This window comes from Physella acuta, unplaced genomic scaffold, assembly GCF_028476545.2.
Source record: "Physella acuta isolate Inbredline_101_S28 unplaced genomic scaffold, ASM2847654v3 ptg000322l, whole genome shotgun sequence".
Taxonomy (NCBI): Eukaryota; Metazoa; Mollusca; class Gastropoda; family Physidae; genus Physella; species Physella acuta.
In genome coordinates, this window is record NW_026731841.1 from 554,822 (window position 1) to 795,007 (window position 240,186).

A 240,186-nucleotide genomic window follows, 5' to 3' on the forward strand; every position below is an offset into this window, starting at 1 on the left:
CTCGCCCACACACTCCCTCCCCCACTCGCTCACACACTCCCTCCCTCACTCGCTCACACACTCCCTCCCCCACTCGCCCACACACTCCCTCCCCCACTCGCTCACACACTCCCTCCCTCACTCGCTCACACACTCCCTCCCTCACTCGCTGACACCCTCCCTCCCCCACTCGCTCACACACTCCCTCCCCCACTCGCTCACACACTCCCTCCCTCACTCGCTCACACACTCCCTCCCCCACTCGCCCACACACTCCCTCCCTCACTCGCTCACACACTCCCTCCCCCACTCGCCCACACACTCCCTCCCTCACTCGCTCACACACTCCCTCCCCCACTCGCTCACACACTGCCTCCCCCACTCGCTCACACACTGCCTCCCTCACTCGCTCACACACTCCCTCCCCCACTCGCCCACACACTCCCTCCCCCACTCGCTGACACCCTCCCTCCCCCACTCGCTGACACCCTCCCTCCCCCACTCGCTCACACACTCCCTCCCCCACTCGCTCACACACTCCCTCCCTCACTCGCTCACACACTCCCTCCCCCACTCGCTCCCCCACTCCCTCCCCCACTCGCCCACACACTCCCTCCCCCACTCGCTCACACACTCCCTCCCCCACTCGCCCACACACTCCCTCCCCCACTCCCTCCCCCACTCGCCCACACACTCCCTCCCTCACTCGCTCACACACTCCCTCCCTCACTCGCTCACACACTCCCTCCCCCACTCGCCCACACACTCCCTCCCCCACTCGCTCACACACTCCCTCCCCCACTCGCTCACACACTCCCTCCCCCACTCGCTCACACACTCCCTCCCCCACTCGCCCACACACTCCCTCCCCCACTCGCTGACACCCTCCCTCCCCCACTCGCTGACACCCTCCCTCCCCCACTCGCTCACACACTCCCTCCCTCACTCGCCCACACACTCCCTCCCCCACTCGCTAACACACTCCCTCCCCCACTCGCCCACACACTCCCTCCCCCACTCGCTCACACACTCCCTCCCTCACTCGCTCACACACTCCCTCCCCCACTCGCCCACACACTCCCTCCCTCACTCGCTCACACACTCCCTCCCCCACTCGCTCACACACTGCCTCCCTCACTCGCTCACACACTCCCTCCCCCACTCGCTCACACACTGCCTCCCTCACTCGCTCACACACTCCCTCCCCCACTCGCTCACACACTCCCTCCCTCACTCGCTCACACACTCCCTCCCTCACTCGCCCACACACTCCCTCCCCCACTCGCTCACACACTCCCTCCCCCACTCGCTCACACACTCCCTCCCTCACTCGCCCACACACTCCCTCCCTCACTCGCCCACACACTCCCTCCCCCACTCGCTCACACACTCCCTCCCCCACTCGCTCACACACTCCCTCCCTCACTCGCTCACACACTCCCTCCCTCACTCGCCCACACACTCCCTCCCTCACTCGCCCACACACTCCCTCCCCCACTCGCTCACACACTCCCTCCCCCACTCGCTCACACACTCCCTCCCTCACTCGCTCACACACTCCCTCCCTCACTCGCCCACACACTCCCTCCCTCACTCGCCCACACACTCCCTCCCTCACTCGCTCACACACTCCCTCCCTCACTCGCCCACACACTCCCTCCCTCACTCGCCCACACACTCCCTCCCCCACTCGCTCACACACTCCCTCCCCTCACTCGCTCACACACTCCCTCCCTCACTCGCTCACACACTCCCTCCCTCACTCGCCCACACACTCCCTCCCCCACTCGCTCACACACTCCCTCCCCCACTCGCTCACACACTCCCTCCCTCACTCGCTCACACACTCCCTCCCTCACTCGCTCACACACTCCCTCCCCCACTCGCTCACACACTCCCTCCCTCACTCGCTCACACACTCCCTCCCTCACTCGCTCACACACTCCCTCCCTCACTCGCTCACACACTCCCTCCCTCACTCGCTCACACACTCCCTCCCTCACTCGCCCACACACTCCCTCCCCCACTCGCTCACACACTCCCTCCCCCACTCGCTCACACACTCCCTCCCCCACTCGCCCACACACTCCCTCCCCCACTCGCTCACACACTCCCTCCCCCACTCGCCCACACACTCCCTCCCCCACTCGCTCACACACTCCCTCCCCCACTCGCCCACACACTCCCTCCCCCACTCGCCCACACACTCCCTCCCCCACTCGCCCACACACTCCCTCCCCCACTCGCCCACACACTCCCTCCCCCACTCGCCCACACACTCCCTCCCCCACTCGCCCACACACTCCCTCCCCCACTCGCTCACACACTCCCTCCCCCACTCGCTCACACACTCCCTCCCTCACTCGCTCACACACTCCCTCCCTCACTCGCCCACACACTCCCTCCCCCACTCGCTGACACCCTCCCTCCCCCACTCGCCCACACACTCCCTCCCCCACTCGCCCACACACTCCCTCCCCCACTCGCCCACACACTCCCTCCCCCACTCGCTCACACACTCAAGAAAAAAAATGGATGCCGAAATGTTTCTTTCAATGTCTGACACGAACGATAACTCTGATGTAATTAAACAAAAAAACACATCAGCTGTTGATGCAGGATTTGTCAAGTCTGGAATTAGAAAAAAAACTGGATTTTAAAAAAACTTATTGTTCGACATTTTAGTTTATGTTTCTGTTTAATCTAGAGAAGTACAGTTCTAGAACTCAGATTTTGCGAGTGGGGTTTTGTGAGTGGGAACACTGTGAGTGGGGTTTTGTGAGTGGGGTTTTGGTTTTGAGCCCATTTGTAACAGATAAAATAAAAACTTTGAGGTTTTAATGTCTAGAGCTGTAATTAAGATTGTAATGAAGTTTTGCCATCAAGTTTTGTTATGAAGTTTTTTTTATCAAGTTTTATAATCGTATTTCTAACAAGCTTTGAACTCACTTTATAGCGAGTATAGTTGTTTTATTCAGAGTGACAGTGTTAGGTGATGGAGGTAGGTAGCAAATTCTCTTGTAAGGAGGGGGGGGGGAGGATGTAAGGTGGGGGGAGGGGCAGGACCATCTCGAACAACAAACTAAGACCACGTGATCAACAATTGGTCACGTGGTATCACTAGACAGCGCGTGCATTAAACACACACCACGTGACCACAACATTCCATATCACATCCAGCTCGTGCTCATATTTACAGTGCGCATGCGTGGCAGGCTGAAATCACTTTCTCCAAGTTCAACCTTCAGACAGTGCTGTACGACTTCACCTTCTTGAGGGGTGAGTTGTCATAGAGTTAACCACCATTGTCTTAGCGGCTTCACCTTATTGAGGGGTGAGTTGTCATAGAGTTAACCACCATTGTCTTAGAGGCTTCACCTTATTGAGGGGTGAGTTGTCATAGAGTTAACCACCATTGTCTTAGCGGCTTCACCTTATTGAGGGGTGAGTTGTCATAGAGTTAAACACCATTGTCTTAGCGGCTTCACCTTATTGAGGGGTGAGTTGTCATAGAGTTAAACACCATTGTCTTAGCGGCCACAACAAGCAACTATCTACTTCCAGTGGCGTCATAGAGCGGGGGGGGGGGGGGGGGCGGGGCGGTGGCGAGGACATAAAAAGACTGGGGGCCCTTACCCCAGGGGCGTACGCAGGGTTTTGGGAAGCGGCAAGCCCAGAAAAGGCACATCACTACGACGTACATCCATTAAGTTCTTTTTCAAAACAATTTTTGAAACAGCACACGGCACAACACTCAAAAAAAAAAATACACAGCCCATTCTTTAATCTTTGTAAAAATACATATTTATTTCATGTAAGCAATGTTAAAAGAATGATAAATAACATTGTTTAAAACAATTGGGAATAAATATTTAATTACACTTTTCAAAATAAATAAAAAAAATATCTTTTAAACTGTAATGTGATTAGGTGTTTGCAATAATTTGTCCGAACTCTTGAAAGTGTTATTTGACTGCTGGGGTTGTTAAAAAAATGTACAACTCAATTTGGAATATGTCCGAACTCTTGAAAGTGTTATTTGACTGCTGGGGTTGTTCAAAAAATGTACAACTCAATTTGGAATTTGTCCGAACTCTTGAAAGTGTTATTTGACTGCAGCTAAGTGCGATCTTATAGCCTTTTGTTTTCCAATATATCGATAGACAAAGTTACTGTAAACAATTACTAGTAAGTTTTTATAAAAATCTTTCCCAGAAAGCTTCTATTGTTTCAAAGGCTATAGTTTCTGCTTGCAAAAAAGTTCTTTTTCTACAGTTTGATTATTTAACTTTTGAAAGCTGTTTAACCAACCACCCCCCTATTTTCATATTTTTTAAAACTGTTAGTGCGAAGTATTTGAGCTTATGTTTAATACGCTTATTATATGTCCTAATAAAATGTAGAAGAAGAATTGCACTGTAACCATCACTATGGGCTTAAGGTATGATTCCAAATATTTTAACTTGTAAAAAAATAATAAAGAAAAACGTTTCAATCTCTACAGTCTCCAGATTCTCGAAATGTTATTTAAAACGCTTGAGGGCCCCTGGAGCTCGGGCACATCTTGGTTCCATGGTTGTTGGGGCCCTCGCTACGTCACAGCGGTGAGCAGCAAATCTTTGCTGCTAAAAATAACTCTAAGAAAACCATTGGCGTGTTTGCTGAGGATTTGTATTGGTCTGAGATCGGATAAAATAAATGTATTGGTCGAGGGAGATACAATTGTTGTTACAGTGTGTATGTGTGGGGGAGCGGGGGTGGGGGTGTGGGGTGGTTCAGGCACAACCTCGTTGGGGTGTGAGGGGTGGTGTAGAGGACACCGCCTTGATAATGTGTGGGGTGGGGTACAGAGAACACCTCCCCAAGAGAGTCGCGAGAGAGTGGAAACATTAAATTTGGTTCAGAGTTCAATGAAAAAGTTTAAACAAACTTCCACCCGTGGTGCAGCAGAAGTGGAGCGGTACCACGTGATTACCGTAGCTCGGCTGGAGCCGGGGATGTTTCGATCTGTGCCCCACGTGACCCAGACCATCGCCTATTTATTCACATCTTTGGGCATCGCTTCAAAATGACACATTTAGAAAGTTTCAGATCATTTAAAGTCCCCCCCCCCCCTCACCCTCGCTGGATGCCCGCCCCAGCCCATAGACCCCCTCCCCCCACCCCACGCACACATGCACCTCGTAGAGTTGCGGGTTGATTTCACGTGCATGTAGTCGCCCAGCGTGAGTGAGCTCTAATGGCATGTTCTACAGCCGCGCCAAAAGACAGAGGCAAATGTGGAAAAAATGTGGAAAAAATGTGGAAAAAATGTGGACTGGTTTTCACACAAATCTTTTCACAGGCACGGGGCACAAGCTCAGTGACCCGTGACGGCAAGAAATTCAACTTAAAAACATCTTTCCACAACACGAAAACATTAGCTCAGCTTCTTAGTATCATATTTTACACACCACTCTACATCCACACAGTCATAAATATAATGGGTAAACGCTCTTCAAATTATAGGCATATATATATATATATATATATATATATGTATATATATATATATATATATATATATATATATATATATATATATATATATATATATATATATATATATATATATATATATATATATATATATATGGATTGTTAAAATGTGGCACATAAATTAATTACAGGATTTATGCGTACTTGGCTGGTTTATACGTTTTACTTTCCAATTGCCGCAAGATTCTGGACTAAACTTCTGCGTGCTAAAAGTCAATTTCAGTCTACCCATGCTTGATGTAGGTCAGTCTACCACTTCTGTAGGTCAGTGTCCCACTTCTGTAGGTCAGTCTCCCACTTCTGTAGGTCAGTCTCCCACTTCTATAGGTCAGTTCCCACTACTCCAGGTCAGTCTCCCACTTCTGTAGGTCAGTCTCCTACTTCTGTAGGTCAGTCTCCCACTTCTGTAGGTCAGTCTACCACTTCTGTAGGTCAGTCTCCTACTTCTGTAGGTCAGTCTCCCACTTCTGTAGGTCAGTCTCCTACTTCTGTAGGTCAGTCTCCCACTTCTGTAGGTCAGTTCCCACTACTCCAGGTCAGTCTCCCACTACTCTAGGTCAGTCTCCCACTTCTGTAGGTCAGTCTCCTACTTCTGTAGGTCAGTCTCCCACTTCTGTAGGTCAGTCTCCTACTTCTGTAGGTCAGTCTCCCACTTCTGTAGGTCAGTTCCCACTACTCCAGGTCAGTCTCCCACTACTCTAGGTCAGTCTCCTACTTCTGTAGGTCAGTCTCCTACTTCTGTAGGTCAGTCTCCCACTTCTGTAGGTCAGTTCCCACTACTCCAGGTCAGTCTCCCACTACTCTAGGTCAGTCTCCTACTTCTGTAGGTCAGTCTCCCACTTCTGTAGGTCAGTCTCCTACTTCTGTAGGTCAGTCTCCTACTTCTGTAGGTCAGTCTCCTACTTCTGTAGGTCAGTCTCCCACTTCTGTAGGTCAGTCTCCTACTTCTGTAGGTCAGTTCCCACTTCTGTAGGTCAGTTCCCACTACTCCAGGTCAGTCTCCCACTACTCTAGGTCAGTCTCCTACTTCTGTAGGTCAGTCTCCTACTTCTGTAGGTCAGTCTCCCACTTCTGTAGGTCAGTTCCCACTACTCCAGGTCAGTCTCCCACTACTCTAGGTCAGTCTCCCACTTCTGTAGGTCAGTCTCCCACTTCTGTAGGTCAGTCTCCCACTTCTGTAGGTCAGTTCCCACTACTCCAGGTCAGTCTCCCACTACTCTAGGTCAGTCTCCTACTTCTGTAGGTCAGTCTCCTACTTCTGTAGGTCAGTCTCCCACTTCTGTAGGTCAGTCTCCCACTTCTGTAGGTCAGTCTCCCACTTCTCTGAAGTTTGTTATGACTGTATGACGGGATGTGGATGTCACCACACCTCTCACACCGCACACCCCACAAGTGTGTGGGGCTACCAGAGACGTCTCTAAACATGTTTATTTAGCGGGAGATCAGATGACCCGATGCAGACGACAGAGCAAGATGTTTTGACACGTGTCCTGTCTGACTGACGTAAGGAGGTCCTCGGGACTGTGACGTAAGAAAACATGCTCGTTTTTAGTGAAGTGTGAGTCAAGTTTTTAGTGAAGTGTGAGTCAAGTTTTTAGTGGAGTCAAGTTTTTTAGTCAGAGTTTAGAGATTAACATAGTCAGAGTGGAGAGGATGACACAGATATAGTCTTAATGTAACACAGTAATAACATAGTCATAATGTAGAGGCTAACATAGTTATAGTGGTGAGGCTAATATAGTATAATATAGAGGCTAATGTAGTCATAATGTAGAGGCTAACATAGTTATAGTGGTGAGGCTAATATATTATAATATAGAGGCTAATGTAGTCATAATGTAGAGGCTAACATAGTTATAGTGGTGAGGCTAATATAGTATAATATAGAGGCTAATGTAGTCATAATGTAGAGGCTAACATAGTTATAGTTGTGAGGCTAATATATTATAATATAGAGGCTAATGTAGTCATAATGTAGAGGCTAACATAGTTATAGTGGTGAGGCTAATATAGTATAATATAGAGGCTAATGTAGTCATAATGTAGAAGCTAACATAGTTATAGTGGTGAGGCTAATATAGTATAATATAGAGGCTAATGTAGTCATAATGTAGAGGCTAACATAGTTATAGTGGTGAGGCTAATATATTATAATATAGAGGCTAATGTAGTCATAATGTAGAGGCTAACATAGTTATAGTGGTGAGGCTAATATATTATAATGTAGAGGCTTGTAAAGGATTGTCATCGTTTTGCTATACTATTAAGTTTTCCAATCTGGTCGGGATTTGATCCCCATTAGTTCATCAATCGACTGACGACTCTTGACATGACAAAAATCTGAAAAACGATGATCGATCGCCAAATTTTAAAAACAAGTTAATAAAAAAGTCTAGTGACATTTAAGCGCAATTTCCTTATGTTATCTAAAAATATCTCTGTCGTAGCGTAAATCAAGAGCAGGGTTAGTAAAACCATTGGTTAGTTATTAAAACGTTTTTTATTAATTTTTTTTTTCAGTATTTTACATGTTTTATTTACAATAGTGTTACATGACTAAAAACCATTGCGCGCCCAGCTACCGAATGTGACGTCGCAGCCATTGAACGTGATGGCGCAGCTATTGAACGTGATGACGCGTGTGGTGTGGTTGGATAAAAATGCCTACTAATTCGGTCCAAATTTTAATTAATTAAAAAACATTTTTGTGACCGAACGAAAGGATATTTTTGAAAAGTTTCTTCGGCAATATTGTTCTAAATTATGGCAGGAATCGATTGGTACATGTTTCAAGACGCTAAGTGGCCTGGTTGCCGAGATATGGGCCAAAAACTGTATTTTCTCGAGGTTTTTTGGCTTTTCCGGGAAATCCATGAAAGAACCCCGGAATTTTTATGGCCTATGTTCATCCTCGTAACTTGCTTAACATAATTGCTTTTGGAGCTAGTCCTCGATATTGCTTCGTTGAGGAGGAGATACGACTTAAAGCTGCGGACACACATCCATCCATTCCCAGAAAAGACGAGTTAATAAACGCAATTCTCCAGAATGGAAATTGCGCTAAAAAGTCAATATATGTGGATCTCGTTCTGTTACTTGTTAGAGGCGTTTAGTGGAGAGGGCGGGACTTTGTAAAACACACAGAACTAGTCGGCTAGCTTTAGAGGCTTGAGAACATCTAGTTACAGATGTAAGTGTTGTAATAACTAGTTACAGATGTAAGTGCTGTAATAACTAGTTACAGATGTAAGTGCTGTAATAGCTCTACAGATTAAGTGCTATAATAACTAGTTACAAATGTAAGTGCTGTAATAACTAGATACAGATGTGTTGTATTAACTCTACAGATTTAGTGCTGTAATAACTTGTTACAGATGTAACTGCTGTATTAACTCTATAGATTAAGTTCTGTAATATATATATAGCTATAGTTACAAATACACAATCAAATGAGCGGCATTCTAAAGCTGACATTAGAAATAATTTCTCCCGTTTAGATCGTAACACCAACACACTGAGATGAACTTAATGCACTAAGATTTCAGCTTGTGTGTGAGCACTCCTTGTCCATCGCGTGCATTGTGCAACAAGCAAAGGTTGTTTCTCTTTTCTTGTGCAGACGGCAGGGTAACTGGCAGAACATCGTATCAAAGCCTGCAACTTACGCTGCATACATTTCTGGCATTCTCTCCCGTCGGCGGGAAGCTGCAAGTAAAAGCTGCTGAAGCCGGGCTCTAGTTCTCCGGCTCTCAAAGAGAAACAGCGCAGGATTCTCCACTATTTCATCACACAGTGGAATTTTTATGCAGATTTCTCCAGCGCTCAATTTCCGTCTGGAATTTTTATGAATTTTTCTGATATTTTAAAGACACTTATCTGCCAGCGATCTGAGTTTTGAAAGAAAAAGAAAATTAATTGTGCTAAATGAGTTATTTCCCCTGGGTAGATGTAAACCCAGAATCACCGCCCTTTAATTCTCTTCTCATTTGCAGCGTCTCGTCATGGTGAAAGAGTGAGTAAACAAACACAGCTCACCGCTCGAATTGCGGACACTGTTTAACTTTGGCCTTTAAAACTCCATTTGTCAAATCTCGCACGTTCTCACGCACGTTCCGACGAGAATACAACGAGATACAACGAGATACAACGAGATGCGAGTCTACCAAATGAGCCGTACGTCTGTTCCACCACGTGCTTTCATCTCCCGCCGACGTGGCGTCCATTAGTGACGTAATCCGTCCTATCTAGTTCTCCTTGGGTATCCGCCATCATTAGTCACATGACCCACTCACCCACGCCCCCAGTGTAAATGTGATCACCACGATGGTTAAGCTAGAAATCCCTTGAGGTACAGGTACATCTGCTCACAAGACAAGGGGAATGACGATATGTGTTTAGGGCTGGTTCGCTCATCTCATACAGCGCTGTGTACAACATATCAAGTGACATATCCTAGGCCACTCGTTTCCCTATGTCTGCCCAGTCAATTAGAACCAGCGGGCCATTTACGGGCCATCTTATGTGGCCCGCTGACTCACTTCCAATGGTCACATGCATCCAGCTTTCTGCTTCTTGACATTTAGAGTTCGGCCATCGTGTGGCATTTGGTGTTGGGCCATCATGTGGCATTTGGTGTTGGGCCATCATGTGGCATTTAGTATTGGGCCATCATGTGGCATTTGGTGTTGGGCCATTATGTGACATTTGGTATTGGGCCATCATGTGGCATTTGGTGTTGGGCCATCATGTGGCATTTGGTGTTGGGCCATCATGTGACATTTTGTGTTTGGCCATCATGTGACATTTGGTGTTGGACCATCATGTGGCATTTGATGTTGAGCCATCATGTGGCATTTGGTGTTTGATTAGCATGTGAGCTTTGGTGTTTGGCCATCATGTGACATTTGGTGTTGGGCCATCATGTGGCATTTGGTGTTTGATTAGCATGTGACATTTGGTGTTGGGCCATCATGTGGCATTTGGTGTTTGATTAGCATGTGAGATTTGGTGTTGGGCCATCATGGGATATTTGGTGTTGGGCCATCATGTGAGATTTGGTGTTGGGCCATCATGTGACATTTGGTGTTGGGCCATCATGTGACATTTTGTGTTTGGCCATCATGTGACATTTGGTGTTGGACCATCATGTGGCATTTGATGTTGAGCCATCATGTGGCATTTGGTGTTTGATTAGCATGTGAGCTTTGGTGTTTGGCCATCATGTGACATTTGGTGTTGGGCCATCATGTGGCATTTGGTGTTTGATTAGCATGTGACATTTGGTGTTGGGCCATCATGTGGCATTTGGTGTTTGATTAGCATGTGAGATTTGGTGTTGGGCCATCATGGGATATTTGGTGTTGGGCCATCATTTGAGATTTGGTGTTGGGCCATTATGTGTGACATTTGGTATTGATATATCATGTTAATTAACTACTGTTATACAAAAACATCAAAAACCCTTGAAAGTTAATTAATAAGCCAAATTAAACATGACTACACTTAATTACTACGGAGGTCATCTGGGTTTAAAGCCATTAGAGGGGTAGACGGGTGGGCGAAGGACAAGAAGACACCCCGGAATCCCCCTCCCCCCCCCCCCCCCTCGCTTTCACCCCCGAAAAAAATAATTCCTAGCAAGACCAACAATGACTGCACTATTAAGCTGTTGAAACCGCAACTCTCGCCTTTATTAACTTTTTCCTCTTGTATCTAAACACATTTACATTTCCATCGCTTTGAAGCTCCAAAAAAAAAAAAATCCCCCCCCCCCCATCTTTCTCGGCGCACATGCGCACTGCGAGCACGGCCCGACATTGCTGGGCCGGCGAAGAAAGCATCTATTTTGATTGTGACAAATCAAAGCCACTTCCTGGATCAACTGTTGTGCCCCATGTGTCGGGGCCATGGGCCGTGTTTTCCTTCAAGCTGCTGCCGAATGCCAAAACAATAGTCGGCCCCTTGTTTACTGTGGGCCAGGGGTGGAGGGGGGGGGGGTACCATTTGGCTCTAATGGTATCGTCTGCTCGCTATCTCTCTCTTCTGCCGGATCGGGGGTTCAGGGCTGGCAATAATCCGCCAGCAGACGGCCGTCCCCGTGGAAAGGTGCGCGGCTGACGGGAAAACACGCGCGAACGTGTTTCTCGTTGTCCGTCCATTCGGGATTTACCGGCGGTGGAGGCAAACCTTTACGCTGCTAATCTCCCCTGGCCGTCTAAATTGCTTACATAATATCCAACACATCGGGACATTTGCGGGAAATTTTCCCTCTTTTATTGTCCCAGGATGTTTATTGCTCAAAGCCCTATGCCGCCTACAACTAATATTGGATCCGGCGTTTGCCAGATTTCGACTGTGTTTTTGGAGATTGTTGGTTCCATCTTTTAACAGTTCCGGTGAGTTTGGTGCCGTATGGTGTCTCACCTTGATCTCAGGTGTTGCTTGATGACGTCAGTAATAGCTCAAATGAGAAGAGATACATTAACAACAATTAATTTAAAATGAATTTAGAAATGGAATCAATACTCGGGTTTCATCGTTATTTTGGCGATGCAAAAGTAAAGTTAAGTAGTCTATACAATATACAACATCTACAGCAGTGCGCATGAAAATAGTCTAATTGTGATTTTAAAAGATTTAACTGCAAAGTTGTTAGATGTTGTAGATGTTTATGTAGATGATTTTATTGTAGGATGGAGTTGTTGATGGATGCTGTAGTTGTTGAAAGGTGTCTTTGTTTGGGTGATGTGGTAGTTGGGTCGTGTACTTGTAATATGGTGTTGTTGGATGTTGTAATTACTGAATCGTGATGTGATTGTTGGTGTACTTGTAAGATGGTTAGACTGCTGACAGAGTCCAGCAACTGACGCCGTACTTCCGCGGTAGAGAGTCGGCCGAGCGCAGCTATCGGCGTTGTCATCTGTTGTCAGACAGCTCCGCCTGACGTGGTGTGTGTCAGACAGCGCCGCCTGACGTGGTGTGTGTCAGACAGCGCCGCCTGGTGCTCCGTGTGTCAGGGGGGGGGGGGTAGTCCCTGCCCTTGGGTAAACGGTTTTCTTTAATCGCCCGTAACTCTAGCGACAGGGGCTAATTGCTTGCTTGAAGCTGCTGAGTTATGGTCCTTAGTTCGCTTATTTCCCTTTCTGTAAGTCTATACATGGCTCCAAGTGGAGTTGTCTCTCCTGGCACAAGTTTTTTAACGAAAGAGTACGTGGGATGGGGTGTGGGTGGGAGGGGGTAATTTCCACCCTGGTAAGTTACACGTTAACTTCCTGTATCCTACGCATGCGTGCAGGGGCCGCTGACTGGGGGATCACCATTTAGTTTTCTCTTTTTAACGCTCGCTATTTTTCTCCTTAGCCCAAATCACATTCATCTTAAAGAAATAATTAAGTCCAATTAGCTGATGTCGATGTCTAGGGTTAGGTCTAGTTCTAACCACATCTAACTCCCACACCATCCACAGTTCTATCCCCAAACCTCAGCCTGAGCCTTACGTATGTTAGCAGGCAGCTCTATGGCGCTAAGAGTCCAGTACAATAGGGTCGTACAGTGAACATTGACGCAAGCTACGCGAGTCAGGGATCTCTCAAGCCGGTGTTGAAGCTGTATCTGCCCAAAAGCCGTACCTACACTGAAGCCGTACCAACAGTGAAGCCGGTGTTGAAGCCGTACCTGCACTGAAGCCGGTGTTAAAGCTGTACCTGCCCAAGTCGGCCCAAAAGCCGTACCTACACTGAAGTCGGACCAAAAGCTGTACTTACACTAAAATCGGCCCAAAAGCCGTACCTACAATGAGGTACCTGTTCCTCTATCTCCAGCTCCCGGTGTACTTCTAGTCTCGTCACAAAATGTTCCGGTGTAAAAAAAAAAATTCTCAGCCCAGATTATCCAATGTCAGACTAGCTTGAGTTAAAGTAAACATTTTAAAATGTTTACTTTAGTTTTACACTTAACGAAAACAAAACAATCTCGCTGTCTTAAATCAATTTGACATCTCAGCTTAGGTTGGTTAAGTAGGTTGCCATGTCAGACTCCATCTATGCTAGACGGACAAAGTTTGCTGGTCTGTCACAGTAGCTTTACTCATTCAAAGCCAGTTACATGACGTCATCACCTGGTCAGTGTGTTCTGTCATACACCCCTACCAACCCACGGGAAGGTGAGCGAATGCTCTAAAAGGCTCAGTTGGAACAACTCTGGCATTCGTTGGTTCTGGGAGGGATCAAGTTTCGCTGGTCCACTTGAAGAACTTCAAAACAAACATATTTTGCAATGATTCCCAGAACTTTCAACCGACGGCTCTCAAACGTATAGGGCCCGGGATTTCTTTCATTTGGGGCTTTGTAAAACAACAAACAGATCTGATACACAGGGGCCTAGGTGGTGGGTGCCGCCTTTTGTTGTGCTGGTTATTGGTGGAGGTGGTTTGTGTTTGTTGGTGCACGGAGGTGAGTGTTTGTTGGTACAGTCGACGAACATGACTAGCCGTGTTATTATCTGCTAGTGTTTGCTTGTGAAAACGCCAAAAAAAAACATCACTTATCTCGTTCAAACATCCTCGCAGATATTTTGCTACATATATTTTACTTTGAAAATAAAAATACACTTTTCATTTTCTCGAAGTATTTTGGTGTTCTAGGTTCAAAGAGGGAAGTTTTCGCTTGACAGAGTTTGTTCATTGATGCGTGTAAACTTGCAGACTGCTGGTTTGGGGTGGGGGGGGGGGGGGGGGGGGGGGCGTGATTTCAACCAAACGTCAACGACACCCCGGACGATCATTCTTACGCCTAAGATTGGGGAGTTGGTCCCGGCTAGGTACCCAAGACCCGGGAGTCACGTGGGCGACACACGGGACCATGCGTCAACTGGGCCCCCTGAATATTTCAATGTTTTCCCCATTGTTATCCTATAACATTTTAATAAGACAGCTCGCCGACCTCCGCGGGATCGAGGCGTGTTCAAACACGGCGCCGTCGTGTTGCCTGCTGTCCGACAGCCCGCTCGCCGCGCCAACATTTGTCGGGAACATCCACCGCGGACAATCACGCACCAAATGGCACCGCCGTTCACCGGCCCTTACGGCGCGCACCGCCGCGCTGCCAGAGTTTTTTCCATTTCTTCCCCATTAGAAGGGACGTAACTCCTGGAGTCGAGGCAACGAAATCTCGACAGCCTGTAACCCCCACTTGTCCATTCTTCTATAAAGAGGCTGTTTAACAGGCGAGGGGTTTAATCGCCGGCTCAATCTACAAATTGACTGCCACGTTTAATTGGCGTGTGCCGGTGGAGGGAGAAATCCACGCCTCTGAAAGACCGGCCCCACGTTTAGACTCCCGGGGGACGCCTTCATTAATTTTCATGACTCTGGCCCTCCCTGGCCCCTACCGGCGGCATGAAAGGGTTAATTAACATGTTCTGCGACTGGACCGTCCGGACCGGCGCGGGTGAGGCCGTTATGTTGGCGGTAAACACGGCAGGAGACAATCGGAGAAACTTGTCTTTATTATTATAAATGTTTTGAGCGCGATTGGCCAACTTGCTTTAGACTTTCAAATGAGAGAAATATCTGACCTATGCGCTTGATCACCCATACGTCTCCACCCCCCGGGGATTTCCCCGCTTCAAATTCTGGCACTTCCGATGGATTTCCAATCCTGGGAATTTTCTCGAGAAAAGAATTCCATTTTCGGGATATGGCTTTTGTAGTTGAGCAGTTGTTGATCTCGGGTCGCCCCCCCCCCCCCCCCCACCCCTCGCGTCACCGACCACAAGAACTAAAAGTCTATTTGATGACCCGCCTCAGCAGAAAACAGGCGCAGAAAAGACAAGATCCGTCAAAGACCGGAGATTTCTTCTGTTGCCGTGTTTGCCGGGTCCGACCTTTTGGTCCCAATAACCGGCGAGCAAACCTGGCCAATGGTACTTGGCCACCCAGCGGCCACCCGGCCAATGGTACTTGGCCACCCAGCGGCCACCCGGCACCAAGGCGGCCCTTATTTATATTCAGACAAAATTAGATTGCTGTTCATATTAAATAAACGCTCAACACATAGTCGGGGTGGGGCGGGGGAGGAGTGACGATTGAACTACTGGACTGAATGCAAATATTAACTCGCTACTGATGAAGTTTTTTGATCATTGGTCAGGAAACATGATAATAATATCATGATAATTATTGACATCCCTTGATAATAATTGACCACACATGGTAATAATATCAAGATAATAATTGATAATAATATCATGATAATAATTGACAACACATGATAATAATATCATAGACACAAATGACAATAATATTAAAAACAGCACGTGATAATAACCTTATTAATTCCAATTTAAAAAAAAAAACCGATAAAATGATGCATTTACATTGACTTTCAAAGAAGTATAATCTGCTAATACTTAAAGAATTTTTCACCAACTTCTCTAAAGTACTGGCGTACTGGTTGGTGGTGTGGTATGTTGGTTGGTGGTGTTGGTGTGGTGTGGTGTGTTGTTTGAAGGTGGTGGTGTGGTATGTTGGTTATTGGTGGTAATTTGTTGTTTGATGGTTGATTAACTAAATATTGATTAGGTGGCTGGTAAAGTACCTGTTTCCGTTTGAATCAATGGCCGACATATGCCTCAAAAAGGTGAAGGACACGCCAATACGGAAGTTATCAAGCCGCCGGGGGGCGCTACTCGTCTCCCTTTCTCCGAGGAATGCTAAGGGATGCCCCGACCAAACACGTCAATAAACAAAGCAACTTCAAAAACAACAGGGATTGGATGATCCACCCCTCTCGTCTCATCGTCTTTGTATGTGTGTATGTACATGTGTGTCAGGGGGACATATGTGTGTATGGACATGTGTGCGAGAAGCACATATGTTCGAGGCATTGTTTCTTCAATTGCTTTCCTTTATAGAGTAAATAATATACGCTGAGCGGGGCAGACGATGGAGGGGGGACGGGGCACCTGCACGAGCTTCTGTCGTCCATTGTTTAGCATCAAATCGCTTTAGATGAAAACGCGTCACAGATTGTTCCCTGTGTATTTCCTCTTTCAAGAAATCTACCCACCTAGGATCGGGAATGCTTTTCATCATAGCGGGCATATAAACACAGGCTTATGGCCCAGAGGTGTAGGCAAGCATGATGGGTAGGTGAGTAACCAGACATGATGGGAAGGTGGGGGCCCTTCACTGTGAACAAGGGGGCCCAGGCCGGCCCAAGTCGTCTGTTTATTTACTGGCAAATTTTGTTTTCCGTCAAGTCACTCTGATTGTGCGCCCCTCGACAACTGACGATAACTTGAGCTGCCGCCCTGAGGGGGCGCCGAACCCAAGACACGAGACGCCCAGCTGCGCGAGGCTTAGCACGTGCGGGAGGTAGATCGCTCACCCTGGGTGGGGGTGAGGGGTGAATAGGGTGTGGGGGGGGGGGGGACTTAAGACACCTCACCCTGGCGTCTGTACCGGTCCATTATTCCCGTTGTTTGTATGGCCACCGTCCTGGCCTATGATCGGGGCCAATTATGGCCCTAGACACCACATCCCGTATTGTAGTATCGCTAAATGCTGGACCCGTGAACGTCCACATTGTGTTTGAAGGAAATTGCCTTTGTAAATCCCGTGGGCGAGACTTGGCCGAGATTAAAAGAGCTCTTCAAATAAAAAGGAAACAATGATACGGCGGATTAGCTCCCCTGAATATTGTATTTTCCTCCCTTGAATACCAAAAGGAAAAGTGTCAAATACCTCGCACGGTCGTAGGGAAAGTTTCAAAGATCTGATAATAATTGCCGTGTGGGCGGGGCTCCCTGGGTGCTAGTGATCTGCCTAATGGACCGTTTGATATCGATCTCACTGTATCGATGCAGTAATTCATCTGATCAGAATTTTTTTTTTATCCTTGTACATTTTACCGGCTGGTAGAGGTGTTTTGAAAGGTAAAAACATTAATTAAGGTAATCTTCGTTAAACAAATTAGCCTGACATCAACTATGTAAACAAAATAATTTAAGGTAAATTTGATGAAAGGTTTGTGGTGGATGAGTGGTGGATGTGTGGTGTTGAGAAGTGTGGTGGATGTGTGGTGGATGTGTGGTGTTGAGATGTGTGGTGGATGTGTGGTGTTGAGAAGTGTGGTGGATGTGTGGTGGATGTGTGGTGGATGTGTGGTGGATGTGTGGTGGATGTGTGGTGTTGAGAAGTGTGGTGGATGTGTGGTGGATGTGTGGTGTTGAGAAGTGTGGTGGATGTGTGGTGGATGTGTGGTGGATTTGTGATGGATTTGTGGTGGATGTGTGGTGGATGTGTGGTGTTGAGGTGTGTGGTGGATGTGTGGTGGATGTGTGGTGGATGTGTGGTGTTGAGAAGTGTGATGGATGTGTGGTGGATGTGTGGTGGATGTGTGGTGGATGTGTGGTGGATGTGTGGTGGATGTGTGGTGGATGTGTGGTGGATGTGTGGTGGATTTGTGATGGATGTGTGGTGGATGTGTGGTGTTGAGAAGTGTGATGGATGTGTGGTGGATGTGTGGTGGATGTGTGGTGGATGTGTGGTGGATGTGTGGTGGATGTGTGGTGGATGTGTGGTGGATGTGTGGTGGATGTGTGGTGGATGTGTGGTGGATGTGTGGTGGATGTGTGGTGGATGTGTGGTGGATTTGTGATGGATTTGTGGTGGATGTGTGGTGGATGTGTGGTGTTGAGGTGTGTGGTGGATGTGTGGTGGATGTGTGGTGGATGTGTGGTGGATGTGTGGTGTTGAGAAGTGTGATGGATGTGTGGTGGATGTGTGGTGGATGTGTGGTGGATGTGTGTGGATGTGTGTGGATGTGTGGTGGATGTGTGTGGATGTGTGGTGGATGTGTGTGGATGTGTGGTGGATGTGTGTGGATGTGTGGTGGATGTGTGTGGATGTGTGGTGTTGAGATGTGTGGTGGATGTGTGGTGGATGTGTGGTGTTGAGATGTGTGGTGGATGTGTGGTGGATGTGTGGTGGATGTGTGGTGGATGTGTGGTGTTGAGATGTGTGGTGGATGTGTGGTGGATGTGTGGTGGATGTGTGGTGGATGTGTGGTGGATGTGTGGTGGATATGTGGTGGATGTGTGGTGTTGAGATGTGTGGTGGATGTCTTTACATCGATGTGTGTCCAGATTAACAATCAGATCTGCAGCAGACGATCTACTGGGCAGATAGTGGTCTGTAGCAGACGAGCATCACAATGACGCAATGTCAGATACATCTGCAGTGTCTGATCGGAGCGGTGGAGTGTATGTGTGTGGGGGGAGGGGGGGGGGGGGCGGCTACCTATTTCATGCCTGACTAACTCCAGAATTAATCTTTTCTCCCCCACCCCCTTTATTTAGTTTCGTGCTGGATAATTAGATATCTCACGTGACCACACCACATCACAAGATCACGTGACGTGACTACGACGCGTGGAGTCACAGAGTCGACAATATCGTGTCGCAGGAGTGACGCCACGGCTCCCGACCCCCGCTAATGACGCCAGGGCTCCCGACCGCCGCTAATGACGCCCGTGCATTCACCTCGAGAGGCTCCCGAATCACGGTACAGCGCCCCTCCCCCCGCCCACCCCCGGGGACGCCACATAAAGACAGAAATGTAACCAGCCCAGTGGAGATCTAAACCAGCCAATCCAAATCATAATTTACTTGACTCGCTCACTCGCTACAATGGACTTGAAAGTCGAGTTGGATCTTCAACTTTGTGCAGGGTCAAGGTCAAGTACGACTCCAGTTACCATGGCGACCTTGGTGATCACTAGCAGACGACGCTTCAGTGCGGGGTCACGCTGGAAATGATCTGTTTCCGGGTCAGCATGCCCAAGGTCACCGTACCTGACGGCGTCAAACCTTGAGCCGTCTGCTGACGAGGAGGTCACTTGACAGGTCATTCCGGTCACTGGCAGAGGTCACGTGTGCTGCCCAGCCTGTGGTCAGCCAGACGACAGGAGAATCATCAGCCGATGTGTCATAACAAACGAGAATAAACAGCTGATGTTTCATAACAAACGAGAATAAACAGCTGATGTTTCATAACAAACGAGAATAAACAGCTGATGTGTCATAACAAACGAGAATAAACAGCTGATGTGTCATAACAAACGAGAATAAACAGCTGATGTTTCATAACAAACGAGAATTAACAGCTGATGTTTCATAACAAACGAGAATAAACAGCTGATGTGTCATAACAAACGAGAATAAACAGCTGATGTGTCATAACAAACGAGAATAAACAGCTGATGTTTCATAACAAACGAGAATAAACAGCTGATGTGTCATAACAAACGAGAATAAACAGCTGATGTGTCATAACAAACGAGAATAAACAGCTGATGTTTCATAACAAACGAGAATAAACAGCTGATGTTTCATAACAAACGAGAATAAACAGCTGATGTTTCATAACAAACTTTGATATCATCAGCCGTGCTGATGCTTACTCTCAGATTAACATGTTTTGATGAGCTGAATGTCTTTGTTATGATGAGCTTAATATTTTTGTTAGGGTGAGCTTAAAGTCTTTGTTAGGCATAGCTTAATATTTTTGGATGAGCTTAATATCTTTGTTAGGGTGAGCGTAATGTCTTTGTTATGATGAGTTTAATATCTTTGTTAGTTGGTGCCGCAATGCGGGGGGGGGGGGGGGGGCACGCCATTTAGGGGCCCAGAGCCGACCATAATAATTTTTTTATAGTTAAAAAAATTAATTTCCTTGCATTTTTGACTTGATGTTTGTTTTGTAAAATGATTACCGTAGCTGCGGTTGAATTATCTTTATTTTATAGACACAACCCCTCGCTCTTGTATATTCTTTTTCCCTTTTCTTAAAACCACTTTGAAAGCCGAGTCCTCCTTCTCCTACAATCAAACTAATCTAAGATAAGCTAACGTTCAAACCACTTCCATGACTTATTTCCCTTTTTAAATAGTCAAATAGAGGTGCTCATAAGCTACTTTTAATAGATTTGTACTAAACAAATTAAAAAGCATTTACTTCTTTTAATTATTATTTTTTTTTATAAAATAAGAACTAAAGAATGACATTGTACAAAAAGGAAATGTATTTAAAATTAATAATTTAATATAAAAAAACATAAAAATAATTATAACACGAGACACTATTACTAATACAAAGCTTTCATGTTTTATTTACTTTTGACCGACTAGTTATAAAGAGTCCTTATAGCAGAGATAATATAACACTGATTTTAACTAAACACACTAATGCTCATGACATGATGATGTAAGTTGCATTAATTGAATTAATTTTTCAAAACCTGAACAGTCCAGCGTTGAGTATTCTATGTTCGTATTTTGTGTTTATATATATATATATATATATATATATATATATATATATATATATATATATATATATATATATATATATATATATATATATATATATATGGTGGGGGGGGGGGGGGCTAAAAAATTTTTGCGGGGTGGCCCTTTTTTTCTAGTTCCGCCACTGGTGCTTTAATATCTTTGTTCCATCACCACATGGATAACAATGGGATCTTAAAATAATTTGTTGTCCGCGATATTCTGTGAGAGTTCGCAACAACAAAAAATGGTTTAAAACACCCGTAAGACGCAACGCTAATCTAAAGTACAAATGCTCGAGTTTTGAAAAGTTTTCAAATGTTATCCGCAAGACCTTTAAAGCCTGTTAAATTCTGGCTTCACGGGGGTTGATGCTCATTAGGTGTGTTTGATAGCGAGGGGCGACCACTCGTCATCTCATTACGCGAGGTGCCATCACTTGCAGGTTTCTGTGAACGCTCCCCGTGGTCGTGATGTGGGCTTCTTGATACAGGGCCACCCCACCTCGCCGCACCCCCAAACCTACCAGATGATCAACCCCCACCCCAACCCACAGGACCCTAGGGACCCTGGGCTGTCGTGGGAATATGGCTAGTTCGGTGAAGTGGATGTTACAGAATGTGCTAATTGGAAGTTTCAACATTCGCTACCGTATGGTTTAGCATTCGCTACTAAACATTTAAGTATAGGCTACCTTGTGTTTTAACAATTGCTACCTTGTGTTTCACACATGTAAAAATACATGTAAGGAGCTTTAAAATGTTTTTGTTTTCGAGTGACACTGTCACTGACAAGCTGTCACTGACAAGCCGTCACTGACAAGCTGTCACTGAAAGTTTGGGGTCGGCCTTTGAAGTCTGTTAAATGTTTGGTGCCAGCCTATTAGGTCAAAGTTTGGCTGGAGGGAAGTTCCAACATTTAGGCCGACTATTTTTGTCACCCCCGGCTTCCAACACATAAAGGACGCCCAACAAATTAATGTTAAAAGTTTGTTGAAATTTTTAAAAAATGTAAACGTCTTTAAGTTCACTGTCGACTTTCTGTCAGTTTTTGATGCGTGGGTGTTTTGGTAGGTGTCTGCTGGCGTTTGTTTCACTAGCATGTGGGCTTGTCTGGTTTGTTTCACTAGCAAGTGGGCGTGTCGGGTTTTTTTCACTAGCAATTGGGCGTATCTGGTTTGTTTCACTAGCAAGTGGGCGTGTCTGGCTTATTTCACTAACAAGTGGGCGTGTCTGGTTTGTTAACTAACAAGTGGGCGTGTCTGATTTGTTTCACGAGCAAGTGGGCGTGTCTGGTTTGTTTCACTAGCAAGTGGGAGTGTCTGGCAAACATGGCGGCAAGAGTTGACAACAGGTGGTCGGCACAAGGTCGAGGTGTTTCCCCGGCCCACTTAGGGCCCCACACTGGCTCACACGTGCGACTCACGGGGACATGTGTGGCCCCAGGAGAACACAGACCCCGCCATCAATGAGTCATTATGCAAGCATCAGGGCCCCACTCCCAGGCTCTATCACGTGACTCCCGCTAACGGTCGCGGAGATATCAGGAATGTCCCAGCACGCAGGTGTTAGTGGCTGTAGAAACTAACAGTTATGCCACCCGGCTTCTGAACACCCATGCTGACGCCCCACTTGACGCCCCCCCCCCCCCCTCACCCTCTGGACCGGAATCCCAGGGGAGTGATGTAAAAGACTTAAGGAATCCTGACACTTCCAGCGATGCCGCTGTGTATGTGATGTCCTCACCAGTCCTGTCATGTCGCTGTTTGGCCCTGCTTTGATTAAGTTTGCTTTCTTAACACGGATAAATATTCTTTCTCGGTGTCGTGCCCCCCCCCCCCCAACATCACCCAGGCTGCACGTGCATTGAGCCAGATGAGTAAAACATGAAAAGCCCGTATGAAGCTTCACAGCAGGCATCAATGTTAACTTGACAGCAGGATGGCCCTTAATGAATCGACAGACTTTTACCTAATGATTCGACAGACTTTTACTTAATGATTCGACAGACTTTACGACGAAGATACAAGAAAACCTGAGTACAGACTGAGCTCGGTAATTATAGCTCATCACGTGATGACCCGCCGTGGTTCACACAAGAAATAAATAAACGAAACAAGGGTAGTACTGCATGCTGAGACGTGTGTGGAGGGCTGAGGCTAAAGGGACTCGATAGGTGGTCATTTGGAGGGTAGGAGGGGCTGTATGTTCCAAGCATGTGGTCCATTCAGAGGCGTAGAGAGAGGGGGGGGGGGGTGCGGCCCGCTGCGGGTGACACCATTTAGGGGGGGGTGACACCAAGGCAAAAAATAGCAAAAACTTGAGGGTGCAAATCGAAAGTTTGAGGGTGGGGGGGGGGGGGTGCAAATCGGAAGTTTGAGGGGGGGTGCAAATCGAAAATTTGAAAGTTTGTCCCCGGGAAGGGTTGCTACGCCTCTGGGGGGGGTGACACCATTAAGTGCCGGGTGACACCCAACCTCGCTACGCCATTGGGTCCATTGTAGGGTTGGGCAGTGTGGAATAGCTTTTAGTTTCCTCGTCAGAAAAATCATTTTACTACCAGTGGCAATAGGCAATGTGGGCGATGTTTTATGTGTCATCTCCGTGAACCACTAGCAGTTGAGTTATGAGCTGATTAGACAACTTCTTTTAACCCTGTTCCATGAACCACCTCTAGTTCCACGAACCACCTCTAGTTCCACGAACCACCTCTAGTTCCACGAACCACCTCTAGTTCCACGAACCACCTCTAGTTCCACGAACCACCTCTAGTTCCATGAACCACCTCTAATTCCACGAACCACCCCTAGTTCCACGAACCACCTCTAGTTCCACGAACCACCTCTAGTTCCACGAACCACCTCTAGTTCCACGAACCACCTCTAGTACCACGAACCACCTCTAGTTCCACGAACCACCTCTAGTTCCATGAACCACCTGTAGTTCCATGAACCACCTCTAGTTCCACTAACCACCTCTAGTTCCACGAACCACCTCTAGTTCCACGACCCACCTCTAGTTCCACGAACCACCTCAGAAGAACGATCCAGCCCATAACACGAGAAGGACGTGTTAAGTGGACGCCGGCACTGAAACAAATCCTCCATGTTGAACGTGTCCAAATAAACAAAGAAATAATTTGAAAGTGCTCATGAAAGCACACGAACCGGGGCCATCCTTAATAGTGTTTTAGTGTGAGTAAACTTTGGCCAACAGATGGCTACCACGTGAGGACACACGCCCTAGCTCGTGCGCCTTGGATCTCACCTCAAAGCTCCAATTGGAATTATAAGTTAGCGCCCCTTTCTCTCACACTTCCGGTCTTGTCATCAGCATCAAACGCTGGAGCCGCCGCCGAGAGGGGAGATGCTGAAGGGTGCCCCGAGCCCCAGCACTTCCAGGGTAGTTTCTCATTTCACAGAGAGGGGAAATATTTCAATTGTGTTGGTCTCGCCACTTAGAGACGGTCATGTGTACTCCAACACAAGACAGAACTTCAAACACAAACAAATACAAAAACGATCCAATACAAAGCATATTTATACCGCTTTACATGGGTTGGTTTTAAATCTCGGAGAAGGAAAACCAAAACGTCTAAGATTTAAATGTTAGTTTAGCTGGCAGCGTCAGTCAAGCGTGTATGTCCAGTGCCATAGCGCAGACGTTCAGTGCAGTGTGCGGATAGTTGTCTCAAAATTATCAGCTGATTTCTTTGTGCTGGCTGTGTTAGCAGACAGACACAAGACACACACTGAACATAGACACATTGAACATAGACACAGTGAACATAGACATACTGAACATAGACACTGAACATAGACACACTGAACATAGACACAGTGAACATAGACACAGTGAACATAGACACAGTGAACATAGACACAGTGAACATAGACACAGTGAACATAGACACAGTGAACATAGACACTGAACATAGACACACGGAACATAGACACATGGAACATAGACACACTGAACACAGACACACTGAACATAGACACATTGACAAATTGATACATTGAACATAGACACACTGAATATAGACATATTGAATATAGACACACTGAACATAGACACACTGAACATAGACACAGTGAACATAGACACAGTGAACATAGACACTGTGAACATAGACACAGTGAACATAGACACAGTGAACATAGACACAGTGAACATAGACACAGTGAACATAGACACAGTGAACATAGACACAGTGAACATAGACACAGTGAACATAGACACTGAACATAGACACACGGAACATAGACACATGGAACATAGACACACTGAACACAGACACACTGAACATAGACACATTGACAAATTGATACATTGAACATAGACACACTGAATATAGACATATTGAACATAGACACACTGAACATAGACACACTGAACATAGACACAGTGAACATAGACACAGTGAACATAGACACTGTGAACATAGACACACTGAACATAGACACACTGAATATAGACACAGTGAACATAGACACAGTGAACATAGAGACAGTGAACATAGACACACTGAGCATAGACACATTGACAAATAGACACATTGAACATAGACACACTGAATATAGACACATTGAACATAGACACACTGAACATAGACACAGTGAACACATACACACCGTTAACACATACACACACATCTAACTGACCTTTCGAACGGCCTGGACTTGACACAATCTGGACCCCCCCACCCCCCCCCTCCCCGTCTTTTTACCGGGCCTTGTAAAGGCCGGCCACGCCCCTGATTGGACGGGAAAATATTATTCCGCCAGCGAGTTTTGATGCACACGAATCACTTTACAAGGTAAATCTTATTTCTTTGAGTTAAAGATCACAGGGGTGGGGAGGGGGAGGCTCACATAGGGGGATGTTTGGAGAGTTCTGGAATACACGGGACTCGGGGCTTTGATGTTGTAGACTGCTGACAGAGAGAAGGGACGGGGTGGGGGTGTGGCAACTATCGGATCGTGTTGTTGTTGGTGCTGGTCACATGAACAACACGTGACATTTGACATGTGACATTTGACACGTGACATTTGACACGTGACTAAAGTTCATAAGGTGATTTTCACAGAAACATTTATCAGTGCACCAGTGCACCAGAACAGAGACATTGACCAGTGCACCAGAGACATTGACCAGTGCACCAGAGAGATTGATCAGTGCACCAGAGACATTGACCAGTGCACCAGAGACATTGACTAGTGCACCAGAGAGATTGACCAGTGCACCAGAGAGATTGACCAGTGTACCAGAGACATTGACCAGTGCACCAGAGAGATTGATCAGTGCACCAGAGAGATTGACCAGTGCACCAGAGATATTGACCAGTGCACCAGAGACATTGACCAGTGCACCAGATCAGAGACATTGACCAGTGCACCAGAGACATTGATCAGTGCACCGGACCAGAGTAGTTTCAAAATTGCTTGAAGTTTGAATGATGTTCACTAACTTTTTTTTTTTTATATGTTCACTAACTAAGAGAATATTCCGGTATTTCAATGGTCTCTACGAGTATAGTAAGTAATATTATCTAAACGTATGATGTAGAAACAAATTAAAATTCCATAACGAACCCTAGATTGTGTACTGATTTATAAAAATATTTTGTGAAATTAAAACAAAAACTGCATGTTAATTAAACGTACTGTATTTTTTAAAATGAATATTATTTATATTCTGAAATTAACCCTTTGAGCCCGCCAGGCCGGTAAACCGGCTTCAACATTAGGCATATATGTCCGAAAAGCCGGTTTTCCGGCCCGATGATCTAGCATCATATTCCTAGCGGCCGATATACCGTCTAATTAAATATAATTAGCGGAAGACTGACTAAAACTGCGCAAATGTCTTTTTAGTGCGTGATTATGATTCTAAAAATAGATTTTAGGAAAAGTGAAAGTGTTTACATTTCGTAGCAATGCCGCCGAAACGAAAAGTTGAGCCACGGCCATCGACTTCAGCACATAAAGAGGGTGCAAAAGATGAAGCAAAAGACCGAAATATCAACACAAGAAGTAGAATGACTGCATCTCAGGCAATACAACTACTTATTGATTCTGATGAAGAAGATAATATTCCTGGTCTATATTATGATGATGGTGACGTTGAATTTGAGACTGAACTCAGTGACATTGAAATTGACAGTGACAACGAAACTGTTCAAGTACGTTATGATGCACGTGGTGCCAAGGACAAAGACTTGCCGAAACGAAAAAAAAACTGTTCACTGGTGCAAAACATGCTAAGTTTTTCTTTGCATCGGGTCCGGCAGTGATAACTGTTTTGAAAGTTATCACACAAAAGTGGACTTCTGGCGATGAACTAGTATGGCCAGGTATCAATAATAACAAAACAATTACTAAATGTAAATTGTTTCTTCTATGTTCTATCAAAACAATAATTATGTGTTCGATTTATATACATTGTTCTGTTCATACACTGCAAACAAATAAAGAATTTCAGAATCTTTCTGCTTTGGGGTTTGATCCTGAGTCTGGATACCAAATTTGGCTTGATTATCTCAAACGGTTGAAAAGTTATAGGCAAAGTTAGAAGCATATAAGTGAAAATTGGTTTGGCCCTGGGAGCTCAGGAAATGGGAGAAACTAGGCCAGGGAGGCCAGGGCTCAAAGGGTTAAGAGTTGTGAACGCAGATAATAGCCCAGGTTGGGTTAAAAAAAATATTCGCAATATTCGGCGTTACCCAACGCAATAAACATTTATTTAAAAACGGTATTAAGAATTACTGCCCCTTCTCCTGATCAGACAATGTTTACGAACCAAAAAGCAAATCCCTCCCGTCCATGGGCTCTGGGCAGCTGGTTCGTATCGAGCCGGCTCGCCGAGTGACGCTGGCTCATCTTGAGCGGCTCTTAGGGGCCCTCGCCGGCCCGAGTTGTCCAAGCGAGGGCCCTAAGAGAGGATAATCTAATTAAATCTCGTGTCGATATTATTTCTAGCCGGAGACCGGCGTCCGGCTCTAGCCCTACAAGAAGCTGCCGGGTGAGATGGGAACAGTTTCACCAGGCCGGACATTGATTTCCGTTAATTCCGGCTCCACACAAGTGGGGTCCGGCTCCACACAAGTGGGGGAACAACTCCTTCACTTCGATACCCGCTCATCAAGGTATCGCTCTGCAGCCGTACAAACTACGGACAACAACCCGATACTTTTTGTCTCCCTGAAACGATTACCGGAAAGAAAATGAATTTGTTTCGAAAGATAATCCTCACGTTTTCGAGAACCATTCAAGCCCTCTAGTCCTTAGACTCCATGTTGTTGTGTGAAAAACTAATTTATTCAGCACCGGACTCGCTCATTGGCTGAACGGGTTCACGTGATGCACCAGTTGAATTAATTCGAAACCTGGGCTATCAATCGACAAAGCATGGGTAATTAAAATCTCAATGATGAATCGTAAGTTTTTTTAAAAACACGCGACCAAGCGATCAGGACCGAATGCAAGTAACGTGCGGAGATAAGTGTACTCAAATACAATTCTTTAGATATTTCATTGTTCAAATGTGTGTGTAGATATTTGTGTGTTGAGATATCTGTGTCTTAATAGATGTGTGTGTTAAGATTTTGTTTTCAAACTTAAATTGTTCAAATATTTCTGCTTTGCGGTATGCATGTGTCTAAATGTTTATGTGTCCGATTGTTTTAAAATGTCTCGACATTTTGGTTAGAGAAAGACTTGTTAAAGAATTGTTCACCAAATGTCTAGACATGATTTTATCATTGTCTAATTCACAGAACTTAGTTTAAAAATAAATTTTCACGTTACCTAATTGTCATTGGTTTTAGGGGATGGTGTGGCTTATGTGGTAAACTATAACACGAGATGATTTCTATGGAGATGTGTTATAACGTTATATAAGGTTATGGGTTGGTAATAACGCTTTTTTGTGTGTTTTCAATACAAGGTACACGGTCGCTAATGGTATCGACTCTATCACGATACCGACTACTGACCACGACCTTCCGGTCACGTTCTAACCACGTGCCGACCACCCCACAACCGGACAGTTTAAGAAGATTCCAGACCGAATTAAGGTCTCGCAGACAGGAAATGGGTGTCGGGTTGCCTTGGAACCTTCTAGAAGCTCAGCCTCGAGAGCGGGAGCTGCCGCTGAACAAGCGAGGGGCCTTAAGCGCAAACATTTTGTCGGCCAAAGGGAAGTAAGAGGCGGTGCAGATGAAACATTGACTTCAATGCACATCTTCAAGTCCGGCGAGTGGTTTAAAATCAGGAGACATCTTTGTACTTAAAACCAGTTTCCGGTGCATTCCGATCGTGGGTCGCCTTATGGCGGCACAAAAACACTTGGGTGTGTGGAGAAGTTTGTTAAATGTTGAGCAATGTTGCAGTCAGTCGGTGCGTTAGGGCTCTCTGTTCCCGTCCCATTCATCTAGCCCCACCCCATTGCTGGCCCCACCCCACCCCCCTCCGCCGCCACCACTAGAAGTTCTGATGTAAAGCGACAACGTTGTAAATGTTGAGATATCTAGATAAATGTCTAGAAGACCTCACACTTGTGACCTTCATGAGATGAGACCTTGTGTAAGACCTTCATAGGATGAGACCTGAGGTGAGGGAGAAACAAAATACAAACACGACTTTTAGGCTTGGTAAAAAGTAAAGTAGGACTGTCTTAAGGTAAAAAGTAAAGTAGAACTGCCTTAAGGTAAAAAGTAAAGTAGAACTACCTTTAGGTAAAAAGTAAAGTAGAACTGCCTTTAGGTAAAAAGTAAAGTAGAACTGCCTTTAGGTAAAAAGTAAAGTAGAACTGCCTTTAGGGAAAAAGTAAAGTAGCTTAAGGTAAAAAGTAAAGTAGAACTGCCTTTAGGTAAAAAGTAAAGTAGAACTGCCTTTAGGTAAAAAGTAATGGTAAAAAGTAAAGTAGAACTGCCTTTAGGTAAAACGTAAAGTAGAACTGCCTTTAGGTAAAAAGTAAAGTAGAACTGCCTTTAGGTAAAAAGTAAAGTAGAACTGCCTTTAGGGAAAAAAGTAGCTTTAGGTAAAAAGTAAAGTAGAACTGCCTTCAAGTAAAAAGTAAAATGGAAATGCCTTAAGTAAAAAGTAAAGTAGAACTGCCTTTAGGTAAAAAGTAAAGTAGAACTGCCTTTAGGTAAAAAATAAAGTAGAGCTGCCTTTAAGTAAAAAGTAAAGTAGAACTTCCTTTAGGTAAAAAGGTAAGTAGAAGTGACTTCAAGCCAAGAGTAGATTGTCATGGAGAAGTTACCATTTTGGATCAGACAGTCTATAGGGAAGGCGAAGTAGAGTTCGGTCAGTTCTTTAGATCTGAACAGTAGACCATCACAAATACAAACAAAAATAAATCATTAAATGTTCATCTATATTTTGTTTTTTAATTCCCAAACTAACAAATAGCAATCAAGATTTACGGAACGACGTGGGTTTCTAATGAGTTAATAAGAACAGTCGGACTACCTACTATTTTTTTTTTACAAATGCTTTAGTAAAACTGAAAGTTAATTTAAAAATTATGATTTATTGTTACTTAGTTGATACAATAAAGAGCCACCTCAGTGTGTTAAATAATTCTTATTATGTTACATTGGCATCAAGGCGCATGTGTAGTGTGTACATGTGTTATGGGGTACCATAAGCTCCCGTGTCAACATACTACAGACGTGTATCTATAAACGATGTTTTTTTTCACGTTTGTGTAACATAGTGGCATCAAGCTGGATGTATTAGCTTTCATGTTAAACTGTTCCCTCCAACCTGAATATGCTAGCATTGAATGCTAAACTGTTGCCGACATCTTGAATGTGCTAGCGTTGAATGCTAACCTGTTTACAGTTATTATCTTGTATAATTACTTTTGGTGAAACAAAAATCTCAAACGGCTTGAAAATGGCTGAGCTACACATCCGCCGCAATTGATGTGTGTATAATTTGTTAATGATGTGTGTATAATTTGTTAATGATGTGTGTATAATTTGTTAATGATGTGTGTATGAGCTCTACATGAGCCGTACATACGCCGCACATACTCCAAACACGATGCGTGTATGTCACATAAACTTACATTACACGTACATTCAACGTATTTGATTGCGTACATGATAGTGTACAAGTTTTTATATATGTTTGTGTACATGCTTGTGTACATCTCTGTGTAAACATTTGTGTACATGCGTGTGCACATGAGCCGTGCGTGAGCCACCAGCGCGTGACTCTCACGACAACAACCCCCTAACCGTAACGTTAACCATGACGTTAAACGTAACGGTAACCATGACGTTAACCGTAACGTTAACCATGACGTTAACCATGACGTTAACCATGACGTTAACCATGACGTTAACCATGACGCTAACCATGACGCTAAACTTGACGTTAACCATGACGCTAACCATGACGCTAACCTTGACGCTAACCTTGACGCTAACCATGACGCTAACCCCTCCAGCCCATCGAGAAGAGTTTGGGCCATTCGCCCAAGCAATCAGCACGGATGATTAGAGCCCGCGGTTTACCCGCCGTTTACCTGCCGTTTACCTGCCGTTTACCTGCCGTTTACCTGCCGTTTACTTGCCGTTTACCTGTCGTTTACCTGTCCTGCCGTGCCGACAAATGCAAATTTTCTTTGACTCATCTGCCGAGCAGCGTTTGAAGCGGGTTTGAAAACATTTCTCTACCTGCAGGCAGCAAGATGCGGGGATCCATCTTCCCCGGCCTGTAGCGCTGACACCCCCAACCCAGCGCCCCGTGACGAAGCCGTGCTTACAAATGTAAGGCACGACGCTGCCTTGTTGTTATTTGCCATTAACTAACTACAATCCCACACCTCCTCTCAGCTAGCCGAAAATATTGACAGCCCCAAACGAGGCTGAACAAAGACTAGCGTAAATTGCCGCGCTAAGATTGCCAAAACACAAGAAGGAAATGGATCTGTGAGGCGGTATTGCTGCCCCCGGCTCTAGGGGCGCGCGTGATGAAAGTCTAGGGAAACTTTGGCACTGGGAGAGTTATTGAAGCGCTGACAACTGGATTTCTTAGCGGGGAGAACCGGTTTCTGGGAATTTGGATAAACGGAAAAACCCGTTAAAAGATTATTTATTTTTGCAGCAGAAATTTTTCCCATCGCGGTTTTTGAGCGCGCGAGTGTTGAGCGAGTAAACAGGCTGATACCCGCCTGATTGCGTGCGGGGATTTCTCTCGAGATTGTTTAGTGAGTTCTTGTAAGCATCAAACGGTGCCACCTCGCGGGGAATCCAAGTTCTGCCATGTCCTGAGTACTCGTCTACACAACTATCTCACCTTTTGTTGCCGTCCGCCCGTGGGTAAACACGACACATCGCCAGCGGCCCAATCTTGCGGATCCTTTATTTGTTTAGTAGACCCGTGGGGGTCGCGGCTCTAAGCGCACCCCTACCTTGTGTTTGTTTTCATATCAACTCGTCACCCTGTTGTGATGATCTCGAGAGCCGGGCGAGCCCCGGGCCCCCAGCTAGAGAAACTTTTGAGAGCAGGGCCCCCAGCTAGAGAAACAATTGAGAGCCCCCCCCCCCCCCGCCAGGTAGAGAAACTATTGAGAACCCACCCCCCCCCCAGCTAGAGAAACTAGAAAGCCGGGCCCCCAGCTAGAGAAACTATTGAGAACCCACCCCCCCAGCTAGAGAAACTATTGAGAGCAGGGCCCCCAGCTAGAGAAACTATTGAGAACCCACCCCCCCCCAGCTAGAGAAACTATTGAGAGCAGGGCCCCCAGCTAGAGAAACTATTGAGAGCCCCCCCCCCCCGCCAGGTAGAGAAACTATTGAGAACCCACCCCCCCCCAGCTAGAGAAACTATTGAGAGCAGGGCCCCCAGCTAGAGAAACTATTGAGAGCAGGGCCCCAAGCTAGAGAAACTATTGAGAGCAGGGCCCCCAGCTAGAGAAACTATTGAGAGCAGGGCCCCCAGCTAGAGAAACTATTGAGAGCCCCCCCCCCCTCGCCCAGGTAGAGAAACTATTGAGAGCCCCCCCCCAGCTAGAGAAACGATTGAGAGCAGGGCCCCCAGCTAGAGAAACTATTGAGAGCAGGACCCAAAGCTAGAGAAACTATTGCGAGCCCCCCCCCCCCCCCGCCAGGTAGAGAAACTATTGAGAGCAGGGCCCCCAGCTAGTGAAACTATTGAGAGCCCCCCCCCCCGCCAGGTAGAGAAACTATTGAGAGCAGGGCCCCCAGCTAGTGAAACTATTGAGAGCCCCCCCCCCCCCGCCAGGTAGAGAAACTATTGAGAGCAGGGCCCCCAGCTAGTGAAACTATAGAGAGCCCCCCCCCCGCCAGGTAGAGAAACTATTGAGAGCAGGGCCCCCAGCTAGAGAAACTATTGAGAGCCCCCCCCCCCCCCTCGCCCAGGTAGAGAAACTATTGAGAGCCCCCCCCCCAGCTAGAGAAACGATTGAGAGCAGGGCCCCCAGCTAGAGAAACTATTGAGAGCCCACCCCCCCCAGCTAGAGAAACTATTGAGAGCAGGGCCCCCAGCTAGAGAAACTATTGAGAGCAGGACCCAAAGCTAGAGAAACTATTGAGAGCCCCCCCCCCCCCGCCAGGTAGAGAAACTATTGAGAGCAGGGCCCCCAGCTAGTGAAACTATTGAGAGCCCCCCCCCCCCCCCGCCAGGTAGAGAAACTATTGAGAGCAGGGCCCCCAGCTAGAGAAACTATTGAGAGCCCCCCCCCCCCCCCCGCCAGGTAGAGAAACTATTGAGAACAGGGCCCCCAGCTAGAGAAACTATTGAGAGCCCCCCCCCCCCCCCCCAGCTAGAGAAACGATTGTGGTTATTTGCAGACACTTGCCTTGCTGCCGTAAGCCTTGGTTGATGTTTCGCTCTCACCTAGCTGACTTTAAAACAACGGGTGCACGTGAGTGATAGCACCGTTCGCGTGAGTGATAGCACAATTCACGTGAGTGATAGCACAATTCACGTGAGTGATAGCACCGTTCGCGTGAGTGATAGCACAATTCACGTGAGTGATAGCACAATTCACGTGAGTGATAGCACAATTCACGTGAGTGATAGCACAATTCACGTGAGTGATAGCACAATTCACGTGAGTGATAACACAATTCACGTGAGTGATAGCACAATTCACGTGAGTGATAGCACAATTCACGTGAGTGATAGCCGAGCCACTTGTGTGCTACTACCTAAGGGAGGGAGAGGGGAGAAGGACGGTGGTTCACTGATTAAATGGTGCACGTCATGAGGAGAGCCTTGCTAAAATTAATTACTTTAAAACATGTTCAAACATAATACATGCTGGTGTTAGATCGGTCAAGGTCGATTATTCAGCATGGCTTCGTTTGTAAATATATTACCCATGGTGTAAATATTGTAAACATATTACAGTAAGGCGTAAATTAGCCGATGGGGTAAATATTGTAAACATGTTGCAGTATTATATGAACATTAATTAATAGCTTTGATAAATAATGAGTAAATTAAATTGTATACGCCCATAAACCTAAAATTGATATCGATAGAGTTTCTTCTGTTGATCTGCTTGATCTTCGCAATCGGTACATTTCAAATCTCTATAACAACATTCACAACATTCATTTCAGCTTAGATGTAAAGTTTCTTCCGGTCTGGATTAGTTTTGTTAAATAATTGCCCGTGTGATTCTTGTTTTTATTCCCCACTGCAGCCAATGCGCACTAGACCGGGAATTCCGCACCAGCGCGCAGTGAACGCTAGCCTCTACTGCCGGGGTCGGCACGTCGTCTAGGAATGTCATCTAAGTCTGGGTCCAACTAATCAAGGGCGGCATGTCTGATCCTCATTTTATCACCATTGAGGACGCTAGCGATGAGCAGCCACAGGTAATAACTCGCCTAGCTTACACGTACTTTGTAAGTGTAAGTGTGAATGGTTAGAAGTAAGGCGAGAAGCATTTTAAGTAACGACTTAAAGGTAAGGACGTGGGACGGTGTGGTCGAATGGTAGATCGTTAGACTGCTAACCCGAAAGTCTCGCGTTTGAAGATTGGGCTTGAGTCCGTATCACGTCCCTGAGTCCACCCAGCTCTAATGGGTACCTGACTTAGGAAGAGTAAAGGCGGCTGGGAATAGTGCTGACCACACTATCCCTTCATTCGCCGAGTCACTGAAACACATGAACTCTACTTCACTTGCCCCGTGGACCATCAGGTTCGAGAGAATTTTTTAAAGATAAGGTAAGAAATATATTTAAGTTTCCAGGAGTAAGGTGAGACATTATGTAAGTACTCAACTAGGTCACACGTTATGTAAGAACTCAACTAGGTCACATGATATGTAAGTACACAACTAGGTCACACGTTATGTAAGTACTCAACTAGGTCACACATTGTGTAAGTACTCAACTAGGTCACACATTATGTAAGTACTCAACTAGGTCACACATTATGTAAGAACTCAACTAGGTCACACATTATGTAAGAACTCAACTAGGTCACATGTTATGTAAGAACTCAACTAGGTCACATGTTATGTAAGTACTCAACTAGGTCACACATTATGTAAGTACTCAACTAGGTCACACATTATGTAAGTACTCAACTAGGTCACACATTATGTAAGTATTTATCTAGATCACACGTTATGTAAGTACTCAACTAGGTCACACATTATGTAAGAACTCAACTAGGTCACACATTATGTAAGTACTCAACTAGGTCACACATTATGTAAGTACTCAACTAGGTCACACATTATGTAAGAACTCAACTAGGTCACACATTATGTAAGTACTCAACTAGGTCACACATTATGTAAGTACTCACCTAGGTCACACATTATGTAAGTACTCAACTATGTCACACATTATGTAAGTATTTATCTAGATCACACGTTATGTAAGTACTCAACTAGGTCACACATTATGTAAGAACTCAACTAGGTCACATGTTATGTAAGAACTCAACTAGGTCACACATTATGTAAGTACTCAACTAGGTCACACATTATGTAAGAACTCAACTAGGTCACATGTTATGTAAGAACTCAACTAGGTCACATGTTATGTAAGTACTCAACTAGATCACACATTATGTAAGTGCTAATGTTACTAACAAGGTCGTTGGAACTAATTATGAATTCAGGTCTACTAATTTAAATAAAGCGGGAGTGATATCCCCTAAAATTTCTTGTATATTCTTATATAACACTACGCGGGACGGCAGCTCATGATATAGATCTAGACAATATTTTTAATCCATTTTTAAATAGGTAAACTTTTTCAAATAGAATAGAATCTCGATTAAATAAAGAATTTCGCACCAAGTGAACAGCAAACATTGCGCGTATAATAGTGCGAAACATTGGTACTTTATAAATTCATATACGTTTTTTTTTAGAAATCGGAAATAGCGATTCCGGACTTCGGAAATTACTAACAATTTGACGGAAAACAGAGAATAAAATTGCATGTTAAATTTCATTTATCAGAAACAGTTTTCAAGTTATAGGCTTTTGAAAACCCGAAAATAGAATAATCGCTGAAAAGTTGATACAGAACTACAAATTTGATATAATACTTATGTATGAAATTTCATCAGCCTAGCTGTAACGGTACTCAAGTTATCGTGTTCACAGATACACACACACACAAAGACATACAGACATAATTGCTAATCCCAGTTTTTCCGACTCGATTACGCGTAAAATGCCGAAAATTTGACAAATCTGGATCTAGAATGCTTGCCTATATTCCGTATATGATGGACTGAGGTGTAAAACGGTGAAAAGTGTTAAAATTTCAAGTGATATTTTTGAGCACGATTGCAATACTTCCTCTATTCTTTGTAAACGAGAAAGTAAAAAAGATATGTTACATCATTCTATTAAAAAATATTGTGTCTAATTAACTAATTTAAAAACAATTAAAAAATATTTTGACTAACAGATAACTGGGGAGAACAATGGCCAAGAGCATGCATATGTAAGTACTTTAATGACCGTAATTAATTAGGTGACACTTATTAAGTAAGTACACGATGGTTAAGACACGTTGTTTACGTTTTAATGATATTAATTGATTAGGTGACAGTAGTTATGAAAGTACTTATGACATCACTAGGCTAGGTGTCAATAATTATGTAATAACAAATGAAGCAATAGATAAGATGAAATAGATTGTGCCAATCTTGAGATATATTTATGTGGATTACCGTGTTGACTACTGTGTACATATAACATATTCATTCATTCTGTCTGTTGTTGTTGTTTTTATTTAATTTTTTTATAATACATCCTCAGCTCACTGGTACATATAACATATTCATTCATTCTGTCTGTTGTTGTTTTTATTTAATTTTTTTATAATACATTCTCAGCTCGCTGGTACATATAACATATTCATTCATTCTGTCTGTTGTTGTTGTTGTTTTTATTTAATTATTTTATAATACATCCTCAGCTCGCTGGTGCATATAACATATTCATTCATTCTGTCTGTTGTTGTTGTTGTTTTTATTTAATTTTTTTATAATACATCCTCAGCTCACTGGTACATATAACATATTCATTCATTCTGTCTGTTGTTGTTTTTATTTAATTTTTTTATAATACATCCTCAGCTCGCTGGTACATATAACATATTCATTCATTCTGTCTGTTGTTGTTGTTTTTATTTAATTATTTTATAATACATCCTCAGCTCACTGGTACATATAACATATTCATTCATTCTGTCTGTTGTTGTTGTTTTTATTTAATTTTTTTATAATACATCCTCAGCTCGCTGTTACATATAACAAATTCATTCATTCTGTCTGTTGTTGTTGTTTTTATTTAATTTTTTTATAATACATCCTCAGCTCGCTGGTACATATAACATATTCATTCATTCTGTCTGTTGTTGTTGTTTTTATTTAATTATTTTATAATACATCCTCAGCTCACTGGTACATATAACATATTCATTCATTCTGTCTGTTGTTGTTGTTTTTATTTAATTTTTTTATAATACATCCTCAGCTCGCTGTTACATATAACATATTCATTCATTCTGTCTGTTGTTGTTGTTTTTATTTAATTTTTTTATAATACATCCTCAGCTGGCTGGTACATATAACATATTCATTCATTCTGTCTGTTGTTGTTGTTGTTGTTGTTGTTGTTGTTGTTGTTGTTGTTGTTGTTGTTGTTGTTGTTGTTGTTTTTATTTAATTTTTTTATAATACATCCTCAGCTCGCTGGTACATATAACATATTCATTCATTCTGTCTGTTGTTGTTGTTTTTATTTAATTTTTTTATAATACATCCTCAGCTCGCTGTTACATATAACATATTCATTCATTCTGTCTGTTGTTGTTGTTTTTATTTAATTTTTTTATAATACATCCTCAGCTCGCTGGTACATATAACATATTCATTCATTCTGTCTGTTGTTGTTGTTTTTATTTAATTTTTTTATAATACATCCTCAGCTCGCTGGTACATATAACATATTCATTCATTCTGTCTGTTGTTGTTGTTTTTATTTAATTTTTTTATAATACATCCTCAGCTCGCTGGTACATATAACATATTCATTCATTCTGTCTGTTGTTGTTGTTGTTGTTGTTGTTGTTGTTGTTGTTGTTGTTGTTTTTATTTAAATTTTTTATAATACATTCTCAGCTCGCTGACTCGGAGAACATCGACGGTGAACAGCCATATGTAAGTTGTTGGCTAGGTGGTTAGGTGGTTAGGTGGTTGGGTGGTTGGGTGGTTGGGTGGTTGGGTGGTTGGGTGGTTAGTTGTTTAGGTGGTTAGGTGGTTTGGATGGTTAGTTGTTTAGGTGCTTGGGTGGTTGGGTGGTTAGTTGTTTAGGTGGTTGGGTGGTTGAGTGGTTGGGTGGTTGGGTGGTTGGGTGGCTAGGTGGTTGAGTGGTTGGGTGGTTAGGTGGTTGGGTGGTTGGGTGGTTAGGTGGTTGGGTGGTTGGGTGGCTAGGTGGTTGGGTGGTTGGGTGGTTGGTTGGTTGGGTGGTTGGGTGGTTAGGTGGTTGGTTGGTTGGGTGGTTGGGTGAAATAGAATTCTAGAAACCAGTAATAAGGAATCTGCTCATTAATTCAAGTAATTTACTGACAAGCTAATGTGTATGAGCTTGTTGATTAAATTTATATTCAGCTATTTTAGATGTGTATTTATTTATGCTTTATGTACACATTGGCTCTAAACTTGCGTACAATGCATGCAAGTAGTCTGTACAGTCTATTTGTGTACACATTGACTCTAAACTTGCGTACAATGCATGCAAGTAGTCTGTACAGTCTATTTGTGTACACATTGACTCTAAACTTGCGTACAATGCATGCAAGTAGTCTGTACAGTCTATTTGTGTACACGATGACTCTATACTTGCGTACACTGCATGCAAGTAGCTGTACAGCCTATTTGTGTACACCAGGTGAAACAGATCTGCTATGACGAGTACCTGAAGAAAACTGTGGGTACCTACCTGAGTGAGATTCTCAAGGACCTCATCCAAGTCATGCCACGTGATCCCATCCACTACATAGCTGAGCACCTCTACAAGTAAGTGGGGGGACGGGCGGATTGTGGGGAAGGGGGGAGGGGTGGACAGTGGGGGGAGGGGGAGGGGTGGACTGTGGGGGGAGGGGTAGACTGTGGGGGGATGGGGGAGGGGTGGACTGTGGGGGGAGGGGTGGACTGTGGAGGGAGGGGCTGGACTGTGGGGTGTAACGTTAACCTATCTATCAGCCAAATAGAAGGAGAACGTCCCCGGATTCTTTTTTCGGGGTCATATGCAAATGCCTTACGGCCTAAGTGGATGAACACTTAACACAACGACCACTAGGGCTCGAATTTAATGTCTAGGGAAGCTAGTGATACTATTGTAATTAACACTCATCCAATCTACATACGACCTTTTAATCAGCGAACTCAGTTGTGGCAGAACACAAAGATGAACTAGATAAAATATTTAATGTATAAAATATCAAAAACCCAACTTACACAATGTAGGAAAAAACACTATCACAGATTTCTACACTGTCTAAGGAACAGCTACAGGCCACACAACACTGCTGTAGCTTCAAGACTTACTTAGCGACAAGTAATATTAAACTAGAAGACTAAATCAACTGAAGAAAGCAAGGCACACACAGGTCTTAAGTACTCTCACGTTCAAATGGTCAGAGTCTATAGCCGGACAATATGGACGGCTGTCTGATCAAGGTAAAACTGCCTCGTAGACTGCCAGGTCAAGATAAACTGCCTCGTGTTGCGAGTGTGCGGGGCAATTAAAGACTTCTGTGACAGGGGAGGTTATCCTCAACTCATGTCGCCATTGGTTGGGATAATCATCTGATCAGAATCATTCAATCAGATTTTAATGGAAATTTTCTATGTCTCAAACACCTTAATAGTCAATGGAAAAACCCCAGGTGTTACACAATCATTCCATATAAGGAATTATACAATGTCAAAATAAAAAAGACTCGACCTAAGTAGGTCACATCCCCTCCCTTTTTGGAAGTGACAGATAGGTTCCACAAAAACATACATAAGGGACCAATCTGGCAATGAAATAACAAAAATGTTTTACAAATGTAGGCAATCAAAATCATAATACCAGATGAAAATATCCCTGAACATAGAAGGGAAGTAACTCCAACTTTTACAATTGGTGAAAGGGGAGTAACCCTTCAAAAAGTAATTATACATCAAAATTCCTCAAGAAAGGGTATTACAATTTTTCCATGAGAATATTAAAAGTGGTAAACCCGCCAGGGTAAGACCTTTATTTCAATGACTAGCTACAATATCAATCGAGTCATATGAGACATATTATTATAAAAGATTACATTTAATCAAAAACCACCTTTAATTAAGGTTCACCTGAAAATAAACAAAATATTCAACAGGATTGGAATTTTGAAAAAAATTCAAAACTCACACCACTCATTTTCATATGAGTGACACTCAAACAAAACCTGTTTATGGTCCTAATGAACCACAAAGCATGTCACATGATCAATGTGTGTAACAAGATTTTACATCCTTGACAAACAATCAGCCACAACATTATCACTACCCTTAATGTGTGAAATTTCCAGATTAAAATTTTGGAAATATAAGCACCATCTCAATATTCTTTGATTTGTCTGTCCTAACTTAGAGGTAAATTTCAGGGGATCATGGTCAGAAAACACTCTGACTGGATTGGTTGAAGAAGAGACATAGACTTCAAAATGTTGTAATGATAAAACCAAAGCTAAAGCTTCTTTTTCAATAGTAGAATAATTCTTTTGGTTCTCATTTAACTTCCTGGAAAAAAAAGCAATGGGATGGTCAATTCCCATGTTGTCTTCTTGAAATAGGACAGAGCCAATGGCTAAGTTGCTAGCATCAATGGCAAGTTTAAAGGGCTTGCTAAAATTTGGTGCAGCCATAACAGGAGCATTTGATAAAAATGACTTAATGGTTAAAAAAGCTTCTTGACATTTATTGGACCATTCAAACTCAACACCCTTTTTCAATAATGCAGTAAGAGGTTCAGCAATAGCTGAAAAGTTTTGACAGAACCGCCTATAGTAACCAGCCATCCCAAGGAACTTTTTGATCTCTTTACAATTTTTGGGAGGTGGCAACTTTACAATAGCATCTACTTTAGCTTCAATGGGCCGAACTTGGTTCGTTCCCACTTGATAACCCAAATAGGTAATTGAAGCTTTACAGAAATCACTTTTATGTAAGTTTACAGTAAAATTAACTTCAGACAATTTTCTAAAAAGGTTAGTCAATTGAACAATATGTTCTTCAAAAGTATTAGAAAATACAACTATATCATCTATGTAGGCCTCACATTGGTCTATGTCAGCAATGACAGAGTTAATGACTCTCTGGAAAGTTTGACCAGCATTTCGCATACCAAAGGGCATACGTTTGTATCTATAAAAACCATTAGGGGTTACAAAAGCAGATATTTCTTTTGCACGGTCAGATAAGGGGATTTGCCAGTATCCTGAAAGTAAATCAATTTTGGAAATTATCTTAGCTTGACCAACTTTATCAATAACGTCTTCTATCCGAGGTAATGGATAGGAATCAGCTTTGGTGAGCGCATTCACCTTCCTAAAGTCGGTCACAAACCTGAAAGATCCACCGTCTTTCGGTACTAGGAGACATGGGGAACTCCAGTTGCTGAAACTGGGCTCATGGTATCATTCTTGAGCATATAATCAATTTCATCTTTTATCAAAGCAGCTTTTTCCGGGTTAACTCTATAGGGGTGTTGTTTAATGGGTTTTGCGTCACCAACGTCTACATCATGAGGTGGTACTTTCGCTTCTTTGGGGACATCCCCAAAAATAGAGGGAAATGTCTCAAACAACTGAGACAACCTATGGCTTTCCTCTGTGGACAAATGCATAAGGTGGACATTCAAATTATCTAAAAAGGAAGAATTTACCAATTTTGGGGGTTTCAATTTATCATGTATCACATCATCAGAAACATTTGAACATACAGGTAAAGTAATTTTATCTGTGGATTGAAAATTGTTACAATTATCATAATACTTTTTCAGTGAGTTGACATGATACACTGTCTGTTTCTTTCTTCTGTCGGGCGTATTGACAACATAGTTCAAATCACTTAATTTTGAATGCACAGTAAAGGGTCCACAATATCTCAAGGATAACGCATTGTTCAGATTAGGCACTAGCACAAGAACTTTGTCGCCTGGATTGAATGTTCGTTTACAAGAACTCTTATCATACAGTCCTTTCATTCTCACTTGGGCCTTTCTTAAGTTCTTGTGAGCCATTTCGCACACGGCTTTCAGTCGAACGTGAAAATCGTCGAAGTTTTCCACTGGATGATCACTGGTACCTGTCCAACGTTCGTGTATCAGCTTCAGGGGGCCACGGACAGAATGTCTAAACACAAGTTGAAAAGGCGAGTAGCCTAAAGAGTCCTGGACACAGTCCCTCGCGGCGAAAATAATCCAAGGAACAGACTCATCCCATTGGGTGTTACTATTAGCGAATGTCCTTAGCATGGTTTTGAGGGTTTGGTGGAACCTCTCAAGTACGCCTTGAGACTGAGGGTGGTAGGCTGAGCTGGTGATGTGGGTAACGCCTAGCTTGGCTAGCGCTTCCTGAAAATGGTGACTGGTGAAGTTGCTGCCTTGATCTGTTTGCACGATTCTAGGTAATCCAAAGGTAGTGAAGAACCGGGTCATGGCTCTGACTACAGTCTTTGCCTTAATGTTCCGTAAGGGAATCGCCTCGGGAAAACGGGTACTTGAACACATAAAGGTAAGTAGGTACTCGTTGCCCGCCTTGGTTTTAGGCAAGGGACCTACACAGTCCATGACGATTTTAGAAAAAGGTTCTTCTAATACAGGAATCGGACTCAAAGGGGCCTTAGGAATTGTCTGGTTTGGCTTTCCGGCCAACTGACAGTTCGTGCAACTTCTGCAGTAACGCGACACATCTTTTCTCATTTTGGGCCAAAAGAACAGTTCTTTGATCTTCGCCGTCGTTTTAGAGACTCCTGGGTGCGCTGACATTGGATGGTCATGTGCCAGCTTAAGTATTTCATGCCGATAAGGTGGAGGGACCCACAGCTGGTTTTTACCCAACCATGGTTCGGCTGGTGAGGCAATCACTGGTATAGCGCGACGAAAGAAGAGGCCGTTCTCGGAGAAATATTCTCCATCGTCAGATGATAGAGATTTTTCGACCGTTGCTTTGAGTTCCGCGTCGACTTGTTGAGCTTTAATGATGTCTTCCTGAGATATCCTCAGGGGTAAGCCCAGGCTTGTGTTCTCTGGAAGCATAGACTCCAGTTTGAGAGTCGAATTTCTTGACGATGATGGCGGGTGTGGTTCAGACGTGATGTCAGCCAATTGTTTGGTCTGGCTTCTTGTCACCGCACATGCAGGATACAGTTCATAATCATTATCTGGAACTGTTGACGAAGGGTCTGAAACCGTACAGGGGTATACTTTGCTTCCCGCAAGGTCATTCCCTAGAAGTAGGTGTACTCCTGGGACAGGAATACTATCTATCACACCTAAAATGACCTCACCTTCGACGAGATGATGTTTCAGGGCAAACTTGTGTAGAGGGACGACAGTAGATTTTGTCCCCACTCCCTGGATAATGGAAATCCTTCCGGTGTTCGTCTCAGGTGTAATGTCCATTGAACTTTTCAAAAGGAGTGATTGTGACGCTCCTGTGTCTCTTAGAACGGTGATATTCTTCTGAGACAACGGATCACCTGGTTTGCTAATGATGGCTTCGGCAATAAAAGATGAAAAGTCAACTTTTCTCGATCCCTCGAGATCGGTAGACTCGGAAGAAACTGGATGGTGGCGAGAACAGTCAAAATGTGACTGCACATAATGTGTGGAGACTTGACTACCTTCTTGCGGACACTTAGGGTTAGAGTCCTTTTGAATTCTAGAGTTCATAGTTGAACTGGCTGCTTGAGGGGATAGAGCATAGTGCGCAGAAGTACGCACCACCTCCCTGTTATTCTGAAGACGTTTGTAACAGTCCTTGACATGGTGACCAGGCCTTTTGCAGAACTGGCATACCGCTCGACGATTGAGAGTTGATCTTGGTTTCTCTCTGGACTGTGATGCCTTCAAATGTTGGCCAACAGGATGATTGCTGCCAAAAAGGGGAAGCACGGGGTTGAGGCGGTTTCCTGACACTGGTGGTTTCCTATGCACCAACATATATGTGTCAGCCGACTCAGCAGCCTTCTGGATGTCAGTTATCTTGTTATCCAGAATGTGTAGTCGTATCTCTTCAGGCAGGGACGATAGGAATTCTTCCCTTAGGATAAGTGACCTCAGTTTCTCAAACTCAGAAACTTCCTCCGAGTGTAGCCACCTTGAAAATATTTTCTCCTTTTCAAAGAGAAATTCCACATATGATTGTGTGGGTAACTTGCGGAGTGTACGGAATTTTGTCCGATAGGCCTCGGGCGTCAGTGCGTAGGCCTTTAAAATGGCAGTCTTGACCAAACTATAGTTATTTTGAACGTCGTGAGAGAGTGCCTGGTATGTTTTTGCAGCTTTCCCAGTAAGGACAGAGCTCAATAAAGCAGTAATGGAAGATTCGGGCCATTCACATGTCTTCGCTAAACTCTCAAACGAGTTAAAGAAAACGACCAAATCTGTTTCATCAAATTTAGGAACTAATTTCCCAAATTTGGCAATCACTTGCCCTACCGACAACTTTTTTGGATCTACCAGAGAAGTGACATCACTAACTTTACCCAATTCTGATTCCAACCTCCTCCTATCTAAAGCAATTTTAACTTCCAACTCCTGTTCTTTTAATGCCTTCTCTAAAGCAACTTTCTCCTCGCGGAGTAACACACCAGCCAACAAACTTTCATCAAATACCCCTTCATTAATGAAATGAACAACAATTTTATCTCTCAACACCTCTGACTTCTGCGTAACAGAATAATCCAATTTCAATTCCTTAACAACACTAACCAAAACTTTTCTACTCAACTTTTCTACATCTTCAACAGTAGGATTAGCCAAAAAAGACTCCATAACACTAACTTTCAAATCACAACAAGCCTAGATCCTTTAAATTAATACACAGCGTTGGGCCGTGTACTTGACCTCTAAATGTAGGACGTGACACGTCTGCTTATTTGACCTAGATACTCTAGCCTGAGCGCGCGTTGTAAGACCACGGCGCTACACTGGATATAAAAACAACTAAATCCAACTAACCTTAGTATTCAACTGATATAAACAACAACTGGAACGACAGATTAAATCCCGGACGAGCCCCCACTTTGTAACGTTAACCTATCTATCAGCCAAATAGAAGGAGAACGTCCCCGGATTCTTTTTTCGGGGTCATATGCAAATGCCTTACGGCCTAAGTGGATGAACACTTAACACAACGACCACTAGGGCTCGAATTTAATGTCTAGGGAAGCTAGTGATACTATTGTAATTAACACTCATCCAATCTACATACGACCTTTTAATCAGCGAACTCAGTTGTGGCAGAACACAAAGATGAACTAGATAAAATATTTAATGTATAAAATATCAAAAACCCAACTTACACAATGTAGGAAAAAACACTATCACAGATTTCTACACTGTCTAAGGAACAGCTACAGGCCACACAACACTGCTGTAGCTTCAAGACTTACTTAGCGACAAGTAATATTAAACTAGAAGACTAAATCAACTGAAGAAAGCAAGGCACACACAGGTCTTAAGTACTCTCACGTTCAAATGGTCAGAGTCTATAGCCGGACAATATGGACGGCTGTCTGATCAAGGTAAAACTGCCTCGTAGACTGCCAGGTCAAGATAAACTGCCTCGTGTTGCGAGTGTGCGGGGCAATTAAAGACTTCTGTGACAGGGGAGGTTATCCTCAACTCATGTCGCCATTGGTTGGGATAATCATCTGATCAGAATCATTCAATCAGATTTTAATGGAAATTTTCTATGTCTCAAACACCTTAATAGTCAATGGAAAAACCCCAGGTGTTACACAATCATTCCATATAAGGAATTATACAATGTCAAAATAAAAAAGACTCGACCTAAGTAGGTCACAGGGGGAGGGGTGGACTGTGGGGGGAGGGATAGACTGGGGGGAGGGGTGGACTGGGGGGAGGAGGGAGGGTTGGATTGTGGGGGGAGGGGGGAGGGGTGGAATGTGGGGGGGGGGAGAGGTGGACTGATGGGGGAGGGGTGGACTGTGGGGGGAGGGGTGGAAAGTGGGGGAGGGGTGGACTGTGGGGGGAGGGGTGGACTGTGGAGAGATGGGGGAGGGGTGGACTGTGGGGAAGGGGGGAGGGGTGGACAGTGGGGGGAGGGGGAGGGGTGGACTGTGGGGGGAGGGGTAGACTGTGGGGGGATGGGGGAGGGGTGGACTGTGGGGGGAGGGGTGGACTGTGGAGGGAGGGTTGGATTGTGGGGAGAGGGGGGAAGGGTGGAATGTGGGGGGGGGGAGAGGTGGACTGATGGGGGAGGGGTGGACTGTGGGGGGAGGGGTGGAAAGTGGGGGAGGGGTGGACTGTGGGGGGAGGGGTGGACTGTGGAGAGATGGGGGAGGGGTGGACTGTGGGGAAGGGGGGGAGGGGTGGACAGTGGGGGGAGGGGGAGGGGTGGACTGTGGGGGGAGGGGTAGACTGTGGGGGGATGGGGGAGGGGTGGACTGTGGGGGGAGGGGTGGACTGTGGAGGGAGGGGCTGGACTGTGGGGGAGGGGTGGACTGTGGGGGGAGGGGTAGACTGGGGGGAGGGGTGGACTGGGGGGAGGGGGCAGGGTTGGATTGTGGGGGGAGGGGGGAGGGGTGGAATGTGGGGGGGGGGAGAGGTGGACTGATGGGGGAGGGGTGGACTGTGGGGGAGGGGTGGAAAGTGGGGGAGGGGTGGACTTTAGGGGGAGGGGTGGACTGTGGGGGGAGGGGTGGACTGTGGAGAGATGGGGGAGGGGTGGACTGAGGTGGAGGCGGGAGGGGTGGGCTGTGTGGGGAGGGGTGGACTGTGGGGGTGGACTGGGGGGGGGGGTTCATAACTCAGCACCTTTACAAGTAAGGGTTGGACTGTGGGGAAGGGGACTTTACCATTTTTACTTTTTCGGGTATTTGCGGAGGACTGCCCTTTTTAAGGGTTTGGGGGTGGACTTTGAATTTAGGGCCTACCACCCCAGACAACGCCTACCACCCCAGACAACGCCTGCAACCCCTTACATTAAAACCATTCAATAACTATCCGCACGTGTAGGTGTATAGACAACGACAGCCCTTAAACCATTCAGTAACTATCCGCACATGTAGGTGTGTCGACAACGACCTGTACCGGAGCGAGAAGACCAAGTTCCTGCTGGACCTCGAGAAGGCCAAGAGAGCTCTAGACGAGGAGAACAAAGCCAGGAAGCTGCGGCTCCACGCTCTGCTTGAGAACATCAGGAACACAAAGGTAGGACTGGTAGAGAAACATAGGCTGGCAGGGAAACATAGGCTGGCAGGGAAACATAGGCTGGCAGGGAAACATAGGCTGGCAGGGAAACATACAGGTAGGGCTGGCAGGGTAACATACAGGTAGGGCTGGCAGGGAAACATAGGCTGGCAGGGAAACATACAGGTAGGGCTGGCAGGGAAACATACAGGTAGGGCTGGCAGGGAAACATAGGCTAGCAGGGAAACATACAGGTAGGGCTGGCAGGGAAACATACAGGTAGGGCTGGCAGGGAAACATAGGCTGGCAGGGAAACATACAGGTAGGGCTGGCAGGGAAACATAGGCTGGCAGGGAAACATAGGCTGGCAGGGAAACATACAGGTAGGGCTGGCAGGGAAACATAGGCTGGCAGGGAAACATACAGGTAGGACTGGCAGGGAAACATAGGCTGGCAGGGAAACATAGGCTGGCAGGGAAACATAGGCTGGCAGGGAAACATACAGGTAGGACTGGCAGGGAAACATACAGGTAGGACTGGCAGGGAAACATAGGCTGGCAGGGAAACATAGGCTGGCAGGGAAACATAGGCTGGCAGGGAAACATAGGCTGGCAGGGAAACATAGGCTGGCAGGGAAACATACAGGTAGGACTGGCAGGGAAACATGGGCTGGCAGGGAAACATAGGCTGGCAGGGAAACATAGGCTGGCAGGGAAACATACATGTAGGGCTGGCAGGGAAACATACAGGTAGGGCTGGCAGGGAAACATACAGGTAGGGCTGGCAGGGAAACATAGGCTGGCAGGGTTGAGTTTAAACGGGGGTCTAGCCTAGGTCCATATTGAAATGTGCGTGTCTAATGTCCATATTGAAATGTCCGTGTCTAATGTCGATATTGAAATGTCCGTGTCTATTGTCCATATTGAAATGTCCGTGTCTAATGTCCATATTGAAATGTCCGTGTCTAATGTCCATATTGAAATGTGCGTGTCAAATGTCCATATTGAAATGTCCGTGTCTAATGTCCATATTGAAATGTCCGTGTCTAATGTCCATATTGAAATGTCCGTGTGTAATGTCCATATTGAAATGTGCGTGTCTAATGTCCATATTGAAATGTGCGTGTCTAATGTCCATATTGAAATGTCCGTGTCTAATGTCCATATTGAAATGTGCGTGTCAAATGTCCATATTGAAATGTCCGTGTCTAATGTCCATATTGAAATGTCCGTGTCTAATGTCCATATTGAAATGTGCGTGTCAAATGTCCATATTGAAATGTCCGTGTCTAATGTCCATATTGAAATGTCCGTGTCTAATGTCCATATTGAAATGTCCGTGTGTAATGTCCATATTGAAATGTGCGTGTCTAATGTCCATATTGAAATGTGCGTGTCTAATGTCCATATTGAAATGTCCGTGTCAAATGTCCATATTGAAATGTCCGTGTCTAATGTCCATATTGAAATGTCCAACCTGTGACCTCCCCAGAGAACCAGCGACCAATTGTTCCAGCAGGAGTTTGAGGAAATCATGAAACTCCTCCTGTCTGGTCAGCCCATTGATGATGAGACGTTACGGCGTCTGATGGCTTTAGGGGTAGGGCAGTAGGTCGTGTAGGACAGGGGGACAATAGGTCGTGTAGGACAGTAGGTTGTGTAGGACAGGACAGTAGGTTCTGTAGGACAGGGGGACAATAAGTTGTGTAGGACAGGGGGACAGTAGGTCGTGTAGGACAGTAGGTTGTGCAGGACAGGACAGTAGGTTCTGTAGGACAGGGGGACAATAAGTTGTGTAGGACAGGACAATTGGTCGTGTAGGGCAGGACAATAGGTTGTGTAGGACAGGACAATAGGTTGTGTAGGACATGACAGTAGGTTGTGTAGGACAGGACAGTAGGTTGTGTAGGACAGGACAATAGGTTGTGTAGGACAGGACAATAGGTTGTGTAGGACAGTAGGTTGTGTAGGACAATTGGTTGTGTAGGACAGGACAATAGGTTGTGTAGGACATGACAGTAGGTTGTGTAGGACAGGACAGTAGGTTGTGTAGGACAGGACAATAGGTTGTGTAGTACAGGACAATAGGTTGTGTAGGACAGTAGGTTGTGTAGGACAATTGGTTGTGTAGGACAGTAGGTCGTGTAGGACAGGACAGTAGGTTGTGTAGGACAGTAGGTCGTGTAGAACAGGACAGTAGGTTGTGTAGGACAGGATAGTAGGTTGTGTAGGACAGTAGGTTGTGTAGGACAGTAGGTTGTGTAGGACAGGACAGTAGGTTGTGTAGGACAGTAGGTTGTGTAGGACAGTAGGTTGTGTAGGACAGGACAGTAGGTTGTGTAGGACAGGACAGTAGGTTGTGTAGGACAAGGGGCCATTATATTTTTGGTCTATGATAAGTTTAATGAAGTTTTATTGAGGTAGGTTCTTTAGCTGTATGAAAATTTCAGTTAATTACTTTGGTCGATTCTTGGCACAATTTACACTTGGCCACCTTTTGCCATTTCTTACAATTGGCCATCGTTTACATTTGGCCCACCTGTTCCAGGCCATGTTTGGTGTTGACTCGATAGATGAGATCATGGAACTCGGCAAGTCCAAGTCTAAGACGGAGAGGTGGGCGGGACAGTTCTTCAACAAGATGCTGGAGGCACAGAAAGGAAAGCACTTCAGGCTGAGTGATGATACGTTGTCTGATGCTGGCTACTTTGCGAGCCTGATGGCCCCGAGTAGGTCAAGTTAGTGGTTGGTGTTTAATGTTGGTTGGAAGGTGAATTGTTGTTGGTTGGTGTTTAATGTTGGTTGGAAGGTGTATTGTTGTTGGTTGGTGTTTAATGTTGGTTGGAAGGTGTTTTGTTGTTGGTTGGTGTTTGTTGGTGGTGGTCACGTTGTTACAGGTGTATCATCGGCTGGCACACAGTATAGAGATGTCATATGTCAATTCAATAATTACTGCTGATAATTTATGTAATGATATGTCATATGTCTAACAACACGTCTCAGATGAGAGCAGATGTTATGTGACATGTGTACTCACTTATGACATGTGTACTCACTTATGACATGTGTACTCACTTATGACATGTGTACTCACTTGTGACACGTGTACTCACGTGTGACATGTGTACTTACGTGTGACATACTTGTACACCAGAAATCGCTGAACTGAGAGACGCAGACGGTAATGTCATTGACCAATCAGCTCTGGCCGCTATGGGTGTGTACAAGGACGAGAACGGCGTGTACAGAGACAAGGCCGGCAACATCCTGACCAGCGAGGACCTCCAGAACGCCGGGCTGGTGGTCATAGAGGAGCCCAAGTCCATCTTCAAGGGGAACTTTGACCGTGCCTATGTGGGCGGGGCTGCGGTGGGTGGCGGCAAGTACCACGCCGAGCGGGGCGCCATAGCAGACAGCATCAAGGAGGGCACCTTCGGCCTGACCAAGCACGGGCTGCTGACCTTCACCTCTGACGGGCTGGGGCTCATCCTGCCCAAGTTCTCAAACAACATGTACGACTTCCTTGTGGGTGAGTAGACACACCTTTACAGGTCAATAGAAACACATCAAGTGGGGGGGGGGAGGGAGGCTGAGACACCATTTGTCTTTGGTTGATACACCTTGTGGTGTAGGTTAAAACACCTTTTAGTGTAGGTTAAGACATCTTTTGGTGTAGGTTACCACTCTACAACAGGATGGTCTAGGGGGGGGGGGGGGGGAGAGGACAAGATGTTTTAATTATAAAACATACAAACGCATTAAGACGTATCGAGTTTTTAGTTTCATTTTTTAGAAGTGGGGACCATATTTAAATGTAGGACAGAATATTTATGAGAAGAAAAAGAAAACTATGAAAAAAACCACTACCAGATTTGAATTGCGGCATTGAAGATTTTTTAAAAACCTGCCACACCAAATGTAAGCTCGTGAAAACAACTTGAGAAAATACATGAAGACGTTTACAAGATTGACGTCAATATTTGTGACACGTTTTGACACGTCTCTGGTAATGGAGGAAAATGGCAAGTTTTCTTATCAGCAGTAGCTGTGAAATCATGTGACAAGTAGACAATCATCCCTGCCATTAAATGGCCATGTCTAGACAATCATCCCTGCCATTAAATGGCCATGTCTAGACAATCATCCCTGCCATTAAATGGCCATGTCTAGACAATCATCCCTGCCATTAAATGGCCATGTCTAGACAATCATCCCTGCCATTAAATGGCCATGTCTAGACAATCATCCCTGCCATTAAATGGCCATGTCTAGACAATCATCCCTGCCATTAAATGGCCATGTCTAGACAATCATCCCTGCCATTAAATGGCCACCTTGCAGGCCCCCAGGGGTCGGGCTATATTGGCTGGACTATTGAGACTAGGGTCAAGCTTACAGGAAAAATTCCCGGACTTTAAAAAAAAAGTTTTGATTGCCAGAAAAGGTTTCAGGTGGACCATCCTTTTTTTAGACCAACTGACCAATGGAAGACTGAAGCAATGGTTTCAGTTTGACCATTCTATTTTTAGACCAACTGACCAATGGAAGATTCTATTTTTAGACCAACTGACCAAGTGGAAGACTGAAGCAATGGTTTCAGTTTGACCATTCTATTTTTAGACCAACTGACCAATGTTTAATTATTTTTTTTTGTGTGTTTAGTCCTCTTTGCTCCTTATGGAGCATAGGGCCTCCACCATTTCCTTCCATTTCTTCCTATCCTCGGCTATTAATTTTGACATCTCCCAAGACATCCTTGTTGGCTTCAGTTCTTCAAGAAGACTCCGCCTCCAGGTCTGTCTTGGGCGCCCTCTCTTCCGCTTTCCCTGGGGGTTCCACTCAAGCGCTTGGCGTGTAACATTTGTGTGAGCCTTTCGCAGTGTGTGACCCACCCAGCGCCACTTCCTCCTTCTTATTTGCACACCTATAGGCTCCTGCCTAGCTTTCCTCCATAGTTCCAAGTTCGGCACTTTGTCCTGCCATCTCAGTTTCAGTATCTGTCGAAGGCATCTATTCATGAAGGTCTGTATCTTTGCTGTGCTTGCCTTGGAGACTCTCCATGTCTCTGCTCCATACAGCAGAACAGCCTTGACATTAGAGTTAAATATCCTAATTTTTGTGGTAATGGAGATGGCCGAACTTTTCCATATGGGTCGCAGGACTGTGAAAGCGCAGCGGGCTCTATTAACTCTAGCGCGTATGTCCTCCTCTGTGCCTCCCGTTTTGCTGATCTTGCTGCCAAGGTATTTTTAGACCAACTGACCAATGGAAGATTCTATTTTTAGACCAACTGACCAATGGAAGATTCTATTTTTAGACCAACTGACCAAGTGGAAGACTGAAGCAATGGTTTCCGTTTGACCATTCTATTTTTAGACCAACTGACCAATGGAAGATTCTATTTTTAGACCAACTGACCAAGTGGAAGACTGAAGCAATGGTTTCCGTTTGACCATTCTATTTTTAGACCAACTGACCAATGGAAGATTCTATTTTTAGACCAACTGACCAATGGAAGATTCTATTTTTAGACCAACTGACCAAGTGGAAGACTGAAGCAATGGTTTCCGTTTGACCATTCTATTTTTAGACCAACTGACCAATGGAAGATTCTATTTTTAGACCAACTGACCAATGGAAGATTCTATTTTTAGACCAACTGACAATGGAAGATTCTATTTTTAGACCAACTGACCAAGTGGAAGATTCTATTTTTAGACCAACTGACCAAGTGGAAGACCAAAGCAATGGTTTCAGGTTGACCATTCTATTTATAGACCAACTGACCAATGGAAGATTCTATTTTCAGACCAACTGACAATGGAAGATTCTATTTTTAGACCAACTGACCAAGTGGAAGACCGAAGGCTTCGCCTGTGAGTCCCTGTACGACCACGAGATCTACACCATCTGCGAGCCAGACGCCGACACGGTCGACTACGGCGGGCGAGTCAGGATGAGCATCGAGGAGTTTCTAGAACCTACGTTTTACTGTGAGTTTCTAGAACCTACGTTTTACTGTAAGTTGTCTGAACCCCAGGGGTTCTGACCTACGTTTTACTGTAAGTTGTCTGAACCTACGTTTTACTGTAAGTTGTCTGAACCCTAACCCAGGGGTTCTGAACCTACGTTTTACTGTAAGTTGTCTGAACCCCAGTGGTTCTGAACCTACGTTTTACTGTAAGTTGTCTGAACCCTAATCCAGGGGTTCTGAACCTACGTTTTACTGTAAGTTGTCTGAACCCTAACCCAGGGGTTCTGAACCTTTTTGGAGGTACCGAACCCCACCAACACTGAACCCGTCTTAACAGTTCTATCGTCCGCACTGACTAAATCCGATCGTCAAATGAGGCGGGCGTGTGTATTTACCTTCACCGAACCCTTGAGAATAATTCACCAAACCCATGGGGTTCGATTGAACCCAAATTTTTTAACAACTGCCCTTATCATAACCCACGTTTTACCGACGGTGGTCTAAACCCTAATCATAACCTAAATTACTTGAAGTAGAGTTCAGCTTTCAGCTTGTGGCTAAGTTTAACTGTAATATGTGGTTAAGTTTAACTGTAATATGTGGTAAAGTTTAACTGTAATATGTAGTAAAGTTTAACTGTAATATGTGGTAAAGTTTAACTGTAATATGTGTTAAAGCTTAACTGTTATATGTGGTAAAGTTTAACTGTAATATGTGGTTAAGTTTAACTGTAATATGTGATAAAGCTTAACTATAATATGTGGTTAAGTTTAACTGTAATATGTGGTTAAGTTTAACTGTAAAATGTGGTTAAGTTTAACTGTGATTTGTGGTAAAGTTTAACTGTACTATGTGGTAAAGTTTAACTGTACTATGTGGTTACGTTTAACTGTAATATGTGGTAAAGTTTAACTGTAATAAGTGGTTACGTTTAACTGTAATATGTGGTTAAGTTTAACTGTAATATGTTGTTAAGTTTAGCTGTGGTGTGATCACGTTCACATGCAGTGTGGCTAAATTTAGCTGTGACGTAATTGAATTGAAATGTGATATAAAGAAGTTTAAATGTTATGTGGTAAAGAAAGAATGTAATGTGGTTAATTTTTAAATGTGGTTAATTTTTAAATGTGGTTAAGTTTAACTGTGGTTAAGTTAAAATATTGTTAAGTTTAAATATTGTTAAGTTTAAATTTATGTGGTTAAGTTTAAATATTATTAAGTTTAAATGTGTTTAAGTTTAAATATTGTTTAGTTTAAATGGTGTTTAAGTTTAAATGTGGTGAAGCTTAAATGTGGTTGAGTTTAGATGTGATGTGGATATGTTAAGCAAGCTGTAGCGACGTCCACAATTATTCCTTATCTACCCTGTCATTATCTACACTGTCATCAGCCAACATCATCGCTAAAAGAAGGGTGACGGATAAGAAGGGGAAGAAACAAGCAGACAAGTCTGGAACACTCGGCAGCTCAGCTGATGCCTCGGAACTGGAACTCTCCTCCCAGAAAAGTTCCCAGAAGGCGCCCCCGCCGGATATTAAGGAGGACCCTCAAGAGAAACCACAGGACTCAGATGTAGACCAACCACAGGACACAGATGTAGACCCACCAGAATAGGACACAACTCAGGACACACAATAGGACACACTATAGAACGTCACCCGATACACAATAAGATGCAATATTACATACAATATTCATACACGGCCACCCCACACGGCCACCCCACACGGCCACCCCACACGGCCACCCCACACGGCCACCCCACACGGCCACCCTACACCCCATACATAACACCCCATACATAACACCCCATACATAACACCCCATACATAACACCCCATACATAACACCCCATACATAACACCCCATACATAACACCCCATACATAACACCCCATACATAACACCCATACATAACACACTACACCCCACACCTTACACTCTACCCCCACACCTTACATCCCCCCCCACACACACCACACACACTCCACACAACTTTAGTCCTGTCCGTCGGTCGATCTTAGCACAAACACATCAACTCTGCTTCACCTGTCCTGCATCAGACATGTAGTAAGACCCCTTGATTGCTGATCACGAATCAATAACTCGGATCGAATGATCGACCCTTGACGTTGAAGTCCCATCAACAAGCTGAACATGGATGATAATCATCCAACATGAGGCATGACAGATGACAGACAGAGCTATATGCTGCACGTCATGCTAGTCAACAACACATTATTTTACACACCATTCAAATATTTTCAGCATTTAATAAACACATAAGAAAGTGCAATTTTATAGCACTTGATAAAACACACAGTGCAATTTTAGCACTTAATAAAACACATCACGAGAAAATTGCAACACAAAATTAAGCTCACCATTAATAAACTAAAAAATATTTTTTTTTTTAAATTGAAAAAAAAAACACTTTATACTTTTTAACAAAACCATTTTTTAATATAAAACTATCAAAAACAAGGTTAAAAAAACATTTTAAACAAAATAAGTGACATATGTGTCGTTTTCACACCGACACAAACACCTACACACAGACACACACACAAAGAGCGTGTAACTTGTAAACAGAGAAAAACTGTGCTATAAAATATCAACACACCGTTGAAAAGCTTAAGCACCCAAAACATAGGACTAGTACGTGTGTTATGACTAGATAAACAAATGGACAGAAAAGTTGATTGTTTGTGAATTTTTTTTTCTCTATGTGTGTATCAGTTAGAGCACATTTATACAAATGTTTCAAGCACATCTACAAAAAAAAAACAACATCAGCAACATCTACAATAACTAAACAAGAAATACGACTACACGTGTGAAAACTATGTATGACTCATTTCCGACACACATCACATCAACACACATCACACCAACACACATCACATCAACACACATCACATCAACCCACATTACACCAACACACATAACATCAACACACATCACACCAACACACATCACATCAACACACATCACATCAACACACATAACATCAACACAGATTATGTTCAAAGGAAATCACATCAGCTAGCGTATGCTAAAGATATGAGACTAAGTCATATAAAAAATATTTGTGTCCAATAAAATCACGAACAATGTCGATTTTGTTCATCTTCACTTGATGGTTAGAAATCTCCTTTGTTAATCTTCACCTGATGGTTAGATTACCTCTTTTGTGTTAGATTATCTCGTCCTAAAGTTTCTATTGCAGATGTTTGGAAAGTTCTTTTGAATTTTTTGATTTAGTTTTAAGAAAAAATTATTGTGTCTTTTAAGGTCGTGTGTATTTGCATAATACCCCACCCTACCCCATCTATACCTCGCCCTCTCCCGCTCTCGTACCACCCCCCCCCCCCCTCCCACCCTCTCACCACAGCTGAAAGAAATGAAGCATCACACTTAAAGACGCAATATCCGTCAACTATGTCCGTGCCTCGAGCTCAACATGCGTGATACGTCACGACTTTTGCCATACCACGTCATCAACACTTGCTTGCAACCCTCTCCCCCCCCCCCCCCCACAGGCGAGGGGGCACCAGGGCCCACTCTGCTAGTTTAATACGCCATTCTTTATCTTGTGTTTCTTTAAGACGCGGCACTGAGGGGAAACACGAGAAAAATTTTCCTGAAATTCCCCAAGACGGCCTCGAGGCTAGGCAAACTCGGCACCAAGTGCTTACAGAACCATCCAACGCCATCTTTTTTCTCACGGGCCGGATCATCGGCCAGAGGTAACGTCACATCCGGCTGAAATAAAGCCGGTAGTTCCGGATGCCTCATTGTTGACAAACGTCTCCAGCGCCCCCCTTCATTTTTTGCCTGGGAGCGACGCGTCCCCCGGACCAGCACGCTGTGTGCGATATTGAGAAAATATTATTAAACCTGGCCGACTCGGCCGCTCTCCAGCCTCACTCCCACCCAGGGCGCCCTCTCACTCGCCCGCCCGTCCCCCCCGGGCGTTAATTTCAGTCTCCCATCTCTCCACAAAACGGAAATGATACAAGCCTTGATAGCCGGCCACACAGCTGTGTGGGGACAGGCATGCAGGGCATCAGCAAGACAGTTGTGTGGGATCCTGGGGAAGGGTGTGTGTGTGGGATCCAAAGGGTGGAGATGTGTGGGTTGTGGGATCCTGGGGAGGTGTGTGTGTGGGATCCAAAGGGTGGAGATGTGTGTGTTGTGGGATTCTAGGGAGGTGTGTGGGATGTGGGATCCTGGGGAGGTGTGTGTGTGGGATCCAAAGGGTGGAGATGTGTGTGTTGTGGGATTCTAGGGAGGTGTGTGGGATGTGGGATCCTGGGGAGGTGTGTGGGATGTGGGATCCTGGGGAGGGAGGTGTGTGGGATCCTGGGGAGGGAGGTGTGTGGGATCCTGGGGAGGGAGGTGTGTGGGATCCTGGGGAGGTGTGTGGGATGTGGGATCCTGGGGAGGGAGGTGTGTGGGATCATGGGGAGGGAGGTGTGTGGGATCCTGGGGAGGGAGGTGTGTGGGATCCTGGGGAGGGAGGTGTGTGGGATCCTGGAGAGGGAGGTGTGTGGGATGTGGGATCCTGGGGAGGTGTGTGGGATCCTGGTGAGGGAGGTGTGTGGGATCCTGGGGAGGTAGGTGTGTGGGATCCTGCGGAGGGAATTGTGTGGGATGTAGGATCCTGGGAATGGAGGTGTGTGGGATGTGGGATCCTGGGAATGGAGGTGTGTGGGATGTGGGATCCTGGGAATGGAGGTGTGTATGATGTGGCGTAGCGTGTATAGAGTTACATGGGAAGGAAATGTATTAACATGTTGCAATTGAAAAGAAAATTAGAATGTTTGAGGTGTTATGTGTGGTAATTAAAATGAATAATGTGTAGGTATGTCGTTCTATCAGTTTATCTGTTTGTAGCAGATCTCGCTTTTCATGTTTGACACACATCTAAAGCAAACAATTCTTTCACGAATTTCAGAACATTCGCTTTAGATGATACCACAAGAATATCTGGATTGTTATTTTGTAAACAAGCTACTGATTGGGTTTTAAGCAAATATTTTAGTTGTAGGGGGGGGGGGGGGGTGTTGATATTATTAAATACAAACAGAATGGAAAAAAGTATTTTTTTTTAAATCTAGCTACTAGTTACTAGAAAATTAAACAAATTCAAAATCCTTATTGTAATGTTTCTAAATAAACCGAAAATAAGAAAAACAATTTCTTTAGTTTAAAAAAAAAACGAAAAACACAGAGGTTATTAACATGTGTAAGACACTGCTTGACCTACCGTCCATTTACTTAAGATAGATTTTTTTTATTGGCAGTGTATTTAGCTTGTTATATAAATCTTTTAGCTTGTTGTATTATGTTTTAACAAAAATAATTATGATATGGTAATAAGGAAAGCAAAAATAAAAATTTGCAATGTAAGGGAGGCTACAAGTGAAATACTGATGATTCCAGTTATAACAGAGTTACCTTTCTTGGTTAACTCCGGCAAACACAGCATAGACTAGAATAAACATGACTCCTGACTTACATAAACCTAGTGACTCCTGACTTTAATCTGGTGACTCATGACTTACATAAACTTATTGACTCATGACTTTAAAAATCTACTGATCCGTGAATTAAATCAAGTGATTTTAAACACCGACCTAGCTAGTCTAGACGCAAATCAAGCAACTCGTGATTCCGATCACCAAGCGACTCCTGTCGTTCCACTAATACATGACTCTTGACTTAAACCTAGTTACTTAAATCACGTGACTTGCAACTAAGTCAGTGACTCTAAAACTACAACAGTTGAAAGACTTTTCTATGACTTGATGGCCTACATTTTTCTAGCGCCTAGATAACCCAACTGTTGATTGGCTTGCTAATTACTGACGAGTTTACGATTAGCAGGCGTATTAACTAATTACTCTTAAGCAAGTAATTATCATGCTATAATTAAAGTTGTTAGGTAACTCTTGTCATTAACGGGTCATTAACGGTCAATTTGTTCAGCGCGTCCTCACGTGTCTGCAGTTACACAAAGAGTAAATCACAGACTTTGTGTCTTGCTCTCATAAGATCAGACTTTGTGTCTTGCTCTTATAAGATCAGACTTTGTGTCTTGCTCTCATAAGATAAGACTTTGTGTCTTGCTCTCATAAGATCAGACTTTGTATCTTGCTCTCATAAGATCAGACTTTGTGTCTTGCTCTCATAAGATAAGACTTTGTGTCTTGCTCTCATAAGATCAGACTTTGTAACTTGCTCTCATAAGATAAGACTTTGTGTCTTGCTCTCATAAGATCAGACTTTGTGTCTTGCTATCATAAGATCAGACTTTGTGTCTTGCTCTCATAAGATAAGACTTTATGTCTTGCTCTCATAAGATAAGACTTTGTGTCTTGCTCTCATAAGATCAGACTTTGTGTCTTGCTCTCATAAGATCAGACTTTGTGTCTTGCTCTCATAAGATCAGACTTTGTGTCTTGCTCTCATAAGATCAGTCTTTGTGTCTTGCTCTCATAAGATCAGACTTTGTGTCACATCATTCCCCGACCTCCTGGTGTTTGGGTTTAGAAATTACGCTAGTACTGGCTTGTGTCAACACCAACCACAACCATAACACAACCACAACCACAACACAACCACAACACAACCAAAACCACAACACAACCATAACACAACCATAACATAACCACAACACAACCACAACAAAACCACAATACAACCATAACACAAGCGCAACACAACCACAACACAACCACAACACAACCACAATACAACCACAACACAACCACAACACAACCAAAACCACAACATAACACAACTACAACACAACCATAACACAACCATAACCATAACACAACCCAGGGGCGTAGCGAGGGGGGTGCGGGGGGTGCGGACCGCACCGGGTGACACCATTTAGGGGGGTGACACCAAGGCAAAAAATAGCAAAATATATAGAGAAATATGATAATTACACTTAATAGAGTGATTAATTAGAGTGTTAAATAGCCTTTTAAGAGGTGGGGGGTGCAAATCGAAAGTTTGAGGGGGGGGGGTGCAAATCGAAAGTTTGAGGGGGGGGGGTGCAAATCGAAAATTGAAAGTTTGTCCCCGGTAAGGGTCGTTGCGTCTCTGGGGGGTGACACCATAAAGTGCCGCACCGGGTGACACCCGACCTCGCTACGCCACTGACACAACCATAACAAAACCACAACATAACAACAACACAACTATAACAAAACCATAACACAACCATAACAAAATCATAACACATTGACAATTTTGTAGGAAGTTTTTATTTTTGAGAAAGTTAGATCTAATCATAAACTAGTTTGGTGATCGCAAGAAAGATCTAATCATGAACTAGTCTTTCAGACCCAAATGTATGTATCTACTCATGCAACCTTTGTTCAGAATACCGGTTAGGTCGCGGTGTGTATGTAAACATTGGGTTGGTGTGTCCTACACACATCAGGATGCTCATCATAATCCTAACAACACACTGACTCTACTTGACCCGTCCTGGCGACAGTTGTGATCTTAGAAAACATAAACGTGTTCATTTGATGTCTAGAACCGAATAGGGCTGAGCTCTGCTCACTTCTAAATTAATAAGTCAGCAGGACGTGTAGCAACAGTACTTATACCGTTAACTAACGATAGTTTAACTGTTAATTACGTGGACTACTGGACCCAGGTACCCAGGTAGGGGCTGAGGGTGGGGTCTGGGTCTTGGTGCGGAGTGGGGGTCGATGAAACACCTCAGATGCCACAACCTACCCAGGCAGGCCTGCGGCTGTTCTCTTCACACGTCAGCTGTTGTATCAAGTCTATATCAGCTCATCTAATTAATTTAATTAATTATAGTCATTTTTTTAGCTGCTGAGTCAATCACAGGCAAAATTGTTCTAGTTGCTAATTAATCACAGCCAAGACAATTACATTCTTAATTATTATTCCAACCAGTCCATCTTTGGCTGCTAATAAGTCACAATCAATCAAGTTCTAGTCACAATCGAAACGTGATTTGCTCATTAAGGACAGCTAGTCCAAATCTAGCTGCTGATTAATTATCTTAGAACCTTTTAGATCTGTTCATGGATTTTCCACTTCCAGATTAGATATCTGAGTCAATTATCGCTGAGCCAATGACGTCATAATATGAGGTCAGGTGACGTCAGACGAGCAGCTCCCGCGCATGTCGCCTGGGCGGACGTGACGTCACCTGTATCTTGTCGCCCACCTCGCGAATCTCAATCACGTGATCATCGCTAGACACGTGACTTCTGCTCCTGACCGGCACGACCGGCTTAGCTCTGCTTGACGCCGATTTAGCCGGCATGGTCGTGTCAGTTGCCGGTACTGCCGGCTTCAATACGTCAGTCGCCGGCTCGTCCGGCTCAGGAATGCAGCTCGCCGGTACAGCCGGCTGCTCGGCCAGAACAGGGCTGTTTCTCACGGTCTCGCTGGCGCTGGTCCGACGTGAGCCGGAAGTGAACGCATGACAGGAAGCGGAAGTTCTGATGGCCGACATGTTGATGTCCAGACCGCCGGCAGCGGTCAGCTCGCTGGCGCTGACCACATGGGGGAGTGGGGGCGGTGCCAGAGTTTTCAGCAGAGGGCAAACGGTTTTTGGCGGGAAGATGGAGCTCTCTGAAAACAACTTCTGCTTCTCCGACGGTGCCAGAGTTTTATTGGACGAGGACGTGGCGCTGCTGTCCGTGTCCTTGAACTTGGGCTTGCCGCTCTCGTCAGTGCCCGTAAAGCTGGAGCTCTTCAGCGACGAGTTCGATATGACGTCACTATCCATCAGTGACGTCACGATGCTGTTGAAACACGTCTTTGAGACTGACGTCAGCGGAGCGTCACTGGAACAGCTCCCAAACGAGCCTAAAGATCGGCCTAAAAGTTTCCGCTTGGGCATGGAGAGTTCCAGAAGCTTCCAGAACTTGTCGACTTTCTTGCTGGAGCTGGGCTCCTCCTCGCCTGGCCACTGGATGTACGTGACGGTGTTGATGATGGTCCGCAGGTTCGAGTCCATCTCAGGCATGTCGTCCACGCTCTCCAGTACGATGGGGATGATCTTGTGCTTGAGTCTCAGCATCTCATACTGCGCCTTCTGGTACTCCATGCGGCACCACTCGGACGACACGTAGCTGGGCGACAGCACCATGATGGTGCGGCGGCTGTTCTCTATGGCGTGGATGATGTTGTTGGCGATGGCTGGGGAGTTACAACAGGGGAGAGTTACAACAGGGGAGAGTTACAACAGGGGAGAGTTACAACAGGGGAGAGTTACAACAGGGGAGATTTATAACAAGGGAGAGTTACAACAGGGGAGAGTTACAACAGGGGAGAGTTACAACAGGGGAGAGTTGCAACAGGGGAGAGTTACAACAGGGGAGAGTTACAACAGGGGAGAGTTACAACAGGGGAGAGTTACAACAGGGGAGAGTTACAACAGGGGAGAGTTACAACAGGGGAGAGTTAGTACAGGGGAGAGTTACAACAGGGGAGATTTATAACAAGGGAGAGTTACAACAGGGGAGAGTTACAACAGGAGAGAGTTACATTAGGGGAGAGTTACAACAGGGGAGAGTTACAACAGGGGAGAGTTGCAACAGGGAAGGATTACAGTATTGGTGAGTTAGTACATGGGGAGGTACATTTGTGAGGTCACAAAAGTACCTGTTTTAATTACAAGATGGTGGAGATGTGTGTCTAACATGTCTGTGAGTACTCACGTTCTCCGGGTGGAAAGTCCCGGAAGTGCAGACACAACCGGAAGTCGAGTTCCTTCTCCAGCTTGGGGTAGAGGTGCTGCAGGATGAACCTCTCGTCCCGGGGGGTGGACTTGTAGGAGATGAAGGCGTCATACTCTTTGTCATCTGGGGACACATTGGGGGGTACAAAGTACTCGTGTTGTGGGGGACACATTGGGTGGTACAGTCAATGTGGGGGACACATCAGTTGGTACAGTCAATGTATGGGGGACATCAATTGGTACAGTCAATGTATTGGGGGACACATTGGGTGGTACAGCACTAAGCAAACCTACCACCTCACCACCCCTTATCCCATTATCTTGCGACTTTCACGACCACGATAGGGGGGGGGGGGGCTTCGTCTACACAATACTCTCCCTCCCCACCCTGTGCTGTGGCGATGTGACACATGAGATTATTTTAAAAAGTATACACTTCAAGCCAAAACTTTTAGAACCCCTGAACTGAATGAATCAAACATGACGTCACCACATAAGTCAGGTACAAGACACGACCAGCCAGGCACGACGCCATGTTGTTTTACTATCAGCTATTTAATGACTTGATCGTCTAGCCGGCAGAGGTTAATTGGGGTTAGATCATCGCCACGGGGGGGGGGGGGGGGGGGGGTTAGATCATCGCCACGTTAGGACACAGACAGGCTAGGTGACGTAGGTATGACGTCACTAGGCTGCAGTAGAGCGTCGACTTAAACCAGAAACAAAACAAGTTGTTGACGGAAGTGCTCAGATATTCTACATCCATTGATGGACGAAAGGTCGCAGAAATGAACTGATCCCACTTCAAAGCTAACCACCCCCCCTCCCCGCTGTGTAGTGTCGGCATTAACATGTTGCCCACGACCTGATGGCTGGGCTACCATCAATCATCATCACGTGATCAAGCTTCAAGACCAAAACGGCGAAAATTTTTATAAATCCCACCATTGTTAACATAGCGAGCATGTCGTTCAGAAGATGGCGTTACTATCAATAAGCTTAGCGGCAACATAACTCAATGAATATTATTAAAGTAAAGTTCCCTTTCAAGGCTGGCGATCTGTAGGGCAAGTGAAGTAGAGTGACCTCGGCATATGAAGAGATGGTGTGGTCAGCACTATGCCCAGCCGCCTTTACTTTCCCCAACGCGAGTTAGGTACCCATCAGAGTTGGGTGGACTCAGGGACGGTCTACTGACTTGAACCCGGATTCGAACTCGAGACTTACGGGTTAGCAGTTCGGCTTTCTACCGCTAGACCACTCCGCCCCGAAAATTATTATTACATAAACAAATTAATCATTCGAGAAACTAGCAATGCAACTTATTTTTTTTAAATTTAGTTGTGGGTTTTGCAAGTAAAAAAAAAAAATTCTCATCTTAACTCGTTTCGACCATTTTAACCAAAGCCCCCCCCCCCCCCCCCCCCAACATATGTAACACGGGACACACGTGACCCCGTGGAATCTAGTTCTAGAACCTACCATCATCTTCGTACTCCTGGAAGTAGAAGACAAGTTTCCTGATGGGTAGCCACTGACGCCTCCACAGGATGTAGGGCAGTAGGACACAGACCAGGGCCAGGCAGATGGCCGTCACCACGGCCACGATGGCCACCTCCCACGCTGCCAGGCCATCCGGCTCCAAGGTGAACTCTGGGCCATTGAGAAATATTCGATTATTTGACTATCTTAATAAGTTGTAATTTTAGAATAAAATAGGTGACAGATCTCTGGGAAATTTAGAAACATACAAATATCATGCTTATCTTTTCTAAAAAAACATTTTTAAACTGGCACTAAGGAAGTGTGGGGAGATTATGAGGAGAGTGTGGGGAGAGTGTGGGGAGAATGTAGGCTAGCAATCAAATATTCCTCACACAATTTAAAAGCATATGGCACTAGATGGAATGAACTATGAAACAAGCTAGTAGGCCTATCATTCTTTGTGAAGAAAAGTTTTAAATTTTAAATTTTGACTTTCTAACGCGGAGTACATCATAACAAAGACATATTTGAGGTGGGGGGGGGGGTCACTTGGGATTTATGAATATTCATAAGCTGATTTAAATGTTGGGGCGCATGCGTCAAGTGTGACTGACATAGTATCTCACGTGACTGACATGGTTGATAGCTGACAACAAACACCAGCACTTGGAATTGTGGGGGATGGGACCACACTTGGACTGGTTTGAACGTTGTTGTTGTTTGTTTGTTTGTTTATTTGTTTGCTTGTTTGTAGCACTAGACGAGGCCACTGGATGCCACACAATAGTTCATATAACCAGTAAACAACTTGCAGCAAAAATCGGATCTTTGGGAAACTGTAAATTATAGTAAACATTATTTTAAATCTATGGTCTTAAATGTTTTTTTGTCTCTTTAAACTTTCCTTTTAATATTTTTTTAAACCTTACATTTTAAACATTTTTTTTAAACCTGTAGTCTTAAATATGTTTTCTTAAGCGTTTTGTCTCAAACATTTTTAAAACCTTTCGACAAAAACTTTTTCACATAAACCTTTTCACTTAAACATTTCATTTCTTCTTTAAAACACTAAACTACTAAAGCTTTCGACGTAAATTCTGTCTTGTTTAACCCCACGGCCATCTAAAGAAAAATTTCCCCCCACGGCCATCTAAAGAAAAATCTAACCCCACGGCCATCTAAAGAAAAATTTAACCCCACGGCCATCTAAAGAAAAATGTAATTAGACAATGACATGTCGTACAGGACAGGCCAAGACAGAGCTAGAGTTTATTTCGTTGAGACATGTGTCTTGGTGTCTTAAATTTTAACGGGTCGTAGCGTACATGTTTAGCTTTAGACAGCATAGACACGTTTCACTGGCGTCTTGTGAAGACGATAGCAAAATCTTTGTTTAGATTTTTTTGTTGTTAGTTTAGACGGACTTTAGAAAGATCTACATGTTGTAAGTTAAGACAGACTTAAGACAGACTTAAGACAGACTTAAGACAGATTTAAGACAGACTTAAGACAGACCTAAGACAGACTTAAGAGAGACTTAACACAGACTTAAGACAGACCTAAGACAGACTTAAGACAGACCTATCTGTTGCAGCTTAAGACATAGGCTACTTAAGACAGACTTAAGACAGACATAAGACAGACCTAAGACAGACCTAAGACAGACTTCAAACAGAACTAAGACAGACCTAAGACATACCTAAGACAGACTTAAGACAGACCTAAGACAGACCTAAGACAGACTTCAGACAGACTTAAGATAGACTTCAGACAGACCTAAGACAGACTTAAGATAGACCTAAGACAGACTTCAAACAGAACTAAGACAGACCTAAGACTGACTTAAGACAGACTTAAGGCAGACATAAGACATACCTAAGACACACCTAAGATATACTTCAGACAGACCAACCTGTGGTGACAAACTTCCGTATCTCGTCACACTGGTGCCCCGTGTAGTTGTGCTGACAGATGCAACCCGTTTGGTTGGAGCCAACCCGGCTACAGACGCCATGTTCCCCACAGTCCAGTGGACAGGGTTGTTCACAGAAGGTGCCAGTCCAACCCTGCGTGCAGTTACAGGTGTGGACACCTGCACGTGGCTCGCACCTGCGGGATGTCAACATCATGCTCACACATCACAAGCCAACATCACACTTCACACATCACAAGCTAACATCATACTTCACACATCACATGCCAACATCACACTTCACACATCACATGCCAACATCACACTTCGCGCATCACAAGCCAACATCACACTTCGCACATCACAAGCCAACATCACACTTCCCACATCACAAGCCAACATCACACTTCACACATCACAAGCCAACATCACTCTTCGCACATCACAAGCCAACATCATTCTCATACATCACAAGCCAACATCACACTTCACACATCACAAGCCAACATCATTCTCATACATCACAAGCCAACATCGTTCTCATGCATCACAAGCCAACATCATTTCACACATCACAAGCAACATCGCACTTCACACATCACATGACATCATGTGCCACACACATGTTCACACGACATGACCTTTGAACTGTGTGGGTGAGCAGCCTACCTGCCGTGGATACAGGTCAAGTGAGCACACGGGTCATCGGTCAGCACGACACAGCGTGGTTTGAAGTCGTTGCCCATCATACACTTCCCTCCACGCGCCCCGCACTGCTCGTCACAAGAGTCATCAGGTTCGGATCCCGGCGGGACTGCGGCACTTGTCGTCAGGTCAAAGTTCATCTGCTGGCCCGCACGTCCAGGGTTGAGCCAGGCAAACAGTTCCTGCTCGCTGGTCAGTCTGGGGAGGTGGGGGGAGGGGTCGGCAGACATGTTGGCACCGGATGTTGGGCTGGGTGTGGCAGGGCGTGCAGGGGCGGGGGTGTTGTTGGTGGGGTGCCAGATATCAGAGAATGATATCAGCGGGAGGAAGCCATTTCTGGTGACGTCACGCGTCTGCTGTGCGACGGTTGTGCCGGTAAAAGAGCCTGGAGCTACACCTTCCTGTCTACTGACATCTTGTGCTGATTCTCTACTGTAGCTTTCTGGAGTTTCTGGCATTTGGGTGGCTGATGACGCACGTGGTGTGCTTGAAGGATGACCTCCCGTTGCGGTGTCTGCTACAGAGTGAAGCAGACGTGAGGCAGGTGGTGTTGTCGTGGGGTCAGGTGTGTCGTCTGCGGTGTGGCTGGGTGTCCTAGATGCTGTGTCGGACACGATTGTTTTTGTTGTCAAATCTGATTGGTTAGCGTGGTCAGCTGATGAGGTCGACTGCGCCGAAGCTGGGTTTGGTCTAGATTCTGATCTCGTTTCTCTGTAGTCTGACGGCTCTGGCGTTGTAGGCTGGGGTGGGGTGGTGATAGGTTGGGGTAGGTCGCTAGTTGGCTGGGATAGGTTGGTGGTGGATTTGGGTAGGTTGTTGGTGGTCTGGGGTAGGTTGTTGGTGGTCTGGGGTAGGTTGGTGGTGGGCTGGGGTAGGTTGGTGGTGGGCTGGGGTAGGTTGGTGGTGGCTTCTCGACTCTTTAATTCTCGTCGCGCGCCTTGTGATGGTGGTGGGGTGGTGGGGGCAATGAAGAAGGTTGGGGTCTTAGCTGTGGTGGGGGCAGGTGACTGTTGTAGGGCAGGGGCAGATTGTTGGTGAAGGACAGGGGCAGACTGCTGTAGGGCAGGGGCAGATTGTTGGTGAATGGCAGGGGCAGAATGCTCTAGACTGAGGGCAGATGCCACAGACAGGAAGACGAGAGACTCGTTGGCTGGGTGGGACTCGGGTGTCGTTAGGTCTGGGGCGGTGGGGGTGAGCCTTGGTGCTGGAGTAGGGGGGCTAGCGGTTGGTGGTGTTGGTGATGGTGGTGGCTGTGTCATTCGTGTTGGTGGTGGAGGTGGTATTGATGTTGTTATTTTTGTGGATTTTATTGTTGTAGTTGTTGGTTTTTTTGTTGTAGTTGTTTGTTTTGTAGTTGTTGGTTTTGTCGTTGTTGTAGTAGTTTTTGATGTGGTCGTTGGTAGTTTTGTTGTCCTGGTTGTGAATTTTATGGTTGTGGTTGTTCGTTTTGTTGTGGGTGATGTTGTTATTCGTTTTGTTGTAGGTGATGTTGTTGTTCGTTTTGTTGTAGGTTTTGTAGTTGTGGTTGTTCGTTTTGTTGTAGGTTTTGTGGTTGTGGATGTTCGTTTTGTAGTTGTGGGTGCTCGTTTTGTGGTTGTGGTTGTTCGTTTTGTTGTTGTGTTTGCTGAAGGTCTCGCTCTAGCAGGCGGGGCATACACACGCCTTACAGTGACGGGATGGTGTGTCGTTGTTTCAGGTAAAGGCGTCAGCGGCCTCGGTGTGGGCAGGTTTAGTTCCTTGGACATCTTCTCGAGTATCTTGTGCTCCAGCACGGCCATTGTTTTCTTGATGCGCGGGATGACGTCCTTGACACAGTGGGGCATGCTGGGATTGCCCGCGCACACACAAAACTCCTCGCACTGGCTCTTCTCTATGACGCACATCATGTCGATGCCGCAGATGTAGGGCAGACGCTGGCAGCACTCGACGTGGCTGATGTACTGGTCGTTCCCGCCCCCACCCGACGACCCCCTGCCCAGAGTTGTCGAGTAGTTCCACTCCCATCGCTTGACCTGGCCTCGTAGAATGGCCTTGGCCATCGCCTCGCCATCAGAGGGTGGCCTGGGTCTGGGCGTCGGCTCGTCCTCGTACTTGTACGTGTCTTTGCTGACCGGGGGAGAGGACCAGTCGGCCATGGGGCCGGGCTGGTCGGCCATGGTTGACCCAGGGGAGTGGTCAGCCAGTGGGAGGAAGAAATCCTGACTCTCCTGATTCCTCCCTTGGCCGCCGACCATGTTTCCAGAGTCGATTCCAGGGTTGGGGCCAGGTTCAAGGCCGTTGGAAGAATAGTCCCAGCTTTGAGCCGTGTGGGAAGAATCAAAGACCGGGATGCCCTGCCACTGACCCATCTTCTGGCTGACCCCGGGGGAGCCGCTCGACTTGCCGGCGGTGTTCCGGCTAGTACCGGAAGATGCCGGCACCAAGAGAGTCTCCGGTATCTTATCCCACCTGTTGATCTCCATCAGACTGAACAGGTCACCGGGAGAGCTCTGGGCACCGGAAGCCGGCTGACCACGTGACTGTAAGGCGGTTTTCACAGTGGTCCGCCCCTGCCTACTCTCATTGGTGGGCGGGGTGGGTGGGGATCCGGAGAATAGAGCTTCAAGGTTTGTATAAAAGTCGGAAAATTGACAGTCCACCAAAGTTACGAAACTAAACACCAAAACAGATGCGGCCAGCAGGTCTGAACTGAGCGAAAATTTCACGGATTTCATGGTTTTTTTTTTTATTATATTTCTGCCTTTTGGTTTCACTATGTACACGCTTCACTGATCGCTTTTTGATTTTCTGATTGAACTTTAATCCTTTGAATTTAATCCACAACAATAATCCTGGTTAGAAAACTTGTCTGCTGACGATTCTTGTGTACATCGTCAACCTGTGGTTTAGTGCTTCAGTCTAGGGTACCATCATAGATCTCCCAGATGTCGTCTTGGGTCAGGGGTCAAGGGTCAGTCACTGACCACAGCTGCTGGCGTGGGGTCAGGGGTCAGTCACTGATCTCAGCTGGTGACTTGGGTCTAGGGGTCAGGGGTCAGTCACTGACCTCAGCTGCTGGCGTGGGTCTAGGGGTCAGGGGTCAGTCACTGACCTCAGCTGCTGGCTTGGGTCAGGGGTCAATCAGTGACCTCAGCTGCTGGCTTGGGTCAGGGGTCAATGCAGTCAACAATTCTGGGTCTGTTAGTCCATCACTGACCACCACTACCCTAGCCGTTGACCATGCTGTACGTCTGACATGTCATGCAGCATCTGTCATGCAGACTACACGCATCATGCGGACAGTGGGTGCTGTACCATGCCCACATCTAAGTAGAGCCTGTGTGATTAAATCATTTAAACAAAACATTAGAAAAAACATACATGCCACATAGATCTATCATACATCAACTCAAGTGTGTTGAAGGAAATTTGTTATTAACGCTAATTACGTTACATTTTTTTTATCGCGCAGTAATTTTCTAACCGCACAAAAATTATTTCAACACATTAACGAAATGATTAGTTTTTGTTCAGCTTTCAACGTGACATTGTCACATCATCAAAACGTGACATCGTCACACTGTCACGGTACCACGCCGTCACTTAGCCCCACTGTCACACAATGTCACAATACTACAACTACCACCACCAATGATATGTTACCCTCGAATAAACACCACCTTACCGTCCATAATAAACACCACCTTACCGTCCATTTCTCTCGAGACATTTTGGGATGAAAATACACCACCTTCCCAGCGGTGTGTTCTGTACATAAGGGGCGGATAATCCAGGGACAAGAACAAAAAAAAACACTCGCACGAGTTACACAACAAAATGTCTAAGCCAGCTCCTGCCAGCTAATCCTGCCTGTGTCAAGATGTTAGGCCAAATTCTAGGCGTTAGCCAGGTGAGACAAGGCGAGACAGGTAAGGCGTCACATTGTTGGCCAGGTAAGATGTCACATTGTTGGCCAAGTAAGATGTCACATTGTTGGCCAAGTAAGATGTTACATTGTTGGCCAGGTAAAATGTCACATTGTTGGCCAGGTAAAATGTCACATTGTTGGCCAGGTAAAATGTCACATTGTTGGCCAGGTAAAATGTTACATTGTTGGCCAGGTAAAATGTCACATTGTTGGCCAGGTAAAATGTCACATTGTTTGCCAGGTAAAATGTCACATTGTTGGCCAGGTAAGATGTCACATTGTTGGCCAGGTAAAATGTCACATTGTTGGCCAGGTAAGGCGTCACATTGTTGGCCAGGTAAAATGTCACATTGTTGGCCAGGTAAAATGTTACATTGTTGGCCAGGTAAAATGTCACATTGTTGGCCAGGTAAAATGTCACATTATTTGCCAGGTAAAATGTGACATTGTTGGCCAGGTAAGATGTCACATTGTTGGCCAGGTAAAATGTCACATTGTTGGCCAGGTAAGGCGTCACATTGTTGGCCAGGTAAGATGTCACATTGTTGGCCAGGTAAAATGTCACATTGTTGGCCAGGTAAAATGTCACATTGTTGGCCAGGTAAAATGTTACATTGTTGGCCAGGTAAAATGTCACATTGTTGGCCAGGTAAAATGTCACATTGTTTGCCAGGTAAAATGTCACATTGTTGGCCAGGTAAGATGTCACATTGTTGGCCAGGTAAAATGTCACATTGTTGGCCAGGTAATATGTTACATTGTTGGCCAGGTAAGGCGTCACATTGTTGGCCAGGTAAAATGTCACATTGTTGGCCAGGTAAAATGTCACATTGTTGGCCAGGTAAAATGTTACATTGTTGGCCAGGTAAAATGTCACATTGTTGGCAGGTAAAATGTCACATTGTTGGCCAGGTAAAATGTTACATTGTTGGCCAGGTAAAATGTCACATTGTTGGCAGGTAAAATGTCACATTGTTGGCCAGGTAAAATGTCACATTGTTGGCCAGGTAAGGCGTCACATTGTTGGCCAGGTAAAATGTCACATTGTTGGCCAGGTAAAATGTCACATTGTTGGCCAGGTAAAATGTTACATTGTTGGCCAGGTAAAATGTCACATTGTTGGCAGGTAAAATGTCACATTGTTGGCCAGGTAAAATGTCACATTGTTGGCTAGGTAAGGCGTCACATTGTTGGCCAGGTAAAATGTCACATTGTTGGCCAGGTAAAATGTCACATTGTTGGCCAGGTAAAATGTCACATTGTTGGCCAGGTAAAATGTCACATTGTTGGCCAGGTAAAATATTACATTGTTGGCCAGGTAAAATGTCACATTGTTGGCCAGGTAAAATGTCACATTGTTGGCCAGATAAAATGTCACATTGTTGGCCAGGTAAAATATTACATTGTCGGCCAGGTAAGATATCACATTGTTGGCCAAATAATCTTACTAATAGACAGCTCTGTACCTATGAAAATGTACTTAGATGGTAAAGCATCGTTTACAGCACGCCCTGCCGGTCTGATAGATTGCCTTATGACAGACGTTTTATACAGCATTGTCGTGTTAACGTTTTATAGAGCAGTATCGTGTTAATGTTGTAATTCCAACATTTTGCTGAGGTTTTGATTCGGTTGGTACTGCAGGCACTGCAGGCACTGTAGGTCTCTTTATTTTATACCATATTCTTTAATTTTTTTGAATTTTTGGGTTTATCAAAGCTTGAATTCGTGTGTTAAATTCATACCAATGACCAACACACACAACACATCAAACTTAAGTTGCTAGGTCGAATCCTTGCTGATATACACAATACATCTGGCTTAGACACTTGCGTGTAAACGATAGTTCTGTAGAGGGGGGGGGGGGGAGACTGGTGTTGTGACACACATAGTCATGTGATTGACGTCTAATCATAGCCCAGGACCAGCACCTGACAGGTGCAACATGACCACGTGACCAAAGATGGACGGCTTTGTTTATCTGGACCATCACTACACAAAACACTGGAGGGGAGGGGGGTGTGTGGGAGGGTAGGGGAGGGGGAGGGGTGTGGGAGGGGGAGGGAAGGGAAGGAGTGGGGGAGGGGGAGGGGTGTGGGAGGGGAGGAGAGGGGAAGGGGTGTGGGAGGGGGAGGGGTGTGGGAGGGTAGGGGAGGGGTGTGGGAGGGTAGGGGAGGGGTGTGGGAGGGTAGGGGAGGGGTGTGGGAGGGTAGGGGAGGGGGAGGGGAGGGGAGGGGGATGGGGTGTGGGAGGGGAGGGGAGGGGAGGGGGAGGGGAGGGGAGGGGAGGGGGAGGGGAGGGGGATGGGGTGTGGGAGGGGAGGGGAGGGGGATGGGGTGTGGGAGGGGGAGGGAAGGGGTGGGGTAGGGGGAGGGGTGGGGGAGGGGAGGGCATGGATTGTTCGTGGCAATAGATTGGGTGGGGCTTTACATTGGTAGAAGGGTAAGCCAATAGTTTGGGGTGGGGTTAAGGCAATGGATGGGAGCAGATAATTCAAGATATTAGCGTGGATTATGTGTTAGGCAATAGATTAATTCATTAAGATTTAATTAAATTTAGCACTTACGGTAAACATCAGCAATAAAGTGGGCGGAAAGTGGGAAGGGCTGAGGTAAATAAACTAAGATAAATAAAAAAGTGTTTTAGCTAAAATATGCCATGTTTTACACTAACTAAATTTGCCAAACTTCCTGTTACACTAACTAGATAAACCCTAACTTTCTGTTACCAGTGGCGTAGCCAGGATCGTCTTGGGGGGGGGGGGAGGAGAGGGGTTCAAATTTCTTCCATCATTATAAATAAATTTTTTTAAAAATTTAAAAAAATTAAAATTATATATATATATATATATATTTATATATATATATATATATATATATATATATATATATATATATATATATATATATATATATATATATATATATATATATATATATATATGTCATTGTTTCGCTATGATGTAATATAAATTGAAAGTAGTACTCTGAAGAAATAAGAAACACACAAGGTAGGCCGACAAAACAAAACAAAACTAATTATCACTCTAAACAAAAAAAAGAAACAAAATATAAACACAATACAACCGAAAACAATGAAAGCAAAACAATCTGTTTTGTAATCCTTGTAGTAAAAACAATTTGACATAATGATTCCTAGAATATTAAGACATGCGAACTAGGGGAAATAGTCACTCACTTAATATAAATATGCATATGTCTAGACATTTAAGTTTAAATGTCAAAACAGATCAATAATTACTTTAGTATGTAATAAAGTAGCTTAACACTATTCGTTTTTACAAAAATATGTTGTCTACTATCAGAATTAAATATGTTGTCATCATAAATGCTAAAATATTACAGCATCATGAATGTTTTTGAAATCAGAGAAATGGTATAAAACCACACTTCTCAATGTAGTAGATAAACTAAATCTAGTTGGTAGAATATTCTGGAAAAAAAAGCCATTACAAAACTAAACTGAATATTTCAAAACCCGTCTGTAGTTTCTTACCTACCATGTCTTTGCTCCTTACAAAAATCCTGGAATCTCATTTAAAATTTAATTTTTGATTCTCCAACAATCAGGTAAGTCGTGTTTACGCGTGACTGCGCTTGAACCCACCCGTCACTCACCGTCTGTAGGGGGGGGGGGGGATGGCGTCTGTCACGTGGTCAGCGTGGATATTTACAGCGGCAGATGACCCGCTTCCGTCGCACGATTACAAAAACAAATAAAACACCTGAGGACATTCCACCGGCAAACTTCGCTCAGAGGTGGAAACATAGGGGTTCTTATGTTACACTACCACACAACCACGCAGCCACACAGCCACACAGCCACACAGCCACACAGCCACACAGCCACACAGCCACACAGCCACACAGCCACACAGCCACACAGCCACACAGCCACACAGCCACACAGCCACACAGCCACACAGCCACACAGCCACACAGCCACACAGCCACACAGCCACACAGCCACACAGCCACACAGCCACACAGCCACACAGCCACACAGCCACACAGCCACACAGCCACACAAACATACAAACACACAGCCACACAGCCACACAAACATACAAACACACAGCCACACAGCCACACAAACATACAAACACACAGCCACACAAACATACAAACACACAGCCACACAACCACACAGTCACACAACCACACAGCTACACAGTCAGATAACGACACAGTAACACAACCACATAGCCACACAACCACACAGTCACACAACCACATAGCCACACAACCACACAAACACACACACACAGCCACAGAACCAAACCGCCACACAACCACACAACCACACAACCACACAACCACACAACCACACAGCCACACAGCCACACAGCCACACAGCCACACAGCCACACAGCCACACAGCCACACAGCCACACAGCCACACAGCCACACAGCCACACAGCCACACAGCCACACAGCCACACAGCCACACAGCCACACAGCCACACAGCCACACAGCCACACAGCCACACAAACATACAAACACACAGCCACACAGCCACACAAACATACAAACACACAGCCACACAGCCACACAAACATACAAACACACAGCCACACAAACATACAAACACACAGCCACACAACCACACAGTCACACAACCACACAGCTACACAGTCAGATAACGACACAGTAACACAACCACATAGCCACACAACCACACAGTCACACAACCACATAGCCACACAACCACACAAACACACACACACAGCCACAGAACCAAACCGCCACACAACCACACAACCACACAACCACACAACCACACAACCACACAACCACACAGCCACACAGCCACACAGCCACACAGCCACACAGCCACACAGCCACACAGCCACACAGCCACACAGCCACACAGCCACACAGCCACACAAACACACAAACACACAAACACACAAACACACAGCCACACAGCCATACAAACACACAGCCACACAACCACACAAACATACAAACACACAGCCACACAGCCACACAAACATACAAACAAACAGCCACACAGCCACACAAACATACAAACACACAGCCACACAGCCACACAAACATACAAACACACAGCCACACAACCACATAGCCACACAACCACACAAACACACACACACAGCCACAGAACCAAACCGCCACACAACCACTACCACACAGCCACACAAACACACAAACACACAGCCACCTAGCCAAACAACAAAACTGTGGTAGTTTCCATGTTACACAACTACATCACACAACTGTGGAGGTTCTCATATTACACAGCCACACTACCACACAGACCCACCACCGAAACAAAAGCTCGCTGATCAACTAATTAATTAAATTAAAACACATGATAATTTTTAACCATCATTCAATCTGATGGTAGAAATTGTCATTTCTTGCTTGATGTCTATGGGTGAAGTTTACAGCTTGTTAAGTTTTAAACTTGTATTTCCTGGATTAGTATCTGGAGTTGGAATGTAAGGTAGGCCTAAATTTAATATTTTTTTAGTTTTCCCCAAAAGTGTGTACATTTTTTGTGTCCGTATGTCCAAGTTACAACTTATTTGTCTAATCGGGCCACTAATTTTAGCCTTGTTTGACGTATGTTGTTTGGTACCTTCCACTAGCAGCTGTGTAACGTGTAGGTTTCTAAAGCCTCGTTGTGACTTTGTTGGTGGTCAGGAAATGTTAACCAGCGCGAGATAGATTTATATCTAGCACTGTTGGACTTAAAACATTGAGCAGGATATCCTAGTGACTAGTGAAAATAGGGTTGATTTATGAGATCTACACAGTACCTTTATGAGATCTACACAACACAGTAGCTTTGTGAGATCTACACAACACAGTAGCTTTATGAGATCTACACAACACAGTAGCTTTATGAGATCTACACAACACAGTAGCTTTATGAGATCTACACAACACAGTAGCTTTGTGAGATCTACACATCACAGTAGCTTTATGAGATCTACACAACACAGTAGCTTTATGAGATCTACACAACACAGTGGCTTTATGAGATATACACAACACAGTAGCTTTATGAGATCTACACAACACAGTATGTGTCTATCATAAGGGCAGATGAAGTAGAGTTCATCTGTTTCATAGACCTCGGCATATGAAAAGATAGAGTGGTCAGTATTATGCACGGCCTCTTTTGCTTTGGATGGACTCAGGGACGTTCTTCTGACTTGAACCAGGGACCTTTGGATTAGTAGTCTAGCTCTCTACCACGAAGTCACTTTATATATATATATATATATATATATATATATATATATATATATATATATATATATATATATATATATATATATATATATGTGTGTGTGTGTGTGTGTGTGTGTGGCTGTGTGAGTTTGTACGTGTTAGATTGTGAGAGAGAGAGAAGAGTGTGTGGTGTGCCTGAGTGTATGTATATGTGTCTAATTGTGTGAGTGTGTGTTTGCGTGAGATATTATGTGTGTCTGTGTGTGTTTTAGTATGTGTGTGTGTGTGTGTGAAGCAGATGTGTGTGTGTGACTAAACTTGCCCTCTGTACATCCGACGTTGTAACTTTGTGTGCCCCTTAGATCCCATAAACAACGTCGCCATGAAATTGTCAGAGATATTGTCGTGACAGGCCGACATAACAAACTGTCTGACAAACTGTCTGACCGATCGACTGTCTGACTGTCTGACCGATCGACTGTCTGACTGTCTGACCGACTGTCTGACCGACTGACGACTGTCTGACGACTGTCTGACCGACTGTCTGACCGACTGTCTGACCGACTGTCTGACAGACTGTCTGACCGACTGTCTGACTGACCGACTGTCTGACTGTCTGACCGACTGTCTGACCGACTGTCTGACTGACCGACTGTCTGACTGTCTGACCGACTGTCTGACTGACCGACTGTCTGACCGACTGTCTGACTGACCGACTGTCTGACCGACTGTCTGACTGACCGACTGTCTGACTGTCTGACCGTCTGACCGACTGTCTGACCGACTGTCTGACTGACCGACTGTCGGACCGACTGTCTGACCAACTGTCGGACCGACTGTCTGACCGACTGTCTGAACGACTGTCTGACCGACTGTCTGACTGACCGACTGTATGACTGACCGACTGTCTGACCGACCAACTGTCTGACCGACTGTCTGACCGACTGTCTGTCAGTAGTGACATGCGGACATGACATAATGCCTGACAGACAGATGTCGCAAACATCCAGCAATGGCTCAGCCATCTGATGATGTCATGATGACAACAAGTGACCATGTTGACATCGAGCTAGGAATGCCGGGACGAACATGGCGCCGTTGTTTCATGTAACATGGCGACAGGCTAGGTTGGGCTTTTTAATTTATAGTAGACCACATTTCTTGTTTTGGCTACAATTTTTAATTTTTTTGGCCATTCTTGAACAAATTTCTAACATGTTGAGCGAACACAGAGCATTGTGGGCTGCTATTGATGGTACAGGGTTTTGTGGGCTGCTATTAATGGTACCACAAGATCTGACTTTATCATCTCTCTTGTTGTATCTCTTGTTTGTTCGTTTGTTCGTTTGTTCGTTTGTAGTCGCAGCCTACACATCATCGCCACAGACACACCACGCTTTAACTGTATAAAGATATGTGTATGTATACTTGTATGCATATATATATATATATATATATATATATATATATATATATATATATATATATATATATACATATACATATATATATATATATATATATATATATATATATATATATATATATATATATATATATATATATATATATATATACCGGCAATTTCTAAAATTCTATATAATGCCAAATTTCGCAAAATGACTTATTATTGAAGGAAACTCTCAAGACATTTTGTGTTGACATTTAACATTTTGTGTTAACATTTTGTGTTAACATTTTGTGTTGACATTTTGTGTTGACATTTAACATTTTATGTTGACATTTAACATTTTGTGTTGACATTTTGTGTTGACATTTTGTGTTGACATTTTGTGTTGACATTTTGTGTTGACATTTTGTGTTGACATTTTGTGTTGACATTTTGTGTTGACATTTTGTGTTGACATTTAACATTTTGCGACCCAGAAAGCTGGAGAGCTCCAGAAAATAAATGATGTCATTCACCTGTGACCGTCCACATAAGCACGGTCCACGGCGATCGCAGACGAAATCTTCCAACCCCCCCCCCCCCCCCCACCCTCCCTCCACTCTCCATCCACCCTTCCTCCACCTACCACCCTCCCTCTATCTTCCTTCCACCCTCCCTCCCTCCACCTTCCCTCCACCCTCCCTCCACACTCCCTCCACCCTCCCTCCACACTTCCTTCAGCCTCCATCTACCCTCCCTCCCTCCACCCACCCTCCACCCACCCACCCTCCCTCTACCCTCTACCCTCCACCCACCCCCCACCCTCCACCCACCCTCCCTCCACCCACCCTCCACCCACCCCCCACCCTCCACCCACCCTCCCTCCACCCACCCTCCACCCACCCTCCCTCTACCCTCCCTCCACCCTCCCTCCTGTATTTCAGAAACAAATATTGTCTGGTCACCTGTGTTCTACCCTGATTGTTCCAAGTGTGACGTCACAGGCAGTAAATTCCAGGTTCTCACTCCGTGTTACCTAACGCCTTGTATTGCACTCACCTGTACTTGTCAAAACCAAAAACTAACCGTTGCTACCTGTAACTGCAAATCTTATTGTGTAATCTAACACAACTGTCTAGTAGTTGGCTTACTGCTAATTCACTCATTTGAATGGTTTAAGAAAAAAATATTTATGAACCCATTAGCCACAATATAGTCGAATGTAGGTTAAGAACTCCTTTAACTCCCTACAGTTGGTCATGGGTCAGAGGTTACTGTAGATGTGGTCGGTCTCGAGAGAGAAGGTTTGAGGTCCATTGTCATTGGTCCCTAGGGTCTACCAACATGAAGGTATGAGAACCACTACCATGGAGGTATGAGAACCACTACCATGAAGGTATGAGAACCACTACCATGAAGGTATGAGAACCACTACCATGAAGGTATGAGAACCACTACCATGGAGGTATGAGAACCACTACCATGAAGGTATGAGAACCACTACCATAAAGGTATGAGAACCACTACCATGAAGGTATGAGAACCACTACCATGAAGGTATGAGAACCACTACCATGAAGGTATGAGAACCACTACCATGAAGGTATGAGAACCACTACCATGAAGGTATGAGAACCACTGCCATGAAGGTATGAGAACCACTACCAATGTCCAGAGGGTCTACCAACATGAAGGTATGAGAACCACTACCATAAAGGCATGAGAACCACTACCATGAAGGTATGAGAACAATCACCATGGAGGTATGAGAACCACTACCAACATGAAGGTATGAGAACCACTACCATAAAGGCATGAGAACCACTACCATGAAGGTATGAGAACAATCACCATGGAGGTATGAGAACCACTACCAACATGAAGGTATGAGAACCACTACCAACATGAAGGTATGAGAACCACTACCATAAAGGTATGAGAACCACTACCATGAAGGTATGAGAACAATCACCATGGAGGTATGAGAACCACTACCAACATGAAGGTATGAGAACCACTACCATAAAGGTATGAGAACCACTACCATGAAGGTATGAGAACAATCACCATGGAGGTATGAGAACCACTACCATGAAGGTATGAGAACCACTACCAATGTCCAGAGGGTCTGCCAACATGAAGGTATGAGAACCACTGCGATGAAGGTATGAGAACCACTGCGATGAAGGTATGAGAACCACTGCGATGAAGGTATGAGAACCACTACCATGAAGGTATGAGAACCACTACCATGAAGGTATGAGAACCACTACCAATGTCCAGAGGGTCTGCCAACATGAAGGTATGAGAACCACTGCAATGAAGGTATGAGAACCACTACCATAAAGGTATGAGAACCACTACCATGAAGGTATGAGAACCACTACCATGAAGGTATGAGAACCACTGCCATGAAGGTATGAGAACCACTACCATGAAGGTATGAGAACCACTGCAATGAAGGTATGAGAACCACTACCATGAAGGTATGAGAACAATCACCATGAAGGTATGAGAACCACTGGGATGAAGGTATGAGAACCACTACCATGAAGGTATGAGAACCACTACCATAAAGGTATGAGAACCACTACCATGAAGGTATGAGAACCACTACCATAAAGGTATGAGAACCACTACCATAAAGGTATGAGAACCACTACCATAAAGGTATGAGAACCACTACCATAAAGGTATGAGAACCACTACCATAAAGGTATGAGAACCACTACCAATGTCCCGAGGGTCTGCCAACATAAAGGTATGAGAACCACTACCATAAAGGTATGAGAACCACTACCATAAAGGTATGAGAACCACTACCATGAAGGTATGAGAACAATCACCATGGAGGTATGAGAACCACTACCATGAAGGTATGAGAACAATCACCATGAAGGTATGAGAACCACTACCATGAAGGTATGAGAACCACTACCAATGTCCAGAGGGTCTGCCAACATGAAGGTATGAGAACCACTACCATGAAGGTATGAGAACAATCACCATGGAGGTATGAGAACCACTACCATGAAGGTATGAGAACCACTACCAATGTCCAGAGGGTCTGCCAACATGAAGGTATGAGAACCACTGCGATGAAGGTATGAGAACCACTGCGATGAAGGTATGAGAACCACTGCGATGAAGGTATGAGAACCACTACCATGAAGGTATGAGAACCACTACCATGAAGGTATGAGAACCACTACCAATGTCCAGAGGGTCTGCCAACATGAAGGTATGAGAACCACTGCAATGAAGGTATGAGAACCACTACCATGAAGGTATGAGAACCACTACCATGAAGGTATGAGAACAATCACCATGAAGGTATGAGAACCACTACCATGAAGGTATGAGAACAATCACCATGAAGGTATGAGAACCACTACCATGAAGGTATGAGAACAATCACCATGAAGGTGTGAGAACCACTACCATGTAGGTATGAGAACCACTACCATGAAGGTATGAGAACCACTACCATGAAGGTATGAGAACCACTACCATGAAGGTATGAGAACCACTACCATAAAGGTATGAGAACCACTACCATGAAGGTATGAGAACCACTACCATGAAGGTATGAGAACCACTACCATGAAGGTATGAGAACCACTACCATGAAGGTATGAGAACCACTACCATGAAGGTATGAGAACCACTACCATGAAGGTATGAGAACCACTACCATGAAGGTATGAGAACCACTACCATGAAGGTATGAGAACCACTACCATGAAGGTATGAGAACCACTACCAATGTCCAGAGGGTCTGCCAACATGAAGGTATGAGAACCACTGCGATGAAGGTATGAGAACCACTGCGATGAAGGTATGAGAACCACTGCGATGAAGGTATGAGAACCACTACCATGAAGGTATGAGAACCACTACCATGAAGGTATGAGAACCACTACCAATGTCCAGAGGGTCTGCCAACATGAAGGTATGAGAACCACTGCAATGAAGGTATGAGAACCACTACCATGTAGGTATGAGAACCACTACCATGAAGGTATGAGAACAATCACCATGAAGGTATGAGAACAATCACCATGAAGGTATGAGAACCACTACCATGAAGGTATGAGAACCACTACCATGAAGGTATGAGAACAATCACCATGAAGGTATGAGAACCACTGCGATGAAGGTATGAGAACCACTACCATGAAGGTATGAGAACCACTAACATGAAGGTATGAGAACCACTACCATGTAGGTATGAGAACCACTACCATGAAGGTATGAGAACAATCACCATGAAGGTATGAGAACCACTGCGATGAAGGTATGAGAACCACTACCATGAAGGTATGAGAACCACTACCATGGAGGTATGAGAACCACTACCATGAAGGTATGAGAACCACTACCATGAAGGTATGAGAACAATCACCATGAAGGTATGAGAACAATCACCATGGAGGTATGAGAACCACTGCCATGAAGGTATGAGAACCACTACCATGAAGGTATGAGAACCACTACCATGAAGGTATGAGAACCACTACCAACATGAAGGTATGAGAACCACTACCATGAAGATATGAGAACCACTACCATGAAGGTATGAGAACCACTACCATGAAGGTATGAGAACCACTAACATGAAGGTATGAGAACCACTACCATGAAGGTATGAGAACCACTAACATGAAGGTATGAGAACCACTACCATGAAGGTATGAGAACCACTAACATGAAGGTATGAGAACCACTACCTTGAAGGTATGAGAACCAAAGGTCCCGAAGGTCTGCCAACATGAAGGAGAGCGTGGAGACACACAAGTCAAGAGAGTGACAAGAGTGAAAAATGGCTTCACCTTAACCCAGCAGGTAAAGTGCGGTCCTGTTGCATAACATTCTTGTCATTTCAACTTTTTATTTGTTTCAAGATTTTGTTCGCTTCAACTTTTGTTCGCTTCAAGATTTTGTTCTTTTCGATTATTTTTTTAAAGATTTTTTTCGCTTAAACTTTTTATTTGATTCAACTGATTTTATTAGTTTAATTTTTTTTTAAATTTGTTTCGACTTTTTACTTGGTTGAACATTTGATTTTGTTTTAACTCTTCTTTTGTTTCATATTTTAATTTGATTCAACGTTTTTGTTTGACCGACTGTTTATGTTTCAGCTATGTTGTTTGTTTCAACATTTTTATTTATTTTAAAAGGGTGTATAGAATCAGCTCAAACATTTTTATTATTTTAACGTTGAATTCTTTTAAGAACAAAAACAAGTATAAAAATACAAAAAAATAATTGAGTTTTTCTACTGAACTGTTTATGCAATAAATATATATCTTTGTTCCTTAGCAATGGAATAGATTGAATTAGTTAGGATATAACTTAATTACAAAATAATAGGCCTATTAAACGTAATTTTACTTTATGGGGAAGAGTGGCCTCCCTTAAAAATGTTAACGGAGATTGTAAAATAAAATATTTTCAACAATTTATGTGTGCCTAGCTGACCGAGAGGACAGTGCGCTAGCTACCCTGTCGAATGACATGATATGTATGGTAAAAATGCCTTTCGAGACATTGGGCAGGTGAAGTAGAGTTCAGCTGAAACCGGTGGTGTAACATTAAACGTGGGACTAGCTTTATGTGACTGTGTGTGACAGTGGGATGATAAAATTCGTCAAACAAGTGTGACATCATTGATGAATTACCCTTAAAACCGCACATAATCCAAAGGATAACGGGTGGTCTAGTGTATATATATATATATATATATATATATATATATATATATATATATATATATATATATATATATATATATATATATATATATATATATATATATATATATAAGCGAATTTCTACTTAAGACATTTTATGTTATCGGCATCTCCTAGATTTGCACACATTAATGTGTTAATGTGACTAATTACTTCAATGCATTTGTCACCTTGTGGTCATTATCTCAATGTTTATTGATGTGACCTTGTGATCCATTTTCCCAATGTGTGTATTGCTCTGACCTTGCTCTTGACTGAAGTATCAGTTAACACAGTTTGTGTGCGTGTTTGACGTGAGTTGACTGAAGTATCAGTTAACACAGTTTGTGTGCGTGTTTGACGTGAGTTGACTGAAGTATCAGTTAACACAGTTTGTGTGCGTGTTTGACGTGAGTTGACTGAAGTATCAGTTAACACAGTTTGTGTGCGTGTTTGACGTGAGTTGACTGAAGTATCAGTTAACACAGTTTGTGTGCGTGTTTGACGTGAGTTGACTGAAGTATCAGTTAACACAGTTTGTGTGCGTGTTTGACGTGAGTTGACTGAAGTATCAGTTAACACAGTTTGTGTGCGTGTTTGACGTGAGTTGACTGAAGTATCAGTTAACAGTTTGTGTGCGTGTTTGACGTGAGTTGACTGAAGTATCAGTTAACACAGTTTGTGTGCGTGTTTGACGTCAGTTAATCCTGGCCGACGTGAGTTAATCAATGTGTCAGGTTAATCCAGCGGCGGAACCAGGCCCACCATGACCCAGATACACGCGTCATCTTCTGCCAGAGATCTAAGAGAATATGTGCGCAGCTTGGACAAGCAGGATTAAAGATAGGCAGGGATTAAAGGCAAGCAGGGATTAAGGTTTTGTGCTGTGGCTCTCATATTATAATGTGGATCAGTGAGATGGATGGGGCATGTAGAGAGGGCAGCAAGTACATGGATACATGCAGACATACAGGCAGACAGACATACAGGCAAACAGACATGCAGGGATACAGGCAGGGATACAGGCAGGCAGACAGGCAGGGATACATGTAGGGATACTGGCAGGCAGACATGCAGGGATACAGGCAGTTAAGTGTTGGTGAGACAAGTGTTGGTGAGACAGGTGTTGGTGAGACAAGTGTTGGTGAGACAAGTGTTTGTGAGACAAGTGTTGGTGAGACAAGTGTTGGTGAGACAAGTGTTTGTGAGACAAGTGTTTGTGAGACAAGTGTTGGTGAGACAAGTGTTGGTGAGACAAGTGTTGGTGAGACAAGTGTTGGTGAGACAAGTGTTTGTGAGACAAGTGTTCGTGAGACAGGTGTTGGTGAGACAAGTGTTGGTGAGACAAGTGTTGGTGAGACAAGTGTTTGTGAGACAAGTGTTCGTGAGACAGGTGTTGGTGAGACAAGTGTTGGTGAGACAGAATACAATGTGACACAGAGGCGTAGCAACCATTCCCGGCGCCCGGGGACACACTATAAATTTTGCGCCCCACCCCCCTCAATCTTTCGATTTGCACCCCCCCCCCCCCCCAAACTACCTAAAATGCAAAAATGCAGCTCAAATAACATTTGAATTTGTTTTTACACCCCATTTTGGCGCCCCCTAAGGTCGGCGCCCGGGGACATATGTACCCCCCTGCCCCCCCCCCCCCCATCGCTACGCCTCTGATGTGACAACTGGTTAAGAAAACAGTGTGACATTACTGCTGGGAGATGTATGGTCAACGGCCTATAAACACAGACTTACACTTACATTGACAGGAAGTTGACAAATCTTTGACAACAAAATCCACTATCAAGTCTGTCTCAAGCACATTTACTTGCTATGAATGGTAATTAATTTAGTTATATTTCAAACACCAGTTAACAAACTTTTAGATAAGGATGGTTAGAAAAGGAAATTAGGCAATTGAATATTGTAAAAGATAATCTTTATTTATCAAAAATATGTGCATAGTCATTAATAATTTGTAGATGGACGGAGATGTTGATAAGGATTTAGCTGGAGGCCACTGAGTTATCTTTTCTTGGTTCTTGCCAGCCTGTCTGTCAGGATGCCAGCCTCAGCTTCAGACATACCCAGCAACTTGCGCAGGCGCAGGATCTCCTGCTTGTAGCTGGGACAGATAGAATTTTACAGCTGTTAACTAATTTTATAGCTGTTAACTGATTTTACAACTGTTAACTAATTGTACAGCTGTTATAGAATTGTACAGCTGTTAACTAATATACAGCTGTTATATAATTGTACAGCTGTTAACTAATTGTACAGCTGTTAACTAATTGTACAGCTGTTAACTAATTGTACAGCTGTTAACTAATTGTACAGCTGTTAACTGTCTGTACAGCTGTTAACTAATTTTACTGAGCCAGGATAGTGTAGTCTAAAACAGGATTATTTCAGTTTAAAAAGCTACCTTTAAAAAACAAATTAATTCAGTAACTAAGCCTAGGACAGTTTTAAGCAGGCACGTTGAACAAGATGGCTCATCATTTTCATTTTTTTCCCGTTTATGACCTTAAAAGATGGGGCAGATGAAGTAGAGTTCATCTGGTTAAATGACGTCGGCATACAGGTGGTCAGTGTGCTCAGCAGTATCACAAGGCCCCTCAGTTTCACTAAAGTGAGTCCAGTAGCCTACTGAGGTAGCCCCCTGAGGTAGCCTACTGAGGTAGCCCACTGAGGTAGCCCACTGAGGTAGCCCACTGAGGTAGCCCACTGAGGTAGCCCACTGAGGTAGCCCACTGAGGTAGCCCACTGAGGTAGCCTACTGAGGTAGCCCACTGAGGTAGCCTACTGAGGTATCCCACTGAGGTAGCCCACTGAGGTAGCCCAATGAGGTAGCCCACTGAGGTAGCCTACTGGACTCAAACAAGGATGTCAAAGTCCAACTTACCACACAAGATGGCTGCCAACAGGAAGTTCAACTTTCCACACAAGATGGCTGCCAACAGTTTTGCACAAGATGGCTGCCAACAGGAAGTTCAACTTACCGTACAAGATGGCTGTCAATGTACTCCTGACTCTCCCTGAGCTGTTGTTGCAGGACCTGGTTCTCACTGAGCAGCCGCGCCCGCTCCTGCTCCAGCTGTTGCTGCGTGTTAAGTGTGAACTCCCTCAGCTGTTTCCTGAGGGCTGCCCACAGGTCAGACCTGGCCGACACAGTGCTGTAGAGGTCAAGGTCAAGGCAATTAGTTTTGTTTGTTATATTTCTAAATTATCTATCACAATCAAAACTCAAGCTTGTAACTTCCAGACAAAAATAACCTATTTGCTTTGACTTCAACATTTAAATAAACTGAACACTGTAGGACCGTAAAATGGCAGAGTAGGCTAAAAATTTTGTTTAGGTTACCTATTCTATATAATAGTTTCGCTGTCTGTCAAGAACGCTCTGTCTGACAAGAACGCTCTAGAGAAAACACAAGCAAAATAAAAACATGCACAGTAATTCGAAAAACGAAATATGACGTCGACACATTTAGCGTAGAGTAGAACATAATCTCAAACCAGAGAGTGCACACAGTAATATGACGTCATTGATTATCGCGTAAACATTGAAAAAAAGGAAATGTTGTCTAATCTAAATGGTTTGCGTGAAGAGTTTCTTGCATACAATTCTTCGGGTAGGGGCGAAGCCCCACCCCCCGCGTAAGAACGTCTGAGCCCCCCCCCCCCCCCTCCCCAACTCAAAAGAAATTTCCTCATCGATACTCTATAATAAAATTACAGCCTAATTAATGTGTCTAATCTAAAAAGTGGTTTTCTTGCAATGGGAAGGTAGACATGTTTTTTTTTTTGGGGGGGTTGGGGGGGGGGGGGGAGGGGTGGAGGGGTGGGGGGGGGGGTGGTGTGTAGGGGTGGGGGGTGGTGTGTGGGGGGTGGGTTGGTTTCAGTGTTTCTTTCAGACTTTTTCCTCCCCGGAGAGGGGTGGGGGTACTTGAAATTTTCGGGGGCGGGGGTAGAATATTCTGGGAGGGGGCGGACACTGGAAAAAGTATATAATTATATTTCGTTGAATGGGACGGTAGACATGTTTTTTTTGGGGGGGTGGGGGGGGGGGCGGTGTGTGGAGGGGGTGGTGTGTGGGGGTGAGGGGTTGGGGTGGGGGTGGTGTGTGGTGGGGGGTGGGGGTGGTGTGTGGGGGTGGGGGGTGGGGTGGGGGTGGTGTGTGGGGGGTGGGTTGGTTTTAGTTTAGAGAAAAGAGACAGCACTATCAGCCTAGCGCCCGTTGTACCCTTCCTCAACGGGCCATTTATCTAGTTGATAATAGTTGGTCAATATTAATAAATTAAGATAAATTTGCATTAAGGAAATAAGCTAGTGTAGCCAATAATAGAAATTACATAAGGCAGCCTAGAACATAGTATGTTAAAAAAAAATTTAAATTCAATAAAAAACTAACTTTATTTCGAAAAATACTTCAATAATAAAATTCTAAAAAATATTCAGTTAAAAAAAACTTAATTCAATTTAAAAAACTTAATCTTAAAATAAACTAAATAAAACATTTTTTTAATTAAAAAAACTACTTTAAAAAATAATTACTTCTTTACTGCAAAAGACTTTGCTCAAGATGAAAAAACACTTTACCATTTAAAAAACAAACTTCCTTCAATGTATAAAACTTAAATTTTTTTAAACATAAACTCATTCAAAAATTTCAATACAATATTGTCAATGTAAAAATATCAATTAAAAAGGTTAATCAAAATTTGTCAATCAAAAAATGTCAATAAAATATGTCAATATTTGTTAATATGTTAATAAAATCTGTCAATAAATAATGTCAATAAAAAATTTCCATTAAAAAATATCAATTAAAAAATGTCAATAAAAGATTTTACTTGAGATCTCCCAGATTTTCCTTCTTGTCATCACCAAACAGGCCATACTGGAAATAGATGAGACTAGTCTAACAATTGGTGTGGCAATAGTCAATTATAATTACACATGTATATAGGGCCATACTGGAAATAGATGAGACTAGTCTAAAAATTGGTGTGGCAATAGTCAATTATAATTACACATGTGTATAGGGCCATACTGGAAATAGATGAGACTAGTCTAACAATTGGTGTGGCAATAGTCAATTATAATTACACATGTGTATAGGGCCATACTGGAAATAGATGAGACTAGTCTAAAAATTGGTGTGGCAATAGTCAATTATAATTACACATGTGTATAGGGCCATACTGGAAATAGATGAGACTAGTCTAACAATTGGTGTGGCAATAGTCAATTATAATTACACATGTGTATAGGGCCATACTGGAAATAGATGAGACTAGTCTAACAATTGGTGTGGCAATAGTCTATTATAATTACACATGTATATAGGGCCATACTGGAAATAGATGAGACTAGTCTAACAATTGGTGTGGCAATAGTCAATTATAATTACACATGTGTATAGGGCCATACTGGAAATAGATGAGACTAGTCTAACAATTGGTGTGGCAATAGTCTATTATAATTACACATGTATATAGGGCCATACTGGAAATAGATGAGACTAGTTTAACAATTGGTAGGGCAATAGTCAATTATAATTACACATGTATATAGGGCCATACTGGAAATAGATGAGACTAGTTTAACAATTGGTAGGGCAATAGTCAATTATAATTACACATGTATATAGGGCCATACTGGAAATAGATGAGACTAGTCTAAAAATTGGTGTGGCAATAGTCAATTATAATTACACATGTGTATAGGGCCATACTGGAAATAGATGAGACTAGTTTAACAATTGGTGTGGCAATAGTCAATTATAATTACACATGTATATAGGGCCATACTGGAAATAGATGAGACTAGTCTAAAAATTGGTGTGGCAATAGTCAATTATAATTACACATGTGTATAGGGCCATACTGGAAATAGATGAGACTAGTTTAACAATTGGTGTGGCAATAGTCAATTATAATTACACATGTATATAGGGCCATACTGGAAATAGATGAGACTAGTCTAAAAATTGGTGTGGCAATAGTCAATTATAATTACACATGTGTATAGGGCCATACTGGAAATAGATGAGACTAGTTTAACAATTGGTGTGGCAATAGTCAATTATAATTACACATGTGTATAGGGCCATACTGGATAAAGATGAGACTAGTCTAACAATTGGTGTTGCAATAGTCAATTATAATTACACATGTATATAGGGCCATACTGGAAACAGGACCATACTAGAGAAGAATGAGACTAGTTTAACAATTGGTGTTGAAACAGTCAACACAATTGTTATAATTACATATTTATAAAATGCTTTTTTCACAACTTTTGTTGAAATAGTTGAAAGCATATGTATTATGTAGCATTTACAAATTTTTTCAGGAAAAAAAAATAAGTAGAAGATGAGACTAGTCTCACAACTTTTTTTAAAATTAGCTTTAAACAGACGTTTTGGTTTTAGAGTTTACCACTCTACACCCTTGACATACCCGTAGCTTGACCGCGTCCAGTTCATTCTTGGCCCTGTTGAGCTCAGACTTTGTTTTGTCCAGCTCCTTCAGGTGAGACGACTGGATCTCCGTGTCCCCCAACTTCAGGTCATTCTCATCTGGGCCAAGGTCAGCGCGGTCAAACCCACGGGCCTCGCACGTCTGGCGCAGGTTCCTGGGGGGTCAAATATTTAAGGGGTCAATCTTTTAGGGGGTCAATCATTTAGGGGGGTCAAACATTAAGGGGGGTCAAACATTTAGGGGGGGGTCAAGCATTTAGGGGGTCAATCTTTTAGGGGGTCAAACTTTTATAGGGGTCAAACATTTAGGGGGGGGAGTAAGACATTTAGGGGGTCAAACATTTAGGGGTGTCAAACATTTAGGGGGGTCAATCTTTAAGGGGGGTCAATCTTTTAGGGAGGGGGGGGAGTCAGACATTTAGGGGGGGAGTAAGACATTTAGGGGGGGAGTAAGACATTTAGGGGGGTCAAACATTTAGGGGTCAAACATTTAGGGGTGTCAAACATTTAGGGGGGTCAATCTTTAAGGGGGGTCAATCTTTTAGGGAGGGGGGGGGGAGTCAGACATTTAGGGGGGGGGGGGGAGTCAGACATTTAGGGGGGTCAATCTTTTAGGGAGGGGGGGGGGGGGAGTCAGACATTTAGGGGGATCAAACTTTTAAAGGGGTCAAACATTTATGGGGGTCAAACATTTAGGGGAATCAAACATTTAGTGGGTCAAAAATTTAAGTGGATCAAACGTGTAGGGGAGAGGGGGGTCAAACATTTAGGGGGATCAAAGTTTGTGGTTTTTATTTGATCAGCTTTCACTAGTTAGATCTTTTAACATCCCCTTTAACAATCTATAGCTGTGACCTCATTTGTAACCTATCAATAACTGCTGGTAGCTGTGACCACCTCTAAACTATCAACACCTGTTATAGCTGTGACCTCACCTGTAAGCTATCAACACCTGCTCATAGCTGTGACCTCACCTGTAAGCTATCAACACCTGCTCATAGCTGTGACCTCACCTGTAAGCTATCTACACCTGTTATCGCTGTGAACTCACCTGTAAGCTATCTACACCTGTTATCGCTGTGACCTCACCTGTAAGCTATCAAAACCTGTTATAGCTGTGACCTCACCTGTAAGCTATCAACACCTGCTCATAGCTGTGACCTCACCTGTAAGCTATCAACACCTGTTATAGCTGTGACCTCACCTGTAAGCTATCAACACCTGCCCATAGCTGTGACCTCACCTGTAAGCTATCAACACCTGCCCATAGCTGTGACCTCACCTGTAAGCTATCAACACCTGCTCATAGCTGTGACCTCACCTGTAAGCTATCAACACTTACCCATAGCTGTGACCTCACCTGTAAGCTATCAACACCTGCTCATAGCTGTGACCTCACCTGTAAGCTATCAACACCTGTTAAAGCTGTGACCTCACCTGTAAGCTATCAACACCTAGTGGTACCTGTGACCTCACCTGTAATCTATCAACACCTACCCATAGCTGTGACCTCGCCTGTAAGCTATCAACACCTGCTCATAGCTGTGACCTCACCTGTAAGCTATCAACACCTGTTATAGCTGTGACCTCACCTGTAAGCTATCAACACCTGCTCATAGCTGTGACCTCACCTGTAAGCTATCAACACCTGCCCATAGCTGTGACCTCACCTGTAAGCTATCAACACCTGCTCATAGCTGTGACCTCACCTGTAAGCTATCAACACCTGCTCGTAAATGTGACCTCACCTGTAAGCTATCAACACCTGCCCATAGCTGTGACCTCACCTGTAAGCTATCAACACCTGCTCATAGCTGTGACCTCACCTGTAAGCTATCAACACCTGCTCATAGCTGTTACCTCACCTGTAAGCTATCAACACCTGTTATAGCTGTGATCACCTGTAAGCTATCAACACCTAGTGATACCTGTGACCTCACCTGTAATCTATCAACACCTGCTCATAGCTGTGACCTCACCTGTAAGCTATCAACACCTACCCATAGCTGTGACCTCACCTGTAAGCTATCAACACCTGCTCATAGCTGTGACCTCACCTGTAAGCTATCAACACCTGTTATAGCTGTGACCTCACCTGTAAGCTATCAACACCTGCTCATAGCTGTGACCTCACCTGTAAGCTATCAACACCTGCTCGTAGCTGTGACCTTACCTGTAAGCTATCAACACCTGCTCATAGCTGTGACCTCACCTGTAAGCTATCAACACCTGCTCATAGCTGTGACCTCACCTGTAAGCTATCAACACCTGCTCGTAGCTGTGACCTCACCTGTAAGCTATCAACACCTGCTCATAGCTGTGACCTCACCTGTAAGCTATAAACACCTAGTGGTACCTGTGGCCTCACCTGTAAGCTATCAACACCTGCTCATAGCTGTGACCTCACCTGTAAGCTATAAACACCTAGTGGTACCTGTGGCCTCACCTGTAAGCTATCAACACCTGCCCATAGCTGTGACCTCACCTGTAAGCTATCAACACCTAGTGGTACCTGTGACCTCACCTGTAAGCTATCAACACCTGCTCGTAGCTGTGACCTCACCTGTAAGCTATCAACACCTAGTGGTACCTGTGGCCTCACCTGTAAGCTATCAACACCTGCTCGTAGCTGTGACCTCACCTGTAAGCTATCAACTCCTAGTGGTACCTGTGACCTCACCTGTAAGCTATCAACACCTGCTCGTAGCTGTGACCTCACCTGTAAGCTATCAACACCTAGTGGTACCTGTGACCTCACCTGTAAGCTATCAACACCTGCTCATAGCTGTGACCTCACCTGTAAGCTATCAACACCTGCTCATAGCTGTGACCTCACCTGTAAGCTATCAACACCTAGTAGTACCTGTGACCTCACCTGTAAGCTATCAACACCTGCCCATAGCTGTGACCTCACATGTAAGCTATCAACACCTAGTAGTACCTGTGACCTCACCTGTAAGCTATCAACACCTGCTCATAGCTGTGGCCTCACCTGTAAGCTATCAACACCTGCTCGTAGCTGTGACCTCACCTGTAAGCTATCAACACCTGCTCATAGCTGTGACCTCACCTGTAAGCTATCAACACCTGCCCATAGCTGTGACCTCACCTGTAAGCTATCAACACCTGCCCATAGCTGTGACCTCACCTGTAAGCTATCAACACCTGCCCATAGCTGTGACCTCACCTGTAAGCTATCAACACCTGCTCGTAGCTGTGCACTGTATTCTGCAGGCGTTTCTTAAAGGTCTGTGCTGCCTGACTCAACTGGTCCTCTCTTTCCTTGTGTGACCTTCGAATGTCCTTGAGCATGCTGTCCACATACTCCCTCATCTTGCGCTCATGTTGCTGGCCAGGTACACCGCTGCCTTTGTCAACAAATTCCTGTAGGGCAGATTGGCCATCAGTACATGGAAATGTTTACACAAAATCTTCAAGTATAAAAACATGTGATGTAAGGTTGGTGGGACTATGATTGGTGTGTGTAGTACATGGTACAGCAGTAGGTGTAACAACAACAATAGCAACAACAGAAACAATCACAACAACATCTGCAACATCACCACCAACAATAACAACGGCAACAAAAACAATGACAAAAACGGCAACAACAACAACAGCAGCCCACAAAAATAACAACAGCAGCATCTGAACCACCAACCAACTTACACCAACAACAACATCTGGACCACCGACCAACTTACAACATCTGGACCACCAACTTACAGCAACATCTGGACCACCAACCAACTTACAACAACATCTGGACCACCAACTTACAATATCTGGACCACCAACCAACTTACAACATCTGGACCACCAACCAACCTACAATATCTGGACCACCAACCAACCTACAACATCTGGACCACCAACCAACCTACAACATCTGGACCACCAACCAACCTACAACATCTGGACCACCTACCAACTTACAGCAACATCTCTACCACCTACCAACTTACAGCAACATCTCTACCACCAACCAACCTACAACATCTCTACCACCAACCAACTTACAACATCTCTACCACCAACCAACTTACAGCAACATCTCTACCACCAACCAACTTACAGCAACATCTCTACCACCAACCAACTTACAGCAACATCTCTACCACCAACCAACCTACAACATCTCTACCACCAACCAACTTACAGCAACATCTCTACCACCAACCAACCTACAACATCTCTACCACCAACCAACTTACAACATCTGGACCACCAACCAACCTACAACATCTGGACCACCAACCAACTTACAACATCTGGACCACCAACCAACCTACAACATCTCTACCACCTACCAACTTACAGCAACATCTCTACCACCAACCAACCTACAACATCTGGACCACCAACCAACTTACAACATCTGGACCACCAACCAACTTACAGCAACATCTCTACCACCAACCAACTTACAACATCTGGACCACCTACCAACTTACAGCAACATCTCTACCACCAACCAACTTACAGCAACATCTCTACCACCAACCAACTTACAGCAACATCTCTACCACCAACCAACTTACAGCAACATCTCTACCACCAACCAACTTACAACATCTGGACCACCTACCAACTTACAGCAACATCTCTACCACCAACCAACTTACAGCAACATCTCTACCACCAACCAACTTACAGCAACATCTCTACCACCAACCAACTTACAGCAACATCTCTACCACCAACCAACTTACAACATCTGGACCACCTACCAACTTACAGCAACATCTCTACCACCAACCAACTTACAGCAACATCTCTACCACCTACCAACTTACAGCAACATCTCTACCACCAACCAACTTACAGCAACATCTCTACCACCAACCAACTTACAGCAACATCTCTACCACCTACCAACTTACAGCAACATCTCTACCACCTACCAACTTACAGCAACATCTCTACCACCTACCAACTTACAGCAACATCTCTACCACCTACCAACTTACAGCAACATCTCTACCACCTACCAACTTACAGCAACATCTCTACCACCAACCAACTTACAGCAACATCTCTACCACCAACCAACTTACAGCAACATCTCTACCACCTACCAACTTACAGCAACATCTCTACCACCTACCAACTTACAGCAACATCTCTACCACCTACCAACTTACAGCAACATCTCTACCACCAACCAACTTACAGCAATATCCTCGACATACTTGACCAGCCTGGCCCTGAAATCTTCACCAAGATCCTTGACCTTGTGTTGCAGCCTGTTGGTTTGTGTCTCCACCGCCTCCTTCTCCCCCCTCAGTGTGATCAGTTTCTATGTACAAAAATTGTCATGTTAGAAAAGTTTCATGTTTAAAATGTTTCTACGTTCAAAAAGTTTCATGTTAAAAATATCATGTTAGAAAAGTTTGAAGTCAGTAAAAAATGACAGCTTTTCCACACAAATTTTTGAAACTTCCAAACAATTTAAAAAGAAAGGGTAAGAGAAATAAAATGTGTGAGAACATGCTTACAGCGAGGGTAAGAGAAATAAAATGCTTACAGCGTTGAGCTCAGATATCTTCTGCTGCCTCTCCCTGGCCAACACTCTTGTATCTGCCAACTCCTTCATTAAAGAGTTCCTATAAAAAGATCAACATCATTCCTTAAATCAAATACACTACCTAATAGTTGATTTATATTTTCAAAGCAGTCCTTCATGTCATTTCAACTTTTAAAAATTCAGTTAGGTCAAAAATCAAAGGCCAATGTAAAATGACTGTAAGTCATATTTCTAGCAGTATCAATAGCATTAAGTCATATTTCTGGCAGTGTTAACTGACTGTAAGTCATATTGCCGGCACTAAAAATGATTGTGAGTCATATCTCTAGCAGTACGAATGACTTACATGCGAGACTCATATTTCTTGTGCTCATCACCATAATCTGTTTTGATTCTGTTAATCTCTGACTCAAACTTCCTTTGGCTGGCAAACAACTGACAGACAAAAAATGTTGATGTAAAGCATAACAATAAAAAAATGGCAAACAACTGACAGACAAAAAATGTTGGTGTAAAGCGCAGCAATTAAAAAAATGGCAAACAAATGACAGACAAAAAATGTTGGTGTAAAGCACAGCAATAAAAAAATGGCAAACAACTGACAGACAAAAAATGTTGGTGTAAAGCGCAGCAATAAAAAAAATGGCAAACAACTGACAGACAAAAAATTTTGGTGTAAAGCAGAGCAATATAAAAATGGCAAACAACTGACAGACAAAAAATGGTGGTGTAAAGCGCAACAATTAAAAAAATGGCAAATAACTGACAGACAAAATATGTTGATGTAAAGCACAGCAATAAAAAAATGGCAAACAACTGAATGACTAAAATGTTGATGTAAAGCGCAACAATAAAAAAATGGCAAACACCTGACCGACAAAAAATGTTGACGTAAAGCGCAGCAATAAAATAATGGCAAACAACTGACAGACAAAAAATGTTGATGTAAAGCGCAACAATAAAAAAATGGCAAACAACTGACAGACAAAAAATGTTGACGTAAAGCGCAGCAATAAAAAAATGGCAAACAACTGACAGACAAAAAATGTTGGTGTAAAGCACAGCAATAAAAAATGGCAAACAACTGACAGACAAAAAATGTTGACGTAAAGCACAGCAATAAAAAATGGCAAACAACTGACAGACAAAAAATGTTGATGTAAAGCACAGTAATAAAAAAATGGCAAACAACATGAAAGACAAAATATGTTGATGTAAAGCACAGTAATAAAAAAATGGCAAACAACATGAAAGACAAAATATGTTGATGTAAAGCGCAACAATTTGGCTCTACACTGTGTCAAGTTAAATACAGATGTGGGACTGAACATTAAGATATCAAACAGGTTTATCAAAACAAGTAAAGCCTTGCTAAACTGGACCAAAAACTTATGGTACAATTACCCTGTCCTCAATAAGTTCTCTGTCCCGTTGGGTTCCAAGAATTTCATCAGCCTGGTAAAAGTGAGGACAAATAAGACAAATGTAAAAACCTCTACAATAAGAAGCTTTGAAATGTATTAAAATAACAAAATGAACATAATTATTTTTTTTAGAAATAACAGATAACAATACAAGTAAATGCTTTTGTCATTCCAGAAATAGTTCAATACATTTTGAGACTAATACTTTTATTTTAACACGTTTTTCTTAACTCAGCTTCGCGTTTGTGGGTTTGTTGTTAAAATTGACAACGAAAATTAGCCCACTTCTGATTGCTCTAGAGATCTGAAATTCGGCATGCAGGCTATTTTCGCCTAACAATTTCAGATGCAATCATAAAAACTAGCAATTAGAGACCTAAATTAGCTTAATAAAATTACGCCCCAAGGACCCTAAAATTGAGGACATGATTTCTAAAGATACCGACAAGACTGGAGGCCTATTGACACAGTTACTTCGGCCCCAATCGATGTGAGCGCGCTGGCCGTGATCGTATAGTGGTTAGTACTTCGCGTTGTGGCCGCGACAACCCAGGTTCGAATCCTGGTCACGGCATGTGATGACAAAAAACGTGGGTACGTTCACCATCCAATTTCCAAAATTCGTGTCATCAAATGTCATCGCCTAACAATTTCAGATGCAATCATAAAAAACTAGCAATTAGAGACCTAAATTAGCTTAATTAAATTACGCCCCTTCTCTGTTTAAAGCGTATCGGTCGCTCAAGATTTTTAGTCCGTGTATTTTAAAAACACTTAGTCAAGTCATACTTAATCAAGTCATTAGATAAAGTAGAAAATAAACTATATAAAAAACTTTTTAAAAACCACGTTTTTCATGTGTAGCAACGGACTAAAAAGGAGAAAATAAAATACTTAAAAAAAACTTTTTAAAAAACCACGTTTTTCTTGTGGACTAAAAAGTAGAAAATAAATTTTTCTTTCGACCCAAGGGGATCTACCAATGACTGCTCGTAGATTTTGTGCTTCTCGAGCTGTGCAGGTTCTTGTGATGACTGTTCATACATTTGATGACAAAAAACGTGGGTACGTTCACCATCAAATTTCCAAAATTCGTGTGTTGTGTGCTTTTCGCTTTAATCATAAATCTGCCCGACCCGCGTTGATCCCCTTGGGTCGAAAGAAAAATTTATTTTCTACTTTTTAGTCCACAAGGAAAACGTGGTTTTTTAAAAAGTTTTTTTTTAAGTATTTTATTTTTACTTTCAGAGCTAAAGACAGTTTATTTAATTTTTTTAAAAAATACATTGAAAAGCTTACTATCATAACGGTATTATTCTTGTTATTTTCTTCTACTTTTAGTATTTATATATTGTAAAGACTTTAGAGTATGTCACTATTTAAGTTTTAAAAACAATTAGTAGGCCTACATTTAGTCTTTGACTTTAGTTAGCTTTTGTTTAGCCCTCACTCTAAAGCTAAAAATATTTCTTTTAGAATTTGATCAGTATCTCAAAATAACTTTTCAAAATAAAATGTTTAACTGTAAGCATTAAAAAGCATGGGTAGTAAGACCTAATTGATCTTCCCATGAAACAACCTTAGCAGTAACCCTGACCTTGACCTTCCCATTAAACCACCTTGGTAGTGCGACTGACCTTGATCTTCCCAGATGTGTTTTGTTGAATGATGGCCCTGATCCTGGCTATCTCAGCGTTGGGGTCATCCACCTGGCTGGGGTCACCGTTGGTCAGGATCATGACCTGCCTCATCAAGGCTGCTTTGTTGTTGACCAGATTTAGCAGCTCTATGGCCAAATTTTCATTTCTTGTGCACTGTGGGTAGGTAAAATATAATATTTTTAACTCTTTAAATTCTCAATCCTGTTGTAAGAAATCAAACAATTTAATCCTTTAAATTCTAATTTCTTGTGCATTAATAAATACACCACTTTCAACACTTTAAATTCTCATTTTTGGTGTAGAAAATAAACCATTTTAACCCTTTAAATTCTTATTTCGGGTGTAGAAAACAAACCATTTTAACCCTTTAAATTCTTATTTCGGGTGCAGAAAAATCAAACATATTTATCCCTTTTGGGTTTAAACTATGAGAAATGCATCACCTCTCTCTTGTGCTCGTTAGTTAGAGCTAAGTAGTTTGTTTTGAGAACGACGTATTCGTCAGCGAGATCTTTCCTATCAGTCTCCAGCTCATTGAGTCTCTCCTTGGCAGCTTTGGCTGTCCTCTTGTGCTTGTCTCCAGTGTTCTGGGCCTCCAGCAGCTGGTTCTCCAACATGATGATCTGTGGGCAGGGGCAGCATTCATATATGGTGTAGGTTTCATTTACCAGGGGTAGCATTCAAATATGGTGTAGGTTTCATTTACCAGGGGCAGCATTCATATATGGTGTGGGTTTCATTTACCAGGGGTAGCATTCAAATGTGGTGTAGGTTTCATTTACCAGGAGCAGCATTCAAATATGGTGTGGGTTTCATTTACCAGGGGCAGCATTCATATATGGTGTGGGTTTCATTTACCAGGGGTAGCATTCAAATGTGGTGTAGGTTTCATTTACCAGGAGCAGCATTCAAATATGGTGTGGGTTTCATTTACCAGGGGCAGCATTCATATATGGTGTAGGTTTCATTTACCAGGAGCAGCATTCAAATATGGTGTAGGTTTCATTGACAGGCACAGCAAAGTTTGTCAATGGTTGAATTAACAAACGGTGTTTGTAAAATGCTTAATTAACAAATTTTATTAACATAACATACAGGGTACTATAGAGCCATAGGCTATGACACCTGGTTTTTTGGGTCACTTTGTATTGTGATTTTGTCAAATTTTAAAAAATCAAACTATAAATGACCCATGAGTTTTTCTGGGTTATTTTGTGTTGTGACCTGAATCAAAGTGAAACTTAAAACTATAAATGACCTCTGACCTTGTTGGTGAGTTCAAAGTTGCTGGCTTCAGCTTCCTCCTTGATTTTGTTGTTTTCTATCTGCATCTCTACCAGTGACTGGGAGACCTGTAGGACAACATCATGGGACAGTTAGGTCAGACCTACATGGTACAGTTAGGTCAGACCTACATGGGACAGTTAGGTCAGAACTACATCATGGGACAGTTAGGTCAGACCTACAACATGGAACAGTTAGGTCAGACCTAAATGGGACAGTTAGGTCAGACCTACATGGGACAGTTAGGTCAGACCTACATGGGACAGTTAGGTCAGACCTACAACATGGGACAGTTAGGTCAGACCTACAACATGGGACAGTTAGGTCAGACCTACAACATGGGACAGTTAGGTCAGACCTACAACATGGGACAGTTAGGTCAGACCTACATGGGACAGTTAGGTCAGACCTACATGGGACAGTTAGGTCAGACCTACATGGGACAGTTAGGTCAGACCTACATCATTAGACAGTTAGGTCAGACCAACATGGGACAGTTAGGTCAGAACTACATGGGACAGTTAGGTCAGACCTACATGGGACAGTTAGGTCAGACCTACATGGGACAGTTAGGTCAGAACTACATGGGACAGTTAGGTCAGACCTACATGGGACAGTTAGGTCAGACCTACATGGGACAGTTAGGTCAGACCTACATGGGACAGTTAGGTCAGACCTACAACATGGGACAGTTAGGTCAGACCTACATGGGACAGTTAGGTCAGACCTACAACATGGGACAGTTAGGTCAGACCTACAACATGGGACAGTTAGGTCAGACCTACAACATGGGACAGTTAGGTCAGACCTACAACATGGGACAGTTAGGTCAGACCTACATGGGACAGTTAGGTCAGACCTACATGGGACAGTTAGGTCAGACCTACATGGGACAGTTAGGTCAGACCTACATCATTAGACAGTTAGGTCAGACCTACATGGGACAGTTAGGTCAGAACTACATGGGACAGTTAGGTCAGACCTACATGGGACAGTTAGGTCAGACCTACATGGGACAGTTAGGTCAGAACTACATGGGACAGTTAGGTCAGACCTACATGGGACAGTTAGGTCAGACCTACATGGGACAGTTAGGTCAGACCTACATGGGACAGTTAGGTCAGACCTACATCATGGGACAGTTAGGTCAGACCTACATGGGACAGTTAGGTCAGAACTACATCATGGGACAGTTAGGTCAGACCTACATGGGACAGTTAGGTCAGAACTACATGGGACAGTTAGGTCAGACCTACATGGGACAGTTAGGTCAGACCTACATGGGACAGTTAGGTCAGACCTACAACATGGGGCAGTTAGGTCAGACCTACATGGGACAGTTAGGTCAGACCTGCATTGGAATGTTAGGTGAGATGTACTATACCTGGTAGCACTAACTGACCTATCTCCTATCACTAAACTGACCTTGAGTTTCTCCTCCTCACTAAGCAGCAGCTGTTGCGAGAGGTCAGTCTTGGTGCTGGCCACGTGACCAAACTTGCTGCTCAGCTGATCCAGTCGCAGCTGCAGACGTTCATTTTGGTCCTTCAGCACCAGCTGGCAACAAGAAAAGTAAACTTCAGACAGGGACCAAAGGCACTGACCAGATGGGCAGTGTACGGGCGGGTAAACTTCAGACATGGACCAAAGGCACTGAGGTGATGGGCAGTGTATGGGCAGATAAACTTCAGACATGGACCAAAGGCACTGACCAGATGGGCAGTGTATGGGCAGGTCTGTAGCCCCCATGATATCACAGCTAGTCAACAGAAACCAGAGGATGTTACAAGAGAGAAACAAGACAGGCAGGATGACTTACATTCTCTGTCTGAAGCCTGCGGATATCCTGTGCAGCTTCAGAGCTGTACGGTGCTGTTGACGTCATGGCTGGTCCAAGTTTTAAATCTAAAATCCTGGCTCTGTATTGGGTGAGGAGACCCTGGGGACATACACGTTAACTTTTATAATTGACTTTATGGTAATTGCTAACATTCACACAACAGATATTGTTAACATTCACACAGTGTTAACCATTACTATTTCCACAATGCCAACAATTACTGCTGTTAACACCCTCACTATAGGCACACCTAGACAATGTTTATTTGCTTGACCAGCAGAATTTACCTGTGCCTGGGGGTCGTTGACCACAGGAAAGTTTTTCACCTGATCTAGCTTGGAGCAGAAGCGGATGATCTCTGCGAGGGTCTGTGGGTTGGTCTCTGGCTTCAAGCAGACCAGGGCTTTGGTGTGGCAGTTCCCGCCTAGTTCTTCCTGCAGGAGGCGGGTCAAATGGGACTCACTGAAATAGCAGGGGTCGGGGGTCAAACGGGACTCACTGAAATAGCAGGGGTCTGGGGTCAAACGGGACTTACTCAAATAGCAGGGGTCGGGAGTCAAATGGGACTCACTGAAATAGCAGGGGTCGGGGGTCAAACGGGACTTACTCAAATAGCAGGGGTCGGGAGTCAAATGGGACTCACTGAAATAGCAGGGGTTGTGGTCAATGGGACTCAGTGAAATATCAGGGGACGGGGGTCAAATGGGACTCATTGAAATAGCAGGGGTCGGGGGTCAAATGGGACTTACTCAAATAGCAGGGGTCGGGGGACAAATGGGACTCACTGAATATCAGGGGGCGGGGGTCAAATGGGACTCACTGAAGTATCAGAGGGCGGGGGTCAAATGGGACTCACTGGAATATCAGGGGTCGGGGGTCAAATGGGACTCACTGGAATATCAGGGGTCGGGGGTCAAATGGGACTCACTGGAATATCAGGGGTCGAGAGTCGAACTGGACTTACTGAAGTCTCGGGGGGGGGGGGGGGGGACGACAAACTAGACTCACTGAAATATCATAGGGACGATGGTCAATAGGCTTAGGAATCCCTAAAATGTAAGAATTAAAAAATAGCAAGACAGAAAACTTATCTAGCGTATGAAGAGTTTAATCCTTCAGTTAGTCCCAGTTTTGCAAAAAAATTTTTTATCATCTTAGCTGCTTTTTTTCTGGCCTCAGACATATAATAACGGTACAATTGTCTAGTCTACTGTCAAGGTTTGTTTTACCAGAATGTTGAGCTTGCATTAGTTTTGAATGCATTCATCATAACAATGTAGCTAAACAAATCGCTTGACGGATTTATAGCTTGCTCCACTCGGCATAATGTGCTTATTTATGAGAAGATTTGAGAGAAACTTGTCTCAGTGTTTGTCCACATTTCTGCACACACGGGCCGGATTAGTGGATGCTATTTACACAACTTACTTGTAATTAATAACCCGCTGGGGGTCGGGCTGGCTGCTAAGGGAGGTAACCACGTTGTTTAGGGCAGTTAGAGCTCGGTTAATTCCTTGCCCTTCCCAGCCTGTTGCGTAGCCTGAATGATTAACTAGCCGCTCTAATCCTGGCAGTTCAACCACTGTGAACTTTGACCTGTAAGGTTTGGGGTTGCCTCCTATTGCCTGAAAGATACATTTCATCAGATGCTATGTGCTGGCGGTGCTAGAAGATACATTCAATCAAAGATAGCCAGCCTGAAAGTCTTAGTGAATCTTTTTGAGGTTGGTGGAACAGACTGAAAATGTGCAGAACTTGACGTGAAGCGATTAGACACTGACTGAGATCAAAGGTCTGTAGGCTGAGTCTACGGTCACTGACACAAGGCACTACACACAACTCCCACCCACCGACACACAACTCCCACCCATCGACACACACCTCCCACCATCCGACATACACCTCCCACCCATCGACACACACCTCCCACCCACCGACACACACCTCCCACCCACCGACACACACCTCCCACCCATCGACACACACCTCCCACCCACCGACACACACCACCCATCGACACACACCTCCCACCCACCGACACACACCTCCCACCCATCGACACACACCTCCCACCCATCGACACACACCTCCCACCATCCGACATACACCTCCCACCCACCGACACACACCTCCCACCCACCGACACACACCTCCCACCCATCGACACACACCTCCCACCCACCGACACACACCTCCCATCCAGAGACACACACCTCCCACCCATCGACACACACCTCCCACCCACCGACACACACCTCCCACCCACCGACACACACCTCCCACCCATCGACACACACCTCCCACCCACCGACACACACCTCCCACCCATCGACACACACCTCCCACCCATACACACACCTCCCACCCACCGACACACACCTCCCACCCACCGACACACACCTCCCACCCACCGACACACACCTCCCACCCACCGACACACACCTCCCATCCAGAGACACCCACCTCCCACCCATCGACACACACCTCCCACCCACCGACACACACCTCCCACCCATCGACACACACCTCCCACCCACCGACACCCACCTCCCACCCATCGACACACACCTCCCACCCACCGACACACACCTCCCACCCATCGACACACACCTCCCACCCACCGACACACACCTCCCACCCATCGACACACACCTCCCACCCACCGACACACACCTCCCACCCATCGACACACACCTCCCACCCACCGACACACACCTCCCACCATCCGACATACACCTCCCACCCACCGACACACACCCCTAACCACCGACACACACCCCTAACCACCGACACACACCTCCCACCATCCGACATACACCTCCCACCCACCGACACACACCTCCCACCCACCGACACACACCTCCCACCCACCGACACACAACTCCCACCCATACACACACCTCCCACCCACCGACACACAACTCCCACCCATACACACACCTCCCACCCACCGACACACACCTCCCACCCACCGACACACAACTCCCACCCATACACACAACTCCCACCCACCGACACACAACTCCCACCCATACACACACCTCCCACCCATTGACACACACCTCCCACCCACCGACACACAACTCCCACCCATACACACACCTCCCACCCATTGACACACACCTCCAACCCATACACACACCTCCCACCCACCGACACACCTTTCAACCGACTCAAAACCAACCCACCCATATACACCTCCCCAGCAAACACCTCCCACCCACCAAACTACACCTCCAACACACCAACAACTTTCCCACCCACCTCCCACACCACATGCCAACCCAATTCTTATCGATATTATTGATTTCTCCAATTATTCCAGAACAAAGTAATGCTTTTTGGAGAAAGTGGGCAAGCCCACATTCTGGAGGTAAGCCTAACAACTACAAACCCAGATAAGGGAGGTAAGTCTGACAAACAACAAGACCAGATAAGGGAGGTAAAACTGACAAACAAAAACATAAGGGAGATAAGTCTAACAACAAGCCCACATAAGACAGGTAAGTCTGACAACAACAAGACCAGATAAGGGAGGTAAGCCTGACAAACAACAAGCCGACACAAGGGAGATAAATCAAGCACATGACGTCACCAGGAAAAGTCAGTCTATTCGAAAGGTGAATCTGTCTTTCAATAAGGTACGCCCAGTGAACAGCAACAGTAAATGTGTTGTGGCTACGGTCTCAGTCAGAACACAACACGGCACTCTCGCTACCCCACACGTGGACAGACATTTGGTCAGTGTTGACAGACATTTGGTCAGTGTTGACAGACATTTGGTCAGTGTTGGCAGACATTTGGTCAGTGTAGACAAACATTTGGTCAGTGTAGACAGACATTTGGTCAGTGTTGACAGACATTTGGTCAGTGTTGACAGACATTTGGTCAGTGTTGGCAGACATTTGGTCAGTGTTGGCAGACATTTGGTCAGTGTTGGCAGACATTTGGTCAGTGTCAGTAGACATTTGGTCATTGTCGACATACATTTGGTCAGTATTAAAATATCCGCCGTGTTTTCTGTGTTAACTGACCAGGATTTCGCTAGTGCTGACACAACCTACACCAAAATACCCACCGTCTATCAATGTATCAGAAAAACGTAATCAACGTAATCCATAATGAATACAATGTTTAAATCCTACATTAAAAAGACGAAAAAGATATACTAAAACCGGAAGTGTGTGTAACCTAGCCAACAGAAAAAGAACAAGTTACCTGTCCGAGCTACATAGGCTAGCACTGGGCTAGCAAGTGATCGGGTATTTCACCCAACTGTTGGTGGGAGATATCGATCTCCACGACCCGCGAGTCAACTTTCACAGGCGCGATCTGTTGTCACTACAGTCGGTGGCACAGTCAACATAGGAGGGTGGGGGGGGGGGGGTGATTGACGTGTGTGTTACACACAAGTTAGCAGTGCCGGTCTTTTATTGGAAGAATGAATGGGGGGTTCTTAGAGATCTAGCCTTTGTGCCGAATGTTTATTTAGAGAAAGAAGACTCGCTTACCAAATAAACTATTCAATTTACAGATTTAATTTTTGTTGTTGCTTTAAATAGAATAGATTGCAGCTGCACTCTAGTTTTGGGTGATCAACACTTTCTATAAATAGAAAGCTTACAGAATCTAGTTGCACTCTGTAGGGATCAACTGTTTTTAAATAAAGTGGGCCTGCACAAACTAGTGTATTGTTAACGGTTTTTTTGTTTGTAAACGTTTTTTAAAAAAACTGTTTTTGTAAACGTTTTTCGTTAACGATTTTTTTTTGTAAACGTGTATTTCGTAAATGTTTTTTAAACGTCTTATGTTAACGTTTTTTTTTTTGTAAACGTGTTTTGTAAATGTTTTTTTTATAAACATGCATTCTTTAAACGTGTGTTCTGTAAACGTGTGTTCTGTAAACGTGTGTTCTCTAAACGTGTGTTCTGTAAACGTGTGTTCTCTAAACGTGTGTTCTCTAAACGTGTGTTCTGTAAACGTGTGTTCTGTAAACGTGTGTTCTGTAAACGTGTGTTCTCTAAACGTGTGTTCTCTAAACGTGTGTTCTGTAAACGTGTGTTCTGTAAACGTGTGTTGTGTAAACGTGTGTTCTCTAAACGTGTGTTCTGTAAACGTGTTCTGTAAACGTGTGTTCTGTAAACGTGTTCTGTAAACGTGTGTTCTGTAAACGTGTGTTCTCTAAACGTGTGTTCTGTAAACGTGTGTTCTGTAAACGTGTGTTCTGTAAACGTGTGTTCTCTAAACGTGTGTTCTCTAAACGTGTGTTCTGTAAACGTGTGTTCTGTAAACGTGTGTTCTGTAAACGTGTGTTGTGTAAACGTGTGTTCTCTAAACGTGTGTTCTGTAAACGTGTTCTGTAAACGTGTGTTCTGTAAACGTGTGTTCTGTAAACGTGTGTTCTGTAAACGTGTGTTCTGTAAACGTGTGTTCTCTAAACGTGTGTTCTGTAAACGTGTTCTGTAAACGTGTGTTCTGTAAACGTGTGTTGTGTAAACGTGTGTTCTCTAAACGTGTGTTCTGTAAACGTGTTCTGTAAACGTGTGTTCTGTAAACGTGTGTTCTGTAAACGTGTTCTGTAAACGTGTGTTCTGTAAACGTGTGTTCTGTAAACGTGTTCTGTAAACGTGTGTTCTGTAAACGTGTGTTGTGTAAACGTGTGTTCTCTAAACGTGTGTTCTGTAAACGTGTTCTGTAAACGTGTGTTCTGTAAACGTGTGTTCTGTAAACGTGTTCTGTAAACGTGTGTTCTGTAAACGTGTGTTCTGTAAACGTGTGTTCTGTAAACGTGTGTTCTGTAAACGTGTGTTCTGTAAACGTGTGTTCTGTAAACGTGTGTTCTGTAAACGTGTGTTCTGTAAACGTGTGTTCTCTAAACGTGTGTTCTGTAAACGTGTGTTCTGTAAACGTGTGTTCTGTAAACGTGTGTTCTGTAAACGTGTGTTCTGTAAACGTGTGTTCTGTAAACGTGTGTTCTGTAAACGTGTGTTCTCTAAACGTGTGTTCTGTAAACGTGTGTTCTCTAAACGTGTGTTCTGTAAACGTGTGTTCTGTAAACGTGTGTTCTGTAAACGTGTGTTCTGTAAACGTGTGTTCTGTAAACGTGTGTTCTGTAAACGTGTGTTCTCTAAACGTGTGTTCTGTAAACGTGTCCTTTAAACGTGTGTTCTGTAAACGTGTGTTGTGTAAACGTGTGTTTTATAAACGTTGTGTTCTGTAAACGTGTGTTCTGTAAACGTATTCTGTAAACGTGTGTTTTGTAAACGTGTGTTCTCTAAACGTTGTGTTCTGTAAACGTATTCTGTAAACGTGTGTTCTCTAAACGTTGTGTTCTGTAAACGTATTCTGTAAACGTGTGTTCTCTAAACGTTGTGTTCTGTAAACGTGTGTTTGTCACAACTCTGAAGTCTAGTTCTAAACTTGTAGATTTAAAAGCCTCGTTTTTCTAGTTCTATTTTCTGCGTTTTGTTTTTCAAATAAACCACCCAAGGATTATAAACACACATAGATCTAGATCTAGAACCTATAGACTGAGCAATACAATGGGGCCTATAAGTATAAGTTTATGTAATCACATATACCATTTACTAGAACGTGCTCCCTCAAGGGAAGTAATAATGTATTACTGCTTGTTTGCATGAGTTAAGCTTCTTTGATTGTCAAAGAATAAATATAGAAAAATTTAAATTTCAAGGATAGGGAGCCCTAACAATATATATATATATATATATATATATATATATATATATATATATATATATATATATATATATATATATATATATATATATATATATATACATATATATATATATATATATATATATATATATATATATATATATATATATATATATATATATATATATATATATATATATATATATATATATATATATATACATAGATGAAATATGAACTATTAAAGTTAAAACTGTCTATAAAAAAATCAATTAATCAATTAATTTAGCACACTGTAAAAACTGGTTAAAATGGAAGTTGATTGGCTTTGGGTCTTAGTTTAAAGAAGATAATGATAAGGGAAAATTAAATTTGAAATGATAAAACCATTTCCATATTAAAAACTAACATGGTAAATTATAAAGCCTACTTGAAGGAGATGGATGTTTACAATAAAATATATAAAAGTTTGAAAATTACTAGATGAAATTTTTAAAATAAAATGTATTAAATTTTGTATTTTTAAAAACATGAAATTGAAAGAAAAAATTAAGAAAGTTTTAAAATGAAAGTGAGAGATCTAAAAGCTAGGGCAAATTTAAAAAACAACAACTAAGAAGTAAAAAGTGATGAAAAAGTAAGAACTAAACAAAGAGAGAAGAAAAAATAAATAAATAGAAACTAAAAAAGAATCTTGTCATAAATAAAAGAAGAAATAAATAAACTAAAATACAATCTATGACATAAAAGAAAGGGAAATATTCAAACTAAAAATAGAATCTTGAAGAAATAAAATCAAGAAATAAAAACTATCAACTAAAAAGAAACTTGGCATAAATAAATGAAAAATAGAGCAACTAAAATTAGAAAGTTGAGAAAAACAACTTATTTACCCAACTCAAATTGAGATGGTCTGCACCTGCAAGTTGGGGGGATATACAGGATTAATTCAGGTGATACAGGATTAATTCATGTGATACATGATTAATTCAGGTAATACAAGATTAGTTCAGGTGATACAAGATTAATGCGGGTGATACAAGATTGATTCAGGGGATACAGGATTAATTCAGGTGATACAAGATTAGTTCAGGTGATACAAGATTAATGAGGGTGATACAAGATTAATTCAGGTATAACATGATTAATTCTGGAGATTGGTTATTTGTTCAGTTGATATAAGATTAATATAGATAATCCCTGATTAATGTAGGTGATACAAAACAACTTACAAAAAACAGTTTAGGTGCAACTAATCCTGCATGTCAAATCACACCAAAAAATAAAACATACAGCTTATTATTAGTTCATCCAATCACAGATCAACATGTAAAGGGTTAACATTCAGCATGATATGTTACTGTGTTGTCTAGCTGGGCCTATATATCAATGTGTGGGTGTAACCATCTATCCTGTACTCACCATCTCTATACCACCCCTGTGTGGGGTGTAACCATCTATCCAGTACTCACCATCTCTATACCAGCCCTGTGTGGGGTGTAACCATCTATCCAGTACTCACCATCTCTATACCAGCCCTGTGTGGGTGTAACCATCTATCCTGTACTCACCATCTCTATACCAGCCCTGTGTGTAACCAGCTTTAAGATCCTGTACTCACCATCTCTATACCAGCCCTGTGTGGGGTGTAACCAGCTTTAAGATCCTGTACTCACCATCTCTATACCAGCCCTGTGTGGGGTGTAACCAGCTTTAAGATCCTGTACTTACCATCTCTATACCAGCCCTGTGTGGGGTGTAACCATCTATCCTGTACTCACCATCTCTATACCAGCCCTGTGTGGGGTGTAACCAGCTTTAAGATCCTGTACTTACCATCTCTATACCACCCCTGTGTGGGGTGTAACCATCTATCCAGTACTCACCATCTCTATACCAGCCCTGTGTGGGTGTAACCATCTATCCTGTACTCACCATCTCTATACCAGCCCTGTGTGTAACCAGCTTTAAGATCCTGTACTCACCATCTCTATACCAGCCCTGTGTGGGGTGTAACCAGCTTTAAGATCCTGTACTCACCATCTCTATACCAGCCCTGTGTGGGGTGTAACCAGCTTTAAGATCCTGTACTTACCATCTCTATACCAGCCCTGTGTGGGGTGTAACCATCTATCCTGTACTCACCATCTCTATACCAGCCCTGTGTGGGTGTAACCATCTATCCTGTACTCACCATCTCTATACCAGCCCTGTGTGTAACCAGCTTTAAGATCCTGTACTCACCATCTCTATACCACCCCTGTGTGGGGTGTAACCAGCTTTAAGATCCTGTACTCACCATCTCTATACCAGCCCTGTGTGGGGTGTAACCAGCTTTAAGATCCTGTACTCACCATCTCTATACCAGCCATGTGTGGGGTGTAACCAGCTTTAAGATCCTGTACTCACCATCTCTATACCAGCCATGTGTGGGGTGTAACCAGCTTTAAGATCCTGTACTCACCATCTCTATACCAGCTAGTGTGGGGTGTAACCAGCTTTAAGATCCTGTACTCACCATCTCTATACCAGCTAGTGTGGGGTGTAACCAGCTTTAAGATCCTGTACTCACCATCTCTATACCAGCTAGTGTGGGGTGTAACCAGCTTTAAGATCCTGTACTCACCATCTCTATACCAGCTAGTGTGGGGTGTAACCAGCTTTAAGATCCTGTACTCACCATCTCTATACCAGCCCTGTGTGGGGTGTAACCATCTATCCTGTACTCACCATCTCTATACCAGCCCTGTGTGTGGTGTAACCATCTATCCTGTACTCACCATCTCTATACCAGCTAGTGTGGGGTGTAACCAGCTTTAAGATCCTGTACTCACCATCTCTATACCAGCCCTGTGTGGGGTGTAACCATCTATCCTGTACTCACCATCTCTATACCAGCCCTGTGTGGGGTGTAACCATCTATCCTGTACTCACCATCTCTATACCAGCCCTGTGTGTAACCATCTATCCTGTACTCACCATCTCTATACCAGCCCTGTGTGGTGTGTAACCATCTATCCTGTACTCACCATCTCTATACCAGCCCTGTGTGGGATGTAACCATCTATCCTGTACTCACCATCTCTATACCAGCCCTGTGTGTAACCATCTATCCTGTACTCACCATCTCTATACCAGCCCTGTGTGTAACCATCTATCCTGTACTCACCATCTCTATACCAGCCCTGTGTGTAACCAGCTTTAAGATCCTGTACTCACCATCTCTATACCAGCCCTGTGTGTAACCAGCTTTAAGATCCTGTACTCACCATCTCTATACCAGCCCTGTGTGGGGTGTAACCATGTATCCTGTACTCACCATCTCTATACCAGCCCTGTGTGGGGTGTAACCATCTATCCAGTACTCACCATCTCTATACCAGCCCTGTGTGGGGTGTAACCATCTATCCAGTACTCACCATCTCTATACCAGCCCTGTGTGTAACCAGCTTTAAGATCCTGTACTCACCATCTCTAGCTCTATGACAACAAACACGGCCGAGTGGTCCGCGGTGTAGCCGTAATCTGATGATTTGTTGGCTCGTCTCCCCCAGGCTTGCTGGAACTGGGCTGTGGCTTGTGAGCCATCTTTTAAGGGGAGTCGGGTTATACCCTAGCAGCAAAATAGACAAAAACTGGTTACACTTTAACAATAAAATAGACAAATATTGGTTACACACTAGCAATGAAATAGACCAAAACTGAACATTAGAAACTTTGGTACAAAAACTTTTAAGTTATGGCATAAAAGGCGACACAAGCAGATACTGACCTGCACATGAACACCTTTGCTGGCTGTGTCACCTATCTGCAGGTTCTGGGAGACCGACGCCGGGACCAGCAGCAAGTCTTTCAACACCTCATTGACAACTTGAAACATCTGCAGTGTAACCACAGGCCAGCTCTTGGATGATCTCTTCTCGTACTTGTAACTGTCTGTGACATACATACATACTAACATAAACTATAACTCTCTATGTAATACATACATATAAATACATCTAGCTAACATTCAACATTTTCCCCTAGAAAGCCAAGCAACACACAATAAACCTAAACTTCTACTCCTGAAGAGCCAAGCTTAAGACACAATAAATCTAAACTTTTACCCCTGAAGAGCCAAGCTTAAGACACAATAAATCTAAACTTTTACCCCTCAAGAGCCAAGCAACACACAATAAATCTAAACTTCTACCCTTGAAGAGCCAAGATGAAGACATAATAAATCTAAACTTTTACCCCTGAAGAGCCTGGCTAACAAATGCTCTAGCACCATTGGTACCATGCCAGCTTGGGACTGTCCCTCTCCAGCCAGGGTGAAGGATTTCCCTGACCCAGTCTCCCCTATGACTAGGAAACAAACATTGCAGCCCCCCAACAGCAGGTCTAGTGAAGGCTGGACTGAGGCTTTGAAGATGTCATAGGTCGTATCATTTTCATGGAATAATTCATCAAATCTGGAAATAAAATTAGCAAAGTTTTAAATAAGTGCTCTAAGATAAAATACCTCCACACATCAGGTTAAATACCTGCTCTAAGATAAAAAATACCTCCACACATCCGGTTAAATAAGTGCTCTAAGATAAAAATACCTCCACACATCAGGTTAAAAATATCTGTTGTACTCACCCAAAGGACGGCCCCCCAGCCCTGGACGCAACTGTATTTTTTTCTGACAAATACAGAGATGATCTCTCTGTTCGAAATGTGGGGCGAATTCGACCTAGCACTTGAATATTCATGGTAATTATCCACTAATGATAGAAGTCTATCAAACTGTTGGTGAATCAACTAATAACTGAAAACAACAAGAGAAGCTGGTCAATTTTTTTTTTAAATTAACCTGTTGCAAAAGAATTAAAAACAATTTCAAAATGTATTTTTTTTTAATTACTATTTCAGCTTATCAACTAGATGGAGAGATTATTTAAAAATAAAATTTCTATTTCAGTTGATCAGCTAGATGTGGAGATTTTTTTTTAAATAAAATTTCTATTTCAGTTCATCAGCTAGATGGGCAGATTTTTTAAAATAAAATTAATGTCAGTTGGCACCAGATGTGAAAACAGCTTGAGGCAGTTTATTTCGCCCATGAAACAATCACTAGTTCTTAATCCTGTTATCTCCCCACTTGTTATCAAATTTCATAATCTTTAACTTACTTTTCAATAATTAGGCCTAATTTAAATCTTATTTAAATGTATCTAAAAAGTTTGAACAAAGTTGCTGCTTTTGCAAACTAACAAAAATTTATTTTTATCAAAGAATGATTAAACCTGCACAGATTCATACAATATTATTAATTATTTAACATGTAACAATTATCATTCTGTGCCAATTCATTAAAAGGAATTTCCAAACTTTAGGGCAGTGAACTCAATTTATGTTTTTTTACAGGACATTCATGACTGTATTAAATGTGGCATCCTTTTAAAACATCTATGTCAATATTGTATAACTACATATCATAAATTATAAAAACCTAACTATTTTATTTTTAGTTAAGTAGGCCTAATCTTTTTAATATTAACTTTTAGTCACTTTCTTAAGGCATAGTCTTGTCTATAATGAATAATGTCTTATTGAGGCTTACTATGATTTAGTAGTATAATTAGATCAATCTTAGCTACTAAAGCTGTTATTTCTTGTTAGTCTCTTGTGTTGTGTATATCCAGAGGCGTAGCTAGGGGAGGGCGGGGAGGGCGGCCGCCCCGGGCGCCGACCCTAAGGGGGCGCCAAAAGGGGTAGAAAAAAATATTTACAAGCTCATTTTAAGCTGCAGTTTTGAATTATAAACAGTCAAAGTAAAGAAATTTAACGGCTGAGAGCCTTTTCATGCTGATTTAACTGTTTTCTACCTTGATTGAGTAACTGTAAGAAACAGTGACCAGAAAAACTGCTTTCCAGCTTTCCTAGATGGAGGGGGGGGGGGGCGCTTTTTCGAAGTCTAAAATCGGAAAAATTAAGGAATAAATAACCCTTATTACTCAGAAAAGAACCCATGGAACTAAAGCGTATTTTACAACTGTGTAACATAAAAACAAGAGTTAGTGACGTTTAAAATCCGCTCTACCATTTTTGTCCAAGATAATGGGGTAGGGGGGGGGGGGGCGCTTTTTCACCAACAAAAATCGCAGGATTTGTACTGGATCGTTTACTAGATAACTCTTTTAACACTTAGAAAAGAAATGTTTTTCCTCTAGCTTGTTTCATTATACAATCAACCAGTCAACGAAATACCCATATGGTATTCCAATGTGAACAATGATTTGCTATTGTATGTTAATTGTATGACCTTAATCTAACAAACTTATAATCCAAATATATACTATGTCATAGAAGAGACTGTTCCAAAGATAAAACATAAAAAGACTGTCCTAAACGAATTAGCACGGCTACAATATTTTTTTCTGACATTACTAATCATCATCTTTAAAGGATAATGCATCTTAAGAGGAATTTAATTGGCGTTGAGTTAAGTTTTAGGGAGCGACAATCATACAGCGTACCTATTAATTTTTTTCAAGACTGTCGCACACACATACACATACACACACACACATATATATATATATATATATATATATATATATATATATATATATATATATATATATATATATATATATATATATATATATATATATATATATATATATATATATATATATATATATATATATATATATATATATATATATATATATATATATATATATATATATATATATATATATATATGTATATATATATATATATGTATATATATATATATATATATATATATATATATATATATATATATGTATATATATACATATATATATATATATATACATATATATATATATATATATGTATATTTATATATATACATATATATACATATATATATATATATATACATATATATATATATATATATATATATATATATATATATATATATATATATATATATATATATATATATATATATATATATATATATATATATATATATATATATACGGCGTGGCGCCAAACTGAATGTTCGCCCCGGGCGCCGGGAGGGGTCGCTACGCCTCTGTGTATATCATGGTTTCGTCCCTTGAGTGTTCAGTACTGAGATGTGTATCTGATGTGTACATGTGAGGCAGTTAACAAGAGGTAGGGTCAGGGACAGTCTGTATCGTCTGAGCCGTCTGTATGTAAGAATAAAGTAGTAAGGTTAACTCAGAGAACTATGTCTATTGAAGTCATGTAACAAAAGCCTAATTTATGTTATTCCTCTTCTATTATTTAATTTTATTTTAAAAGATATTAGGTTTCTTTACTGCTAATCTTGTCCATGGTTGTAGGATTATAAATGTGTGAAATCACAATAATCCCAAGTAGTCCTAAGCTTTTCATGCTTTTCAAATAGTAATTTAGCATGCTCTGATGTGGTCAGTAGAAGCTAAAAGAAACAAACACTGCTACATGAATTATTACCTTACTAAAATCTAAATACTTAGTCTTATGGGTCATCTATTTATGACGTCCACAATTTTTTTGGATTTTGGACCCCCCCCCCCCCGTCCACAAAACAAAAATCCATTTTGTGGATTTCATAAATGGATAACCCCTTACTACCCTTGTACAAGACAAAATAAAATATCTTGTGATTCCAAAGCAAATGTAAGTATTAAATCTTAAAAAAAAATTATTATTTTTGTAGCTAGATGTAAATTGTTGAAATAGTGAAATAGAATCCAGATCTAGATTCTACTCAAGATTCTAGTAACTGGAGTACCTATACATTACTATACAATATTATTCGACAATATGCATTAGAGTAGGCCTAATTTCTATTTTTTTAATTGTTTATTTGCAGTGTTAACTTTTAGCTATCTAAATTCATTTCTAAGATATTTTAATATGCTTCTGTGAAGTTTTATTGTACAATCTTAAAAAATAATTGAGAAATCCACTCATGAAATCTGGTCACAGTACTTGTAGAATTTTTCTACAGTGCAGTAGGTTATAATATAACTAGCCTTCCGTACCTTTTACACATGAATTATAGGCATATATATTTTTAATGTTATACATATTTGGAAATAATAAGTTATAAAATAGGTATTGATCAAAATGCAACACTACACGTTGAGATATTAGTGACAAAACAAAGAAATAACTAAAGAGTAAAAATCGGGCACATTTAAATAAACAAAGGCTACCAATTTCCTAATATTTTATAAAATAGTTTTTGGTCAATACGCGATGTGCTTTACTACACATTGAACAATATTAGTGACCATGCAAAGGTATAATAACTAAAAATCCGACACATTTAAAATAACATAGACTACCAATATGTATTTGAAAAAATAAAACCAATAATAAACATTATTAGTCAACAGAACACCATATTAATTTTTATTAAATGCACACACTGATTAAAAGACTTAAATGATTCCATTAAAAACCTTTTCCGGTTGCATAATTAAAATTGTTTTTCTACATTTGAATATGTCTTTATTTTTTATTTTTCTTCTTTAACTAAAATTTTGTTTATACATTTAAAACATCTACCATATTATTTTCAACAAAAGTCTGTATCAAGTTCTTCATATATCGCTTAAGATTCTGATGTGATATCCTGCAAAAATATGTTGCGGACAGAGAGAGAGAGAAGTGCGCACATGGGCATTGATATAAAAGTTAAAAGGATAGGCTGACCCTGGCAATGGAATTTTTTTTCAGTAATAAAGACTTTGCACAAAGAGTTATAATATAACATATGCTAAATACTAAATTGACTTAGTTTACTATTGTGCCAGCTGTAATTGAAATTTTTTTATAAAAAAAATAATACATACTTTTAGATTGCAGTGCAATCCACATAATTTACATATTATACATACATATTACATATCTATCATATAGAAACCTAGATCTTGATCTAATTCTAATCGAATCTAAAATCTAATTACATTTATTCGACCAGGATCTGTGATCCGCGTTGCTTGTCACTTCGATTTAATTATTAATTATATTAGGCTAGTTATTAGTATTAGTATTAGGCCTAGTATATTAATATACTTAATTTAAATATATTATATTTAATATTTATAGGCCCTATATTTTTATTTAGTAATATTTAGGCCCTATATTTAATTTTAATTTATTTAATTTATGTTTTTAATTTATAATTTAAGTGCATGTTAATGGAAGAGAACCCCAAACAGAAGAATTGTGAGTTATTTTTTTAAAAGGTAGAATCTAGATTATAGATCTACCTAGACTAGTAGTAGAATAAGCATTTTCATTCGCTGTAAACAAAAGCTTGTAGTCTAATAAAAGCATCTGTTTTCCTCAGAGAATTTGTTTACAGTAACAACGTCGCCATCATTAGTTTTATTCTTTCTGATTTTAAAAACTGAAGAGTAAGCTCTTAGGCCTAGAATCTATTTACTTTTATTTTGATTTTAATACAAGCTAGACCTACCAGAGAAGACATGGTTTTGTTGTAGTTTTTTTCTGGTTTCCGAAACTCCACAAACCATCAATAAAATCATTAAATTATCGTTCTATTTGAAGCTGCAAATGCTTATATACTGCCGATGACGAATAGTGGGATGAGGGGGAGGGGCTGTGTTGGCAGCAGCCTAGGGCCCCCTTTTATAAGCGCACCTTAATTTTCACTTTTCTACGATGGTCAACAAAATGGGACAGACTTCAGTAACATGCTCGTTTGAAAACTGTATTTGTAGTCATTTATATATTTCCGAAAGGTGCTATTTAAATTTGCTAGAAAAGTGTCGTTTAACACCCCCCCCCTCATCACACCGGCTAGCCTGTCTGCACCTCTGGGCAACATAGGCTTTGTCTGTCATGGCTTACTATAGAGCTATGTAATACTATATAGAAAATAGCCTTTTTTAAAGCTTAATCTAGAAGGTATAAACAACAGTGGTCGGCAATTTGCAAGTTGGAACGTAATTCATATAGCGCCATAGGCAACATAGCCGTGTAGTGTGGTACATTAACAATCAACGCGATCTGTTTCTGGTGTTTAAGGTCCTGTTGTTATTCAAAAATGTTCCAATTAGGGTGGTCTTGTGGTATTTACGTCTTTTCCCAGATATATTCAAACCCATGTTTTTGTTACATGTTTGTGTAGGTTTCCAACTTTCAGTCCCATATGCACTAGATCGTGTATTGGAATCCTTCAGGCACAAGGTTTGTTGGGCGCGAAACATACAATAATAGGTCCAACATCTACAATAGATACTTCAATCTATGATGGGAAATATAAAATAGGCCCAACCCCTGCAATACATACCTCACTATATTTACCGAGTTAAAATTCTCCGCGCATTTTAGCACTGTCTATTTCATACATACTTTGCACTGCCCATAACACTTCACACAAACCCTGCTCCTCCCACTTCACACATACCTTGCCCCGCCTATAACACTTCACACAAACCCTGCTCCTCCCACTTCACACATACCTTGCCCCGCCCATAACACTTCAGACAAACCCTGCTCCTCCCACTTCACACATACCTTGCCCCGCCCATAACACTTCAGACAAACCCTGCTCCTCCCACTTCACACATACCTTGCCCCGCCCATAACACTTCACACAAACCCTGCTCCTCCCACTTCACACATACCTTGCCCCGCCCATAACGTCTCCCACATCCTTAGCACCACCCATAAACTGCTCACAAAAGCCTCGAGGCACCTATACCGTTTCACACACACACACACACACATTTCCCCACCCCGGCCACTCTAGGCTACCCGCACATTCCTTGTCCCCTTATGACACCCATACCCCGCCCCTCCCATACCTTGCCCCACCCCTATAGGCATAGAAACGGTGTCAATGAAGAGCAAGAGAAATGAAGGCAGTCCTTAACAGACCAGATACCTTTGATAGAAGCAGTCTGGCAGGTGATGGTGACAAATGGCCCCCACAGGAGGATAAGACAGTTGGTTCCAGAAATAGCGGATGGTCGCAGCCCACCTGCCCTGACTAGGTGTAAACAGTTGCAGGTAATGGGATATATTTAAATCTTAACCGACTTTTGACCGCTTTACCACTGGGTACCACGTCAGATTGTTGCAGCATTTTGTTTGAGGTTAGGTTAGGTTAGGTTAGGTTAGGTTAGGTTAGGTTAGGTTAGGTTAGGTTAGGTTAGGTTAGGTTAGAATAGGTTAGGTTAGGTTAGGTTAGGCTAGGTTAGGTTAGGTTAGGTTAGGTTAGGTTAGGCTAGGCTAGGCTAGGTTAGGTTAGGTTAGGTTAGGTTAGGTTAGGTTAGGTTAGGTTAGGTTAGGTTAGGTTAGGTTAGGTTAGGTTAGGTTAGGTTAGGTTAGGTTAGGTTAGGTTAGGTTAGGTTAGGTTAGGTTAGGTTAGGTTAGGTTTAGATGTATCAAGTAAAAGTACGTGTCAGTGTGTGTCCTGAGCCGAGTGTTATCAGCAACATGCAGGTGAGAAATTCAAGCGAGCACGCGTAAATCAGGTCGCCGTGACGGGAGAAAGATGTACTCACCTAATGAGGCGGCGGGGCTGAAAACACCTGGCGAGATGGCTGAGGTGAGATATGTTTACTGATAGCCCTATCTCGCTACCCGCCGGTGTCACCGTCGCCATTTTCAATCTGGGCAGGGCGGGGAAAACTCACTTGTAGGAAACAGTTGTTAGTTTTGAACTAAAGGCAGTGATGCAATGAACACGTCCAACAAGGATTCAAATCTTTGACTTAAGGCAGGGATCCAAAGAAAGCGTCCAATGCAGAGTTTCTTCCAGGCATCTCTTCGGAAGAAAGTTTAAAGCCCCCCCCCCCCCCGAATGAAATGGAATTTATATAGCAAACATATACTTTTACCAGTGTCCGCTTCCCCCCCCCCCCCCCCCGAAAATATCGAGTGCCCCCCGGAGAAAGAAGTCTGGAAGAAACACTGGTCCAAGGGTTTAAAAAATGTCCCAGTAGATTCTAGCCGTTGTTGTGTAGCTGTGAAATATAAGTCCAACTAAAGACCCGAGTCGATGAGACTCAAGGCTTCTAACCTTCGAGCATCGGTTGGTTAAGCTATCCACACACGGCCAGCACAATTGGCACCAACATAGTTTTATATTGCCTTCACATAAAGAGCAACTACGTTCACCTAGTTGTATGCAATCGAAAGAATTTGTTCCCCAATTTAAATAAAATGAATTTTTTGAAGTAGCATTGGGTATGGAGGGCACGTCGGCTTTTCATTACAAAAAATTATCAAATGCTGTTCTTTGTAAATATTGCTTCAATAAGGCTTTTGTTGTATCCGATTTTATCTAGAATTGATGCATCTGTTAAAATAATATTTTTCTTATTTGTATGCAGTGATGTATTCAAAGTGTGTAGGGGGGGGGGGGGGAGGGTGTGTGAAAGGGGCTCTGGCCCCTCACAGTCACAGCTGTCTTACTTTTGTCCCTCGTAATTCAGTGACGTCATATTCAAAATTCTGATTGTGCGAAATCTCCAGATTTACGCCATGTTGTATATATAATTGTATATAGATATATAATAATATATATATAAATATACATTATATATATATATATATATATATATATATATATATATATATATATATATATGTATATATATATATATATATATATATATATATATATATATATATATATATATATATATATATATATATATATATATATATATATATATATATATATATATATATATATATATATATACCTATGAATGCCATAAAACAGTATCCTCCGTCTTTATTGGTAGATATTGCACAAGGTATGTTTGTGTACCAACACAAGTGATCTAATACTGAGTTATAGTTCAGCGATAACCAATGTTTATGTTGCAATTCATATCCAGCGGTCTGATGATTGCGTCAAAAAAACTGCTCCAATATGAGATGAAGAGGACAGTGGATTCAATATGTCCCCACTAGCAGTGTGTTTTGTTACCCTCTGTAGCGCGGTAAAGATGTTAACTTTAGAACAAAGGCGAAACTATCCCGGGGCGATGCGGTAGTAAAAGAAATAGATGGTGCACATATTATTTAATGGATGGGGTGGATGAGGGGGGTATCAATTGGTTTCGTGGGGTGGCGGACAACACAATGTTAGATAACACGCTTTGATTTTTCTTTGTTCTTGTTTTTGCTCATGTTTTTGCTCTTCCTTTTTCTTTAATTTAGAATAAGACATTAGGTTCGCATTTAGAATGAAACATTTGACTTACATATTATTTTCTTTAAAAAAAAATTGAACTTTTTACACTATTTGAAAAGATGATGTGAGAAGTGGTATTCACTCAGCTGATGTAATTTTCATGATGTGTATTCCACAATTTAAATCCGTTTTTTTCAGTACCAGTAGTATATTTAGTCCAGTAGTTTATTAATGGATGAGTGGTGGGCCAGTAGTTTATTTAGTGGTGGGTGGTAGGCCGGTAGTGTATTAACTGGTTAGTGGTACCTTGAATGATTGAATGATGAATGTGTATAACACGAAGGTACCAAGAGTTGAATGATTGAATACCCTAAGTGTATCGAGTTGTGGGCTAAAGATGTAGGTCCACTTGAAGGTCCCAGAGTTGTGGGCTAAAGATGTAGGTCCACTTAAAGGTCCAACTGCTGTTCTTACACAAGTGTTACATCACAGTGTTTGCACGTGCATTATATGCCTGCACGTGCATCAATCTACTCACGAATCTTTCATCATGCTCAAATCACGGCTGGTCTATTGCAGGTCATAGGTTAGTGTGTCGGACATACACGACTACAGACTACACTCCGGCCAGACTAATAGTCTACGGGCAGCGTATAGATATATACTCCTACTAGCCTATTTAAGACAGCTAATGAACTCCGGTTAGCCTATTAGCCCACGGGCCACATTATCTGTGGGCAGCTAATATAGGCTACTCCAGTCAGTCTAATAGTCTACGAACAGGTGATAAACTCCGACCAGCATACTAGTATAGAGATAGCTGACACTCTCCGGCCGGCTAACTAGTCTACAGGCGACGTATAGAACTATACTACGGCCAGCGGACGAGTCTACAGGCAGTTGATACACTCCGGCCAGCGGACGAGTCTACAGGCAGCTGATACACTCCGGTCAGCGGACGAGTCTACGGGTAGCTGATACACTCCGGCCAGCGGACGAGTCTAGAGGCAGCTGATACACTCCGGTCAGCTCGATATCGATTAGCGAGCGCGCGTGTCGGGCCGTGAGCGGAGCGGGTCCGATCTGCACGCGGCAGCTCACCCCTTCCCCTCGCTTCCCTGTCGCCTCAGTGACCGCTCTCATCACGTGGGAGGGTGAGTTACAGGGGGCAGGGGTGATGGTGGTGTCACTGGTAATGGCGGGTATGCTGCTCACACGCGTCCCCGGCAGCTCAACACGCACACACGCACATGCACGCACACACCCGCTCACGCACACACACGCATAGACGCTCCCCACAGCACAAACACGCGCGCTCACTCCAACACGCGCACCCCCCCCCCCCCCGCTCCCCCCTCTCACGCAGCCGACACACACACACACACACGCCCGTTGTGAGGTCTGCCCGCCTGCCTGCCTGCCGCTGTGTTCGCCCACTCCATGCCGACACAGCAATCGAACGCCGTATCATTACCGTAGCACGCGTCCTCTAGTGTGTTCTCGGCGGTCCGTCAAGTCATTAGCGGGCCGGTACCACTGTGGTCCCCCATCCTACAGCCTACCTCAGCCCACGGATTAACCCTGCAAGCATGCACGCTAACGCTAAGCGTTAAGTGATTAGCGTGGGTCTCCTGATGAGACTAGTACTCTGATTCGTATCGATTCATTGGATATTAAAACATCGGCGTCGGCTCTCTTAAGGACCTAACGCTCTACTTAAAGACCTTTTTAGAGCGGTCAGTAGGTCAATCAACGCCCACGCATCATTCAACAACTTCAACACTATTAACGCGTTTGACCGCTAACGGTATGTATATTCACTTAACTCAGTTCATTTCGTAGCTACAATGTATGATTGTCATGTCATGTTTTTTATGTAGGATCTAATTCCTAGCTGATGTGGTAGTCACTAAGCTAGTGTGCCTGACACCTAGCTGATATGGCTGTCACTAAGCTAATATGGCTGTCACCTATCTAATAGATCAGTAAGCTAGCTACTGTGCCATACCGCCTACCTGATGTCTGTCACCTAGTTGATATGCTTGTCAGATATCTAGTATTGTTTTCAAGTAGCCGATATTGATGCCAATGTATAGTTCTCATCAAGCCGGTATATCTGTCCACTAGTTGGTATGGCTTTCACCTAGCTGGTATGGCTGTCACCTAGCTGTATGGCTGTCACCTAGCTAATAGATCAGTAAGCTAGCTACTGTGCCATACCGCCTACCTGATGTCTGTCACCTAGTTGATATGCTTGTCAGATATCTAGTATTGTTTTCAAGTAGCCGATATTGATGCCAATGTATAGTTCTCATCTAGCCGGTATATCTGTCCACTAGTTGGTATGGCTTTCACCTAGCTGGTATGGCTGTCACCTAGCTGTATGGCTGTCACCTAGCTGGTATGGCTGTCACCTAGCGGGTATGGCTGTCACCTAGCTGGTATAGCTGACATAACTTCCTGATGTACTTACTGTGAAAAGACCGGGCCTCACCAAATCGTCCGATTTTTGAAATATTGATTTTCTTTCAGTGCGAGGCATTAGCAGCGCCCATCCTGTCATTCCCCGTCCCTAGGCCCCTGGCTGGCTTCTAATGTTGTGACCCACCCCGTCCCTAGGCCTATGGCTGGCTTCTAATGTTTTGACCCACCCCGTCCCTAGGCCTCTAATGTTTTGACCCACCCCGTCCCTAGGCCTCTAATGTTTTGACCCACCCCGTCCCTAGGCCCCTGACTGGCTTCTAATGTTTTGACCCACTTAGCGCGATCCTCTGGTCACCACTTGTAACCTTACACGCTGATGGTCAGTGGTGGTCAGTGGTGATCAGTGGTGGTCAGTGGTGGTCAGTGGTGATCAGTGGTGGTCAGTGGTGGTCAGTGGTGGTCAGTGGTGGTCAGTGGTGGTCACAGATCACTTGGCACAGGGCTGGTGGGGTCTTCAGACAGTGACCTATTAGTGTCTTCAAAAAGTGACCTATTAGTGTCTTCAGAAAGTGACCTATATGTGTCTTCAGAAAGTGACCTATTAGTGTCTTCAAAAAATGACCTATTAATGTCTTCAGAAAGTGACCTATTTGTGTCTTCAGAAAGTGACCTATATGTGTCTTCAGAAAGTGACCTATTAGTGTCTTCAGAAAGTGACCTATTGGTGTTTTGAGACAGTGACCTATTGGTGTTTTGAGACAGTGACCTAATAGTGTCTTCAGAAAGTGACCTATTGGTGTTTTGAGACAGTGACCTATTGGTGTTTTGAGACAGTGACCTATTAGTGTCTTCAGAAAGTGACCTATTAGTGTCTTCAGACAGAGACCTAATAGTGTCTTCAGACAGTGACCTATTAGTGTCTTCAGAAAGTGACCTATTAGTGTCTTCAGACAGAGACCTAATAGTGTCTCCAGACAGTGACCTATTAGTGTCTTCAGAAAGTGACCTATTAGTGTCTTCAGACAGTGACCTATTAGTGTCTTCAGAAAGTGACCTATTAGTGTCTTCAGACAGTGACCTAATAGTGTCTCCAGACAGTGACCTATTAGTGTCTTCAGAAAGTGACCTATTAGTGTCTTCAGACAGTGACCTATTAGTGTCTACAGAAAGTGACCTATTAGTGTCCTCAGACAGTCGTGTGCTAATTGGCAGTCAGTCATCATGTGCTAATTGGCGTACATATTAAACTAGTAGTTACAGGAGCTAATTACAGATCTGTGAAAGAAGGAATATATGTCACACATCGACAAACAATCGTACATTTATTACACCAATGTCCGCGTCTATTGTACATTTATTACAACAATGTCCATGCCTATCTTCGAGATTTACACTGCGTATTAAAATATGTCCCCCATTTTTTCCCTTAGTAATGCGGTGTTCTCTTGTTCTAATTACAACAAGCACCGTTCTGTTGTTATTGTTCTTCTAAATTATGATTTCAAAGCAAAAGAAGCAACGTTCTGTTGTTATTATTATTCTAAATTATGAGTTCTAAGCACAAGAATCAACGTTCTGTTGTTATTGTTCTTCTAAATGATGAGTTCTAAGCACAAGAAGCAAGGCTCTGTTGTTATTCTTCTTCTAAATGATGAGTTCTAAGCACAAGAAGCAATGTTCTGTGGTTATTATTCTTCTAAATCAGGGGTCTCCAAACTACGGCCCGCGGGCCGGATGCGGCCCGCAAGGTCCTCTCATCCGGCCCGCGGAGATCTTTTTGTCCACGGCAAAATGTTTCTTGCAGGTGGCTGAAGAACTTTGCCCAGAAAATTCAAAACGATCTGAAAATGTTGCTTTGGGTGCAAATACCATTGCCCGCCGTGTTGCAGACATTTATGAAAACATTGTGACTCAAACAGTGAAAAATGACAGCCAGTTTCGCCATTTTTCAATTGCAATGGATGAGTCGCTGAAATTTATATATATTTCTATATAATTTATATTTCGTTGGGGTGAGGAAAGGGGGGTATATGTTCTGGCTACAGGACATTACCCCCCCTGGATATTTTCCCCCCCGGACATTTCCCCCCGTATTTACCCCCCGGAGCAATTACCCCCTGTCAATTACCCCCCCCCCCCCCCCCCCCCCGGGGAATTACCCCCCCCCCTCTCAAGTTAAAATCCTAACTAGAATTTTATATCTATATACTACTTTAATCCAAACCTTAAGAAAAAGACCAAAACCTAAGCATCCACCTTAGCCTGAAACTTCACACAAAACCAAAACCATAGCTAGACACAACCCTAACCCTAACACTAGCTCTAACCCTAACCCTAGCCCTAAACCTAACCCTAGTCTTAACCCTAACCCTAACCCTAACCCTAACCCTAACCCTAAACCTAACCCTAGTCTTAACCCTAACCCTAACCCTAACACTAACCCTAACCCTAACCCTAACCCTAACCCTAACCCTAACCCTAACCCTAACCCTAACCCTAACCCTAACCCTAGCCCTAGCCCTAATCCTAACCCTAACCCTAACCCTAACCCTAGCCCTAGCCCTAGCCCTAACCCTAACTCTAACCCTAACCCTAACCCTAAACCTAGCCCTAACCCTGTCCGGGGGGGGGGTAATGTCCTACTGGGCGGGGGGTAATTGACAGGGGGGTAATTGACAGGGGGGTAATTACTCTGGGGGGTAATGTCGGGGGGGGGGGGAATATCCGGGGGGTAATTGACAGGGGGGAAATGCCCTGTTCCCATATGTTCTTCTGTGGGGGGGGGGGGAGAAAAAGGCCCTCGAACTGATATTTGATAGTTAATGCGGCCCTCGGGCTGAAAAGTTTGGAGACCCCTGTTCTAAATGATGAGATCTAAGCACAAGAAGCAACGTTCTGGTGTTATTGTTCTTCTAAATGATGAGTTCTAAGCACAAGAAGCAATGTTCTGTTGTTATTATTCTTCTAAATGATGAGATCTAAGCACAAGAAGCAACGTTCTGCTAATATTGGGTAGCTGGCTCGATAAATCAATCGGATCAAGATTGGTACTTTCTGATTGATTTCACAGTTAGTTGAGCACTCTGGAGACCGAAGCTCTGCGACCAGTCGATGCATGGCTTCTAATGCCATCAACGGATTTTATTATCATCCTGTTGACAGTTGGGCGGGGTAGGGGGGGGGGGTAGGCGGGGGGAGCGGATTTTTCTGTTAGAAATTTTACCGAAATTGTCATATTCGACACGATCCAAAATTATTTATTAAAATCCGAGTGTACTTCAACTGCTCAATATTTATATATATATATATACACACACACACACACACACACACACACACACATATATATATATATATATATATATATATATATATATATATATATATATATATATATATATATATATATATATATATATATATATATATATATATATATATATATATATACATAAAAATGTATATATATATGTATATGTAGCCTATATACATAGAGCAGCAAAATAAAAATGTCAAGCGAGCCTATAATGAGTAAACACCTGACGTGGCCGTCTATATCGAAACCTGTCTCCACCTGATGTTTGTAGTTGTAGCACCTTGCATGACGTACTGTGCTGTTCATTAATGGACCTTCAGATCCTATTGAACGATCTTTGTGATGAAAGGCCAGTGGTGAAAATATAAAATTCTCAACCAATATATGGGCGCCTGCTACACCAAAACATGACCGCCTGCTCCACCAAAACATGGGCGCCTGCTCCACCAAATCATGGACGCCTGCTCCACTAAACTACGGGCGCCTGCTCCACCCCTGCTCCACCAAAATATGACCGCCTGCTCCACCAAAACACGACCGCCTGCTCCACCAAAATATGACCGCCTGCTCCACCAAACTACGGCCGCCTGCTCCACCAAACCATGGGCACCTGCTCCACCAAAACATGGGCGCCTGCTCCACCAAAACATGACTGTCTGCTCCACCAAAACATGACCGCCTGCTCCACCAAAACATGACCGCCTGCTCCACCAAAACATGACTGTCTGCTCCACCAAAACATGACCGCCTGCTCCACCAAAACATGACCGCCTGCTCCACCAAAACATGGGCGCCTGCTCCACCAAACCATGACCGCCTGCTCCACCAAAACATGACCGCCTGCTCCACCAAAACATGACCGCCTGCTCCACCAAACTACGGGCGCCTGCTCCACCAAACCATGGGCACCTGCTCCACCAAAACATGGGCGCCTGCTCCACCAAAACATGAGCGCCTGCTCCACTAAATCATGGACGCCTGCTCCACCAAAACATGACTGTCTGCTCCACCAAAACATGACCGCCTGCTCCACCAAAACATGACCGCCTGCTCCACCAAAACATGACCGTCTGCTCCACCAAAACATGACCGCCTGCTCCACCAAAACATGGGCGCCTGCTCCACCAAACCATGACCGCCTGCTCCACCAAAACATGACCGCCTGCTCCACCAAAACATGACCGCCTGCTCCACCAAACTACGGGCGCCTGCTCCACCAAACCATGGGCACCTGCTCCACCAAAACATGGGCGCCTGCTCCACCAAAACATGAGCGCCTGCTCCACTAAATCATGGACGCCTGCTCACTAAATCATGGACGCCTGCTCCACTAAATCATGCTTGATTAGGTTTTCTCGGGCCAGTAATCAATTAGTAATATTAAGCGCAATAACACGACATGTACACATACATACATTTATAAAGAATGTATACATATATACTAGCCGCAGTCTGCTAGTTGTCTAGGTTAGTTTTGAAGTTTAAATCGAATGACAAAACGAAATATTTCACCCAAGTTGAGTATCCCTGACTCCATGGTACTACTGAAATCACTTCGATCTATCAAAAACTTATCTATGTCGATCTACCCACAGGCAGATGAACTTAGCCAATGATTACACTAATTATTACATCCTCAACCATCTTCAACACTAACTAAACACAGCCTACCCCATCCCACCACCCCTGCCCCTGCCCCCGCCCCTAACATAACACTAACACACTACGTCAGATAACGTGTTACCTTTATTCCTAGTTAGTGTTTCGCTGCTCTTCGATTAATAGAATATGTATGGAGTAGATCTACACCAAAGAAACTCCTATATATTGTATTATTCCATACAATGAATTCAGCCATACGGGAAACTTTTAAAACCCGTTTGATGACCGGCTAAAAAAATATTTTTAAAATATTAAAATGTTTAAATCTGAAATATCGCTCTAATACGTCCCACTTTGTGTAACACTTCTTAGTCTCTTCTTTACCTGCTATTGCTTTAGTTGTTCTTAAAGTTTCGGTTTGTTTTTCTGAGAGATGTGTTAGCTTATTTGCCCTTACAGTTAAAGTTTATTTTTTCTGTACACAGAACTCTAATAAGTGGATTTTTCCATTACAAAATGATTCTTTTCAAATGCTGCAATTATTGTAAATGTGCTTATTTCTAAAAAAAGGTAATAGAATTGCTAGACATATTAAAACGTGAAAACTCATTCACATAAATTCTTAACGGGGTAGTTTCCTTGTGACAGACGGACAGATGATTTTAGCCCACTTATAAAAATATTAGTCCCATAGTTCATATCATTTTTTTTCCTGACTCCAAACGTTTACCTCGTCTTTTTCCCTGACTCCTGCAGCTCACCTCATATCTTCCCTGACTCCTGTAGCTCACCTCATATCTTCCCCTGATTCCAATAGTGTATCTCATATCTATGTACCTCAGTTTTCCACAAAGTCCTACCGCTTGTCGTTGCTATATACAAAATACCAAAACAACTGAAGTCTAGCTAGACCTACCTCAGTGGGGAATTGTTTTAATAATAAAGACATCAGTTTCATTTCTCTAATGTCGTCCTACAGGGTAGGAAAACCAGGTAAGGAAGTAAAGTACCCTTAACCTGACGGTCCATGGAGTTGGTGAAGTAGAGTTCACCTGTTTCAGTGACCTCGGCATATAAATGGATAGTACAGTCATCACAAGGCCCAGCCGCATTTACTTTCCTGACGTGAGTCAGGTACCCATCATAGCTGGATAGACTCAGTGACGTTCTGCTGACATTAACCTTGATTTAATCTCGTGACCTTCGTGTTGGCAGTCGCTTGCCCTACCACCCGACCACTCCGTTCCACCAAAGCATGGCCTTCATATACCTGTAGCAGCCTAGAGATCGGGTAGAAGGTGTAGTATTATTAGCAGATATAAGACCCATAAAACAAGGGTCATCTGTTCTGCTGGGGAGCAGACCTGACCCGTGGGTCACGTCGGTAAAAAACCTGAATGACGTCGGTTCCCACGGCAAGCGGAGCAGACGATTGGTCGGCTGAGATATGCGAGGTGTGCTGGCGTTTGGAGATGTTGTAAAGATAGGCCAAGGGGGACTAGAGGGGTGCACACTGGTGCTGTACAGATAGGCTAGACCTGCAAGCAGCGATTACATGCATATACACATTCATATATATATATATATATATATATATATATATATATATATATATATATATATATATATATATATATATATATATTTGTGTGTATGTGTGTGCGTGAGTGTGCGTGAGTGTGTGTGCGTGAGTGCGCACGTATGTGTCTGCTTGTGTTTGAGCTCATGCATGTGCGTGTGCATTAATTAATTAAGACAGATTGATTGAGAAAGATTCCGCCAAAATTTTGTAATTAATTATTAAAATATGTTTATTCAATAGCCAATCTATCTAAATTCTACTCAAGTCCAATGGTTTTTTTAATTATATTTTTTTTCAGTACGGCTAGCTTAGAGTACCCGCTTTGTTTTTGGAATTTTAAAATAAGTTTATGTAGAGAAAAAATATCTATTTTTCTTTTTAAAATATGTTCTGCACAAGTTTATTGGCAGATGGAAATTAAATTAGCGATATTGTTATGATGCTAGTTTAGGTCGGATAGGCAGTGGCGTAGCGAGGTCGGGTTTCACCCGGTGCGGCACTTAATGGTGTCACCCCCCCCCCCCCAGAGGCATAGAGACCCTTCCCAGGGACAAACTTTCAAGTTTTCGATTTGCACCCCCCCCCCCCCACCTCAAACTTTCGATTTGCACCCCCCCCCTCAAACTTTCGATGTGCCCCCCCCCTCGAGTTTTTCTCTATATATTTTGCTATTTTTTGCCTTGGTGTCACCCCCCTAAATGGTGTCACCCGGTGCGGTCCGCACCCCCCCCCCCTCGCTACGCCCCTGCGGATAGGTCAAGTAGAAGAAGTTAATAGAAATAGACTATAGCTAGTTGGTTAAAGAGACCAATGAAAATACAGGAGCTGACCAGTCACGTGGGACGGTCAACTGACCACTGAAGCGTGGGGTAGTAGTTAGGTCAGGCAGTCGATAGTTAGGGTGGGTAGGAGAACGGTCAGAGAAATGTAGCGTTAGGTAGAGAGTTAGAATGTAGTTTGTTAGGATGGTCACGGGAGTGCGTAGTAAGTAGAGTTAGCAAGTAGTAGGCCTATATAATTTAGGTTTGTTAGATAAGATAGGAAGTTGATTGTGTAAATCTTAATAAAGAACATTATATATTTGACTTGAACGTGTGTGTTGGATTTTCATCATCTTCATCACCCCCACTCTCACATTTGGTGGTACTGCAATTCCCCACCCTCACAACTAGCGGAAGATCTGTATTCACCCACACCATCACAGATATATACGCTAGTAAATTATGCTTGTAATTATAGAAGTTAAAAATACCTAATTGATTTATATTTATACAACATGGCTTCCAAGGAAAAATATGCTATTTTGACGATAGAAACGTTGATTGCATTATAAAGCTAAATTTTCTGTTTGTTATTTTCATTAGGTTCCAACACTTTTAACAAATTTCATATGATAAGAGAACATAATCAGATCTAGAAATAAAGTCAAGTTTTGTCTGAGAAAAGTAGGTCATGTAAAAATTAGATCTAATTAGTTTAAAACAAAAACATGTAGGCCCTTCAATAAATAATTGAGGGTTTTTTTTTACCTAAGTATTTCAGGCCTTAAATATTTCAGAAACATCTTTTGTTTCTTGCAATGGAATAGGTTGATTTAGAATATAATTTAATCAAAAGAATATTTGGCTTAAGTTTATGGTTGAGAAATTTAGAAAGGCCCCCTGTCAAAATTTGAACGGAGAGTACGTGAGTTTATACAAAATATTACCAATAATATTATGTGCCTAGGTGGTCGAGACGACAGCGCTCTAGTCACCCTGTCAAATGGAATGAGAACGAAACTCTGTCATTGTTCATTTTTTATTTTAATTTTCCTACACAGAAAGTTCATAGTGTGCTACAACGCACGCAAAGGTTCTATTTCTTTATTATTTTATCGTTAGCTTTCATTTATTCATTTTTTTTATTCATATGAGACAAGAGCTCAGAAAATATTATAATTTGTTTTTTAAAGACTAAATTTCTTTTTAATTGTATATAGTAGAGTTGCCTTTGGGACCTGACGGGACACGAGGCAAGTGAAGTAGAGTTGACCTGCTTCTGTGACCTCAGTATATGAAGGGATAGTGATCAGCAGCATGCTCCGTCGAAATCTGTTTTTAAAAGACAAAAACAAGTTGACTGAGGTGTGAAGTCTTTTTATATCTGGGGGCTTGAGGGGGGGGGGGCTATGGGGAAGGGGAAGGGGGAAGTGGGAAAGAAAACAATCGTGAAACAAGCGTGACGTCATTTATGAATGACCCCCCCTCCCCACTCACATTTATCAAAAGATTATGGGTGGTTTGGTAAATTATTATAAAAATAAGATTTAACTATTGATTTTGCTTCATTGTGGAGGTTTAATCCAGATATCTTGTAAAAAGATAATCCAGATAAATCTTGTGTTCAGTTAATCCCGAGAAGTTGGTGTTTGTTCAGATGATTCAGATAATTTTTGTGGTCAGATAATTTAGATGTCTTATTGATAGATAATTCAGATAATTCTTGTGGTCAGATAATTCAGATGTCTTATGGTCAGATAATTCAGATGTCTTTTGGTCAGATAATCCGATAAGTTTTGTGTTAAGACATTTAAAAATGAGAAAGCTCACTACAGATACTCGATGGTGTTTAATTAACGTCTACTAATTAATTACTTTAAACTTACGATTACCAATATATATCACGGACAAATATTTTTTCAACAAAATGTGTTTCTTTTTTTGTAAACCTACTTAATTAAGCATCCCAAATGAATAGATTCCGAATAAAGTCAGGCAATATGTTGACTTTTGTAAAGTCATGTAATATTTAGGTACAAGTTAAATATTTTAGTTACAAAAAATGAAGGCATCCAAATACCTGTATAAAAAAATTGTGAGGTTGCCAAATCAAATCTAGCATTAGGTTCTGTAACTCACCTGAGGAAGCACCTTGATGTGGGGGGGGGGGGATAAGGGATGTGTAGGGATGTATGGTCATATGGGGAGTTGTTTGGATTATGTAAGGATGTATGTTAAAGAGGTGCTGGAAAGTATGTTGTAGGAGGCGGTGTATGGGTAATCATATGGGATGTGTAGATTGTGTGGTGATACATATGGGACATGTAGATTGTGTGGTGATACATATGGGGTATGTAGATAGTGTGGTGATACATATGGGGTATGTAGATTGTGTGGTGATACATATGGGGTATGTAGATTGTGTGGTGATACACATGGGGTATGTAGATAGTGTGGTGATACATATGGGATATGTAGATTGTGTGGTGATACACATGGGGTATGTAGATTGTGTGGGGATACACATGGGGTATGTAGATTGTGTGGTGATACATATGGGGTATGTAGATTGTGTGGTGATACATATGGGATATGTAGATTATGTGGTGATACATATGGAAAAATGTAATTTCTGTGGTGCTACATATGGGCTATTTAAAGCACGGCAGGTGAACCAAATCACTTTTATTTGTAGCCTCACAGCTAAAATGTGTAGTGTAAAAAAGGGGCAGGTCATCTTATCTGTACATGCAGTGCTAATTGGTAATAATCGTGGGGTTAACTCCCCTGCAAACATCCTGTAGCCTCCCCGATAGAGCGCGTGACGCGAACGGCCCACTATTCGCGGCTGGGAAACACGTAGAGAACACGACTGGAGCGATACAGGAGCTGGGCTAAAAATAGACGACCGTAAGGTGGCGTCAATTTCTGGGTCAGGAATGTCTGTCATGGGGTCAGGCAGGTCTGTCATGGGGTCAGGTCATGGGGTCAGGTAGGTCTGTCATGTGGTCAGGCAGGTCTGTCATGTGGTCAGGCAGGTCTGTCATGTGGTCAGGTAGGTCTGTCATGGGGTCAGGTAGGTCTGTCATGGGGTCAGGTAGGTCTGTCATGTGGTCAGGTAGGTCTGTCATGGGGTCAGGAATGTCTGTCATGGGGTCAGGCAGGTCTGTCATGGGGTCAGGCAGGTCTGTCTTGTGGTCAGGTAGGTCTGTCATGGGGTCAGGTAGGTCTGTCATGGGGTCAGGCAGGTCTGTCATGTGGTCAGGCAGGTCTGTCATGTGGTCAGGTAGGTCTGTCATGTGGTCAGGTAGGTCTGTCATGGGGTCAGGTAGGTCTGTCATGTGGTCAGGTAGGTCTATCATGGGGTCAGGTCATGGGGTCATGTATGTCTGTCATGGGGTCAGGCAGGTCTGTCATGGGGTCAGGTAGGTCTGTCATGGGGTCATGTAGGTCTGTCATGGGGTCAGGTAGGTCTGTCATGGGGTCAGATAGGTCTGTCATGTGGTCAGGTTGGTCTATCCTGGGGTCAGGTCATGGGGTCATGTATGTCTGTCATGTGGTCAGGTAGGTCTGTCATGGGGTCAGGTAGGTCTGTCATGGGGTCATGCAGGTCTGTCATGGGTTCAGACAGTTCTGTCATGGGGTCAGGCAGGTCTGTCATGGGGTCAGGTAGGTCTGTCATCGGGTCAGGTAGGTCTGTCATGGGGTCAGGTAGGTCTGTCATGGGGTCATGTAGGTCTGTCATGTGGTCAGGTTGGTCTATCGTGGGGTCAGGTCATGGGGTCATGTCTGTCATGTGGTCATGCAGGTCTGTCATGGGGTCATGTAGGTCTGTCATGTGGTCAGGTTGGTCTATCGTGGGGTCAGGTCATGGGGTCAGGTAGGTCTGTCATCGGGTCATGCAGGTCAGTCATGGGGTCATGTAGGTCTGTCATGTGGTCAGGTAGGTCTGTCATGGGGTCAGGTAGGTCTGTCATGGGATCAGATAGGTCTGTCATGGGGTCATGTAGGTCTGTCATGTGGTCAGGTAGGTCTGTCATGTGGTCAGGTAGGTCTGTCATGGGGTCAGGTAGGTGTGTCATGGGGTCAGATAGGTCTGTCATGGGGTCAGGTAGGTCTGTCATGGGGTCAGGCAGGTCTGTCATGGGGTCATGTAGGTCTGTCATGGGGTCAGGCAGGTCTGTCATGGGGTCATGTATGTCTGTCATGTGGTCAGGTAGGTCTGTCATGTGGTCAGGTAGGTCTGTCATGGGGTCAGGTAGGTCTGTCATGGGGTCAGGCAGGTCTGTCATGGGGTCATGTAGGTCTGTCATGGGGTCAGGCAGGTCTGTCATGGGGTCAGGTAGGTCTGTCATGGGGTCATGTAGGTCTGTCATGGTGTCAGGTCATGGGGTCAGGTAGGTCTGTCATGGGGTCAGGTAGGTCTGTCATGGGGTCAGGTAGGTCTGTCATGGGGTCAGGTAGATCTGTCATGGGGTCAGGTAGGTCTGTCATGGGGGCAGGCAGGTCTGTCATGGGGTCATGTAGGTCTGTCATGGGGTCAGGCAGGTCTGTCATGGGGTCATGTATGTCTGTCATGTGGTCAGGTAGGTCTGTCATGTGGTCAGGTAGGTCTGTCATGGGGTCAGGTAGGTCTGTCATGGGGTCAGGTAGGTCTGTCATGGGGTCAGATAGGTCTGTCATGGGGTCATGTAGGTCTGTCATGTGGTCAGGTAGGTCTGTCATGTGGTCAGGTAGGTCTGTCATGGGGTCATGTAGGTCTGTCATGGGGTCAGGTAGGTCTGTCATGTGGTCAGGTAGGTCTGTCATGGGGTCATGTAGGTCTGTCATGGGGTCAGGCAGGTCTGTCATGGGGTCAGGTAGGTCTGTCATGGGGTCATGTAGGTCTGTCATGGTGTCAGGTCATGGAGTCAGGTAGGTCTGTCATGGGGTCAGGTAGGTCTGTCATGGGGTCAGGCAGGTCTGTCATGGGGTCATGTAGGTCTGTCATGGGGTCAGGCAGGTCTGTCATGGGGTCATGTATGTCTGTCATGGGGTCAGGTAGGTCTGTCATGGGGTCAGGTCATGGGGTCAGGTAGGTCTGTCATGGGGTCAGGTAGGTCTGTCATGGTGTCAGACAGGTCTGTCATGGGGTCAGGTAGGTCTGTCATGGGGTCAGGTCATGGGGTCAGGTAGGTCTGTCATGGGGTCAGGCAGGTCTGTCATGGGGTCCGGTAGGTCTGTCATGGGGTCAGGTAGGTCTGTCATGGGGTCAGGTCATGGGGTCAGGTAGGTCTGTAATGGGGTCTGGTCATGGGGTCAGGTAGTTCTGTCATGGGGTCAGGTCATGGGGTCATGTAGGTCTGTCATGGGGTCAGGTAGGTCTGTCAAGGGGTCTGGTCATGGTGTAACGTCCCCTATCTATCAGCCAGATAGAAGGTGAACGTCCCCGGATTCTTTTTTGGGGTCATATGCAAATGCCTTACGGCCTAAATGGATGAACACTAACACAACGACACACTAGGGCTCGAACTCGATGTCTAGGGAAAACTAGTGATACTATTGTAATTAACACTCGTCCAATCTACATACGACCTTTAATAAGCGAACACAGTTGTGGCAGAACACAAGGTTAAACTAGATAAAATATTTAATGTATAAAATATCAAAACCCAACTTACAGAGTGTAGGAAAAAACACTATCACAGATTTCTACACTGCCTAAAAGAATAGCCACAGGCCACACAACACTGCTATAACTTCAAGAATTACTTGGCGACAAGTAATATTATATTAGAAGACTAAATCAACTTAAGAAAGCGTAGCACACACAGGACTTAAGTTCTCTCACGTTCAAATGGTCAGAGTCTATAGCCGGACAATATGGACGGCTGCCTGATCAAGGTAAAACTGCCACGTGTGGCGAGTGTGCGGTGCAATTAAAGACTTCTGCCACAGGGGAGATTATCCTCAACTCATGTAGCCATTGGTTGGGATAGTCACCTGACCAGAATCATTCAATCAGATCTTAATGGAAAATTTCTATGTCTTAGACCCCTTAATAAGTCAGTGGAAAAACCCCAGGAGTTACACAATCATTCCATATAAGGTATTATACAATGTCAAAATAAAAATAGAACCTGACTCGACCTAAGTAGGTCACAATGGGGTCAGGTAGTTCTGTCATGGGGTCAGGTCATGGGGTCAGGTAGGTCTGTCATCGGGTCAGGCAGGTCTGTCAAGGGGTCTGGTCATGGGGTCAGGTAGTTCTGTCATGGGGTCAGGTCATGGGGTCAGGTAGGTCTGTCATGGGGTCAGGCAGGTCTGTCATGGGGTCATGTAGGTCTGTCATGGGGTCAGGCAGGTCTGTCATGGGGTCATGTATGTCTGTCATGGGGTCATGTAGGTCTGTCATGTGGTCAGGTAGGTCTGTCATGGGGTCAGGTAGGTCTGTCATGGGGTCAGGTAGGTCTGTCATGGGGTCAGATAGGTCTGTCATGGGGTCAGGTAGGTCTGTCATGGGGTCAGGCAGGTCTGTCATGGGGTCATGTAGGTCTGTCATGGGGTCAGGCAGGTCTGTCATGGGGTCATGTATGTCTGTCATGTGGTCAGGTTGGTCTGTCATGTGGTCAGGTAGGTCTGTCATGGGGTCAGGTAGGTCTGTCATGGGGTCAGGTAGGTCTGTCATGGGGTCAGATAGGTCTGTCATGGGGTCATGTAGGTCTGTCATGTGGTCAGGTAGGTCTGTCATGTGGTCAGGTAGGTCTGTCATGGGGTCAGGTAGGTCTGTCATGGGGTCAGGTAGGTCTGTCATGGGGTCAGGCAGGTCTGTCATGGGGTCATGTAGGTCTGTCATGGGGTCAGGCAGGTCTGTCATGGGGTCAGGTAGGTCTGTCATGGGGTCATGTAGGTCTGTCATGGTGTCAGGTCATGGGGTCAGGTAGGTCTGTCATGGGGTCAGGTAGGTCTGTCATGGGGTCAGGTAGGTCTGTCATGGGGTCAGGTAGATCTATCATGTGGTCAGGTAGGTCTGTCATGGGGGCAGACAAGTCTGTCATGGGGTCAGGTAGGTCTGTCATGGGGTCAGGTCATGGGGTCAGGTAGGTCTGTCATGGGGTCAGGTAGGTCTGTCATGGTGTCAGACAGGTCTGTCATGGGGTCAGGTAGGTCTGTCATGGGGTCAGGTCATGGGGTCAGGTAGGTCTGTCATGGGGTCAGGCAGGTCTGTCATGGGGTCCGGTAGGTCTGTCATGGGGTCAGGTAGGTCTGTCATGGGGTCAGGTCATGGGGTCAGGCAGGTCTGTAATGGGGTCTGGTCATGGGGTCAGGTAGTTCTGTCATGGGGTCAGGTCATGGGGTCATGTAGGTCTGTCATGGGGTCAGGTAGGTCTGTCAAGGGGTCTGGTCATGGGGTCAGGTAGTTCTGTCATGGGGTCAGGTCATGGGGTCAGGTAGGTCTGTCATGGGGTCAGGTAGGTCTGTCAAGGGGTCTGGTCATGGGGTCAGGTAGTTCTGTCATGGGGTCAGGTCATGGGGTCAGGTAGGTCTGTCATGGGGTCAGGTAGGTCTGTCATGGGGTCAGGTAGGTCTGTCATGGGGTCAGGTAGGTCTGTCATGTGGTCAGGTAGGTCTGTCATGTGGTCAGGTAGGTCTGTCATGGGATCAGGTAGGTCTGTCATGGGGTCATGTCATGGGGTCAGGCAGGTCTGTCATGGGGTCATGTAGGTCTGTCATGGGGTCATGCAGGTCTTTTATGTGGGTTCGACCCTCAAGTTCCGAGAAAGAAATTCTTGTCCTGAGTGATTTGGTTGCATGGCATTTTGTTCAGTTACTTCCCAAACTCTGGAACCTTAAAAAAAAATTTGAAATTGGTCATTAACAATTATGTTTAACATTACACTATATAAGTCGTTGAGTTCACTTGATGCGTGATGTGTTGGAGAAATAATGAGATTAATGTGTAGGGAAATAATGAGGTGTAATTTGTAGGAGAAATACTCAGATGTAATTTGTAGGGGAAATAATGATGTGCAATGTGTAGGGGAAATAATGCAGATGTTTAGAAGTCTGTCAAGTTGTCTTGAATTCTACCATTGTAAGAAATTTCTCCTCTCTAGTGTCAGCCAGTATAAAACATGTAGAACAAAACAAAATTTAATTTGCCAAAATTTTTAATTTAATATTTAAAATTACAAAAGTTTGTAGCCCTTAAACTTTTTTAAAAAACATTTTTGCAATGAAAACTTTTACTATTATAAATAGTAAAAGTCTGCTTACCATTGTGTTACTAGATTAAGGAATTGTCAGAAAAATTGCTATAGATTTTTATTTTAATTTTAAAACCTTGATTCATCAATAAATTACACATTTACATTTCCAGATTTTTATTTTATTTAATTTTTTTAGGGTTATTTTAATTTAATTTAGACGTTTTGTATTAGATCTATGTAAGAGTAAATGGATGAAAGTAGGCTACATGTGAGAAAGAAATATTACTATTGTAAATCTGTATCAGTCCTCACAAGCGGATGATGAAAACTGTAATACTAAATGTACATTTCAAGTCTGAGGTGGGGAAAAACAAAACAGAAAAAAACCATACTTTTAACTTTTTGGCTTTTAATAAATTAATTACTAATTTAAAAAAAAAAAATAAAGATTTTATTTTAATAATTATCGGTTAAAAACGCTCGTTTGGTCGCTGTCAATCTGCAAAAACTTCTCTACTTCAATTGTTTTCTGTCCTGGAGGGGGGGGGGGGGTTGGACGGGTGTGTAACATAGGGCTCTAAGTGTTTCACTCTACCCCTGATGTGTGGAGGGGTGTGTAACATAGGGCTCTAAGTGTGGAGGGGTGTGTAACATAGGGCTCTAAATGTGTGGAGGGGTGTGTAACATAGGGCTCTAAATGTGTGGAGGGGTGTGTAACATAGGGCTCTAAATGTGTGGAGGGGTGTGTAACATAGGGCTCTAAGTGTGGAGGGGTGTGTAACATAGGGCTCTATGTGTGGACGGGTGTGTAACATAGGGCTCTAAATGTGTGGAGGGGTGTGTAACATAGGGCTCTAAATGTGTGGAGGGGTGTGTAACATAGGGCTCTAAATGTGTGGAGGGGTGTGTAACATAGGGCTCTAAGTGTGGAGGGGTGTGTAACATAGGGCTCTATGTGTGGAGGGGTGTGTAACATAGGGCTCTAAATGTGTGGAGGGGTGTGTAACATAGGGCTCTAAGTGTGGACGGGTGTGTAACATAGGGCTCTATGTGTGGAGGGGTGTGTAACATAGGGCTCTAAGTGTGGAGGGGTGTGTAACATAGGGCTCTATGTGTGGAGGGGTGTGTAACATAGGGCTCTAAGTGTTTCACTCTACCCATGATGTGTGGAGGGGTGTGTAACATAGGGCTCTATGTGTGGAGGGGTGTGTAACATAGGGCTCTAAGTGTTTCACTCTACCCATGATGTGTGGAGGGGTGTGTAACATAGGGCTCTAAGTGTGGACGGGTGTGTAACATAGGGCTCTATGTGTGGAGGGGTGTGTAACATAGGGCTCTAATTGTTTTACTCTACCCCTGATGTGTGGAGGGGTGTGTAACATAGGGCTCTATGTGTGGAGGGGTGTGTAACATAGGGCTCTAATTGTTTTACTCTACCCCTGATGTGTGGAGGGGTGTGTAACATAGGGCTCTATGTGTGGAGGGGTGTGTAACATAGGGCTCTAAGTGTTTCACTCTACCCATGATGTGTGGAGGGGTGTGTAACATAGGGCTCTATGTGTGGAGGGGTGTGTAACATAGTGCTCTAAGTGTTTCACTCTACCCATGATGTGTGGAGGGGTGTGTAACATAGGGCTCTATGTGTGGAGGGGTGTGTAACATAGGGCTCTATGTGTGGACGGGTGTGTAACATAGGGCTCTAAATGTGTGGCGGGGTGTGTAACATAGGGCTCTATGTGTGGAGGGGTGTGTAACATAGGGCTCTCAGTGTTTCACTCTACCCTAATTAGTAATTTAATTCACTCATTAGCAGTCTAGTATTAATTATCAAGTCAACTTTAAAATTGATTTTGCTGTATACTTGCGCCTGAATGAAATTTAATAGTCTTTTTTATATTGGTATTAGAAAGGGAAGGAAGGGGTAGGTATTCGTATTAGTACTAGAAAGGGAAGGGGGTAGGTATTCGAGGATTGTTGTGGTGGCAAGTAACCTGTCCTCCATCTCAACAAAAAACAATGCGAGTCTGGGGAACCGACGTTTAGAATATTCGAGAACTAAATTTTACAACTTGGACTCAACTCTCTAGCCACCAACCCACCAACTGTATCTCCTGCACCAACCTCCTGCACCAACCTCCTGCACCAACCTCCTGCACCAACCTCCTGCACCAACCTCCTGCACCAACCTCCTGCACCAACCTCCTGCACCAACCTCCTGCACCAACCTACCAACTGTATCTCCTATACCAACCTCCTGCACCAACATCTTGCACCAATCCACCAACTGTATCTCCTATACCAACCACTAGGTCTAGGTCAAATTTGAAACGTCTGTTTTTTTTCTGTGGATCACGAAAACATTCAAATTTTATAACTCCGTCTATATGAAACGTGTGGTGTCGTTAGTTACGACCTACGAAAGCTGGGCGCGAACTATATGTATATATATGTATAATACATACATATATATATATATATATATATATATATATATATATATGTATTATATATATATGTTTTATATATATATATATATATAAATATATATAAATATATATATATATATATATATATATATATATATATATATATATATATATATATATATATATATATATATATATATATATATATATATATGTGTGTATTATATATATATGTATTATATATATATATATAAATATATATAAATATATATATATATATATATATATATATATATATATATATATATATATATATATATATATATATATATATATATATACGCCCGATGTTGTTTTACTTACTGATCAGTGTCTCGACATTTCGGGTCGAGGAATTTAATTTTTTGTTAAATGGCGCAATCAATAGGCCTGTTGGTCGGCTGCTACCTGAAGCCAGAGCAGCAGACTGTTGGCACTAGGCCCGCACGACCCTGTGGTGCAGGCAATATGGAGGCGCGCGGGGGAGGCGGGGGAGGAGGGCACGGAGTGGAAGGAAGAGAAGGACGAGTATTGATTTCCGGTTTCCGAACGGAAAAAGTTCCGCGTTTGTTTGACCGAATTTTCTCAGCACACAGTTTTATTTTATCTACCGACACTCTCCATCAACATATTCCCCTAAAAAGCTCCCCCAACACACCACACCAACACAACACACCAATACACCACACCAACACACCACACCAACACACCACACCAACACACCACACCAACACACCACACCAACACACCACACCAACACACCACACCAACACACCACACCAATACACCACACCAACACACCACACCAACACACTACACCACACCAACACACCACACCAACACACCACACCAACACACCACACCAACACACCACACTAACACACCACACCAGCACACCACACCAACACACTACACCACACCAACACACCACACCAACACACCACACCAACACACCACACCAACACAACACACCAACACACCACACCAACACAACACACCAACACACTTCACCAACACACCACACCAACACACTACACCACACCAACACACCACACCAACACACCACACCAACACAACACACCAACACACTAACACACCAACACACTAACACACCAAAACACTAACACACCACACCAACATAATCCTCTATTACTTTGTAAGAAAACTCCACCGATAACAACACCAATATACTTCACCAATGCTCTACCAACATACTCCACCCATATACTCCACCAATATACTCCACCAACATACTCCACCAATATACTCCACCAACATACTCCACCAATATACTCCACCAACTTACTCCACCAATATACTCCACCAACTTACTCCACCAATATACTCCACCAACATACTCCACCAATATACTCCACCAACATACTCCACCAATATACTCCACCAACACACTCCACCAACATACTCCACCAATATACTCCACCAATATACTCCACCAATATACTCCACCAATACCCCTACAACATACTCCACCAACATACTCCACCAACATAATCCACCAACATACTCCACCAACATACTCCACCAATATACTCCACCAATATACTCCACCAACACACTCCACCAACACACTCTACCAATACCCCTACAACATAATCCACCAATACCCCTACAACATAATCCACCGTCCACTCACCGCTGACCATGATAAATCTGTCCTGCAGATTTTATGGGGTTAAGATGATGACCTACTTACAGTTGGCGAAAGAGTCTATTTTTAAAACTGCAGCACACACTATCTAAACTACAGCAACACACCAACCAATACAAACGATTATCCAAGATAAAAGTCATAAATTAGATTTTTTTTTTAATATGATGAGGGAAAAATTTTAATCTAAGAATCAAACGGCCAAACATGTAATTATTCAAAGTAAAAAGAAGGATAAATTAGATTATCTAAAACACTGAAATTGAAAAAAAAAATCGATGTACAAATTCACCTGGGTACAAAAATATTTCTGAATAGCAGCCAAAAATATCCAGGTATGAATGGCTTGGCGTCTGGTTATACCTACGTATGAATGGATAGACATCATGTTATACCTACGTATGAATGGATAGACATCATGTTATACCTACGTATGAATGGATAGACATCATGTTATACCTACGTATGAATGGATAGACGTCATGTTATACCTACGTATGAATGGATAGACGTCATGTTATACCTACGTATGAATGGATAGACGTCATGTTATACCTACGTATGAATGGATAGACGTCATGTTATACATACGTATGAATGGATAGACGTCATGTTATACATACGTATGAATGGATAGACGTCATGTTATACATACGTATGAATGGATAGACGTCATGTTATACCTACGTATGAATGGATAGACATCATGTTATACCTACGTATGAATGGATAGACGTCATGTTATACCTACGTATGAATGCATAGTCTGCTGAACGTGACGACACACAATTAGGCGGGTAGGTCGAACTCTTGTCTGCAAGTAAAAGTGTACCGTCGCTTGTGGTACTACTGATGTAAATTTACAATTCTAGTCGTACAACCAAGAGGATCACACGTCTGTAAACTATACATGTCTAAATAAATACATCACAACAACTACAAGTTTATATTCTATGAAAACATTTGCCCACCAAAAATGTTTACTTACTAAAAAAGTCCGTTGCGAGTTGTTTTTTCTCTAGATATGTATGGTACACATGTCGTATGTATGGTATACATGTTGCATGTATGGTGTACATGTTGCATTTATGGTATACATGTCGCGTGTATGGTATACATGTCGCATGTATGGTATACATGTCGCATGTATGGTATACATGTCGCTAGTTTTATCGTGGTATTACAGGGCATAGAAGCTTAGATAAACCATTAACTTAGATGAACCAGGGATATATATGAAACTGGAGCTTAGCTGTCCAGTGGCTTATATGAAACCAGGAAGTCACATAGACTCGGAGCTTACATTGATCCTAACAGCTAACCAGAGCTACCTCGGAACATATATGGAGCTTATAACGATCTGAGAATTACAAGGACATGGAGCTTAAATTAAACCGGAGCTTACATGAAACCGGAGCTAACACAGAGCTTATATGAGCAAACGTTTTTAAAATGTCAACAGTGAACAAAACCACGCGAACCCCAGGGAGAGGATGTGGGTCATACAGGGAGGGGATCGATAGTGGCGAGTGGATCGATCAATTCTCGGGGTAGATGTGTTTTGTTGGGATGGTAGATGTATTTTGTTGGGTTAGTAGGTGTGTTTTGTTGGGATGGTAGATGTGTTTTGTTGGGTTAGAAGGTGTGTTTTGTTGGGATGGTAGATGTGTTTTGTTGGGATGGTAGGTGTTTTGTTGGGATGGTAGTTGTGTTTTGTTGGGGTGGTAGGTGTGTTTTGTTGGGATGGTAGATGTGTTTTGTTGGGATGGTAGATGTGTTTTTTTGGGTTGGTAGATGTGTTTTGTTGGGATGGTAGGTATGTTTTGTTGGGATGGTAGATGTGTTTTAATGGGTTGGTAGTTGTGTTTTGTTGGGATGGTAGTTGTGTTTTGTTGGGGTGGTAGGTGTGTTTTGTTGGGATGGTAGATGTGTTTTGTTGGGATGGTAGATGTATTTTGTTGGGTTAGTAGGTGTGTTTTGTTGGGATGGTAGATGTGTTTTGTTGGGTTTGTAGATGTGTTTTGTTGGGTTGGTAGATGTGTTTTGTTGGGATGGTAGGTGTTTTGTTGGGATGGTAGTTGTGTTTTGTTGGGGTGGTAGGTGTGTTTTGTTGGGATGGTAGATGTGTTTTGTTGGGATGGTAGATGTATTTTGTTGGGTTAGTAGGTGTGTTTTGTTGGGATGGTAGATGTATTTTGTTGGGTTTGTAGATGTGTTTTGTTGGGATGGTAGGTGTTTTGTTGGGATGGTAGTTGTGTTTTGTTGGGGTGGTAGGTGTGTTTTGTTGGGATGGTAGATGTGTTTTTTTGGGTTGGTAGATGTGTTTTGTTGGGATGGTAGGTATGTTTTGTTGGGATGGTAGATGTGTTTTAATGGGTTGGTAGTTGTGTTTTGTTGGGATGGTAGTTGTGTTTTGTTGGGGTGGTAGGTGTGTTTTGTTGGGATGGTAGATGTGTTTTGTTGGGATGGTAGATGTTTTATTTTGGGTTGGTAGATGTGTTTTGTTGGGATGGTAGGTATGTTTTGTTGGGATGGTAGATGTGTTTTAATGGGTTGGTAGTTGTGTTTTGTTGGGATGGTAGTTGTGTTTTGTTGGGGTGGTAGGTGTGTTTTGTTGGGATGGTAGATGTGTTTTGTTGGGATGGTAGATGTATTTTGTTGGGTTAGTAGGTGTGTTTTGTTGGGATGGTAGATGTGTTTTGTTGGGTTTGTAGATGTGTTTTGTTGGGTTGGTAGATGTGTTTTGTTGGGATGGTAGGTGTTTTGTTGGGATGGTAGTTGTGTTTTGTTGGGGTGGTAGGTGTGTTTTGTTGGGATGGTAGATGTGTTTTGTTGGGATGGTAGATGTATTTTGTTGGGTTAGTAGGTGTGTTTTGTTGGGATGGTAGATGTATTTTGTTGGGTTTGTAGATGTGTTTTGTTGGGTTGGTAGATGTGTTTTGTTGGGATGGTAGGTGTTTTGTTGGGATGGTAGTTGTGTTTTGTTGGGGTGGTAGGTGTGTTTTGTTGGGATGGTAGATGTGTTTTTTTGGGTTGGTAGATGTGTTTTGTTGGGATGGTAGGTATGTTTTGTTGGGATGGTAGATGTGTTTTAATGGGTTGGTAGTTGTGTTTTGTTGGGATGGTAGTTGTGTTTTGTTGGGGTGGTAGGTGTGTTTTGTTGGGATGGTAGATGTGTTTTGTTGGGATGGTAGATGTGTTTTGTTGGGATGGTAGATGTGTTTTGTTGGGATGGTAGATGTGTTTTGTTGGGTTTGTAGATGTGTTTTGTTGGGTTGGTAGATGTGTTTTGTTGGGTTGGTAGATGTGTTTTGTTGGGTTGGTAGATGTGTTTTGTTGGTTTGGTAGATGTGTTTTGTTGGGATGGTAGATGTGTTTTGTTGGGATGGTAGATGTGTTTTGTTGGGATGGTAGATGTGTTTTGTTTGGATGGTAGGTGTGTTTTGTTGGGATAATAGATCTGTTTTCTACCAATGGTAGATGTGTGTTCTTTCATAATGACGGCTGATAATTAACCTAATTAAACCCATCAGTAATTACCCAAGCCAGAGCAGCAGTAATTGAATTACCTAATGACTATTTCTTGATTAACACACAAGATAGACAAACGCAACACCTTGCCTGTTTTACTTTCTCGTGCACGCAGTAGGGGGGGGGGGACTTTTGTGATCCTGCACAAAATGGAAACAAGTTCTAAGAACTTAGCCTGTATTTTGTTTCCTCCAAAGATCGAGCGGTTTTGTCACAAACTTTCTTCGCCCGATTCCACTGAAAGTGTCATGTCAACACTCAATGTACCAATGTACGAGTCAGTTTATGGGAGATCACTCCCGCGTTATTTAAATCCAGTTTATGGGAGATCACTCTCGCTTTATTAAATCTCCCAATAATGATGATTGGACAAAACGATAATAAAATGTGTGGACACACATCGTTCTGGGTTCTGATGTTTAAATGTGGGGTGGGGCGGTCAGTGTGGGTTTTTTATGTGGTAGGGGTTTTTATGTGGTAGGGGTTTTTATGTGGTAGGGGTTTTTATGTGGTAGGGGTTTTTTATGTGGTAGGGGTTTTTATGTGGTAGGGGTTTTTATGTGGTAGGGGTTTTTATGTGGTAGGGGTTTTTTATGTGGCAGGGGTTTTTATGTGGCAGGGGTTTTTATGTGGTATGGGTTTTTATGTGGTAGGGGTTTTTATGTGGTAGGGGTTTTTATGTGGTAGGGGTTTTTATGTGGTAGGGGTTTTTATGTGGTAGGGGTTTTTATGTGGTAGGGGTTTTTATGGGGTAGGGGTTTTTATGGGGTAGGGGTTTTTATGTGGTAGGGGTTTTATGTGGTAGGGGTTTTTGTCATCTGTGCCAAAAAAAAAACCCCGGCTATAACGATGGTATCAGTTAATTATTGATTTAACCATGTGCACGGGAGTGGCGGTTGGTAATTAACCTAATTAAACCAGTCATTAATTACACGACACGTGACAGCGGTAATTGAATTATGTATTTAGATCTTCTGCCGAAACATCGACATTTGATTATAATACTTTTTTGGACTTTTTCGGGTCGAAATGAAATTTAGTTTTGACCTTTTTTTTTCTAGTTTAACTTTAAACGTAACAATATCAAGGTAGAGAACTGTGTAGATTTATGAACACTGGAACTATTTTCTGGGTTACCTGCCTTACATATTTTTCATAATGGTGGCTTGGGTATCATAAAAACGTTAAATGTAGGTCATATTTTACTGAAGCGCCTTATGTCAATATGTTATTCAGATCCTGAAAGTTGAACTTGACGTTTCTAAACGTCAATTGAACTTGACGTTTCTAGACGTCAGTTGAACTTGACGTTTGTAGACGTCACATGAACCAGACGTTACGTGCGAATGGTGGGACCAAAACGTCATACATTTCACTCTGACACAAAACTTTATCTTCCGTCGCTTTGAGGTTTAACATGACGTCATGTATGCTATACCCATACAGAGGCGTAGCAAGGGGGGGGGGCGGGGGTGCGGACCGCACCGGGTGACACCATTTGGGGGGGGGGGGTGACACCAAGGCAAAAAATAGCATAATATATAGAGAAAAGTTTGAGGGGGGGGGATGTAAATCGAAAGTTTGAAGGGGGGGGGGGTGCAAATCGAAAATTGAAAGTTTGTCCCCTGGAAGGGTCGCTACGTCTCAGGAGGGGGGGGAACACCATAAAGTGCCGCACCGGGTGACACCCGACCTCGCTACGTCACTGTACCCATATCAAGCCCATCAGTGAAACCAAGCCCAGACCTTGACGTCAGTGTGAGACGTCTGTGTAAGTGTGTACTACGTCATATACGTCTTGTTTCAGTTTTAATTTTTGACGCAACCTATCTTTTGTATTCGACGCGATCTATTTTTTTTCTCTTTTTATTTTTTGTTATGTTTTGTTTTTAGATTTGAAAATTGTTTCAAATTCTAATCTTTAGGAAAAATGTTTATCTTTTAACGAAGTGACGTACAGCCTCTGTTGTAGGCCTCAGGTTTTAGGCTCTTGTCGATCACTAACGTGGAATCATAACCCATAGGTCACGATGGCAAAGTGAGGGGTAATTGGTCGACTTTGTTGATGACGTCAGAATGACAAAATAATAAACTTTGTTGAAGAGTATCAGTAAATGTTAAAACTGTGAACACGGTAGATCCAGTTAAAATGATTGAAAGAAACCAATTGAGATCTGGCACCGCCATAAAACCAACTCTGGCACACCGAAGATATCAAGACAGTTGTGCCGGAATATTTGGGCGGCTTGAAATCCTAGACACCAGGTTCAAGGTCGACTTTCACAACAAGACGGCCGACAAGATCTCACGATATTGACATTTTTACAGCGTCATATTTTATACGGGGTGCCTGCTAGTCAGCTGTTGTGTACAGTAGTTGTGTACAGTGGTTGTGTACGTGTGTACAGCCTGTCTGGTGCGTGCATGCTTCCAGCAGTCACTGTTGTGTACAGCTGTTGTGTACGTGTGTACAGCCTGTCTGGTGCGTGCATGCTTCCAGCAGTCAAGCTTAACGATCCAACAATCTCACCCACGGACAAGTCTATTATAGATCATCAAACCCTCGTTTATCTCCCGCTTGTATTGATGCAACCCCCCCCCCTCTCCTTCTGTCTCCCTCTTTAATTCAAACAACTCTACGACCCCCCCCCCTCTTTCTCCCTATCTCTTATTATCCCCAGCCCGAACCACGCCAGCCCACCCCTCCCCTGGGGTTTAACTCAACCAACTTCTTTCTTTCTGTTGTGTTAGGAAACTGCAATAAACACATTTATTTTTACAATGTCTCACCTCACTTGTGTCACCTCCCCTGTATCACCACCTCCTGCCTCAGTCGACTCACATAACGAATGTGTACAAGATGTCTCACACATAACGTCTTCATGACGTCTCACATGTGTACACCCGCCTACTTTGACGCTGTGTGACGTCATAAAAGACAGCAAACAAATTTTAAAACTTAAAAATTGATTTTTTTCCCTGCCTAGACGCTGTTCTGCGTCATAGCTGGTTGATATAACAACAACAACAGCTGGCTCGTAGCCGTGTTGACGTCATAGCTGGTTGATAGTATAACAACAACAGCTGGCTTGTAGCCGTGTTGACGTCATAGCTGGTTGATATACAACAACAGCCGTGGCCTGAAAATATTTAATAGACAGTCGGACTGTAGCCCTTTGTGACTTTCCACCTAGTTTGCAGTTTCGCAACTAACAGAGTTCGCATTATAGAGTCCGGGAGATCTAACAACCAGAGGCGTAGCTAGGGGGGGGGCGGGGGGGGGGGGGGGGGCGGCCGCCCCGGGCGCCGACCCTATGGGGGCGCCAAAAGGGGTGGGAAAACTTTTTTAAAGCTGATTTTATGCTGCAGTTTTGAATTATAAACTGTCTAAGTTAAGAAATGTAATGGCAACACGCATTTACATACTGATTTAACTGTTTTCTATCTTGATTTCTTAATGTAAAACATATACTCTTAAGAAACAGTGACCGGCAAAACCGCTTTGAAGCTTTTCCTAGATGGGGGGGGGGGGCGCTTTTTCGACTTAAAACGGAAGAATTTACACTAGATTGTTGAGTCGATAAACGTTACCACTATTAAAAGAAACCAATTGTATTAAAACGTATTGTACGATTGTTGAACTGTAAAATACGTTAGTGACTTTTATCAAGATGGTGCAGGGGGCGCTTTTAGGCTAAATAAAATAGCAAAATTACACAGGATTCTGAGTAAACAACCTTTAGCTCTCAGAAACAAACGAATTGTACTGTGCATTGTATAATTGTGTAACATTTTTTTTAAAAAAAGTTAGTTACGTTAAAAACCGCTCTACAAACTTTGTCCAAGATGGTTGTGATGAGTGTGTGTGGGGGTGGGGGGGGGCCGCTTTTTTCGCTAACAAAAATCGCAAGTATTTGTACTGGATTGGTGAGTAGATAACTCTCTTAACACTTAGTTAAGAAACCAAGTGTATTAACGCGTAATGTACAATTTCAATAGCCAGTTTTGTTTAAAAAAAAAAGACGCGACTAGTTCTTTGTAAGATTCTTACGATTCTCTCAACTTCAACGTGAGAGATCAGATACTTTTGATCAGTGTTTCTTCCAGACTTTTTTCTCCGGGGGGGGGGGGGGGCACTTGAAATCTTCGGGGGTAGGGGGAGGCGGTAAACTTTCTTCGGGGGGGGGGGGCGGACACTGTTAAAAGTATATATTTTCTATATATAAATTATATAAATTTCATTTCGTTCGGGGGGGCGTAAAAATTTTTTTTTAAAGTTTTAAGGAATGAAAATCATACAATGTAATTATTAAACCTTGTCCGGACTGTAGCATACACGCTTACACACACGCTTACACACACAAATACACTCTTACCCACACACAAGCTTATATATAAACACACTATCACACACACATAATTATACACACACACACATATATATATATATATATATATATATATATATATATATATATATATATATATATATATATATATATATATATATATATATATATATATATATATATATAAGCGGGGGGGGGGGGGGCGCCAAATTGAAAGTTCGCCCCGGGCGCCGGGAAGGGTCGCTACGCCTCTGCTAACAACGGTACTAGAGACCCTTGCCCGAAATATTCCCTCAAACAATCGGCCTTAAAGCCGGTATTTATGCTGAAAAGTCAGCACAATTTAACACTTATGTGATCGCGGGTATTTTGTAACTATGAAAGTTATAAAACTCAATTAGAGACGTTTTTATAAAGGTGGCGTCTGGTTATGCAGATTAAAAGTAGGACGGGAGGGAGGGGGAGACGCTCAGATATCTGATGGTGTGGGGCGGGATGGGAAATATTGAATGTTGATGAAACAATGTAAATCGTGATGTTGTGTCTATTTGTGTCTCTAGTCACGTGATAATTGACCTGGATTCATGTACTCACCACAAGTCTTTGTGTGCAAATGTTCTGTTGTGTCAGGGGCGTATCCACGTATTAAGGCGACACAGGGGCGTATCCACGTATTTATACGTCACAGGGGCGTATCCAAGTATTTACATGACACAGGGGCGTATCCACGTATTTAGGCGACACAGCGGCGATTCCACGTATTAAGGCGACAGGGCAGTGGAGAGATAGACATGAATAATATTTTTTAAATACAAAATATGTTTTGAAATATTTTGTTAAGATACTACTATAAGTAAAAATAATAAAACCCGCAATGCAAGTAATACTCCAGCATCCACTACTGTTCACATACTACAACATCCACCACTGTTCACATACTACAACATCCACCACTGTTCACATACTACAACATCCACCCACTACTGCTCACATACTACAACATCTACCACTGTTCACATACTACAACATCCACCACTGTTCACATACTACAACATCCACCACTGTCCACATACTACAACATCCACCACTGTTCACATACTACAACATCCACCACTGTTCACATACTACAACATCCACCCACCACTGCTCACATACTACAACATCCACCACTGTCCACATACTACAACATCCACCCACTACTGCTCACATACTACAACATCCACCACTGTTCACATACTACAACATCCACCCACTACTGCTCACATACTACAACATCCACCACTGTTCACATACTACAACATCCACCGTTGTTCACATACTACAACATCCACCACTGTTCACATACTACAACATCCACCCACTACTGCTCACATACTACAACATCTACCACTGTTCACATACTACAACATCCACCCACCACTGCTCACATACTACAACATCTACCACTGTTCACATACTACAACATCCACCCACCACTGTTCACATACTACAACATCCACCCACTACTGCTCACATACTACAACATCCACCCACCACTGTTCACATACTACAACATCCACCCACTACTGCTCACATACTACAACATCCACCACTGTTCACATACTACAACATCCACCCACTACTGCTCACATACTACAACATCCACCACTGTTCACATACTACAACACCCACCACTGCTCACATACTACAACATCCACCACTGCTCACATACTACAACACCCACCACTGCTCACATACTACAACATCCACCACTGCTCACATACTACAACATCCACTACTGCTCACATACTACAATATCTACCACTGTTCACATACTACAACATCCACCCACTACTGCTCACATACTACAACATCCACCACTGTTCACATACTACAACATCCACCCACTACTGCTCACATACTACAACATCTACCACTGTTCACATACTACAACATCCACCCACCACTGTTCACATACTACAACATCCACCCACTACTGCTCACATACTACAACATCTACCACTGTTCACATACTACAACATCCACCCACTACTGCTCACATACTACAACACCCACTACTGCTCACATACTACAACACCCACTACTGCTCACATACTACAACATCAACCACTGTTCACATACTACAACATCCACCCACTACTGCTCACATACTACAACATCAACCACTGTTCACATACTACAACATCTACCACTGTCCACATCTAAAACAAAACGCAGCTCTGATTCGCGCTAGAGTATATTCTATTTTACCAGCTGCCATAAATTTCTAGAAAAGTCTATTTAAAGTCTATTTAAAAATTGCTGCTTTTTTGTTTTTTAATGTCATTATCTATTTGCTAGTTTGCCTTTATTTTTTTCAAATTTATAACAAAGATATTCAGAAGCAGAAATTAGGGAATTAATTATAATATTTTACGACCTTGATATTCGTTCGATAATATTAAAAATGATATTTTTTAGCCCTTTAAGGGGATATTGATCTGGCCAAACCGTGGCTTCGATCTAGGGTAGTCGGAGAACAAACAGATCCCATGATCAATTTTTGCTCCATTCCACTTGGACTGGGGGCTGGTACAAAGTCTGGAGTTGTGCTGGTTGAAACAGAGCAGGTTAATGAACTCATCGCACTAATTGACCCGCTGAAACATATCTGAGATAGATGTTTGTTGTGGGCAGTGTGGTGGGGGGTGGGGAGGGAGGGCTAGGGTGTCGTCAGTGGGGTGGGGTGGGGAGAGCTGGTGTATGTAGGGTGTGTTCAGTGGGGTGGGGGAAAGGCGGGTGTATGTAGGGTGGGGTCAGTGTGGTGGGGGTGGAGAGGGAGGGCTGGTGAATGTAGGGTGTGGTCAGTGTGGGAAAGGGTGGGGAGGGAGGGCTGGTGAATGTAGGGTGTGGTCAGTGTGGGAAAGGGTGGGGTGGGATATGATGGCTAGTGGGTACTTGCAGTGCCCCATTCTAAAATTAGAACCACTGTAAGCCAATACACAATTTATGTGGTCAAATACACGCTTATTGTAATCAAGTAGTTCATATAATGTAACCAAATGCACAATCAAATAATTAAATTATGTATCTATTATCATATATTATATTTGATACATCTTTTTCTGATCATTCATTCCATGACCTAATGACCTCACCCCAACCCCCCATCAATGGACCTGTTATTGACCTAGCATCTGTTGACTCTCTCTCTCTAGGATCGGGCTGTGAGGGGCTGGGGTCCGCTAGTTTGATGTGGCACTACGTAGCCGCCCCTGCGCTCCTGCTCAGACTCGAGGATTGGCCATTGACGTGGCTATAATGTCTGTCATTGGATATCAGTGGTCACGTGATCCGTAGGGTAAGTCAAGTTTCATTCTAATAATACACCAACCCGCGACTCACACAAACACTTTATATATATATATGTATATATATATATATATATATATATATATATATATATATATATATATATATAACGTAGAAGATACATCGATTGCGTGGGTGAGTGGTAGAGCGCACGTTTGTGTACCAGGGATTCTCAGTGCTTTATCAGGCGAGCGCCATAAGGACATCCTGAGTCTACCCAGATTTAATGGGTACCCAACAGTGGGACCAGATGAACTCCACTTGCACGTGGACTGTTGATATAAAGAGTACTTTACACGTTCGCCTAAATACCGACACCTTCAGTAACAACTTCACAACACCATTACGAACACCAACACCATCACCAACACCATTACCAACACCAACTCCAAAACAACCAACAACACCATCACCAACAACATCACAACCTTGTTAAAACAATTGAGCTTAAAACTTCAGACTATAATGCCTGACTTAAAACTTCAAACTATAATGCCTGACTTAAACCACGAACATCTCTATCAGTGCCACCACTACCGTCGCAATCGGCAGCTGAACGAAAAAATTATTTCAAGTTTTAAATTGTTTCTAGTAAATTCCAAATGGGTGGGGCTAGATTGACGTCTTTCTAATGCTTGAGAGTGGAACGATCAATGTCTTTAAGAGTTGTAGAGAAATGGGTAAAAACACATCTTCCACACTGGTGTCGTTATTCCTGACGTTTATTTCCTTGTTAGGTGTGTCCTAGTTAGGTGTGTCTTTGAGTACATCCACTCTAACCACAGCACCTCCGGCCATCCATACAGCACCTCCAGCCACACGGCACCTCCATCCACACAGCACCTCCAACCATCCACACAGCACCTCCAACCATCCACACAGCACCTCCAACCATCCACACAGCACCTCCAACCATCCACACAGCACCTCCAACCATCCACACAGCACCTCCAACCATCCACACAGCACCTCCAACCATCCACACAGCACCTCCAACCATCCACACAGCACCTCCAACCATCCACACAGCACCTCCATCCACACAGCACCTCCATCCACACAGCACCTCCAACCATCCACACAGCACCTCCAACCATCCACACAGCACCTCCATCCACACAGCACCTCCATCCACACAGCACCTCCAACCATCCACACAGCACCTCCATCCACACAGCACCTCCAACCATCCACACAGCACCTCCATCCACACAGCACCTCCATCCACACAGCACATCCAACCATCCACACAGCACCTCCATCAACACATCACCTCCAACCATCCACACAGCACATCCAACCATCCACACAGCACCTCCATCCACACAGCACCTCCAACCATCCACACAGCACCTCCATCCACACAGCACCTCCATCCACACAGCACCTCCAACCATCCACACAGCACCTCCATCCACACAGCACCTCCAACCATCCACACAGCACCTCCAACCATCCACACAGCACCTCCAACCATCCACACAGCACCTCCAACCATCCACACAGCACCTCCAACCATCCACACAGCACCTCCAACCATCCACACAGCACCTCCAACCATCCACACAGCACCTCCATCCACACAGCACCTCCATCCACACAGCACCTCCAACCATCCACACAGCACCTCCAACCATCCACACAGCACCTCCAACCATCCACACAGCACCTCCATCCACACAGCACCTCCATCCACACAGCACCTCCATCCACACAGCACCTCCAACCATCCACACAGCACCTCCAACCATCCACACAACACCTCCAACCATCCACACAGCACCTCCATCCACACAGCACCTCCATCCACACAGCACCTCCAACCATCCACACAGCACCTCCAACCATCCACACAGCACCTCCAACCATCCACACAGCACCTCCATCCACACAGCACCTCCAACCATCCACACAGCACCTCCATCCACACAGCACCTCCAACCATCCACACAGCACCTCCAACCATCCACACAGCACCTCCAACCATCCACACAGCACCTCCAACCATCCACACAGCACCTCCAACCATCCACACAGCACCTCCATCCATCCAACCATCCACACAGCACCTCCAACCATCCACACAGCACATCCAACCATCCACACACACCTCCAACCATCCACACAGCACCTCCATCCACACAGCACCTACAACCATCCACACAGCACCTCCAACCATCCACACAGCACCTCCAACCATCAACACATCACCTCCAACCATCCACACAGCACCTCCAACCATCCACACAGCACCTCCATCCACACAGTACCTCCAACCATCCATACAGCACCTCCAACCATCCACACAGCACCACCAACCATCAACACATCACCTCCAACCATCCACACAGCACCTCCAACCATCCACACAGCACCTCCATCCACACAGTACCTCCATCCACACAGCACCTCCAACCATCCATACAGCACCTCCAACCATCCACACTGCACCTCCAACCATCAACACAGCACCTCCAACCATCAACACAGCACCTCCAACCATCCACACAGCACCTCCAACCATCAACACATCACCTCCAACCATCCACACAGCACCTCCATCCACACAGTACCTCCAACCATCCACACAGCACCTCCAACCATCCACACAGCACCTCCAACCATCCACACAGCACCTCCAACCATCCACACAGCACCTCCATCCACACAGCACATCCAACCATCCACACAGCACATCCAACAATCCACACAGCACCTCCAACCATCCACACAGCACCTCCATCCACACAGCACCTCCAACCATCCACACAGCACCTCCAACCATCCACACAGCACCTCCATCCATCCAACCATCCACACAGCACCTCTAACCATCCACACAGCACCTCCATCCACACAGCACCTCCAACCATCCACACAGCACCTCCAACCATCCACACAGCACCTCCAACCATCCACACAGCACCTCCATCCATCCAACCATCCACACAGCACCTCTAACCATCCACACAGCACCTCCAACCATCCACACAGCACCTCCAACCATCCACACAGCACCTCCAACCATCCACACAGCACCTCCAACCATCCACACAGCACCTCCAACCATCAACACATCACCTCCATCCATCCACACAGCACCTCCATCCACACAGCATGCACCTCCAACCTTCCACACATCACCTCCAACCATCCACACAGCACCTCCAACCATCCACACAACACCTCCAACCATCCACACAACACCTCCAACCATCCACACAACACCTCCAACCATCCACACAACACCTCCAACCATCCACACAGCACCTCCAACCATCCACACAACACCTCCAACCATCCACACAGCACCTCCAACCATCAACACAACACCTCCATCCATCCACACAGCACCTCCAACCATCCACACAGCATGCACCTCCAACCATCCACACAGCACCTCCAACCATCCACACAGCACCTCCAACCATCCACACAACACCTCCAACCATCCACACAGCACCTCCAACCATCCACACAGCACCTCCAACCATCAACACATCACCTCCAACCATCCACACAGCACCTCCAACCATCCACACAACACCTCCATCCATCCACACAGCACCTCCAACCATCCACACAGCATGCACCTCCAACCATCCACACAGCACCTCCAACCATCAACACATCACCTCCATCCATCCACACAGCACCTCCAACCATCCACACAGCACCTCCAACCATCCACACAACACCTCCATCCATCCACACAGCACCTCCAACCATCCACACAGCATGCACCTCCAACCTTCCACACATCACCTCCAGCCATCCACACAGCACCTCCAACCATCCACACAGTACCTCCAACCATCCACACAGCACCCCTATCCATCCACACAGCACCTCCAACCATCCACACAGCATGCACCTCCAACCTTCCACACATCACCTCCAACCATCCACACAACACCTCCAACCATCCACACAGCACCTCCAACCATCCACACAGCACCTCCATCCACACAGCACCTCCAACCATCCACACAGCACCTCCAACCATCCACACAACACCTCCAACCATCCACACAGCACCTGCAACCATCAACACATCACCTCCATCCATCCACACAGCACCTCCAACCATCCACACAGCATGCACCTCCAACCTTCCACACATCACCTCCAACCATCCACACAACACCTCCAACCATCCACACAGCACCTCCAACCATCCACACAGCACCTCCATCCACACAGCACCTCCAACCATCCACACACCACCTCCAGCCATCCACACAGCACATCCAACCATCCACACAGCACCTCCAACCATCCACACAGCACCTCCAACCATCCACACAGCACCTCCAACCATCCACACAGCACCTCCATCCACACAGCACCTCCAACCATCCACACAGCACCTCCATCCACACAGCACCTCCAACCATCCACACAACACCTCCAACCATCCACACAGCACCTCCAACCATCCACACAGCACCTCCAACCATCCACATAGCACCTCCAACCATCCACACAGCACCTCCAACCATCCACACAGCACCTCCAACCATCCATACAGCACCTCCAACCATCCACACAGCACCTCCAACCATCCACACAGCACCTCCATCCACACAGCACCTCCATCCATCCACACAGCACCTCCAACCATCCACACAGCACCTCCATCCACACAGCACCTCCAACCATCCACACAGCACCTCCATCCACACAGCACCTCCAACCATCCACACAGCACCTCCATCCACACAGCACCTCCAACCATCCACACAGCACCTCCATCCACACAGCACCTCCAACCATCCACACAGCACCTCCAACCATCCACACAGCACCTCCAACCATCCACACAGCACCTCCATCCACACAGCACCTCCAACCATCCACACAGCACCTCCAACCATCCACACAGCACCTCCATCCATCCAATCATCCACACAGCACCTCCAACCATCCACACAGCACCTCCAACCATCCACACAGCACCTCCAACCATCCACACAGCACCTCCAACCATCCACACAGCACCTCCATCCACACAGCACCTCCATCCACACAGCACCTCCAACCATCCACACAGCACCTCCATCCACACAGCACCTCCAACCATCCACACAGCACCTCCATCCACACAGCACCTCCATCCACACAGCACATCCAACCATCCACACAGCACCTCCATCAACACATCACCTCCAACCATCCACACAGCACATCCAACCATCCACACAGCACCTCCATCCACACAGCACCTCCAACCATCCACACAGCACCTCCATCCACACAGCACCTCCATCCACACAGCACCTCCAACCATCCACACAGCACCTCCATCCACACAGCACCTCCAACCATCCACACAGCACCTCCAACCATCCACACAGCACCTCCAACCATCCACACAGCACCTCCAACCATCCACACAGCACCTCCAACCATCCACACAGCACCTCCAACCATCCACACAGCACCTCCAACCATCCACACAGCACCTCCATCCACACAGCACCTCCATCCACACAGCACCTCCAACCATCCACACAGCACCTCCAACCATCCACACAGCACCTCCAACCATCCACACAGCACCTCCATCCACACAGCACCTCCATCCACACAGCACCTCCATCCACACAGCACCTCCAACCATCCACACAGCACCTCCAACCATCCACACAACACCTCCAACCATCCACACAGCACCTCCATCCACACAGCACCTCCATCCACACAGCACCTCCAACCATCCACACAGCACCTCCAACCATCCACACAGCACCTCCAACCATCCACACAGCACCTCCATCCACACAGCACCTCCAACCATCCACACAGCACCTCCATCCACACAGCACCTCCAACCATCCACACAGCACCTCCAACCATCCACACAGCACCTCCAACCATCCACACAGCACCTCCAACCATCCACACAGCACCTCCAACCATCCACACAGCACCTCCATCCATCCAACCATCCACACAGCACCTCCAACCATCCACACAGCACATCCAACCATCCACACACACCTCCAACCATCCACACAGCACCTCCATCCACACAGCACCTACAACCATCCACACAGCACCTCCAACCATCCACACAGCACCTCCAACCATCAACACATCACCTCCAACCATCCACACAGCACCTCCAACCATCCACACAGCACCTCCATCCACACAGTACCTCCAACCATCCATACAGCACCTCCAACCATCCACACAGCACCACCAACCATCAACACATCACCTCCAACCATCCACACAGCACCTCCAACCATCCACACAGCACCTCCATCCACACAGTACCTCCATCCACACAGCACCTCCAACCATCCATACAGCACCTCCAACCATCCACACTGCACCTCCAACCATCAACACAGCACCTCCAACCATCAACACAGCACCTCCAACCATCCACACAGCACCTCCAACCATCAACACATCACCTCCAACCATCCACACAGCACCTCCATCCACACAGTACCTCCAACCATCCACACAGCACCTCCAACCATCCACACAGCACCTCCAACCATCCACACAGCACCTCCAACCATCCACACAGCACCTCCATCCACACAGCACATCCAACCATCCACACAGCACATCCAACAATCCACACAGCACCTCCAACCATCCACACAGCACCTCCATCCACACAGCACCTCCAACCATCCACACAGCACCTCCAACCATCCACACAGCACCTCCATCCATCCAACCATCCACACAGCACCTCTAACCATCCACACAGCACCTCCATCCACACAGCACCTCCAACCATCCACACAGCACCTCCAACCATCCACACAGCACCTCCAACCATCCACACAGCACCTCCATCCATCCAACCATCCACACAGCACCTCTAACCATCCACACAGCACCTCCAACCATCCACACAGCACCTCCAACCATCCACACAGCACCTCCAACCATCCACACAGCACCTCCAACCATCCACACAGCACCTCCAACCATCAACACATCACCTCCATCCATCCACACAGCACCTCCATCCACACAGCATGCACCTCCAACCTTCCACACATCACCTCCAACCATCCACACAGCACCTCCAACCATCCACACAACACCTCCAACCATCCACACAACACCTCCAACCATCCACACAACACCTCCAACCATCCACACAACACCTCCAACCATCCACACAGCACCTCCAACCATCCACACAACACCTCCAACCATCCACACAGCACCTCCAACCATCAACACAACACCTCCATCCATCCACACAGCACCTCCAACCATCCACACAGCATGCACCTCCAACCATCCACACAGCACCTCCAACCATCCACACAGCACCTCCAACCATCCACACAACACCTCCAACCATCCACACAGCACCTCCAACCATCCACACAGCACCTCCAACCATCAACACATCACCTCCAACCATCCACACAGCACCTCCAACCATCCACACAACACCTCCATCCATCCACACAGCACCTCCAACCATCCACACAGCATGCACCTCCAACCATCCACACAGCACCTCCAACCATCAACACATCACCTCCATCCATCCACACAGCACCTCCAACCATCCACACAGCACCTCCAACCATCCACACAACACCTCCATCCATCCACACAGCACCTCCAACCATCCACACAGCATGCACCTCCAACCTTCCACACATCACCTCCAGCCATCCACACAGCACCTCCAACCATCCACACAGTACCTCCAACCATCCACACAGCACCCCTATCCATCCACACAGCACCTCCAACCATCCACACAGCATGCACCTCCAACCTTCCACACATCACCTCCAACCATCCACACAACACCTCCAACCATCCACACAGCACCTCCAACCATCCACACAGCACCTCCATCCACACAGCACCTCCAACCATCCACACAGCACCTCCAACCATCCACACAACACCTCCAACCATCCACACAGCACCTGCAACCATCAACACATCACCTCCATCCATCCACACAGCACCTCCAACCATCCACACAGCATGCACCTCCAACCTTCCACACATCACCTCCAACCATCCACACAACACCTCCAACCATCCACACAGCACCTCCAACCATCCACACAGCACCTCCATCCACACAGCACCTCCAACCATCCACACACCACCTCCAGCCATCCACACAGCACATCCAACCATCCACACAGCACCTCCAACCATCCACACAGCACCTCCAACCATCCACACAGCACCTCCAACCATCCACACAGCACCTCCATCCACACAGCACCTCCAACCATCCACACAGCACCTCCATCCACACAGCACCTCCAACCATCCACACAACACCTCCAACCATCCACACAGCACCTCCAACCATCCACACAGCACCTCCAACCATCCACATAGCACCTCCAACCATCCACACAGCACCTCCAACCATCCACACAGCACCTCCAACCATCCATACAGCACCTCCAACCATCCACACAGCACCTCCAACCATCCACACAGCACCTCCATCCACACAGCACCTCCATCCATCCACACAGCACCTCCAACCATCCACACAGCACCTCCATCCACACAGCACCTCCAACCATCCACACAGCACCTCCATCCACACAGCACCTCCAACCATCCACACAGCACCTCCATCCACACAGCACCTCCAACCATCCACACAGCACCTCCATCCACACAGCACCTCCAACCATCCACACAGCACCTCCAACCATCCACACAGCACCTCCAACCATCCACACAGCACCTCCATCCACACAGCACCTCCAACCATCCACACAGCACCTCCAACCATCCACACAGCACCTCCATCCATCCAATCATCCACACAGCACCTCCAACCATCCACACAGCACCTCCAACCATCCACACAGCACATCCAACCATCCACACAGCACCTCCAACCATCCACACAGCACCTCCATCCATCCAATCATCCACACAGCACCTCCAACCATCCACACAGCACCTCCAACCATCCACACAGCACCTCCAACCATCCACACAGCACCTCCATCCACACAGCACCTCCAACCATCCACACAGCACCTCCATCCACACAGCACCTCCAACCATCCATACAGCACCTCCAACCATCCACACAGCACCTTCAACCATCCAACCATCCACACAGCACCTCCAACCATCCACACAGTACCTCCAACCATCCACACAGCACCTCCAACCATCCACACAACACCTCCAACCATCCACACAGCACCTCCAACCATCCACACAGCACCTCCAACCATCCACACAGCACCTCCAACCATCCACACAGCACCTCCAACCATCCATACAGCACCTCCAACCATCCATACAGCACCTCCAACCATCCACACAGCACCACCAACCATCAACACATCACCTCCAACCATCAACACAGCACCTCCAACCATCCACACAGCATGCACCTCCAACCATCCACACAGCACCTCCAACCATCCATACAGCACCTCCAACCATCCACACAGCACCACCAACCATCAACACATCACCTCCAACCATCAACACAGCACCTCCAACCATCCACACAGCATGCACCTCCAACCATCCACACAGCACCTCCAACCATCCACACAGCACCTCCATCCACACAGCACCTCCAACCATCCACACAGCACCTCCAACCATCCACACAGCACCTCCATCCACACAGCACCTCCAACCATCCACACACACCTCCATCCACACAGCACCTCCAACCATCCACACAGCACCTCCAACCATCCACACAGCACCTCCAACCATCCACACAGCACCTCCATCCACACAGCACCTCCAACCATCCACACAGCACCTCCAACCATCCACACAGCACCTCCATCCACACAGCACCTCCAACCATCCACACAGCACCTCCATCCACACAGCACCTCCAACCATCCACACAACACCTCCAACCATCCACACAGCACCTCCATCCACACAGCACCCCCAACCATCCACACAGCACCTCCATCCATCCAACCATCCACACAACACCTCCAACCATCCACACAGCATGCACCTCCAACCATCCACACAGCACCTCCATCCACACAGCACCTCCAACCATCCACACAGCACCTCCAACCATCCACACAGCACCTCCATCCACACAGCACCTCCAACCATCCACACAGCACCTCCATCCACACAGCACCCCCAGCGTAAAGCAGGTCACGGTTAAACCATGTATCGTCTGCTGTGGTGTCGTCTGTTGACTACCATCCGTCTGCTGATTCAACTCGTCACATCCATGTCAGCAGGAGAGACGGTCGCCTCGCGCGGTACCCCCCCCCCCACCACCACCACCACCACAACCACCAACATCACATGGCAAGTCACATACGCTCAGGTAGAAGACCGGTGCATCCAATAGGGGTGGGGTCGCATCCCGCGGGGTGGGGTGGCATTGATCCTGTCAGCTTGCCGTGAAGCAGCGGGCGTAGATCTGAGGGTGGGGACAACAGGGAGGATGTGCTTCTCCCAGAGGTAGTGCTGGCTTTCTTGGGACTCTAGTGCCAGAATTCAAGTGAGGATTTCTTGTGCTGGTTTTCTTGGGACTCTAGTGCCAGAATTCACGTGAGGATTTCTTGTGCGTGGCTTCATCTGTTTTTAACCAGCGTGTTCGCGTTCATGTGGAAGGGGAAATGTGTAAATAAATGCAGTGGTCGAGGACTATTGTTATTGTTGGCAAAACTCGTTTCAGTTTCATTAATTGTTGACAAAACTCGTGTCAGTTTCATTAATTGTTGGCAAAACTCGTGTCAGTGTCAGTAATTGTTGGCATTCTTGTATCAATAGCGCTGTTCATAATGTTCCTAATGTACTAGCGGATTTGTAAACAAGACAACAGTGTTTTGAGACAACAAATAGTGCTAGTCGTAACTGATTTGGTCAGTGTCACAAGTTGGGCCGAAATGTGACGTTTTGACATAGGAACTACACATATCACATGTTTGTTCATCTCATAAACCACATTTCGTACAGAATCACACTGTTATGAACCACACACACACACACACACACACATATATATATATATATATATATATATATATATATATATATATATATATAGTACTCAGCACTCAACGAAATTCACACACCACATATCGTAAATATCAAAATTCAATGCATAATGCACTGGTTTTTCTAAAGAAACAATATAATGTTAATTAGTAAAGTAACAATATAATGTTAACTAGTGAAGTAACACTATAATGTTAACTATTGAAGTAAAAATATAATGTTAACTAGTAAAGTAACAATATAATGTTAACTAGTAAAGTAACAATATAATGTTAACTAAGTAATAATATAATGTTAACTAGTAAAGTAACAATATAATGTTAACTAGTAAAGTAACAATATCATGTTAACTAGTAAAGTAACAATATAATGTTAACTAGTAAAGTAACAATATAATGTTAACTAGTAAAGTAACAATATAATGTTAACTAGAAGAGTAACAATATAATGTTAACTATTAATGTAAAAATATAATGTTAACTAGTAATGTAAAAATATAATGTTAACTAGTAATGTAAAAATATAATGTTAACTAGTAATGTAAAAATATAATGATAACTAGTAATGTAAAAATATAATGTTAACTAGTAATGTAACAATATAATGTTAACTAGTAATGTAAAAATATAATGTTAACTATTAAAGTAATAATATAATGTTAACTAGTAAAGTAACAATATAATGTTAACTAGTACAAATACATTGTCATCAGCGCTCCGTGTACTATATCATCGCTCAATTCAAATAACATTACACCATAATATAACATGCCAATATAACATTACACCTTAATATAACATGCCAACATAACATTACATAATAATATAACATGCCAACATAACATTACATAATAATATAACATTCCAACATAACATTACACCATAATATAACATGCCAACATAACATTACATAATAATATAACATGCCAACATAACATTACACCATAATATAACATGCCAACATAACATTACACCATAATATAACATGCCAACATAACATTACACCATAATATAACATGCCAACATAACATTACATAATAATATAACATGCCAACATAACATTACATAATAATATAACATTCCAACATAACATTACACCATAATATAACATGCCAACATAACATTACATAATAATATAACATGCCAACATAACATTACACCATAATAAAACATGCCAACATAACATTACACCATAATATAACATGCCAACATAACATTACACCATAATATAACATGCCAACATAACATTACACCATAATATAACATGCCAACATAACATTACACCATAATAAAACATGCCAACATAACATTACACCATAATATAACATGCCAACATAACATTACACCATAATATAACATGCCAACATAACATCACACCATAATATAACATGCCAACATAACATTACACCATAATATAACATGCCAACATAACATTACACCATAATATAACATGCCAACATAACATTACACCATAATATAACATGCCAACATAACATTACACCATAATATAACATGCCAACATAACATTACACCATAATATAACATGCCAAATAACATTACACCATAATATAACATGCCAACATAACATTACACCATAATGTAACATGCCAACATAACATTACACCATAATATAACATGCCAACATAACATTACACCATAATATAACATGCCAACATAACATTACACCATAATATAACATGCCAACATAACATTACACCATAATATAACATGCCAACATAACATTACACCATAATATAACATGCCAACATAACATTACACCATAATATAACATGCCAACATAACATTACACCATAATATAACATGCCAACATAACATCACAGCATAATATAACATGCCAACATAACATTACACCATAATATAACATGCCAATCTCAGATTACATAATTTCACGAATTAGTAAACCTCCTAATTAACTCAGTCATGTTTTATTTCATACTTAAAATATAAGACAGTTCATGCTTATGAACTAATTCATGCTTGGATTATAACCTGATTCCTACCTGGGTTATGACTAATTCATGCTTTGGTTATGAACTTATTCATACGTGGGTTATAAACTAATTCATGTTTGGTTATGACTAATTCATGCTTTGGTTATGAACTAATTCATACGTGGGTTATGACTAATTCCTACTTGGGTTATGACTAAATCCTACTTGGGTTATGACTAATTCCTACTTGGGTTATGACTACTTGAGTTATAACTAAAACACCATCGAATGGTGTCAAGTGATTTTCGTTTTTACCTCCATCTAGGGGGAGATTACTCAAACTTTTGACATGACACGTTGACATGACACATTATCACGACAGCAACTCTCGACGGCTGGGGACGGGGTGGGTGTGGGTAGGGTTGTAAATTTAAAATTTGAAAATATTTGACCGTCATACATGTAAGTATTTACCACTTTAGTTTTTCAATGATTTCTCCGAACACTTAAAGTGACATGTGACATGAACAATGACATTTGTCATAAAAAGTGACATATCTGTAATATCCGTCGTTTGATTTATATGACCCCACACAACAATACGTGAGTGAAACACGCGCATCTTTGATTGTTTGAGGTGTTCAATTGTCACAAGTTGTTGTTGGTTCTTGTGGGATGTCACACATGGTAACACTGTCACTAGACACGCATGACGTCACTAGACACGCATGACGTCATTAAACACACATGAAGTCACTAAACACATATGCCGTCACTAAACACACATGACGTCACTAAACACATGGCGTCATTAAACACACATGACGTCACTAAACACGCATGACGTCACTAAACACACTTGATGTCACTAAACACACACAACGTCACTAAACACGCATGACGTCGCTAAACGCCTGATACAGCTAAACACAGCTGATCTAAGTTTTTGCCCTCCTCGTCTTCCCCGCCCCTTCAATCATCTGACATCGTGATGTATGTAAAATGTGAATTATTCAATTAACATCAATTAGAGACTACCCTATCACTGCCCCCCTCCTCACCCCACCCCACCGTTGTATGCGTGACGAATTGATTGCCTAGCTGTACTCATTAATAATTTTAGGTTTTCGCTGCATTGATTTTCTTAACTTGTCTGCTGAGGGAACATCAGGGCCGTGGCTTTATGTAGGTAGAATACAGGAACACTGAGAGTGCGCATGCGCGGGGCGATGATATAGACAACTGAACAAAGGGGCGTTACTGAGAGACAATGGGCTGGTGGGCTTGGGCAAAAACGGTTTCTTCAGACCTAGCAAGCAATGGTAGAGAGGTAAACAAGTCCACAAGCTCCAAAATGTGGCTAAGCCTGAAGCTTAATTCAGAGCTAAACTCTGAGCTCACTCAGAGCTAAACTCCGAGCTCAGCCAGAGCTTAACGTGAACGTGAGAGTGACCTGATAGGGCGATGTTTGAACTCATGTCTGATGTATTGACAGATCCATCACCGCTAATGCCACTATCAAACGGGTCGATAATTAAGCTGAAATCATAACAACAGGGATCAATAATCTCATTACACCCCATCGCTACAATACGTCATTAGTCGCGCGTGATGGGTGGGTCAGGTACACAGTGTACATGGACAGAGGCTAGTGGTGGGGGGGGGGGGGGGTTAAACAATCTATGGGTTGGGGGATTTAAATAGGCTATTGTTGGTGGGGTGGATTTAGAGCCAATTGTAGGGAAGGGGGAAGATAATTTATAGAGGCTATTGGTGTGGGGGGGGGGGGTTCAGTTTTTTTGTGGGGAGGTTAGATATGCTATTGGTCGGGGGTGTAAGGATGTAGAAAAACTTATTGATGGGGCGGGAGGCGGGATATGCACAAGGTCAAACACAACCAGAGGTGCCCCCCCCCCCATGAAATTGGACTGCCGCATCTACAAAGATGAGCAGATAATTTCTTAAATCGTGAGCTCCATTCGTCAATATCGTGACTCTACTCCACCCGTTCGATCACGTGACTACATTGTCATCACGTGACGCTGCAAGATCGGCTGGAAATGTCACATCTGCCTGTGGAGTAAATGTAAATGCCATCCGTGTGTCATCTAGCTGCTGTCATCTAGCTGCTGTCATCTAGCTGCTGTCATCTAGCTGCTAGCTATACCTGCCTGAAACAACCTCGCAATATCAGCTCATAGTCGCTTCCACTGATGTAACTCAATGTCACCTGTTGCTACCATAACTTCAAATGTCACCTGTTGCTACCATAACTTCAAATGTCACCAGTTGTTATTTAACTTCAAATGTCACCTGTTGTTACTTAACTTCAAATGTCACCTGTTGCTACCACAATTTCAAATGTCACCTGTTGCTACTTAAATTCAAATGTCATCTGTTGCAACCGTAACTTCAAATGTCACATGTTGCTACCGTCTTCAAATGTCACCTGTTGTAACCGTAACTTCAAATGTCACCTGTTGCTACTTAACTTCAAATGTCGCCTTTTGCTACCGTCTTCAAATGTCACCTGTTGTTACAGCCTTCAAATGTCACCTGTTACTACCGTAGCTTCAAATGTCACCTGTAGCAACCTTAACTTTAAATGCCGTCTGTTGTTACCATAACTTCAAATGTCACCTGTTGCTCCTTAACTTCAAATGTCACCTGTTGCTACCACAATTTCAAATGTCACCTGTTGCTACTTAAATTCAAATGTCATCTGTTGCAACCGTAACTTCAAATGTCACATGTCGCTACCGTCTTCAAATGTCACCTGTTGCAACCGTAACTTCAAATGTCACCTGTTGCTACTTAACTTCAAATGTCACCTTTTGCTACCGTCTTCAAATGTCACCTGTTGCTACCGTCTTCAGTAACTTCAAATGTCACCTGTTGCAACCGTAACTTTAAATGCCGTCTGTTGTTACCATAACTTCAAATGTCACCTGTTGCTCCTTAACTTCAAATGTCACATGTTGCTACCATAACTTAAAATGTCACCTCTTGTTGCCGTCTTTAAATGTCACCTATTGCCATAACTTCAAATGCCATCTGTTGCTACCGTAACTTTAAATGTCAACTGTTGCTACAGCAACTTTAAATGCCATCTGTTGCTACCATCTTTAAATGCTATCTGTTGCTACTGTAACTTCAAATTTCATCTGTTGCGCTATGGTCGATATGATTGCTGCTAGCTTCTAATTCTGTCGTTCAGCGATCGATTCCAGAGTAGTGCGAGATCGTGATGCTAGAGAAAGGTGACAGTATGCTGCAGAATTGTGACAGTATGCTAGAGTATTGTGACAGTATGCTAGAGAATTGTGACAGTATGCTAGAGAATTGTGACAGTATGCTAGAGAATTGTGACAGTATGCTAGAGAATTGTGACAGTATGCTAGAGAATTGTGACAGTATGCTAGAGAATTGTGACAGTATGCTAGAGAATTGTGACAGTATGCTAGAGAATTGTGACAGTATGCTAGAGAATTGTGACAGTATGCTAGAGAATTGTGACAGTATGCTAGAGAATTGTGACAGTATGCTAGAGAATTGTGACTGTATGCTAGAGAATTGTGACTGTATGCTGCAGAATTTTGACAGTATTTGGTAGTGGCGTACTCATGTCTGACACTGCACTGCTCTCATACAATCTGTTTACATGGCATGGAATTATTTCCAGTGAGTTTTGCATATACAATGTTCAGTGGTGACATAACATGGTGTGTCTAGTGGTGACATGACATGGTAGTGGTGACATGACATGGTGTGTCAAGTGGTGACATGACATACTTTGTCTAGTGATGACGTGACATAATGTTCTAGTGGTGACATGACATAACGTGTCTAGTGATAACATTAACCCATCTTGACATTTACAAGCAAGATGTCAACTATCTGAATCGACCAGAAAGTTTAAATGACACACATCCCGTCCTTCTTGTGCCGTACACAGCCATTATCTCCCTACAAACAGCGATCGAAACTTTCCACATACGCCAGATTTACCACATACACCACATACACCACATACACCACATACAGGTGTTTCGTATTCTTTAGATGGTGGCATCTGTATCGGTTGTCATGGTGACACAGTGAATGTAGCACTACACAAACTGTTGTCATGGTGACACAATGATACATTGAGTATTGCACTACACAAACTGTTGTCATGGTGACACATTCAGTGTAGCACTACATGAACTGTTGTCATGGTGACACATAGGGTGTAGCCCTACACAAACTGTTGTCATGGCGACACATTGAGTGAGTGTAGCTCTACACAATGGTGACACATTCATTGTCTACACATATCATTGTCTTAGCTCACTGACATATTGCCTACGACGGAAGGCCACGCGAGAAAATATTTTTAGAACTAATTATGCCAAACGAAAATAGTTGTATTGATTTCCTTCAACAGAGAACAAACTAAAATAAACAATTGTTTTTTTTAAATCAATTTCTTTCTCCTGGCTGTGTACTAGTGTGTTGTAGTGATTTCTGTTGTTTACTGATGTGTAGTGATGTGTACTGATGTGTACTGATGTGTAAGATGTGTACTGGTGTGTAATGGTGTGTAGTGATGTGTACTGATGTGTAAGATGTGTTCTGATGTGTACTGATGTGTAATGATGTGTACTGATGTGTACTGGTGTGTAGTGATGTGTACTGGTGTGTACTGGTGTGTAGTGATGTGTACTGCTGTGTCCTCACATTGATTATTTTATAATTAGTTGTTGTGGGCAAGGTGGGCGCAGTTTACGTACACAACATACACACAACATACACACAACATACACACAGCATACACACAGCATACACACAGCATACACACACAACATACGTACACATACACACAACATACACAGACCATACACAGACCATACACAGACCATACACATAAACATACACAGAACATACACACAACATACACACAACATACACACACCATACACACACCATACACACAACATACACACAACATACACACAACATACACACAACATACACACAACATACACACAACATACACACAACATACACACAACATACACACAACATACACACAACATACACACAACATACACACAACATACACACAACATACACACAACATACACACAACATACACACAACATACACACAACATACACACAACATACACACAACATACACACAACATACACACAACATACACACAACATACACACAACATACACACTATTTTACTTTTTTTTATACAAGACGTGCTGTTTTTGTCATTGGATGATTTGTCTGGCTTTACACAAGATATTACCGTCAACATTTCAAATCTGGGCATTCTAGAGATTGTATTTAATTTTTGCACAAAGTACGAAATATGTAGAGTAATCTTTCATTGTCAGGTATTGCTTGCATATAATACCTAGTAATTGTATAGAATGGCTTTCGCCGTTTACGACAGTGTAAGCTGTGTAATTAAGCACGATGTTTACAGCAATTTAAATCACACAGCATTTATTCTTTTTTTTGGCAATTTTCAGTCATTTTAAAGGTTTCAGATATACGTTGTCATACTGGATGAGGCATTCTTACATTTCGTGTACAATGTAAGCCCTAGCTAATGTTTGTAATATGTCCTTAAGGTCAGGCTATGTCCTTAAGGTCAGGACTATTTCCTTTTGGTCAGGACTATTTCCTTATGGTCAGGACTATGTCCTTATGGTCAGGACTATGTCCTTATGGTCAGATGTCCTTATGGTCAGCACTATGTCAGGACCGTTTGTTGTCACCATTGAGCAGTTACCACTGTGTCACCATTGATTAGTTACCACTGTGTCACCTTTGACCAGTTACCTGTGTCACCTTTGACCAGTTACCACTGTGTCACCACTATGTCACCACTAAGCCTGATATACTCCATACCTACCCAACACCTGACAGCTACCCCGACCAACGGCAGCCACACCATAACCCCTCAAGTGCATTGTTGATACAGTTATCTCCCCGACTAGACACTCCACCCCCACCCCTCTCTTCAAGCGCCACCCCCCACCCCCACCCCTCCATCCCACCATACATTCGTAAACAGTACCGAAACAACCGTTCTATTTTTAGAACAGTCAACCGGATGTTGATATCGGAGAGTTTTTTCTTCCTTGTTGGCCTACTTAAGACATCGATGATTCGTTCGTCTGCTCTTCATTACTGACCTGATAATTTTATTCTGTTGATTAGTTTGACGTCACAGGTTGTAAAACGTGGGTGCCGGATATATCTGAACCACGTGACTGTCCTTAAGATTCTAGATAACATTCTTACACTGGTCCGTTGCAATAATTCGTACATGCTGTTCTATTTATAGACCGGATTTTAATGAAATATTTGTTGTTATCCCTAATTGTGTTAACTGGATAAAGGACTCATTGTGTTTAATAGATAAATGACAAACTGTTTGTTGGATAAAGGACTCATTGTGTTTAATAGATAAATAACAAATTGTGGTGGATAAAGGACGAACTGTTGTTCATCAAATTCGAATGTTTTTCTACATACTACACCAGAGGAATTATTTATGTGTATTGCAACTGTGTCTTACTTGAACTTGGCTCCGTGTGATATTTAAACTCAGCTCTGTGTGATATTTAAACTCAGCTCTGGTGTGATACTTTAGGATGGGGTCAAACCCCAACGGCTCGCGACTTTGGCCTTGACCCCTTGTCCTAAGAGACCTTGACATGGAGATCGGTGTGAAGTAGTTGCACGTGGCGTGCAGATCTCAGACGTGTGGGTTGTCATCTGGTTGTCATCTGGTTGTCATCTGGTTGACACGTGTGCTCTGGGGTTGGACCAGGTTGGTCAGTCAGGTCAAGATGATCAATGCTGCTGTCGTGGCGTTGTCCATCGTCGGTCAGGAGGTCAGTGTCGTGTTGTGTTGTTGTGTTTGCTGTGCTGTGTTGTATTGTGTTGTTATGTTGTATTCTTGTGTTGTGTTGTTGTGCTGGGTTGTTGTATCGTGTTGTTATGTTGTGTTGTGTTGTTTTGTTGTTTTGTTGTGTTGTGTTGTGTTGTGTTGTTGTGTTGTGTTGTGTTGTTGTGTTGTTGTGGTGTTGTGTTGTTGTGCTGTGTTGAATTGTGTTGTTGTGTCGTGTTGTGTTGTTATGGTGTGTTCTTTTGTTGTGTTGATGTGCTGGGTTGTTGTATCGTGTTGTTATGTTGTGTTGTGTTGTTGTGTCATGTTGTTGTGTCATGTTGTTGTGTTGTGTTGTTGTGTTGTGTTGTGGTGTGCATCATGTCGTGTTGTGTTGTGTTGTGTTGTGCTGTGTTGTTGCACTGCGTATATTATGTTTTGTTGTTGCGCTGCGTGTTGTCGTGTTGTGTTGTGTTGTTGTGTTGTTGTGTCATGTTGTGTTGTTGTGTTGTTGTGCTGTGTTGTGTTGTTGTGTCATGTTGTGTTGTTGTGTTGTGTGTTGTGTTGTGTTGTTGTGTTGTTGTGTCATGTTGTGTTGTGTTGTGTTGTTGTGTTGTCATGTTGTGTTGTTGTGTTGTGTGTTGTGTTGTTGTGTCATGTTGTGTTGTTGTGTCATGTTGCGTTGTTGTGTCATGTTGTGTTGTTGTGTTGTTGTGTTGTTGTGTCATGTTGTGTTGTTGCGTTGTTGTGTCATGTTGTGTTGTTGTGTTGTTGTGTTGTTGTGTCATGTTGTGTTGTGTTGTGTTGTTGTGTTGTCATGTTGTGTTGTTGTGTCATGTTGTGTTGTTGTGTTGTTGTGTTGTTGTGTCATGTTGTGTTGTGTTGTGTTGTTGTGTTGTCATGTTGTGTTGTTGTGTTGTGTTGTGTTGTTGTGTCATGTTGTGTTGTTGTGTTGTGTGTTGTGTTGTGTTGTTGTGTTGTTTTGTCATGTTGTGTTGTTGTGTTGTTGTGTCATGTTGTGTTGTGTTGTGTTGTTGTGTTGTTGTGTCATGTTGTGTTGTTGTGTCATGTTGTGTTGTGTTGTGTTGTTGTGTTGTTGTGTCATGTTGTGTTGTGTTGTGTTGTTGTGTTGTTGTGTTGTTGTGTCATGTTGTGTTGTGTTGTGTTGTTGTGTTGTTGTGTCATGTTGTGTTGTTGTGTCATATTGTTTTGTGTTATTGTCTGTACCGCGGCAACACAAGAAGGAGGAGGGGAGAGAATGGAGGGCCACTACTGACGAAAACATTTAGACATATGTATGTGGTGAGAGACAACCATAAACGTTTACTCAAAGCTTAAGCCATTTGTGTTTACATACATACATACATACACCCGTATTTGTATATATTTCCACGGTACACCAGATGTGTATACATACATATATATACTCATTTTGTGCATGTATCATACATATTGGGTATAAATGTGTATAAGCACAGACATGAACCGATATACATACATACTCCTATATGTATATCATTCCATAATTCCATACGTATGTAAGTATATAAATACATACATACACCTATACGTAAATAATTGCATGCATATACCTACATAATGATTACTTACATGCACCTATAAGTATATAATTAGTATATGTTTATAAATGCATACATATTCTATCATACTTAAATACACACAGACAACATTAATGCACTCATACACAGAAATGTAACTACATTCATCCATGCATGATAAGATAGTTATACACATCTTCACGTGAACACTCATTCAACTACAGATGTGACGTAAATATGAACTGTTGATTCACATTTATTTACAAAACAACCTACATCACAGGTATGCTAAAAACACACGGCAACAAAAACATCACAAAAATACAAATGATTAAACATTCGACAACGCTAACAACATTTTTCAAGTTAAACGTGTTATTTCGAATCCTTCAACGGGGAACAACCCAATATTTTTTAAACGGCTGAAACCAGCATGAGTTGTCTTACTTATTTCTGTCACTTGCCATTACAGTTTGTAATTTGATATTTTTTACAAATGAAAGCTTTAACAATTCCTTCAGGTTACAGATTACATACATATTTTTTAACGTTTAGTGTTAAATAGTTTTTAACATTTATTTTTTCATTCAATAAAAGGAGTTAATCAGAGCTCAATGATTCACTTTAAAATAAGAACTCCTAGCTAAAAGAAATGATGTCATTCATCATTCTGGAAATGGAAGGGGGTCGCTTATTTTAGACCTCCACACAACGAATAAGGGGGGGGGGGGGGCAGGAACAATCGACTTTTGTTGACGCGGGTGGGGGGTGGGGGCTATGTAAACCTACAAAAGTTGAATCAAACACAGAAATAATTGGGACTTGTGCTGTACTTACATTTTTAAAACAATCGAAAAAGTTAAACCCGCGTATAAAATCTATACAATAAAGAGCTACAGTTATCACATTTTTATCTAACATCTATACAATAACATTTTAACTAAAAAAAAAGGCTGAAAGGGTGAATAAATCACAGCATTTAGACCGGGGTCATCTGTAAATCACGTGACACTGTTTAACAATGTTTTTTCCTCTCCCCATCTTCACAATAAAGCAAATACCTAAACCCCCAAACTGACATCACGCTTCAGCCTAGCCCCCCCCCCCCCCCCCCCCACCTTACACACTACACATTTGTGAATTAGAAATTCGGAAGTAGGTTTTAGAAGAAATTTCTGGAGGGGGGGGGGGGGGGAAGTATGTCGTTTTTTTTTTGGGGGGGGGGAGGGAGTTAACATTCCAGATTGTTTTTGTAGACGCCATAAATGGATGATTACTAAAGTAAACAATGTTTCAAATATCTACTTTAGTTCCATGTTTCTCAAGGCCTCAGCCCGACGGGTTGAGGTCAGACCCCGTTTGTTGAGTGATAGTACAAGCAGCATAGGAGTCTGGGTCATGTAATTATACCAAGGTTGTACATCAGTTGTACATCAGTTGTACCGTACATCAGTTGTACATCAGTTGTACATCAGTTGTACATCAGTTGTACATCAGTCGTACATCAGTCGTACATCAGTCGTACATCAGTCGTACATCAGTCGTACATCAGTCGTACATCAGTTGTACATCAGTTGTACATCAGTCGTACATCAGTTGTACATCAGTTGTACATCAGTTATACATCAGTTGTACATCAGTCGTACATCAGTCGTACACCCATGCATTCGTTGTAAACTTGTGGGTAAGGTTTTTAATTTATTTTTTAAGTGATCTATTTAACTAACAAACAACTATTAGTTTACGGAGGATAATTCTGTTTTTAAAAAGCAATCAGCTATAACATGAATCATTTATAATCATCAATAATTGAACAATACCCAGTTGTCGATACATTGAAACAACGCGCACGAGAAACCCAAGAGAAATGTAAACTCCCAGTGGCTTCCCCTGTTTCCTGGTTACCACTGGATCATCAGGGGAGAGAAGAAAAAATCGTGTCACAACCCGGAAGTAAGATCAGAGCTCGATACATTACGTCTGCTAGGCTTTTAATAAACCTCGTTCAAAAATCATAATAACACGACACGTTACATTTCTTTCACGGGGGAAAAAAACAGGATTCGGAGCAAGGTTTTTTTATGTGGAGTTTGTTTTTTGGTTTTTGTGGATTTTTTTCTGGTAGTTTGTTAGGTGATGTTTGATGATTTAAGATGAAGATGTTTTTACACGATGATCTGCGGATTAAGATTTTAAGGATGATGAGTCGTTTAAATGATTTTAGGTCCAGATTTCAGTATCGCGTTTTTTAGTTGTCTGCTGTTTGTGTTTGTTGATCTGTGTAAAATGTTATAGACTGCTGGTTCCGCTTTGAATTAGATGTCCTGGTGCCTTCGATAAAGTGCCATGAATGATATTTTGGTTGAACTTCGTGCGATTCACTTTTTCAGTCGGCTTGGTGTGACCTGGGGGAGGGTGGGGGAGGGGCCCTCCTTGGGGTGGTGGGGTCCGTCAAATGTACTGGCAGAAGTCCTGAAGGGACATTTAATTATTTCATGGGTGCTGTTGTTGAGATACCTAATTAGGGGGCTGTATAGACGCACTCTGCGTTTCCTGCACTTCGTTACCACACTGTCCTGTCCATCTCCATTTCCTGCCGTCCACACACTGCCCTCCATCTACTGCCCTCCATCTACTGCCCCCCATCTACTGCCCTCCATCTAATCCCCTCCATCTACTGCCCTCCATCTACTGCCCTCCATCTACTGCCCTCCATCTACTGCCCTCCATCTACTGCCCTCCATCTACTGCCCTCCATCTACTGCCCTCCATCTACTGCCCTCCATCTACTGCCCCCCATCTACTGCCCCCCATCTACTGCCCTCCATCTAATCCCCTCCATCTACTGCCCTCCATCCACTGCCCTCCATCTACTGCCCTCCATCTACTGCCCTCCATCTACTGCCCTCCATCTACTGCCCTCCATCTACTGCCCTCTATCTACTGCCCTCCATCTACTACCCTCCATCTACTGCCCTCCATCTACTGCCCTCCATCTACTGCCCTCCATCTACTGCCCTCTACACACTGCCCTCCATCTACTGCCCTCCATCTACTGCCCTCCATCTACTGCCCTCCATCTACTGCCCTCCATCTACTGCCCTCTACTTACTGCCCTCCATCTACTGCCCTCCATCTACTGCCCTCTATCTACTGCCCTCCATCTACTGCCCTCCATCTACTGCCCTCCATCTACTGCCCTCCATCTACTGCCCTTCATCTACTGCCCTCCATCTACTGCCCTCCATCTACTGCCCTCCATCTACTGCCCTCTACTTAGTGCCCTCCATCTACTGCCCTCCATCTACTGCCCTCTACTTACTGCCCTCCATCTACTACCCTCCATCTACTGCCCTCTACTTACTGCCCTCCATCTACTACCCTCCATCTACTGCCCTCCATCTACTGCCCTCCATCTACTGCCCTCTACTTAGTGCCCTCCATCTACTGCCCTCCATCTACTGCCCTCTACTTACTGCCCTCCATCTACTACCCTCCATCTACTGCCCTCTACACGATGCCCTCCATCTACTGCCCTCCATCTACTGCCCTACATCTACTGCCCTCCATCTACTGCCCTCCATCTACTGCCCTCCATCTACTACCCTCCATCTACTGCCCTACATCTACTGCCCTACATCTACTGCCCTCCATCTACTGCCCTCCATCTACTGCCCTCTACACACTGCCCTCCATCTAATGCCCTCCATCTACTGCCCTCCATCTACTGCCCTCCATCTACTGCCCTCCATCTACTGCCCTCCATCTACTGCCCTCCATCTACTGCCCTCCATCTACTGCCCTCTACACACTGCCCTCCATCTAATGCCCTCTACACACTGCCCTCCATCTACTGCCCTCCATCTACTGCCCTCCATCTACTGCCCTCCATCTACTGCCCTCCATCTACTGCCCTCTATCTACTGCCCTCCATCTACTACCCTCCATCTACTGCCCTCCATCTACTGCCCTCCATCTACTGCCCTCCATCTACTGCCCTCCATCTACTGCCCTCCATCTACTGCCCTCCATCTACTGCCCTCCATCTACTGCCCTCTACACACTGCCCTCCATCTACTGCCCTCCATCTACTGCCCTCCATCTACTGCCCTCCATCTACTGCCCTCCATCTACTGCCCTCTACTTACTGCCCTCCATCTACTGCCCTCCATCTACTGCCCTCTACTTACTGCCCTCCATCTACTGCCCTCCATCTACTGCCCTCCATCTACTGCCCTCCATCTACTGCCCTCTACACACTGCCCTCCATCTAATGCCCTCCATCTACTGCCCTCCATCTACTGCCCTCCATCTACTGCCCTCCATCTACTGCCCTCCATCTACTGCCCTCCATCTACTGCCCTCCATCTACTGCCCTCTACACACTGCCCTCCATCTAATGCCCTCCATCTAATGCCCTCCATCTACTGCCCTCCATCTACTGCCCTCCATCTACTGCCCTCCATCTACTGCCCTCTACCAACTGCCCTCCATCTACTGCCCTCCATCTACTGCCCTCCATCTACTGCCCTCCATCTACTGCCCTCCATCTACTGCCCTCCATCTAATGCCCTCCATCTAATGCCCTCCATCTAATCCCCTCCATCTAATGCCCTCCATCTACTGCCCTCCATCTACTGCCCTCCATCTACTGCCCTCCATCTACTGCCCTCCATCTAATGCCCTCCATCTAATGCCCTCCATCTAATCCCCTCCATCTAATGCCCTCCATCTACTGCCCTCCATCTAATGCCCTCCATCTAATGCCCTCCATCTAATCCCCTCCATCTAATGCCCTCCATCTACTGCCCTCCATAAGCTGCCTTTCACGTTGCACGCGACCAGCAGATCAAATCTTTGCCATGTTGACTAAAAACATGCTCGCTAATCAACGGCTTCGGGTGTCAGTTTTTAATTTATCAATATAAAAACCTCGCTGATTCTTAAACCGTTTTTTTAATCACGAATCGTCTGTTTGAATCAAAAATTGTATTTTTAATTGTCTGTTTTACTGATCAGATGTTGTGTTTCATTGATCATTAACTACCAATAATCGATTGAGGCGAAGACATTTTTTTTAATAAGGCAATAATCTGTAAATTAAAAGATTATTTTTTTTTAAATTCCGATAATTAGCTTCATCTCCAGTGTTTCTTCCAGACTTTTTTCTCCGGGGGGGGGGGGGCACTTGAAATTTTCGGGGGGGGGGGGGGGGGGCTGTAGACTCTCTTCTGGGGGTGGGGGACACTGTTAAAAGTATATATTTTCTATATAATTTTCATTTTATTCGGAGGACGGAAGACTTTCTTCGGGGGGGGGGGGGGGGGCTCCGAAGAGATGCCTGGAAGAAACTCTGTTCATCTCTTTCATCCTAGTAAAGTTCTTCTTGAGATTAAGCGATCCAAAGGGCACATTAAGTAGACTTAATTTAGAGCTGGGTGAACTCAAGAACGTTCTACAGTCATAAGTCCAAACCGAGATCTGAACTCGAGACATCGGGCGGGCAACCAAACGCTTTTTCATCCTAGTACATTATTTTGTAAGGTCTTAAACCTAAAATCGCACCACTTAATCCAACTTTTCTAAAAAAACAAATGCCACTCATTTTTTTTTCAAAACAAACCGTTGCGCACCCAAAGTTTAATTGGAAATTTCCGATTCCGCCGCGTTTGTTTTTATTTTTCTTCGGATACTAAACGGAAAGGATTGGATTGCAGCGGTGCTGTTGACGCGATAAGGAAGTGTGTATATTTTGAGAGACCAGTGTGTGTACCTACCCAGTGACCAGCCTGCGGAGCGCGTGACGGCTTGACCAATGAATCTTGACGGTGCGCGCTAGACTGAAAGACAGCCAAACGTTGGCAATGTCTTCATGACCATGTCCGCCCCGTCGTCCAGAGTCGCATCGCCGGAAATAGCTAACTCCGCTACAAATCAAACTTCCTCTGTTGTTTCAGTAAAGAATTTTTACATTTCACTACTAGGCAATTATGTTAATTTTAACACGTTTTTTTTTTTTAAATCAGGCATTGTATTATTACCACGTAGGTCTATATGGCCCTTAAAGATATAGATCTAGTTCCAATCGTATCCGCGTTTTCCAATCTTTGTTTATAAATAAACAATACTCCTCGCCTCAGAATTAGCATCAATAGATCATTTTACTACCATCAGAATTAGTGGACTTAATCAATAGATCATTTTACGTTCTTAAGAAGAAGATCTAGTATTGTTCAATAATTTTCTAGCACGAGTATAAATATCACAACTGGCATAAAGTTGTTATGTAAAACTTATATTTATGTAATGTTATTCTAGAGCTAGCAATAAGTCAAGTGTACCAAATGTAAAAGGCTAGCAGTAAGACAATTGTACCAAGTAATCTTGACATATTTATACTTTAAATTAGCATTACATTTTTAAAATCAACTACTCAAACAATTCTCTGAATGCTTAGCGACCGTACACTTATTCTGAGAACTTGTTTATCCTGTTATTATGTTGTGTAATGTGTGGTGGAGGTTCGACAGCAATGTCATTTAATTTTGTGGGGAAACCGGGTTTTTTGTCGTGTTGGAGTCTATACATAAATGTGATTGCTTTTATGTTTTAAAGATGTTTGTACAAATCTGTGATCTAGTGTCTGTGTATGGGGAGGGGGGGGGGGGTAGAAGGAGGTGGGGTGGTTTGTTTGATCACCGTTTCATAATATGAGGGTAAAAGTGGGTATACTGGCTGTGTTAAAGTAATATGGTAAGTATGTATATTGGCTGTGCTAATTAATATGTACACGATTCCGTACTTGCTGTGTTATTAAAGTAATATGTTAAGTATGTATATTGGCTGTGCTAATTAATATGTACACGATTCCGTACTTGCTGTGTTATTAAAGTAATATGTTAAGTATGTATATTGGCTGTGCTAATTAATATGTACACGATTCCGTACTTGCTGTGTTATTAAAGTAATATGTTAAGTATGTATATTGGCTGTGCTAATTAATATGTACACGATTCCGTACTTGCTGTGTTATTAAAGTAATATGTTAAGTATGTATATTGGCTGTGCTAAGTAATATGTACACGATTCCGTCTTGACTTCAAGATGTCGTCTCTTGTTTCTTTTATACCTGTCACCCTGGCGAGGCCGTTCCCAACCCCACCACACCCCATCCACCTCTCCCTACAACAGCCCTAAGAAAGCCTCGAAACCCTATGTACCTCGCGAAACCTTCTGTACCTCGCGAAATCTTGTGTACCACGCGTTTCAACCAGTGCTATGGTAACCAACGGCCTCATGTGGTAAACCCATTGCATGAAGACAAGCACTCAAACAAGCACAAGTGGTTTAAAAATGTATAACGCCCACCAAACCCTCGCAGTCATCCGACTAAGCTCCTATCCATTTCACCATCTTTAGTTTGACACAACCCCTCCATTTGTCCAATTAATTAATTAGATATCTACACGATTGGTCAGAGATTAGCACCCAAGATTTGGGAGAACTTTTCTTCTCCCGGATGTATTTGTAATGGGTTTTTTTTAATGTATCTATAACAATCTCCACTTCACGATCTATTTGTACTAGACAACTGGTAAGAAAATAGTTGCATTTGGTCATTACCATTGCTACAATTAGACATTCAAACAGTTGAAAGAGGATATTAGAAGAGCTACATTTAGTCATTCAGTTCAGCTTGTAGATGTAATGGTAAGGGGGGCTTGAGGCATTTTAGTCCAGCTGTAGTTGTAGTAGCTGGTATGGATGATGCAGCAGCTGATGGTATGGATGATGTAGTAGCTGATGGTATGGATGATGTAGCAGCTGGTGGTATGGATGATGTAGCAGCTGGTGGTATGGATGATGTAGCAGCTGGTGGTATGGATGATGTAGCAGCTGGTAACATAGATGATGTAGCAGCTGGTGGTATGGATGATGTAGCAGCTGATGGTATGGATGATGTAGCAGCTGATGGTATGGATGATGTAGCAGCTGGTGGTATGGATGATGTAGTAGCTAGTGGTATGGATGATGTAGCAGCTGGTGGTATGGATGATGTAGCAGCTGGTGGTATGGATGATGTAGTAGCTGGTGGTATGGATGATGTAGCAGCTAGTGGTATGGATGATGTAGTAGCTAGTGGTATGGATGATGTAGCACCTGATGGTATGGATGATGTGATGCTGCAGCTGGTGGTATGGATGATGTAGCAGCTGGTGGTATGGATGATGTAGCAGCTGATGGTATGGATGATGTAGCACCTGATGGTATGGATGATGCTGCAGCTGGTGGTATGGATGATGTAGCAGCTGGTGGTATGGATGATGTAGCAGCTGGTGGTATGGATGATGTAGTAGCTGGTGGTATGGATGATGTAGCAGCTAGTGGTATGGATGATGTAGTAGCTAGTGGTATGGATGATGTAGCACCTGATGGTATGGATGATGCTGCAGCTGGTGGTATGGATGATGTAGTAGCTGGTGGTATGGATGATGTAGCAGCTAGTGGTATGGATGATGTAGTAGCTAGTGGTATGGATGATGTAGCACCTGATGGTATGGATGATGTAGCAGCTGATGGTATGGATGATGTAGTAGCTGGTGGTATGGATGATGTAGCAGCTAGTGGTATGGATGATGTAGCAGCTGGTGGTATGGATGATGCTGCAGCCTATGGTATGAGGGTGAGTACTGACGTGTGTCCCTGTGTCCCCAGATGAGCGCGGCCACTGCAGCCCATCGGCCCGCCCCAGCAGCCAACAGGCCCGTGCCGGCACCTCACTCCGACGTTAGGATGCGGAACAACGCCAAACCCGAACACCAGTCAGACTCAGCCACCCAGGGCGGGGGCACGCCCCCTGCCTCCCCTGGACAGGAGCCCGTCAGGACCTCAAGGGGGTGCTGCTTTTGCTGGTCAGTGCTTGATGTGTCTGTTTGATGTGTTTCTCTCAGTGCTTGATGTGCCTCTCTCAGTGCTTGCTGTGTCTCTACTAGATTTGTCTCTGTTTGCTGTGTCTCTCACAGTGCTTGCTGTGTCTCTACTAGATGTGTCTCTGTTTGATGTGTCTCTCTCAGTGCTTGCTTTGTCTCTACTAGATGTGTCTCTGCTTGATGTGTCTGCTTGATGTGTCTCTCTCAGTGCTTGCTTTGTCTCTACTAGATTTGTCTCTGTTTGCTGTGTCTCTGCTTGATGTGTCTATACTTGCCGTGTCTCTACTTGCCGTGTCTCTACTTGCTGTGTCTCTGCTTGCTGTGTCACTGCTTGATGTGTCTCTTTCAGCGCTTTCTATTGTAACATGGGGCCTGTCATTGCATGAAAAAACACACAGAACATTAGACACATAAACACACATAGGGATACACTGTCACATACAGACTGATGTTTGTATGTATGTATATATATAAATATAAATATATAAATATATAAATATATAAATATATAAATATATATATATATATATATATATATATATATATATATATATATATATATATATATATATAAACACACACACACACACATATATATATATATATATATATATATATATATATATATATATATATATATATATATATATATAGGCCTATATATATTTATATATATATATATATATATATATATATATAAAATATGCCTATATATAAAAATATAAACACAAACATGTATATACATTCAATATAGACAGTTCTGTACGTGTGTGTGTGTATGTGTGTGTGTGTGTGTCACTTCATCTGAAGATGTGAATTGACCCTACTGAGGTCACAGAGCTTGTAATTAGTCTGAGAATCACGCTGACCTACATTTTCCCCTGGCGCATCGATCCATCGATCTACAGATCTGCTTTCTTTGATTGGCCGTAAAGACAAACATGAGCCCCCGCCCCCCCCCCCCCCCCTCCCGCTTGCCGCCATTTTCTTTTGATGATGGACAGATAGAAACAAATTGCTTCCTCATAGCTAACGGTGTGAGCCACATAAGGGATACCGAACCCCACATCAGTATCTAACGTATTACAGTGATACCGAAACCCACATCAGTATCTAACGTATTACAGTAATACCGAACCCCACATCAGTATGTAACCTATTACAGTGATACCGAACCCCACATCAGTATCTAACGTATTACAGCGGTACCGAACCCCACATCAGAAGTTCTAAATAATTCAAGCGCGATTAGATTTGGTCAAGCATCAAGTGTTGTGGAAAAGATAACAGCCATGAATGGTTGAATAATTTTTTTTATAAACCTGTCCTATTCAGTGTTGTTTTAGTTCAAGTCATTAGTTATCCTTCTATTTAGTTGACCACACAACCTCTGAACACAACCATACAACCTCTCTCCACACAACTACACAACCTCTGAACACAACCACACAACCTCTGCACACAACCACACAACCTCTGAACACAACCATACAACCTCTGGACACAACCATACAACCTCTCTCCACACAACCACACAACCTCTCTCCACACAACCACACATCCACACAACCTCTCTCCACACAACCACACAACCTCTCTCCACACAACTACACAACCTCTGCACACAACCATACAACCTCTTAACACAACCACACAACCTCTCTCCACACAACCACACAACCTCTGTCCACACAAAATCTACCCTGAGATCACAAAATATATATACTACTGCATCTGTCAGTTTGATGTCGTGTCAGTATTATCATTGTGAAGTGCCAACAACATGTAAATTCTGCCTGTAACTGCTGTCAACTGCCACATCCCAAAAGATGGACGACATAGAAACTGCGACAAACGAAAGAAAAATTCCGTGTTGGCTTTTTTTTTTTTACTTGACACATCTTTGATGGGGTCGTTGAACAAAAATGGATTTTCCGCGAAGCTGCTTCCAACAACAAAAATGGATTTTTGTATTCCGCGAAGCTAGGACCAGCAAAAATTGATGGAATAGATTGGTATCGATTTTTGTAGACAGACACGGCAGCGCTGAGAATGACATGACAAAAAATTCAACCTGACATGACAACAAGTACAGATTGATATGGCTACATACTGAGAGTGACATGACAACAAATTCAATCTGGCATGACAACAAGTACAGATTGATATGGCTACATAGTGAGAGTGACATGACAAGTTCAGACGGACCTGACACTAGAGGGAAAGTGATATGACACTAGAGGGAAAGTGATATGACACTAGAGGGAAAGTGAAATGACACTAGAGGGAAAGTGATATGACACTAGAGGGAAAGTGATATGACACTAGAGGGACAGTGAAATGACACTACAGTGAAAGTGACATGACAATAGAGTGAAAGTGACGTGACACTAGAGGGAAAGTGACGTGACACTAGAGGGAAAGTGACGTGACACTAGAGGGAAAGTGACCTGACACTAGAGGGAAAGTGACATGACTGACAATAGAATGAGAGTGACGTGACAATAGAGTGAGACCTACGGGACACTAGCTTGTCACCTTGTGTTGGGGAAGGGACATATGTCAAATCTAAACATGAAGAAATTCAGTTCCATACATCATGCAGGAAATGTTTTGTGGGAAAAACCCGCATTGTCGGCCTCGTCCGTAGGAAGTATGCCGGCCGTAGGAAGTGAACTAATGACTAATCTATACGTAGGAAATTAAACAAAGCAGCCTCTATTGATTTTTTTCTGATCGCCACTTAGGAGATCGATTCTCGATGGTCACAGAAAAAAGCTCAGATTTCAAGTACTGGAGCAGTTCAGACAGACAACAGACAGACATAGACAGACAACAGACAGAAAGACACAAGCCTGTGTTGCTACCTGGAACTCCCGGCACTGCTAGCTGCGGGTCAAGAATGTCCCATCAGTGCTAGCTGAATGGGCCCAGAATATCATGTCAGTGCTAGCAATGGTTCCAGAATATCATGTCAGTGCTACCAATGGACCCAAAATATCATGTCAGTGCTGCCAATGGACCCAAAATATCATGTCAGTGCTACCAATGGACCCAAAATATCATGTCAGTGCTACCAATGGTTCCAGAATATCATGTCAGTGCTACCAATGGACCCAAAATATCATGTCAGTGCTACCAATGGTTCCAGAATATCATGTCAGTGCTACCAATGGACCCAAAATATCATGTCAGTGCTACCAATGGACCCAAAATATCATGTCAGTGCTGCCAATGGACCCAAAATATCATGTCAGTGCTACCAATGGACCCAAAATATCATGTCAGTGCTACCAATGGTTCCAGAATATCATGTCAGTGCTACCAATGGACCCAAAATATCATGTCAGTGCTACCAATGGTTCCAGAATATCATGTCAGTGCTACCAATGGTTCCAGAATATCATGTCAGTGCTAGCAATGGTTCCAGAATATCATGTCAGTGCTACCAATGGACCCAAAATATCATGTCAGTGCTACCAATGGTTCCAGAATATCATGTCGGTGCTGCCAATGGTCCCAGAATATCATGTCAGTGCTGCTAATGGTCCCAGAATATCATGTCAGTGCTAGCTGAATGTCTGTCAATAGACCCAGAATATCATGTCAGTGCTACCAAAAGGCCCAAAATATCATGTCGGTACCTGCTTACCTGCTGGCATCAATGAACTCGTTAACCTCAGTCCGCTATGACGTCAGAAGACATGGCGTTCTCCTGGTTTCCGGTTTTGGTTTCACAACGTCCCACAAGACGCCGCCCATCTCTGTCTGTGGGCAGACAACCGGTGCCTGGTCGGTTCCATTGTGTTCACGGCGTGACCCCTGACCCCACGTCACCTGGCTCGTCTGATGGTCCAGGTAGCTTCAGACATTTTCTCACCTGTGTGTTGTGTAATCTCCCACGTGCGGCCGTCTGCAGGGTGCCACCAACCGCTGCCTTTGAATCAGAGAAATCTGGCAGCGATGCCATTTGCCTGTTGCCAGAGATTGTTCCGATTGTTTTTCTCCAAAGGCGAGGCCAAGTTTTTAATCAAGCCTTGTTGATAAATGGAAGAACCAAACCACGATACACAACTGGCTGGTGCGCCATGGCTTAGACGTGTTGATAAGCATGTTAAACACAAGATCGAATGATTGGTGGAGTAGATCTTTCATAAGTAGATCTTTCCGTTTTCATGATGAAATAGATCTTTTAGTTTTCTGATGAAGTAGATCTTTTGTTTTCTGGTGAAATAGATCTTTCGGTTTTCTGGTGAAGTAGATCTTTCATAAGTAGATCTTTTAGTTTTCTAGTGAAATAGATCTTTCACAAGTAGATCTTTTAGTTTTCTGGTGAAATAGATCTTTCATAAGTAGATCTTTTAGTTTTCTAGTGAAATAGATCTTTCACAAGTAGATCTTTTAGTTTTCTGGTGAAATAGATCTTTCATAAGTAGATCTTTTAGTTTTCTGGTGAAATAGATCTTTCATAAATAGATCTTTCAGTTTTCTGGTGAAGTAGATCTTTCAGTTTTCCTGCACGCATATGTAAAAGAGGGTGAGCTGGCTTTTGCTTGAGCTTTGCCTAGTGTGTAAGTGACTTACAACCCACCTGAACATAACTCGGCGCATCTTACGTCTTGCTCACTGTGCACAGTTACCCAATGAAAACTACGCACACTAAGGTACAGTGCCTACACAAATGGTACATGATACTGTGTGTTCTGCTCAAAAAACCTAATCTATAAGGAAAATGTGAGATCGATATGAGAACATTTCTATCGGACTTGTTGGCTTTACCTAGAAGTCTGTGGTTCCAGTCGAATCAAACAACCGCGCATTCCGGAAGCTGACATCTATTTATAGCACACAATAAACCAGGAAAACTTGGACTAGAAATATTTCACTGTGTAGGGCTTTTTTTCGGAACAATATTTCATCTGATGGCTTGACTGTAGCTTCAGCTCAGAACAAGAGTACGTCTCTACAGTAGACAGGCGTTCAATGGGAAGGGGTCAAACCAGTGACGTCACTAGAACTCAAACCACAGAAAGTAGCGGGCTTCCCCTGGGATCCCACACCACACCACATCCACTTGCACCACATCCGCACCACATCCACAACACATCACATCTCACACCACATCCCACACCACATCCTACACAATACCTCACACCACACTCACACCACACTCACACTACATCACACACCACATGCCTCACCACATTCCACATCCACACCACACCCACACCACATCCACACAACATCCCACACCACATCCCATAACACATCCCACACCACATCCACACCACATCCACACCACATCCACACCACATCCCCCACCACATCCCACACCACATCCACACCACAGCCACACCACAGCCACACAACATCCCACACCACATCCACACCACATCCTACACCACATCCACACCACACCCACACCACATCCACACCACATCACATACCAGACCCACACCCACACCCACACCACATCCACACCACATCCACACCACATCCACACCACACCCACACCACATCCCACACCACACCCACACCACATCCACACCACACCCACACCACATCCACACCACATCCACACCACACCACATCCCACACCACACCCACACCACACCCACACCACATCCACACCACATCCACACCACATCCACATCCCACACCACACCCACACCACATCCACACCACATCCACACCACACCACATCCCACACCACACCCACACCACATCCACACCACACCACACCACATCCCACACCACACCCACACCACATCCACACCACATCCACACCACACCCACACCACATCACATACCAGACCCACACCCACACCCACGCCACACCCACGCCACACCTACACCACACCCACACCACACCCACACCACATCCACACCACACCCACACCACATCCACACCACATCCACACCACACCCACACCACATTCACACCACATCCACACCACATCCACACCACATCCCCCACAACAGCCCACACCACATCCACACCACATCGTACACCACATCCCACATCCACACCACATCCCACACCACATCCACACCACATCCCACACCACACTCACACCACACCACATCCACACCACATCCCACACCACACTATACCCACTTACACCACATACCACACCACACCCACACCACACTCACACCACACCACATCCACACCACATCCACCTACACACCCACACCACACCTCACACACACCACACATACACCTTACACACCAAATCTATACTACTCAAACCACACTCACAGTACACCCCACACTTACACCACACCCCACACCTACCACACAGCACACACCGCATCCCCCCCCCCACACACACACATTGTATTTGCAATAACCGACAATGATTGGCCCATCCCTAAATGATGGAATAATTTCTCAGCGCCCAGTGTTTATGTGTAAACCTAGTTCTCTCTCATTAAGGATCAAATCTCCAATAATCTCCCTTCCTTGGCCCTCCCAAAGACGGGCACGGACCCTGGCTATTGGCCTGTATTTGAGGAACTCGCTTCTTTTTTCTCGTTATTTCAGATGACGCCACTTCTTATTTTTGTCTCATTTCTTATTCTGAACAACTCACTCCTCCCCGTTTTCATTGCGCTTTATCTCACGCCTACAATTTGATAGGAAGTTTCGATTGCTGGAATAAACGCGGATATACAGGCTGAGCTTTACGTCATTGGGGGTGGGTGATACGGTTTTTGTAGTGCTTCTGGGTGGGAGGCACTATGGTAGTGCTCAGCGCTAGATGGCCACTATGTCAGTACCCATCAGTAGATGGCCACTATGTCAGTACCCAGTAGATGGCCACTATGGCAGTACCCATCAGTAGATGGCCACTATGTCAGTACCCAGTAGATGGCCACTATGTCAGTACCCAGTAGATGGCCACTATGTCAGTACCCAGTAGATGGCCACTATGTCAGTACCCAGTAGATGGCCACTATAGCAGTACCCAGTAGATGGCCACTATGTCAGAACCCATTAGATGGCCACTATGGCAGTACCCATTAGATGGCCACTATGTCAGAACCCATTAGATGGCCACTATGAGAATGTACCCATCAGTAGCTGGCCACTATGAGAATGTATCCACCGGGTTCACAGGTCAGGCTTGAAATGAAGCAGAAAACTAATTACCACCACGTCATTTTTTCACGCAACGAGCCAGCGACAACAAGCAGGGGCGATAACTGTGTCCTGGAGGGGACATAACCCTCAGAGATGAGTTCATCCTCCCTGCTGGAGCCAATCGATCCTGTGTAGAACGGCAGCCGGTGGGAGGGTGGGGGAGGGGGATGCCAGCCGGAATACCAGAAGAACCCCCCCCTCCTCCCTCCCCTACGTCGGCTCCTGTCTCACCGTCCCCCGCCCCCATTAGGCTTAATAGTAGGAATGAATGAATGAAAGTGCCCCAAGAATGTTGCGGTCTGCGCATGCGTCGTGTCGCTTCCTATTTTCATGGTGCCGTGATTATCGACGTCTGCCAGCCCTGCCGCTCACCCTCCGCTCCCACTCGCCGCCGCGCTGCTGAGCGTGAGCGAGAGCCATGCTAACGGCCGCTGGTACGTGCTTACAGGGAGAGAATCGATTTCTGTCTTCAACAAATACTTCTTGTCGTTGCCTAATTTATTTGGCTGTGATTCCTCCATTTGGCTGCCGACTGTTTAGCTATTCCATCAGGAAAATGTCCGACAACTAGCTGCTGCTTACACCCGTCTGTTGGAGGTTGTTGTCGCGTTGTGGATGTTGGGGGAGGTACCACAAGTCTCCTCCGTCAACCGGCCATATTCGCTGATCAGGGTGTATTGATATCTGGACTTTGGACTGTCCACCCCGACACTGTACCTCGTCGCCTCCACCTCCTGAAAGATCTGGATTATTCGACATTTTCTTGCTTCACACGTCAACCCAGTGTCGTTTGTTTCCGTCAACATTTCTTCGATAGATTTCCAAACCGTTGGATGAGGTTTGTGTGAATCTTGCAGTGCCGTGTGTTGGATAGATTCCTTCTAGCCTTCCGCTGTGGTAGCCTACGGTGGGTAGCCAACAGCTGTAGAGCGGCTGTCTGTGTGTTGTGGTGCCAGCCTCCATGGATCAATGTGCTGGTGCTAGGTGCTAGAGGTGTTATCCACCATCCACCTGCTATCCACCTGTGTGGATCCGGCTGGGTGTGCTCGAACAATCCGTGTCACGTAGGATGTTAATGAAGTGGAGAAACATGTTTAAATGGTTGGTTTCTTATGTCATCTGGATGTCAGTGCCTCGTCTCTGTGTCATCTGGATGTCAGCCATATACTCTGTGTCATATTGATGTCATTCCGTTTTCTCTGTGTCATCTGGATGTCATTCCGTTTTCTCTGTGTCATCTGGATGTCATTCCGTTTTCTCTGTGTCATCTGGATGTCATTCCGTTTTCTCTGTGTCATCTGGATGTCATTCCGTTTTCTGTGTTATCATGTCATCCCGTCCTCTCTAAGTCAGTGTGTTATCATTCTCTCTATTACCTTTTGATCTCCACGTCTCTGAGTCCTTACCTTTGCCATCTTTATGTCCTGGTTGTGTTCTGGCTATGATAACTGATATTTTCTTTCTTGATCCAAGTTCCTGTTCAATATTGACCCACATCACTCTTCCAATTACTGACCCACATCACTCTTCCAATTACTGACCTACATCACTCTCCCAATTTCTGACCCTTTCCACTCTCCCAATTACTGACTGACCAACATCACTCTCCCAATTACTGACTGACCCACATCACTCTCCCAATTACTGACTGACCCACACCACTCTCCCAATTACTGACTGACCCACATCACTCTCCCAATTACTGACCCACATCACTATCCCAATTACTGACTGACCAACATCACTCTCCCAATTACTGACTGACCCACATCACTCTCCCAATTACTGACCCACATCACTCTCCCAATTACTGACTGACCCACATCACTCTCCCAATTACTGACTGACCCACATCACTCTCCCAATTACTGACCCACATCACTCTCCCAATTACTGACTGACCCACATCACTCTCCCAATTACTGACCCACATCACTCTCCCAATTACTGACTGACCCACATCACTCTCCCAATTACTGACCCACATCACTCTCCCAATTACTGACCCACATCACTCTCCCAATTACTGACCCACATCACTATCCCAATTACTGACCTACATCACTCTCCCAATTACTGACCCACATCACTCTCCCAATTACTGACTGACCAACATCACTCTCCCAATTACTGACCCACATCACTCTCCCAATTACTGACTGACCCACATCACTCTCCCAATTACTGACCCACATCACTCTCCCAATTACTGACTGACCCACATCACTCTCCCAATTACTGACTGACCCACATCACTCTCCCAATTACTGACCCACATCACTCTCCCAATTACTGACTGACCCACATCACTCTCCCAATTACTGACCCACATCACTCTCCCAATTACTGACTGACCCACATCACTCTCCCAATTACTGACCCACATCACTCTCCCAATTACTGACCCACATCACTCTCCCAATTACTGACCCACATCACTCTCCCAATTACTGACTGACCCACATCACTCTCCCAATTACTGACTGACCCACATCACTCTCCCAATTACTTACTGACCCACATCACTCTCCCAATTACTGACTGACCCACATCACTATCCCAATTACTGACCTACATCACTCTCCCAATTACTGACCCACATCACTCTCCCAATTACTGACTGACCAACATCACTCTCCCAATTACTGACCCACATCACTCTCCCAATTACTGACTGACCCACATCACTTTCCCAATTACTGACCCACATCACTCTCCCAATTACTGACTGACCCACATCACTCTCCCAATTACTGACTGACCCACATCACTCTCCCAATTACTGACCCACATCACTCTCCCAATTAATGACCCACATCACTCTCCCAATTACTGACTGACCCACATCACTCTCCCAATTACTGACTGACCCACATCACTCTCCCAATTACTGACTGACCCACATCACTCTCCCAATTACTGACTGACCCACATCACTCTCCCAATTACTGACTGACCCACATCACTCTCCCAATTACTGACTGACCCACATCACTCTCCCAATTACTGACTGACCCACATCACTCTCCCAATTACTGACCCACATCACTCTCCCAATTACTGACCCACATCACTCTCCCAATTAATGACCCACATCACTCTCCCAATTACTGACTGACCCACATCACTCTCCCAATTAATGACCCACATCACTCTCCCAATTACTGACTGACCCACATCACTCTCCCAATTACTGACTGACCCACATCACTCTCCCAATTACTGACTGACCCACATCACTCTCCCAATTACTGACTGACCCACATCACTCTCCCAATTACTGACTGACCCACATCACTCTCCCAATTACTGACCCACATCACTCTCCCAATTACTAACTGACCCACATCACTCTCCCAATTACTGACTGACCCACATCACTCTCCCAATTACTGACCCACATCACTCTCCCAATTACTGACCTACATCACTCTCCCAATTACTGACCCACATCACTCTCCCAATTACTGACCCACATCACTATCCCAATTACTGACTGACCCACATCACTCTCCCAATTACTGACCCACATCACTATCCCAATTACTGACTGACCCACATGACTCTCCCAATTACTGACCTACATCACTCTCCCAATTACTGACTGACCCACATCACTCTCCCAATTACTGACTGACCCACATCACTCTCCCAATTACTGACCCACATCACTCTCCCAATTACTGACTGACCCACATCACTCTCCCAATTACTGACCCACATCACTCTCCCAATTACTGACTGACCCACATCACTCTCCCAATTACTGACTGACCCACATCACTCTCCCAATTACTGACCCACATCACTCTTCCAATTACTGACTGACCCACACCACTCTCCCAATTACTGACCCACATCACTCTCCCAATTACTGACTGACCCACACCACTCTCCCAATTACTGACCCACATCACTCTCCCAATTACTGACCCACATCACTCTCCCAATTACTGACTGACCCACATCACTCTCCCAATTACTGACTGACCCACATCACTCTTCCAATTACTGACTGACCCACATCACTCTCCCAATTACTGACTGACCCACATCACTATCCCAAATACTGACCCACATCACTCTCCCAATTACTAACCCACACCACTCTCCCAATTACTGACCCACATCACTCTCCCAATTACTGACTGAACCACATCACTCTCCCAATTACTGACTGACCCACATCACTCTCCCAATTAATGACCCACATCACTCTCCCAATTACTGACCCACATCACTCTCCCAATTACTGACTGACCCACATCACTCTCCCAATTACTGACTGACCCACATCACTCTCCCAATTACTGACTGACCCACATCACTCTCCCAATTACTGACTGACCCACATCACTCTCCCAATTACTGACTGACCTACATCACTCTCCCAATTACTGACCCACATCACTCTCCCAATTACTGACCCACATCACTCTCCCAATTACTGACCCACATCACTCTCCCAATTACTGACCCACATCACTCTCCCAATTACTGACTGACCCACATCACTCTCCCAATTACTGACCCACATCACTCTCCCAATTACTAACCCACACCACTCTCCCAATTACTGACCCACATCACTCTCCCGATTACTGACTGACCCACATCACTCTCCCAATTACTGACTGACCCACATCACTCTCCCAATTAATGACCCACATCACTCTCCCAATTACTGACCCACATCACTCTCCCAATTACTGACCCACATCACTATCCCAATTACTGACTGACCCACATCACTCTCCCAATTACTGACTGACCCACATCACTCTCCCAATTACTGACTGACCCACATCACTCTCCCAATTACTGACCCACATCACTCTCCCAATTACTGACCCACATCACTCTCCCAATTACTGACCCACATCACTATCCCAATTACTGACTGACCAACATCACTCTCCCAATTACTGACTGACCCACATCACTCTCCCAATTAATGACCCACATCACTCTCCCAATTACTGACTGACCAACATCACTCTCCCAATTACTGACTGACCCACATCACTCTCCCAATTACTGACCCACATCACTCTCCCAATTACTGACTGACCAACATCACTATCCCAATTACTGACTGACCAACATCACTCTCCCAATTACTGACTGACCCACATCACTCTCCCAATTAATGACCCACATCACTCTCCCAATTACTGACTGACCAACATCACTCTCCCAATTACTGACTGACCCACATCACTCTCCCAATTACTGACCCACATCACTCTCCCAATTACTGACTGACCAACATCACTCTCCCAATTACTGACTGACCCACATCACTCTCCCAATTACTGACTGACCCACATCACTCTCCCAATTAATGACCCACATCACTCTCCCAATTACTGACCCACAGCACTCTCCCAATTACTGACTGACCCACATCACTCTCCCAATTACTGACCCACATGACTCTCCCAATTACTGACTGACCCACATCACTCTCCCAATTACTGACTGACCCACATCACTCTCCCAATTACTGACCCACATCACTCTCCCAATTACTGACTGACCCACATCACTCTCCCAATTACTGACCCACATCACTCTCCCAATTACTGACTGACCCACATCACTCTCCCAATTACTGACCCACATCACTCTCCCAATTACTGACTGACCCACATCACTCTCCCAATTACTGACCCACATCACTCTCCCAATTACTGACTGACCCACATCACTCTCCCAATTACTGACTGACCCACATCACTCTCCCAATTACTGACTGACCCACATCACTCTCCCAATTACTGACTGACCTACATCACTCTCCCAATTACTGACTGACCCACATCACTCTCCCAATTAATGACCCACATCACTCTCCCAATTACTGACCCACATCACTCTCCCAATTACTGACCCACATCACTCTCCCAATTACTGACCCACATCACTCTCCCAATTACTGAATGACCCACATCACTCTCCCAATTACTGACTGACCCACATCACTCTCTCAATTACTGACCCACATCACTCTCCCAATTACTGACTGACCCACATCACTCTCCCAATTACTGACCCACATCACTCTCCCAATTACTGACTGACCCACATCACTCTCCCAATTACTGACTGACCCACATCACTCTCCCAATTACTGACTGACCCACATCACTCTCCCAATTACTGACTGACCCACATCACTCTCCCAATTACTGACTGACCCACATCACTCTCCCAATTACTGACTGACCCACATCACTCTCCCAATTACTGACCCACATCACTCTCCCAATTACTGACCCACATCACTCTCCCAATTACTGACTGACCCACATCACTCTCCCAATTACTGACTGACCCACACCACTCTCCCAATTACTGACTGACCCACATCACTCTCCCAATTACTGACTGACCCACATCACTCTCCCAATTACTGACCCACATCACTCTCCCAATTACTGACTGACCCACATCACTCTCCCAATTACTGACTGACCCACAGCACTCTCCCAATTACTGACCCACATCACTCTCCCAATTACTGACCCACATCACTCTCCCAATTACTGACTGACCCACATCATTCTCCCAATTACTGACCCACACCACTCTCCCAATTACTGACCCACATCACTCTCCCAATTACTGACTGACCCACATCACTCTCCCAATTACTGACTGACCCACATCACTCTCCCAATTACTGACTGACCCACATCACTATCCCAAATACTCGCTCTCACATCATATCCCATCCACTGATATATTTTTCTCTATCCCAACCACTATTTTATCCTAGTAAGTGTTGAGATATCCCCAAAGCATTTCGTCTTTACTTCAAGTTCACACGCGTTTTTTTTTTATATTTATATAATAAATTATTTGTTTTGGTTAATTTTCTAATTAACTTTCACTGTATCGAAAACCTTTTAGCCTGGCCAATACCGTAGCTAATACTATAATAGTTACAAACGGTTTCAATCTTTTAACAAATTGAGCTCTTCCATACTCTAAACCTGTCATCTAAGCTGTCAATCTTTAAACCTGTCATTTAGAATCTGTCATGCTCTAAACCTATCATCTAAGACCTGTCATGCTCCAAAAGTATGTAGAACCGCGTCGTAGGTAGTACCAGGACGTAGGTAGGACCAGGACGTAGGTAGGACCAGGACGTAGGTAGGACCAGGACGTAGGTAGGACCAGGACGTAGGTAGTACCAGGACGTAGGTAGGACCAGGACGTAGGTAGGACCAGGACGTAGGTAGGACCAGAACGTAGGTAGGACCAGGTTTTAGATAAGACCAGAATGTAGGACGTTCATGAATGTAGGCAGGATCTTGACGTAAAGTGGTGCTACCATAAAACCTCATCCATAAAGAGCCGGTACAGGCAACTTAATGTACGAAAATGAGGTTACTCAAGCCGTTTCTATCTGGTCTATCTGTATTCCCCACCCACCCCACCTCTTACCTCACGGGTGTCTCCTCAAATACCTTCAATAATGATGGCTGGAGGGGGGGGGGGTGTCTTAGCCCTATAAACATTGGTAGGCAAAATATCGGAATCAAAATTGCCCTATCAAAAGTCTATCAGTCATTTCTACATCGTAGGTGTTTATTTTTTATATATAAATTGGTTTCAAGTGTGTGAGCACAGAACAACGTGGGCGCTGTGGGTTTCTTTAAAACTAACACATCTAGTCTGTTTCAACAACGTATGCTTAACCAACACACTACCTTTAAAACTAACACACCACCTCTATAAAACTAGCACACCACCTTTAAAACTAACACACTACCTTTAAAACTAACACACCACTTCTATAAAACTAACACACCACCTATAAAACTAACACACCACCTATAAAACTAACACACCACCTCTATAAAACTAACACACCACATCTATAAAACTAACACACCACATCTATAAAACTAACACACTACCGCTATAAAGTTAACACACCACCTTTATAAAATTAACACACCACCTATGAAACTATCTCTATAAAACTAACACACCACCTATAAATCTAACACACCACCTATAAAACTAACACACCACCTCTATAAAACTAACACACCACCTATAAAACTAACACACCACCTCTATAAAACTAACACACCACCTATAAAACTAACACACCACCTATAAAACTAACACACCACCTATAAAACACTCCGAATGTAGGTCATGTGCCTCAGTCCCGCTAGGTGGGCGTGTCCGAGCCACAGTCTTCGGCTAACCACTGTGTTAAACCCTAACCTGAGCAATCATTAACGGTTAACCACTGTGTTTAGCCCTAACCTGAGCTATCATTAACAAAGTCTTGATCTACTCACCGGGTGATTGTCTAGCGGTCTCTGGTGTGGTAGCAATAGCTTTCTCAGATCAGCATTTGTTCTCTCAGATAGAGGGGTGGGGGTGGGGGAGGGTGGGGTGGGGAGATACAAATCGTGTGAGATTGAATTTTGTTTTTATTAGACTCTGAGATGGTTGAGAGTGGGGGGAGGGGTTGGCGCTGGCTATTGTTTAGAGCTGAGACAGCACTCTGAAAGACAAGACACTCTGAGACATGTAACACTCTGACACTGAGAATCTGAGAGGCATGTCTCTCTGATACTCCAGACATAATCACAACCCCCCCCCCCTCTCCCACTCCACACAGTCGACATGTTTTTACTGAGGTCCCAACAATTGTTTTTTTAGTCGATGTTCATTCAGTTCTGATGGAGCTATTTAATTTCTTTTCAACTTTACATATTAGACATTAGTGCATATCCGATGACAAGGCAAGAATGTCTAGTTTTGAACATAATTAGATTTGAGCCGCTAAAAATGTTACAAGACGACTAGATTGAACACTAAGATCTATAAGAGATCTCTATTGTGGTGTATGTGGTGAATGGTGTATGTGGTGAATGGTGTATGTGGTGAATGGTGTATGTGGTGAATGGTGTATGTGGTGAATGGTGATTGTGGTGAATGGTGTATGTGGTGAATGGTGTATGTGGTGAATGGTGTATGTGGTGAATGGTGATTGTGGTGAATGGTGTATGTGGTGAATGGTGTATGTGGTGATGGGTGTATGTGGTGAATGGTGTATGTGGTGATTGGTGTATGTGGTGATGGGTGTAAGTGGTGAATAGTGTATGTGGTGTTTGGTGTATGTGGCGAATGGTGTATATGTTGAATCGTGTATGTGGTGAATGGTGTATGTGGTGAATGGTGTATGTGGTGAATGGTGTATGTGGCGAATGGTGATTGTGGCGAATGGTGTATGTGGTGAATGGTGTATGTGGTGAATGGTGTATGCGATGAATGGTGTATGTGGTGAATGGTGTATGTGTTGAATGGTGTATGTGTTGAACGGTGTATGTGGTGAATGGTGTATGTGGCGAATGGATAAGTTTTAACGACCAAAGCGGTTTTATATGATGTGTAAGTAAAGAAAATATATGTTTTATATGCATTTAAAGACTTTTACATGTTTTTATGCCACTTTTGACTTTAAAATGTTCCCCCATTTTAATTGTGCGATGCGCAAAGTAAGTCGAAATGACAAAACTTAAGTTATCGATTTCTAATGGAAACGACAAAACTTATTGATATAACGTTATCAACTACTCACGGCTGTATACGACAAAACTTATTGATATAAAGTTATCGACTATTCTTGGCTGTGAACGACAAAACTTATTGATATAAAGTTATCGACTACTCACGGCTGTAAACGACAAATCTTTTTGATATAAAGTTATCGACTACTCACGGCTGTAAACGACAAAACTTATTGATATAAAGTTATCGACTACTCACGGCTGTAAACGACAAAACTTATTGATATAAAGTTATCGACTACTCACGGCTGGCACTTAAGTCATCGATAAGAGAGACGGTATTTTTATGCCATCAACTTCTTGCTATTTCTGGCTCCTCGAGGTCGTTTACACAGATCACGTTTGGGTGGGTTTCTTCTTAATATGTGGTTGTGTGGAGGTGGGTTTCTTCTTATGTGTGGCTGTGTGGAGGTGGGTTTCTTCTCATGTGGACAACCACCTTGGTACATATCCCACACTTAATGACAACCACTGTGGCACATATCCCACACTTAATGACAACCACTGTGGCACATATCCCACACTTAATGACAACCACTGTGGCACATATCCCACACTTAATGACAACCACTGTGGCACAAATCCCTGAACTGCTTGACACAATTTTTTTCATATCTCGGTCAACGTCTGACCTCTTGCTCCCTCCCCTCCCCTCCCTCCCCTCCCCTCCCACCACACAGCCATGTGTGTATAAAAATAACCGTTACTTAATCATCTCGTTACAAAACTGAATGGCCTGCTTCATGTACGCTCATCTCATCCCCCCCCCCACTCTACCATCACACCCTCACCCCTCCCTGCTGATCCGCTGAACCCTGACCCTTCCCTCTCTCCACCCCCACACCCACCACTTAGCCTCCACTTGGCTTGGGCGGGGAGGAGTAGACACTCTTAGTTACCATAGCAACCTGCTGTCAATTCTTTATTTTACATTATCGAAATGGTCTCTCATTTATAAAACACCAACCAAAACATCCATCTATCTTGTTGTAGTTCTGTTGCTGTCTTGTTGTCCTGTTTTATAATGCTGTTGTTGCTGTCTGTTGTCTTGTTTTATACTTCTGCTGTCTAGTTGTCCTGTTTTATACTTCTGCTGTCTAGTTGTCCTGTTTTAAACTGCTGCTGTTGCTGTCTGTTGTCTTGTTTTGTACTGTTGCTGTCTAGTTGTCCTGTTTTAAACTGCTGCTGTTGCTGTCTAGTTGTCCTGTTTTATATTGCTACTGTCTGTTGCTGTCCAGTTGTTCTGTTTTAAACTGTTGCTGTCTAGTTGTCTTGTTTTAAACTGTTGCTGTCTAGTTGTCTTGTTTTAAACTGTTGCTGTCTAGTTGTCCTGTTTTAAACTGCGGCCTGTACTATGTTTGATTTCTCTTTAGCGTCACCAACTAGCTGTAGCCCCCGTCACAAACTTGAAACATGAGTTGTACGAGGTTAGAAACTGTGCTGTCTCGTGATTAACGGATTAGCGGACTAGTTAATCCCGAGTGGTAGTTAATCGCTGTGGTTTGATTGTTTGGACTCTGACGTCACCAACAGTGTTTGACGTTCAATCTCGTACGGTTGTTGACGTTTAAAAGGAAGTTTTCACTCGAGTGGGACGCGAATTCATTCAGCTGGAGTAGGTGCAGTAGGTGGAGTAGGCTTTCCTGTGGATTATCTGTGCCACTTCCGGTGGATTTAGCTGCACGTGCCACTTTGTCTGGTACCAGGCCAGTCTCCAGGCGACAGAGGCGCCGCTGACCGGGGCGTGGTCGAGGCTGACCAGGGGCGTGGTTCACTATGTTCAAGTCCATTCGGTAGGATGTCTAGCCATTGATGCCTTAGATCTTGTGTTTGCACCGTTTGATGTGTCCACTTGACCCCTACACAGGCCTTGAACTCTATGTTGTTATGCATTTGGCCCTTGTATGTTAAACCTAATCTCTAAAACCACCACCACCCACCCACATCTTGTACAAAGGTGTTTCCACTGTCTACACATCTTCATCAAAGATGTTTCCATTTCCACCTAGATAGAATAGATGTCATCTGGTTTAACTGACATCAAATGTCAAGACATATAGACAGAATAGACTAGACATGTAGGCAGAATAGACTAAACAGATAGACAGTATAGACTTGACAGTTTTTAGAGTAAAAACACCTATGGGCCACTGATTTACAGCTGTGCTTCCATATTACGGATTTACAACTGTAAAGAAATTGGCCAGGATCGAATTTTAAAAAGTCAGTTGCTTGTATGACGTAGTGTGTACAGCCCACCTCCCCCTAATTGGTCTAATTAAAATTCCAAATACAGCAAGCTTAGGAGTCAACCATCATCCGAAAAGTTTAGTTTTAAATTATCTTCAGATGAAACATTCAATTCTTACATTAGCTTAAGTACATAACTACCATACTATCTAGCCGTCCATTCTCATTGCTATCGGTGCATATTCAACAATTTCTAAATTTAACAATTTCAAAACAAACCAAACAAGATCAAAGAGTTGGAATATTTTTAGCCCAATTAGTGTCTCATCAAGGTCAAACAGAACACGCGCTGTTAATGATGTGCTGGAATTAATGTTTGTAAAGTTGATACCAAGGGTTTTTTGTGTGTTTTATCCAGCAGATTTGGTCTATTCTTGTTTCTTTTAGCATCAGGTTATCGATGCTGACACTAAATGTCTGTGTGACAACCCGATTATCTGTGTGTCAACCCGTTTATCTGTGTGTCATGTCGAGTATCTGTGTGTCAACCCGTTAATCTGTGTGACAACCCGATTATCTGTGTGTCAACCCGTTAATCTGTGTGACAACCCGATTATCTGTGTGTCAACCCGTTAATCTGTGTGTCAACCCGTTAATCTGTGTGACAACCCGATTATCTGTGTGTCAACCCGTTAATCTGTGTGTCATGTCGAGTATCTGTGTAGTATGACAACCCAGTGTGTTTGTGTGACGTGACAACACGTTTATCTGTGTGACAACCTGTCTATGTAGCATGACAATCCAGTGTGTGTGATGTGACAACCCTTTTATCTATGTTATGCAACCACCCAGTGTATCTATATGTGACGTCTCTACCTGGTATCTATATGTGACGTCTCTACCTGGTATCTATATGTGACGTCTCTACCTGGTATCTATATGTGACGTCTCTACCTGGTATCTATATGTGACGTCTCTACCTGGTATCTATATGTGACGTCTCTATATATGTGACGTCTCTACCAGTTATCTATGTGTTATGTTTATGTGACTTCGAATAGTACCTCCTAGCCCTTCCCCGGCTTAGTGAGCCCATATTTGACGTCAGCATTCCTCGCAGCCTGGATATAGAATTTCTCCGCCACCCCCCCCCCCCCCACCCCACATCCCCCCCCCCCCCCCCCCCCCCCCGAATTCCGCCCCACCCCCTTCAGTGCTTGTCAACTAGATCTACTGTACATACCTTGTAGACTGGCATTGTTTCATCCAAGACTTGTAAACATTGACCAACTAATGGTTTAGTCAGTTTAATCTTTTGGCTCAATCAATGACGGCCCAGCCTAAACACAGTTCAATTTAATTTGTTCAAATCTTGTCTGATCTTAGTTGAAACAAGTTTTGGCATTAATTGTGTCATTTTCTTGACATATAAGTTCAAATATTCTTGGCATCTAAGTTTAGCTTTCAAATATTTTTGGCATCTAAGTTTAGCTTTCAAATATTCTTGGCATCTAAGTTTAGCTTTCAATATTCTTGGCATCAAAGTTCAAATTTGAAATATTCTTGGGATCGGTTTAACTTTGATAAACTCTTGTAATCTAAGTTTTAATATTTGTTTAAATTTGTTATTTACTATCGCTGTCTTTTGATGTTATGCCTTAGTGGTGGGGGGAGGGGGGAGGGGGTCGCTTAAAAGAGATTGTGCTAATTAACCTTGTGGTGACTGACCTTTTGGTAACTGACCTTGTAATATTTGACCTTATGCTTTGGGAACTGCACTTGGTCTAGCGAGCTGTGAGTTGGGTCTAAAGTCTGGGAACTGCACTTGGTCTAGCGAGCTATGAGTTGGGTCTAAAGTCTGGGAACTGCACTTAGTCTAGCGAGCTGTGAGTTGGGTCTAAAGTCAGCAGCCACTTACACGTGAGGTACCGACCACTATCTAAGACTTTGATCATGGGTTGAGTGCGCGTGATGACAGGACGCCACTAATCCTGGCTACGCCTCTAGGTGTGAGAATGGGGCGTGGTGACCGTTTGCTGAAGCTGAAGTACGCTGAACATTTGGTGAGAGGAGTGTGTGGTGTGGTGAGGGGATCGTGTGGTCTGGTGGGGGGATCGTGTAGGCTGGTGGGGGAAGTGTGTGGGCTGGTGGGGGCTGGTGGGGGGATCGTGTGGGCTGGTGGGGGGAGTGTGTGGGATTGTGGGGGAAGTGTGTTGGCTGTTGGTGGAGTGTGTGGGCTGGTGGGCGGAGTGTGTGGGATGGTGGGGGGATCGTGTGGGCTGGTGGGCGGAGTGTGTGGGCTGGTGGGGGGGATCGTGTGGGCTGGTGGGCGGAGTGTGTGGGCTGGTGGGCGGAGTGTGTGGGCTGGTGGGCGGAGTGTGTGGGCTGGTGGGCGGAGTGTGTGGGCTGGTGGGGGGATCGTGTGGGCTGGTGGGGGGGATCGTGTGGGCTGGTGGGCGGAGTGTGTGGGCTGGTGGGCGGAGTGTGTGGGCTGGTGGGAGGATCGTGTGGGCTGGTGGGCGGAGTGTGTGGGCTGGTGGGCGGAGTGTGTGGGCTGGTGGGGGGGATCGTGTGGGCTGGTGGGCGGAGTGTGTGGGCTGGTGGGCGGAGTGTGTGGGCTGGTGGGGGGATCGTGTGGGCTGGTGGGCGGAGTGTGTGGGCTGGTGTACGGAGTGTGTGGGCTGGTGGGCGGAGTGTGTGGGCTGGTGGGCGGAGTGTGTGGGCTGGTGGGCGGAGTGTGTGGGCTGGTGGGCGGAGTGTGTGGGCTGGTGGGCGGAGTGTGTGGGCTGGTGGGGGGATCGTGTGGGCTGGTGGGGGGATCGTGTGGGCTGGTGGGGGAAGTGTGTGGGATGGTGGGGGATCGTGTGGGCTGGTGGGCGGAGTGTGTGGGCTGGTGGGGGGATCGTGTGGGCTGGTGGGCGGAGTGTGTGGGCTGGTGGGCGGAGTGTGTGGGCTGGTGGGCGGAGTGTGTGGGCTGGTGGGCGGAGTGTGTGGGCTGGTGGGCGGAGTGTGTGGGCTGGTGGGGGGATCGTGTGGGCTGGTGGGGGGATCGTGTGGGCTGGTGGGGGAAGTGTGTGGGATGGTGGGGGAGTGTGTGGGCTGTTGATGGAGTGTATGGGCTGGTGGGGGGATCGTGTGGGCTGGTGGGGGAAGTGTGTGGGCTGTTGATGGAGTGTGTGGGCTGGTGGGGGAAGTGTGTGGGCTGGTGGGGGAAGTGTGTGGGCTGTTGATGGAGTGTGTGGGCTGGTGGGGGAAGTGTGTGGGCTGGTGGGGGAAGTGTGTGGGCTGGTGGGGGAAGTGTGTGGGCTGGTGGGGGAAGTGTGTGGGCTGGTGGGGGAAGTGTGTGGGCTGGTGGGGGAAGTGTGTGGGCTGGTGGGGGAAGTGTGTGGGCTGTTGATGGAGTGTGTAGGCTGGTGGGCGGAGTGTGTGGGCTGGTGGGGGAAGTGTGTGGGCTGGTGGGGGAAGTGTGTGGGCTGGTGGGGGAAGTGTGTGGGCTGGTGGGGGAAGTGTGTGGGCTGGTGGGGGAAGTGTGTGGGCTGTTGATGGAGTGTGTGGGCTGGTGGGGGAAGTGTGTGGGCTGGTGGGGGAAGTGTGTGGGCTGTTGATGGAGTGTGTGGGCTGGTGGGGGAAGTGTGTGGGCTGTTGATGGAGTGTGTGGGCTGGTGGGGGAAGTGTGTGGGCTGGTGGGGGAAGTGTGTGGGCTGTTGATGGAGTGTGTGGGCTGGTGGGGGAAGTGTGTGGGCTGGTGGGGGAGTGTGTGGGCTGGTGGGGGAGTGTGTGGGCTGGGGGGGGGGAGTGTGTGGGCTGGTGGGGGCTGGTGGGGGAAGTGTGTGGGCTGGTGGGGGAGTGTGTGGGCTGGGGGGGGAGTGTGTGGGCTGGTGTGGGCTGGTGGGGGAAGTGTGTGGGCTGGGGGGGGGAAGTGTGTGGGATGGTGGCAGGGGTGTGTGGGATGGTGGGGAAGTGTGTGGGCTGGGGGGGAAGTGTGTGGGATGGTGGCAGGGGTGTGTGGGATGGTTGAGAAGTGTGTGGGCTGGTGGGAGGCGCGGAAGGGTTAACAATTGACTAAGTGATTTTGTTATGATTTCTCCTGACTGATTTCTCCTGACTGATTTCTCCTGACTGATTTCTCCTGACTGATTTCTCCTGACTGATTTCTCCTGACTGATTTCTCCTGACTGATTTCTCCTGACTGATTTCTCCTCTTGTATTTACACGTGCCAGTGGGGTGGTAGCAGGCGGGAAACGTGTGTGTAGTTTATAACTGTGTTCATGTCCCAGTAGTTCACAGAGATGTTTTAAAGCCAATCATTATGTACAGCTGCGTCACACTAATCACGTATTTCAATGTACTTATGTCACATTAAAGGCCCATATGTCTGATCATATATGTATGTGCATGGATAAATAAGTACAACACATTGCTATGTGCATGAAATGTGTCCTCTGTTAATGCATGATCACTATATATATATATATATATATATATATATATATATATATATATATATATATATATATATATATATATATATATATATATATATATATACTGTGTGTACATATGTGTGTCACGGTGTGCTGTGTACTAATATTTGACTAGCGTTCATGTAAAATTATTTTTTTAATGTAAGATTCTAAGGGGACAAATGTCCCCCGTCCCCACGGTTAGTACTACATACACTGTTAGTGCTACATCTCACCGCTAGATGGACCAAAAGTCCCCACACTATTACCGCCTCAACTCGCCGTGTATGATGTAAACGCTGCTCTGATTGGTCAGAACCCTGCGGCTATCGATTTCCTCCTTGCTTACGGCAAGTTCATTGAGAAAACCTTTCGCTTTTTTGTTGAAGGGACGTGTCTTGATGGACAAGATACTTACACCATTGTCCTACAGGGTTTTACATCAATGTCCTACAGGGTTTTACACTAATGTCCTACAGGGTTTTACACCAATGTCCTACAGGGTTTTACATCAATGTCCTACAGGGTTTTACATCAATGTCCTACAGGGTTTTACACCAATGTCCTACAGGGTTTTACACCAATGTCCTACAGGGTCTTACACCAAGCCTATCACAAGCCTATCACAAGACCTTTACACCAAGCCCACCACAAGACCTTTACACCAAGCCCACCCCAAGACCTTTACACCAAGACCACCACAAGACTTTTACACCAAGCCTATCACAAGACCTTTACACCAAGCCCACCACAAGACCTTTACACCAAGCCCACCACAAGACCTTTACACCAAGCCTATCACAAGACCTTTACACCAAGCCCACCACAAGACCTTACACCAAGCCCACCACAAGACCTTACACCAAGCCCACCACAAGACCTTTACACCAAGCCTATCACAAGACTTTTACACCAAGCCTATCACAAGACTTTTACACCAAGCCCACCACAAGACCTTAAAACAAGCCCACCACAAGACCTTACACCAAGCCCACCACAAGACCTTTACACCAAGCGCACCACAAGACCTTTACACCAAGCCCACCACATGACCTTTACACCAAGCCCACCCCAAGACCTTTACACCAAGACCACCACAAGACCTTTACACCAAGCCTATCACAAGACCTTTACACCAAGCCCACCACATGACCTTACACCAAGCCCACCACAAGACAATTACACCAAGCCCACTACAAGACCTTTACACCAAGCCCACCACAAGACCTTTACACCAAGCCTATCACAAGACCTTTACACCAAGCCTATCACATGACCTTACACCAAGCCCACCACAAGACCTTTACACCAAGCCTATCACAAGACCTTTACACCAAGCCCACCACATGACCTTACACCAAGCCCACCACAAGACAATTACACCAAGCCCACTACAAGACCTTTACACCAAGCCCACTACAAGACCTTTACACCAAGCCCACTACAAGACCTTTACACCAAGCCCACTGACGTCCGCGCACATACAAGAATTTTAGACCACCTGACACCAACTTAACTCCTCTCCCAATAACTTTTTTCTCTATCTCTCTCTCTCTCTCTCTCTCTCTCTCTCACAAACACACACACACACATAAACATAAACATAAACATAAACATAAACATAAACATAAACATAAACATAAACATAAACATAAACATAAACATAAACATAAACATAAACATAAACATAAACATAAACATAAACATAAACATAAACATAAACATAAACATAAACATAAACATAAACATAAACATAAACATAAACATATATATATATATATATATATATATATATATATATATATATATATATATATATATATATATATATATACAACAAACACACTCACACATATACAACTCACATGGAACCTTCACCACGCGTCTGGCTGTCCTAACATAAGAATATGTCGTAGGTTTAACTGGTAGGTTTTTACCATCACTAGATAGGTCTTTACCATCACTAGATAGGTCTTTACCATCACTAGATAGGTCTTTACCATCACTAGATAGGTCTTTACCATCACTAGATACGTCTTTGCTATCACTACTTTAAAAAACGTCTATATACGAGAGCGTCTCAATGTGTATGTGGGGGGGGGGGGGGCAGATGGGGGGGTCATCCCATGAAACATTATAAATATATCTGTGGGAGACACTAAAATAACGAAACATTATAAATATATCTTTGGGGGGACACTAAAATAACGAAACATTATAAATATATCTTTGGGGGGACACTAAAATAACGAAACATTATAAATATATCTTTGGGGGGACACTAAAATAACGAAACATTATAAATATATCTTTGGGGGGACACTAAAATAACGAAACATTATAAATATATCTTTGGGGGGACACTAAAATAACGAAACATTATAAATATATCTTTGGGGGGACACTAAAATAACGAAACATTATAAATATATCTTTGGGGGGACACTAAAATAACGAAACATTATAAATATATCTTTGGGGGGACACTAAAATAACGAAACATTATAAATATATCTTTGGGGGGACACTAAAATAACGAAACATTATAAATATATCTTTGGGGGGACACTAAAATAACGAAACATTATAAATATATCTTTGGGGGGACACTAAAATAACGAAACATTATAAATATTTCTTTGGGGGGACACTCGAATAACCTGATCAAATATTGTTTACATTTTTTTTTAGCCTGGCAGTCAAAAGCAGTAATGGCGGCTCTGACAAATCTCGAGACAACAAACTCAGCACCATGCCAGAGAAGGACGAGCCGTAAGTCTTGTGGAGTAGGCTGTTGTACTAGAGTGGTGCCTCGTCTCGTGTCTCAATATGGCGGCTGAGTGTGTCTGAATATGGCGGCTGTGTGTTTGTGTGTGTCACTATGGTGGCTGTGTGTGTCTCGTTATGACAGCTGGGTGTGTCGAAACCATCCCCCCCCCCCACCTTGTCCACCCTAATGCTCTATCACGTGACCTCAACTTTCGTTTGTTCCAGCCCTACGCTAGAGGAGCTCAAACTTTGGGGCGAGTCGTTTGAAAAGTTAATGAAATGTTCGGGTAAGTGGACGTAACTCTGGGATCTAGCTCTGGACAAGTAGCAGCCAGGAAACAATAGCAGTGGAACTTTTGTTTTTTGACAAACTTTTTAGACGACAAACTTTTTAGACGACAAGCTTTTTAGATGACAAACTTTTTAGATGACAAACCAGTTAGATGACAAACTTTTTAGATGACAAACTTTTTACATGACAAACCAGTTAGATGACAAACATTTTAGAAGACAAACCAGTTAGATGACAAACATTTTAGAAGACAAACCAGTTATATGACAAACATTTTAGAAGACAAACCAGTTAGATGACAAACACATAACTGACGCTATGCCATATTACCTCCCACAGGTGGCCGAAAGTTGTTCCGTGATTTTCTTAGGTCAGAGTATAGCGAAGAGAACATGCTTTTTTATTTAGCCTGCGAGGACTTAAAGAAAGAAGAAAACCCTGAGCTCATTGAGGAGAAGGCACGGCTGATATACGAGGATTATATATCTATATTATCACCTAAAGAGGTGGGTACACTTTGTATTATCACATAAGGAGGTGGGTCCATTTTATATTCTTACCTAAAGAGAAGGGGGTCTTCATTTTCTATTAGAAGTGGTCCACTTTATCCGTTATAGAGGAGGATAAACCATACACCCATCTGCCCTATGTAAACCATACACCCATCTGCCCTATGTAAACCATACACCCATCTGCCCTATGTAAACCATACACCCATCTGCCCTATGTAAACCATACACCATCTGCCCTATGTAAACCATACACCCATCTGCCCTATGTAAACCGTACACCCATCTGCCCTATGTAAACCATACACCCATCTGCCCTATGTAAACCATACACCCATCTGCCCGATATAAACCATACACCCATCTGCCCTATATAAACCATCATTCAATCTGCCCTATGTAAACCGTACACCCATCTGCCCTATGTAAACCATACACCCATCTGCCCTATATAAACCGTACACCCATCTGCCCTATGTAAACCATACACCCATCTGCCCTATGTAAACCATCATTCAATCTGCCCTATGTAAACCATACACCCATCTGCCCTATGTAAACCATACACCCATCTGCCCTATGTAAACCATCATTCAATCTGCCCTATGTAAACCATACACCCATCTGCCCTATGTAAACCATCATTCAATCTGCCCTATGTAAACCATACACCCATCTGCCCGATATAAACCATACACCCATCTGCCCTATATAAACCATCATTCAATCTGCCCTATGTAAACCATACACCCATCTGCCCTATGTAAACATACACCCATCTGCCCTATATAAACCATCATTCAATCTGCCCTATGTAAACCATACACCCATCTGCCCTATGTAAACCATACACCCATCTGCCCTATATAAACCGTACACCCATCTGCCCTATGTAAACCATACACCCATCTGCCCTATGTAAACCATCATTCAATCTGCCCTATGTAAACCATACACCCATCTGCCCTATGTAAACCATACACCCATTTGCCCTATGTAAACCATCATTCAATCTGCCCTATGTAAACCATACACCTATCTGCCCTTTGTAAACCATACACCCATCTGTCCTACTTCTCTTATACAGCCCGCCATTTCTAATGGTCGTGAGTAGACTTGCCATTACATGAAAGCGTGTATTAATCAATTTTAGCTGGTAAATCTCTGTGGTACTACACGTCTTTGCCCCTACATGTCTCTGCCCCTACACGCCTCTGCCCCTACACGTCTCTGCCACTACACGTCTCTGCTACTACACGTCTCTGCCCCTACACGTCTCTGCCCCTACACGTCTCTGCCACTACAAGTCTCTGCTACTACACGTCTCTGCCCCTACACGTCTCTGCCACTACACGTCTCTGCCCCCACACGTCTCTGCCACTAGCTCCCTACACGTCTCTGCCCCTACACGTCTCTGCTACTACACGTCTCTGCCCCTACACGTCTCTGCCACTACACGTCTCTAGCTCCCACCCCTCTGCCCGTGAGCACCCCACTGCTCACGATGTACAACAAGGCAAGGACTGTTATCTTTACGACCGGCTTCAGGAAGTTAATTGATAAAAAAATATCTAGGCCACCAGCACAAGCCCCGCCCCTCATTCAATACACCAGTGTGTTCATGTGAATTTTTTTTTTTCGTTTTTCTAAATTTCATTACATTTTTATACGCGTCCTTTTCGTGGCAACCTAAAATAAAGATAGCCTGGACTCAGGAAGATGGGTGAGATATTGAAGCAACCTCGGTTGTGTGGGTTGTCTTCTCCATAGTGTGTCTGTCTTCTCCCCATCCTCCCACATAGATCTAGTAGATCGACGCCTCTCCAATCAGGTTTCATTTTGTCCGCCCGGTGCTCTCCCTTCAGCTGGTTGTGTGCCCTAGTTTTCTGCTGTGCTGGCCGCCTACACAAGAAAGTGAGCGAACGTCGTGTAGGCGAGTACACACTTGTTGGCTCAATTCTCGGTCTCGAAGTTCATTTCTGATCAGACGCCGGCATCATTCCCTCTCCTTCTCCCCCCCCCCCCTTCCACTCCATCACCACCCCCATCCCCCACCTAACCGTTTTGATACACGAAGCTGCCATACTTCCTTGTGGTCGAAGGATAGAATGATTTTGTTGATCCATTTTTCCTTGTCTCTCTCATATTTGTGTTGTCCTATCGTTTATGTCTCTCTCATATTTGTGTTGTCCTATGTTCTATGTCTAAGTTTCCTTGTCTCTCTCATATTTGTGTTGTCCTATCTTTTATGTCTCTCTCATATTTGTGTTGTCATATGTTCTATGTCTAACTTTCCTTGTCTCTCTCATATTTGTATTGCCCTATCTTTTATGTCTAAGTTTCCCTCTCATATTTGTGTTGCCCTATCTTTTATGTCTAAGTTTCCCTCTCATATTTGTGTTGTCCTATGTTCTATGTCTAAGTTTCCTTGTCTCTCTCATATTTGTGTTGTCCTATGTTCTATGTCTAAGTTTCCCTCTCATATTTGTGTTGTCCTATCTTTTATGTCTAAGTTTCCCTCTCATATTTGTGTTGTCCTATGTTCTATGTCTAAGTTTCCTTGTCTCTCTCATATTTGTGTTGTCCTATGTTCTATGTCTAAGTTTCCTTGTCTGTCTCATATTTGTGTTGTCCTATCTTTTATGTCTCTCTCATATTAGTGTTGTCCTATCTTCTACGTCTAACCGCAACCCATCTAGGAGAGACAACTCCAAAATGAAACCAATGCTGCCTTGCAGTTTGTTTTTGGATGGACAACGAAAGAGAAGCAGTTTTAAATCGGAGTCAATGGGCAATATGGTCCAATATAAAATGATTGAGAACGAAGGAGGATATCTAATAAAGCATTAATTACAACTATGGTGATCATTTGATCAGTACACGTTCATGTGACACAAAGATCACTCTACAGAACTATGTTTTGATACAAAGATCACTCTACAGAACTATGATTTGATACAAAGATCACACTACAGAACTATGTTTTGATACAAAGATCACACTACAGAACTATGTTTTGATACAAAGATCACACTACAGAACTATGATTTGATACAAAGATCACACTACAGAACTATGTTTTGATACAAAGATCACTCTACGAAACTTTGTGGTGAGACCAAGATCACTCTACGAAACTTTGTGGTGAGACCAAGATCACTCTACGGAACTTTGTGGTGAGACCAAGATCACCAAAATGTGTACCACCAATTCAAATATATTTGAGCCACGAAACTGACTTGACCGGCCCTGTACTTGAAACGATTAGAGACAATATTTATCTGAGGTTTTATTGGGTTGCTGTGATACGTTGCCACAACAATGTGCTGGCGGTGAGTCAGCTGAAGGAAACCATGTTTGCCAGATTTCCGGTCTGCTGTCGTCTGCCCACTTTAAAAACTGGACAGGTTGGAAATGCTAGCGTTTCAATTCTTTTCTTCTGAATCGTCATCTTTATCAAACGGAAAAATAACCTAATTTATTTTACCAAGCTATTTTAAATCAAACTTTCTTGTCTCGTGGGTGTGGGTGGGGGTGGGGGTGTGGGGAAGGGGCGGGGGTGTTTGTTATTTTCTTGTCATGTTGCTTTAATATTTTTAAAATTTTGTAACCATGGCAACCCACAAGCTAAAATCTCGTTCAGGAATCAAATGTAATCCTCACAACATAATGCATACATAGATCAGTCCTGCCCATGAATAATTATCGAAATAAGTGTCGTCTGCTGGCCAAGTTAGTCGCAGAAATTTTTGTACTGTCGTTGGCCATTAAACGAAGATCTAAATTTTGGCCAACAGGAATGCCATTGTTACAATCTACATATTATTTCTAGTTTGTCTGGATCATAGATTGTCATAGATATAGTTCATTTGATCTTTTGTCTAGATCATAGATTGTCATAGATCTAGTTCATTTGCTCTTTTGTCTTGATCATAGATTGTCATAGATCTAGTTCATTTGCTCTTTTGTCTTGATCATAGATTGTGATAGATCTAGTGGATTTGCGCTTTTATCTAGATCATAGATTGTCATAGATCTAGTTAATTTGCTCTTTTGTCTAGATCATAGATTGTCATTTGTGGGTTTTTTTTTTTAAGAAAATTCTCCACTGAAATTATGTGAGTTTAGCTGGTTACCTCATACCCTCTTCCCCGTAACTGTAACTTGTAATGGAGCATTTAAAAAAACACAGATTGTGTGCATACCCCCCTCACCCCTTCCCTCTTCAATATGTAACTTGTAATTGAGGTTCAAAGACATGGATGTTCCTGCGAGCTCCCTCCCCCCCCCCCCCCCCCCCCCAGCCCACCAAGACAGGAAAGCTGCGCCTAGTTCAAACTTGCCCGTCCCACGTAAAATGCGACCAGACCCTTATCTGAAGATCTTTCTGATCTGGAATGTAAATATTGTTCGTAGATCATGGGGATAGCGCTCCATGTTGGGTAGAGGGGGGGGAGTTTCTGGAAACTCGTGCTCCAAGTAAACTGCTCGAGTATCTGGAAAGTTCTAAAGTTTGGCGAGGTAATGTTAAAGTAGATTTACAGATCTGCTCTTAAAGTAGATCACAGATCTACTGCTAAATCAGATCTTCTACTGTTAAAGTAGATCTAGAGATTTGCTGCTAAAGTAGATCTAGAGATCTGCTGTTAAAGTAGATCTTCTACTGCTAAAGTAGATCTTCTACTGCTAAAGTAGATCTTCTACTGCTAAAGTAGATCTTCTACTATTAAAGTAGATCTCAGATCTGCTTTTAAAGTAGATCTAAAGATCTGCTGCTCTGCTTGTGAACCACGTGATGACAGCTGTTTCTTGGCAGACGTTTTTGTCGTCAGTTGTTTCAATGTAAACATGGGGCGGGGACGTAACCAACGTCAACATGTGCCTGACATCATGACGTCACTAGTTGACTGTCAGCAGTCGTCAGACTTCAAGTCAAAGCTAGACCTGCAGGTTTGTGTCAAGCTTGCCTGTTGTCTCAGCTTCGTGTCAAGACCCACGACCAGCGCCATCGCTGTACCCACGACCAGCGCCATCGCTGTACCCACGGGCCATCGCTGTACCCACGACCATCGCTGTACCCACGACCAGCGCCATCGCTGTACCCACGACCAGCGCCATCGCTGTACCCACGACCATCGCTGTACCCACGACCAGCGCCATCGCTGTACCCACGACCATCGCTGTACCCACGACCAGCGCCATCGCTGTACCCACGACCATCGCTGTACCCACGACCAGCGCCATCGCTGTACCCACGACCAGCGCCATCGCTGTACCCACGACCAGCGCCATCGCTGTACCCACGACCAGCGCTGTACCCACGACCAGCGCCATCGCTGTACCCACGACCAGCGCCATCGCTGTACCCACGACCAGCGCCATGGCTGTACCCACGACCAGCGCCATCGCTGTACCCACGACCAGCGCCATGGCTGTACCCACGACCAGCGCCATCGCTGTACCCACGACCAGCGCTGTACCCACGACCAGCGCTGTACCCACGACAGGCGCCATGGCTGTACACCATCGCTGTACCCACGACCAGCGCCATCGCTGTACCCACGACCAGCGCTGTACCCACGACCAGCGCCATCGCTGTACACCATCGCTGTACCCACGACCAGCGCTGTACCCACGACCAGCGCCATCGCTGTACACCATCGCTGTACCCACGACCAGCGCCATCGCTGTACCCACGACCAGCGCCATCGCTGTACCCACGACCAGCGCTGTACCCACGACCAGCGCCATCGCTGTACCCACGACCAGCGCTGTACCCACAACCAGCGCCATCGCTGTACCCACGACCAGCGCCATCGCTGTACCCACTACCAGCGCCATGTTCCAAAATCTGGCCATCTTGACTGAAATGTAAATTGTTTCTTGAGATTCCGCCAGCAACTGAAGTTTTGCTTAGGTGGGCAGTAAAACATATCTGGATTGGAATTGGACTTGGTAATCGCCTCCCTTGTTCTATGCCAATAAAAACACAGCCCGCGATCTGCTATTAGCTGCCATTTATAGCAGTTGGCTGGCTGTAGAATGGACTATTTTAGTTTGTGTGTGTAGATTCTAATAATACTTGAGGAGCAGAGCTAGAGAATTCTTCGCGTTTTTAGACACATTTATAAAACATTGGATATACCAGTAGTTAGGTCAGTAGGCAAAACATAAACACGTAGGACATTTTTAATAACATTCCTTGACATGCTTAGTAACACTCGCGACAAATGTCATGACACATTTGTCGACACGCTGGAGCATAACATGTCACCCACCTCTGCATCTTGTCCTAAATACAGTGACACACCGGCCACATCCTACAGTCGCCCCCCCCCCCCAAACATCAACCCCAAACCTCTACCTCCCCACATCTCCCCACCCGAAACCTCCACCTCACCACATCTCCCCACCCCTAACCTCCACCTCACCACATCTCCCTACCCGAAACCTCCACCTCACCACATCTCCCCACCCCTAACCTCCACCTCACCACATCTCCCCCACCCCAAACCTCTACCTCACCACATCTCCCCCACCCCAAACCTCTACCTCACATCTCCCCACCCCTAACCTCCACCTCACCACATCTCCCCCACCCCAAACCTCCTCCTCACCACATCTCCCCACCCGAAACCTCCACCTCACCACATCTCCCCACCCCTAACCTCCACCTCACCACATCTCCCCCACCCCAAACATCTACCTCACTCACATCTCCCCACCCCAAACCTCTACCTCACCACATCTCCCCCACCCCAAACTTCTACCTCACCACATCTCCCCACCCCTAACCTCCACCTCACCACATCTCCACACCCCAAACCTCCACCTCACCACATCTCCCCCACCCCTAACCTCCACCTCACCACATCTCCCCCACCCCAAACCTCTACCTCACCACATCTCCCCCACCCCAAACATCTACCTCACTCACATCTCCCCACCCCAAACCTCTACCTCACCACATCTCCCCCACCCCAAACCTCTACCTCACCACATCTCCCCACCCCTAACCTCCACCTCACCACATCTCCACACCCCAAACCTCCACCTCACCACATCTCCCTACCACATCTCTCTGGCCCACATACGCCTCCCTCCATCCCTCCCCTCCCCTTGTATCTCAAACTTGTCGGGCTGGCTAATACGACTTTGAAGCAATAGATTGACCTCAGCAAAAATCGATCGTTTTTTCAGACAACGTATCTCCTCGGGAGATTAGGACTGGTGGTCTCGTGTAATGATGCGCTTGGGACCCGCTTCTTACATGTGTAATGTGGGGGATGGGGACCCGCTTCTTCCATGTGTAATGGTGGATGGGGACCCGCATTCTTACATGTGTAATGGTGGATGAGGACCCGCTTCTTACATGTGTAATGTGGGATGGGGACTCGCTTCTTACATGTGTAATGGTGGATGGGGACCCGCTTCTTCCATGTGTAATGGTGGATGGGGACCCGCATTCTTACATGTGTAATGGTGGATGAGGACCCGCTTCTTACATGTGTAATGTGGGATGGAGACTCGCTTCTTACATGTGTAATGGTGGATGGGGACCCGTTACTTCCATGTGTAATGTGGGGGGGATGGGGACCCGCTTCTTCCATGTGTAATGGTGGATGGGGACCCGCTTCTTCCATGTGTAATGGTGGATGGGGACCCGCTTCTTCCATGTGTAATGGTGGATGGGGACCCGCTTCTTCCATGTGTAATGGTGAATGGGGACCCGCTTCTTCCATGTGTAATGAGGGGGGATGGGGACCCGCTTCTTCCATGTGTAATGTGGGGGGATGGGGACCCGCTTCTTCCATGTGTAATGTGGGGGGATGGGGACCCGCTTCTTCCATGTGTAATGGTGGATGGGGACCCGCTTCTTCCATGTGTAATGTGGGGGGATGGGGACCCGCTTCTTCCATGTGTAATGGTGGATGTGGACCCGCTTCTTCCGTGTGTAATGGTGGATGGGGACCCGCTTCTTCCATGTGTAATGTGGGGGGGATGGGGACCCGCTTCTTCCGTGTGTAATGGTGGATGGGGACCCGCTTCTTCCATGTGTAATGGTGGATGTGGACCCGCTTCTTCCGTGTGTAATGGTGGATGGGGACCCGCTTCTTACCTGTGTAATGAGGGTGGATGGGGACCCGCTTCTTCCATGTGTAATGTGGGGGATGGGGACCCGCTTCTTACATGTGTAATGGTGGATGGGGACCCGCTTCTTCCATGTGTAATGTGGGATGGGGACCCGCTTCTTACATGTGTAATGTGGGGGGGATGGGGACCCGCTTCTTCCATGTGTAATGGTGGATGGGGACCCGCTTCTTCCATGTGTAATGTGGGATGGGGACCCGCTTCTTCCATGTGTAATGGTGGATGGGGACCCGCTTCTTCCATGTGTAATGGTGAATGGGGACCCGCTTCTTCCATGTGTAATGAGGGGGGATGGGGACCCGCTTCTTCCATGTGTAATGTGGGGGGATGGGGACCCGCTTCTTACCTGTGTAATGAGGGTGGATGGGGACCCGCTTCTTCCATGTGTAATGTGGGGGGATGGGGACCCGCTTCTTACATGTGTAATGGTGGATGGGGACCCGCTTCTTCCATGTGTAATGGTGGATGTGGACCCGCTTCTTCCATGTGCAATGGTGGATAGGGACCCGCTTCTTCCATGTGTAATGTGGGGGATGGGGACCCGCTTCTTACATGTGTAATGTGGGGGGATGGGGACCCGCTTCTTACCTGTGTAATGAGGGTGGATGGGGACCCGCTTCTTCCATGTGTAATGTGGGGGGATGGGGACCCGCTTCTTACATGTGTAATGGTGGATGGGGACCCGCTTCTTCCATGTGTAATGGTGGATGTGGACCCGCTTCTTCCATGTGCAATGGTGGATAGGGACCCGCTTCTTCCATGTGTAATGTGGGGGATGGGGACCCGCTTCTTCCATGTGTAATGGTGGATGGGGACCCGCTTCTTCCATGTGTAATGTGGGATGGGGACCCGCTTCTTACATGTGTAATGTGGGGGGATGGGGACCCGCTTCTTCCATGTGTAATGGTGGATGGGGACCCGCTTCTTCCATGTGTAATGGTGGATGGGGACCCGCTTCTTCCATGTGTAATGGTGGATGGGGACCCGCTTCTTCCATGTGTAATGGTGGATGGGGACCCGCTTCTTCCATGTGTAATGGTGGATGGGGACCCGCTTCTTCCATGTGTAATGGTGGATGGGGACCAGCTTCTTCCATGTGTAATGGTGGATGGGGACCCGCTTCTTCCATGTGTAATGTGGGGGGGGGGATGGGGACCCGCTTCTTCCATGTGTAATGGTGGATGGGGACCAGCTTCTTCCATGTGTAATGGTGGATGGGGACCCGCTTCTTCCATGTGTAATGTGGGGGGGGGATGGGGACCCGCTTCTTCCATGTGTAATGGTGGATGGGGACCCGCTTCTTCCATGTGTAATGTGGGGGATGGGGACCCGCTTCTTCCATGTGTAATGTGGGGGATGGGGACCCGCTTCTTACATGTGTAATGTTGGATGGGGACCCGCTTCTTCCATGTGTAATGTGGGATGGGGACCCGCTTCTTCCATGTGTAATGTGGGGGGGATGGGGACCCGCTTCTTCCATGTGTAATGGTGGATGGGGACCCGCTTCTTCCATGTGTAATGGTGGATGGGGTCCCGCTTCTTCCATGTGTAATGGTGAATGGGGTCCCGCTTCTTCCATGTGTAATGGTGGATGGGGACCCGCTTCTTCCATGTGTAATGGTGGATGGGGACCCGCTTCTTCCATGTGTAATGTGGGATGGGGACCCGCTTCTTCCATGTGTAATGGTGGATGGGGACCCGCTTCTTCCATGTGTAATGTGGGATGGGGACCCGCTTCTTCCATGTGTAATGGTGGATGGGGACCCGCTTCTTCCATGTGTAATGGTGGATGGGGACCCGCTTCTTCCATGTGTAATGGTGGATGGGGACCCGCTTCTTCCATGTGTAATGGTGGATGGGGACCCGCTTCTTCCATGTGTAATGGTGGATGGGGACCCGCTTCTTCCATGTGTAATGGTGGATGGGGACCCGCTTCTTCCATGTGTAATGGTGGATGGGGACCCGCTTCTTCCATGTGTAATGGTGGATGGGGACCCGCTTCTTCCATGTGTAATGTGGGGGGGATTGGGACCCGCTTCTTCCATGTGTAATGAGGGGGGATGGGGACCCGCTTCTTCCATGTGTAATGTGGGATGGGGACCCGCTTCTTCCATGTGTAATGGTGGATGTGGACCCGCTTCTTCCGTGTGTAATGGTGGATGGAGACCCGCTTCTTCCATGTGTAATGTGGGATGGGGACCCGCTTCTTCCATGTGTAATGAGGGGGGATGGGGACCCGCTTCTTCCATGTGTAATGTGGGATGGGGACCCGCTTCTTCCATGTGTAATGTGGGATGGGGACCCGCTTCTTCCGTGTGTAATGTGGGATGGGGACCCGCTTCTTCCATGTGTAATGGTGGATGGGGACCCGCTTCTTCCATGTGTAATGTGGGGGGGATTGGGACCCGCTTCTTCCATGTGTAATGAGGGGGGATGGGGACCCGCTTCTTCCATGTGTAATGTGGGATGGGGACCCGCTTCTTCCATGTGTAATGTGGGATGGGGACCCGCTTCTTCCATGTGTAATGTGGGGGGGGGATGGGGACCCGCTTCTTAAATGTGTAATGTGGGATGGGGCCCTATTCTTCAATGTGTAATGTGGAGGGAGGGTAATATATACTTGCTCAACTTGTAATGGGGGAGGGGGGGTAGAGACCTGCGGTGTTGTTTGATACTTATTGGTTGACTAGTGGTGTTGTTGTTTGATACTTATTGACTAGTGGTGTTGTTGTTTGATACTTATTGACTAGTGGTGTTGTTGTTATTTGATACTTATTGACTAGTGGTGTTGTTTGATACTTATTGGTTGAATGTTTCTGTGAGGAGGAAGATTGGAGACTAGGTGAAATTCTTGGGTCATCATGATGTTGGCCATTATGATGTTGGCCATTATGATGTTGGCCATTATGATGTTGGCCATTATGATGTTGGCCATTATGATGTTGGCCATTATGATGTTGGCCATTATGATGTTGGCCATTATGATGTTGGCCATTATGATGTTGGCCATTATGATGTTGGCCATTATGATGTTGGCCATTATGATGTTGGCCATTATGATGTTGGCCATATTGCATTCCTTATCACAGGCCATTCATGTGGGGATCACTGGATCTTCATCCGCTTGATGTCATCCTTCCCCCCCCCTCCCCCCATCACTCCATAGTTCTTTGACAAACTTAATTATATATATATATATGTTTGTTTTTATAGATCCTGATTCAAGTTATAAGTATTTTACTGAAAATTTAATCACTATTTTCAGCAATCTTTATTTCTACATCTATTAATTTTCTGTAAACAATATACATTATTATAATGTTCATATTAAAAAAAAAACTAAAAAACTTTTTTTTTGTTTTTTTTTTCAGGTTAGTTTAGATTCTCGGGTGAGAGAAGTTATAAATAGAAATATGGTTGAACCAACACCGCACACATTCGACGAAGCACAGCTCCAAATATGGACATTAATGCATCGAGACTCATATCCACGATTTCTCAACTCACAGATGTACAAAAAACTAGTGCAGCAATTGTCATGAAAGAGTGATCTACTTGTCAAGTGCACTCATAGAATTAATTACTGTTTTTTTTTTTATAAATTATTCAATTTCTTTGAAGATTGTTGTGTGAGAAGGTGTGACTAATTGAAGAAGCCAAGGTGTTCAAAAATTTGAATATTTCTGATTGCTGGGCACTGGATTATGGCTGAGTGGTCTCAAAGTTTACCACTGACGACAAAAAAAAGTCCCCTTTTGGAATGTGGATCTCCTTTGTTAATGAACATTTTTGAAAATGTTGCCTGAATGGGGAATTATATCGGGATATAAAATAGTCTGTATCATTGATCATCCGGATAATCTGTTTTTTTGTTGGGTGAGCAGACAAGAGGGATCTCTGTGATAACATCCAGGACTTTGATTGTGTCTTGACCGGGCATAAGACACTGACTATTGTGTCTTGACCGGGCATAAGACACTGACTATTGCACTACTATTGCATCATATTGAAGGTTAATAACACTATTACGATGATACCATCTGCTACAAAAAGAGTTTATCTCATTCATCCTGAGAAAATCTTTCTTAAATCCCACAGCTTCTATTGTTTTCATATTGTTGTATGTACTGGATAAGAGCTCTTCTTACAAGAAATAAAAAAATGAATTCTAGATCTCAAATTTGATTAAAACTTTATTTAAAAATTACAATGTGCTGCTGTTCTTTTTTATGATTTTTTTTTTAGAAGTTTGCATTTCAATTTGTCAACATTTAAATATTGCAAACATTTAGTAAAATATTACAAAGTAAATACTTGTATAATAAACAAAATTAACAAATGCAATCATTAACAGTTTATATTTTTTTAGTAGTCTAATTTTTAATTTATTTAGTCATAGCTGTTTAACATTTTTTATCAAGAATTATCAATATATTTTTTTTAATATTATTTTAAATAAAAAAGCTTATTCTAAATAATTATCAGAAACAAAGATTTTATTTACTTAGTTTCAATATATTTTCAACTATAAGAGAAATGGGTCTACCAATTATCTTAACAGAGCTATAGCTTACTGAGATAGGTTTAATAAATATTTACCTACATTGTTCTCATTTTAATCATATTAATGCTTAAAGGCAACTCTACTTGTGATGTCAATTTTGTTTTATTAAATATTTGAGTCTTATAAAAATAAATCCTTAAGTACTGAGATCAATTTCAAATTATCTCTTACCTAAATTCTCTTAAGATATATTTTCAAAACTACTCCAACAAATTTATGATTCCAATGATCTTGAAAATATTTTTTTTAAAATAAAAAATCTATTAAAATGTTTAGATAAGTATGACACAGCTTATAAAATCTAACTTAACATAACTGAATGGATTTTAATACTTTCTTCCAATAACAAAACACCATAATGGTGTCTGCTAAAAATTGTTTTGATTTGACTAGATCATTTTCTGTTAACTTGGATTACATAAGTTTTAACTTTGGTTACTTATGGTTTTTTCTTTCAACATGGTTCAGTTAATTTACTTTATTTTTTTTTTTATTCAACATCTAGAGTATTAAAGCAAACCAAAATTGTAACAAATACAACTTAGAAAGATATGTATCAAAGATCTGTAATAAAGATCTATATCAAAGATACTCCGTGTCATGTCTCTGGCACCCTTGTTGAGCTAGTATCTTGAACTTTGAACTGTTGGTATGATTTTAATAACATCATACATACATCAATGTGCATATCATAGCTTTTTGCTAGATAAGTTAACAATCAATTGAATGTTGATAATTTTGTATGCATTTACTTCCATGCTTTCAGTTGATTCATATTTTTATATAATTACACTTCTTTTTTTAAATTTTGTATTATTTATAATCAGTTAGATGACTACATTTACTCCTTTTTGATGTGCAGAGAATGTTTCATCCCCTTTAGCCTCCCTCGTTCCACTCTGTCTGACCAGCATCCTTTTGTTGTTACTTAGGATTATCAATTTAATTCTTGATCAGAAATTTCATGCTTGATTTGTCACTCTGATTTCAGGTTAAATGTCTGTAAATACTTTTCTCTGTGTACCTGTAGGAAAATTTAGCTGTACCTGTCAAGTATAAATGTCTTACTATTGTAAAAAGATCTAATCAATATTATTATGTACCGGTATTGTAAAAAAAAAGCAGTTTTTTCTTTAATTTATCTTCATCTAGTTGCCTTTTAAGGCAAGAAAAAACTAGTGCAATTTTAAATGTTATCTGATTCTGATCATCTGTTTTCAACCTACACTTAAGGCAAGCAGGCTCTAGCTTATCAAAGCCTAAATTACTAGCCCATTGTTTCTATAGCCAACATTGATTACAGTCTTCTAATACATTTTTAATACTACATTTTTAAAAGGTTTTTTTTTTTTATTTCTCTTGTGATTTACAAAATAACAATTTTTTAGAATTTAAAGAACTAAGTCAGAATATTTGTCATTCGAAAAAGCATATTATTTTATCAATGAGCTCTCCTTCATCAATGTGTATACAGTATGAATTTCCTATGTATCTGTTGTTTATAACAATAATTCCAGTATGGATGGTTAATGATGTGTGCTAGTGAATCGAATGCCAGACCAAGTTTCTGTGATGCAGACAATATATAAATAACATTGTATAGTGCAACGATGATTATCATTGTCTCAAGTTCCTGGATTTTCTAAATATTAATTTATTACAGATGTGTTTTATAATCCTCAAAATATTTATTTCATTCATATCACACTGTCTGTGTATAAGTAAGTATGCTGTCATTTTTTGACGTCAGACGTCAAATGGTGTGATAAGGAAGTTCACAGTGACATATCCAGCTGAAGGTACAGGGCTAAATAAACCATTTTTTTACGGTTCAAATTTTACATACTACCCTCAGAACTTTTAGATACATCTTTAAGTTTGCTTTTTACTATGTTTTAGCACTGTACTAATATGTTACAAAATAATGTTAATTCAGCCACATTTGAATTATTGCAGGACACATTTTATAATTTTTAATAAAACAATGTTTTATTGGGTTTTTTTAACTTCTTATAAATATGTACGTATGGTTAGATTTTTACAGTGTTCTTTTTATAATTAATTGTTGTTGGGTTTTTTAGCTAAAGATGAAACTCATTTTTTAATTTGAATTTTGGCTGTTTGCTTCTATTTTTAAAAAACAAAATGTTTTCCATCAAAATTATTGGGGGGGTTTACAAAAGCACTGCAAAAATTACATTCCAGAATATTATAGTCCAAAAAATAATCAGAAGTATGAGTAAACAAATATTAAACCATGCATTTATCTAACATAACAGCATGATTAGTTTCAACATCTTTGATTACAACAAAAATGTACTTAAACAATTATATTAGACAAATATCTTTTTTATACAGTTACAACAGCTAAATTTAAGGTTGTGAATGAATACTCATCTGCTTTGTGTTACATGTTTTTAGTAAATAGTTTACATAAAACTGGTTCTTAGAATTAATTATAAATAGTTTATGAAATAATTTTATACCACCTGTTTTTGTCTCTAGATTAAGAAGGTGTGAATAGATTAATTTACCTAGTTGAGATCTCAATAATTGTTTTCTTATTTGAGATGTCAAAATGAATAAGTAAATTATGGATAAAATCAATCTAGTCAGTACTTTCCATAGTACTTTCGTTCTCTCTCATCTGTACAATAGGTTGTTAATTTTATTTGTATTACTTAAATTGAAACATTTTTGGCTAATCAAACAGTCCAGCTTTCAAGAAACTACCTAAAAACATAACTGTTCTTTCTTATATTAGGAAACAAATGAAAATGTGTACCTTGTGCAGATCAGATGAAAAGTTGTTTGAGACAGAGGTAGACTCAATTTGTTATACAGAGCGGGGGGGGGGGGGGGGGGGGGGGCGGACAGACATTAGAAGATAACAAGTGAAGCTCGAATGAATTGGTTTTTATAAATTAATTTAGCCATGTTTTATTTCAGTTATTATGAACTTTAAATTATCTCTGCATTACAACTTATCTAAGAACGATCTCTGCATTACAACATATCTAAGAACTATCTCTGCATTACAACATATGTAAGAACTATCTCTGCATTACAACATATGTAAGAACTATCTCTGCATTACAACATATGTAAGAACTATCTCTGCATTAAAACATATGTAAGAACTATCTCTGCATTACAACATATGTAAGAACTATCTCTGCATTACAACATATGTAAGAACTATCTCTGCATTACAACATATGTAAGAACTATCTCTGCATTACAACATATGTAAGAACTATCTCTGCATTACAACATATGTAAGAACTATCTCTGCATTAAAACATATGTAAGAACTATCTCTGCATTACAACATATGTAAGAACTATCTCTGCATTACAACATATGTAAGAACTATCTCTGCATTACAACATATGTAAGAACTATCTCTGCATTACAACATATGTAAGAACTATCTCTGCATTACAACATATGTAAGAACTATCTCTGCATTACAACATATGTAAGAACTATCTCTGCATTACAACATATGTAAGAACTATCTCTGCATTACAACATATGTAAGAACTATCTCTGCATTACAACATATGTAAGAACTATCTCTGCATTACAACATATGTAAGAACTATCTCTGCATTACAACATATCTAAGAACTATCTCTGCATTACAACATATCTAAGAACTATCTCTGCATTACAACATATGTAAGAACTATCTCTGCATTACAACATATCTAAGAACTATCTCTGCATTACAACATATCTAAGAACTATCTCTGCATTACAACATATCTAAGAACTATCTCTGCATTACAACATATCTAAGAACTCTTGTATCCAACAATTTACAACGATAATAAAGTAGAACTATTTTTAGATATGATAAAATTGAAATTTAGTTTCAAATAATGTAAATGTATAAAGTTTATTTAAGGTAGCTTTTTTCAACTTTTCAAAGCTCAAAACATTGCCAGGTGTTGTAAAGAATAAAGTGTTCTCTAATTTACCTCTGAGATGAAAATGTGGAAATTGTTTCATCACTTGGGTACTCTTTTAAATCAAATTATAAACTGTTCATAAAGGATTGAGTTGAGTGTTGGCTATGTAGTAATTAATAAATGTAAGATCCGGTGTAAGGACCTAACAGTTACAAAATTTTTGTTTTGTTGTTAATAAACTTCAACTTTTGAATAATGTTTGAACCAAGCTATAAGTTGCAGCCAGCTGCTGGCTCAGCTAGCCCACAAGCAACAGTTCTCAAACTATGGCTGTATTGTCCCTTTACATGTGGTCCAGTTTTTTAGCTGGATGAAAACTATGTGATGGGTTTACGTGAACTGTGTGAGTGTACGATGACCTCATATGAATGTTTATTTTATATGTCTATAGATATCTTCATAATGTCTGTCAGACTGGGAGATTATGGGGAACTTACCTCTTGAAAGTTTACTTTAAGGTTTTAACCAATCTCCAACTTTAGCACACCATCTAGTTTTTGTTTTGCTAACAACTTGTAAAAAATTAATGAGATATACAACAAATACCTTTTTAACAACGTCTAACAGATAATTAACTTGTAATCAATGGCATCTTAGATTATTTGGCAATGAAACATAAAGCAATTCTTGTGATATTAATTTTGCTGCAACAACTCAGCAACATCTTCATTAAACATACATGTGTAACCATTTTTATGATATTACAGTCAATATTTATACTTTACACATTCAAGATTCAATGCTATGGCAATTTTCATGTATATTTTCTATTTGATAGCAAACAAAACCTCAAAACTATTTCATATCATAATATCTATGTGATTTTTATAGGTCTACAATTAGACTTTTAATGTGATAATTATGAATTGACATTCTTTCAATTTCACAAGGTTAATTCTGAGAGTTTATGGACTATAGTTACAATACTCCATAATAATAATAAATAGTTTAGATTTGAGTCATTATTTTACTTACACTAATAGAAGTGTCAAAAACACAAATAGTTTAGTGAAGCCAGATGTTACAATAGTGAATAGACTGCAATATGTTTGATACTGTTCACATCCAACTTTTCTTTCTATATGTGAATATCTGTGTTTGGCTATTGATGACCAGCTCACAAACCCTTTCCACGTATTGTACGGGTTTCATATCACATATTTAGCTCTTCAGTGACATGAGTACAAAAAAAACGAATGTATGTTGTTGAACTGACCTAATAGATAACCACACTTTTGTCATCTTTACTATAACAATTTTTGTTATTTCTTATTCTGATGGTTATTATTATTATTATTATTATTATTATTATTATTATTACTATTCTTATGCTATAAATATGTGCATCATCACCAACTCATTTTATTTTTATACTCCATGAAACTGTCTGTGTAGTCCATTTCTTTAATTCACTGTACTAAGTCAGTTCTTTGGTTTTTCAGGTTTTTTTTCAAGTTGAAAGAATGTTGATCTAACTTTACACTGGTCCTTTTGAAAGTTAGTTTTTGTAACGGTAGACTGATGCTGAGGTGTAAAAATGTCCTAGGTGATATCAGCGAATTAACTTACTGATACTTGAGTTGGATTGAATGGATGGACGGATGATTTATTTCCCTATCCATCTGTTTTAATTTTTTTTTATTGTGATCACCATAAACGAAAAGTGATATTTATTTGAAGAGAAATTAAATTTAAATGTTGTACATGATTCATGTGTGGCATTTGTGTTGCTTTGTGGCTTGACTGAGCAAAGATTGAGGGGGTTGTCCAATTGTGGTTGCCTTGTGTGAGGCCAAGCAGAAACTGTTACCAATCTAAACATACAATCTAAAAATATCTCCTAGAAATTAAAAGTTCATTCACATCCGCTTGTTGAATTTTTTGTTCAGTTTCTGTTGTACGAAAGAAAACACTGTCTAAAATGTTTATAGTAAACCCTACCTGAAAGGTTTCCAGCAAACTATAATTATAAGTGTTTCCAGTAAATCCTAGCTAGATCTAAAATGTTCCAAGCAAATCTTAGTTGAAATGTTTCAAGCAAATCCTAGCTAAAATGTTTCAAGCAAATCTTAGCTAAAATGTTTCAAACAAATCGTAGCTAAAATGTTCCAAGCAAATCTTAGCTAAAATCTTTCAAGCAAATCCTAGCTAAAATGTTTCAATCAAATCTTAGCTAAAATGTTTCAATCAAATCTTAGCTAAAATGTTTCAATCAAATCCTAGCTAAAATGTTTCGAACAAATCCTAGCTAAAATGTTTCAAACAAATCTTAGCCACAATGTTTCAATCAAATCCTAGCTAAAATGTTTCAATCAAATCCTAGCTAAAATGTTTCAAACAAATCTTAGCTAAAATGTTCTAGGAAATCTTAGCTAAAATGTTTCAATCAAATCCTAGCTAAAAAGTTTCAAACAAATCTTAGCCACAATGTTTCAAACAAATCTTAGCTAAAATGTTTCAATCAAATCCTAGCTAAAATGTTTCAAACAAATCTTAGCTAAAATGTTTCAATCAAATCCTAGCTAAAATGTTTCAATCAAATCCTAGCTAAAATTTTTCAATCAAATCCTAGCTAAAATGTTTCAATCAAATCCTAGCTAAAATGTTTCAATCAAATCCTAGCTAAAATGTTTCAATCAAATCCTAGCTAAAATGTTTCAATCAAATCCTAGCTAAAATGTTTCAATCAAATCTTAGCTAAAATGTTTCAATCAAATCCTAGCTAAAATATTTCAAGCAAATCCTAGCTAAAATATTTCAATCAAATCCAAATAAAATATTTCAAGCAAATCCTACCAAGCTAAAATGTTTCAAACAAATCTTAGTTAAAATGTTGCAATCAAATCCTAGCTAAAATGTTTCAAACAAATCTTCGCTAAAATGTTTCAATCAAATCCTAGCTAAAATGTTTCCTGTGGATCCGAGTTAAAAAGTGTAGGCCCATAATAAATCCTAAAAGTTTTTATTTATATTTTTATAAATAGAAAAAGTGAATCTTGTGTGAGTCTAACTAAGCTATTGCTTCTAGAGGAGGAGGAGGATGCCAGACAAAAACTTTACTACTAGAACTTTTCAGTTTTTTTGTGTATTTTATTCAGGTTGAATGATCTACTGACGTAAATTAAATTGCTTAGGCCTAAAGCTTTCACATTGTCTCAGAATGACAATAATATTTTCTTTGCCTGCTTTCAACAAGCTGCTTTACATTGAAAACTGGTGTAGGCAAACAGTTGAGGTGTAGGCAGACAGGTGAGACATATGCCTAAAGGTGAGACATAGGCCTAAAGGTGAGATGAAGGCTAACTATTAAGCTACGAAGTGAACTTAGTTGTGGTGTATGCTATCAAAGAATATTACCCAGAATTGTTGTAAGCTGGTGTCTCAAGAAAGCTTAAGAAGAAAACTGTACATTCAACCTTTTCATTATAAACTGTTTTAAACCTGATACCAAGTTCTCTTGGTGTGCTTCATGATGTGTCAAAACTTCTTGGTGTGTTGTGTGATGTGTCAAAACTTCTTGGTGTGTTGTGTGATGTGTCAAAACTTATTGATGTGTTTTGTGATGTGTCAAAACTTCTTGGTGTGTTGTGTGATGTGTCAAAACTCTTGGTGTGTTTTGTGATGTGTCAAAACTTCTTGGTGTGTTATGTGATGTGTCAAAACTCTTGGTGTGTTTTGTGATGTGTCAAAACTTATTGGTGTGTTTTGTGATGTGTCAAAACTTCTTGGTGTGTTTTGTGATGTGTCAAAACTTCTTGGTGTGTTTTGTAATGTGTCAAAACTTATTGGTGTGTTTCATGATGTGTCAAAACTTCTTGGTGTATTTCCTGATCTGTCAAAACTTGCAACGGATCTTTCAACTAGTTCTAATGAACTCATTTTTTTCAAACTTGCAAACTTGGTACTGGTAATTAAACTTAAATTTTAATTGGATATTTACTACTTTTTTAAAACTAATTAAAGATTGCGACATAAAGTACTAATTGTATCATTTAATAACAAGCTTTTATGTAAACACTATTATAGAAGAATTTTCTTTAATATATAACACCATATATAATATAAAGAGTGAGTCGCTCATAAAATTTTAGTATGTATATTTAATACATAAATTCTAGATTTAATATGTCCTAAAGTGACCTACACTTTTCTTTATAGATATTTAAATTATATGGGGGTACATTATGAAATTATTATAGGCCTAAAAATTATATTATTATATTATATTATTAATTAAAGAAAACCATTTTATTTTATTTTTTTTGTGCATTTAAAAGGCACATATTATTATTTTTAAAATTAAAAATATGCTATTAATTATTATAACAATAAAAATAATAGGCCTGTTGTTATACTAAACTATATTATACTATTTACCGTGGCGGAACTAGGAAAAAAGGGCCAACCCGCAAAAAAAAATATATATAGGCTATATATAGGCCTACTATAGGATATATATATATAGGCCTATATAATATTATATATATATATATATATATATATATATATATAATATTATATAGGCCTATATATATATATATATATATATATATATATATCCTATAGTAGGCCTATATATAGCCTATGTATATATATATATATATATATATATATATATATATATATATATATATATATATATATATATATATATATATATATATATATATATGTATGTATGTATGTATGTATGTATGTATGTATGTATGTATGTATGTATGTATGTATGTATGTATGTATGTATGTATGTATGTATGTGTATATATATATATATACATATATATATATATATATATATATATATATATATATATATATATATATATATATATATATATATATATTAAGGTCGGCTGTGGGCCCCTAAACGGCCTGCCCCCCCCCCCCCCTCGCATTGCGGGGTCTGGCGGCACTGTAGTTTCACCCCTGATATATTCTATTCTATATATTATATTATATATAATATATAGTAATAGTGCCCTCTCTAAAGGCTTTATTATTTTTAAAAAGTTTAAATATATTATTTAACATAACACTTAGTTAAAAGTGATCGATGCAGGTGTTTCATCCCTTCTAGTGTGTCTAGATCTAGATCTAAATTTATGTAATTTATGTTTAAACTTAAATTGTAGAGAATACTGTCACTAAATAAAGGGTAGATATTAGATAGGGGCCTACCGATAGAATCACAATAAAATGCAGTAGCTAACTAGGCCTACACCAAACGAATAAATACAAGGGAGGTCATTCTTACATTAAATCACTCATGTTTTTGTTAAGGGTTGTCCTTCTTAGACCAACAACAAAAGAAAAGTAGCCTGCTAATGGCCGAATGTATCTAGATCCAGATGGCTGAGACACAGTGGCGTTGCTAGGTCGGGTGTCACCAGGTGCGACACCTCATTGTGTCACACCCCCTCCCCCAAGAAAAAAGTTTAGGCCATACACACAAACACCCACACATATTCAACAATTGGTGTCACCCCCTCTCACTGGGTGATAGCTTTAAAGTGTGTAGGCTACAGTTAATAGTAACGACGTTTATCTACAGTCGGTTGTTAATACAGCAGCTAATTCTTGTATAATTGTTTTCTCTATAGTGTAGACCCCCCCCCCCTCCCCGCGCATTTTGTCGGAAGCGTTAATTTGTACCTAAAAAAACTTTTTTCGCTGTAAGTAATCATTAATTAAACAGCAGACACAAATATTTTTCTTCTATAAATATTGCAATTTTTTTGCTTTGGTGTCACCCGGTGCGGTCCGCACGCCCCGCCTCGCGACGCCTCTGCTAAGACAGCATACGAAACAACAGAGAACCCGACTATTGTTTAGGATTAGTTATTCCAACAAATTATGATTGCATGTCGTTTTTAACATGTAATTCCTTTATTAATATTATTTTACTCGATCCGTCAAATATTTAACTTAGTCCTAATTATTTTAATTACTCCGCTAATTATTCTACTTAGGCCTGTGATTATTAACATTTTATTAAGCTTTGGGAGGAGATATAAAATTTGGTACAGTTCCACTTTATTTTAAAAGATGGGGAAAATGTTTTAAAATCGTTGTTTGTGATAAGGTTAGATGTTGTAGTACAACTTTGGTGACACGACAGGACAGTGATGGTGACAGGACAGGACAGTGTTGGTGACACGACAGGACAGTGTTGGTGACACAACAGAACAGTGATGGTGACACGATAGGACAGTGTTGGTAACACGATAGGACAGTGTTGGTGACACGATAGGACAGTGTTGGTGACAGGACAGGACAGTGTTGGTGACAGGACAGGACAGTGATGGTGACACGACAGGACAGTGTTGGTGACACGATAGGACAGTGTTGGTGACAGGACAGGACAGTGTTGGTGACAGGACAGGACAGTGATGGTGACACGACAGGACAGTGATGGTGACACGACAGGACAGTGTTGGTGACACGACAGGACAGTGTTGGTGACACGACAGGACAGTGTTGGTGACAGGATAGGACAGTGTTGGTGACACGATAGGACAGTGTTGGTAACACGATAGGACAGTGTTGGTGACACGATAGGACAGTGTTGGTGACACGACAGGACAGTGTTGGTGACACGATAGGACAGTGTTGGTGACAGGACAGGACAGTGTTGGTGACAGGACAGTGTTGGTGACAGGACAGTGTTGGTGACACGACAGGACAGTATTGGTGACACGATAGGACAGTGTTGGTGACAGGACAGGACAGTGTTGGTGACAGGACAGGACAGTGTTGGTGACAGGACAGTGATGGTGACAGGACAGTGTTGGTGACACGACAGGACAGTGTTGGTGACACGACAGGACAGTGTTGGTGACAGGACAGTGTTGGTGACAGGACAGTGTTGGTGACAGGACAGTGTTGGTGACAGACAGGACAGTGATGGTGACAGGACAGGACAGTGATGGTGACACGACAGGACAGTGTTGGTGACAGGACAGGACAGTGTTGGTGACAGGACAGGACAGTGTTGGTGACAGGACAGTGTTGGTGACAGACAGGACAGTGTTGGTGACAGGACAGGACAGTGATGGTGACAGGACAGGACAGTGTTGGTGACACAACAGGACAGTGTTGGTAACACGATAGGACAGTGATGGTGACACGACAGGACAGTGATGGTGACAGGACAGTGTTGGTGACACGACAGGACAGTGTTGGTGACAGGACAGGACAGTGATGGTGACAGGACAGGACAGTGTTGGTGACACGACAGGACAGTGTTGGTGACAGGACAGTGATGGTGACAGGACAGTGATGGTGACAGGACAGGACAGTGTTGGTGACAGGACAGGACAGTGTTGGTGACACGACAGGACAGTGTTGGTGACAGGACAGTGATGGTGACAGGACAGTGATGGTGACACGACAGGACAGTGTTGGTGACAGGACAGTGATGGTGACAGGACAGGACAGTGTTGGTGACACGACAGGACAGTGTTGGTGACAGGACAGTGATGGTGACAGGACAGTGTTGGTGACAGGACAGGACAGTGTTGGTGACAGGACAGGACAGTGTTGGTGACACGACAGGACAGTGTTGGTGACAGGACAGGACAGTGTTGGTGACAGGACAGGACAGTGTTGGTGACACGACAGGACAGTGTTGGTGACAGGACAGTGATGGTGACAGGACAGTGTTGGTGACAGGACAGGACAGTGTTGGTGACAGGACAGGACAGTGTTGGTGACAGGACAGTGATGGTGACAGGACAGTGTTGGTGACAGGACAGGACAGTGTTGGTGACAGGACAGTGATGGTGATAGGACAGTGTTGGTGACAGGACAGGACAGTGTTGGTGACAGGACAGGACAGTGTTGGTGACAGGACAGGACAGTGTTGGTGACAGGACAGGACAGTGTTGGTGACAGGACAGGACAGTGTTGGTGACAGGACAGTGATGGTGACACGACATGACAGTATTGGTGACACGACAGTGTTGGTGACAGGACAGTGATGGTGACACGACAGGACAGTGTTGGTGACAGGACAGTGATGGTGACAGGACAGTGTTGGTGACACGACAGTGTTGGTGACAGGACAGTGATGGTGACACGACAGGACAGTGTTGGTGACAGGACAGTGATGGTGACAGGACAGTGATGGTGACACGACAGGACAGTGTTGGTGACAGGACAGTGATGGTGACAGGACAGTGTTGGTGACACGACAGTGTTGGTGACAGGACAGGACAGTGTTGGTGACAGGACAGTGATGGTGACACGACATGACAGTATTGGTGACACGACAGTGTTGGTGACAGGACAGTGTTGGTGACAGGGCAGGACAGTGATGGTGACACGACAGGACAGTGATGGTGACAGGACAGGACAGTGATGGTGACACGACAGGACAGTGATGATGACAGGACAGTGATGGTGACACGACAGGACAGTGATGGTGACAGGACAGGACAGTGATGGTGACACGACAGGACAGTGATGGTGACAGGACAGTGTTGGTGACACGACAGGACAGTGTTGGTGACACGACAGTGATGGTGACACCACAGGACAGTGATGGTGACAGGACAGGACAGTGTTGGTGACACGACAGGACAGTGTTGGTGACAGGACAGGACAGTGATGGTGACAGGACAGGACAGTGATGGTGACACGATAGGACAGTGTTGGTGACACGACAGGACAGTGATGGTGACAGGACAAGACAGTGATGGTGACAGGACAGGACAGTGATGGTGACACGACAGGACAGTGTTGGTGACAGGGCAGGACAGTGATGGTGACACGACAGGACAGTGATGGTGACACCACAGGACAGTGATGGTGACAGGACAGTATTGGTGACACGACAGGACAGTGATGGTGACACCACAGGACAGTGATGGTGACAGGACAGTATTGGTGACACGACAGGACAGTGTTGGTGACAGGACAGGACAGTGATGGTGACACGACAGGACAGTGATGGTGACACGACAGGACAGTGATGGTGACACGACAGGACAGTGATGGTGACACGACAGGACAGTGATGGTGACACGACAGGACAGTGATGGTGACACGACAGTGATGGTGACACCACAGGACAGTGATGGTGACACTACAGGACAGTGATGGTGACAGGACAGTGATGGTGACAGGACAGGACAGTATTGGTGACATCATTCCCCACTGAAAACACTCCCATCTGTAAAATAACGCCCTTATAATTAACCAGGTTAATTAACTAAAATTAAAATGCGTGGAAGCGTGTATTTAAAGACTGATTAGATCGGGACGTTCTGCCAATTAACGACACACCATGTCATCATTTCACTGAAGTTTGTACTATAGAAACACCAGGGGCGTAGCGAGGGGGGGGGGGGGGGGGGGCGGGGGGTGCGGACCGCACCGGGTGACACCATTTAGGGGGGTGACACCAAGGCAAAAAATAGCAAAATATATAGAGAAAAACTCGAGGGGGGGGTGCAAATCGAAAGTTTGAGGGGGGGGGGTGCAAATCGAAAGTTTGAGGGGGGGTGCAAATCGAAAATTTGAAAGTTTGTCCCTGGGAAGAGTCTCTATGCCTCTGGGGGGGTGACACCATTAAGTGCCGCACCGGGTGACACCCGACCTCGCTACGCCACTGAGAAACACGTCTATCAGTATCAGAGCTCATGTACTTTGGTTTACGTCAGAGATATGACGTCTATATCAGCGTATGACTTCTAGAGGACGTCATGACATGTAGAGGACGTATGTTTGTCTCATGACGTCTAGAGGACGTCTATCTGTCACATGACTTTTAAAGGACTTCTATGACAATTATACAAGGCATATGGAAGACTTCTATATACAAGCACACGAAGAAACACGAAGAATCACATGAAGAATTATATGAGTGGAGAATGCCATGACATGGGGCAACAAGAAAGCCTTTCTGTAAGTTTCTCCAAGGCCCTCAGAAAGCCCGACTTAGAAATGTTTGGGCTGGAAATTTTCCACAGTTTCTGTCTGTTTCTCCAAGACCCCCAGCAG

At 43.6% G+C, this 240,186-nt stretch overlaps 4 protein-coding genes and 1 non-coding gene across 9 annotated transcripts; 3 read left to right on the forward strand and 2 right to left on the reverse strand.

The window, feature by feature from the left end:
- Window positions 1-28,215: 28,215 nt before the first annotated feature.
- Window positions 28,216-56,887, forward strand: LOC131940572 (uncharacterized). Its single transcript, XM_059299265.1, has 11 exons — window positions 28,216-28,277; window positions 34,557-34,731; window positions 36,794-36,829; window positions 38,514-38,552; window positions 39,283-39,410; window positions 47,685-47,826; window positions 49,297-49,404; window positions 50,353-50,533; window positions 50,959-51,333; window positions 53,645-53,797; window positions 55,169-56,887. Exons 2-11 carry the CDS (start codon window positions 34,678-34,680, stop codon window positions 55,390-55,392), a joined length of 1,440 nt encoding a protein of 479 aa, XP_059155248.1. The 5' UTR covers window positions 28,216-28,277; window positions 34,557-34,677; the 3' UTR covers window positions 55,393-56,887.
- Window positions 56,888-61,031: 4,144 nt separating this feature from the next.
- On the reverse strand, window positions 61,032-75,160 carry LOC131940564 (uncharacterized). Of its 3 annotated transcripts, none has more exons than XM_059299254.1 (6): window positions 75,054-75,160; window positions 67,595-70,946; window positions 66,926-67,122; window positions 65,011-65,181; window positions 63,509-63,652; window positions 61,032-62,987 (listed from the first exon to the last, which is right to left on the reverse strand). In XM_059299254.1, the coding sequence occupies exons 2-6, from the start codon at window positions 70,342-70,344 to the stop codon at window positions 61,942-61,944; spliced, it is 4,308 nt and encodes a 1,435-aa protein (XP_059155237.1). In that variant the 5' UTR covers window positions 70,345-70,946; window positions 75,054-75,160; the 3' UTR covers window positions 61,032-61,941. The 3 variants fall into 3 exon arrangements, with proteins under 3 accessions (XP_059155237.1, XP_059155236.1, XP_059155235.1); XM_059299253.1 differs by having other exon boundaries at window positions 75,058-75,158; XM_059299252.1 differs by lacking the exon at window positions 75,054-75,160 and adding an exon at window positions 71,319-71,459.
- Window positions 75,161-86,795: 11,635 nt separating this feature from the next.
- Window positions 86,796-119,151, reverse strand: LOC131940578 (coiled-coil domain-containing protein 78). Its single transcript, XM_059299270.1, has 21 exons — window positions 119,046-119,151; window positions 114,412-114,580; window positions 114,022-114,239; window positions 113,555-113,718; window positions 113,252-113,395; window positions 104,530-104,726; window positions 103,389-103,563; window positions 103,081-103,200; window positions 102,687-102,818; window positions 101,243-101,329; window positions 100,421-100,600; window positions 99,954-100,130; window positions 98,297-98,347; window positions 97,239-97,327; window positions 96,893-96,971; window positions 96,539-96,664; window positions 94,553-94,749; window positions 91,346-91,520; window positions 89,735-89,781; window positions 87,881-88,054; window positions 86,796-87,003 (listed from the first exon to the last, which is right to left on the reverse strand). Exons 2-21 carry the CDS (start codon window positions 114,522-114,524, stop codon window positions 86,904-86,906), a joined length of 2,745 nt encoding a protein of 914 aa, XP_059155253.1. The 5' UTR covers window positions 114,525-114,580; window positions 119,046-119,151; the 3' UTR covers window positions 86,796-86,903.
- Window positions 98,819-98,890, forward strand: Trnah-gug (transfer RNA histidin (anticodon GUG)). The gene has a single exon. It is a non-coding gene; the product is annotated as a tRNA-His (tRNA).
- A 5,373-nt stretch (window positions 119,152-124,524) lies between the features above and the next one.
- On the forward strand, window positions 124,525-229,058 carry LOC131940568 (regulator of G-protein signaling rgs-2). Of its 3 annotated transcripts, XM_059299261.1 has the most exons (7): window positions 124,525-124,760; window positions 156,039-156,181; window positions 186,305-186,501; window positions 212,614-212,694; window positions 212,917-212,978; window positions 213,323-213,489; window positions 225,015-229,058. In XM_059299261.1, the coding sequence occupies exons 3-7, from the start codon at window positions 186,305-186,307 to the stop codon at window positions 225,183-225,185; spliced, it is 678 nt and encodes a 225-aa protein (XP_059155244.1). In that variant the 5' UTR covers window positions 124,525-124,760; window positions 156,039-156,181; the 3' UTR covers window positions 225,186-229,058. The 3 variants fall into 3 exon arrangements, with proteins under 3 accessions (XP_059155244.1, XP_059155243.1, XP_059155241.1); XM_059299260.1 differs by lacking the exons at window positions 124,525-124,760; window positions 156,039-156,181 and adding an exon at window positions 175,883-176,037; XM_059299258.1 differs by lacking the exons at window positions 124,525-124,760; window positions 156,039-156,181 and adding an exon at window positions 183,300-183,545.
- Window positions 229,059-240,186: the final 11,128 nt, after the last annotated feature.

Excerpts from the sequence above, each read along its gene's own strand:
- LOC131940568 (XM_059299258.1), top strand. The coding sequence starts at position 183,462 with ATGACCATGTCCGCCCCGTCGTCCAGAGTCGCATCGCCGGAAATAGCT. Across the intron at positions 212,695-212,916 it reads ATGCCAGAGAAGGACGAGCC|CCCTACGCTAGAGGAGCTCA; the intron begins GTAAGTCTTGTG and ends CGTTTGTTCCAG. Across the intron at positions 212,979-213,322 it reads AAAGTTAATGAAATGTTCGG|GTGGCCGAAAGTTGTTCCGT; the intron begins GTAAGTGGACGT and ends TACCTCCCACAG.
- LOC131940564 (XM_059299254.1), bottom strand. The coding sequence starts at position 70,344 with ATGAAATCCGTGAAATTTTCGCTCAGTTCAGACCTGCTGGCCGCATCT. Across the intron at positions 67,123-67,594 it reads TTGACCTGTATCCACGGCAG|GTGCGAGCCACGTGCAGGTG; the intron begins GTAGGCTGCTCA and ends GACATCCCGCAG. Across the intron at positions 65,182-66,925 it reads ACGGAAGTTTGTCACCACAG|AGTTCACCTTGGAGCCGGAT; the intron begins GTTGGTCTGTCT and ends TCAATGGCCCAG.
- LOC131940578 (XM_059299270.1), bottom strand. The coding sequence starts at position 114,524 with ATGAATATTCAAGTGCTAGGTCGAATTCGCCCCACATTTCGAACAGAG. Across the intron at positions 100,131-100,420 it reads CTAACGAGCACAAGAGAGAG|TGCACAAGAAATGAAAATTT; the intron begins GTGATGCATTTC and ends ACCTACCCACAG. Across the intron at positions 87,004-87,880 it reads ATTGACAGCCATCTTGTACG|CTACAAGCAGGAGATCCTGC; the intron begins GTAAGTTGAACT and ends TATCTGTCCCAG.
- LOC131940572 (XM_059299265.1), top strand. The coding sequence starts at position 34,678 with ATGTCTGATCCTCATTTTATCACCATTGAGGACGCTAGCGATGAGCAG. Across the intron at positions 49,405-50,352 it reads GGCGTCTGATGGCTTTAGGG|GCCATGTTTGGTGTTGACTC; the intron begins GTAGGGCAGTAG and ends CACCTGTTCCAG. Across the intron at positions 51,334-53,644 it reads CATGTACGACTTCCTTGTGG|ACCAACTGACCAAGTGGAAG; the intron begins GTGAGTAGACAC and ends TTCTATTTTTAG.